The sequence below is a fragment of the Pongo abelii genome, chromosome 20, assembly GCF_028885655.2.
Source record: "Pongo abelii isolate AG06213 chromosome 20, NHGRI_mPonAbe1-v2.0_pri, whole genome shotgun sequence".
In the NCBI taxonomy this organism is placed as follows: domain Eukaryota; kingdom Metazoa; phylum Chordata; class Mammalia; order Primates; family Hominidae; genus Pongo; species Pongo abelii.
The window spans coordinates 17,256,179-17,531,620 of record NC_072005.2 but is presented as its reverse complement, the minus strand read 5'-3'; the positions used below and the strand labels follow the sequence as shown (position 1 = coordinate 17,531,620).

General features: G+C 53.1%; 12 protein-coding genes across 36 annotated transcripts in view; 5 read left to right on the top strand and 7 right to left on the bottom strand.

Annotated features, from left to right (window-relative positions):
• Positions 1-2,824, top strand: part of ANO8 (anoctamin 8) — a 14,978-nt gene extending 12,154 nt beyond the window's left edge. Inside the window, exon 18 of the mRNA XM_024236772.3 lies at positions 1-2,824. This exon is cut by the window's left edge and continues 1,168 nt beyond it. The gene's annotated coding sequence lies outside the window, so the exon portion shown is untranslated.
• DDA1 (DET1 and DDB1 associated 1) overlaps positions 1-12,811 on the bottom strand; it is a 13,414-nt gene extending 603 nt beyond the window's left edge. The window contains 5 exon segments of the mRNA NM_001131649.1: positions 1-3,196; positions 6,743-6,804; positions 7,983-8,034; positions 8,269-8,349; positions 12,749-12,811. The exon segment at positions 1-3,196 is cut by the window's left edge and continues 603 nt beyond it. Of these exon segments, the coding sequence (NP_001125121.1) occupies positions 3,086-3,196; positions 6,743-6,804; positions 7,983-8,034; positions 8,269-8,349; positions 12,749-12,751 (309 nt within the window). The 5' untranslated portion in view covers positions 12,752-12,811 and the 3' untranslated portion in view covers positions 1-3,085.
• Positions 12,812-15,380: 2,569 nt separating this feature from the next.
• Positions 15,381-19,419, bottom strand: MRPL34 (mitochondrial ribosomal protein L34). 2 transcript variants are annotated; one of them, XM_054539906.2, is made up of 3 exons: positions 19,301-19,419; positions 16,272-16,945; positions 15,381-16,063 (listed from the first exon to the last, which is right to left on the bottom strand). In XM_054539906.2, exons 2-3 carry the CDS (start codon positions 16,334-16,336, stop codon positions 15,850-15,852), a joined length of 279 nt encoding a protein of 92 aa, XP_054395881.2. In that variant the 5' UTR covers positions 16,337-16,945; positions 19,301-19,419; the 3' UTR covers positions 15,381-15,849. The 2 variants fall into 2 exon arrangements, with proteins under 2 accessions (XP_054395881.2, XP_024092539.3); XM_024236771.3 differs by having other exon boundaries at positions 16,272-16,398; positions 19,301-19,319.
• ABHD8 (abhydrolase domain containing 8) lies at positions 18,743-29,906 on the top strand. The gene is made up of 5 exons (XM_009252950.4): positions 18,743-18,992; positions 20,561-21,329; positions 27,200-27,370; positions 27,539-27,755; positions 29,200-29,906. The coding sequence occupies exons 2-5, from the start codon at positions 20,569-20,571 to the stop codon at positions 29,368-29,370; spliced, it is 1,320 nt and encodes a 439-aa protein (XP_009251225.2). The 5' UTR covers positions 18,743-18,992; positions 20,561-20,568; the 3' UTR covers positions 29,371-29,906.
• A 5,129-nt stretch (positions 29,907-35,035) lies between these two features.
• Positions 35,036-40,654, bottom strand: ANKLE1 (ankyrin repeat and LEM domain containing 1). Of its 5 annotated transcripts, none has more exons than XM_063719334.1 (9): positions 39,955-40,654; positions 39,728-39,880; positions 39,175-39,280; positions 38,934-39,072; positions 37,979-38,711; positions 37,670-37,852; positions 36,323-36,482; positions 36,094-36,232; positions 35,267-35,536 (listed from the first exon to the last, which is right to left on the bottom strand). In XM_063719334.1, exons 1-9 carry the CDS (start codon positions 40,014-40,016, stop codon positions 35,364-35,366), a joined length of 1,848 nt encoding a protein of 615 aa, XP_063575404.1. In that variant the 5' UTR covers positions 40,017-40,654; the 3' UTR covers positions 35,267-35,363. The 5 variants fall into 5 exon arrangements, with proteins under 5 accessions (XP_024093098.3, XP_063575403.1, XP_063575404.1 ...); XM_054539901.2 differs by having other exon boundaries at positions 37,670-37,847; positions 38,052-38,711; positions 39,955-40,653; XM_054539902.2 differs by having other exon boundaries at positions 37,670-37,847; positions 38,052-38,711; positions 39,988-40,120.
• Positions 40,655-42,586: 1,932 nt separating this feature from the next.
• BABAM1 (BRISC and BRCA1 A complex member 1) lies at positions 42,587-54,875 on the bottom strand. Of its 7 annotated transcripts, none has more exons than XM_024236339.3 (9): positions 54,530-54,875; positions 52,951-53,248; positions 50,271-50,329; positions 47,908-48,028; positions 47,747-47,825; positions 46,112-46,136; positions 45,316-45,445; positions 45,030-45,116; positions 42,587-43,099 (listed from the first exon to the last, which is right to left on the bottom strand). In XM_024236339.3, the coding sequence occupies exons 2-9, from the start codon at positions 53,233-53,235 to the stop codon at positions 42,896-42,898; spliced, it is 990 nt and encodes a 329-aa protein (XP_024092107.1). In that variant the 5' UTR covers positions 53,236-53,248; positions 54,530-54,875; the 3' UTR covers positions 42,587-42,895.
• Positions 54,859-73,700, top strand: USHBP1 (USH1 protein network component harmonin binding protein 1). 2 transcript variants are annotated; one of them, XM_054539896.2, is made up of 13 exons: positions 54,859-55,026; positions 57,717-57,818; positions 57,914-58,062; positions 59,083-59,521; positions 62,078-62,203; positions 62,366-62,505; positions 62,672-62,812; positions 63,713-63,886; positions 65,411-65,660; positions 66,524-66,745; positions 70,095-70,201; positions 70,404-70,526; positions 71,677-73,700. In XM_054539896.2, the coding sequence occupies exons 2-13, from the start codon at positions 57,765-57,767 to the stop codon at positions 71,864-71,866; spliced, it is 2,115 nt and encodes a 704-aa protein (XP_054395871.2). In that variant the 5' UTR covers positions 54,859-55,026; positions 57,717-57,764; the 3' UTR covers positions 71,867-73,700. The 2 variants fall into 2 exon arrangements, with proteins under 2 accessions (XP_054395871.2, XP_024093469.3); XM_024237701.3 differs by lacking the exon at positions 54,859-55,026 and adding an exon at positions 57,261-57,503.
• Positions 73,701-76,782: 3,082 nt separating this feature from the next.
• Positions 76,783-90,837, top strand: NR2F6 (nuclear receptor subfamily 2 group F member 6). The gene is made up of 4 exons (XM_024237700.3): positions 76,783-77,761; positions 81,915-82,009; positions 86,647-87,213; positions 90,096-90,837. The coding sequence occupies exons 1-4, from the start codon at positions 77,484-77,486 to the stop codon at positions 90,368-90,370; spliced, it is 1,215 nt and encodes a 404-aa protein (XP_024093468.1). The 5' UTR covers positions 76,783-77,483; the 3' UTR covers positions 90,371-90,837.
• A 3,179-nt stretch (positions 90,838-94,016) lies between these two features.
• On the bottom strand, positions 94,017-97,041 carry OCEL1 (occludin/ELL domain containing 1). Of its 5 annotated transcripts, none has more exons than XM_063719330.1 (7): positions 96,913-97,031; positions 96,361-96,537; positions 96,031-96,236; positions 95,225-95,390; positions 95,089-95,118; positions 94,925-94,978; positions 94,017-94,433 (listed from the first exon to the last, which is right to left on the bottom strand). In XM_063719330.1, exons 1-7 carry the CDS (start codon positions 96,979-96,981, stop codon positions 94,311-94,313), a joined length of 825 nt encoding a protein of 274 aa, XP_063575400.1. In that variant the 5' UTR covers positions 96,982-97,031; the 3' UTR covers positions 94,017-94,310. The 5 variants fall into 5 exon arrangements, with proteins under 5 accessions (XP_063575400.1, XP_063575401.1, XP_024092932.3 ...); XM_063719331.1 differs by having other exon boundaries at positions 94,017-94,227; positions 96,913-97,024; XM_024237164.3 differs by lacking the exon at positions 95,089-95,118 and having other exon boundaries at positions 96,913-97,041.
• Positions 97,042-102,981: 5,940 nt separating this feature from the next.
• On the bottom strand, positions 102,982-108,348 carry USE1 (unconventional SNARE in the ER 1). Its single transcript, XM_002828882.6, has 9 exons — positions 108,203-108,348; positions 107,315-108,063; positions 106,960-107,009; positions 106,742-106,820; positions 106,491-106,643; positions 105,349-105,358; positions 104,431-104,458; positions 103,424-103,598; positions 102,982-103,180 (listed from the first exon to the last, which is right to left on the bottom strand). Exons 2-9 carry the CDS (start codon positions 107,414-107,416, stop codon positions 102,998-103,000), a joined length of 780 nt encoding a protein of 259 aa, XP_002828928.1. The 5' UTR covers positions 107,417-108,063; positions 108,203-108,348; the 3' UTR covers positions 102,982-102,997.
• A 1,189-nt stretch (positions 108,349-109,537) lies between these two features.
• MYO9B (myosin IXB) lies at positions 109,538-245,974 on the bottom strand. Of its 3 annotated transcripts, XM_063719329.1 has the most exons (41): positions 245,868-245,974; positions 220,099-220,996; positions 177,496-177,590; positions 170,215-170,277; positions 168,884-168,983; positions 168,535-168,635; positions 165,911-166,040; positions 163,440-163,529; positions 160,466-160,582; positions 159,811-159,945; positions 154,743-154,864; positions 150,174-150,315; positions 149,688-149,892; positions 146,945-147,026; positions 144,787-144,876; positions 141,679-141,792; positions 138,864-138,903; positions 137,763-137,885; positions 136,778-136,858; positions 134,725-134,835; positions 131,511-131,633; positions 129,700-130,016; positions 127,287-128,204; positions 124,941-125,007; positions 124,487-124,611; positions 122,370-122,503; positions 121,967-122,157; positions 120,776-120,874; positions 120,512-120,685; positions 119,954-119,995; positions 119,574-119,685; positions 117,510-117,583; positions 116,693-116,885; positions 116,469-116,597; positions 115,993-116,098; positions 115,533-115,664; positions 113,103-113,226; positions 112,447-112,494; positions 111,979-112,112; positions 111,041-111,180; positions 110,800-110,932 (listed from the first exon to the last, which is right to left on the bottom strand). In XM_063719329.1, exons 2-40 carry the CDS (start codon positions 220,936-220,938, stop codon positions 111,042-111,044), a joined length of 6,162 nt encoding a protein of 2,053 aa, XP_063575399.1. In that variant the 5' UTR covers positions 220,939-220,996; positions 245,868-245,974; the 3' UTR covers positions 110,800-110,932; position 111,041. The 3 variants fall into 3 exon arrangements, with proteins under 3 accessions (XP_063575398.1, XP_024092541.3, XP_063575399.1); XM_063719328.1 differs by having other exon boundaries at positions 109,538-111,180; XM_024236773.3 differs by lacking the exon at positions 144,787-144,876 and having other exon boundaries at positions 109,538-110,932; positions 111,053-111,180; positions 146,945-147,023.
• Positions 245,975-246,118: 144 nt separating this feature from the next.
• On the top strand, positions 246,119-273,653 carry HAUS8 (HAUS augmin like complex subunit 8). 7 transcript variants are annotated; one of them, XM_002828877.5, is made up of 11 exons: positions 246,119-246,348; positions 248,421-248,482; positions 252,692-252,747; positions 258,965-259,046; positions 261,643-261,738; positions 262,085-262,179; positions 262,862-262,927; positions 263,034-263,192; positions 265,712-265,853; positions 268,547-268,688; positions 271,368-273,653. In XM_002828877.5, exons 1-11 carry the CDS (start codon positions 246,320-246,322, stop codon positions 271,669-271,671), a joined length of 1,233 nt encoding a protein of 410 aa, XP_002828923.4. In that variant the 5' UTR covers positions 246,119-246,319; the 3' UTR covers positions 271,672-273,653. The 7 variants fall into 7 exon arrangements, with proteins under 7 accessions (XP_002828923.4, XP_063575395.1, XP_054395867.2 ...); XM_009252938.4 differs by having other exon boundaries at positions 246,179-246,348; positions 261,646-261,738; XM_063719325.1 differs by lacking the exon at positions 268,547-268,688 and having other exon boundaries at positions 246,151-246,348; positions 261,646-261,738.
• The last annotated feature ends 1,789 nt before the right edge of the window (positions 273,654-275,442 follow it).

Below are 275,442 nucleotides of genomic sequence, written 5' to 3'. Positions count from 1 at the left end.
GCAGGGATGTCTCACTGTGGAATGGACATCAGACCCAAGTCACTGGGACTCTGTCGTATGACTCAGGAACAGGAACGTGGCTTCTCAGACCCTCACGTTTTTCAGGAAGAAGAGGACAAATGTGTCCACATCCAAAGGCTTAATTAAGGCTCAGAGACCAACATAGCCATGCTGCAGGGCTGGGCCAGAGGGCCTGGCTGGGGCCAGTGTGAGCAAGGGGCCCTTCGGGAGGCTGTGGTGAAGTCAGAGTTCACTGGAGGCAGGAGAATGGCCTGAGCAAAGGTGGAGAAGGTGGAAGGCAGTTTGGGGGAACAGTGGGGTAAGGGGGACCCCAAAGGCAGGAGGGGTAGGCAGAGGCCGGCTCAGGGGCCCAGCGTCCTCCCACAGGCAGTGGGAGCCACACAGGGTATGTTGCCAGGTGGGGCATGTCCCGACAGACCCAGAGGTTCTAGGGGGAGGCCACAGGGAGGCAAGCTGGGGCACAGCCCTCAGACCCCATCGGAGGGAGCTGAGGCAGGGGAGGGGAAGGAGGTGCCCGCCCAGCAGCCCTGCAGAGCCACGGGCAGACAGCACAGGCAGGAGACAGCCCCCAGCCACTCAAAGCAGAAACCGGGGACCGGAAAGGTCTAGACGGGCTAAGGGGAAAGGCGGGAGTGCCCCCTGCTCCCACTCTGGCCCCTGGCCTTGGAAGCTGAAGTCCCACCATCTCAGTCAGTCACAGATGGGACACCGCAGGCCTGCCCAGGTCACACCAACCCTGGGGACTGGGACTCCCCAGATGGCCTGGGAGCCTCCAGGGCATTCAGCCGGACCCGGCACCACCGACTGCAGTCAAGTGTGCATTTCCTGACCACCGGCCCTGTGACCACATGGACCCTACAGCACCATCACTATGGTATAGACACTGCTGGGAGCTGGGAGGCACAGCTGGGTGGCTGTGCTGTGCCTGGGCCTCGTCAGCCACTCCTTGTGTAGGACGGGAGCCCACCCTGGCACTGTCCGTCCTTGGGAGAGACGGGCCACCTAGGCCCGAAGGTCTGACACAGGCAGGGCCCTCCACAGTGGAATCTGGGGCAGGCGGACCCTCCATGGCCCGGAGTCTCTGCTAGCTCTGTGGCCCAATCCGACACCATCCCAACGCCCTCAGACTCAGCTCTCAAAATGGAGACCTCTGCCAGGCACGGTGGCTCACGTCTGTAACCCCAGCACTTTGGGAGGCTGAGGAAGGCGGATGACTTGAGCCCAGGAGTTTGAGACCAGCCTGGGCAACATGGCAAAACCCTGTCTCTACGAAAAATTTTAAAAATATTAGCCAGGCAGCCGGGCACAGTCACAGCACTTTGGGAGGCCGAGGCAGGTGAAGCACCTGAGGTCAGGAGTTCGAGACCAGCCTGGCCAACATGACAAAACGCCATCTCCACTAAAAATAGAAAAATTAGCTGGGTGTAGGGGTGCACACGTGTAATCCCAGCTACTCAGGAGGCTGAGGTAGGAGAATCGCTTGAACCTGGGAGGCGGAGGTTGTAGTGAGCTGAGATCTTGCCACTGCACTCCAGCCTGGGAGACACAGCGAGACTCCATCTCGAAAAAAATAATAATAATTAGCCAGGCATGATGGTGCGTGCCTGTGGTCCCAGCGATTTGGAAGGCTGAGGTGGGAGGAATGCTTGAGGTCGAGGTTGCAGTGGGCTGTGATTACACCACTGCACTCCAGCCTGGGTAACAGTGCAAGACCTCAACTCAAAAAAACAAACAAAACAAAACAAACAAAAGAAAACTGAGACCCCCACCACCGCCAGTGGGGACGGTAAGGGGAGAAGCGGTGTTCCCTCAGCCCCAGGCTTAGTGGTCAGGGCCACAAACCTTCTGCCCAGAGCCCGAACACCCCCTACATACCCAAGCTCAGCCCCAAACCCAGCCCAGCTGGCGGAGGAGGGGTCCCCATGAGTGGCCATGGCACATGCCAAAGGCCAGGTGCCAACCTTCTGTACAGCTCCTCTATGACCCAGCAAGGGTGAGGCCACCACCTAGGACAGCAAGACCGGCCAGATGCCGTCTGTACTGTTACCATGCCTCAGGGGAGCGGCAGAGGCAGGAGACCCCAGGCCCCCAGGTGAGGCCGGCCATCTCTGCGGTGGCTGACAGGTGCGCTGCCCTGCTTGGTGGTATCCCAGGCAGGGGGCTGATCCCGCTCCATCCTTGGCACCATGGACCCGTCTCTCAGGAATGACCTGTCCTTGGGGTCACCTTGACAGGAGAGGTAGAGGGGATGGTCCAGGCAGGTCTTGGCCTTGAACATGGTGGCCTCAGCAAGCCCATGAGAGAATCCAGCAGGTCCTGGGGCCCCTGGCGTGGGGGGCCCTTCTCACTCCTCTTGGTGACAACAGGGATGACTCCCAGGGGCTCCGTCCTCTGCAGCCAAGGTGTGTGGAGCAAAGACGCGAGGTCAAGTAGGAAAGACCCTTTTATTGGGGTGGACACGGAGCACGCACTAGTCCATGATAAAAATAAAATGACTCAAGAGAAAGATCCCAAGGGCCGACTTCTCCCCAACGTGCGCGCACGCTGAGTGAGGTCTGGGCATGGGAGAGTTCCGGGCGAAGCGTGGGACAAGACCGAGTCTCAATGGCCTGGACCGGTGTTGGGGGGGAGAAGGCCACTCAGCTGTCCTGGTGGGTCAGGCCGCCCCGGGCCCGCCCCTGTCGCCCCGCCACAGTAAAGCCCCCGCTAGAGACCCTCACAGACACGCTCTGGTTCTCTGGAGAACTGGGGGCAGGAATCGGGGAACTGGCCCGATGGAAGGCAGGGGTCGGGGGGACAATGTTGTTTTTTCTAAAAAGCATCTACCAACATCACACTACTGGGTCTGATGTCCCCTTTAACCAACGCTTGATACAGGTTACAGCATAAATAAAAACTCAAGGAAAATAAATACATCGGCTCCTATGAGGTTGGAAGTGGTGTGGACGCAGGGTGTGGATGGGCCGGCAGGGAGGCGGGCGGGCGGGGTGCTTACACATGGCGGGCAGGCAGGTGGGCGACCGAGGAGCAGACCTGGCAGGAGGCGCCTGTGGAGTTGAGAGTCTTAAGTGTCCTCGTGCATGTCTGGGCTGTCGGTCCGCGCCACCTTGCGGGGAGGTGCGGAGCTCTCGCCTTCCAGCTCCACTTGCTCCTGGTCTCTCTTCTTGGCAGCGTTCTGGGGCACAGGGAAAAGAGAGGGGCTGTGAGTCTTTTTTTTTTTGGACAGCCTCAACCTTCCGGGCTCAAGCAATCCTCCCAGCTCAGCCTCTGGAGTAGCTAGGACTACAGGCACATACCACCACACTTAATATTTTCACTTTTGGTAGACATGGGGGTTTCACTATGTTGCCCAGCTGGAGGCTGTGAGTCTTCACGTGGGTGAAGCTCCCAGAGTCATAATGCCAGCCCAGGCCCCTGCAGCAGCATCACATTGGTAGGCCTGGAGTACAGTGGGGGGCCCCGGGGTCCCTGGCTAGGCAGCCCCTCCTACCACCAGGACCTGCCCCGCTAAGCCCTGCCCAGAGCACTTCCTGGACCCATGGCTGGTGATAGACAGGTGTTTCCTGGCACCCGGAGGAGCCACCCCCACCACGTGCAATGACCCACACAGGGCTGGTTTCTCAAGCACTCAGAGGAGCAATCCACCCAGCCTGGGAATAAAGGGCCTTTGGAAGCCACTGGGGATGCCGCACATCAACCCAAGAGAGAAGCACACGTCTCCTTCCCCGCTGTGGAAACCAAGGCCTGGGGGGCAGAAGAAGGGGTGGGGGTGGGCCCAGCAGCTTGGATTTTCAGAAGCAGTCACTTTGCCACAGAGTCCCCCGACCTTCCAACTTTGCCCAGGGTAGGTAGCCACCCACTGTTCAATGTTAGGTTAAAAAAAAAAAAACAAACTTGCCGGGCGTGGTGGCTCATCCTGTGATCCCAGCTACTCTGGAGGCTGAGGCAGGAGAATTGCTTGAACCCAAGAGGCGAAGGTTGCAGTGAGCTGAGATCACGCCACTGCACCACTCACTCCAGCCTGGGCAATAGAGAGACTCCGTCTCCAAAAAAAAAAAAAAAAAAAAAGAAGGCCGGGCGCGGTGGCTCACACCTGTAATCTCAGCACTTTGGGAGGCCGAGGTGGGTGGATCACTTGAAGTCAGGAGTTCGAGACTAGCCTGGCCAACATGGAGAAACACCGTCTCTACTAAAAATACGAAACTTAGGCCAGGCATGGTGGCTCACACCTGTAATCCCAGCATTTTGGGAGGCCAAGGCGGGTGGATCACCTGAGGTTGGGAGTTCAAGACAAGTCTGACCAACATGGAGAAACCCCGCCTCTACTAAAAATACAAAATTAATCAGGCATGGTGGCACATGCCTGTAATCCCAGCTACTCGGGAGGCTGAGGCAGGAGAATCGCTTGAACCCAGGAGGCAGAGATTACAGTGAGCCAAGATCACGCCATTGCACACCAGCCTGGGCAACCAGAGCAAACCTCCATCTCAAAAAAATAAATAAATAAAATAAAATAAATTAGCTGGGCATGGTGGCGCATGCCTGTAATCCCAGCTACTCAGGAGTCTGAGGCAGGAGAATTGCTTGAACTTGGGAGAGTGGAGCCTGGGAGGAGGAGGTTGCAGTGAGCCGAGATCATGCCACTGCACTCCAGCCTGGGCAACTCCAGCCTGGGTGACAGAGCAAGATCTCATCTAGGAAAGGAAAAAGAGGGGGAAAAAAAGGGAAAAAGGGGGGAAGGGCAGGGCAAAAGAAAAAGAAAAAGAAGAAAAAATGTCCCGTGTGCAGAGGCAGCCTTTGGGAAGGGAGTTGGGGCACCAGAAGCGGGAGGCAGATGACTCTTCACTGCAACTACATCCTCTTATTTTTATTTTTTACAGACAGAGTCTGGCTCTGTTGCCCAGGCTGGAGTGCAATGGCACGATCATGGTTCACTGCAGTCTCAACCTCCTGAGCTCAAGCGATCCTCCCACCTCAGACTCCTGAATAGCTGGGATTACAGGAACATGCTACAGCCAGCTAATTTGTTGTTTTGTTTTTTTTTTAGTGACCGGGTTTTGCTATGTTGCCTAGGCTGGTCTCAAACTCCTGGCCTCAAGCCATCTGCTCGCCTCAGCCTCTCAGGCAGTTCCAGGTGTGAATCACCACACCCAGCCACACCCTCTCATGTTGCCTAGATTTCTTTTTTTCTTTCTTTTTTTTTTTTTTCTTTTTTTTTTGATATGGAGTCTCGCTCTATCGCCCAGGCTGGAGTGCAGTGGTGCGATCTCGGCTCACTGCAAGTTCCGCCTCCTGGGTTCACACCATTCTCCCGCCTCAGCCTCCCAAGTAGCTGGGACTACAAGCACCCGCCACCACGCCCGGCTAATTTTTTGCATTTTTAGTAGAGACGGGGTTTCACTGTGTGAGCCAGGATGGTCTCGAGCTCCTGACCTCGTGATCCGCCTGACTCGGCCTCCAAAGTGCTGGGCTTACAGGCATGAGCCACCGCGCCCGGTCTAGATTTCTTTTTTTCTTGAGACCGCCCAGGCTGCAGTGCAGTGGCATGATCTCGGCTCACTGCAATCTCTGCCTCCCAGGTTCAAGCAATTCTTCTGCCTCGGCCTCCGGAGTAGCTGGGATTACAGGCACGCGCCACCACGCCCAGCTAATTTTTGTATTATTTTAGAGATGGGGTTTCACCATGCTGGCCAGGCTGGTCTCAAATTTCTGACCTCGTGATCCACCTGCCTAGGCCTCCCAAAGCGCTGGGATTACACACGTGAGCCACCACGCCTGGCCTAGATTTTTAATCATGTGTACACATTTCACCATTCAGAAAAGATTTTTTGTTTTTTTTAGACGGAGTCTCACTCTGTTGCCCAGGCTGGAATGCAGTGGCCCTATCTCAGCTCACTGCAAGCTCTGCCTCCCGGGTTCACGCCATTCTCCTGCCTCAGCCTCCCGAGAAGCTGGGACTACAGGCGCCCACCAGCATGCCTGGCTAATTTTTTTTTTTGTATTTTTCAGTAGAGACAGGGTTTTACTGTGTTAGCCAGGATGGTCTCGATCTCCTGACCTCATGATCTGCCCACCTTGGCCTCCCAAAGTGCTGGGATTACAGCCGTGAGCCACCTCACCCAGCCTTTTTTTATTTTTTTGAGACAGTCTTGCTCTGTCACAAGGCTGGAGTGCAGTGGTGCGATCTCGGCTCACTGCAATCTCCGCCTCCCTGGTTCAAGCGATTGTCCTGCCTCAGCCTCCCGAGTAGCTGGGATTACAGTCACACGCCACCACGCCCAGCTAATTTTTGTATTTTTAGTAGAGACGGGATTTCCCCATGTTGGCCAGGATGGTCTCAATCTCCTGACCTCGTGATCCGCTTGCCTCGGCCTCCCAAAGTGCTGGGATTACAGGCATGAGTCACCACGCTCGGCCTTAGAAAATATTCTATCTAGTTCATACCAATACAGTCTACCCAATGCCAGGGCCATGGAAAGCTGGGCCTGGCGGCTGCTTGGGCCTGGCCTCCAGCCTCCTGAGCACTGGTGTCCTGTGGCCTCTGCACAGCAGTTCCCTCCACTGGAATGCTCTTTGCTCTCCTGGATCGCCCAGGGCACTCCTACCCAGCCCTCAAGGCCCTGCTCCAATCATTAGAGTCCTTCCTGTGCTCAGAAGCCCCTGCCAGGTGCCCCGTCTCTGTCCACCCACAATCCCCGCACCTGAGCCCTGTGGGCCTCACCTTTTTGTCCCATTGCTGATGCAGGTAGCGCAGGAGGATGTTTGTCTTTTCTGTCACGATGACTAAGGAGGAAAGATAGAGAAAGTCGCAGATGCCTCCCCTCCCCAGGCTCCTCCCCTGACACTGCCCTGGGAGGTCTTTTTGGGGCTGGAACTCAGTACCCCCAACTCCAGAGATCTCTAAAAGTCCCATGTTTTTGCTTCTGAGCACACTCGCAGCCACTCCCAGAGGCCTGAGCCAGCTGCTTTCAGGGTCCCGGCTCCCTGCAAGGGAATCCACCCTTGGGTGGGGGACCAAGCCCCACCACTGAGACTCTCATGCCTATGTTTCTCCCAGGCTGACTAGGAGCACATACCGCATATCTGCGCCCAGTGACCACACAGTCCCACCCCACAGGCTCCAGATGGATAAATGCTTTAAGAGCAGGGTCTCACTCTGTCACCCAGGCTGGAATAATCATAGCTCACTGCAGCCTGGAGCTCCTGGGCTCAACTGATTTTCCCACCTGGGACTATAGACGCATGCCACCACGCCCGGCTAATATATATATATGTTTTTTGGTGAAACGGGGTCTCACTATGTTGCTCAAGCTGGTCTCGAACTCCTGGCCTCAAGCAATCCTCCTGCCTCAGCCTCCCAAAGTGCTGGGATTACAGGCGGGAGCTACCCAACCTGTGTGGAGTCTTTTTGAATAGTTAAACTAAGACAGCAGGACCAAGTCCTCCTGTGCTGTGGGCCCCTTCGCCTGGACCCCCTTCCCGTCACTGCCACCCAGGCTTGGCTGGATCCCCAGCCCAGGCCCCTGTAGCCCTCTGCTGCCTCTCTGCCCGATAGTACTTGTCTTAGAACCAGAGTTCTCGCTTGACCTCATCTGACAGGGAGGGGAAGGGGCCAGTGAGTGGCAGATGAGGGACAACTTGGGGGCCCCTTTGGGCTGGCTGTGAATCCCAGTGTGTCCCAATCAAGAGATACCTGGGGAAAGCTGTTTCTGGCTGTCCCCAGGGGCTGGGAGTGGACAGGCATCCACGTGTGCATCCCCAGGCTGAAGCCCCCAAGTTTCCCCTCCTGCACCTCCCTGGAGGCCCTTCCCGACTTAACTGGATTCAGGAGCCAGCGTGTGAACCCAAGCCAAGTCTATGGCCTGGGCCGGGGTTGAAGATAACCTCCTCGTGCCACGCTGCAGTCACCAAACCCCGCCCCTCAGCAGCCACAATGGGAAAGACTGACAGCGGCCACTTACTCTGTTCAGACGGGTATTCTCGGGTGGGCAGGTAGACTGAGGGCCGTCGGTTCTGCAGGAGGGTTGACAAGGGGTGGGTTAGGAGAGTGCATGGGCCTGGGGTCTCCTCAGCCCTCCACTCAGCATCCACCCTTCAGTGCAGATTGGAAAACACTCAAGAATGTGGATGGGGCTGGGCTTGAAGATCGGCCTCTGTTCCAGCCAAGACCCCAATCGGGGGACACAAGCTGCCCCCAGGCCCCCTGGAAGCGCTCAATCCCTCCCAGCCCTAGGAACACACACTCACCGAGGCTTTGCACACGGAGTCCGCGTGAAATCGACTAAAATTGCTTTTGTTGTAGACAGGCAGTCCTTTCAAAAAATCTGCCTAGAAGACATGGAAGATGGTACATGAGAAACCAGGCAAGGGCCGGCTCATCCCTGGAGCACCTGCAGGGTGATTGCTGGGTTCCTTCTTCCCACTATTCTTTGTAGTTCAAGTTTTCCAGAACACACCCTTGAGCTGGCTGCTGGATACACTGCCGGGACCAGAAAAAAGTAACCAAGCCAGGCTATGTGCACGTCCCCCACGGGATCCTCATGACAGCCCCCTAACTAGGCAAGAGGTGGGGAAATTGAGGCTGCAAGAGAACAGGCCACTGGTTAAAAGTCATACCGCAGTGGGCTCATGCCTGTAATCCCAGCACTTTGGGAGGCCGAGGCGGGCAGATCATCTGCGGTCAGGAGTTTGAGACCAGCCTGGCCAACATGGTAAAACTTCATCTCTACTAAAAATATAAAAATTAGCCGGGCGTGGTGGTGCACGCCTATGATCCCAGCTACTCGGGAGGCTGAGGCTGGGGAATCGCTTGAACTCGGGAGGCAGAGGTTGCAGTGAGCCGAAATCATGCCCCTGTACTCCAGCCTGGGCAACAGAACCAGATTCTGTCACACACACACACAAAAAAGCCATTTTCAATCCAAGTCTGTGAGTCAGGTCTGGAGTGGGCCAGTGGTGGGACTGTCTGCTGCGAGTCTCCCCACATGGCTTGCCCTGAACGGGGCCCTCCTGAGCTCACTATGTATAATCTCCTGACTCAACGAGGCAGAAGGTAGTGTCTCCCTATCAAAGGCAAGGACACCGAGGCAGAGAGGTCACCCAGTCTCAGTCAGAAAGCCAGGGGGCTGATTTGAACCCACATGTACCCCCCCACAGAAGCCAAGCTCCTTCTCTTCATCACACGCCTGAAAAGCAAGGGCCAGAGCCCCTGCAGGCTACAGAGCTGGAAGGGAGGGCCATCCCCTGATGCCTGAGGCCCAAGAGAGCTGCCCTGGGAGAAGCTGCTGTTCAGACAATTTCCCATCACCCTCTGGGACAGGCAGGAGCAGCAGTGTCCCCAATTCTATGACATCTGGCCCCTCCTCTGCTGGTCCCTCTCGGGAAGCCGGAATGTGGCTGGGTGGGCCTCCCCCTCCCACCCGGGAGGCAGCTGTCATATCTGGATGACCTACTGCCCCAGGACCAGTTCAAAGTCCCTCAAACCTGCCTCCCCCTCCCACCCTAGGATGCCAGCCTCAGCTAAGCACCCGGCTCTGGGGCCAGCTTCATTCATTCAGCAAGGTCTTCCGGGGCCCTAGCAGGCACCAGGGCACTGGACTCAGCCACCATGGACGCACACCTGGCCTTGGGATGGTGTGGGGCAAAGAGGTGCACAGTGCACAGGAAGCGGCTGCAGGACAGGGTGCCTCGAGGGCGCAGTGTGAGGTGTAAGGCAGAGCTCTGGCCCATTTGGGGGATAAGGGAGGGCTGCCCAGACGAAGGGATGCAGGCACTGAGACCTGAAGGGTGAGGAGGTGTCCCTGTCCCCCTTCGCAGCCCTGGCCCAGCTTGCCCCTGCTGGACTCCCATCACACACACCCTCTGCCACACACACCCTCTAGGAATGCCCCTCATGCCTCCATGTGGCGAATACCTGCTAACCTCCCCACGAGCTCCAACCCCCTCCCCGGCCCCTTTGTTCCCCTGACACCTCGGGAGCCTCTCCCAGAGCCTCCCTCACACCCCGGCGAGGTCATCTGTTTACACGTCCACCTCCCTGGCTGGACTGGTACTTCCCCGAGGGCAGAGGACAGGACAGGGCTGACTCAACCCTGGCTGGGCTCGCATGGGGCCCGGTGGCTGAGTGGCGAGAGGTGCATTCTGCTCTCATTCCTGGCTCAGCCCGTCCCTGGTTGTGTGACCTGGGACGAGGGACCTCCCAGCCTCTGGGCCTCCCTGTGAAGAGAGGCATTCCAACAGGGTCACCTCCCAGGGTTACTCTGAGTCATAAGACAACAAGGGGAATGCTTTGCATGGAGCTCCCTCGGGGGCAGCCTTTAGGATCAACATGCCTGCATTGGACAAATGAATGAAGGCAGGGTACGTGCAGCCTTCCTGTCATGCTAAGCTGGAAAACAAGGCCTTGAGACATGGGAGGCAGGGGGTGGGGGAGGCCTCATCCCAGACAAATGCCAGCCACGGCTGGGCCCTCACAGGTGCCTCAGCAGACATGCACTGGACACCTGTGTGCCAGTCCCACTGCAGGTAGCCTGCCAGGGACCCAACAAAGAGATGAGAAAGAGAAGCAGTGCACTAACAGCAGAGAACTGGGGGCCCCCCAAAGTCAGGAATGGCCTCGATCACAGGAGGAAGAGTGTTCTGAGCAGAAAGAGCAGCAGGTGTAAAGGCCCTGGGGTAGCAGGAACCTGGAGTGTGAGGAAGTGAAAACAAGGCCAGGGTGGCTGAAGCTCACAGACAGAGTGGAGAAGAGAGTGGAGATAAGGTCATAGAGGTGGCCAGGGGCCTCAAGGTGAGGAGGGGAGCTGCCAGGGTTCCTGGAGCATTTTATTGGCTGGAAAGTGGTATCATTTGATGCACATCTTTAAAAGCTCCTTCTGGCCGGGCGCAGTGGCTCACACCTGTACTCCCAGCACTTTGGGAGGCTGAAGCAGGTGGATCGCAAGGTCAGGAGTTCAAGACCAGCCTGGCCAATATGGTGAAACCCTGTCTCCACTAAAAATACAAAAATTAGCCGGGCATGGTGGTGGGTGCCTGTAGTCCCAGCTACTTGGGAGGCTGAGGCAGGAGAATGGCTTGAACCCAGGAGGCGGAGGTTGCAGTGAGCTGAGATCATGCCACTGCATTCCAGCCTGGGCGACTCCAGCCAGCCTGAGCAAGACTCCATCTCAAAAAAAAAAAAAAAAGCTCCTTCTCAGGCCCCATGCAGTGCCTCACACCTGTAATACCAGCACTTTGGGAGGCTGAGGCAGGATCACTTGAGCCCAAGAGTTTGAGACCAGCCTGGGCAACATAGGGAATCCCCATCTCTCCAAAAAGTACAAAAATGCGCCAGGTGGGAGGATCTCTTGAGCCTGGGAAGTGGAGATTGCAGTGAGCTGTCATCACACACTGCACTCCAGCCTGGGCGCCAGAGTGAGACCCTGCCTCCAAAAAACAAGTTCCTTCTGGTTCAGGTGAATTATGAACTGCCAAAGGGGTGAGAGCAAGGCTAGGAGACCAGGGAAGAGGCTGGGACAGGTATGCAGGTGGGAAGTGGCAGTACCTGCAACAGGGTGTGAAGCCATGGATGAATTCAGGTGTGTTCGGAAGGCAGAGACAATCTAATCCACTTATGATTGGCCGTAGGGATGAGACTGTACCAAGGTATCAAGGACAACACCCAGGCTTGGGGACCCGCACACTAGGAACCCATCTTCCCATTTCCTTCCTGAAAGGGAGTCTTCCTTTCATCCCCACCACATCCCAAGGACTGTGGATTGTGGCTGGGACTCTGGGTCAGGGGACAAAGGAGACTTGAGGTATCTTGACCAAGCTTCCCATCACCCTTCCCAGCCCTGAAGACGCCAACTAGTGGGGGTTGGGGAGAGGCTTTAGCTCCACTCTGAGAGTGGGTCACCATCCCACTTTTCAGGTGAGGAGACTGAACCCCAGAAAACCACCAGACTCAAATTCCAGGATGACTGAGGAACCCTGAAGGAATTTCAACCTTCCAACAGCCAGGTGGGGACGATCCACACTTCATGATGAGGGGACAGCTAGAAGAGAACGTCACTAGCCTCGAGTCACCCAGCTCATCTGTTGAGCATTCACTATCCTGAGTCCTTTACGACGTCAGTTACCTAAATTGTCACTACCCTAAGAGGTTCAGACTACTGCTACCCTCATTTCACAGGGACAATCCATGCGGATCGGAGATAAAAGTTTTTCATTCTTAGAGGCGGGTAAGGGTTCAGAATGGCGGAGGTGGGGTCATGGCCCGGGGGACCGGGACAGTCGGTGATGTCGCACTTCCTTTGGCGACAAAGCCCTGCATATCGCGGTGCCAAGCCCCCTCCCCCGCCCCGGGGCCCAGGCCGGCCTCCCAAATCCTCCTGAACTGAAGAGATCCAGGCCCGGCGCGCTGAGAACGAGGCCAGACCAGGGGGTCTTACGGGACCCCATCCCCACCCCAGACGATTTCCGGGGGGAGCCGCAACCCGGAAATGAATGAGTTGTCAGGGCCTGGTATCCTGGATGGGGTCAGGGGTCGGAGGAGTGGCAGTGGGATCAGCAGGAAGCTCTCGGTAGGGTCCGGGGGTCGAAGGTCACAGGTGAGTGGGAGGGGCGGGCCGGGCCTGAGGGGACCGGGCAGAACGGAGAGGGGCCTAGGGGGATACTAGAGGTGGGTGGGACCACGGCGCCATTTTGTCGAGCAGAGAGGGAGTACCGGCTTGGAAGCCATCCTCACCATCTTCTGTTTCCTCCGTCGCCGCCTCGGCCGCCGCCTCAGCCTCCACCGCCGCCACCAGAGCCGCCTTCCTAGCCGCCGCCTCACAGTAACTTCCAGCCACGGCACAGCCCACACTGATGGCGCCACCACCTCCCCGTCATTGGTGCGCAGTCTATCCCCGCCCCCACATATGAGAGCTTTACACGCTTCCATTGGCCGCATACAGCTAACTCATGCGCCCATTGGTTGCCACGCCTCCTCCCATTGTGGTCAAGTTCGGTTGACGAAGCAAAGCACCGCCCGGTACTTGGAAGCAATGGAAAGTGAGATCCGGAAGTGGGCGGAGGCCTCGGCCGCGAAATCTCTTGGGAGCTGTAGTTTACAACTCCGCGAGGCTCTCTAGAGCTTTTGTGTGTCTGTGTGTTTTTAAGATGCGCGGCTCGGCCAGGTGCGGTGGCTCACTCCTGTAATCCTAGCACTTTGGGAAGCCGAGGCGGGTAGATCGCCTGAGGTCAGCAGTTCGAGACCAGCCTGGCCAGCATGGTGAAACCCCATCTCTGCGCCTGTAATTCCAGCTACTCTGGAGGCTGAGGCAGGAGAATCGCTTAAAACCAGAAGGCGGAGGTGTCAGTCAGCCGAGATTAAGCCACTACAGTCCGGCCTGGGCAACAAGAGCTAAACTCCCCCTCAAAACAAACAAACAAAAAAGACACAGGGGTCTCGCTGTTTCCCAAGCTGGTCTCGAACTTCTGGCCTCAAGCAATCCTCCAGACTTGGCTTCCCAAAGTTCTGGGAACCATCGTGCCGGCATCTTCTTGTGTTTATTACGTTTAGAAGATAAGAACCATAACACTCCCTATCTCCTCCTCGAGACCGTCTTGCTCAAACACCTCCTGTAACTCCCTAGTATTCAATCCCACCTCCTTGACCCCATTTATGGGCACCTGCGGTCTTCATTGCCCACCTGTGTCCTCACCTCTAACCAATTCCTTCTATGTCTGGGCTCTCCCAGACCTTGCCATTTCCTCCAAGACTTCCCTGACTGCATTCTTCAAAAAGGCAAGTCAGGTAACTTCCCTGAGGTCCTACAGCCCTCACAATCCCCTTCCCAGCCCTGATACCTCTGTGTCCAAACTGCCTTCCTGACTTCCAGGGCAAAGAATGGGCACCCAGCACACAGCAATTGCACAGTGAAGTTGCTAAGTGGAAGCTACTAAGTATTATTACTCCAACAGCAACAGATCAGAGGAGAAACCAGCACTGCATTTTATAGGCGACAAATGCACCTCACAGTGCTAAATTCTTGCTTAAAATCAAACATCCCCAAGGGACAGGTGGAAGATTCAAACTCCCTATGGGCTGGAGTTTGAGACCAGCCTGGCCAACATGGTGAAACTCCCCTCTACTAAAAATACATAAATTAGCTGGGCGTGGTGGCACGCGCCTGTAATCCCAGCTACTTGGGAGGCTGAGGCACCAGAATTGCTTGAACCCAGGAGGCAGAGGTTGCAGTGAGCAGGGATCCAACAACTGCACTCCAGCCTGGGTGACAGAGTGAGCCTGTTTCAAAAACAAACACCCCCCCTCCACACACACACAGTTTTCCACCAGCCTTCCTAGACCTGTAAAATTTATGACACAGGCTTCGCATGACGGCTCACACCTGTAATCCCAGCACTTTGTGGGGCCGAGGCAGGCAGATCACCTGAGGTCAAGAGTTCGAGACCAGCCTGGCCAACATGGTTGAAACCCCGTCTCTACTAAAAATACAAAAATTAGCCGGGTGTGGTGGTGGGCGCCTATAATCCCAGCTACTCGGGAGGCTGAGGCAGGAGATTGCTTGAACCTGGGAGAGGGAGTTTGCAGTGAGCCAAGATCGTGCCACTGCACTCCAGCCTGGGGGACAGAGCGTGGTGGCTCCTGCCTGTAATCCCAGCTCTTTGGGAGGAAGAGGAGGGTGGATCACCTGAGGTCGGGAATTTGAGACCAGCCTGACCAACATGGAGTAACCCCATCTCTACTAAAAATACAAAATTAGCCGGGCGTGGTGGCGCATGCCTGTAATCCCCGCTACTCGGGAGGCTGAGGCACGAGAATCGCTTGAACCCAGGAGGCGGAGGTTGCAATGAGCCGAGATTGCACCATTGCACTCCAGCCTGCCTGGGCAACAAGAATGAAACTCCGTTTCAAAAAAAAAAAAAGGCGGGCACGGTGGCTCATGCCTGTAATCCCAGCACTTTGGGAGGCTGAGGCAGGTGGATCATCACCTGAGGTCAGGAGTTTGAGACCAGCCTGGTCCACATGCTGAAACCCCATCTCTACTAAAAACACAAAAATTAGGCCAGGCTCAGTAGCTCACGCCTGTAATCCCAGCACTTTTTGAGAGGCCGAGGCAGGCAGATCACCTAAGGTCGGGAGTTCGAGACCAGCCTGACCAACATGGAGAAACCCCTCTCTATTAAAAATACAAAATTAGCCGGGCATGGTGGCACATGCCTGTAATCCCAGCTATTCGGGAGGCTGAGGCAGGAGAATCGCTTGAACCCGCAAGGCGGAGGTTTTAATGAGCCGAAATCCCCCATTGCACTCCAACCTGGGCAACAAAAGGGAAACTCTGTCTCAAAAAAAAAAGAGTTATTACACATATAAGGCAAGTGGAACTTTGAACATTTATTACACGTTTAATAATATTTCAAAATTATTGATAATTCTTTTGGATGTGATAAGCTTTGTAATTATCTTTTAATGAGCTCTCATCTTAGAGAGATACATTCTGAAATATTTACAGAAAAAATAATCCGATGCCTGAGATCGGCTTCAAAAGAACTCAGGATGGGGCAGGGACGGGTTGTAGGTCGTCGGTAGTCAGGGCTGTGTACTGGGTACACGGATGTTCGTCGTACTGTGCTTTGGTCTGTTGCGCAGGTTCGAAATGCTTCCTAATTCAAAAGCCTAAAAAGTGACTTGGCAAGCTCCTATCCAGACTTCAACCCCACAATATGGAGAGCACTCAAGTCCGAAGCGTTCCTGCTCCCCAGCTCCCTGCAAAAATAGCGCCAGGCAAGGTCCGAGGCGAGGGCGATGCTTCTATGGGGGTCCCGCCGACTGCGTCGCGATCCTCAATGGCTCAGCGACTTGCGGCCCTTGAGCATTCGGCGAAGGATGACCTGGACGCCGGCCGGCGTGCTCAGGCGCCGGACCCAGCCGTGCTTGTTCTTGCGTTTGATGTTGCTCGGCTGATACTCATTCCCGCGAGCCTTGCCCCGGGCCTGCTGCGGGGTGGGGAGGCCCCAGGCGTCCGGGAACCCCAGCCAGGCCCGGGGCTGGAGCCACCTGCGTGGGTAGAGGGACGGCGAGAAAGGTCAGACGGGGCGCTGGGTGACCTCGGCGCTCAACCTCTCTGAGCCTCGGCTCCCGGAGACAGAGCCTGGCTGCAAAATGCGCAAGGCACTGGCAGGTCACGCGGGCAGTGAACAGTGGCGCCAGCCTCCGAAGCCGCCCTTATTGCCAGATTTGGGGAAGGGTCCCCCTGAAGACTTACCTGCCACCCAGCAACGCTGCCGACCTACTCGTGGGGCCCAACAGGGATCCAGCCAAGACAGCCATGTCCGCAGTGGGTCCCGCAGTACCGGCCGCGGGCGATTCCGGAGCCCAGAGGCGCACCAGCCCTGGAACAAAGGATTATGGGAAATGTAGTTTCTCCTAACGTGTAAAAACAGGCCGTTGGAGAAAACCCTAAAGTTGTAGTTCTGCGCCTGCGCAACAGAGGCGCGCCAGTCTATATCCGCAGGGTTGTTCTTCATACAAACCAACAGGTAGCCGGCGAACGGCGCCTTCTCAGCACGCGCGTGCGCACAAGGCATTATCTCCCGCGGTCAGCTGGGAGCTGAGCTGTAGTTCTCTCTCCTATTGACCGGCAGAGGGTGCCCCGCGGTGGCCGGGCGCAGCTGGTGGCAGCTGCAGGAAGCGGCTGGTTGGTCTTCCCACCCCCAGCGGGAGCTGGGCAGATGGCACACAGCTGGCTGGCAGCTTGTCCTGGCTGCAGCCAAGTCTCCGCCTCTTGGCAGGAAGCCGAGGAAGCCTGAGTTCAAGCTGGCTGGGTGTCCTTGGGGTGGTCCTTGCGCCTCTCTGGGCTTTCTCAATCTGTAAACTCATGGATTGCAAGCTTGTCTTTGGCAATCTTGCCCCCATTTTGGGCCCTAGAAGAATTCTCCTCTGTTGTTAGAACCAAAAAAAAAAAAAAAGGAAGAAAAATTTTCTGATACTCACATCTGAACCCCTCCCCTACTCACACACTATCCTTGGCTCCCCAGTTCCCCAGGTTAAACCTGCTCAGCCCTTCCATCAGGCATGCAAAACCCTCTACACACACCATCTTACATTTCAGCCACACCCTCCTCTCTGCCTGGTGTTCCCCTATCCGCCTTTTAAAAATCCTTTCCTCTCCTCCAAGGGCTGAGTGAGGTGTGGCTCATGCCTGTAATTCCAGCATTTTGGGAGGCTGAGGAGGGAGGATCCCTTGGGGCCAGGAGTTTGAGACCAGCCTGGGGACATGGTAGCAACCACCTATAGTCTCAAGTACTTGAAGGTGAGGTGGGAGGATTCCCTGAACCCAGGAGATCCAGGCTGTAGTGAGCAATGATAGCGCCAATGCACTGCAGCCTGGGCAACGGAGTGAGATCCTTTCTCAAGAAAAAAAAAAAAAAGGAGTCGTCTTCTCTCAACCGCTGTCCATTCTTCTGGCCCAACTGCCTTCCCTTGACTCTCCCCCAAGTTCAAGGGCTCCTCAAGGGCCAGGGGCCTGGGGCTGTATCCCTACAAGTGCCAGCTTGGGGTTCATACAGAGAGGTGTTTGCTAAATGAATAAACTGTATAGTCTCCCTGAAGTGCCCTCAGTGGGCAAGAGTAGGTGTCTGGATGGAATCCAGCTCTGGCAGCAAATTCCAGGGGATGGGAGTGGCCAAGCAGCAAGGCGCATTTAACCCCTCGTCCTCCGAAGCCCATCCTATCTGTAGCATCGTTTAGCAAAACATCACCACTATAATAATGCCCATAATATATGGAGCATTTGTTATATGCATGACACTATGATGAGTGCTTTACCTGCGTAGCAAACTTACGAGAGGATTAATTTCATAGAGAAATAAACGGAGGCTCAGGAAAGTGAAGTAACTTGCCCAAGGTCACACATCAGCAAAGGGCAGAGGCTGGATTTGAGACCTGAGCTCTCCTGAGGGCCTACTATGGCCCCGCCGGTACCACAGAGCTGGGATGCCTGCCTCTTGCTATCAGCCCTCCTCAGAACCATGGCAGCCATAGGTTAAATCGGCTGATTATGAAATTCAAACTCTGTAATTACCCACAGCTCCAAGACTTTCCTTGAAAGCTTTAGAGAAGCCCGTCACGATGGCTCACGCCAGTGATCTCAGCCCTTTGGGAGGCCGTAGGCGAGAGGATTGCTTGATGCCCAGAGTTCGAGACCAGTCTGGGCAAGAGAGCGAGACCTCGTCCCTACCAAAAAAAAAGGGGGGGCAGGGGGTGTGGGTGGGGGAGGTTAGCAAATAATGGTTCCCAGGGCTTGGAATCACACAGCCTTGGGTTCAAGTCCCAGCTTTGCTCTTTGCTTGATTTATGCTCTTGTGCCCTTTATGAGCCTCAGTTTCCCCACCGGAGATTGGAAAAAGATCTTGGAGTCTCTGCTTCTAGAATGGAAAGGTCGATACAGAGAGAAGAGTATGGGGGCCTCGTTTGGAGAGGAACAGGGCAATTGGGAGGCAGGGGCTGGGGGGCAGGGGCTTGGGAGACCCATTTGCAGAGAGAGGGCCCCGGCCGCACACTCCCTGGCGTCCCGCAGACCCTAGACTGCAACCCCCTTCTCCGCCTTGAGCCAGGCCCCATCCCTCCCCCAACCTCGGTGAACCCCCAAAAGGGGCGGGGCTGTTGCTCCCAGAGCCCGCCTCCACTACGGAATTGCCGCCTCTGATTGGGCTCCTAACTAGGCCAGGTCAGTCCGCAGCTGCGATAGGCCGAAATGCCCGCCCGTCGGCACGTGGCTCCGCCTACTCGGGGGAGGAACTTAAAGGGCCGGCTGTTTCGGCGGCCGCGGGATGCCCCTGCGCTGACCGCCAGGGGCAGGTGCCCGCCCGCGTAGACGCACCCGGCCTGACCCCGCGCCACCATGTAAACGACGCCAGCAGGCGGACGCTGGCTTCTCCGCCTGGGACCCCTCCGCCCCGACCCGGGCCCCGCGGCCCTCGATGAGGTGAGCGGGGAACGGGCCCCAAAAGGAGAGATCGAAGCCCCGGGGCCTCCACTTCGGAGGAGTGGTGTCCACCAACCCCGCGTTTGGGCTCTTAGAAAGCCACGGAGCCCCAGTGGGCTCGACCCCGCTACAGGGATGACGAACACCTGGAAGGCGGGGGCCGGGGGCGGGGAAGTGGGGCTGGGGTGGCGCCTGTGCGTTGCCCTCCGCAATCCGGGATTAGGGCCCCACTCGAGGTGGGGGGCATGGCCTGCTTCCCCTCCAGTATGTCTGGGGCCACTGCAGGCTCAGTCTCGGGCGTGCGTTACCTTAGCGTCGCCCAACCTGGGGTAGGGGGCAGGCAGGCAGTTGGCCCCATCTCCTGGCCCTAGACACCTAGACAATGGGGGTGCACTGCTCGGGTATCCCCCCTTAGGTTATGTAACCGCCTGTGGTTACCATGGACACGGGGGCGGGGGTGGCCCAAGGAGTGGGATGGAGGCTTGGAGGCCCCCAGCCAGGGCCTTGCCTCTCCCATCCTCTTCTCCACTCCGGGGACTTGTATAGCAGATCCCCAGAATCCAGGGTGCCAAGGAGGAAGTTCAGAGTCTAGCTTCCTCTCAGAGTGTCTGGGCCTCAGCTTGGCCCTCTATGAAGCAGACCCCGGCTCACCCCGTGAGCAAGGCTTTCTGTGGCTCAGTCACCATCCCCCTCTCCTAGGGCCTCACCTTTCAGGAGTCAAATTCAGAGCCAGGAGCCTCACTGGGGGCTCACCAAAGATTTGCACATTTTAGATGCCTTAGGAGGCCCTGGGGATATGTGAGTTAGTGAGTGCATACCTGGATGAGTTACTGAGTGTATATCTGAATGAATGAGTTAGTGTATACCTCAATGAATGAGTTAGGAGGCCATAAATGGTATAAACTCCAGCTGGGGGGAGGGGGTGTCTTCCGGCTGGTCCACATTTGCCACAATGTCCCCTTCTCCAGGAACATCCCCCCACAAGACCCCACCACCTTCCCTGTGGACACCCTGTGGGGTAAGCCATAGCCAAGTCTTTCTCTCTGAGGATAGACTAGGGTGGCCCAGGAGGGTGACTACCACAAAGGCACTGCCCAGACAAAACATGTCAGTGCACGGTGGCTCACACCTGTAATCCCAGCACTTTGGGAGGCCGAAGCAGGAGGAAAATTTGAGGTCAGGAGTTCAAGACCAGCCTGGCCAACATGGTGAAACCCCATCTCTACAAAAAACACAAAAATTAGCTAGACATGGTGGCGCCTGCCTGTAATCCCAGCTACTCAGGAGGCTGAGGCGGGAGAATCGCTTGAACCCAGGAGGGGGAGGTTGCAGTAAGCCGAAATCCTGCCACTGCACTCCAGCCTGGATGACAAAGCGAGACTGTCTCAAAAACACACACACATACACACACACACAAACAAAAAAATCTCAGTGCCGTGGCTCACTTGATCTGGCGCTCCCCAAACTGGAGTCTAAAACGGTTCTCCCAAGGCTCAGGGAGTGCCTGCTGCACGGTGGAGGGTTCTCATTGAGACAGCACCTGAACTGGCTGCTGTCCCCACTCACAGGACACACCATGCTGACCGGGGTGACCGACGGTATCTTCTGTTGCCTGCTGGGCACGCCCCCCAACGCCGTGGGGCCACTGGAGAGCGTCGAGTCCAGCGATGGCTACACCTTTGTAGAGGTCAAGCCCGGCCGCGTGCTGCGGGTGAAGCATGCAGGACCCGCCCCGGCTGCTGCTCCACCTCCACCATCATCCGCATCCTCGGATGCAGCCCAGGGGGACCTCTCCGGCTTGGTCCGCTGTCAGCGCCGGATCACCGTGTACCGCAATGGGCGATTGCTGGTGGAAAACCTGGGCCGAGCCCCTCGAGCCGACCTCCTGCACGGGCAGAATGGCTCTGGGGAGCCGCCGGCCGCCCTGGAGGTGGAGCTGGCAGATCCGGCGGGCAGCGATGGCCGCTTGGCCCCCGGCAGCGCAGGCAGCGGCAGCGGCAGTGGCAGTGGTGGGCGGCGGCGGCGAGCCAGGCGCCCCAAGAGGACCATCCATATTGACTGTGAGAAGCGCATCACTAGCTGCAAAGGCGCCCAGGCCGACGTGGTACTCTTTTTCATCCATGGTGTCGGCGGTTCCCTGGCCATCTGGAAGGAGCAGCTGGACTTCTTTGTGCGCCTAGGCTATGAGGTGGTGGCTCCTGACCTGGCCGGCCACGGGGCCAGCTCTGCGCCCCAGGTGGCCGCAGCCTACACCTTCTATGCGCTGGCTGAGGACATGCGAGCAATCTTCAAGCGCTATGCCAAGAAGCGAAACGTGCTCATTGGCCATTCCTACGGGTAAGTGAACCCTGGCATGTGGGGTGGGGGTGAGGGATGGGGTCAGCAGGGACTGACAGTCACAAAATACTGAGTTTTTGGCTGAGCCCCGTGGCTCACGCCTGTAATCCCAGCACTTTGGGAGTCCGAGGCAGGCTGATCACCTGAGGTTGGGAGTTCGGGAACAGTCTGGCCAAGGTGGTGAAACCCCGTCTCTACCAAAAATACAAAAATTAGCCAGACGTGGTGGCACGCGCCTGTAGTCCCAGCTACTCGGGAGGCTGAGGCAGGAGAATCGCTTGAACCGAGGAGGTGGAGGTTGCAGTGAGCCAAGACTGTGCCACTGCCCTCCAGCCTGGGCGACAGAGGGAGACTCTGAGATGCCGCTGACACCTGTAATCCCAGTGCTTTCGGGGGCCAAGGCGGGAGGATATCTTAAGGCAAGGAGTTGGAGACCAGCCTGGGCAACATAGGGAGATTCCCTAGCTCTACAAAAAGTACAAAAATTAGCTAGGTGAGGAGGTGCACGCATATAGTTCCACCTACTTAAGGGCTGAGGCAGGAGATTGCTTGAGTCTGGGAGGTCGAGGCTGCAGTGAACTGTGATCACACCACTGCACTCCAGCCTGGGCAACATGGCAAGACCCTGTCTCTCTTTAAAAAAGAAAAAAAGTACGAGCGCCGTGGCTCACCCCTGTAATCCCAGCACTTTGGAAGGCCGAGGCGGGCGGATCACAAGGTCAGAAGATTGAGACCATCCTGGCTAACACAGTGAAACCCTGTCTCTACTAAAAATACAAAAAATAAGGCGGGTGTGGTGGTGTGCACCTATAATCCCAGCTACTCGGGAGGCTGAGGCAGGAGAATGGCGTGAACACGGGAGACAGAGCTTGCAGTGAGCCGAGATCGTATTGTGCCACTGTACTCCAGCCTGGGCGACAGAAGGAGACTCCGTCACAAAAAAAAAAAAAAAGAAAAAAAAAAAAGAAAAAGGGCCACTGCGCGCAGTGGTGCATACTTGTAATCCCAGCACTTTGTGGATGGATCATTGGCGATGAGCTTGGACAACATGGCAAAACCTTATCTCTTAAAACAAAACAAAGCAAAAAAAATCCTAATTTTTCTCCTTGAAAAAATCCCATTTTTCAATTTAATTTTTACATTTTTGAAACTTTTTTTTCTTTTAAATAGAGATGGTGTCTCACTATGTTGCCCAAGATGTTCTTTAACTCCTGGGCTCAAGTGATCCTCGTACCTCAGCCTCCCAAAGTGCTAGGACTACAGGTGTGAGTCACTGTGCTCAGCCTTAATTTTTTTTTTTTTTTTGAGATGGAGTCTCGCTCTGTCCCCCAGACTGGAGTGCAGTGGCATGATCCTGGCTCACTGCAAGCTCCACCTCCCAGGTTCATGCCATTCTCCTGCCTCAGCCTCCCAAGTAGCTGGGACTACAGGCACCCGCTACCACGCCCGGCTAATTTTTTGTCTTTTTAGTACAGATGGGGTTTCACCGTGTTAGCCAGGATGGTCTCGATCTCCTGACCTTGTGATTCACCCTCCTTGGCCTTCCAAAGTGCTGGGATTACAGACGCGAGCCAACGCACCAGGCCAATTTTCAAGTTTTAAAAAAAATTATATAGAGATGGGAGGTCTCATTATGTTGCCCAGGCTGGTCTTGAACTCCTGGGCTCAAGCCATCCTCCCTCCTTGGCCTCCCGATGTGGTGGGGTAACAGGCATGAACCACTATACCAGGCTGAAAACTCCCATTAACATATGTAATCAGACAGGGATTTCCATCATCACTGATATTATTTCACATTGTTCTAAAGCAGTGTTGCTTTAGAACACTGCTTTAGAACACTCAGGCCAGGTGCAGTGGCTTACGCCTGTAATCCTAGCACTTTAGGAAGCCAAAGCAGGCAGATCACTTGAGGTCAGGAGTTCAACACCAGCTTGGCCAACATGGTGAAACCCCGTCTCTACTAAAAGTACAAAAAATTAGCCAGGCATGATGGCGTGTGCCTGTAATCCCAGCTACTCGGGAGTGTGAGGCAGGAGAATCACTTGAACCTGGGAGGCAGAGGTTGCAGTGAGCCGAGATCACACCACCGCACTCCAGCCTGAGCAACAGAGTGAGACTCTGCCCAGAAAAAAAAAAAAAAAAAAAAAAAAAAGCAGTGTTGTTCAATCCCAGCACTAATGTTTTTGTTGGCCGGGTTATTTTTTTTTTCTGTGAGGGGCTATAGGATGTTTAGCAGCATCCCTGGCTTCTGCCCACTTGATGCAACTACACAATCTAGTGTTGATCATGGCAGTCAAAAATGTCTTCAGTAGTTGCCAAACGAGCCCTGGTGGGCAGAATTACCCCGGCTGAGAACCACTGCCTTAGACTAAGTTAAAAAATCAACTGCCCTGGAGAACACCGTGCTTTCAGGAAGGGCTCATTGGAATCCTGTAAATTCTCGGAATTTACAAAGGCATGGGTTACTGTAATTCACTCCTGCTTAAAGGGCAGGTAATACAACCTAAAACTTACCAAGAACCCCTCCATGGAAGGCTTGGTCCCCAGGGCTTGACCACTACCAAGTGGCCTCATTCTCTCCTTTATCCAGGAAGAAAGGCAAGATTGGAACAGGCAGGCGAGTTGAGTACCACTGTTTTAGAGATTCTAGCCTATGCAATTAGATAAGAAAAAAAGGCTGGGTGTGGTGGCTGACACCTGTAATCCCAGAAATTTGGGAGGCCGAGGCGGGTGGATCACGAGGTCAGGAGATCAAGACCATCCTGGCTAACACGGTGAAACCCCATCTCTACTAAATAATACAAAAAAAAATTAGCCAGGCGTGGTGGCAGGCGCCTGTAGTCCCAGCTACTCAGGAGGCTGAGGCAGGAGAATGGCGTGAACCCAGGAGGTGGAGCTTGCAGTGAGCCGAGATTGTGCCACTGCCCTCCAGCCTGGGCGACAGAGTGAGACTCCATCTCAAAAATAAAAATAAAAATAAAAATAAATAAGTGGCCAGGTGTGGTGGCTTACACCTATAATCCCAACACTTTAGGAGGCTGAGGTGGGAGGACTACTATAGCTGAGGAGTTCAAGACCAACTTGGGCAACATAAGCAAGATCTCATCTCTACAAAAAACTAAAAAGTAAAAAAAAAAAAAAAAAACAAAGAAGTTACATAAGTATCTAAAAGAAAGGAATCTAGACTGAGAGGTAACAGCCCTTATTTGTTTATATTTCTTTATATAACATACTCAAAAGTTGATGTTTATGAGAAATGATTCCTCTAATTAAATGAGCACCCACCTGCTGGGCACAGTGGCTCACACCTGTAATCCCAGAACTTTTGGAGGCCGAGGCAGGCAGATCACAAGGTCAGGAGTTCAAGACCAGCCTGGCCAAAATGGTGAAACCCCGTCTGTAATAAAAATACAAAAATTAGCTGGGGGTGGTGGCAGGTGCCTGTAATCCCAGCTACTTGGGAGGCTGAGGCAGGATAATCATTTGAACCCATGAGGTGGAGGTTGCAGTGAGCCGAGATCGCACCATTGCACTCCAGCCTGAGTGACAGAGCAAGACTCTGTCTCGAGAAAAAAAAAAAACACAACAAAAAAACACCCACCTACAATAGTTCCCATGACCCCATAACAGTGCTATGAGGTCAGCACATTTACAACTTCAGGAATGTGGAGGCTGAAGCTCAGAGAGCTGAAGCAACCTGCCCAACAGCATACAGGAAGTCCCTGACACAATCAGGTCTGCCTGACTCCTGTCTGTATCCTTTCCTCATTACAGCAGGGGCTGGCAAACATTTCCTTAAAGGGTCGGATAGCAAATATTTTAGGTTTGCAGGCCATACAGTCACTGCTGGAACTTCTGAAAAAACTTTATTTAGGAAACATTTTTTGGCCAGGCACGGTGGCTCACGCCTCTAATCCCAGCACTTTGAGAGGCCGAGGTGGGCAGATCACCTGAGGTCGGGAGTTCGAGACCAGCCTGACTAACACGGTGAAACCCCGTCTCTACTAAAAATACAAAAATTAGCCGGGCATAGTGGCAGATGCCTGTAATCCCAGCTATTTGGGAGGCTGAGGCAGGAGAATCGCTTGAACTTGGGAGGCGGAGGTTGCAGTGAGCCAAGATCACGCCACTGTGCTCCAGCGTGGGCGACAGAGCAGGACTCCATCTCAAAAAACAAACAAACAAACAAACAAAATCTTATTTAGGAAACATTTTTCAAATCTCCAAAAGTGTAAACTGTATTTACAAAAGCAAATGACTAGCCCACAGGCCGTACATAGTTTGCTGACTCCTGCTTTTGTAGGAATGAGGAGCTCAGCTTTGGGGGCTCCTCAGGCAGTGCCCTTCCATCTTGTATAAGGAAGACAGATATGTCATGCCCAGAGGCAGGTGGCAGAACATCCTGAAAGGGAAGGGATAGTAGGAAACAGTGACCTCCTCTGGGCAGCCGGAAGCATTTGTTTAATCAGATTGCTTTCCTAACACTTGCTGACGAGTAATTCTTACTGCTTTTGGGTTATGGTGGCTGGAAGAATCTGATGAGGGCCAGGCGCAGTGGCTCATATCTATAATCTCAACACTTTGGAAGGCCAAGGTGGAAGGATCACTTGAGCCCAGGAGTTCAAGACCAACCTGGGCAACATAGTGAGACCCCCCTATCTCTACAAAAATTTTTAAAAATTAAAATAAAAAGTCTGGTGAAACTTCTGGATCCAGATTCTCTCTTCAAAATAAGTTCCATCCTCAACACTCAATCTCACACTTCCACAGTATTTGAGAGGCCGCACTCATCCCTCACCCCTTCAGGTGTCCATGGACCCCAGGGGAAGAATCTTGGCTTCCAAGGACCTGCCTTCTGGGTAAGGGGAGGACATGAACCCCCTCACCAGGCCAGGTGTCACGGGTCACGCCTGTAATCCCAGCACTTTGGGAGGCTAAGGCCAGAGGATCACTTGAGCCTAGGAGTTCAAGACCAGCCTGGGCAACATAAGGAGACCCTGTGTTTATAAAAAAAATTTTAAAAATTAGCTGAGCATGGTGGCACATGCCTGTAGTCCCAGCTATTCAGAAGGCTGAGGTGGGAGGATCTCTTGAGCCCAGGAAGTCAAGGCTGCAGGGAGCTATGATTATGCCACTGCACCACTCCAGCCTAGGCGACGGCGAAACCTTGTCTCAAAAACAAAAACAAAACAGGCCAGCCCAGTGGCTCATGCCTGTAATCCCAGCACTTTGGGAAGCCAGGGTGGGTGGATCACTTGAGGTCAGGAGTTCTCGACCAGCCTGAGCAACATGTTGAAACCCTGTGTCTACTAAAAAATACAAAAATTAGCCAGGTGTGGTGGTGCATGCCTGTACTCCCAGCTACTCAGGAGGCTGAGGAAGGAGAATCAGTTGAACCCGGGAGGTAGAGGTTGCAGTGAGCTGAGATTGCATCACTGTACTCCAACCTGGGCAACAGAGTGAGACTCTGTCTCAAAAACAAAAACAAACCATGCCAGGCGCAGTGGCTCAGGCCTGTAATCCCAGCACTTTGGGAGGCCGAGGCGGATGGATCACTTGAGGTCAGGAATTCGAGACCAGCCCGACCAACATGGTGAAACCCCATCTCTACTAAAAATACAAAAATTACCTGGGTGTGGTGGTGTGCGCCTGCAGTCCCAGCTACTCGGGAGACTGAGGCAGAAGAATCGCTTGAACCTGGGAGGCAGAGGTTGCAGTGAGCCAAGATCCAGCCACTGCACTCCAGGCTGGGGGACAGAGTAAAACTGTCTCAAACAAAAACAAAAACAAAACAAAACAAAATGGTCACTGCTTGTATCCTGCTGACCGCCTCCCTTCAATCCTCCCATTACCCCACCCGTTCCGGGCAGTGTCTCTTTCTGCACATTCCTGGCACATGAGTACCCAGACCTAGTGCACAAGGTGATCATGATCAATGGCGGGGGCCCTACGGCGCTGGAGCCCAGCTTCTGCTCAATCTTCAACATGCCCACCTGCGTCCTGCACTGCTTGTCGCCCTGCCTGGCCTGGAGCTTCCTCAAGTGAGTGCCCCCACCCCAAAGACCGTGATCCTGGCCCTTGAGACCCAGGCATCTGCTTGAGTTGGATGGGAGGGGGGACTGTACCGCTGGGACTAGGGCTGGCATCGGGGGCACCCCGCGGCAGTCGGCCTGGCATAAGGGGCTTAGCGGTGCCTCCACCACCACCAGGGCCGGCTTCGCCCGCCAAGGAGCGAAGGAGAAGCAGCTGTTAAAGGAGGGCAACGCTTTCAACGTGTCATCCTTCGTACTCCGGGCCATGATGAGCGGCCAGTACTGGCCAGAGGGCGACGAGGTCTACCACGCCGAGCTCACCGTGCCCGTCCTGCTTGTCCACGGCATGCACGATAAGTTTGTGCCTGTGGAGGAAGACCAGCGCATGGCCGAGGTAGAGGCGGGCACCTGGGGCGCCACAGCTACAAATCTCCAGGGTGCAGCTCGGGAGGGGCGTGGCCTCTGCGGGGGGCGTGGCAGCGCTTGGTGGGCGTGCTTTCTACCCGAGGGGGCGTGGCTACCGGGTGGGCGTGGTCTATAGATGCTGTATCTTGTTCTGACCCCAGGCAAACAGGAGCATTAGGTCTGGCATCAAAAGTAGAATCTAGAAAGCCGGGCTGCCCTGGACAGGTGTTAGCAATTACGCACTGTCCCCACCGCTGTAAGAAGGCTCTCCTCACAGCGGAGGATTTGTATAAGAGACCGGTGACCTATATAATTCTAGGAGACCGGCACCAGGGGATCTTTAGATTAGAAACTCTAATTAGCGAGTTCAGATTAGAAAGGGTCTGGGGATCCTTAGCACTTAGAATAGGCCTGGATACTAGCCCGGCGAGGTGGTGGTTCACGCCGATAATCGCTGCAACTTGGGAGGCTGAGTGGGGCGGATCGCTTGAACCCAGGAGTTCAAGGCTGTGGTGAGCCGTGCTCGCACCACTGCACTCCAGCCTGAGCGACAGAGCAAGACCCCGTTTCTAAAAAACAAAAACAAAAACCATTAAAGTATAGCTCTGGACTGGTGGTTCTTAACTAAGGAGGATTCTGCCCCCAAGGAACACGTGGAAATGCATGGAGACACTTTTAGGTGTCACGACTGAGGGGGAGGGGGTACTACCGGCATCTGGTGGGTGGAGGCCAGGGATGCTGCTCAACACCCTACAAATGCACAAGATAGCAGCCCCCACACCAGTTACCCGCCCCTTTCCCGCCCCGCCCCGCCCCCCCAGCAAAGAATGATCCAGCTCCTAATGTTGGTAGAGTTGAAGTTGACAAAATCCTCCTCCAGGCCGGGCGCGGTGGCTCACGCCTGTAATCCCAGCACTTTGGGAGACCGAGGCGGGCAGATCACCTGAGGTCAGGAGTTGGAGATCAGCCTGACCAACATGGCGAAACCCCATCTGTACTAAAAATACAAAAATTAGCCGGGTGTGGTAGCGCGTGCCTATAATCCCAGCTGCTCGGGAGGCTGAGGCAGGAAAATCGCTTGAACCCGGGAGGCGGAGGTTAGAGTGAGCCGAGATTGCGCCACTGCACTCCAGCCTGGGTGACAGAGCAAGACTCTGTCTCCAAAAAAAAAAAAAAAAAAGGAAGAAAATCCTTCTCCTGGCATACTGTAGACACTTAATAAATGCTGGATGCCTGAATACTAGTTGGGCTCCAGCAGGGCTGCAGGCCATCCTCCAGCTCCCCCTTGAGTGGAAGTGGAGAGATGCAGGGTAGACGGGAGGAGGGACTTTTGGATGCTGCGGGCCATGTGTGGATGGCGGAGTCCCAGGGAAGCCTGGCCTCTCGCTCCACCCTCCCGCCCCCGCCTACCTTGAGCCCCGCGTCTTCTGCAGATCCTGCTCCTGGCATTCCTGAAGCTCATCGACGAGGGCAGCCACATGGTGATGCTGGAATGCCCCGAGACGGTCAACACGCTGCTCCACGAATTCCTGCTCTGGGAGCCCGAGCCCTCGCCCAAGGCTCTGCCCGAGCCACTGCCGGCGCCTCCAGAAGACAAGAAGTAGCCGCTGGGCCGGCGGGGCATCAATTGGTGAGCACAGCCGCAGCAGGAGGAGGCCGGAGCCTGCGCCGGGTCTGCAGCGCAGACCACCTGGGCGGGCCGTTCGCTCCGGTGGGCGGGGCCAGGTCAGGGAGACGCCCCCCAGGCTGCCTGGGCGGGGCATGGCATCCGAGGGAGCCCAGCGGACACTCCGCTCTCTGCTTCCGTCCCGCGGGGCCCATCCGCGTTTCGGGGCCGCAGCCGGGACCCTCGCGGAAGATGACCTTGTACAGAAGCTCTCCCTCACCTTCCCCCCAACGCCACGGCCAAGGCAGGCCCCCCACCCCGCTCTCTGTCTTCCGTGTCAGCCGTGCTTGATCCTGGGACCCACGAGCCCCACAGGGACCCTCGGGGCCCCATTCCGTTACCCGAGACCCTCCCTACCCCCCATTCCTCGGCGCTGGGAGCTATTTTTGCCCAAGGGGGGAGGGATGGGGGGGCTGGCGCCACCGAACCTGCACATCTCAACTTGTAACTCAATAAACAGAAGTGACAATCGGAGTCTCCGGACCTGTGCTGGGTGACCACATGGCAGGGTGTTCACCGCCTGGAGCCTCAGTTTTCCCGTCTGCAGACTGGGCTCAGGCTGGTACCTCGCGCTGAGGATCGACATCGACAATGTCCGGGGTCCACGTTAGCTTCCTGAATTTCCCCTCGCACCTCAGAAGGCTGAGGCTCCTTGGATAGTATCCCCCAGGGCAGGAGGCAACTTATCAAGAGGTGAGCCCGGCCGGACGTGGTGGCTGACGCCTGTAATCCCAGCACTTTGGGAGGCCGAGGTGGGAGGATCGCCTGAGGTCAGGAGTTTGAGAACAGCCTGGCCAAAATGGTGAAACCCCGTCTCTATTTAAAAATGCAAAGACGGGCCAGGTGCGGTGGCTCATGCCTGTAATCCCAGCACTTTGGGAGGCAGAAGCGGGGCGATCACGAGATCGGAAGATCGAGACCATCCTGGCTAACACAGTGAAACTCCGTCTCTAGTAAAAATACAAAAAATTAGCCGGGCGTGGTGGCTGGCGCCTGTAGTCCCAGCTACTCGGGAGGCTGAGGCAGTAGAATGGCGTGAACCCGGGAGGCGGAGGTTGCAGTGAGCCGAGATCATGCCACTGCACTCCAGCCTAGGCGACAGATCGAGACTCCATCTAAAACAAACAACAACAACAACAACAAAAAAAACAAAGACGAGCCAGGAATGGTGGCGCGCGCCTGTAGTCCCAGCTACTCGGGGAGCCTGAGGCGGGAGAATCGCTTGAACCCAAGAAATGGAGGTTGCGGTCCGCTGAGATCGTACCGCTGCACTCCAGCCTGGGCAACAAGGCGATACTCCTCAAAAAAAACGAGATGAGCCCTTCCCTGGCCGGAAGAGATCCAACCGAGGTTTAGGTGAACATCAGTGGGTGCTGCATGGAATTAGAGCTGCCATAATTGAGTGCCCACTGTTTTCCAGGCTGTGTGTTGAATGCCTGCCACCCACTGGTTCATTGAATTCGACTCATCCGACCCCACCCAGCAAGTTAGGACCTTTTACTATCCCCACGCTGTATCTTTCAGCTTGGTTTAGGGTCACCTTTGTCAATAAGACTTTTCTGTTGAAACCACCAAATCTGTCTTTTAGTTTTTTGGGTTTTTTGTTTTTGTTTTTTGTTTGTTTTTTGAGACGGAGTCTCACTCCGTCGCCCAGGCTGGAGTGTAGTGGGGCGATCTCGGCTCACTGCAACCTCCGCCTCCCGAGTTCAAGCAATTTTCCTGCCTCAGCCTCCCGAGTAGCTGGGATTACAGGCTCCTGCCACTACGCCCAGCTAATTTTTGTATTTTTAGTAGAGACGGGGTTTCACCATCTTGGCCAGGCTGGTCTTGAACTCCTGACCTCGTGATCCACCCGCCTTGGCCTCCCAAAGTGCTGGGATTACAGGCGTGATCCCCTGCACCTCGCCTACATTTTATTCTGATCCATGTATATCTAGTCCTATCTGTGGTTCCTGTGTATTACAGGAGGAGGGAGGAAATCTTTCCTTCGATTCTGTCCTTTCCCCACCGGTTTGTGAGCTCCATCCTTAGTTTAGACCAGGTGGGCAATTGTGTCCATTGGCAGCTTCTGGAGACATTTTTGATCGCCATGTTTGGGGGTGCATGGGTGTTGCTGGCTTCTAGTGGATGGATGCCAGGAATGCTGCTCATCACCCTGAAATGCAAGGGACAGACCCCACAGCAAAGAATAAGCCAACCCCAAATGTCATTAGGGCCAAGACTGGGAAACCCTGTGTTAGACAAATCCCATCTCTTCTGGGGGCTCTAGATTCTTTACCAGTGTCCTGTTTGTGTATTCCGGGGCGATGGCACAGTGTCATAACTCCTGTGGCTTTATTATTAGATTCGGCACCTGGGAGGCATCCTTGTTTCACACTTTTTTTTTTTTTTTTTTGAGACAGCGTCTTGTTCTGTTGCCCAGGATGGAGTGCAGTGGCACAATCTCGGTTCACTGCAGCCTCAGCCTCCTGGGTTCAAGCGATTCTCCTGCCTCAGCCTCCCGAGTAGCTGAGATTACAGACACCCGCCACCACGCCCGGCTAATTTTTGTATTTTTAGTAGACACAGGGTTTCACCGTGTTGGCCAGGCTGATCTTGAACTCCTGACCTCAGGTGATCTACTCTCCTCGGCCTCCCAAAGTTCTGGGAGTACAGGCGTGAGCCACGGTGCCTGGCCCCTGTTTTACACTGGAGGAAAGTGAAGCTCAGAGAGCGGTTTCTTCAGCTCGATTACAAGTGGTCGAGCCCAAACCCACTCCAGAGACTGGACCCCTAATCACAATACCGGCCATTCCCCCAGGAGCAGCCGGTGGCTAAGTTGTGGCGAGGCGGGTGGAAACTCGGCCCAGGTCACAGCCCGCCCCCTGAGGGACCTGGTTGGCTAAACCGCCGTGATGACCGGCAGGTCCTGAAGCCAATGAGGCGGCGGATCTCTCCCAAGTCCCTCAATCCACCGGGCCCTTTGCAGAAGTGACTTCCAGAAGCTTAAACGCCCTCGACCCCTCCACCCCCGCCCGCCCGAAACCAGACCGCTGACGTCTCACCAGGATGGCGGCTTGGTATTTACTTAAGACCTTTGCACATGAATGGTCTGAAGTCGCATAGCATCGCTGGAAGTCGGGTTATTATTATTTATTTATTTATTTATTATTATTATTATTATTATTATTATTATTATTATTATTATTTGAGACGGAGTCTCACTGTCGCCCAGGCTGGGGTACAGTGGCGCGATCTCGGTTTACTGCAACCTTCGCCTCCTGGGTTCAAGTGATTCTCCTGCCTCAGCCTCCCGAGTAGCTGGAATTCACAGGTGCTCACTACCACACCCGGCTCATGTTTTGTATGTAGTAGAGACAGGGTTTCACCATGTTGGTCGGGCTGGTCTTGAACTCCTGACCTCAGGTGATCCACCCGCCTCAGCCTCCCAAAGTGCCGGGATTACAGGCCTAAGCCACCACGCCCTGCCGGGTTATTATTAATAATCCCCCCCTTTTTTTTGAGACGGAGTTTTGCTCTTGTTGCCCAGGCTGGAGCGCAATGGTGTGATCTTGGCTCACTGCAACCTCCGCCTCCCGGGTTCAAGCAATTCTCCTGCCTCAGCCTCCCAAGTAGCTGAGGTTACAGGCATGGGCCACCACCCCCAGCTAATTTTTGTATTTTTAATAGAGATGGGGTTTCTCCATGTTGGTCAGGCTGGTCTCGAACTCTCGAACTCAGGTGATCTGCCTGCCTCGGCCTCCCAAAGTGCTGGGATTACAGGCGTGAGCCACCGAGCCCGGCCAATAATCCTGTTTTATAGTGGAATAAACAGGTTCCCAGAAGCAACAGGAGAGGCTGGGGTTGCACAGTGATCCTGAGGAGGGTCCCAGCCCAGCTTACTCTTCATCACACAGGCAGCCCCTTGAGGGCCCCCACACCTCCCCTTCCTCCAGAAAGTTTTCGCTTGGGCTGCACTGCCACACACTTTGCTCACATGACTTTATTTTTAAATTTTTATAGTTTTTTTAAGAGACAGGATCTTGATATCGCCCAGGCTGGAGTGCAGTGCTGTGATGGTAGCTCCTTGCAGCCTCCAACTCCCAGGCTCAAGCAATCTTCCCACCTCAGGCTCCCAAGCAGCTAGGACCACAGGCCCACCCACCACATCCGCCTAATGTTTTTACTTTTTGTAGAGATAGAGTCTTGCTATGTTGCCCAGGCTGGTCTCAAACTTCTGGGCTCATGCTATGCTCCCGCTTCAGCCTCCCAAAGTGCTGGGATTACAAGCGTGACGCCCAGCCCCGACATGACCATATTTCATCCTTACAATGATCCCCTGGAGTAGGACCTCTTTACTGCCTCCACCGTACAACCTAGGAAACTGATGCTCAGACAGATAAAATACTGGTCCGAGGTCTCATGGCTGCCTAGCAGTGAACTTGGCTCTTGAGCTGGGTAGCTACCCTGAGTGCAGCGGAGGATCCCCCAGTCCATCCCGCCATGTGGATGTCCCATGTCTGGGAGGTAAAAGCAGGCTCTATCCATTTTATTTTATTTATTTATTTTTTGAGACAGAGTCTCGCTCTATTGCCCAGGCTGGAGTGCAGTGGCACAATCTCGGCTCACTGCAAGCTCTGCCTCCCAGGTTCACGCCATTCTCCTGCCTCAGCCTCCCGAGTAACTGGGACTACAGCCGCCTGCCACCACGCCCGGCTAATTTTTTGTATTTTTAATAGAGACGGGGTTTCACCATGTTAGCCAGGACAGTCTCAATCTCCTGACCTCGTGATCCGCCCGCCTCAGCCTCCCAAAGTGCTGGGATTATAGGCATGAGCCACCACGCCTGGCAGGCTCTATCCATTTTGACAGGACCAAGCTGCCAAAGTGTTACCAGAAAGGCCCGATCCAGACCCCAAGAGAGGGTTCTCCAATCTCATGCTAGAAAGAATCCAGGGCGAGTTCATAGAGTAGAGTGAAAGCAAATTTATTAAGAAACTAAAGGAATAAAAGAATGGCTACTCCTTAGACAGGGCAGGGCTGCTGGTTGCCCATTTTTATGGTTATTTCTTGATGATATGCTAAACAAGAGGTGGATTACTCATGCCTCCCCTTTTTAGACCATATGGGGTCTAAAGGTTAACATCCTGATGTTGACGTGGCATTTGTTTTTTTTGTTTGTTTGTTTGAGACAGACTCTCGCTCTGTTGCCCAGGCTGGAGTGCAGTGGTACAATCTCAGCTCACTGCAACCTCCACCTCCTGGGTTCAAGCGATCCTCCTGCCTCAGCCCCCCCTAGTAGCTGGGATTACAGGCACGCGCCACCATGCCCAGCTAATTTTGGTATTTTTACTAGAGATGGGGTTTCGCCACGTTGGCCACGCTGGTCTTGAACTCCTGACCTCAGGTGATCTGCCCGCCTTGTCCTCCCAAAGTGCTAGGATTACAGGCGTGAGCCACCGCACCTGGCCAGCCATGGCATTTGTAAACTGTCATGGCGCTGATGGGAGTGTAGCAATGAGGATGACCAGAGGTCACTCTTGTCGCCATCTTGGTATTGGTAGATTTTGGCCGGCTTCTTTACTGCAACCTGTTTTATCAGCAAGGTCTTTATGACCCGTATCTTGTGCTGACCTCCTACCTGATCCTGTGACTTAGAATGCTTTAACCATCTGGGAATGCAGCGCAGTAGGTTTCAGCCTCGTTTTACCCAGCTCCTACTCAAGGTGGAGTTGCCCAGGTTCAAACGCCTCTTACAGAAGCACCGGACTGTTCCAAAGCACCTTCTGCTTCCCTTCTTGTCCTCCTCCCACGATGGGGAGCTCACTACTTACTACCTCTCCAGCAGTACCATCTGTAACAAAGTCCTCCCTCAGCCTGGGGGAGATCTGCACGGGGCAGCTGGAACATTCAAACATTTCTCCCCAGGCTGGATGGCCAACTCCCCAGCACTCAGCCCCGGGCCTGGATGTCCTGGGGACGAAGCTGTCGCTCGCCTTCAGCCAGGAAGACAAGGAGGGCACGGTGCAGCAGGTGCACCCCCAAGCGCCGGCGACGAGCAGGTGGCCAGCCTGCCACCACTCCATAGCAGTGCCCTTGTTTCTGGTTGGTGAGCGTCTGGATCCCTGGAGAAATTGGATGTGGGGTCACAGAGGCAGCCATGGGGACACCTCCCCATCCAGCAGAAGTGTGTGACAGCAGGCTGCTGGGTACGGTGGCTCACGCCTGTAATCCCAACACTTTGGGTAGATCACATGAAGCCAGGAGTTCGAGACCAGCCTGGCCAACATGGTGAAATCCTGTCTTTACTAAAAATACAAAAATTAGCTTGGCACAGTATGGTGATATGTGCCTGTAATCTCAGCTACTTGAGAGGCTGAGGCACAAGAATCACTTGAACCTGGGAGGCAGAGGCTGCTGTGAGTCGGGATCATGCCACCACACTCCAGCCTGGGCAAGAGTCTCACACACACACAAAAAAGTATGTGACAGCAAACCCAATGTGTATTGCCCTTGAGTGGGGATAAACCAATGGAGCAAAATACACGCATGTGCAGGTTCAAAGTTGGTGCTCAATAATTGCTCAGTCAACAAATGAACAACCCTCAGAAGGAAAAAAATGAGGGAAATAGGAAGCCAAATGCCTTTCATATGACCCCCATTCTAGGTACCAGGCACCCACCTAGGGCTTCCACAATACATGCCTCCCGCGTATAAGCCTCCACAGCGACCACGTGCTGGAAGCAATGTAGGGACACAACGCCGCAACCACTGGCCCAGATGTCCAAGATCTGACGCACCTTGGGGCAGGCCGGGGGGGGCTAGGGCAGAGTCAGGAGTCAGCACCCCCAATCCCCTCCCCGGCCCATGGCCCGACTGTCCTCGCTGAACCCTGATCCCTGTCCTCACACCTGTTTTCTTGACCGCCCATGGTGACCAAGGGCCTCCCAGAGGTGGACATATGGCCGGGCCCTCATCCCTTTGCCCACGTAGAAGATGGCACGGACGAAAGTCTGAAGGCGCTCAGCCGGGGTCAGGGAGAAGGCTCGGGCTGGCAGGTCCTGAGTCTCCCTGGATGAAGGGGACTGCTCAGACAGGGAAAAGTGGATAGAGTGGTCCCCAGAGGCAATCCTTAAAGTCACAACATATCTTGAACCCATATCTAGTGACTCCTGGTTACAGGATCAGAGAGAGTCAGCGGCTCCCCAAAGACATTCAGCAGCTTTCTTTTTTTTTCTTTTTTCTTTTTTTTTTTTTTTTTTGAGACAGAGTTTCACTCTTGTTCCCCAGGCTGGAGTGCAATGGCACAATCTCAGTTCACTGCAACCTCCACCTCCCGGGTTCAAGTGATTCTCCTGCCTCAGCCTCCCGAATAGCTGGGATTACAAGCATGCACCAACACGCCTGGCTAATTTTGTATTTTTAGTAGAAATGGGGTTTCTCCACGTTGATCACGCTGGTCTCTAACTGCTGACCTCAGGTGATCCGCCCACCTCAGCCTCTCAAAGTGCTGGTATTACAGGCGTGAGCCACCATGGCCAGCCGGGGCTCATGCCTGTAATTCCAACACTTTGGGAGGCCAAGGCAGGAGGATCACTTGAGGCTGGGAGTTCAAGACCAGCCTGGCCAACATGGTGAAACCCCATATCTACTAAAATTACAAAAAAAATTAGCCAGGCATGGTGGCACATGCCTGTAATCCCAACTACTTGGGAAGCTGAGGCACAAGAATCGCTTGAACCCAGGAGGCAGAGGTTGCAGTGAGCCAAGATTGCACTACTACATTCCAGCCTGGGCGAAACAGTGAGACTCCACCTCAAAAAAAAAAAAAAAAAAAAAGAGGCCAGTGCGGTGGCTCACGCTTGTAGTCCCAGCATTTTGGGAGGTCAGGGTGGGTGGATTACCTGAGGTCAGGAGTTTGAGACCAGCCTGGCCAACATGGTGAAACCTCGTCTCTACTAAAAATACAAAAATTAGTCGGGCGTGGTGGCAGGTGCCTGTAATCCCAGCTATTTGAGAGGCTGAGACAAGAGGATTGTTTGAACCTGGGAGGTGGAGGTTGCAGTGAGCCAAGACGGCACCATTGTACTCCTGCCTTGGCAACAAGAGTGAAACTCTGTCTTAAAAAAAAAAAAGAAGAAGAAGAAGAAGAAGCTGATGATTCTAGGGCCAGTCCCTTTCTTAAGGGCACACAGCAAATAAAAACCAATCCCCAAATTTTCTAGTTTCTATTTCTGGGGCTTTCCTGCCCTGAGTACCTGGGGTCCAGCAGCAGATACGTGAAGCTAGACTTCACGACCCCCTCCCGCCACCTCCTGGCAGGATCTGGCCGCTCAAACTGCTGGGCCAGCGCGTCTTCATCTGCCTGGACGTCTGGAATACGGCCCGTCCGCAGGGCTGCAGCCAGTTCTAGGCTGTGCCCTGAAAACTCTGGGCCTGGAATTCAAGGGAGATGGAGGAAGGGATGATTCTGAGATGGGGAGGAAAGTGGGGCTGAGAGCTGGGGTTCTCCGGGATATTCCTGGAGGCTCCCTGGACTCCACGTGCCCCGGGGAGACTAATCAGGAGCAATCTGGGCTTCTTCCAGCCGCTGGAGGTAGAACCGCCCAGTGAAGGGTGTGATGGGGCCAGGATTCTCACCAAGCACTCGGAGTCCCTTCAGCAACTCCAAGTCAGACACAGTGGAGACTGGCAGGTGCCGGCAAGGGCCGTCAGGGTCTCTGCCACCTGTAGAGCTTGCCTCATCCTCTGTCAGCCAGAAGTTGGCCATGTCACTATCAGTGGATGTCTGGTGCTCCCACAGGCAGTGGCAGTCAGAAGCTCCAGGGGGTGGTGTCTGTGGGGGGCTATGAGCTGGACTCCTGTCCAGGAGAGGCATGGAGGAAGGAGAGGACTGGAAGCCAGCAGCATTTGGTGGGGTCAGAGTCAGGGCCTGCAGACGGGCATTCAGTTCTGCCTCCGTGCCCTGAGACCTAGGTACCCTCTGGTTGGCATGGACAACATGCAGAAGTCCCTGCCTGGTCGGTGGCAATGACCCAGCCCAGGGGGGAGTGTCCCAGGCTGGGTCCTCAGCTCCAGAGACCTCAACCGCTGTGACGAAAGAAGCGTCTGAGCTGTAATCCCAGTGCCCTGGAGGGGACGCCGAGCTCCCATCTTTGTCCACAATTTCAAGGGGAACAGGGAGGCTGGGGGGTCCTGGGTCAGCCTCCAAGCCAATGTCCCTGTTGTCACCTCTGCATGGCTGCTTTTGGAGTGCTATGGAGTCCAGCGTCTTATCGGGAGGTCCAGAGAGGCTTGCAGCTGCAGGTGAGAGTGGGGGCCAGAGAGGAGAGAAGGAGGGATGAGACAGCGATGGGAATAGGATCAGACAGAAAAAGGAGATCGGAGTGTCTGAGACCGAAAGAGCTGGCCACAGATAATGGATGTGAGACGGTCGGAACCAATGGGCGGGGTGGGGAAGACCCTGGATGCCAGGGACTGGTCCAGAAGTCAAGCCCCAGCAGCCCTGCAGGCCCTACTCACTGCCAGGTGCAGGCTCGGGCTCCTGGGTCTCTGCCCCGATCCGGGTCCGGGTCCCGGTCCGCGTGTCGAGATCCTGCAGGACTTGCACGCACTCCAGGTGTCCCTGCTGCAGGGCCAGGTCCAGCGGCCGGAGTCCGTCCTACAGGGGCTCGGTCAGCAGGGGGCGCCCGAGGCCCTCTTACCTTCCTTCCCTCCCTCTGCGCTCACCCAGCCTTTCTTTGCCCGCGCAGTGCCTCCCAACCTGGTCGCGCAGCGCCGGGTCCGCTCCTTGGCTCAGCAGCAGCTCCAGGCCGCGGCGGCAGCCCCAGGCGGCGGCCACATGCAGCGGCGTCAGTGCCTCGACAGATCTGGGGCGGCAGCGCAAGAGGGGTCATTGCGGACTCAGCCTCCCGGCAGGAACCCCAATCTCCGCTCTGGGAACCCGGAACCTTCGTTCTCGGCCTCCCGGATCTCCACCGTCCACCCTGGTACACTGCCCTTGGAACCTAGATGCTATGACCTCAGGCCAGGACCCAAACCTCTGCCGTCTGACCCTGGTGCCTCCACTCCAAGATCTGAACCCTTGATCCCCACTTTGGTCCTAGCGCAGCCCCATTCCACGCCCTCGGTCTGGGACCCCAGCGCCTCCCTCGAGCCCTAGCCCCTGCCCTTGGACCCCCAAGTTCCCTCCCCAAGATCCTCCAAACCCCACCCTCGGACCCCGAGGCCCTGGCCCGGGATGATGGGGCGCCTCTTCCCAGATTCCCAGACTTCGGCTTGGGGAGACCCCGCCCCGGACCCAGGCTCTACCTTACCGAGCGTTGGGGTCCCCGCCTTGGCGCAGTAGGGCCCCGAGGCAACGCAGGCCGCGTGGGTGCCGGGCTCCGGCCGCCAAGTGCACAGCCGCTGCGCCGTCCTCCAGCACCAAATTAGGGTCCGCGCCGCAGCGCAGCAGCTCCTCTACCGCCCTGCAAACACCGGGGTCAGAGTGGACCCCGGCCAAAGACCCCCACTCCTGGCCCGCCCCCGGCCCCACCCTCACCACGGCTCCTCCTCCCGCAGCGCATCCCGCAACCTGCGAGCCAGGCGGGCATCCGAGCACATGCCCTGGCTGGATCCGAAGCGCACCGCCTGGCCGGTCGATTTCCTACTTCCCGCGGGGGGCTTTGGGCATGCGCTGCTCCTCCCCTCGGCTCGGGGGGCCCCTCTCCGGGGCCGAGCAGGGTTCCCAGCCAGACTGCCCCGCGCCGCACCGGGGTCCACATCGGGGTTCGAGAGCTTTAGTGTCCTCAGGGGCCCGTGACACCCGGAGGCTCTCAAGCAGGGGCTGGGACCGCCGATAAGAGCCCGAGCGGGAGGATGCCACCGGGTGTGCCACTATCTCATTTAAAAACGGGAAACGCGAAGGCGCCCAGCTCGAGTGGGTGGAGCTGCGATTAAGAAAGTCCGGGGTGCCCCAGGTCATTAAGTCTCAGGGAATCTTCTGCAAGGGTGGCCTCTGGGAGGGTGCACGGCCTTATGAGAGGCTTAGGCCGGGCACGGTGGCTCACACCTGTAATCCCAGCACTTCGGGAGGCCCAGGCAGGAGGGTTGCTTGAGCTCTGGGGTTCGAGACCAGCCTGGGCAACTTGGATAAACCCTGTCCCTACAAAAAAATACAAAAAACTAGCCGGGCGTGGGTGGCTTGCGCCTGTGGTCCCAGCTACTTGGGAGGCTGAGTTGGTAGAATCTCTTGAGCCCAGAAGTTCGAGGATGCAGTGAGCCATGATCACACCACTGCACTCCAGCCTGGGCAACAGAGCAAAGCTCTGTCTCAGAAAATAAATAAATACGTAAAATAGAGGCTTCAATTTCCAACCCCCAGGCCGAGGGCCCGGCTCACGGCTGTAATCACAGTGCTTTGGGAGGCTGAGGCGAGAAGATCGCTTGAGCCTACTAGTTTGTTGTTGCTTTTCTTTTTTTTTAGCAAGTGCAGGAGTTTGAGACTAGCCTGGGCAACAGAGTGAGGCCCAATTTTTTTTTTTTTTTTTTTTTTTTTTGAGCCAGATCTTACCCTGTCTCCCAGGCTGGAGTGCAGTGGCGCAATCTGGGCTCACTGCAACATTTGCCTCCCAGGTTCAAGCTATTCTCCTGCCTCGGCCTCCCAAGTAGCTGGGATTACAGGCATGTGCCACCACACTCGGCTAATTTTTGTATTTTTAGTAGAGATGGGGTTTCACCATGTTGTCCAGGCTGGTCTTGAGCTCCTGACCTCAGGTAATCTGCCCGCCTCGGCCTCCCAAAGTGCTAGGATTACAGGCGGAGACCTTGTCTTTATTTTTTTATTTATTTATTTTTGAGACGGAGTTTTGCTCTTGTTGCCCAGGCTGGAGTGCAGTGGTGTGATCTCAGCTCACTGCAACCTCCTCCTCCAGGGTTCAAGACTTCTCCTGCCTCAGCCTCCCCAGTAGCCGGGATTACAGGCATGCACCATCACGCCTAATTTTTTACTTTTAGTAAAGACGGGGTTTCACCATGTTGGTCAGGCTGGTCTTGAACTCCTGACCTTGTGATCCACCCACCTTGGCCTCCCAAAGTGCTGAGATTACAGCCGTGAGCCACTGCGCCTGGCCAAGACCCCATCTTTAAAAACAATTTTTAAAAAATTTCCAGTCCCCATTCTGCGTTGCCTATTTTCAATCCAGTGGAACTAGGACTTCAGTATTTTGGAGGGCTGGACCTCTGAGAGTCCTAGTGTCCCATCTGCAAAATGTGAGAATCCTAACGAGGTTGATGTGGGGATTGAACAGGGGCTTGGGCACAAGGGCCTGACACACAGTAGGTTTCCAAAAAATGCTCATAGGGAGGAAAAGCAGTCACTCAATAAAGCTGTTTATTTTTGAGATAGGGTCTTGCTCTGTTGCCCAGGCTGGAGTGCAGTGGCACAATGACAGCTCACTGCAGCCTCGATCTCCTAGGCTCAAGTGATCCTCCCACTTCAGCCTCTCAAGTAGCTGGGAATCACAGGCGTGAGCCACCAAGCCTGGCTTAATTTTTGCATTTCCTGTAGAGACAGGAAATGTTGCTATGTTGTCCAGGGTGGTCTTGAACTCCTGGCCTCAAGCAACCCTCCTATCATGGCCTCAGTACTGCTGATGGAGCTGTTAAACCTCCCCCTTAGGGACGTATGATCCAGGCCTGGCTGATCAGAACATCACACAACTCTGGTACATGACTAGCTCTTAACTGAAGGTCATCTATCCCCCGGGGGGAGTCCAATCATATCCAGGTGCTGAGAGAACTCTGCCTTGACCTGGGTTGGGGTCTGGGGAGTGGTTGGAGCCATCACACACCTTTCCATTGGTTGGGGGGTAAGCAGGGCACATTGACTAGCAACCATGTAGTACCCTCCCCAATGGCAATGTTGTCCTAGCACCTGGATACAGCCAAGCCTGAAGCGTTATCTTGGCTTTTTCATCTTTTTTATTTTTGAATTTTTCTTTTTTATTTGAGAAAAGCTCTCGCTCTGTCACCAGGCTGGAGTACACTGGTGCGATCTCAACTCGCTGCAACCTCCGCATCCCGGGGGCTTTTTCATCCACAAGAAAGCAGCCACTCACCTTTGCTCAGTGGCTAAGTTTTCCGTCACTTGCAATGAAGATGATCCCAATTAACACAAAGTGATTGGCGTGGACTTCAGTTAACGAGTCTCAAATTTTTATTTTGACGGCAAAAATCACACAGGGAAGAACAAAAATTATCCACGACAAACTAGGAGTGGAAATGGGCCAGGAGACACAGAAAATGGGTGCCCACAGTTCCTGGAATCCCTCCTGGAATCCTGGGTTTCCTGGATTGCAGGTCCTTCCTAGGACCCTGCAAGGTACCCTAGGTGCCTCCAGGAACCCCCCGCACCCCGGAGGTCTCAAGGAACCCAGTTTGAGAACCAAGGCTTTAGGCCAAGGACTTCCTTGCACAAGAAGGTGCAGATGTACAGGGATGGTTCAGACAGTGGCCTCAACCTCAGTGGCTTCATCCTCCTCCTCCAGCAGGCTGTAGGAAGCATGGCTCTGGCAGGGCCGCTGCAGGGGGTGGGCCAACAGTTTCGCCATGCAGTTGTGCAACTCCAGGGCTGGCCCAGCCAGCGCCACCTCATACTTGTAGCTGGTACCCTTGGTATCCAGGCTGCCCATGAAGGCAAACATGTCCTGCGGGGGAGGCGGGGGTCAGTGAAGGGCTGCTCAGGCAGAGGTTACCCCAACAGGCCCTTCATATCCCTGGAGGGCTTCTCAGAAGAGGGGACATCAGGGGTGGGTTCTAAAGGGTGAAGAGGAGTTTGCCAAGCAGAAACCATTCACACATTCAGCAAACATTCCCCGCCATGGACCCAGCATTAAGGATCCGAAGAGGTCCCAGTCATGGCCCCCAAAGAGTCCCCAGTGTGGGCCGGGCGCAGTGGCTCACGCCTGTAATCCCAGTACTTTGGGAGGCTGAGGCGGGCAGATCACGAGGTCAGGAGATCAAGACCATCCTGGCTAACATGGTGAAACCCCGTCTCTACTAAAAAATACAAAAAATTAGCCGGGCGTGGTGGCGGGCGCCTGTAGTCCCAGCTACTCGGGAGGCTGAGGCAGGAGAATGGCGAGAACCTGGGAGGCAGAGCTGGCAGTGAGCCAAGATCACACCACTGCACTCCAGCCTGGGTGACAGAGCAAGACTCCGCCTCAAAAAAAAAAAAAAAGAAAAAGAAGAGTCCCCAGTGTGGAGGGACACAGTCAGATACAGACACATTCTCCTGGCCCCCACTTTGATACTTCTTGAAAAACAGGGAGGGCTTCTCAGAGGAGGGACTTTTTATTTTACTTATTTTATTTTTTTTTGAGACAGGGTTTCGCTGTTGTTCCCAGGCTGGAGTGCAACAGCACGATCTCGGCTCACCGCAACCTCTGCCTCCCAGGTTCAAGCGATTCTCCTGCCTCAGCCTCCTGAGTAGATGGGATTACAGGCATGTGCCACCACACCTGGTTAATTTTGTATTTTTAGTAGAGACAGGGTTTCTCCATGTTGGTCAGGCTGGTCTGAACTCCCAACTCAGGTGATTCACCCGCCTTGGCCTCCCAAAGTGCTGGGATTACAGGTGTGAGCCACCACACCTGGCCATATTTTTATTTTTTGACACAGGGTCTCCGCCCTGTCACCCAGGCTGGAGTGCAGCGGCTTCATCACAGCTCACTGCAATCTCCACCTTTCGGGCTCAAGCGAGCCTCCTGTCTCAGCCTCCCGAGCAGCTGGGACCACAGGCGTACACCACCACGCCTGGCTACAGGGGGGACTTTTGATTTGCGTATTGAGATATAAGGAGGAGCTGGTCTCAATTCCGGGTTCATAGTTGGGTAAACTGAGGCTCAGAGAAGTAAGTAGTCCACTCAAGGTCCCACAGCTAATTCAGGTCTGGGATGTGAAGGCCCAGCAGGGCATCCAACCCAAGAGGGATGGATGCTCCAGGCTGAGGGCGCAGCAAGGTCAAAGGCAGGAAGAAAGGGAAGAGGGAGCTGGTCGTGGTGGCTCACACCTGTAATCCCAGCGCTTTGGGAGGCTGAGGCAGGCAGATCACCTGAGGTCAGGAGTTCAAGACCAGCCTGGCCAACATGGTGAAACCCCGTCTCTACTAAAAATACAAAAATTAACCTGGTATGATGGCAGGTACCTGTAATCCCAGCTACTGGGGAGGCTGACGCAGGAGAATTGCTTGAACCCGGGAGGCAGAGGTTGCAGTGAGCCGAGATCACGCCACTGCACTCCAGCCTGGGAGACAGAGGGAGACTCTGTCTCAAAAAAAAAAAGAAAGAAAGAAAATAAAACAAGAAAGCAAGCAGGAAAGAAAGGAACGCAGGGAACATTGGAGATGGGGGAGGCAGGACGCAACATGTTGCCTGGACCATTGTCCCAATGGCTGCCACCCCATCAGTCACAGCAGACAACTGGGAAACGGCTGTTCAATGACCAATGCCATGACCTACCCCGGCCAGGGTTCCAGGGGTATCAAATGGAGGTAGAGACCCCCAGACCCAGCGCAGCTGTGTTCCAAGACATCCTGTCCACACCCGCCTGCCACTCACACCTGCTGCAGCCTCTCACCTTCCAGCTCATCTCCTCCTCCTTCTCCTCGGTGCCATTGTGGATGTAAACAACGTCAAAGAAGAAATATGGGCACTGGAACATTTTCTGCGGGGGAAGTAAAGAACACCAGCCTCTGGGGCTTGGGTCACCCTATGCCCCATGACTATAACTCCCCCATTTCTGCCTCAGACTCTGGGAACTTACCTCTAGGCACCCCAGCCACTGTGGTTGGGAAGTCCCTCCTGGTGTCTAACCACCATCCTCATGGCTGCAGGCACCCCTCCCTCTCCCAGGCCTCACCCACCTTCATGGGCTCCGTCAAGGAGAACTGGGGCTGGCAGGGTGGACGGCTGTAGACAAGGATGGTGCGGACCACATATGGCGGGGGAATCGTCTGCACGTTCTCTGTGACCGGAAGCTCAGTTTTCTGCTGGCTGCATACCCGGGAGGAGGGAGCAGTCAGAGCAGCCTGTGGGGGTCTGCCCCTCTCATTACCCTCAGAGAGACCCCAGTTGCTCACCGGGCAGGTGAGGCCCCACTGATGTCTCCCAAGTTCACTGCTGCCTGTGAGGCATCCCATAAGCAGTTCCCTCTGACCTGAGCACGTTCCCAGCCCCACCCCTCTGAGTGCAATGGTGAGATCTTGGCTCACTGCAACCTCTACCTCCCAGGTTCAAGCGATTCTCCTGCCTCGGCCTCTCAAGTAGCTGGGATTACAGGTGCCCAGCTAATTTTTGTATTTTTAGTAGAGACGCGGTTTCACCATGTTGGGCAGGCTGGTCTCAAATTCCTGACCTCAGCTGATCTGTCCGCCTTGGCCTCCCAAAGTGCTGAGATTACAGGCCTGAGCCACTGGGCCCGGCCACCCTCAGTGTCCTGAGCATCCCCCATCACTGCCGTAGCTGGAGCTGCCTAGCAGCATATGCATCTCCACCAGCCCCCATGCTCCCAAGACACATAAATGAGGAATTGCTCAGGGCGAGGTAGGAAGGGAGGAGGCTTTAAGGCTCCCTAGATTATTTCTGTGCTGTTTGGAGCTTCTTCCCAGAAGTGACCCTTCTCTTTGAAGGTGAATAAGAATTTCCCCACAGGGGACTTACATGAGGCTGAAAAGTCCTTCCAGATCTGGTGGGGATGCTAAGGAGAAGGCTGGAAGAGCGCGAGTGAGCAGGAACAGGTGGCTTCCCCGATCCTGATGCCAGAGGAGACCCAGCACCCTTAGAGACGCACCTTGTGACCCTGGCCAAGTCACTTGCCCTCTCTGACACTTGAATTCCCCTCAGCATGGATCACAAAATAGGGTGCTGGCACCGGATGACTTTAAGACTCTTGGTATGCCAGGCACGGTGGCACACGCCTGCAATCCTAGCACTTTGGGAGGCCAAGGCGGGTGGACCACCTGAGGTCAGGAGTTCGAGGCCAGCCTGGCCAACACAGTGAAACCCTGTCTCTACTAAAAATACAAAATTAGCTGGGCCTGATGGCACATGTCTGTAATCCCAGCTACTTGGAAGGCTAAGACAGGAAAATTGCTTGAATTCAGGAGGTGGAGATTGCGGTGAGCCAAGATCGTGCCACTGCTCCAGCCTGGGCAACAAGAGTGAGACTCCATCTCAAAAAACATAATAATAATAAATAAGATCCACAGGGAGCCATGGGAGGTTTTGGAGCAGAGATGGGATGGGATGGAATCTAATTTATGTTTTAAAACAGAATGGGGCCGGGCATGGTGGCTCATGCCTGTAATCTCAGCACTTTGGGAGGCTGGGGTGGGCTGATCACTTGAGCCCAGGAATTCAAGACCAGCCTGGGCAACATAGCAAGACCCCATCTCTACAAAACATACAAAATAAGCCAGGTGTGGTGGTGCACACCTGTAATCCCAGCTACTTGGGAGGCTGAGGCAGGAGAATCGCTTGAACCTGGGAGGTGGAAGTTGCAATGAGCCAAGATCTCACCATTGCACTCAGCCAGGGCAACAAGAGCAACAAGAGCAAAAATAAAAAAAGGTCCCCTTTCCTGCATGGCTGGGGCCACTCTCCTCAAAACAAAAGAGCCAGGGGTGTTCTTGTCCTCCTGGAAAAAACTCTCACCATTTATTCCTTTTTTAACTTAAGAGAGTCCTATTCTATTTCAGTTTTGGGCCATACATGAGCCTTTTACATCCAAATTACCATAAAATGTCCTGCGCCCAGGTTCAAGCGGCTGTAGGAGCAATGGTGACATTTCCGTCACACACTGCCATTTATTGAGCACTGACTGTATGCCCAGTCCTGTGTGAGGTGATCCCCTTGTGGGTGAATTTTGGACCTCCTGAGTACAAATCAGGTACTTTTTTTTTTTTTTTTTTTTAAAGACGGAGTCTCACTCTGTCTCCCAGGCTGGAGTACAGTGGCGAGATCTCAGCTCACTGCAACCTCCGCCTCCCGGACTCAAGTGATTCTTGTGCCTCAGCCTCGCAAGTCGCTGGGATTACAGGCATGGACCACCATGCCCGGACCAAATTACGTACTTTTGCTTCTGTATTATTACAGCATCTCCATGGGGTAGGCAGCTTTGTGCCTTCCACAGTACAGATGGGGAAACTGAGGCTCAGAGGGGTGACTTTCCCAGCCTTGGCAGAGCTGAGATCTGAACCTCAGCCAGCCAGAGTCATGACTCAGACTTTCCTGGGCCCCAAGGATGACAGAAGGAGACAGCCCCCTTCATGGGGACATCTCTGCCAGGAAGGATACTAAAGGTGGAACAGGAGGCCGTCTCCAGATCATAGAGGCAGCTACAGAGCTCGCGGGGGTCGGAGGTCAGGCCAGATAGCTGCAGGAAAGCAGAAGCCTCAGTGCGGTGCTCCCTGGGCCCCAGGGGACCCCAGGGCACCCAGCGCCTGCCACAGCCTCACCCAGGCCGTGTCATCGTTCACCACCACCAGTGCAAACTCATGGCTTTTGTCGATCTTGTGTTTTGTCCGCACGAACATCTCAATCATCTTCTGGGAGACATTGAGGGCATTGGTTTTAGAGCTGGGGAGGCAGAGAGTACAGGAGAATTAAGGTTCCCTCAGGGCCGGGCGCGGTGGCTCACGCCTGTAATTCCAGTACTTTGGGAGGCTGAGGCAGGTGGATCACGAGGTCAGGAGTTCAAGACCAGCCTGGCCAAGATGGTGAAACCCCGTCTCTACTAAAAATACAAAAAAATTAGCCAGGCGTGGTGGCGAGTGCCTGTAATTCCAGCTACTCAGGAGGCTGAGCCAGAGAATTGCTTGAACCCGGAAGGCGGAGGTTGCAGTGAGCTGAGATCGCGCCACTGTAGTCCAGCCTGGGCGACAGAGTGAGACTCTGTCTCAAAAAAAAAAAAAAAAAAAAAAAAATGTTCCTTCAGCCACCCTCCTCTGAAAACCCTGCATGATAAAGCCCTGGAGGTATAGATCACACTGCAGGGGCGTGGCGGAGCTCAGCCACAAACCCAGTCTGGCTGACGGCTGACATCGGAGCTCCTGCCCTCCCCAAATGGGTCCCTCTGCGCAGCATGGGGCTCAAGGTTCCCCTAGAGTCATTGCAGGAACTTTGCTCAGCCATGGGCAGTTGTGAATGCCACTGAGGAGAAGAAGGTGTCACCTTCAACATCTCCAAGGAGGTCCTCAAGCCCCATCCAGGCCCTGCAACCCAAACTGCCCCCCACCCCAGATACAGCTGCAGGCAGCACATGATTCTAGACAAGGGCTTCAGGGCCAGCCAGGCCTGGGTCCAAATCCTGGCTCTGCCCCATTACTCTGAGCCCTTGAGCAAGTCACTTTACTTCTTGGCATCTCCAACTCATTGCTATGAATGGAGCCTCAATGGGCCATAGCCTTAACATTACCAGTTGTCCTTGCTACTTTTTTTATTTTTTTATTTTATTTTACTTTTTTTGAGATGGAGTTTCGTTCTTGTTGCCCAGGCTGGAGTGCAATGGCACGATCTTGGCTCACGGCAACCTCCACCTCCCGGATTCAAGCGATTCTCCTGCCTCAGCCTCCCGAGTAGCTGGGATTACAAGCATGTGCCACCGTGCCCAGCTAATTTTTGTATTTTTAGTAGAGGTGGGGGTTTCACTATGTCGGCCAGGCTGGTCTTGAACGCTGGACCTCGTGATCCGCCCACCTCGGCCTCCCAAAGTAATGGGATTACAGGTATGAGCCACCAAGCCCGGCCTCTTTTTTTCTTTTTTTAAAGAGACGGGGTTGGCTGGGTGCAGTGGCTCACACCTGTAATCCCAGCACTTTGGGAGGCCGAGGCAGGCAGATCATGAGGTCAGGAGATTGAGACCATCCTCGTTAACACGGTGAAACCCCGTCACTACTAAAAATACAAAAAAATTAGCTGGGTGTGGTGGCGGGCACCTGTAGTCCCAGCCACTCGGGAGGCTGAGGCAGGAGAATGGTGTGAACCCGGGAGGCAGAGCTTGCAGTGAGCGGAGATCGCACCACTGCACTCCAGCTTGGGCGACAGAGCAAGACTCTGTCTCAAAAAAAAAAAAAAGAGACAGGGTCTCGCTCTGTCGCCCAAGCTGGAGTGTGGCGGCAAATCATAGCTCACTGCAGCCTCAAACTCTTGAGATTAAGTGATCCTCCCAGCTTGCCCTCCCAAGTAGCTGGGACTCTAGGAGCATGCCACCATGCCCGCTAATTTTTTAAAAATATGTTTAGAGGCCGGGTGCTCATGCCTGTAAACCCAGCACTTTCGGAGGCCAAGGCAGGCAGATGACTTCAGATCAGGAGTTTTGAGACCAGCCTGGCCAACATGGCAAAATTCTGTCTCTACTAAAAATACAAAAATTAAACGGGCATGGTGGTGCACGCCTGTAATCTCAGGTACTAGGGAGGCTGAGGCACAAGAATGGCTTGAACCCAGGAGGCAGGGGTTGCAGTGAGCTGAGCTCACGCCATTGCACTCCAGCCTGGGCAAGAGAGTGACACCCTGTCTCAAAAATACATACATACATACATACATACACATACATATATATATATATTTTTAGAGATGGGGTCCATGTTGCCCAGACTAGTCTCGAACCCCTAGCCTCAAGTGATCCTCCTATCTCAGCCTCCCGAGTCACTGCGATTACAGGCATGAGCCACTGCACCTGGTTCTTGCTACTCTCTGATACTGCCAAGCCTGAAGCCAGACCAAGCTGGTGTGAGTTTCAGAGTGAGAGCCCTGTATCTTTTGGGCTGGACCCTCCCAGCCATGGCCGCATGTTCAAGCCCTAAAATGTCCCTCTTACCCGTTGAACGACTCCAGCTTTGGCAGTGACATTTCCTCTGACAGGTCCAGGCAGATAATCTGCAAGGTAGTTGGAGGCTGGTGAGCGTCCTCTGACCTTAATGTTGGCCCCCACACCACTCACTGGCCCTCTTCAAGCTGCCTTGTCTGAAAAGGCAGTATGGTGACTTCTAATCCTCAGCCAAGCCATCTACTTTGAAAAGCAATAACTTAGAAGAATGGGCACTGAACTGGGAGTCTAAGTAGGTAAGTAAATAAATGAGCCAGAGAATGTGTGACACAGAAACACAGAAATGAGGATATAGTGGATCGAACTGTGGCTCCCAAAAGACATGTCCACCCAGAACCTGAGAATGTGACCTTATTTGGCCAGACACAGTGGCTCACACCTGTAATCCCAGCACTTAGGGAGGCCAAGGTGGGTGGATCACTTCAGGTCAGGAGTTTGAGACTAGCCTGGCCAACATGGCGAAACCCCCATCTCTACTAAAAATACAAAAAATTGGCCAGGTGTGGTGGCACCTACCTGTAATCCCAGCTACTCAGGAGGCTAAGCCAAGAGAATTGCTTGAACCCAGGAGGTGGAAGTTGCAGTGAGCCCTGATTGCGCCACTGCACTCCAGCCTGGGTGACAGAGTGAAACTCTGTCTCAAAAAAAAAAAAAAGAGGCCAGGCACGGTTGCTCACGCCTGTAATCCCAGCACTTTGGGAGGCCGAGACGGGAGGATCACGAGGTCAGGAGATCGAGACCATCCTGGCTAACAGGGTGAAACCCCGTCTCTACTAAAAAATACAAAAAAATTAGCCAGGCGTGGTGGTGGGCGCTTGTAGTCCCAGCTACGCGGGAGGCTGAGGCAGGAGAATGGCATGAACCCGGGAGGCGGAGCTTGCAGTGAGCCGAGGTTGCGCCACTGCACTCCAGCCTGGGCGACAGAGCGAGACTCCGTCTCAAAAAAAAAAAAAAAGACACTTGGCACGGTAGCTCACGCCTGTAATCCCAGCACCTTGGGAGGCTGAGGCAGACAGATCATGAGGTCAGGAGATTGAGACCATCCTGGCCAACATGGTAAAACCTGGTCTCTACTAAAAAATACAAAAATTAGTTGGGTGTGGCGGTGAGTGCCTGTAATCCCAGCTACTTGGGAGGCTGAGGCAGGAGAATCACTCGAACCAGGGAGCCGGAGGTTGCAGTGAGCTGAGATCACGCCACTGCACTCCAGCCTGGTGACAGGGCAGGACTCCGTTTCAAAAGAAAAAAAAAAAAAAAAAAAGAATGTGATCTTATTTGGAATCAGGGTCTCTGCAGATGTAATTAAAGTAAGGGTCTTGAGATAAGATCCTGTTTTGATGACAAGTGTCCTTATAGGAGACAGAAGCAGAGAAGACACAGAGACACAGTGAGAAAGGCTTTATGAGGACTGGATAGAATTAGGCAAAGACGGCTGGGCGCGGTGGCTAACACGTGTAATCCCAGCACTTTGGGAGGCCAAGGTGGGTGGAACACAAGGTCAGGAGATCAAGACCATCCTGGCTAACACGGTGAAACCCCGTCTCAGTGGCCGGGTGTGGTGGCTCACGCCTGTAATCCCAGCACTCTGGGAGGCCGAGGCGGGTGGATCACCAGGTCAACAGATCGAGACCATCCTGGCTAACACGGTGAAACCCTGTCTCTACTAAAAAATACAAAAAATTAGCCAGGTGTAGTAGCGGGCGCCTGTAGTCCCAGCTACTCGGGAGGCTGAGGCAGGAGAATGGGGTGAACCCGGGAGGCGGAGCTCGCAGTGAGCCAAGATAGTGCCACTGCACTCCAGCCTAGGCAACAGAGCAAGACTCCTTCTCAAAAAAAAAAAAAAAAAGAAAGAAACCCGTCTCTACTAAAAATACAAAAAATTAGCCGGGCATGGTGGAGGGCGCCTGTAGCTACTCGGGAGGCTGAGGCGGGAGAATGGCATGAACCCGGGAGGTGGAGGTTGCAGTGAGCCGAGATCACACCACTGCACTCCAGCCTGGGTGACAGAGCAAGACTCCGTCTCAAAAAAAAAAAAAAAAAAAAAAATTGGGCAAAGACTAGAGTGATGTAGCCACAATCCAAGGAATGCCAGGAGCCACGAGAGGCTAGAAGAGGCAAGAAAGGGTCAGGCAGGGTGGCTCATGCCTATAATCCCAGCATTTTGGGAGGCCAAGGCCGGCGGATCACCTAAGGTCAGGAGTTCGAGACCAGCCTGGCCAATGTGGTGAAACCCTGTCTCTACTAAAAATACAAAATTAGCCGGGCGTTGTGGTGGGTACTTGTAATCCCAGCTACTTGGGAGGCTGAGGCAGGAGAATTGCTTGAACCTGGGAGGCAGAGGTTGCAATGAGCCAAGATCGTGCCATTGCACTCCAGCCTGGGCAACAAGAGTGAAACTCCATCTCAAAAAAAAAAGACAGACAAAAATGAAGAGGCAAGAAAGAATCCTCCCTTAGAGCCTCCATAGGGGCCGTGGCCCTGCCAACACCTGACTTCTGGCCCCAAGAACTGTGAGAGAATAAATTTCTCTTGTTGAAAGCTACCAAGTCCATGGTGACTTGTGGCAGCCACAGGTAACTATTACAAAGGGAATGTTTGCAGAGTGAATCCCAAAAGACAAGATGCTAGGTTCCCTAGCATCTCAGAGCCCCAGACCACCCCCTCTACTTACCACTTTCTCTGGACAGTTGACCCTTGGTGTCCGAATTTGGACCTCAGGGGCTGGCGGGGGCACCTGCCAGGACTTAGGGCCGGCTCCTGAAGTGTTGGGGCTCCCATCATCAGCACTGGCGGCCTCACCCTCACCCTCGCTGCGGCTGCCCACGCTGGCCTGTGCCCCCACTGCCCGGTCCTCAGCCCCTTCAGGATTGGAGCGAGTGCGGGGCCGAGGCTCTGCCGAGTGCTCCTCTTCCTCCTCCTCCTCTTCAGTGGGGCTGCTGGGCTCTGGCACTTCCATGGCTCCTGTGTGGCTAGACGGAACACGGACAGGGGAAGCCAGAATCCTCCCCTTGGGAGTTTTAAAAACATCTGGTTACGGTCGGGCACGGTGGCTCATGCCTGTAATACCAGCACTCTGGGAGGCCGAGGCAGGCGGATCACCTGAGGTTGGAAGTTCGAGACCAGCCTGACCAACACGGAGAAACCCCGTCTCTACTAAAAATACAAAATTAGCCGGGCGTGGTGGCGCATGCGGATAATCCCAGCTACTCAGGAGGCTGAGGCAGGAGAATCGCTTCAACCCGGGAGGGGAGGCTGCGGTGAGCCGAGATCCCGCCATTGCACTCCATCCTGGGCAAAAAGAGCGAAACTCCGTCTCAAAAAAAAAAAAAAAAAAAATTTGGTCACTAAGAAGGAAGAGGGGCGATGAGCCGCTTACTGATGATGCGTCACTCCTCTTAGGGAGTCGGTTTCCTCAGCTGTAGAATGGGTGCCTTTTACACCTATCAGCCGAGCAGCCACTCCGACATAAGGTAACAGTCCCCCCTCTTTTTTCCTCTTTTTTTTTTTTAACGTAGTGCTAGCCCCACGCCCCTACTCGGCCAGTGAGCACATCCCAGCTCTCTGGCCACTGAAAATGGCTCAGGGATGGGCATATGACCCAAATCAGGCCATTGAGTGGCAGCTCTGCAACTTTTAACAGTGTCATCAAGGAAAAGAGACTCTCATTAGAGTTGCAGAGCTGGTAGAATAAAGTTGAGAGCTGCGAGGGGCCCCTTTTGCCTCTAAGGTAAAAAGCGAAATGGTCTCCACCCAGAAAACTGCAGATCGAATTCTGACCACCTGGACCCAGCTCCTATTAGACCCAATCTATAAGCCACTAACTTCCTTTTTTTCCTTAAGCCATTTTGAGTAGGGTTTCCTGTTACCTAAAACCGAAAATGTCTTGGTGAATAAGGGAATAATAACCTCTACGACACCCTCGTGCCTAGCGGGTGTCTGCATGAGGGAGAAGCAAAATATTAGTACTGTGGTTCCCCTTGGAGAGAAACAGGACGCGAATGGAGCAGTTTGTCTATCTGGGCAATAGGCACGGGCTTCCCAAGATGGTCTTTGAGCGCCTTGCAGTCCCCACACCTCTAAGGAAAACAAAGCTTTAGCGGCAGCAAGAAGGATGGAGGCTACACTGCAGGAGAAACCAGAAGTAAAGGCGGAAGCCCCAGGAAAGGCGAGGAGCTGGATCTCTTGGGGCAAAGGGAGCTGGGCCCCTAAGAACGGGCCCCGCACGCTTTCACCACCCAACTTCGGCTCACCGTAGCCTGAACCTCCTTCTAAATCAGCCGCCGACTCTCTAGGAAGCCGCCATCTTTACAGCCGGAAGTTGTACGGCGCAGCCCCGACGCCTCCTGGGAAATGTAGTTCAGCGGGCTGCAGAACAATCGGAGACAGAAATTGGTTGAGGCTAGGGAGAACTTGGAAGCTGATAGGCTGAAACTGGGCTAGGGGGTGGGGCTTGGAGTGAGAGCTGCCTGGAGCTGGATGCGGGGTCGGGGGGGGGGGGGGGAACCTGGAATGTGATTGGCTACACTGGAGCAAAGTATGAAATGTGATTGGATTAAAAAAATTAGTAAATTTTTGTTTTTGGCCGAATCAGACTACAATGGTCAGTGCTTCTACCGTGATGGGCTGAAACGTGGAATAGAGGTGGAGCTTGCAATGTGATAGGCTAAGAGAGACGGAGAAGGCCGATTTAGGGAAAGAGGAGGAGCTGATTGGTGATTGGTGGAGCTGGCCTGCGCCTCCGTGTGGGGTAGGTATTCCCATGTGGGTGTGGCCTGATCATCCAGGGCCCTTCCCAATTACTTAATTCTTGTTCCTTATTTTACATATATTTGCATGAATCAAAAAATACTTACTCTGGTCTTATTGGGTCACTGTAGGTGGAGCGAAGCTAAGTCGGGCCTATTTCAAGCCTGCCTCTTTTTCCATGGCTTTTTTTTTTCTTATTTTTAGAGACAGGGTATCGCTCTGTCGCCCAAACTACACTGCAGTCACGCGATCATGGCTAGTCACTACAGCCAAACGATCTCTCAAGTAGCTGGGAGTACAGGCGAGGACCACCGCATCAGGCTAAACCAGTCTTCCTTCCATTTTTTTTTTTTTTTTTAAGACAGAGTCTCACTCTGTCGCCCAGGCTGCCGTTGTCTTCTTAGTGCACACTTCCCCCTTAGCCCCAGAAGTATTTATTTATTTTTATTTTTTTGAGACAGAGTCTTGCTCTGTCGCCCAGGCTGGAGTGCAGTGGCTCAATCTCGGCTCACTGCAACCTCCACCTCCAGGGTTCAAGCAATTCTCCTGCCTCAGCCTCCCAAGTAGCTGGGATTACAGGCATGCACCACCAGGCCCGGCTGAGATATATATATATAGTATTTTTAGTAGAGCTGGGTTTTTTTTTTTTTTTCCGTTTTTGTTTTTGTTTTTTTGAGATGGAGTCTCGCTGTGTCACCTAGAGCGGCTCTTTGAAGGCTCTAAGCCTTTGCCCAGGCAGTTCCTTCTGCCTGGAATGCTGTTCCTCCTGTTGCTTTTCTGGCAAGTTCTTTATCCTTCAAAGCTCACCTTACACAGCCCCTCCGGCTATTCTCGAATTAGAGCCTGGCCAATGCGGCCGGCTTCTTTGACCCTTAAAAAAAAAAAAACTGAGGGGTTGGGGGCAGTGGCTCACACCTATAATCCCAGCATTCTGGGAGGCTGAGGTGGGTGGATCACGAGGTCAGGAGTTCGAGATCAGCCTGGCCGATATGGTGAAACCCCGTCTCTACTAAAAATACAAAAAATTAGCTGGGTGTGGTGGCGCGCACCTATAATCACAGCTACTCAGAAGGCTGAGGCAGAAGAATCGCTTGAACCCAGGAGGTGGAGGTTGCAGTGAGCCCAGATCGCGCCACTGCACTCCAGCCTGGGTGACAGAACAAGATTCCATCTAATAAAATAAAATAAATAAATAAACTGAGGCTTCAAGTGGCTCTTAAATGTTTCTGGGGCTGGTGGGGTCGGTGGCTCATGCGTGTAATCCCAACACTTTGGGAGGCTGAGGTGGGTGGACCACCTGAGGTCAGGAGTTTAAGACCAGCCTGGCCAACATGGTAAAAACCCATCCCTAGCCGGGTGCGGTGGCTCACGCCTGTAATCCCAGCACTTTGGGAGGCCGAGGCTGGCGGATTACTTGAGGTCAGGAGTTCGAGACCAGCCTGGTCAGCATGGTGAAACCCTGTCTCTACTAAAAATACAAAAATTAGCTGGGCATTGTGGTTGGCACTTGTAATCCCAGCTACTCGGGAGGCTGAGGCAGGAGAATTTCTTGAACTCGGAGGTGGAGGTTGCAATGAGCCAAGATTGCACCACTGCACTCCAGCCTGGGCGACAGAGCGAGACTGCATCTCAAAAAAAAAAAAAAAAAAAAAAGAGAGAGAACTGTCAGCCCACAATGAAGAGACGGGCAGAGAAGAAAAGTTCACAGGGGAGCCACATAAAAACCATCAGCTCGGGAACATTCTAGCTCTTTTTTTTTCTTTCTTTTTGAGACAGGGTCTTGCCTTGTTACCCAGAATGGAGTGCAGTGGCGTGACCACGGCTCACTGCAGCCTCAACTTCCAGGTGTTAAGCAATCCTCTCACCTCAGCCTCCTGAGTAGCTGGGACTACAGGCGTACGCCACTACTCCTGGCTAATTTTTATATTTTTTGTAAAGACGGGGGTCTCGCCATGTTGCCCAGGCTTGTCTTAAACTCTTGGACTCAAGCGATCTGTCTTCCTCAGCTTCCCAGAGTGTTCGGATTACAGGCGTGAGCAATGGTGCTCGGCCCATTCTAGCTCTTGAGAAATAAAATCCAAGACTCAGAGCTAGAAGGGCCATGAGCTTGGAGGCTGAGATGAGGAGGGGCCGAAACCTTGGGAGTCAGGTATGTGTGCCCCGCTAGGGCTGCAGGAAGCTGCTGTCCCCAAGAAGGAAACAACACAATAACAAATCACGTGACCAGGGGAGGGGGTTTCCTGTTTCCCGGCCCCTCCCAGGGCAGGCTTGGCCAGCCCAGGCCTGAGCAGGCAGTGGCCAGAGTGACCCCAACAGAGTGTCCAGGGACTCAGGCCTCTGATCAAGTTACCCCCAGAGGATCAGAGAGGTAGAGAGAGCTGAACCTCTCATTTAGGAGGGCCGGGGAGGAGAAAGAATTCTTGAGATCGCATTCCCAGGCTCAAATAGAGGAGGGAAGTGGACAAAGACGTCGTGAAGGTAAAGAAGGTAGAGAAGAAGGGGGAGATCAGGACAACCTTGTTAGATAGTGAGCTCCCTGTCCAGGGAGGCATTCAAATCTGCCCAATCAACATTGATAACAAAATCCTTTCCTGAAGGGTAGTCAATGCTCCATTTCACAGCAGAGGAAATTGAGGTTGTCCTTTGTCCAGGACAACAAATGCAAGAGCTCATGGCAGGCTGTGGTTTTAGGGGTTGACGAAGGAGAAGCATTCAGAGGGCACTGGCTTCTGGACAGCAATGAGTTCCCGGGCCACGCGGCCCCGAAGCCGGCGAGGGAGGCATGCTCCACCCGTAAGTGTCACCCTCTCCCCTCCACACCCAGCTCCTGGGGACCCCAAGGTCCTGTCCTGCCTGGCTCAGAGCAGGGCCCCGGGGGTCATTTGCAGGGTGAACTGGATCCCGTGGCTGAGAGTTCAGAGGAGGTCGAGGCAGCCAGTGGGAGCTCCAAACCTAGCTTTGCCCCACCTCCAGTGAGCTCCGGGCTGGAGCAGCTGGGCCCCATGGAGGAGGTCAGTGGCCAAGGCCAAGGAAGCAGGTAAGACCCGCTTGGTCTGTGCCCTTCAGTCCAGACGCATCTTTGCCATCCACAGATCTGCTGATGTGCCCGCTGTACTCACTCACCTACCATAGCTCCCTATTGCCTTCAGCCTGACTTTCTTTTTTTTTTTGAGTCTTGCTCTGTCACCCAGGCTGCAGTGCAGTGCAGTGGTACAATCTCCACTCACAGCAACCTCTGCCTCCCAGGTTCAAGTGGGAGCCTCAGCTTTCCGAGTAGCTGGGATTACAGGTGTGCGCCACCACACCCGGCTAATTTTTGTATTTTTAGTGAGACAGGGTGTTGCCACATTAGCCAGGCTGGTCTTGAACTCCTGACCTTAAGTGATCCCCCCACTTCGGCCTCCGAAAATGCTGGGATTACAAGTGTAAGCCGCTGCCCCAGAAGACCCTATTTCCAGAACCTTCTGTCTCTCACCTTCAGGCCTTTCCCAGTGCCCGTCACAGTCCAACTTACTCTTCACTCTGTTTCTCAGCGCCAGGTCTCCCCTCCAACTTCTTCACCACCTCTGTCTAGCCTCTTCCTTGAATTCCCAGCCTCCCAGTCTCACCCTGGGATGCCAGTCCCAGAACACGCAGCTCTTGCCAACTTCCTGCTCCACTCACACCTCCCCAAGACCATAAAGTTTAAGCCCTCAGAATTTCCTGCCCAGGGCCGAGCGTGGTGGCTCATGCCTGTAATCCCAGCACTTTGGGAGGCCGAGTTGGGCGGATCACCTGAGGTCAGGAGTTTGACACCAGCCTGGCCAACATGGTGAAACCCTGTCTCTAATAAAAATACAAAAATTAGCCAGGCGTGGTGGTGGGAGCCTGTAATCCCAGCTACTTGGGGGACTGAGGCAGGAGAATCACTTGAAACCAGGAGGTGGAGGTTTCAGTGAGCCGAGATCGCACCATTGCACTCCAGCCTGGGCAACAGAGTGAGACTCCATCTCAAAAAATAAAAAAGAATTCCCTGCCCAGCATGGAGTGACTCAAGTGCCTGAGTTGGTGTCCACAGGACTGACAAGAAGGCGGATGGGGGCTCTGGCAGGGGACTGGCCTCAGCCCCCGAAGTGCCCCACAAACCTGCAGTGGAAGCCCACCAGGCCCCAGAAGCAGCCCTACAGTACAAGGAGACTGTGCCCCCTGGGAATGGGGCCCCCGATGTGTTTCAGACCCTCCAGCACGCTCTGAGCTCCCTGGAGGCAGCAGCTGCAGCCTGGCGCCACCGGCCCCCCAGCCATCCCGGGCCTATGGAGTTGGAAGGCACAAGCGAAGGGGGACCAGGTCCCCTTGGGAAGCAGGAAGGGGCAGGGAGCTGCCAGCGAGAGGCAGCTCGCCTGGCCGAGAGGAATGCCTGGCTCCGGCTGGCCCTGAGTAGCCGAGAGGATGAGCTGGTCCACACGCAGGCCTCCCTGGAGGCCATCCGAGCTGAGAAGGAGATGCTGCAGAAAGAGGTGAGTGGGCCATCCTGAGTCCCATGTGGCTCTCTGTCTGAGGGAGGAGGTGGGCCTGATGTAGGCAATATTCATTCATTCGTTCATTCAAAAAACCTTTTAAGGCTAGGTGTGGTGGCTCACACCTATAATCCCAGCACTTTGGGAGGTGGAGGCAGAAGGATTCTTTGAGGCCAGGAGTTCAAGACCAGCCTGGGCAACACAGCAAGACTGCCACCTCTGCAAAAAAATTAAAAGTCAGCCAGGTTGGCCAGGCACGGTGGCTCACACCTGTAATCCCAGCACTTTGAGAGGCTGAGGTGGGTGGATCACAAAGTCAGGAGTTCAAGACCAGCTTGGCCAACATGGTCAAACTCCATCTCTACTAAAAATACAAAAAAAAAAAAAATTAGCCAGGTGTGGTGGCATAGGCCTGTAATCCCAGCTACTCAGGAGGCTGAAGCAGGAGAATCGCTTGAACCTGGGTGATGGAGATGGCCGTCAGCTGAGATCGTGCCAATGCACTCCAGCCTGGGGGACAGAGTGAGACTCTGTCTCAAAAAAAAAAAAAAAAAAAATCAGCCAGGTTGGCTGGGTGCAGTGGCTTATGCCTGTAATCTACACCAGCACTTTGGGAGGCCGAGGTGGGTGGCTCCCTTGAGGCCAGGAGTTAGAGACCAGCCTGGCCAACATGGTGAAACCTTGTCTTTACTAAAAATACAAAAATTAGCCAGGTGTGGTGGCACGTGCCTGCAATCCCAGCTACTCGGGAGGCTGAGGCAGGGGAATTGCAGGAGAATTGCTTGACACAATTCTGCAGCTACCAGGGAGACTAAGGAGCGAGAATCGCCTGATCCTAGGAGGTGGAGGTTGCAGTGAGCCGAGATCGCACCACTCCACTCCAGCCTGGGTGACGGAGTGAGACTCTGTCTCAAAAAAAAAAAAAATGCTGGGCACGGTGGCTCACGCCTGTAATCCCAACACGTTGGGAGGCCGAGGCACAGATCACGAGGTCAGGAGATCGAGACCATCCTGGCTAACACGGTGAAACCCCGTCTCTACTAAAAATACAAAAAATTAGCCGGGCGTGGTGGCAGGTGCCTGTAGTCCCAGCTACTCGGGAGGCTGAGGCAGGACAATGGCGTGAACCCAGGGGGCGGAGCTTGCAGTGAGCCGAGATCTCGCCATTGCACTCCAGCCTGGGCGACAGAAGAAAACTCTTTCTCAAAAAAAAAAAAGAAAAGAAAGAAAGAAAGAAAACTGAGGGTGGTGGGAACAGGCCCTGGAGTGGCAGCATGACTGGCCTCTTCAAGAAACCCGAAGGAGGCCAGTGTGGCTGGAACACAGGGGGCAACAGGGAGAGTGTGGGGAGCCAGAACAGAACAGAGGGAGAACAAATGCCGATCGCGTAGGGCCTCGTGGGCGGCAAGGAGACGCTTGGGCTTTGCTCTGATTAAGGTGAGAGCCCTGGAGGGTTTTGAGCACAGGAGGGGCATGCTCGACGCAGGTGTTCACAGGCGCCCTCTGGTGGCGGAGGTAGGAACAGTCTGCGGAGGTGAGGGTGGACTCCTGGAGAGCCAGGAGGTGACTTCATTGGTCCAGACATGCACGATGGTGGAGGTTGTAGAAGTGGAGAGATGCGGACGGATTCTGGGTGATGTGGCAGATGGAACTGACGTGTGAGCGTGAAGGCTAGAGAGAAGTCAAGGACAACTTCAGGCTTTGGGACCTGCTGGACTAGAAGGGAGAGATGGAGGAGCTACAGGGTGGGCAGGTTTGGCTGGGGGTGACCAGATCTCTTTAGCCCTTGATAAGCTCAAGTGTCCATGAGACATCCACGTGGGGTCCTCAAGGGAGCAGCTACATGTCTGAGTCCAGGGCTCAGAGGAGACAGCAGGGCAGAAGGGAGACACTTGAGCATCCTTAGCACACAGGTGGCATTTAAAGCCATGTGACTGCCAGGTGCAGTGGCTCATGCCTGTAATCCCAGCACTTTGGGAGGCTGAGTCAGGAAGATCACTTGAGGTCAGGAGTTCAAGACCAGCCTGGTCAACATGGTGAAACCCCATCTCTACTGAAAATACAAGTATTTGTCAGGCATGGTGGCAGATGCCTGTAATCCCAGCTACTCAGGAGGCTGAGGCAGGAGAATCACTTGAACCTGGGAGGCAGAGGTTGCAGTGAGCTGAGACTGTGCCACTGCACTCCAGCCTAGGTAACAGAGCAAGACTCCATCTCAAAAATAAAAATAAAAATAAAAAAGCCATGTGACTGAATGAGATATTGAGAGGGAAGCCCTCATCTCAGGCTGGTAGAAAAACCTGGGGCTGTGGGAGTCCAGTCCAGAGATTCATTTTCCCCCAGAGTGGGGCCCATTTTTCTGCTGGGAAAAATAAAATCCTCAGCAGCTGAGAAACATTCCCAAGGTCAGATAGTGAGATTTTTGGCAGGCTAAGTATCCAAGCCTCCTGTCTTCCAGCTAGGGTTCTTGCCACTTCCCCAAGAACAGGCCTTGGGGAGGGAGGGCTGGTGGTTGGTTTGAGCCCCTAAGCCTGACATCCCCCTCATCTTTCCCAGGTTCAGGAGCTGCAGGATTCCCTCTTGAGGCTGGAGCCCTGCCCACGTCTTTCCCACAGCCAAGCAGGTGGCTCAGGCAGTGGTTCTAGCAGCTCTGAGGCAGACGGGGAACCCTGGGAGACTCAGGTGAGTGCGAGAAGTTCAATCCCATGGTCTTGATGTCCTTAGCCTTCAGGGGAATGAGACTCAAATCTTTGTCATGGGATCCAACAGCTTCTGGGGTTGCAAAATGCCTACAATCCCAGGCTCTTGGTGACAATTGGGGTCAATTTTATCACTTCTTCTTAGCCAGACTCCTTCTCCCTGGCTCACCCCCTGCTTCGGCGCCTCCACAGCCATTCCAGCACCCAGATCCTTGGGTCTCTTCCCACCCAGCCCCTCAGTCCTGAGATGCACATCATGGAAGCCCAGATGGAGCAACTCCGGGGGTAAGAGACTCAAATGCTGAGCTCATAAGGGCACAGGCACCTTCTCCAACTGAGTTATAAAGCCAGGAGTCTGAAACTGCAACAGGAGGGAGGGAAAGGGTGGAAATTGAGGCCTGACTGCCTTAGAAGGCCTCTGACTTTCCCTCTTCCCCACCTTCGGGGACAGGAGCATTGAGAAGCTCAAATGCTTTAACCGTCTGCTATCAGCTGTGCTCCAGGGATACAAGGGCCGCTGTGAAGGCCTCAGCATGCAGCTAGGCCAGCGGGAGGCTGAGGCCACAGCATTGCATCTGGCCTTGCAGTACAGGTCAGTGTACCCTGCCAGTGATGTCACCAGCTGGGGAGGGAATGGGCTTTCTGAGGATGGCCCCATTCCACAGAACCCTCACTGGAGAGCACCTTCCCCACTTCAGAAATTAATTTTTTTTTTTTTTGAGACAGAATCTTGCTGTGTCACCCAGGCTGGAGTGCAGTGGCGAGATCTCAGCTCACTGCAACTTCTGCCTCCTGGGTTCAAATGATACTCATGTCTCAGCCTCCTGCGTAGCTGGGATTACAGGCCTATGACACCATACCCAGCTAATTTTTGTATTTTTAGTAGAGACGGGTTTCACCATGTTGGCCAGGCTAGTCTCAAATTCCTGACCTCATGATCCGCCCCACTGGGCCTCCTAAAGTGCTGGGATTACAGGTGTGAGCCACCTCGCCCGGCCCAGAAATTAACTTAGGGCAATTTTAGTTCAGGGTTGCTAAGGGAGTCTGCATGCTTCCAGAGCTGAGGGCAGTGGGGAGAAAAAGGGTTCAGGAGCAAGTGGGGACTGGCACCTATAGAGCGAGATGTAGCTAAGTGGTTTTTTTTTCTTTTTTCTTTTTTTTTTTTTTTTGAGACAGAGTCTTGCTCTGTCACCCAGGCTGGAGTGCAGTGGTGCCATCTTGGATCACTGCAACCTCCGCCTCCCCAGTTCAAGTGATTCTCCTGCCTCAGCCTCCTGAGTAGCTGGAACTACAGGTGCATACCACCACACCTTGCTAATCTTTGTCTTTTTAGTAGAGACAGGGTTTCACCATGTTGGTCAGGCTGGTCTTGAACTCCTGACCTCAGGTAATCCTCCCGCCTCAGCCTCCCAAAGTGCTGGGACCACAGGTGAGGGCCATTGCACCCAGCCGAGCTGAGTGTCCTGAAGCACTCAGAACCAGTGTCCCATAGTGAGCACTGTGAAGAGGCATACAGGGTTCTGCTTGCTCTGCGGGAGGCCGACTCAGGAGCAGGAGACGAAGCCCCCATGGGTGACCTGCAAGCAGCTGAAAAGGAAGCATGGAGGCTGCTGGCACAAGAGGAGGCTGCCACGGATGCAGGAGCACTGCAGAATCCACAGCCAAGGTACCCCCCTGGAACCCTGGGAACTGGCCTGGTTGAAGAGTGGGGTCTTGACTGGGGAATGGGGCTCCCAGAGCTTACCACATTTGGGGGCTTGGTGTGGCTGTGTCCAGCAAGGTCGGTGTGGAGCTCACTGTGGTTGGTTGACATGAGGCTCAGCTGCAGTTGGCCTGTTGCTACTTGACAAAATTGGCATGGTGGTTGACAGACATTGCAGTTGGCATGAAGATGAATGACGATGCCTACTGGTTAAAACTGGCACCCACAGCCGGGCACAGTGGCTCAAGCTTGTAATCCCAGCACTTTGGGAGGCCGAGGCAGGCAGGCAGATCGTTTGAGCTCAGTAGTTCAAGACCAGCCCTTGTAACGTGGTGAAAGTCCTTCTCTACCAAAACTACAAACAAATTAGCTGGGCATGGTGGTGTGCTCATGTAGTACCAGCTATTTGGGAGGCTGAGGTGGGAGGATGCCTTGAGTCTGGGAGGTGGAGGCTGCAGTGAGCTGAGATTGCACCACTGCACTCCAGCCTGGTGCACCACTCCAGCCTGGGTGACAGAGTGAGACCCTGTCTTTTTTTTTTTTTTTTTTTTTGAGATGGAGTTTCACTCTTGTCACCCAGGCTGGAGTCCAATGGTCCAATCTCAGCTCACTGCAACCTCTGCCTCCTGGGTTCAAGTGATTCTCCTGCCTCAGCCTCCTGAGTAACTGGGATTACAGGCTCCCACTACCACACCTGGCTAATTTTGATTTTTAGTAGAGATGGGGTTTCTCCATATTGGTCAGGCTGGTCTCGAACTCCTGACCTCAGGTGATCTACTTGCCTCTGCCTCCCAAAGTGCTGGGATTACAGGCGTTAGGCACTGCGCCCGGCCGCAGCTAATTTTTTATGAAGACGGATTCTTGGCCAGGCGCAGTGGCTCACGCCTGTAATCCCAGCACTTTGGGAGGCCGAGGTGGGCGGATCACAAGGTCAGGAGATCGAGACCATCCTGGCTAACACAGTGAAACCTCGTCTCTACTAAAAATACCAAAAAAAAAAAAAAAAAAAAATTAGCCGGGCGTGGTGGCAAGCGCCTGTAGTCCCAGCTACTCGGAAGGCTGAGACAGGAGAATGGCGTGAACCCGGGAGGTGGAGCTTGCAGTGAGCCGAGGTCACACCACTGCACTCCAGCATGGGTGACAGAGCAAGACTCCGTCTCAAAACAAAAACAAAAACAAAAACAAAAAGACGGATTCTCACTCTGTTGCCTATGCTGGTCTCAAACTTCTGGCTTCAAGCAATCCTCCCACCTCAGCCTCCCAAAGTGCTGGGGTTACAGACATGCATCACCGCACCCGGACACCATGTGGTCTTGATGGAAGGTGGTGCCTAGTGGGGTATGTTGGTGTGACAGGGACCACCAAAGATGGCATAGACTCCATCGTGGCCAGTGAGATGGAAGGTGATGGACCCTACCAGGATTGGCATGAAGTTAACCCACCTATGTCTGCCAGTGTTGACATAGGCACCTCTTCTGTTTTCTGTAGCCCTGAAGGCAGCAGTGTGGATAAGCCCACCCCACAGGAAGTGGCTTTCCAGCTCCGAAGCTATGTCCAGCGTCTCCAGGAGCGCCGTTCTCTAGTGAAGATTCTCTCAGAGCCTGGCCCCACCTTGGCACCCATGCCCACTGTGCCCCGTGCAGAAGCCATGGTGGAGGCCATTCTGGGGGCCCAGCCTGGCCCAGCTCTTCCCCGACTGGAGAAGACACAAATTCAGCAGGACCTGGTGGCCACAAGGGTACAAATGGGCTGTGGCCACTGTGTCAGTCTTTCTTGGTGGGACAAAATCCTTTACTGAGGTTGGGGGACCAAGGAGCAAAGGAGAATTCTGCTGGGCTGAGTGCAGGCATTGTGAAGGGAGAATTGGAGCTGGGGTTTTGAGGGATTAATAGGAGTTTGTTTTCTGGGGTTCAGTTTCTCATTAGACTACAAATCTGGCTCTCCAAAATGCCCTTCCTATGGGAAGAGATGGGAGCAAAGAACACAATCTTGGGTTTGTAGCTTGGCATGAAAAACTTGAGGTTCTAGAGTTGGAGAAACTCCAGAAGTTTTCACAGAACTGCTATTTGACCTATGTAAGCTACTTGCCCTCTAGGAAATGCCATTTCTACAGCTGTAGCTTTTGTGGGAGGAAGATATTTTCACCTCATAAGAACATGGTGAATGGTGAAGGTCCTAGTTTGTTTGTTTGTTTGTTTGTTTTTTGAGACGGAGTCTTGCTGTCATCCAGGCTGGAGTGCTGTGGCGCTATCTTGGCTCACTGCAGCCTCTGCCTCACTGCCGGGTACAAGTGATTCTCCTGCCTCAGCCTCCCGAGTAGCTGGGATTACAGGCGTGCACCACCAGACCCGGCTAATTTTTGTATTTTTAATGGAGACAGGGTTTCACCATGTTGGCCAGGCTCATCTCGAACTCCTGACCTCAGGTAATTCACCCACTTCAGCCTCCCAAAGTGCTGGGATTAGAGGCATGAGCCACCGCGCCCGGCCAAAGGTCACAGTTTTTATCTGAATAGTCCTCAGTGTGTGCCTCTTGGGGCCTCAGTTTCCCTGCAGTTGACCGTAGAAGCATAAATTCTCTCCCCTCTCCTTGGTCCCACAGGAGGCCCTGGCGGACCTGATGCTTCGGCTACAGCTGGTGCGGCGTGAGAAGCGGGGCGTAGAGCTGCGGGAGGCTGCCCTCCGAGCCCTGGGTCCAGCTCACGTGCTCCTGCTGGAGCAGCTGCGGTGGGAACAGGCGGAGCTCCGGGCTGGTGGGGCAAACAGCAGTGGCGGACATAGCAGCGGAGGTGGCAGCAGCGGGGACGAGGAAGAATGGTATCAGGTGAGCCGCCCTGCCTGAACCTGGTAGGGGTAGTGGCTTACTAATGAGAACATAGCCCTTGTCAATCACAGCCCCCTTTTTTTATTTTTGAGACGGAGTTTCGCTCTTGTTGCCCAGGCTGGAATGCAATGTTGCAATCTCAGCTCACCACAACCTCTGCCTCCCAGGTTCAAGCGATTTTCCTGTCTCAGCCTCCTGAGTAGCTGGGATTACAGACACGCACCACCACATCTAGCTATTTTTTGTATGTTTTGTAGAGATGCAGTTTTGTAGAGTTGCAGTTTCACCATGTTGGCCAGGCTGGTCTCGAACTCCTGACCTCAAATGTTTCGCCCGCCTCCACATCCCAAAGTGCTGAGATTACAGGCATGAGTCGCCGCACCTGTCCTTAATGCAGCTCTTTGAATCATCTCTCCTACCTCCAAGCCTTTGTACATTCTGTGTCCCTGCCAGGAACACGGTCACTTCCCTCTTTGTGTCATAAAGTCCTCGACCTCCTGTAGATCTCAGTTTAGACATCACCTCCTCAAGGAAGCCCTCCTGGAGTGACTTCAGATGAGGTTTCCTGTTATTTATTTCCCTTATCACGGTGGTCCCAGCTACTCGGGAGGCTGAGGTGGGAGGATCACTTGAACCCAGGAGTTGGAGGCTTCAGCGAGCCACGATTATGTCATTTCACTCCAGCCTGGGCCACAGAGCGAGACCTCATCTCTTTTTTTTTTTTTTTTTTTGAGACAGAGTTTCGCTCTTGTTGCCCAGGCTGGAGTGCAATGGCCCGATCTTGGCTCACCACAACCTCCGCCTCCTGGGTTCAAGTGATTCTCCTGCCTCAGCCTCCTGAGTAGCTGGGACTACAGGCATGCGCCACGACGCCCGGCTAATTTTTGTATTTTTAGTGTAGATGGGGTTTCTCCATGTTACTAAGGCTGATCTCGAACTCTGAACCTCAGTTGATGCGCCCGCCTCAGCCTCCCAAAGTGCTGGGATTACAGGCGTGAGCCACTGCACCCGGCTTATTTATTATTATTTTTTATTTTTTTTGAGACAGAGTGTCGCTCTGTTGCCCAGGCTGGAGTGCAGTGGCACAATCTCAGCTCACTGCAAGCTCCGCCTCCCGGGTTCACGCCACTCTCCTTCCTCAGCCTGCCGAGTAGCTGGGACTACAGGCACCCGCCACCACACCCGGCTAATTTTTTTTGTATTTTTTTGGGTTTTTTTTTAGTAGAGACGGGGTTTTACTGTGTTAGCCAAGATGGTCGCGATCTCCTGACCTTGTGATCCACCTGCCTCCCAAAGTGTTGGGATTACAGGCGTGAGCCACCGTGCCTGGCCAATTTTTGTATTTTTTAGTAGAGATGGGGTTTCACCATGTTGGCCAGGCTGGTGTAGAACTCCTGACCTCAGGTGATCTGCCCGCCTCAGCCTCCCAAAGTACTGGGATTATAGCCATGAGCCACAGCACCCGGCCTTTAATTTTTTTTTTTTTTTTTTTTTTTTTGGAATCGGATCTTGCTCTGTCACCCAGGCTGGAGTGCAGTGGTGCAATCTCGGCTCACTGCAATCTCTGCGTCCCAGGTTCAAGCGATTCTCCTGCTTTGGCTTCCCAAGTAGCTGGAATTACAGGCGTGCACCACCACACCTGGCTAATTTTTGTATTTTTAGTAGTGACAGGGTTTCACCATGTTGGCCAGGCTGGTCTCGAACTCCTGACCTCAGGTGATCCGCCCGCCTCGGCCTCCCAAAGTGCTGGGATTACAGGCGTGAGCCACCACACCCAGCCTAATTTTTAAAAAATCATTATTGGCCAGGCGTGGTGGCTCATGCCTGTAATCCCAGCACTTTGGGAGGCCGAGGCGGGTGGATCACGAGGTCAGGAGTTCAAGACCAGCCTGGCCAAAATGGTGAAACCCTGTCTCTACTAAAAATACAAAAAAATTAGCTGGGCGTGGTGGCACGTGCCTGTAATCCCAGCTACTCCAGAGGCTGAGACAGAGAATTGCTTAAACCTGGAGGGGCGGAGGTTGCAGTGAGCCAAGATTGCGCCACTGCAGTCCAGCCTGGGCAACAGAGCAAGACTCCGTCTCAAAAAAAAAAAGAAAAAAAAATTATTATTATTGGCTGGGCGCGGTGGCTCATGCCTGTAATCCTAGCCTGTAATCCCAGCACTTTGGGAGGCTGAGGTAGGCGGATCACGAGGTCAGGAGATCGAGACCATCCTGGCTAACATGGTGAAACCCCGTCTCTACTAAAAATACAAAAAATTAGCTGGGGATGGTGGGCGCCTGTAGTCCCAGCTACACGGGAGGCTGAGGCAGGAGAATGGCGTGAACCCGGGAGGCGGAGCTGGCAGTGAGCCGAGATCATGCCAGTGCACTCTAGCCTGGGCGACAGAGCGAGACTCTGTCAAAAATAATAATAATTATTATTATTATTATTATTTCAAACAAGGATTAGACAGGAGCAAGGACTTCCCATGGATCTCTAGTTTTTTTTTTTTTTTTTTTTGAGACAGAGTCTCACTGTGTCGCTCAGACTAGAGTGCAGTGCTGCGATGCCAGCTCACTCCAACCTCTGCCTCCCAGCTTCAAGTGATTCTCCTGCCTCAGCCGCCCAGTTAGTTGGGACTACAGGTACCCACCACCGACCGAGTCTTACTCTGTTGCCCAGGCTGGAGTGCAGTGGCATGATCTTGGCTCACTGCAACCTCCGCCTCCCAAGTTCAAGCGATTCTCCTGCTTTAGCCTCCCAAGTAGCTGGGATTACAGGGGTCTGCCACCATGCCAGACTAATTTTTGTATTTTTAGTAGAGACAGGGTTTCACCATGTTGGCCAGGCTGGTCTTGAACTTCTGACCTCAAGTGATCCACCTGTCTTGGCCTCCCAAAGTGCTGGGATTACAGGCATGAGCTACCACACCTGGCCCCTAAATTTTATTTTTAGAGATGAGGTTCGAGACCAGCCTGGCCAACATGGTGAAACTCCGTCTCTACTAAAAATACGAAAAGTAGCCGGGTCTGGTGGCATGTGTCTGTAATCCCAACTACTTGGGAGGCTGACGCAGGAGAATTGCTTGAACCTGGGAGGCAGAGGTTGCTGTCAGCCAAGATCATGCCACTGTACTCCAGCCTGGGTGACAGAGTGAGACTCTGTCTCAGAAAAAAATTTTTTTAATTAAATAAGATATTTCCCTTATCAGAGTATAATTTTGCTCTTATTGGTGTATCGAACCAGATGGGGGTCTCTGAAAGTGCAGCAGCTGCCACTGTCTGGGCAGCTTCAATGTCCAGTGTGGGCCAAACATGGACTTGGACTAGGCTAGTGTCACTTTCTTGTCTTCTCCCTCCCTTAGGGCCTTCCTGCTGTCCCTGGTGGCACCAGTGGCATTGATGGTGGCCAGGTGGGCAGAGCCTGGGACCCAGAGAAGTTAGCCCAGGAACTGGCAGCATCGCTCACCAGGTGTGTGCCTGGGTCCTGGGCTGGGCGGGGGGTGGGCAGCCTATATGACAGCCCCCGGGGGTGTCGTCTGCAGTAGAAGCTAAGGTGTGCCCCTGTGTACAGGTGTGTTTACATGACAATACTGTGGGCAGGTGGGGAGGAGGAGACGTGGGAAATAGGATCGGCTGGGGCTCTGAGCCCCCTCTCTTCCCCTTGGCAACAGGACGCTGGACCTGCGGGAGCAGCTGCAGTCTCTGCGCAGGGAGTTGGAACGGGTGGCTCAGAAGGGGCGAGCCAGACGGTCTCAGAGTGCCAAGCTGAACAGGGATTTATGCAAAGCCCACAGGTAGGACCCCTGTTCTGCACTGCCCCAATCCCCTGGCACCATCCCCCACCAGGATCTCAGAAGTATCCCTGGCTCTCTCTGGGCCTTAGCATTCCCCGCTGCCCCAAGATAGGCAGTAAAGGCCAGGTGTGGTGGCTCACACCTGTAATCCCAGCATGTTGGGAGGCTGAGGCCGGCAGATCACTTGAGGTCAGGAGTTTGAGACCAGCCTGGCCAACGTGGTGAAATTCCATCTCTACTAAAAATACAAAAATTAGCTGGGCGTCTTGGCACGTGCCTGTAATTCCAGCTACCTGGGAGACAGAAGAATTGCTTAAACCCAGGAGGTGGAGGTTGTGGTGAGCAGAGATCACACCACTGCACTCCAGCTTGGGCGACAGAGCGAGACTCTGTCTCAAAAAAAAAAAACAACAGGCTGGGCCAGGCGCGGTGGTTCACGCCTGAAATCCCAGCACTTTGGGAGGCCAAGGCAGGCAGATCACCTGAGGTCGGGAGTTCGAGACCAGCCTGACCAACATGGAGAAACCCTGTCTCTACTAAAAATAGAAAATTAGCCAGGTGTGGTGGCGCATGTCTGTAATCCCAGCTACTCGGTAGGCTGAGGCAGGAGAATCGCTTGAACCCGGGAGGCAGAGGTTGCAGTGAGCCGAGATTGTGCCATTGCCTGGGCAACAAGAGCGAAACCCTGTCTCAAAAAACAACAACAAGAAAAAACAGGATGGGCATGGAGACTCACACCTGTAATCCCAGCACTTTGGGAGGCTGAGGCAGGCGGATCACCTGAAGTCAGGAGTTCAAGACCAGCCTGGGCAACATGGTGAAACCCCATCTCTATTAAAAAATACAAAAAAATTAGCTAGGCGTGGTGGTGGGCACCTGTAATCCCAGCTACTTGGGAGGCTGAGGCAGGAGAATCACTTGAACCTGGGAGGCAGAGGTTGTAGTGAGGGGAGATCTTACCATTGCACTCCAGCCTGGGCGACAAGAGCGAAATTCCGTCTCAAACAACAACAACAACAAAAAGACCAGCTAGCTGGGACCCTTGGAGACCCAATGTGAAAGAGCCCCTATTCTGGGAGTGGGAGTACACGGCCCTTGCCTTGGGTGGAGTCGGGGGCTGTTTCCTGACCCAGCCATCCACCCCTTCCAGCGCCCTGGTCCTGGCCTTCCGAGGAGCCCACCGGAAGCAGGAAGAGCAACGCCGGAAGTTGGAGCAGCAGATGGCACTCATGGAGGCTCAGCAGGCCGAGGAGGTGGCGGTGCTCGAAGCCACTGCAAGGGCCCTGGGGAAGCCCAGGCCTCCCCTCCCGCCTCCCCAGCTTGGGGATACCTTTCTGTAGGCCCCTTACCCAGCCATGTCTGGACATGCCAGACAGCTGTGGCATGTCATAAACTGTCCTGGAGTGACATCATGTCATTTTGCATGATGTGGCATGTTGGGACACATTTGGCGTGAGGGAAGCTGGTGCACATGGGTGTCTAGGGCCTGATGGGGTGTGGCCAGGCAATGCAGAAAGACTCAGCTGTCTTTGGCCTGGCACCAAGTGGAATGTGAACTTCACATCAGTGGGGTCAGGCCAGAAGCAACCTGGGCTGTGGGACCATGTCCCTGGGACTGACGCATTTTGGGGGTCCGTGAGGTTGCATAGCCACAGCTGAAGTTCCAACTGGCCTGTCTCCCGAAGCCCAGGGAGGGATTCATGGGGACTGGACAGAGCTTCTCCTGGCAGCCCCTTCCCAGGGAGATGCTGGGTTTGGCTGGCAGATTTTCCTGAAGGGGGCCGGGCTCAGTGGTGCACGTCTGTAATCCCAGCACTTTGGGAGGCCAAGGTGGGTAGATCACTTGAGCCCAGGAGTTCAAGACCAGCCTGGGCAACATGGCAAAAACGCATTTCTACAAAAAAATACAAAAATTAGCCAGGCGCGGTGGCATGTGCTATAAAGCTATTTAGGAGGCTAAAGTGGGAGGGAAACTTGAGCTTGGGAAGCAGAGGTTGCAGTGAGCTGAGATCACACCACTGCACTCCAGTCTGGGTGACAGAGTAAGACCCTGTCTCAAAAAAAAAAACAGGCCAGGCGTGGTGACTCATGCCTGTAATCCCAGCACTTTGGGAGGCTGAGGCAGGGAGGATCACCTGAGGTCAGGATTTTGAGATAAGCTTGGCCAACATGGTGAAACCCCTGTCTCTACTAAAAATACAAAAATTAGCTGGGTGTGGTGGTGTGTGCCTGTAGTCCCAGCTACTCAGGAGGCTGAGGCAGGATAATTGCTTGAACCTGGGAGGCAGATGTTGCAGTGAGCTGAGATCAAGCCATGGCACTCCAGTTTGGGTGACAGAATAATACCTTGTCTCAAAAAAACAAAACAGGGCCGGGCACGGTGGCTCACGCCTATAATCCCAGCATTTTGGGAGGCCAAGGCGGGCAGATCATAAGGTCAGAAGATAGAGGCCAACATGGTGAAACCCCATCTGTACTAAAAATACAAAAATTAGCTGGGTGTGGTGGTGCGTGCCTGTAATCCCAGCTACTCGGGAGGCTGGGGCAGGAGAATCGCTTGAACCAGGGAGTTGGAGGTTGCAGTGAGCCGAGGTTGTGCCACTGTACTCCAGCCTGGTGACAGAGCGAGACTCCGTCTCAAAAAACAACAACGACAACAACAACAATAAACAGGCCGGGTGTGCTGGCTCATGCCTGTAATCCCAGCACTTTGGGAGGCCGAGGCGGGGAGGATCACCTGAGGTCAGGAGCTTGAGACCAGCTTGGCCAACATGGTAAAACCCCCGTCTCTACTAAAAATACAAAAATTAGCTGGGTGTGGTGGCGCATGCCTGTAATCCCAGCTACTCGGGAGGCTGAGGCAGGATAATTGCTTGAACCTAAGAGGCAGGGGTTGCAGTGAACCGAGATCGCGCCAACAACAAGATCGTGCTCGGGCAACAAGAGCAAAACTCTGTCTCTAAATAAATAAATAAATAAAACACAAAACAAAACAAAACAAAAAGGAAGATGCCTATATTCCAGAAGGGAGACTGAAGCTGGAATGGTTCAGATTCAGGGTGTGGATGAGGAGTTGCTACTAACTCAAAGCTAAGGTCTAGGGTTTCTCGACTCCATGTGGTCAAGTTTGGCTGTAATCCCAGTGTCTCAGGAGGCTGAGGGAGGAGGACTGCTTGAGCCCAGGGGTTTAAGACCAGCCTAGGCAAAATAGGAGAGTCTGTCTCAAAAATAAATAAAATAAGGTGAAGGGTTTCTGGGTGGGGGACAGGCATAGCAAAGGTAACAGTCTGGGACTCAGGGGGCGTTGTACTTCAAGAGAAACTCAGAATGAATGCCAATGGTGGCCAGTTACAGCTTTCTCCTGGGGGCCCAGGAGCTGTGGGAAGTGTCAGGTTAATAGCAGGCAATTGATTAGCATGTCATTTGCATAAGTCACATCTCCCTGCCCCTCCACACCAGGACTGGCTGAGTCCGGGAAAGGGGAGCTTGGAACGACCCAGCCAGGCTTGGATTAGTGGCCAGCTGTGCCCCTTCAGGGTGGCAGTTGAAACCCGAGACGGGGATTAGAAAGGCTTTCTTTCATTCCCAGCCTTGGGGGCGGGTGCTCCAGGCCTCACCTGTGCAGGTGTGTTCACTGCCTCTCCCAGGGCAGGACCACGCCAGCCTGAGGTCAGCGCCAGTCAACCTGACCCCAGAAACAGAACAAGAAGTATGGTGGGGAGCACAGTCCCCTCCAGCGAGGGCTGGGGCTAGTGACCTTCCGACCCACACGCTGTCCCTGGACTTGGGCCAACTTTGAAGAAAGCGGGGAAACGGAGGCAGACCACCTTGCTCGTGTTGGGGTGGGGCAGAGAAGCTGAATTTCTTCCCTGTACCCCGCCGAGCCCCAGAGTCTAAGACCTAACTGAGTTCCCGGTCCCACCAGGTTGCCCGTGGAAGGGCAAAGGGAGCCAAGGTCACATGTAGGGGGGCGGAGACAGGTTCCCAGGCTGCCCCAGCAGGATCTGGCCATTCCCACGGGTGCCCCCTCGGCAGATGGGCCTAGGCCCCTTTGTCCCCGGTTTGCGGCCGCTGCAAGGTCAAATGTTACTGTGGGGCTGCGGGCAGGGGTCAGGGAGGCAGGGTAGAGCCTCGATCCACCCCCAGGCGGGCCCCAGGGGGCACAGGGGTGGCCAGGCTACTGGGAGGGGGTGGGGCAGCCTTCGGGACTGGAACTACTGGAGTTTCTGGGATCTGCGATGGTCTTTCTTCCCCCATCTCCCACCCAGCTCTCAGTCCCCTCTCAAGACTTGTCTCCCTCAAACCTAGTTCTCTGCTCCCTCCCCTTCACAATCCCCCGATTCCTTGAGTCTTCTCTCCCTCTTCTTTTTTTTTTTGAGACAGGGTCTTGCTAGGCTGGAGTGGAGTGACCTGATTATAACCCACTGCAGCCTTGAACACCTGGGCTCAAGATGGGTCTCACTTTATTGTCCCGGCTGGTCTTGAACTCCTGGCCTCAAGAGATCCCCCTGACTCGGCCTCCCAAAGTGCTGGGATTACAGGCGTGAGCCACAGCGCCTGTCTCTCATCTAAATCTCTTTTCAATCCCTTCTCTGAGACCTCCACCCCAGTGCTCCCCATCAAAGATCCTAGCAGGTCCAGGCAAGGGGCCTAGGATCCCTGTCCTTACCCCAAATTACCAGTCACATTCCCATGCAGCCTCAGAACCAAAGGGTCTTCTCTGCCCACCCACACCTTCCTCTCTCCCAGCAGGGATTACTTCAGGCTGTGGGCAGAACCCGACTCTAGACCTCGGGAAGTCCTTGCTCATGTCTAATCCTAGACCTTCCTGCTTTTTGTGTTTACTAACGCCTCCTCCTCCACCTCCCAGGCAGCCAGAACGTCCCTGGAGCAGGTTGAGAGGCCCAGGGCTGGGTGTGCCTGGCTCTCCCAGAACCTCAGTTTCTTTTTAAGTGTTGCAAGATCTCTAAGCATCTTTCCCCCTACTCCAGGGAAGGCAATTCTTCAAGTCTCATCAGGGCTCTGGGAGATAGAGGAGGGGGTGCGCAGAAGGCACTGTCCTGGCCAGAGCTCTCAGAGGCCCAGCTGCATGCTCTGGTGTCCAGCTCTGGGCTCAGGGCGGGGTGGGACCACAGTCTGGGTGGCTGGGGCTGCAAGACTCCGAGGTGAAAGGTCACTCCTGGAAGGGCTTGTCCACCCGGTTAAAGGTTAACCTGCCCAGAGCCAGAGGCTCAAGCTTCCCCAGCTCGCCAGCCCGGGCCTCGCATACAAAGGGTGCTTAATAAATGCTGGTCGGGCGGGCCCCAGCCCCGGTACTGGGGGATGGGGTGAGCTGGAGGTGGCAGCAGCTGCGAGGCTCCAGGGCGCCTGGAAGAGACATCTGCAGTCCAGCCGGCCGCCAGGCCAAGCCCTTTCTGCAAAGCACAGAAAGAAAAGGAAATTAAAAGGGAAAAGGGGCAGGCCCCCAGACAGGGCATGCCTGTCGCCTCCAGCCGCGCGGGGCGGGTGGGCGCCCTGCCCCCGGAGGCCAGAAATTCTGCAGAGGGGCCCCCTGACCTCGCGGCCCCGGCCAGCCGGTCTCAGACCACAACATCCCTTCCCCCTGGAGATTCCGGGCACCAGGTGTTAACCCGAGCAGAGAAAGGGTGGGGTGGGGGTCAGACGCGGCGACTTTCTGGAAGAGGAAGCAAACACAATCTAGGATGTGTGTGTGTGTGTGTGTGTGTGTGTGTGTGTGTGTGTGTGTGTGTGTGTCTCGCGCGCGCGTGTGTCTTGCGCAGGGGCGTACCCCCGCCGGGTGCCACTGGCCCCCCATCATTGCTTTGCCGGGAACAGTGGGGTGGGGGGAGGTTCCGAGGGGCGCCTCGAGGGTGATCGAGCGACCCAACGTCCAAGGCTAAAGGTGGAGGGGAGGGCCTTGGAGAGACATCTTGGCGAGGCTCAAGGAAGGGCAGAGGGCAGGCGCGGCTGAGGCTCCCGCCGCGGCCCGGCAGGGGTTAAGGCTGGAGCCAGGCCAGGGCGAGGGCGGGGGTGCGAGGGGGAGGGGCAGAGGGAGGCGGGGGAGGGTCAGGCCCCGCGGCCCCGCGCTCGGCCCCCGTCCCTCCCGCCGGCCCGTTCGCCCGGCGCCGCGCGCGGCCACCCATGCCCTTATAAGGGCGGCCGTCGCCGGGGCAACGAGCGCCCGCCCCCAGCCCGCGGCGCGCGCCCCTGCCCCCGCCCCCGCCCCCCGCCCGCCCCGCGAATGGAACGCTGTGTGTCAAACCGGCCGCAGCGCGAGGCCGGCGCGCGGGGTCGGTGGCGGTGGCGGCGGCGAGAGCGAGGCTTGGGCCCAGGCGCAGGCCCAGACCAGGCAGGAGCGGCCGCAGCGGGGGCGGCAGCTCCAGAGGCGCCGGCCCAGCGGCCCTGCAGGCCCGGAGCGGCAGCCGCGGGCGCCGGGGGACCCAGGGGGCGCGGCGATCAGCCCGGGCGCGCACCCGCCGCCCCTCCCCCCCCGCCACGGGCGGCCGCGCAACTTGCGGCCAAACTTTCCCCCCGGCCTCCCGCGCTCGGATGGCGGCCCGCTGAGTTGGCCGCAGCCCCCGGGCCAGCGGCGGCCAGGCCAGAGGACGCCCCCTGCGCGGCTCGGGCCGGGCCATGGCCCGCGCGCCCCCGCCGGGGCCCCAGGGCGGCGGGACGCGAGTCCTCGGGGTCCCCGGCCCGCGCCTCTAGCGCGCCCCTCCCGGCCCCGGGCCCGGCCCCGCGCACGCGTGGGAAAGTTGGCCTGGAACCGGCCCGACCAGTTCCGCCCGGGCGCGCGGACCGGCCGCAGGAAGTTGCTGCAAAACTTTTTTGCGGGGTGCAGCCCGTGCCCCCCGCGCGCCGGGGCCGAATGCGCGCCGCGTAGGGTCCCCCGGGCCGAGAGGGGTGCCCGGAGGGAAAAGCGCGGTGGGGGCGCCCCGGCCCCGCTGCCCTGGGGCTATGGCCATGGTGACCGGCGGCTGGGGCGGCCCCGGCGGCGACACGAACGGCGTGGACAAGGCGGGCGGCTACCCGCGCGCGGCCGAGGACGACTCGGCCTCGCCCCCCGGTGCCGCCAGCGACGCCGAGCCGGGCGACGAGGAGCGGCCGGGGCTGCAGGTGGACTGCGTGGTGTGCGGGGACAAATCGAGCGGCAAGCATTACGGTGTCTTCACCTGCGAGGGCTGCAAGAGCTTTTTCAAGCGGAGCATCCGCCGCAACCTCAGCTACACCTGCCGGTGAGCCCCCCATCCGCGCGCCGCCGCCGTGCACCCCGCCCCGACCTGGGGCGGATCTCTGACCTGCTCGGTCACCTTGGGCCTGGCGCTGACCTTCCCTGGGCCTCCACTGCCCACTCTGAGATAGGGGCACAGCACCCTCCTCCCGCATTCCATGGCTGGGATTGTGTATACAGTCGGCACTACATCGTTGCAGGTTCCCCCCCATCAGGTGGTCCCTGGAGGCTTTTGCCCCAGTTACTTGCTTCTCCTTCCCCCCGCTTTTCTCTGGGGAGGGGTCATCTCCGCGCTGGGGTGGGGGTAGGGGTGCTGTCAGGGGTGGTAACCCAACCCCAGGGCACCCGTTCTCGGGGATCCCGGCGCGCGGGATGCCCTCGAGGGAATCAACGTGGAACTTGGACCGTGGAGCTCGCAGCGTCCAGGGGCCATTGTCTGCGGCCGCGCGGATCGATACGGCGCGCCCTTGGGGTCAAATATCACTTCCAAAGTCGCTGTGGCTGCGGAGGCGGCAGACGGAGGGAGGCTGGGGTGGCACGGGGCGGCCTCCTTCGCATGAGGGGCCCAGCGGTGGGGGTGGGGGTGGGAGCTGGGCTTGCCTATCTCGGGGAACCCCTCTGGGCTCAGTCTGGGCCTTGGGTCACCGGAAATCGCCACTGGAAGGCCGGCAGGGCCACCGGAATTGACTGAAACGTCCCCTCCCCCAGGGATGGGTGCAGACCCGGGGCTCCTGGAAAAATCCCTTAAACTTTGGGTGTCTCTGAGACGGGCAGGGAGTGAAACGTTTCCGAGCAGGAGCCCTGGGCTGTCCCAGGTCGGAGACCTCTCTGGCAGGGCGTGGCCTTGCTAGCTGTTCTGGCGGAAGGTCCCCAGGGAAAGCGATCGGGGTTGTACAGCCCGGGAGTTCTTTTCTCAGCGTTCCCGGGCGAGCATCTGATCTGTCCGTTTATAAGCCCCTACTCTGCGTCCCAGGAACATGCAGGGTCTCTGTAGAGCCGGTCTAGACAGTCTCATTTCCCAGCTGCACAAAACAGAGGCCCAAAGGCCCAGAGAGAGGTCCTGGTGTCTGCTTTGCGTTGGACATGGAGGGACCCTGCCCGAGTTGGGGGCACTGTGGGGGAACTGTGGGGCTAGGGTGGGGATCGCTGAGTTCGGATCGGGGTGTCCCTAGGGAGAACGGCTGATGGAAGGCTTGTTGGCTGAGGCCACCAAATAGGGCCCCAGGTACCCGAGGGTGGAGTTTGGCCCCAGGTCCCGGGTCAGGGCTGGCCTGGTGTGGCCATGTGTGGCAGAGCTGCCTTGCTCCCTCCTCCAGCACAAAGTGGGCCACTAGACTTTGGCCTCATTCTTGCTGCTGGAAAACCGCCTGCTCTCTGGTCATGTCTTTAGGGAGGGTAAGGGAGGGGGGCTCAGGCAGTTTTGGGGTCCCAGGAGCTTCCTGAGGGTGGGGTCAGGGAGCACCAATTTCGGGTCGGGGGGGCCTTGCTTGGAGCTGGCAGGTTTGTGCTGTGTGAGTTGTGTGATCTGGTGAAATCACCATTCCATTCTGAGCTTCAAATGGATTTAGCAGGGTCTCGCTGGGGCCCAGCCTGGGTGATTTGATGCCAGCCCCTCCAGAGAGACCCCAGCTCCAAGTCTAGCTCCTGAGAAGCCCCCAGTCTGGAGGAGACACAGTGAGACAGATGCCCCAAGCCTGTGGGATCTGGGGTCCCAGGGAGAGAGCAGAGACTCTGCCTGGAGGTCAGAGAGGGCTGCCTGGAGGAGGCTAGGGGACATAAGCCTTGAAGCATGGAGTTGGCAGATGGAAGAAAGGCCACAGGGGCATGCCAGAGTGTGGTCCAGACAAAACATTTAGTGGCAGACTGGGGGAGCTGTGCTATAAGAGGGGACTGTGCAGCCATGGGAGAAGTCAGAGCTAGGTAGGCCTGAAATGCTGGCTGAGGGTAATGGGGAGCCATAGAGGGTGTGTGAGCAGGGGAGGGCTCTGATCAAATTGGACTGGAGGCCAGAAGCCCAGGGAGGACGCTGAGTTGGGCCATGGGGTTGGGCAAAAAAGCTTGCACTCTTTAGGTGGGATAACAGGAAGAACTTAACTGTTTCCCTCCTTGGAGGGATGGATCTGTCCCAATTCCACAGCTGGGGAAGTTGAGACTGAAGGTTCAGGGCCTCCCCTGAGGTCAGGGGCCCCTGAGCTGGGCCTCTGCCTGCCTGCAGGGCTGCCCCAGGCCAGGCCGTTTCCACCCGGCTGCCCTGGATCCTCCCACCACCCAGCCACTGGGCTTTGTTCTGGTTCTGCCTGAGCTCCCTCTGCCCTAGTGGGGCCTCTTCCCAGGGGCTCAGCGGCTGGTGCTGCAGGACCCAGGCAGTGGCGGAGGGGGGGTTGGAGGGGAGTGGGCGCAGATCCTCAGCTTTCCTAAGTTGGGTTCTCTGGCTGGGGTCTGGGTCTTGACACTGTCCCCCATGAACCCCTCTGACCCAGTCCATCCCATATAGGGCATTATCTGGCCTCCCATTTTCAGATGAGGAAACCGAGGCTCAGTGGGGCAGTCACCACCTGAGGGGCAGGGCTGGGTGTCTGCAGCTGAGATTCATCTGTTTTGTTTTGTTTTGTTTTTGAGACGGAGTTTCACTCTTGTTGCCCAGGCTGGAGTGCTATGGCGTGATCTCGACTCACTGCAACCTCTGCCTCCCGGGTTCAAGCAATTCTCCTGCCTCAGCCTCCCAAATAGCTGGGATTACAGGCATGCGCCACCACGCCTGGCTAATTTTGTATTTTTAGTAGAGACGGGTTTTCTCTATGTTGTTCAGGCTGGTCTCAAACTCCCAACCTCAGGTGATCTGCCCGCCTCGGCCTCCCAAAGTGCTGGGATTACAGGCATGAGCCACTGCACCCAGCCTTTTTTTTTTTAGACAGAGTCTCACTCTGTTGCCCTGGCTGGAATGCAGTGGGTCAATTTTGGCTCACTGCAACCTCCATCTCCCCAGTTCAAACGATTCTCCTTCCTCAGCCTCCCAAGTAGCTGGGATTACAGGCATGCACCACCACGCCCAGCTCATTTTTGTATTTTTAGTAGAGACGGGGTTTCACCATGTTGGCCAGGCTGGTCTTGAACTGACCTCAGGTGATCCGCCCTCCCCCGCCTCCCGAAGTGCTGGGATCACAGGCGTGAGCCACCGCAGAAATGCATCTGTTTAAATCCCTTAACTGATGGTTCTACTCTGTGACTGTCTCTGTGTGTCCCCTGGGTGTCCAGCTGGAACCCCACGGGTTGTTGCTCCAGGCCCAGGCCTTGGAGAGACCCCAGCTCCTGGTGGCAAGAGACCAGGGGAGTCCAAGGGCAGGGGCCAGGGGGAGAAGGCTCTGGGGACATTTGAAGAATAAGGCCTGGACCTTCCTGCTTGGGGCTGACCCAGGACGGGGAGCTCACCACCTCTCAGGGTGGGGCCACCTGTCTCATCCCTGCAAGAGGCAACGGCATTCACTGAGGGCTGACCAGGAAAATCTCCGGCTTGCGTAGGGGTTGGGTGGTCCTCTCAGAAGAGCATAGGTGTGGGGCCTTCAGGGCAGAGGACCAGAGTGACTTTGTTTACTTACTCATTCCTTGGTGTGGGCATTGTACGGGTGATAATGCTGGAGCCGCACAATGCTATGACCCCATAGACCACTAGCCCCTGGCCTGACCCCTAGTTAATTCACGAAGTCCAGCTCTCTGACCATGTCCTCTCTGCCTTCACATCATTTTGGGGACAATGACCCTGCTCAGCCTGACAGTGACCAAATCAAATGAAACCCTTTAGGCCTCCATATTTGTGTATTTCAACCCTTTTGCTCTGGCTGTACCCTCTCTCTGGGATCACCCCTCCATTCACCTGGAGAATTCCTATTCATCCTTCAAAACCCATGCCAATGTGCCCTCCCTGGGGTGCTCATCTGCTTTTCCACAGATTCCTCTTCATCCATCACCACTCATCCGGGTTATCCTGTCTGGTTTGCAGACCTGCAAGCTGAGCTCCTGTATCCCTTTGGGGCTACTTCCCCAGTCTAGAGGGCCCCTACTAGTATTTCTGAGGGGCAGCCTCCAAAGGCGGCTCATAGGCTGCTTCGGGGAGGAGGATATGGGGGTCTCAGGGAGCCTTGGCTTCTGTGTGCCCCCAGGTCCAACCGTGACTGTCAGATCGACCAGCACCACCGGAACCAGTGCCAGTACTGCCGTCTCAAGAAGTGCTTCCGGGTAGGCATGAGGAAGGAGGGTGAGTACATGCTGGGGACACACTGGGGACGATCACAGCAGCTGGAGCCGGGGTGAACAAACAGCTTCTTCCTCCCTTTTTCCCGTCCCTTTCACAGGGGTCTGGGTGCCTCACGGGGTGGGGGCTGGCGCCTGCTAACCTCATTACCACTGATCCCTTGATCCCGTGGGCTGCAGTCTGGCCCTAGGCTGGAGGAATCCAATTAGGATCCGTGGCCCCCTGGTTGCTGCCGTGGAGCTGAAGAGGCCAGGGACGCCCCCACAAGGGACTTTCCCCAGCCCCATTCTCTTGCAGGAGCTGCCTTCCCCAATTACCCCCGACTCCAGCCTCAGAGGCCAGTTCCCTGGCCCTGACACCTTGGTGACCTCTTGTCTGCTAGCGCGGCCACCACTTTCTGAACAAGGATTTTTTTTTTTTTTTTATTTGATTTGCTTCTCCTCCACCCGTCACCCATGCTTTTTGTTTGCCCAAGGCAGGAACTCTGCCCGATTAAGGCAAAGGGCAGCTTACCCTTTCTCCTGACCCCGGGCGCTGGGAGCAAGAGCGAGGCCCAGCTGTCTCTGCTCAGGGGACCCGGGTGGACAGGCGTATTCTGGGCCGCTGGGCCTAGAACTCTGCCAAACCCCCTTAGAATTCAAGTAGAACCCAGAGATTTCCGCATGGATTTCTGGGGTTCAGGAATAGAATCTAGCCTGTTGGATGAGATCTCCTGTGCTGGGTTTCAGGTTCCTCTAGGGACTGTGTCGTGGTCAAGGCCAGCAGTTCTTTCTAGTGTCTAACCTGAGCCTCTCCTGCTTTGAAGTTTTTTTTCCTTATTTTCTTTATTTATTTTTATTATTATTATTTTTTTTGAGATGGAGTCCGGCTCCATCTTCCTGGCTGGAGTGCAGTGGTGTGATCTCAGCTCACTGCAGCCTCCGCCTCCCGGGTTCAAGTGATTGTCCTGCCTCTGCCTCCCAAGTAGCTGGGACTACAGATACGGGCCAGCTAATTTTTTTTTTTTTTGAGACGGAGCCTTGCTCTGTTGCCCAGGCTGGAGTGCAGTGGCATGATCTCGGCTCACTGCAGGCTCCGCCCCATGGGTTCATGCCATTCTCCTGCCTCAGCCTCCCCAGTAGCTGGGACTACAGGCGCCTGCCATCTCGCCCGGATAATTTTTTGTATTTTTAGTAGAGACGGGGTTTCACCATGTTAGCCAGGATGGTCTCGATCTCCTGACCTCGTGATGTGCCCGCCTCAGCATCCCAAAGTGCTGGGATTACAGGCGTGAGCCACCGCGACCGGCACGCCCAGCTAATTTTTGTATTTTGTTTTGTTTTATTTTTGAGACAGAGTCTCGCTCTGTTGTCAGGCTGGAGTGCTGTGGCGCAATCTCGGCTCACTGCAACCTCCTGACTCCCTGATTCAAGCGATTCTCCTGCCTCAGCCTCCTGAGTAGCTGGGATTGCAGGCACACGCCACCACGCCCAGCTAATTTTTGTATTTTTAATAGAGATGGAGTTTCACTATGTTGGCCAGGATGGTCTTGATCTCCTGATCTCGTGATCTGCCCGCCTCGGCCTCCCAAAGTGTTGGGATTACAGGCATGAGTCACCACGCCTGGCCTAATTTTTGTATTTTTAATAGAGATGGTGTTTCACCATGTTGGCCAGGCTGGAGTCTCCAACTCCTGACCCCAGGTGATCCGCTCGCCTCAGCCTCCCAAAGTGCTCGGATTATAGGCATGAGCCACCCCACCCGGCTGCTTTTTTTATTTTCTAGAGACAGTGTCCCACTATGTTGCCCAGGCTGGTCTCGAACTCCTAGCTTTAAGCGGTCCTCCCACCTTGGCCTCCCAAACTACTGGGATTACAGGAATGAGCCACCATACTTGGCCTAAAGCTATTGTTTTTTGGTCTAGGCCTTGGTGGGAGAAGCTGAGAGAGGCAGCTGAGGGGCTTTCTTTTAAAACTGATCACTCCCTGTGGCCCTTTTAAGTTTGGGGGTAACTTTCTTGTCCCTGCCCCCATAACATGGATTTTGCCTCTACTTGTCTATTTTACCTAAAATCCTCATATATCTCAAGTCATGGCCTCAGAGCAAACAGCCTCGCCGGAAGTCTCCAAAAGCCTTGGGTGGAAATATTTATGATGACAGCTCATGCTTTAAGCACAGTCCTGCCTCGGGGCCTTTGCACGGGCTGTTCCCTCTGCCTGGAGTGCACTTTTTCCAGGTCTGTACATGGCTCCCTCCCTAACCTTGCCTTCAAGGTTTGCCCAAACATCACCTCCTCAGGGAAGCCCTCCTGATTCCCCTGTATTTGACGCCACCTGCTTTGTTCTGTAATTTGCCTACACCCAGAATGTCCATTCCCTGTGGGCAGGTATTTTTGTCTGTCTTGTTCCCCAGCGCGTAGACCAGGGCTTGGTAGACAGTAGGTGTTCAATAAATGGTCCTTGGCTTGAATTACCATGTAATTACCTTTCCTATATGGCAGGCATTATTTTAAGTTATATAGATTCTCATTTAATTCAGTGATTGGTGACATCATCATTTTTTGAGACGGGGTCTCACTCTGTCACCCAGGCTGGAGTGCAGTGGTGCGATCATAGCTCACTGCAGCCTTAAACTCCTGGGTTGAAGTGATTCTCCCACCTCAGCCTCCTGAGTAGCTGAGATTACAGGCATTCGCTACCATGCTGGGCTAATTTCTTAATTTTTTGTAGAGACGGGGTCTCGCTATGTTGCCCAGGCTGGTCTCGAACTCCTGGGCTCAAGCGATCTTCCTGCCTCAGCCTCCCAAAGTGCTGGGCTTGCAAATGGGAGCGACTGTCTGCATTTTACACATGAGGAAACTGAGGCACACAGCAGATTGGTGAGGCCATTTTTCAGAGAGCGACAGAGTTGTGATTGGGATTTGAACTTCCACAGTCTGGGCTGAAGAGCTGGGGAAGGGTTTGGGGAAGAGTGAACAGAAAGTGCAAAGGCCGGCCGGGCGCGGAGGCTCACGCCTATAATCCCAGCACTTTGGGAGGCCGAGGCGGGCGGATCACGAGGTCAGGAGATTGAGACCATCCTGGCCAACATGGTGAAACCCCGTCTCTACTAAAAATACAAAAATTAGCCGGGTGTGGTGGCAGGTGCCTCTAATTCCAGCTACTTGGGAGGCTGAGGCAGGAGAATCACTCGAACCCCGGAGTCGGAGGCTGCAGTGAGCTGAGATCGTGCCACTGCACTCTAGCCTGGTGACAGAGCAGAACTCCATCTCAAAAAGAGAGAGAGAAAGAGAGAGAGGGAGAGAGAGAGAGAGGAAGAATGGAAAGGAAAGAAGGAAGGGAGGGAGGGAAAAAAGAAAAAGAAAAAGTTCAAAGGCCCTGGGGTGGGAATGTGGCCATGTGAGGGAGTGGTGGTTGCTCACAACCCAGTGAACAAAGGGGGAAGAAGCTTCCTGGAGGACCGGGGAACCACTTTTGGGCCCCGTCCACCTATCCCCATTTGACAGTTGACTCAGACTCAGGGACCCCTTGGAGCGGGCTTCAACCCCATGCCCTGGCTTCTCTGCTCAGCTCTGTTCGCCCCCAGCTTCTGCCTGCGTTCCCCTCCGGTGTTTGCTCTACAGAGTTGACCTGGAGTTCACGGAGGTGATGAGATGGGGCATGCCAGCTCATTAAAGCTCATTAATTAGTCTGCTGGCAACCAGCCCAGTCAGCCCTGCCATCCCGCCCACCCCGGCACAAGCCAGGCAGGCACACGGCCAACTCTCTTCCTCTTCATGCCTCAGTTTCCCTTTTCTCACCCACCTGGTCACTGCAGACGTGCCCAAGCCAGCAGCAGGGCCTCCCTGCTTCATAAGCAAGGCTACTGATGGCGGCTAATGTTTACTGAGGACCTGTGATGGCCCCCCCCCGGGACCCCTCCCTACTGTAGGTCCCCCCCCCAACCCTTCCCTGCACTGTAGCCTCTGCAGGGACCCAGACCGGCCCTCAGGGGTCACCATCTGGTGGGTAGCGGGATGGAAGGTAGAGAAATGATCCCTGTTCCATAGGAGAGAGCCAGTGCTGGGTGGGTATTGATTTCTTGCTTTGGGGACCAAGCTGGCCAGGGTCCCCAAGTCCTCCATGGCCCATCCTCAGCTCTGGGAACCCCATGACTATCTGTTAGGAGGCTCCAAAAGGTTTATTAGATGCTCCTCCTTGTCCCCAGGAGCTGGGGATGGGAGGTGGTGGCTGGACCTGGACAGGGACTCCTGGACTCTGACTTTCTAACCAGCCTGGTGCTCATGGGGTGGGGTTGGGCATTCTGGGAAAGGCTGGGCTTGGGGGCTTTGGAGGGGAGGGCCTGAGTGACCCCTTGATGACTTTTGTCTCCCTTCCCCGTTATTCTCCCTACTTTTCCTGCCTTGTCCTTCCCTACCTGCTCCCTGCCCCATGTCTCTATGGGCACCTACTTGGCCCCTCATTCCTTCCCCCCTCTTCCGGCCCTCTCCTCTCTCTATACCCCTCGCTCCCCTTTCTGTCTCTCCAATCTCCACTCCTCCCGGCCTTCTGTGCCCCACCCTCCCCTCCCCCATCTGCTGTCCCTCCCCCGTTTCCTGCTGGCCGCCCCCCCCCCCGCCTCCCCTCCCGCCCCCATGTCCCTCCTGTCCCCGCCTCCCGCAGCGGTGCAGCGCGGCCGCATCCCACACTCGCTGCCTGGCGCCGTGGCTGCCTCCTCGGGCAGCCCCCCGGGCTCGGCGCTGGCGGCGGTGGCGAGCGGCGGAGACCTCTTCCCGGGGCAGCCGGTGTCCGAACTGATCGCGCAGCTGCTGCGCGCTGAGCCCTACCCTGCGGCGGCCGGACGCTTCGGCGCAGGGGGCGGCGCGGCGGGCGCGGTGCTGGGCATCGACAACGTGTGCGAGCTGGCAGCGCGGCTGCTCTTCAGCACCGTGGAGTGGGCGCGCCACGCGCCCTTCTTCCCCGAGCTGCCGGTGGCCGACCAGGTGGCGCTGCTGCGCCTGAGCTGGAGCGAGCTCTTCGTGTTGAACGCGGCGCAGGCGGCGCTGCCCCTGCACACGGCGCCGCTACTGGCCGCCGCCGGCCTCCACGCCGCTCCTATGGCCGCCGAGCGCGCCGTGGCCTTCATGGACCAGGTGCGCGCCTTCCAGGAGCAGGTGGACAAGCTGGGTCGCCTGCAGGTCGACTCGGCCGAGTACGGCTGCCTCAAGGCCATCGCGCTCTTCACGCCCGGTGAGCCACGCTCCGAAGGGGGCCGCGGGATGGGGGGACCCAAGGGAGGTTAGGAGGAGGGTGGCCTGGACCCAGACTCCGGCCCCCATAGCGCCCCACTCGCCCCCTAGGCCTGGCGCCCTGCACGCGCCGTGAGTGAACGCTCATGGGTGGCTATAGAGGGGTGATGTAAGCAGTGTGACACTGTGACACCCCCACTCCGTGATCCCAAGACTCTCGGAGAACTCTGAACCCCGGACCCCAGACCCAAGGCTGGGCCAGGACCAGGGCCCAGACCCCAGACCCCTCTTCCTGTTCCCAGGCTCCCTGAGACCCCTACTCCCTCACCAAAGGGCTCTTCACGCTCAGTGAGCACTGATAGCACAAGGTTGGGGGGACGTGGGAGGGAAGGACCTGACCCCCTGGTTCTGGCCCCCTCAGGCCCCCACTGGGCTCCCAGGGCAACCTCCAGGTAGCCAGGGTTGTAGGGATCTGGGTAGGGGCGTGGCCCGGAGGCCCCTCCCATTGAGGGGCGGGGCAACCCCAGAACCTTCTTAACCATCAACTGTCTAGCAGTGGTAGCCCATCTTATTCCAGCGACTGGCGGTACAGCCAGCCTTTTTTTTTTCCACTTTTATTTTTTTATTTGTATTTCTATTTTTTGAGACTGGGTCTCACCCTGTCACCCAGGCTGGAGTGCAGTTGTCCGAACATGGTTCACTGCAGCCTTGATCTCCAGGGCTCAAGCAATCCTCCCTCCAACCTCAGCCTCTTGAGTAGCTGGGACCACAGGCGTGCACCACCATTCCCGGCTAATTTTTTTAAAAAAGTTTTCTGTAGAGACGTGGTCTCACCATGTTGCCTAGGCTGGTCTTGAGCTCCTGGGCGCAACCAGTCCTGCCTCAGCCACCCAAAGTGCTAGGATTACAGGCATAAGCCACCATGCCTTTAGACAAAGATCTCTCCAGCCTGTCTCCTGGGAGTTATGTAACCTACTGGAAGCCTCTAGATCCCATCAGAGGTATCTTTGGGGCTAGGAACCAGCTCCAGGCTACTCTGGGAGGTGGCTTTCATTTGATATATGTGATTTTGGGCCTGCAAGGTGGCTCAGGCCTGTAATCACTGCACTTGGGGAAGCAGAGTTGGGAGAACCACTTGAGCCCAGGAGTTCGAGGCTCCAGTGAGCTCTGATTTTCCCACTGCACTCGAGCCTGCGCAACAGAGACCGCGTCTCAAAAATCAATAAATATGGCTTTATTTATTGTTTTCCCAGAAGATTTCTTTTTTTTTTTTTTTTTTTTGAGACAGAGTCTCACTCTGTCGCCCAGGCTGGAGTGCAGTAGCACGATCTTGGCTCACTGCAACCTCCACCTCCCTGGTTCAAGCTATTCTCCTGCCTCACCCTCCTAGCTGGGATTACAGGCACGTGTTACCATGCCCGGCTAATTTTTGTGTTTTTAGTAGAGACGGGGTTTCATCATGTTGGTCAGGCTGATCTCGAACTCCTGACCTCGTGATCCGCCTGCCTCAGCCTCCCAAAGTGCTGGGATTACAGGCATGAGCCACCGCGCCTGGCCTTCCCAGAAGATTTCTTCTTGGCTTCCCATCTTCTTGGGTCTCTCTCTAGAGGCTGCCACGTTCTCTCACACCACAGGCCCTTCTGGGCTCTGTCTCCCTCGTCAAATTCCCTTCCCAGCCCCACCTTCCCTGCGAGCTTCCTTAGAACCTATCTCCTTGGGCAGGCCGGTGGCCCTGTAATCCCAGCACTTTGGGAGGCCGAGGTGGGGAGATTGCTTGAGGTCAGGAGTTCAAGACCAGCCTGGCCAACATAGCAAAACCTGTCTCTACTAAAAATACAAAAATTAGCTAGGCGTGGTGGAGTGTGCCTGTAATGCCAGCTACTTGTGAGGCTGAGGCAGGAGAATCACTTGAACCCGGAGACGGAGGTTGCAGTGAGATCGTGCCACTGCACTTCAGCCTGGGCAACAGTGTGAGACTCCATCTTAAAGAAAAAAAATAGAACCTGTCTCCCTGCCAAAGGCATGAGTTGGGTGTCAGCCACCCTTGAAACATCACTGCCTGCACCCCTGTGTTACTGGTTAGATGAGAACACCTCACTATCTCTGGAGGATCGACACGGTCTTAGATAGTCCCATTTGCATCCCAGGGTCCCATCACCCCCTTCCTGTCTCCTGTTTTGTTTTGTTTTGTTGTTTTTGAGACAGGGTCTTACTCTGTCGCCCAGGCTGTGCTATGATCATGGGTCACTGTAGCCTCAAACTCTGGGCTCAAGAGATCCTCCCACCTCAGCCTCCCCCTGAGGAGCTGGGACTACAGGCATGTGCCATCACACCGGACTAATTTTTATTTTTTATTTATTTTGAGACAGGGTCTCTCTCTGTTGCCCAGGCTGGAGTGCAGTGGCACGATCTCGGCTCACTGCAACCTCCGCCTCCCAGGCTCAAGCGATCCTCCCATTAGCCTTCCGAGTAGCTGGAACTACAGGCACGCACTACCATGCCCGGCTAATTATTCTTACTTTTAGTAGAGACGGAGTTTCATCATGTTGGCCAGGCTGGTCTTGAACTCCTGACCTCAAGTGATCCACCTGCCTCAGCCTCCCAAAGTGCTGGGATTACAGGCGTGAGCTACTGTGCCCAGCCCCAGCTAATTTGTTTTTGTAGAGAAGGGATCATACTATGTTGCCCTGGCTGGTCTCAGATCCTGGCCTTAAATGATGCTCCTGCCTTGGCCTCCCAAAGTGCTGGGACTGTGGCCGTGAGCCATCACGCCCGGCCCCCTGTTCTTACCGACAGTGGCGAGTGGCGTCCCCTAGTCACCCCTGTGGGCTCTGTGTTCTCTGGCTGCCTCCCACCCTGTCTGACTTGCCTTTGTTCCCCTAGACGCCTGTGGCCTCTCGGACCCGGCCCACGTGGAGAGCCTGCAGGAGAAGGCGCAGGTGGCCCTCACCGAGTATGTGCGGGCGCAGTACCCGTCCCAGCCCCAGCGCTTTGGGCGCCTGCTGCTGCGGCTCCCCGCCCTGCGTGCGGTCCCTGCCTCCCTCATCTCCCAGCTGTTCTTCATGCGCCTGGTGGGGAAGACACCCATTGAGACACTGATCAGAGACATGCTGCTGTCGGGGAGTACCTTCAACTGGCCCTACGGCTCGGGCCAGTGACCATGACGGGGCCATGTGTGCTGTGGCCAGGCCTGCAGACAGACCTCAAGGGACAGGGAATGCTGAGGCCTCGAGGGGCCTCCCGGGGCCCAGGACTCTGGCTTCTCTCCTCAGACTTCTATTTTTTAAAGACTGTGAAATGTTTGTCTTTTCTGTTTTTTAAATGATCATGAAACCAAAAAGAGACTGATCATCCAGGCCTCAGCCTCGTCCTCCCCAGGACCCCTGGCCGGGATGGAGGGTCCAATCCTAGGACAGCCTTGTCCCTCAGTACCCCAAGCATGAACTTGTGGGATGGTGGGGTTGGCTTCCCTGGCATGATGGACAGAGGCCTGGCGTCGGCCAGAGGGGCTGCTCCAGTGGGCAGGGGTAGCTAGCGTGTGCCAGGCAGATCCTCTGGACACGTAACCTATGTCAGACACTACATGATGACTCAACGCCAATAATAAAGACATTTCCTACCTGCACAGCCTCCCTGGTCTTTATTTTTTACTTTTGAGACGGAGTCCTACTTCGTCACCCAGGCTGGAGTGCAGTGGCGCGATCTTGGCTCACTGTAACCTCCGCCTCACAGGTTCAAGCGATTCTCCTGCCTCAGCCTCCCCAGTACCTGGAACTACAGGCACCCACCACGATGCCCAGCTAATTTTATTTTTGGTAGAGACGGGGTTTCACCATGTTGACCAGGTTGGTCTCGAACTCCTGACCTCAGGTGATGCACCTGAGGCCTCCAAAAGTTGGATTACAAGCGTGAGCCACCGCGCCTAGCCTCACTTATTTTCTTTTGGTCAACTCTTAATCTTTTTTTTTTTTTTTTTTTTTTTTGAGATGGAATTTCGCTCTTTCACCTGGGCTGGAGTGCAGTGGTGCAATCTTGGCTCACTGCGACCTCTGCCTCCCAAGTTCGAGCAATTCTCCTGCCTCAGCCTCCTGAGTAGTTGGGATTACAGGTGCGCACCACCACGTTCAGCTGATTTTTGTACTTTAACTAGAGATGGGGTTTTGCTATGTTGGCCAGGCTGGTCTCGAACTCCTGACAGGTGATCCACCTGCCTTGGCCTCCCAAAGTGGTGTGATTATAGGCATGAGCCGCCGGGCCCTTAATCTTGTTTGGGCTCTAATGTCCTTGGGAGAAACTTCTGGGGCCAGTCCTGTCACATGATGTAAGGCGAGCCAGTCAGAGACCACCATTCCCTGGGCCACAGCGACTGGTTTATGGAGGGCCTGGGATGCCAAACTAGCCAGTGAGATTCCACGGTGGGATTTGGAACTGGGAGAATCTAATTAAAGCAGAGCCAAGGATGGAAGATGAATTTCCCAAGATGCCTTTGGAGCCCCTGGATCAAGCCACACCTGAAACCCTTGGGTGTTTTAAATTCTATGAACTCAGTCTTCCCCCTTTTGTGCCTGAGTCAATCTGACTTCTTCAACTTTTTTTCTCACATGGAGCTAAAAATCTGTTTCAGAGATTGACGTTTGGGAGGTAGGGACCTACAAGGCCAAGACTTTGAAATGTGGGCTTCACTGGGTTGATAAACGGAATCATGTGGGGTACCAGGGACTCTCCCGTCCCAGCCTCGGGAGTCTGACGCACAGCTCTGTGGTGGGAAAGGCACCTGTGGAATTTAGCACCAGAGCTGTAGGGGGGCAGAGAGAAAGGGCCCGAATGGTGGTGGGGGTGGCACCTCTCTCTGATGTCCTGCCAAGCAGAGGCAAGCCCTCCATCAAAGATGCCCTTCTGTAGCCAGGTGTGGTGGCAGGAGCCTGTAATCCCAGCTACTCGGGAGGCTGAGGCACAAGAATCACTTGAACCCGGAAGGCGGAGGTTGCAGTGAGCTGAGATCGCACCACTACACTCCAGTCTGGGCAACAGAGGGAGACTGTCTCAAAAAAAAAAAAAAAAGAAAGAAAAAAAGGTGCCCTCCTGAAAACAGCAAGGGAAGAAGTCAAGTCTGTCACGCTGCATGCTGGGCCAGTGCTCAGCTCTTAAGCAGCCCCAGTTTGTCAAAATGCTCCCTAGTCTCCCCATGTTCATCTTGAAGAAAGCCTTGGAAGACGAGAGATTAGGCCCCTCCTGTGGAGTCAGTGAGGGTCTGTCATGGGCACGTTCCCAGAAGAGAACTGAGGCAGGGGCGGGATGGAGAGGACACCAGGTTCTCGTTGAAGGCTGCACTGGGTTTTGCATTAGGTCAGGGTCTCTCCATGGTGTCCTGTGAGCTAGTGGGTCCATGTCTACCCCAGTCAAACTGGACAGCAAGGTCTCATTTATCCAATGCACAGGACATCTGAGGGTTGAGTGAGACCATGGTGTCTGTCCTGCTGTTTGGCCCCAGGCCACAGATCTGGATGTCTGTCCAAGGCCTGACTGCTGAACTCCTACTTTTCCTACAAAACCCTACCCACATGGCCCTTCCTGCAAGAAGAGATCTTGAGCCTCCCTGGCTATTAAGACTCTGCTGTGCAGCCTTCTTTTACTGGACTCAGGGCTATCTTCCCCAGACTAGGGCCTTCTTGAGGACAATAGTGGTGGCCTGGTGGTTGACACTGTCTCTCCTGCATGTAGTTGGTGTTCCTGGTTGCTTCTTTCCCCTGGGGCTCCCTTGGGAGACTGAGACTCTGAGGACAGTTTCTGGTCTGCTGTTACATGGCTCCCACAGGGAGACTGGAGACTGGCCCCACCTATCACAGCCAGGGCCTGGGATGGGTCGGACACTGGAAGACCCTCCCCCCCAGGCCATGCATATGGACTGTGCCCACACACTGCGGTCAGCTGCTGTCCTGAAGTGCCCAGGGAGACACAGAGAGTGGAAGAATCCAGCTGGATGTGGTGGCTCATGCCTGTAACCCCAGCACTTTGGGAGGAGGTGGTGGGCGGATCACTTAAGGTCACGAGTTCGACACCAGCCTGGCCAACATGGTGAAACCCTGTCTCTACTAAAAATACAAAAATTAGCTGGGCGCAGTGGGAGGTGCCTGTAATCTCAGCTACTCGGGAGGCTGAAGCAGCAGAATCATTTGAACCTGGGAGGCAGAGGTTGCTGTGAGCCGAGATGGTACCACTGCACCCCAGCCTGGGCGACAGAGTAAGACTCTGACTCAAAAAAAAAAAGGAATCCATTTGTCTGGGGTGCATTCATGGCCTCTTGCAGGGCTCCCAGGCTGAGCCCACTCCCTTTAGGTGGACCCCAGCATGGCATCCCTTGGATCTTCCAGAAGGCTGCCCTACCAAGACTGGCATCCACTAGCGATCTTGTCCCCATTACTAGACCCACAGAAACTCTTGGTCCCAGCCAGGCATGGTGGCTCACACCTGTAATCCTAGCACTTTTGGGGGCTGAGGTGGGTGGATCACTTGAGGTCAGGAGTTCCAGTCCAGCCTGGCCAACATGGTAAAACTCCGTCTCTACTAAAAATATGAAAATTAGTTGGGCGTGGTGGCAGGTGTCTGTAATCCCAGCTACTCGGGAGGCTGAGGCAGGAGAATCACTTGAACTGGGGAGGCGGAGGTTGCAGTGACCCGAGATTGTGCCACTGCACTCCAGCCTGGGCGACAGAGTGAGACACAGTCTCAAACAAAAACAAAAACAAAAAACTTTTTGTGTGTGACAACTGAGTGAAATCAGAAGTGTTAAGTAATTATACTCAGTAGGTGTCTAATACATGTTTATTTCACTGGGATGGAGAGCAGGCCCTACTTCCAGGGAACAGGTTGAGATCTGGAGTCCCTATAGGGTCAGAGCTAGAGGACCCAGAGGAGGAAGTCCTGGAAGGCCTTCCTGGAGGAGGGGCTGTCAGAGCTGAGTCCAAACTGAAGAGGCATTTGCAATCCAGGAGAAAGCGACCCCTGGTAGGGGGAGCTGCAAGAGGAAAGGCTGAGAGATACCAAGAAATGCAAGGGACCTGCATCCGCATGCATCCCTCTGCCCATCTGCAGGGGCACTTAGAAGTACACGGAGCCCTCGCTGTCTCCTCGGTCATCGAATTTCTGGATCTGAGTCTTGAGATGCCTCAGTTTACCCTTCAGGTAGTGGCAGCGAGCCTGCTTATCCAGGAAGCCAGGATCCTAGGCAGGGCGAGACCCGGAAGTCTTTGCAGCAGTCTGCCCTGCGGCCTTCAAGCTACTCAACTCTCTGCCTTTCATTTTCCGAGCCTCAATTTTCTCTCCTTGAAACTGGGCACAGGCAACCGGGTGAGCCGGGCGAGGTGGCTCATGCCTGTAATCCCAGCAGTCTGGGAGGCTGAGGTGGGCAGATCACTTGAGGTAAGGAGTTCGAGACCAGCCTGGCCAACATGGTGCAACCCCGTCTCTACTACAAATACAAAAATTTGCCAGGCATGGTGGTGGGTGCCTGTGATCCCAGCTGAGGCAGGAGAACTGCTTGAACCCGGGAGGCTGAGGTTGCAGTGAGCTGAGATCATACCACTGCACTCCAGCCTGGGTGACAGAGCGAGATTCTGTCTCTTTCGGAAAAAAAAAAAGAAACTGGGCACAGGAACCCTAGCCTCACAGAAGTCTCAGGGGTGCAAGACCAAGCTGTGGGATGCAAGACTCACCCTTCGCTTCGTCTCAAACTCCCTCCAAACCCGGGCTGCAACTTGGGCCTCCTTCTGCAAGGGGAGGAGTAGAAAGGGGGTTTAGGGAGAGCTGAATTCAAGAAGGGATGGAGAAACTGAGGCTCAGACTAAATTCCCATCTAGTGGGGACTTCAAGGGCTGACCTTAGACATGTGTCGCGGCGCCCAGCCAACCTAGAGGAGAAAGAGTCCTGGAAATCTGGACCCAGTGGGTGTCCCAGAGGCTTGGGTCGGGCCACTCAGACGGGCTGCGGGGCAGGGCTTTCTTCCTAGTGCTGACCTGGCTTTGGGGTGGGGGCAGGGAGCTCAGCAGGGCTTCCAGCTGCCTGAGCTTTGCCTGTGCACACCCCACCTCGTGCTGGAGCTCCAAGAACTCTCCGTACTGGTCCTGGAACACTGCAGCATAGCAGCTCCGTTCCCTCTCACTGCTCACCGGTGGGTACTTACTACCAGGTTGAAGAGGGTCAGAGTGTGAGTGTAAAGAACCCCACTCTTTCCCCCAGTCAGTTTAATTTGCTTTTCTTTGTCCTTGCTGGGCCCCTACTAGAAACGTTCCTTTTCTCTCCCTCTTTTAATTTATTTAGCATTATTTTTTGAGATAGAGTCTTGCTCTGTTGTCCAGGCTGGAGTGCAGTGTAGCGATCTCAGCTCACTGCAACCTCCACCTCCCGGGTTCAAGCAATTCTCCCACCTCAGCCTCTTCAGTAGCTGGGATTACAGGCATGCGCCACCATATCCAGCTAATTTTTGTATTTTTAGTAGAGACGGGGTTTCACTATGTTGGCCGGGCTGGTCTCGAACTCCTGACCTCAGGTGATCCACCGGCCTCAGCCTCCCAAAGTGCTGGCGTTATAGGCATGAGCCACTGCGCCTGGCCTATTTATTTATTTATTTTCAGAGACGGGATCTCACTGTGTTGCCCAGGCTGGAGTGCAGTGGCTTATTCACAGGGGCTATCCCACTACTGATCAGCAAGAGATCCTTTTCTTTCTACTCTTTGGTAAACTCTTATTCAACTATCAAAGCCCCAGCCTCAGTGCCCCTCTCCTGATCCCAGGCATGAAGAATCACATGGGGGACACTCACAGCTCATAGTCGGGCACTGGGTGGGGCCTAGGCTTATGCCCCTTAGGGATGGCTCCAATAGGCTTCTTGGCGCCCAGGAGGGCCTGGGAGAGCAACTCATCCTCAAACACAATCTTCTTGGTCTTTGCCTTGTGGGGTCCCGGCTGGGGCTGGCACGGAGGGCGGGGGGCGCTGGTTTTGAGGCCTCGGGGCGCCAGTCCCTGCAGCTGCCACAGGAATTATGGTTTGGAGTTAAATCGGGGTGCCGGGAAACCGGAGTCCCTCAAACTGGGGGGACTAAATCTTTTGCCTAGAGGCCCGGCCTGGGGACCCCCTCCCGGTCAGGCTCACCGGGGGTCCAGGCCCAGGCGGGTGAGTCTGCAGGTGCCCCCGGGAGCCGCGAGTCTTTGGGGGCTCCCGGGTGGGCATCAGCCTCCGGGAGAAGCAGCTCGGGGGTTTCCGGGCTGATGGGCGGGTCCTGCGGGGGGCGTCGTGTCCCGCGCGCGGCGGGGGTGGTCTGCGGGCGGCCTGTGGGTGGACACGCGGAGACGATACGCCTGACGACGCGCACGGAGAAAAGATGCGCGGGGAGCTCGGCGGGAGAGCGGCCAACTCTCACCCCGCGGGAGCAGAGTTCCCCAGCACGACCGCTATTTGCATAGACGCACGCAATTGGTCCGCAGCGACCTCCAGACCCCGCCCACGACTGCGTAACCCAAAAGAGCGCTATGTAAATGACTCTGACGTCGCCGCGCAGCCTGGGACCGGTTCGAGTTAACCCCCGCGCTGCCGGAGCCTCGCCCTCTGGGGCGCGCGGAGCCCACGGACGACCGCGCTCGAGGAGCTCCTCAGGACCTCCGCCCCACCTGCAAGGCCGTCCGGCTCGCTAACCCCCCGAGTCACCTGTCCCAGCGTCTGGAGCTCCGAGCCCGGATCTGCTGTCGGAGAGACACTTCCGTCCGGGTTGTGCATTTACCGCAGGACGGACCCGACTGGCGGGGTCGCTCAGCAGGGCTGGGGGCGGGGTCTGACAAAAGGGGGCTGGGCCTGACGGCCAGGGGGCGGGGCTGACCTGGCTGGGCGTGGCCACACACCTTGGAAACATGGTCGACTCCGACCTCGACCCTTAAGTTTGTCTGAAAAAACGGGATGGTTTTGCAAATTTAAACTTATTTATTTTTTCAGCAATTATATGAAAAAAATTTTTTAACAAGAGTCTCGCTTGCCCAGGCTGGAATGCAGTGGCGTGATCTCGGTTCACTGCAGCCTCCGCCTCTCGGGTTCAAGCGGTTCTCCTGCCTCAGGCTCCCGAGTAGCTGGGACTGCATGCGCACACCTCCACTCCCAGCTAATTTTTTGCTGTTGTTGTTGTTTGTATTTTTAGTAGAGACGGGGTTTCGCCACATTGGCCAGGCTGGTCTCAAACTCCTGACGTCAAGTGATCCGTCCGCCTTGGCCTCCCAAAGTGCTGGGATTACAGGTGTGAGCCACCGCGCCCGCCCGGGGTTTCGTCATTTTAGCCAGGCTGGTCTTGAACACCTTCCTGGACTCCAGCAATCCGCTTGCCTCGGCATCCCAAAGTGCTGGGTTACAGGCGTGAGCCGCCGCACCCGCCCCATTCTTTCTTTTTCTTTTATTTCTTTTAAGGGCGAGCAGGTGGTGTTAGATAGCATCTTTACTGAACAGTACTGTTCCTGGCAGAGCAGAGCTAACTCATAGACAGTGTGCCCAAAATCGGCTTTTTTTTTTTTTTTTTTTTTAATATATATAGAGTCAGGCTGTGTTGCCCAGGCTGGAGGTCATGATCATGGCTCACTGTGGCCTCGACCTCCTTCCTAGCCTCAATTGATCCTCCCACCTCAGCCTCCCAAGTAGCTGGAACCACAGGTGACACAACGCCCCCCTAATTTTTGTATTTTTTGTAGAGACGGGATCTCGCTGTGTTGCCCAGGCTGATCTTGAACTCCCGAGTTCCAGCAATCCACCTGCCTCAGCCTCCCACAGTGCTGGGATTACAGGTGTGATCCCATAATAGTGCTTGGCATTTTTTTTTTTTTTTTTTTTTTTTTGAGAAGAAATGTCCTTATGGGTCCAGGCTGTTTTCCAACTCCTGGACTCAAGTGATCCTCCTGCCTCAGCCTCCTGTCTGGGATGTGTGTATTTTACATTTGGAACATACTGCCAAGTTACTCCTTAGTGAGATTGTACCACTTTTGCTCCAGGAGATACAGGGGTTTTCCCACAACCTTGGCGGCACTGGCATTATAACGGATTCCCTCACCTGTACTTTCTTTTCTTCTTTTTTTTTTTTTTTTTGAGACGGAGTCTCGCTCTGTCTCCCAGGTTGGAGTGCAGTGGCGCGATCTCGGCTCACTGCAAGCTCCACCTCCCGGGTTCACACCATTCTCCTGCCTCAGCCTCCCGAGTAGCTGGGACTACAGGCGCCCGCCACCACGCCCGGCTAATTTTTTGTATTTTTTAGTAGAGACGGGGTTTCACCGTGTTAGCCAGGATGGTCTCGATCTCCTGACCTCGTGATCCACCCGCCTCGGCCTCCCAGAGTGCTGGGATTACAGGCGTGAGCCACCGGGCCCGGCCCCTCACCTGTACTTTCAAAGTTGAAAATATTGCCCACTAAGGCCAGGCACGGTGGCTCACGCCTGTAATCCTAGCACTTTGAGAGGCCGAGGCGGGCGGATCACGAGGTCAGGAGTTCGAGACCAGCCTGGCCAACATAGTGAAACCCTGTCTCTACTAAAAATATAAAACATTAGCCAAGTGTGATGGCGGGCGCCTGTAATCCCAGCTACTTGGGAGGCTGAGGCAGGAGAATCGCTTGAACTCGGGAGGCAGAGGTTGCAGTGAGCCAAGATTGTGCCAGTGCACTCCAGCCTGGGTGACAGTTGAGAGACTGTCTCAAAAAAAAAAAAAAAAAAAAAAGGAAATATTGCCTACTATATGAGTGAAAAAATTTAGAGACTATTTCATAATTCTTTTTCTGTTATATCCTGCAAATGTTTTTTCTTGTTGATTTTTAGAAGTTCTTCAAATGTCAGCCGGACAAGGTGGCTTATGCCTGTAATCCCAGCACTCTGGGAGGCCGAGGTGGGTGGATCACTTGAGGTCAGGAGTTCGAGACCAGCCTGGCCAACATGGTGAAACCCCCGTCTCTACTAAAAATACAAAAATTAGCCAGGCATGGTAGCACACACCTGTAATCCCAGCTACTCATGAGGCTGAGGCAGGAGATCACTTGAAACCAGGAGGCGGAGGTTGCAGTGAGCCATGATTGTGCTGCTGTACCACTCCAGCCTGGGCGACTCCAAAAAAAGTTCTTCAAATGTCAAGAAAATTCGTTTAACCAGGCAGTGTATCTTTTTTTATTGCTGCTATAAATGGGATGCTTTAATACATTTTAAAGCTATATACATATATAGTATACAAGAAATGAATTTTTAAATATCTGTAAGTCTCTTGCTAGCTTAAGGAATTCTTTTATTGAAATATCTTTAGTCACATTGCTTGGGCCTATTATATATACGGTCATATCATCTGCAAATAATTTTGCCTTCTCATTTCTTCTTTTTCTTTTTTTTCTTATCTTATTTTTCATTCTCATTTCTTTCTTTCTTCTTGTTTGTTTTAGAGACGGGGTCTCACTCTGCTGCGCAGGCTGGAGTGCAGTGGCACAATCATAGCGCACTGCAGCATTGAACTCCTGGGCTCAAGTGATCATTTGCCTCAGCCTCCTGAATAATTGGAACTATAGGCGCGCACCACCACACCTGGATAATTTTTTTTTTTTTTTACACGGAGTCTTGCTCTGTCTCCCAGGCTGGAGTGCAGTGGTGTGATCTCGGCTCACTGCTACCTCCGCCTCCTGGGCCAAGCAATTCTCCTGGCTCAGCCTCTTGAGTAGCTGGGATTACAGGTGCCTGCCACCATGCCTGGCTAATTTTTGTACTTTTAGTAGAGACAGGGTTCTACCATCTTGGCCAGTGTGGCCTGGTGAGCCACACCAGGTGGCCTACACCTGGATAATTTTCAAATTTTTAAATTTTTAAATTTTTAAATTTTTAAATTTTTATTGGTAGAGATGGGGTCTCGCTATGTTGCCCAGTCAGGTCTTAAACTCTTAGGCTCAAGCAGTCCTCCTGCTTCAGCCTCCCAAGTAGTTGGGACTAAAGACATGAGCCACCATGTCTGGCATTTTATTTATTCTATTTACAGGGTCTTGCTATGTTGCCCAGGCTAGTCTCTATCTTCTGGCCTCAAGCAGTCCTCCTGCCTCAGCCTTTGGAGTATCTGGGACCACAGGCATGCACCACCATATTTGGCCCCACTTCGTTTTTTCGTCTAGTTGTGCTGACTACCACCTCAAGACTATGTTACACTATGGAGGCAGGGTGACTGTGAGCATCCTTCCCCATTCCATTCCCCCTGTTTTTTTGTTTTTGTTTTTTCAGATGGAGTCTCATTCTGTTAGCCAGGGTGGAGTGCAGTGGTGTGATCTTGGCTCACTGCAACTTCTGCCTCCCATGTTCAAGTGATTCTCCTGCCTCAGCTTCCCGAGTAGCTGGGATTACAGGTGCGTGCCACCATGCCTGGCTAATTTTTGTATTTTTGTAGAGACCAGGTTTCACCACGTTGGTCACGCCGGTGTCGAACTTCTGAGCTCAAGTGATCTGCCTATCTCGGCCTCCCAAAGTGCTGGGGTTACAGGTGGCTTTAGCCACTGCACCTGGCCTATTCCTCATTTTGATGGCAGAAGTTTTGAGTATTTGCCCATTAAAGTCGATGCTCCCTTTGGCTTGAGATTTTTCAGTGAAGTGAGGAACATGTCCATCTATTTCCTTTCTTTTTAAATTAGGAGACTTTGGGTAATGGAGGCTAAACAGTACAATTTGTCATTTCAGCATCTGTGATTTTGTTTTCTGAGGCATTAATGTAGCTGGCTTTTGTTGTTGTTGTTGTTTGAGACAGGGTCTCGCTTTGTCGCCCAGGCAGGAGTGTAGTGGTGTGATCACAGCTCACTGCATCCTCGAACTCCTGGGCTCAAGCCATTCTCCTGTCTCAGCCTCCCAAGTAGCTGGGAGTATTTTTTGTAGAGACGGGGTTTTACCATGTTGCCCAGACTGGCCTCAAACTCCTGAGCTCAAGTGGTCCTCCCACCTCGGCCTCCCACAGTGCTGGCATTACAAGGTGTGAGCCAGGGTGCCCTGGCCAACGTGGCTTTCTAATAAGGAATCATCCCTGTGTCTCAGGCATAAACTTCCTTTTTTTTTTTTTTTGAGTAGGGGTCTTACTGTCACCCAGGCTGGAGTGCAGTGGCATGATCACTGCTCATTGTAGCCTCCAATTCCTGGGCTCAAGGGATCCTCCTGCCTCACACTCCCCAGTAGCTAGGATTACAGGTATGAGTCACCATGCCTGGCTGTCTCCTTCTTATGATCTTTTTTTTTTTTTGAGATGGAGTATCGCTCTTGTCGCCCAGGCTATAGTGCAGTGGTGTGATCTTGGCTCACTGTAACCTCCGCCTCCTGGATTCAAGCAATTCTCCTGCTTCAGCCTCTCAAGTAGCTGGTATTACAGGTGCCCACCACCATGCCCGGCTAATTTTTTGTACTTTTAGTAGAGATGGGTTTTCACCATGTTGGCCAGGCTGGTCTCGAATTCCTCACCTCGTGATCCACCCGCCTCAGCCTCCTGAAGTGCTGGGACTATAGGCGTGAGCCACTGCTCCCGGCTCTATGTTCTACTTTTTAAAAGCTGCCAGTAGCACTTTTAAAAATCTCTACTTGGGCTGAGCACAGTGGCTCACGCCTGTAATCCCAGCACTTTGTGAGGCCAAGGCAGGAGGACTGCTTGAGGCCAGGAGGTCGAGGCTGCAGTGAGCTATAATTGCACTACCGCACTCTAGCCTGGGCCACAGAGCAAGACTCTGTCTCCAAAAAAAAAAAAAAAAAAAAAAAATCCCTACCTCATGATTTTACACCCACGTGGATGGGGGTCCATTGGGCACCTCCAAGTGTCCCCACAATGCCGTCATGCTGGCATGGGGCAGACACCCCAAGCCCTCGTCACTGAGCCCCCTCAGTTGCTCTTACAGGCTGTGCCCTGTCTGGAGCTGGTGTGAGCAGGGCTCAGGACCCCAGAATTCCTACTCCACAACCCTTTTCAGGTCCCCTACCCTAGTACCCACCCAGTTCTCCTTTGAAATGATCAGATTGTGACCTGAGGACAGGGTCTCCAGTGAGCGCTGGGCAAGACCCATGTGTGTTTGTCGAGTGACTCTGAGGGATCTGTAGTGTCCTGAGAGCTGAGGCTGCAGTGTGGCTGAGCTGTGTCCTTGAATTATTGCCTTCAATTCCAGGGAAGACCTCGTGTTGATGCCCCCTCCTCCAGGCTGAGCTCCTGTCACGGCCCCGCTCCTAGGGCCTCCTGGGGCTGGGCCTCGTCCATTGTGGGGTAGGCTCCAGAGGAACATGGGCGGAGGGAGCGTTTGATGAGTCACCACCTGCCAAGCCTGACTTTTTCTTTTTAGAATCTTTTTTTTTTTTGCGACGGAGTTTTGCTCTGTCACTCAGGTTGGAGTGCAGTACTGGGATCTCGGCTCACTGCAACCTCCACCTCCTGGGTTCAAGCGATTCTCGTGCCTAAGCCTCCCAAGTAGCTGGGACTACAGGTGTGCACCACCATGCCTGCCTGATTTTTGTATTTTTTGGTAGAGACGGGGTTTCACCATGTTGGCCAGGCTGGTCTTGAACTCCTGGCCTCAAGTGATCCACCTGCCTTGGCCTCCCAAAGTGCTGGGATTCCAGGCGTGAGCCCCCGCATCTAGCCCTGAGGTTCTTCTTCCCCTGCTCATGCACTGTCTGTGGCTCTTCAGGGACCTCCAAAAACCCTCCCATCTCATTGGCCAGCCTGAAAGGCACTGCTAGATGGGGGAAGGGGACAGACGGAAGACAGACAAGGTGGGCGGGGGTCTTTATTTGAGTTTGGGCATGATTCGAATGAAGAGGATCATGCTAATGAAGATGAAGCAGACGATAATGAGCATGGCCCAGAGCAGCCAGTTGACTGACTTCTGCGTGTGCTGCTCCAGCCGCTCTGACTCCGTCTTCAGCTTCTCCAGGTTCTGGTCTGCCATTTTCAGTGAGTGTGACAGGGTCTGTGGGGGAGGTGGAAAAGGTGTCAACAGGACTGGGGCCAAGAATGGCCTCTCTCTACTTCCCCGGGGCTGGCCTGCACCTCTTGTCGCTTGCTGGTGCTGTGACCTCTGCTGGGAATGCCATTTTTGCCTTCTACGAAACTCCTATTCATCCCGCAAAGCCCCAGCCACAATGCTCCTGTGTTGGGAAGCCTTCTCTGATACCCCAGGGCAGAGGCTGGAGAGCTCCCCCAGTCCCCACACCTGGTTGTCCTTCTTGATGACACTCTGGGCGGCCAGTGTATTGGTCTTGAGGCTCCGGGCCAGTCCTAGCATCTCTTCCGCCAGCTTTTCCTGGAGGTTCTGATGTCGCTGCAGGACGAGGTCTAGCTCAGCTGCCGACTGCTTCTCACTCACTGGCTGGGACCCTGCCACTCCACTGATCTCACACACGGAGGGAGGAGGGCATGAGAGATGGAGTGGGAAAGGGGAGAAGACCAACACATTTTCTTTTTCTTTTTTGATACAGAGTCTTGCTCTGTCGCCCAGGCTGGAGTGCAGTGGCGCGATCTCGGCTCACTGGGCTCACTGCAACCTCTGCCTCCCAGGTTCAAGCAATTCTCCTGCCTCAGTCTCCTGAGTAGCTGGGATTACAGGCACCCGCCATCATGCACAGCTAATTTTTGTATTTTTAGTAGAGACGGGGTTTCACCATGTTGGTCAGGCTGGTCTCGAACCCCTGACCTCGTGATCCACCTGCCTTGGCCTCCCAAAGTGCTGAGATTACAGGCGTGAGCCACCGCGCCCGGCCTGTTTTTTTTTTTTTTTTTTTTTTTGAGACAGCATCTCGCTCTGTCACCCAGGCTAGAGTGCAATGGCGTGATCTCTGCTCACTGCAACCTCCACCTCCCAGGTTCAAGCAGTTCTCCTGCCTCAGCCTCCTGAGTAGCTGGGACTACAGGCGCGTGCCACCATGCCTGGCTAATTTTTTGTATTTTTAGTAGAGACAGGGTTTTGCCATGTTGGCTAGGCTGGTCTTGAACTCCTGGCCTCAGGTGATCTGCCTGCCTCAGCCTCTCAAAGTGTTGGGATTACAGGTGTGAGCCACTGCGCCTGGCCTTTGACTTCTGGGAAGAGCATCCACAGAAGTGGCTTCTGGTTGGTTTAGATCCTTGTGGTAGTGCCTCAGTGGTCCAGGGTTTGGCCACTGCTACCCTGTCCCTGCCGCACCACCCAATTGCCACTACTGCCCCAGGGCCACAGACACTCACGTTCTCTTTCTTACGTCCATCTCAGGCTCTGAAAGCAAAACAGGCCAAGCAAAAAGGCGAGTGTTGGTTTCCCGTTTCCGGCATCCTGACCATTGCCTGTGCTGGGTCTATTGCTTGGAATGCTGTTTCCTCATCTTGTCTGCTGCCCCGTTGGCTTCTGACCATGTTTGAATACCCCCTCTTCTAGGAGGGTCTCCTTACTCCTGTCTCGGTTCCCTCAGACCCCAGGTCCCTCCCTCCAGCCTAGCCTTGGTCCCATAGGCTGGGAGTGCCTAGCTTTAAAAAATTTATTTGTTTGCTTATTTTTGAGACAGAGTGTCTCTCTGTCAACTAGGCTGGAGTGCACTGGCGCAATCTCAGCTCACTGCAACCTCCACCTCCCAGGCTCAAGCAATCCTCCTGCCTCAGCCTCCCCAGTATGCTGGGACTACAGGTGTGCGTCACCACACCTGGCTAATTTTTTTGCTTTTTTTTTTTTGAGATGGAGTCTTGCTCTGTCGCCCCGGCTGGAGTGCAGTGGTGTGATCTCAGCTCATTGCAACCTCCACCTCCTGGGTTCAAGCAATTCTCCTGCCTCAGCCTCCTGAGTAGCTGGGACTACAGACACGTGGCACTGCATCCGGCTAAGTTTTGTATTTTTAGTAGAGACAAGGTTTTGTCACATTGGCCAGGTTGGTCTCAAACTCCTGACCTCAGGTGATCCACCTGCCTCAGCCTCTGAAATTAAAGATGTGAGCCACTGTGCCTAGCTTTGTTTCCTCTCGGGGCCATTTCCTCTGTCCTGGCTCTTCCTCCAGGCGTAATTTGATGATGCTCCTGTTGGAGTCAGGCTTGGCATGGAGGCCCCGGGGCAGCAAGGATACATGTCTTGTCCTAGTCAGCTAGCCCTCAAGTCCTGTTGTGTTCGTGGTGACTCACCTGCAGAGTCCTGTGGAAAGAAGTAAGTGGCATGAGGCTGGGTGCAGTGGCTCACTCCCAACACTTTGGGAGGCCAAGGTGGGCAGATCACCTGAGGTCAGGAGTTCGAGACCAGCCTGGCCAACATAATGAAACTCCATCTCTACTAAAAATAGAAAAAATTAGCCAGGTGTGGTGGGGGTGCCTGTGATCCTAGTGACTTGGGAGGCTGAGGCAGGAGAATCACTTGAACCTGGGAGGTGGAGGTTGCAGTGAGCCGAGATCGCGCCACCGCACTCCAGCCTGGGAAGCAAGAGCGAATCTCCATCTCAAAAAAAAAAAAAAGTAAATGCCATGAAGTCACCCCCCTTGTCTTGTTCCCAAACCTGTCCCTTCTGACCTCAACCTCCTCACCTTCAGTCAGGACATGGGGAAATCCCATAAACTCTGAGCCTCAGTTTCCTCAACGTTAAACTGGTAACGATAACTCATATTTTTTTTTTTTTGAGACGGAGTTTCGCTCTTATTGCCCAGTCTGGAGTGCAATGGCTCGATCTCGGTTCACTGCAACCTCTGCCTCCCGGGTTCAAGCAATTCTCCTGCCTCAGCCTCCCGAGTAGCTGGGATTACAGGCGTGAGCCACCATGCCCAGCTAATTTTGTATTTTTAGTAAAGACGGGGTTTCTCCATGTTGGTCAGGCTGGTCTTAACTCCCGACCTCAAATGATCCGCCCGCCTCGGTCTCCCAAAGTGCTGGGATTACAGGCGTGAGCTGCCGTGCCCGGCCACAGCAACTCATATTTTAAAAGATTGAGCTGATCCACATAAAGTGCTCAGAAAGAAACTTGTCATCCTCTTTTATGGCTGAAGAAACTTACGTGTCTTGTAAGTTGCAAGCCAGGACTCAAACCCAGCTCTTGGGCCAACTCTGGGGCTTAACCAGACACATTCCATTTTTGCCTGGTACCAAATTCCTATTCATCTAGCAAAGCCTTAGCCACAATGCCCCTCTGTGGGGCAGCCTTGTGTGATGACCCAGGGAAGAGATTGCTGGACCCCCTTAGGATTCCTGTATCTGACAGTATTGTGGTTCTGGCTGCCTGCAAGCATAGAACCCCTGTTCCTGTCCCAGGGATTCCCAGGGGCCAGGAAAAGAATCCTACCGTGCCTAGTAGCTCACTCCGCATCTCGCTGGTGTACCGCGCCCGTGACTGCAGATGCACCGTCTTTGTGGCGGGCACTCGCTCTCTGGCTGTGGTTGGCACACGGCCAGGGGCCAGGAACTGGTTGGCTAGTGCTTTCTCTGAGGAGGAGGTCTGCAGAAATGTGGGAAGATAAGTCACTGGAGGGGCAGGTCCTGGGGACCAAAGTGAGCGGTGATGGGGGCTGAGGGGGCAGGGGCACCCCTTCTCACCAGCTTCTCGGCTTGCAGCATCCCCTTCAGAAAATCCACCTTCCAGGAATATTCATTGATCACCTCAGAGGCCGGTTTGCTGGAAGGCAGGAAGAAGAAAAACAAAACCTGTCCACGGTCCCCAGCTCAGGGAAGGGTCCCAGCTGGGACAGGGGTACTGGGATGTCCCAGTAGAACAGCCACGTGCTGGTGAAAGCCCTGAGGCTGCCTGCACTCACCTCGCGTGGACCTTCAGGGCCTGCAACATGTCCTCCAGGGCTCCCACGTACTGGGGAGGAAAAGTGGATTGTCACCCGGGGGTCCTTCCCATGTCCTGATCACGGGAGTCGGGGGGGGGGGGGGGCGGTGAGGCCGACAAATGGGAGGGGTCAAGCGTAAAGGAGGCGGGGCCAGTGGGGGAGGGGCGGAGTCCCAGGGACGGGGGCGGAAGCTACAGGTAGACGTGGCGGGACTGACCGGAAAGGGCGCTGCCCGAGAGGCTACTGGGGACGGGGAGTCGGGCCAGGTGGCTTCCAACCCTAGGAATCACCCCCCGGGAGTCGGGCTCTTCGCGGCAGTGCGAGATCCCCTCACCTTCTCCAGGCGCCACTCGTCCGGGTCCCGTTTCTCTGCTGCCATCGCCTCGCAGCGGGATAGCAGCCGCACCAGGTTCAGCTCCAGCCTCGACGCCGCCATTACCGCCCGGCCCTACCCCGCCCCTTCCGCCGGCGCCATGTTAAGAGAGGGCGGAAGTGCCTTCACGTGGCCTTCCGGGCGGATGTTCCCCCGCTCTCGTTCGCTGGCCCATCTTTGTTTGGAGCGGAAGTAATATCTTGATTTGAGGCGGGGCGCTGGGCCGGGCGCGGTGGCTCAGGGCTGTAATGCCAGCATTTTAGGAGGCAGAGGTGGGAAAGGATTGCTTGAGGGCAGCCCGGGCAACATAGCGCGACTGTATCTCTATTTTAAAAAAATAGGAGAGGCGCCACCCTATTCTTAGGCGAATCACTTGCTTTTCCTCGAGAGCATGTTAACCCTTCGGGAATGATAGGACGACCAGGGTCTTCTGGTGTCAGACCCGCGTGCAGTGTGCCCTCTTGTTCTGTTTTGCCTGCTCAGAGTACCTCCCAGCACCCCACTCCTACCTGGATTCTTCCCAGTCGGAGCTATTTTGCCTCCACACACCCTTCCCGATTTCTGTAGCCTGGGATTCAGGAATCCAAGGCTTCCCCCACCTCAGCGGGGCTCATCTGTATTGTAGTTATGAGCTTCCAGGTCACAGCTCCAGCTCTGATTCCATCCCCGGCCCTGGGAGAGTTTAACTTTTCTGGATCCGTTTCTTTCCCCTGGAAATGGACAGTGTGACAGTACCTGCCTCAAGGGGGACATGAGGCAGCTCTGCCTAAGAGTGAGCAAGGTGGGGCTGGGTACCCCCTAATGCTCAGACCCCCATGGAGAGAACCCCTTCCCAGCCCACCTCAGTACCTGGAAGCTGAGTACCCCTGTGCCTGCAGTGCCATTCTTCTGGAGTGACAGGATGAGGGTGGGGGCTTCACAGGAACCAGGGCCTGGCATGCAGCCTGCATGTTTTCCCACACCTTAGGTCATCTGCACCTTGGTTACACCAGAGGGCCTGCTGTCCTTGAAAAATACCATAGACGGCTGGGTGCGGTGGCTCACGCCTGTAATCCTAGCACTTAGGAAGGCTGAGGCAGATGGTTCACCTGAGGTCAGGAGTTTGAGACCAGCTTGGCCAACATGGTGAAACCCCGTCTCCACTAAAAATGCAAAAATTAGCCGGGTGTGATGGTGGGTGTCTGTAATCCCAGCTACTTGGGAGGCTGAGGCAGGAGAATCGCTTGAACCCAGGAGGTGGACGTTGCAGTGAGCCGAGATTGTGCCACTGCACTCCAGCTTGGGCAACAGAGCAACACTCCATCTCAAAAAAAAAAAAGAAAAAAGAAAAAAAGAAAAATATCATGAAGGGTCAGGTGCGGTGGCTCATGCCTGTAATCCCAGCACTTTGGGAGGGTGAGGTGGGTGGATCACTGGAGGTCAGGAGTTTGGAGGGCAGCCTGGCCAACATGGTGAAACCCTGTCTCTATCAAAAAATACAAAAATTAGCTGGGCTTGGTTGTGCGTGCCTGTAATCCCAGCTACTCGGGAGGCTGAGGCAGGAGAATCGCTTGAACCCGAGAGGTGGAGGCTGTAGTGGGCCGAGATTGCGCCACTGCACTCCAGCCTGGGTGACAGAGCGAGACTGTGTTTCGAGAAAAAAACCCACAACAAACCATGGAGACCAAACCCAGGGCCCATCAAAGGGGCCTCTAGAGGCTGACAGGGCAGAGTCTAAATCCCAGCCATGCCCCTCCCAGCTGTGTGGCCTTGGACAAGCCCCTCAACCTCTGGCATTTGCAGTCTGAACTTGGGTTCTTCACGGCGCCCCAACCAATACCAGCCAGCCAGTTCCCACGACTCCCATCCGATGGCAGCCTGGGAGCCCATCTGTTCCTGTCCTGCTGGGCCCACTGGGAACTGGCCACCTCTGCTGGATGGGTGGCTGCTGCAGCTGACATTTAGGCTCCAGACGCTGGGCACTGAATCGGGGAGGCCAGAGAGGGCTCCCAGGACAGCAGGCGCTCCTGGCCAAGCGAGGCTCTGCTGGGAGCTCCCTGTTTGCTGGAGGATCAAGACAGATCTTTGAGGACAGTGTTCCACCCATATTCTGCACCCTTCTTGGCTGAGGCCACAGGGTGGACCCCCACCCACCGGCCCTGTTCTTCCAAGCCCGATCCCACATGAGCAGGCGTCCCATGCACATACTTCTCAGGCACTTTTTATTTCACGCTGTGCGGGGGCCCCTTGTCCCAGATTTGTGGCCATGTGTCCAGGTGTCTGGGGGAGTGGGCCAAGCCTGAGAGAGGAGGGCCCTGCTCCAGAGATCCCCAGGTTGTCCCTGTTGACCTATAGGGAGGTCTGACTTCAGGCGTTGCCCTCCTGGCCCGTGAGCAGTCCTGAGTCGCCGGCTCCTGTTCTGTCACACAGGGTGGGTAGTGCCAAAAGCAGCCTCCTGCAGCCCTTGGCGTCCAGAAGAGTGACAGCCACATTCAAGTCTCCCTGGCACGTGAGGTCCATGGTGCCCCTGACTCATGTCCTGGCTCCAGCCAATAGCCTAGACCCCCATGGAAGGTTCCAGCACGTCCTCAAATGCACATTGGCCAGGTGGCTGCCCCCCGGAGACACGTGTCAGAGAGGCATGGGTCAGGTGGCTGCAGTGTCCAAAACTCTCATGGAGGGTCCCAGCCCATTGGCCACCCCAAGCCAACCACAGCGGGGGTCTGAGCCTCAAGACGCGCAGTAGCCTAGTGGCCTCTGCTCTGACAGCTCACGTCCAGGTTATAAGGGAGACGGGCAACGTTAATAGAAAACTTTGTACATACACATATAAAAAACCATTTGGTCTTCCATTAAGGCTGTTACAGTTTAAAGTTATGTAAACCACGTACAAAGAAACAGTTAAACGTACAAAAGGGGAGTGGGGAGATGTGAGGCCGCAGGTGGAGATGTGGCGCTCCCCACAGGCGCGTCCGTGATTTGGGGGCGGCGCATGAGGGGGCCTGGCTCCAGCCGGCCTCTCCCTGCCTTGACTCTGCACTTGGGGCTGATGCCCACCCACGTCACTCTTGAGCTTTTGATTCTGGATCCTTCTCTGAGGGCCGAACACTAGCTCTGCAGCTCTGGCGCCCAGCTCCAGTGCAGGGGCCGTCCTCGGACATGCAGACTTTGTCAGCTATGGCCCTCAGCCATTGGCCTGGCCCGAGGTGGGGGGCAGGCAGTACGTTGGGGGATCCGAGTACCTCCGCTTGGCCCCAGGTGGCTGGCCATCCTCTTCTAGGGGCTCCAGGGCGCCCTGCATTGGCAAGTCTGCCCCGGGCGTGATGTACACGGAATGTATCTGGTCCGGGCGGCGGGCAGGTGGCTCCCGGCGCCGCACTGGGGCAGCCGCCTCCCGGGCACCCGGCGCCCAGCGAGGCAGGTGGGAGGGCAGGCCTGGTGGGAGCTTGATGTTGGCTGTGGGCATGATGGGGGTCCGCCGGGGGGTCTTCACTCTGACCGTTACGAAGGACGACGGCCTTCGTCGTGGAGGGGCGGTCACGGTGGGGAGGGGGCTCGGGGCGGGCGCGCCGGGGCAAGGGAGAGCAGGCGCAGGGGGCCCTTTTGAGAGACAGATGGCAGGGTTACTGCAGCTTCAGGGCCGGCAGCCGGAGGACCCTCGCCCTGGGGCCTGCTGGGATGGATGGGAAGGAGAAAAGCAGACGCTACCTTAATACTGACCTTCCGAGGCCCCCCGCCCGGCCCGCTCCTCCAGCAGGCTCTCGGTGCTGGCCGACGTCTCCGAGTCCAGGTTCTCCTCATCCGAGCCCCTTGGGTCCAGCTCTGGCAGCCGGTAGGTGATGTCTTCCCTGGAGGAAAAAGGGTAGTGATGTCCAAGGCCACCCCACCGGAAGTGCCGGACCAGTGTGGAACAGAGCAGGCTGTCCTGCTCCTAGATATAACTCCATGTCCCCAACCTCCCCCCACCCCAAGCAGGAGGATTGTTTGAGCCCAGGAGTTTGAACCCAGCCTGGGCAACATAGGTGGACCCTGTTCTACAAAAAGTAAAAAAATTAGCCAGGCGTGGTGGTGTGCACCTGTGGTTCCAGCTACTGGGGAGGCTGAGGCGGGAGGACCCCTTGAGCCTAGGGGATTGTGGCTGCAGTGAACCGTGATCACACCACTGCAATCCAGCCTGAGTGACAGAGAAAGACCCTGTCTCAGAAATAAAGGCCGAGTGCGGTGGCTCATGCCTGTAATCCCAACACTTTGGGAGGCCAAGGTGGGTGGATCACTTGAGGTCAGGAGTTCAAGACCAGCCCGGCCAATGTGGTGAAACCCTGTCTCTATTAAAAACACAAAATTAGCAGGGCATGGTGGCGAGCGCCTGTAATCCCAGCTACTCGGAGGCTGAGGCAGAGAATCGCTTGAACCCGGGAGGCGGAGGTTGCAGTGAGCTGAGATAGCACCACTGCACTCCAGCTGGGCGACAGAGCGAGACTCTGTCTCAAAAAAAAAAAAAAAAAAAAAGTGTTGTTTGCCCAGTGTTAGGGATGACAAGACCACAGGACCAAACCTGGCAAGGTCAAGCGGACCACCAGGGATGGAACCTGCACTCCAGCTTGCCCTAAACATGAAGGACTGAGGGAGGGGACCGGGCCACTTGCTTCTCCTCCTTGATGGACTGGATCCGTTCAATGAGAATCTCCTTTTCCCGGTCCTCATCGCCGCCGGCTGCCTCCTCCTCCAGGAGCACCTCCAGCTCCTCCCCCTGGCTGTCCCGGGCCTTGGGGCTCTTGTTCTGAAACAAAGAAGCAAGGGGTCCCACTGACATCTCCGAGTGGGCGAGGTTAGTGCCGGAGGTGTGAGCAGATCCCAGGAGGTTAGTTCTGATGTGAGTGTGCTGGGCTCTTGGTGAGACTTCTCTAGGAATCCCACGGGACAGGGTGGTGGTCGTGTGGCCGATTAGTCGTCCTGAGCACAGAAGGTCAGCAGGCAAGGGGCCTCCCCAGCATGCACTTCCGAAAGATTAGGACAGGCTCCGTCTATCCTACGAGGGGCCCGGGGCCCCAGGGAACCCCAGCATGCACTGCACCGGGAGACATGCACCGCGGGCCCACCGAACGCGTACATACCAGGACCCCCTCATAGGGAGACGAAAACCCCAGTTTGAGAGGCCATGGCTGGGAGAGAGATGAACACAGGGTGACCACACGGGCCAAGACAGACACAGGCATGAGCTGGGGATACATCCAATGACTGGTACCAAGATAGGGAGTCCCTGGTTCCCACAGGAGCCCAGAGCCCATTCCCCACTAATGCACCCCTGCACTGTGGGGCTGATTCTTCTGCTATGGGGACATTTCCCCGTGGGTAGGGCCCAGGTCAGAAGGGACAAGGCTGGACTGATGACCTGAACCGCCAGCAAGTGGGAAACTGGTCCCCCTACCTGCCCCACCTAGAGGAACATAATTGGAGTGAGGCTGAGCGAGGACCATCGTCTTTTGTTCAAGGCAGTAAGTCTGCCCCTACCTGCAGGGCCCGGTGGCCCCAGCCAGGCTGGTTGTGGCCAAGGGTGCGGTAGGAGTGGGCGGGGAACCGGGAAGGGAGGCCCCGCCCTGCTACCCGAGACCACACCCACTACCCAGTCCCATCCTTGGCATGGGAGGTCCTGCCCTCCCAAGGCCCCGCCCACCAACCTTCCCAGCAACAAAGCCTCGCCCAAGGCCCTGCCCAGCACCAGACTCCGCCCCACCAAAGAGGCCCCGCCCCCACGATCACCGGTACTCACAGCATTTTGTCGCAGGAGGGAAAGCCTACGGAAGGCGATGCTCTCTGCAGCCTCCAGTTGGCTGATCTCCTCCATCTTCACTTTGTATTTCCTCATCTGCTCCTTGATCAGCATCTCCACGCACCTACAGAGAAGGCCCACGGGAGGAAGTGACTCAGTTACCGCCCCAGGGACTTCTGAGGTCCAGGGAGATGCTAGCTGGTGCCTGGGGGGCAGTGGCTGAGGCTCAGAGACCAAGCAGTGCCCGGGACACGGCTGTGCCGGCTCCCATGCAGTGTGACCTTCGGCAGCTCACTCTACCTCCCTGAGCCTGAGTCTCCTGTCTCTGCCCGCCTCCTTGTGTGAAGGAGGGTCAGAGTGAACTGAACCCCTTAGTCACCAGCCGGGTGGGAATTATCCTGCCTCACAGAGAAGTCCAAGCTGCTGGGCAGTTTGTCCCAGGGGCAGCAGGCAGATGGCCCTAGGGGCTCCAGACATGTGCTGACCCACAGTATGCCCACTTGGTGGTCAAGGCCAGCCTGGTGTTGTTGGTATCAGAGGGTCTCAGCTTGGAGTGGTCAGTATCAGAGGGACTCAGCTTGGAGTGGTCAGTATCGGGAGGAACTCAGCCTGGAGTGGTTAGTACGAGGGGACTCAGCTTGGAGTGGTCAGAACCAGAGGGACTCAGCTTGGAGTGGTCAGTACCAGAGGGACTCAGGCCGGAGTGGTCAGTACCAGAGGGACTCAGCCTGGAGTGTTCAGTGCCAGAGGGACTCAGCCCGGAGTGGTCAGTACCAGAGGGACTCAGGTTGGGTGAGCTCCGTGGTGCGACCTGCAGGGGCTGCTTGTTCCTTATCCTCCTGTGACAGGACGCTTTGTAGCAGAGAGAGGAATCCACTACCATTCGCCTATCATCCAGCCTTTGTTAAAAGTTCTGTTTTAGGCTGGACGCGGTGGCTCACACCTGTAATCCCAGCACTTTGGGAGGCCGAGCCAGGCGGATCACGAGGTCAGGAGATCGAGACCATCCTGGCTAACATAGTGAAACCTCGTCTCTACTAAAAATACAAAAAATTAGCCGGGCGTGGTGGTGGGTGCCTGTAGTCCCAGCTACTTGGGAGGCTGAGGCAGGAGAATGGCATGAACCCGGGAGGCGGAGCTTGCAGTGAGCCGAGATCGTGCCACTGCACTCCAGCCTGGGCGACAGAGCAAGACTCCATCTCAAAAAAAAAAAAAAGTTCTGTTTTAGTACAACGGGGTGTGCTCATTAAAGCACATTCAAAAAGACACAACTGCTGGGGCCACTGCCATCTGTATAGTTGCTCTTTTTTTTTTTTTTTTTGAGATGGAGTCTCGCTTTGTTGCCCAGGCTGGAGTGCAGTGGCGTGATCTCAGCTCACTGCAACCTCCACCTCCTGGGTTCAAGCAATTATCCTGCCTCAGCCTCCTGAGTAGCTGCGATTACAGGTGCCTGCCACCACACCTGGCTAGTTTATATATATTTTTTATTTTTTAAAATTTTCTTTTTGAGACGGAGTCTCACTCTATTGCCCAGCTGGAGTGCAGTGGTGCGATCTCAGCTCAATGTAGCCTCCACCTCCCAGTAGCTGGCATTATAGGCACATGCCACCAGGCCCGGCTAATTTTTGTATTTTTTCTTTCTTTTTTTTTTTTTTTTGAGATGGAGTTTCGCTTTTGTTGCCCAGGCTAGAGTGCAATGGCGTGATCTCGGCTCACTGCAACCTCCGCCTCCCGGATTCAAGTGATTCTCCTGCCTCAGCCTCCCAAGTAGCTGGGATTACAGGCATGTGCCACCACGCCCCGCTAATTTTGTATTTTTAGTAGAGACAGGATTTCTCCATGTTGGTCAGGCTGGTCTTGAACTCCCGACCTCAGGTGATCCGCCCGTCTCGGTCTCCCAAAGTGCTGGATTACAGGCATGAGCCACCTCGCCCAGCCTAATTTTTGTATTTTTAATAGAGATGGGGTTTCACCATGTTGGCCAGCCTGGTCTCAAACTCCTGGCTTCAAGTGATCCACCCACCTCGCCCTCCCAAAGTGCTGGGATTATGGGGGTGAGCCATCACGCCTGGCCTAATTTTTAAATTTTTTGTAGAGACAAAAATTTAATTTTTATATTTAAATAAAAATTTGAATTTGGAAATTTAAATTTGAAAATTTAAATTTTTATATTTAAATACAAATTTAAAATCTCAAATTTTTTGTAGGGTCTTGCTATGTTGCCCGGGCTGGTCTCGAACTCTTGGCCTCAAGTGATCCTCTTGCCTTGGCCTCCCAAAGAAGCTGGGATTACAGGTGTGAACTGCTGAACCGCTGCACTCGGCTCTGGAGTTTTCTTACACATTTATTTACGCAGAGATGGATGGAGCTGTCGCAGGGTCCCGGGTGGGGCTGCCCTGAGCATGCCTCCAGGACAGGGTGGGCACTCACGTGGTGATCTTGAGGACGTCCTTCATGCTGATCAGCGGGTCCGAGTTGTCGGGGCAGCGCAGGAGGCAGGGTGCGAAGATAATGGCCAGCGCCCCGGGCGACATGCGGTTGACATCCTCGAGCAGGGCCACCCTGCACAGCCACTGGCAGTTAGAGGATGGCTACGGCCGAGGGAGGGAGGTCCCAGGGAGCCCCGAGACTGAACTTCTGAGCTCTGGGGTGGCTGTTGGGAAAGCAGCGCCACAGCCCAGCACCGGGAGATGCTTCCGCAGCACAGAGAGGTACCTCAAGGGACCCGGGCGGCCCAACAGCCTGGCCCCCTCCCAGAACCCCCAACAGCGGTCTGCATCCTGGTCTGAAACCACCACAGAACGCCAGCTCGGGTCCTCCTGGGAAATGTTGCCTCGGGGGTTCCTAATGCGACCCTAACCCCACAGAGGGCAGGTGGGGAGGCACTTGCTTGACGAGGTGGAAGATGAGTCTCTCCAGGGAGTTGTGGTTGGCTTCTGGAAGGTGCTCCAGGACGGCATAGATGGCAGCCAGCTGCTCCTGCTTCTCCGGCAGCTCTGCAGGCAGTGGGGTTTGAGGGCGTCAGCTCCCAAGGGTCCCCAAGGTGCCTGTTGTCCCCACCAACATGACCTGAGATGCACGGGTGCCATCCACCCTGTGATGCCATCCACCCTGTGGTGCCCTCCACCCTGTGGTGCCATCCACCCTGTGGTGCCATCCACCCTGTGGTGCCCAGGCAAGAATGGATGGCTACAGAGGTGTCCTGGCCCCACCCCAAACTGGGGACCCGGTTTGGCTGGGCCAACTGCTTTGGGCCTCAGTTTCTCAGTTTGTGAACCAGGTGGTCCTGCCTCCTGGGCTGGTCACAGCGAGCGCTGTATCCTGGCTGTGGCCGCCTGCTACCACCTACACCGCCATGGGGCTCACCGACGGCTCGGAGGAAGTCACCATACTGTGCGAAGGTCATGAGGGGCTCGGGCAGCTCCCGCAGCCACTGCTTCAGCACCCCTGTGATGGCGTGGATGGGGAAGTTCTCCAGCTTGACTGCTGTGGGGTCTGTGGGGTGGGTGGGGTGGGACTGGTGAGCGGCGCACTGGCGGGACGGCTGCGCCTGGGGCCTGGCACCGCGCCCACCTGCCCGCAGCGCCCACCTGTCTGCAGCGCCTGCCGGAGCTCCCGAGTGCGGTTGGCAGCGCCCGACTTGCGGTAGAGGCCCTCGGTGTACAGGCCGTGCATCTCCACGTGTTCCAGGAGCTTCTCCAGCACGATGGGCACTGAGGCCTTGTCGCTGGTCAGGCTGTCCACGCACACGCCGAAGTGGCCTGGCTCAGCGCCTGGCTCGCCCTACAGTGCCAGGGTCGGGGGGTCAGGTCTGGGCCTGGCTGTCTTCCTCTCCAGCTGTCTCTGGGGGCCTCTCCCTCCTGGTCCCGCACAAGGCCCTCAGGGCTTCCTCTGCTGTTCTGTCCCTCCCTGTCTCCTTCTGCATGGTTGTTGGGGGTGTGGGGCTGCAGAGGTCAAGGCCAGCATGGCAGCCACTGGGCAGGGGCTTCCTTTGTAGGCCACCCAAGGCACGGGTGGTCCTTCGTGGGGAGAGAGCTATAACCTGGCCCCCACAGCCACCTCACAGAAGTAGACCCTGACTCTTGCTGCACCCCCAGCACCCAGGACCCCAAACTTATGCACAGAGTTGGGGGGTCTCCCTCTGCATGGCTCAGGACTCTCTCAGGAGCAAGGATGAGCAGGGCTGGGGGAGCTGAGACACACACACAGGCCTGGGCCCTGCCTGGGGGCCTCAAGGGGTTTGGACAGAACCAGGGACCATGGTGTGTTCTGCAGAACCAGAGGTCACAGCCGCCCCCTGCTGGCTGCTCAATGCTTCGCTTGGCCCTCACATCAAGCACCACCTCCGGGTACACCTGGCCCTGAGTGGAGTGTCATTCTACAAAGTTCCAGGCCTTGTACACTCACCTTCCTCCCGTAGATGTAGGAGCAGTGGCTCTGAATCTTGTGCACGCACTTCTTGTGGCAGGTCATCTTGCACACTAGGAGGTCCACAGGGTGGGAGTCACAGAGGGTGCTGGGGACGCCAGATTCCTGCAGCCACCCACCCAGCTGGCCGGGGGCCACCAACTGCTTTCTTCTTTTCTTTTTTTGAGACGGAGTCTCACTCTTGTTCTCAGGCTAGAGTGCAATGGTGTGATCTCGGCTCACTGCAACCTCCGCCTCCCGGGTTCAAGTGATTCCTCCTGCCTTAGCCTCCCGAGTAGCTAGGATTACAGGCAAGCGCCACCACGCCTGGCTAATTTTGTATTTTTAGTAGTGACAGGGTTTCTCCATGTTGGTCAGGCTGGTCTCGAACTACCGACCTCAGATGATCTGCCCACCTCAGCCTCCCAAAGTGTTGGGATTACAGGCATGAGCCACCGCACCCGGCCTGGATTGCCTTCTTTTTGGTTTCATTTTTTTCTTTTTGAGACAAGGTCTCACTCTGTCATCCAGGCTAGAGTGCAGTGGCACTATCATAGCTCACTGGAGCCTTGACCTCCCAGGCCCAGGTGATCCTCCCAAGTAGCTGGGACTACAGGCATGCACCACCGTGCCTGGCTAATTTCTGTATTTTTTTTGTATAGATGGGGTCTTGCCATGTTGCCCAGGTTGATTTAGAACTCCTGAGTTCAAGCGACTCTCCTGCCCCAGCCTGCCAAAGTGCTCAGATTACAGGTGTGAGCCACTGTGCCTGGCCTGCTGACTTCTAAACCCACACTGCAGGCACCTGTGCCCTGACTCCCGAGAGAGGAGGCCGTGTGGACAAACTTCATAGCTCCAAGGTGGCCATTCGTGGCCTCAGACCCAGCCTGGCTAGCAGAACCATGAGCAGGTGTTTGTGGGGACCTGTGACATCCTTGCCCCAAGTCCCCAAGGCCACCTACTGGCAGAACTAAAGGTCTAAAGGTCCTGCCAGGAGGTGGTCTTGGGGACTTGGGACGAGGATGTCATGGGGCAAAGATAATGCTTTTCCTTCTTCCAACCACACTGAATCCCAGGCCACCCACCTGACGCCTTGGAGAGGGTACACTGGTTATGCTAAAGAAAGTGTCTGGCACCCGGCAAGGATGGAATCGGGTGAGGGGACGGGCCTGGGTCCTGCATCCTTATCTCAGGACCATGACAACTGACTGTTGGACAGATGTGGGGTGGTGGGGCTGCTTTCTGGGCTGAAAAGACCCTGGCCTGACTGGTTCTGGCAGAAAAACACATGTGGGAGAGGCCCTCTTGACCCTGCTGGGCCTCTGGAGGCTGCCTGGGCTTGGGTACTGGCTTGGCCACATCAAAGCTGTGTGACCATGGATCGGCTGGGTCATTCCTGGGCCCTGTCTCTTAGGGTCCCCTGGGGCTGAGTCTGGCCTACAGGGAAGGGACCGTGAGGAGCCTGGGGAAGGAGGGGCCGATGGTTCAGGCAGTGGAGCAGCATGTACAGAGACAGAGAGGCAGGGCCCACGAGGAGAGGACGCTGCAGATGTGGGTGGGCGCTGGCTACTGGGGGCCTTGGGGCCAGCTGAGAATTGGGCTCTGCCCCTCGGGTGATGGTGGACGGTTTGAGGGGGTAGGATATGGCTGGGACAATGGTCCAGAAAGATCTGACCTGGTGGCTGGGCTGGGGTGAAGACTTTTTTTTTTGAGATGGAGTCTTGCTCTGTTGCCCAGGCTAGAGTGCAGTGGCACGATCTCGACTCACTGCAACCTTCGCCTCCCAGGTTCAAGTGATTCTCCTGCCTCAGCCTCCCGAGTAGCTGGGATTACAGGTGCCCACTACTGTGCCCAGATAATTTTTGTATTTTTAGTAGAGATGAGGTTTCACCATCTTGGCTAGGCTGGTCTCAAACTCCTGACCTCGTTATCCACCTGCCTCGGCCTCCCAAAGTGCTGGGATTACAGGTGTGAGCCACCCTGCCTGGCCCTGAAGACCTCTTGAGCAGTGAGGGGTGGTGGGGGATGTGGAGGGTTTTGGGGCCTGGTGGGGGAGCCACTCACCGCTGCAGAGCAGGGCCTTGTCCATGAGCCAGATATAGGAGAGGCACTGCTCACACGACTGTGGGATGCTAACCTGGTAGCTGGCGAACACGTGCCCGTTGTGCTCCTGGACCTGTGAGGCCAGAGGAGGGCGCTGGGTGGGGAAAGGGGAAGGCAGCCCTCCCCAGCCACTGGTGGATGACGGCCCACGGGATCTCAGCGGTGGGTCTGCTTATTCAAGACTACGGCTCCGTATATGCTGGGGGAAAAACACACTCACACGTGTCCATGCACACATACGCGTGCAGACGGGCCCATGCGCACATTGACACTGACACACACGTGCATGCTCCTGCCAATGTTCGCCTGCTCGGACTCTCATCTACGTGCAGCCTACTCACAGCGCGCTCCTGCTTCCGCTTCTTCTTCTGAGCTTTGCTCTGCTGTGAGGAACACAAGGAGGAGGTTGGCGGGGGCCCCCCTGGGAAGAGCCCCAACCCACCCCTGGCACCCCATAACTCAGGCGTGTGGGTACCCTGAACCCTCCCTCACCTGGAGTGGCATCATTATCCCTAACGCCCCCCATTCAGACACCCCAGACCCAGAAGTGAGGCTCTGTTGGGGAAGGTGCAGGGCTCCCCACCAGGAGGTAGGTGTGGCACAAATGGGCATGGCATGGCATGGGTGAGTGTGGCATGTCAGGTGGGTGTGGCATAAGTGATCATGGCGAGGCACAGGTAAGCATGGCGGAAGTGGATCAAGTCATGGCACGGTGGGCGTGGTATGGGCAGGGCATGGGTGGGTGTGGCATAAGCATGGTGAGGCATGGGTGGGCATGGCATAAGGATGGCGAGGCATGGGTGGGTGTGGCATGTCAGGTGGGCTTGGTGTAAGTGATCATGGCAAGGCATGGTAGGCGTGGCATGTCACAGGTGGGCGTGGCGTGCTGGGCTGCTCACCTTCACTGGCTCGAAGTCGTTCTTGGTGTAGCCACGGGTGAACTCATCTAGCAGTGACTGGAAGAGGTTGAGGACCAGGTTGGTGTCCTTCTGGCCACGCTCAGTGGCCAGGTTGCTGACGACGATCTGGTAGTTCTCCATCAGATCCTTGTAGCCCACGTGGATCTTCCCGTTCTGTGGGAATGCTAGGCATCACCCTGCAGGCCTGGGAATGACGGGTCTGAGCAGGGTATGGGAAAGGCTGAAGGCCGGGCCGCCACATACCGGGACGGAGTACATCGTTTTGATGTTGCTCCTGAACTTCTCCGTGGCTTCGATAAACAAGCTCTCGATGGGCGTCTTCTGGGAACGGAGGTCATTTATCTGGAAGGGGAGAGGAGCTGACCCTGCGTGCGCCAGGCCTGGGGACCTGCGTACCCAAGGAGGTGCCCAAGGGATCACTTCTGTCCTCTCTTAAGTCATCCCCTAGGCTCTTGGGATAAAATCCAGTCCCTCTGGCCAAGCCTGGTCTCTCATCTTGTCAACCCAGAGTTAAGGCCACTGACATTCAGGGCAGGACTACTCTCCACATTGGGGCCTGCCCTGTGCACCACAGCAGGTTAAGCAGTATCCCTGGCCTCCACCCACCAGATGCCAACAGCGCCCTTCCCCGAGGCTGTGATAACCCCAATGTCCCCAGACATTGCCAGTGTTCCCTGGAGGACAGAATCCCCGCTAGATGAGAGCTACAGGTCAGTTCAGGCCCTTCCTGCTGCCCCACACAGGGGCTCAACACCCAGCCGTACCTTAGGATGGGGATGCCTGGAATGGCCTGGTCATTTCAAGATGCCTCTACTCCTAGCAGGGTTTCCTGATCCTTCTGTGTCCCCATCGGCCCAGATGTAGCAGCTCCCAAATGTAGCTCTATCTGCTGCAGGATTGCCCAACCCCCACCCCCATGGGGTATAACCCTCCTGAGGGCAGCCACAGCTTGTTCGCCTCCACTTCTGTTGCACACAGTGCTTCATCAATCTTTGCTTTGAGACCAAATATGCATTATTTTTTTTTTTTTGAGCCAGGGTCTTGCTCTGTCACCCAGGCTGGAGTGCAGTGCTGCGATCATGGCTCGTGGTGCCTCCACCTCTTGGGCTCAAGCAATCTTCCTGCCTCAGCCCCCCAGGAGCTGGGACTACAGGTGTGCACCACCACTCCAGCTAATATTTAAACCTTTTGTAGAGATGGGGTCTCTCTGTTACTCAGGCTGGTTTTGAACTGCTGGGCCCAAGTGATTCTCCTGCCTCAGCCTCCCAGAGTGCTGGGACGACAAACATGAACCACTGTCCCTGGCCTGAGCCTGGACTTTGTATTCTTGACCTGCTAAACCCTGTGGTGTGTGTTTCAGAAAACACTGCCTGGCTGTGGTGGTTCCCCTGGGGACCAGACCTCATGCCCCTGGCTCTCGCCTAGTGGTCCCACCTTGTTAAGCAGGAACTCGTCCAGGTACTTGAGCTCGTTGGCGTTGGTGATCTGGCGGAACACCGATTCCCGCCACTTCTCCGACACCGTGATCTTCCCAATCTTGACGTTTCGGTTCTTCTTCCCTTTGCCTCCTGGTTCCTTGGTGCGCTTCTCACCTGCGGCGTGGCGGTGCTGCTGTCCGGAGGGGGCTGAGGGGGGACAGGAAGCAGCCGGTGAGGGTGAGTTCAGGGTGAGGATGCAGGGGACCTCCTACAGCACGCCTTTATCCAGGGCCAGAAACCCCTGGCTCTGTGCCTAGGGCTTGGCCCACAGCCAACTCAAGGCCCCATTTGGGGACAGTGAATGTCCCCAGGGGCACTGGTGGCTCTGCTGTCTGTCCCTGAGGCTGCAGGCGACCAACCTTCCAGGCCCTTCTTCATGCTGGTGGCTTCCAGCACCACCTGCCCGGACATTGCATTCTCCAGCTCCTCCGCGCTCTCCAGGCTGTATTTTTTATCCTTGGTTTTATGCAGAAAAAGCCTCTTAAACGTGGATCTGCAGGAGAAAGTACGTGGCTTCTTTTAAGTCTGAAATGAAAATGGACGTGAGGCCCAGCCTCCCTGTGACTGGACACATGGCAAATGCTCTATCATTGCCTGACTTAAAAAAGGATCTGGCCTGGCATGGTGGCTCATGCCTGTAATCCCAGCACTTTGGGAGATCCAGGCGGGTGGATCATCTGAGGTCAGGAGTTCGAGACCAGCCTGGCCAACATGGCAAAACCCTGTCTCTATTACAAATACAAAAAAATAGCAGGACGTGATGGTGGGTTCCTGTAGTCCCAGCTACTTGAGAGGTTGAGGCAGGAGAATTGCTTGAACCCAGGAGGTGGAGGTTGCAGGTTGCAGTGAGCTGAGATCGTGCCATTGCACTCCAGCCTGGGTGACAGAGTGAGACTCTGTCTTAAAAAAAAAAAAAAAAAAAAACCCAACAACAACAACAACAACAAGAAGATCTGGCTGGGTATGGTAGCTCACGCCTGTGTAATCTCAGCACTTTGGCAGGCTGAGGTGGGTGGATCAGCTGAGCCCAGGAGTTTGAGACCAGGCTGGGCAACATAGCGAAACCCCTTCTGTACCAAAAATATTAAAAAAAAAAGAAAAAAAGAAAAAAAAATTAGCCGGGCATGGTGGTGTACACCTGTAGTCCCAGCTACTTGGGAGGCTGAGTCAGGAGAATCGCTTGAACCTGAGAGGTGGAGGCTGCAGTGAGCCGAGATTGCGTCATTGCACTCCAGACTGCCAGACTGGGCAACAGAGTGAGATTCCGTCTCAAAAAAAAAAAAAAAAAAAAAGGATCATCTTATAAAGAGCAATAGCCCTTTCTTTGTACTGGCAGGGGAGTTACGTGAAGAAAGAAGGATACCAAACAGAAGCCACAGGGGGACTCCATTTTCTTTTCTTTTTTGTTCCAGTTGGGGTGTGACTCTGTCACACAGTCTGGACTGCAGTGGTGTGATCATAGCTCACTACAGCCTCAAACTCCTGGCCTCACAAGCACGATCCTCCCACCTCAGCCTCCTGAGTTGTTGGGATTATAGGTACAAGCCATGTGCCTAGCTCATTATCTTTTTAAGTTAAAAAAAGTTTTTTTAGAGACAAGAGTCTCATTCTGTTGCCCAGGCTGGAGTGCAGTGGTATGATCACAGTTCACTGCAGCCTTGAACTCTTGGCCTCAAGGGATCCTCCTGTTTCAGCCTCCTGAGTAGCTGGGACTACAGGCATGTACCGCCCTGCCTGGCTAATGTTTCAAATTTTTTTGTAGAGACAAGCTTTTGCCACGCTGCCCAGGCTGGTCTTGAACTCCTGGCTTCAAGTGATCATCCCACCTTGGCCTCCCAAAGTGTCGGGATTACAGGTGTGACCCACTGCATCCATTCAGCCACGTGTCCTTTTAAGGGACAGAGAACAGAAGACACAGACACTGAGGGGAAGGCCAAGTGCCGATAGAGACAGAGATTAGAGTGATGTAGCCACAAGGCAAGGAACACCTGGAGCCCCCAAAAGCCAGAAGAGGCAGGAAGGATCCTGCCCTAGAGGCTTTTTTTTTTGAGACGGAGTTTCCGTCACTCAGGCTGGAGTGCAGTGGCATGATCTCAGCTCACTGCAACCTCCACCTCCCGAGTTCAAGCGATTCTCCTGCCTTAGCCTCCCGAGTGGCTGGGTTTATAGGTGCGCGCCATCAAGCCCAACTAATTTTTGTATTTTTAGTAGAGATGGGGTTTCACAATGTTGGCCTGGTTGGTCTCCAACTCCTGACCTCAAGTGATCCACCCATCTCGGCCTCCCAAAGTGCTGGGATTATAGGCGTGAGCCACCGTGCCGGGCTGGCCTCCTCATTCAGTTTCTACTGAGCAAATGCCTTTGTGAACGTGCTTTGTAAATGTGATTGGTTTAGGAGGCCACACTGCTGCGAGGCCCTGGCAGGGACCCCGGGCATCCTGTGGTGGCCTGAGTTTCCCCCAAGCCCAATACTTACTTAGAGTCGACCTGAGAGCCCGGGGACAGCCCTGCGTCTGGGAGGGAGGATGCGTCGCCAGACTTCTTCTTCTGGACAGCTGGCTTCTTCACACTTCGCTCTGTGTCCGTGGTTTCTGCTGCAGGCTGCAAGACGTGCAGGGAGGGGCTGCTAAGGAAAGGCTGGCAGGCCTGTGCTAGATGGGGAAGCCCCTGCAGGCGTTTACACTCCATCCACCGACCTCACTTCCTGCTTTTTTTTTTTTTTTTTTTTTTGAGACGGAGTCTCACTCTAGTTGCCCAGGCTGGAGTGCAGTGGCCTGGTCTCGGCTCACTACAACCTCTACCCCGCCACCAGGTTCAAGTGATTCTCTTGCCTCAGCCTCCTGAGTAGCGGGGGTTACAGGCATGCGCCACCACGCCTGGCTGATTTTTGTATTTTTAGTAGAGACGGGGTTTCGCCATGTTGTTGTTACCTGAGCCTTGACCGGGGACGGGAGGAGCTTGGAGACATCGCTCGTGGAGAAGGAGGTGCGCCTCTCCCTGCAAGATCACAGAAACATGGCTTTTACTGACTAGAGTGAGTCAGTGGCATTCTCGTCTTAGTGGTTCTTGGGTTCTCACTTGGGCAGTTCTGCCCCCGCCAGGGGACACTTGGCAATGTCTAGAGACAGTTTTGGTTGTCACCACTGGGGTAGGGGGAATGGAGTGGGTGGGTACTTCTGGCCTCTGGTGAGTGGAGGGCAGGGATGCTACTCAATACCCTACAGAGAATGGTCTCCACCCCAGAGAGTGAGCCAGCCCCAGATGTTGAGTGTGGAGGGTAGGAAACCCTGCCTTAGCCCAAGAGACCCTGCCTGCCTGCCTGCCTGCCTGTCTGCCTGTCTGTCTGTCTATCTGTCCATCCATCCTTCTACTCATTGACTCATTGTCTGTATCTTCAACCCATCCATCCTCTTTATCTGTCTTCCATCCATCTCTTCATCTGTCATCTCTACCTATCTTTTTTTGCTTTTTTAGACGGAGTTTTGCTCTTGTTGCCCAGGCTGGAGTGCAATGGTGTGATCTCGGCTCACTGCAACCTCCGCCTCCCAGGTTCAAGTGATTCTCCTCCCTCAGCCTCCCAAGTAGCTGGGATTAGAGGCATGCGCCAACACGTCCGGCTAATTTTTGGTATTTTTAGTAGAGACAGGGTTTTGCCACGTTGGCCAGGCTGGTCTCAAACTCCTGACCTCAGGTGATCCACCCACCTCGGCCTCTCAAAGTGTTGTGATTATAGGTGTGAGCCCCTGCACCTGGCTCTACCTATCTTCTACCCATCCATCCCTCCATCATCTCTATCTTCCTCCCATCCATAATCTCTACCTATCATCTATCCATCCCTCCATCCATCAACTCTATGTTCCTTCCATCTCTCCATTTCTGTCTTCCAGCCATGCACCCATCCTTCTGTCTGTCCATCCATCCATCCATCCACCCACCCACCCATCATCTCTACCTATTTTCTGTCCCTCCATTCATTGTCTCTATTTACCTATCTTCCTTCCATCCATCTATCATCGGCATCTATCTTCCTTCCATCCATAATCTCTACCTTTTTTTTTTTTTTTTTTTTTTTTGAGACAGAGTCTCATCTCTGTCATCCAGGCTGGAGTGCAGTGGCTTGATCTCGGCTCACTGCAACCTCCGCCTCCCAGGTTCAAGCGATTCTCCTGTCTCAGCCTCCCCAGTAGCTGGGATTACAGGCACGCACCACCAGGCCCAGCTAATTTTTGTATTTTTAGTAGAGACAGGGTTTCACCATGTTGGCCAGGCTGGTCTTGAACTCCTCTCAAACTCTTGGCCTCCCAAAGTGCTGGGATTACAGGCATGAGCCATCGCGCCCAGCCTAATTTCTACCCATCTTCTATCCATCCATCTCCCCATCATCTGTATCATCCATCCATCCGTGCCTCTATCCATCATTACTACCTGTCTTCTATCTATACATCCCTTCATCCATCATGTGTATCTTCCATCCATCCATCATCTGTATCTGTCTTCCATCCATCACCTCTATCCATTTTCTACCCATCCATCCCTCCATCATCTCTATCTTCCTTCTATCCATCCCTCCATCATCTCTATCTTCCATCCATCCATCCATCCACCCACCCACACATCCTTCCCTCTCTCTCTCCTTCCCTCCCTCCATCCGTCATCTATCTATAATACTCCTGGCATGTGGTAAGTGGAGACCAGGGATGCTGCTCAACAACCTATGATACACAGGACAGCCCTCACCACAGAGAATGATCTGGCCCCCAATACGAGCAGTGGGAGGCTGAGCAGGCCTGCTGCAGGGAAGGCCTGTCTCCTCCCTAATTTCTTTCCTTTGGTCCTGCAGGCCCTCTAGAAGAGGGAGCTGGAGATTCCAAGTCACCGACACTTGGCTTACTAAGGCTCAGGCAGAGCAAGCCCCTGCTCCTTTAACCCTGAGGAGTGCAGTTAGTCCTGTTCACCAATTAGAAACCAAGGCCCAAGATTTCTGGGCAGCAGGGACCTTGACCTGAGGAGCCACCTCTCTCAAGGCCGGGGCCTTTCTGTGTGAGCACAGCTCCTTCTGGGGACCCCTCAAAGCTCTGGGTCCCAGCCTGGGCCCTGGCTGGCTGCCTTGTCTTCACTTGGTCTTTGGCATGTCCTGCTCGTCATCCTCCCTCAGGGCTCCTGCACACCCACTGGGCATGATCACACATGTGTTTCCAGGATGTGTGGCACTGCCCCTGGCCTCACCCACCTGGCCTGGACCCTGGTGCTCAGACAAAAGAGGGTGTGGGGCTTACTCTGTGGGCGTGAGGGCGGCCCCTGTGGCCCGGTGTCTGTCGCTGAGGTCCAGGGACTGGCTGAGCATGGCACTAGGGCTGGCGGTGGCCACCAGCTTCTTGCCCCGCCACAGCTCCACGGCGCTGGCCAGCCGCTCGGCATCCAGGTACCGCTGGATCTGTGTGGAGCCTCCAGGGCTGTCGGGCTTTTCCTGAACCCTTGGGCTGCCACATGGTTTGCTCTTGTCCTCGGGGGTCTCAGGGGCGCTGCCAGGGGCCGGTGGGCTGACGCTGCTGTCCAAGGCCAGGCTGGTCGGCCGCTCCAACTGGCCAGGCCTGGGGCTCCCACTGGGCAGTGTCTTCTCGGTTTCTTCAGAGACCTTGCCAACTGCCATGGCCTGGGGTTGCCCTGTGGGCTGCTTTTGAGATGTGTTCTCAGCCTCCGTCTCTATGACTAGAAGGGTTTCATCTTCTCTGCTCTCCTTTTTGTCTTCCAGGAGACTCACCCCTTGCTCCTGGGTGACCCTTCTGGAAGGTTCTCTGAGGGCACTCTCCTCCTTGCAGGACTGGATGTGTTTGTTCTGGTACTTGACGTGCTCCAGCCCTCTTTGCCGACGCGACTCACGCTTCTCCCGGCTGCTGGGGACTTTCTCGTGACTTTCAGCCGCCACGGTTTTCTGGGGCGGGAGAGTCTTCTCTGGGCTTGGGGCCTCCTTCTCAGGTGAGGAGTGCTCTAGGGGGGACCTGTCACTTGGCTGCACCTCAGGCTCCGATGCCGGGTGCTCGCCATCCTCCGCCGGCTCCAGCCCCTGCTCAGCTACCTGCTGCCCGCCGGCCACCTGACTCGGCCCGCCCTCCTCAGCGCCTGCTCTTGCGGCTTCCAGGGCTTCCCTCTCCTTCTCTTCTGCCTTCTGCTTCTCTGAGATCATCTGGCTGAAGCTGGAGTGAGGAAAAAGCAGACAGCTGGTTCAGAAACAAACACTCCCTCCACCTCCCACTGAGTTCTGATGGGACCCCCAGCCTGCGGGCTGCAGACGGGGCTTCGCCTGTGCCCAGTGGCCCTGAGAGATACTTCTGGAAAGCAGGAATCTCCTCGATCAGGAAAGGAGGCTGAGGGTGGTGCCCCCTCGATGTCACAGATAACCCCTGCCCTGCGTCTGCCTGGCTGCCTTGTTAGGGGAGAGGACCCTTGTTGGGGCTGTGGTGGGCGAGTTCTGTTAAGAAGCCTCAAACTCCTTTGGGGTCCACTGTGGGCTTTCCCTTGGGTCTTTTTCTAGGAGGCTTTTTGTTTTGTTTTTATTTTTATTTATTTTATTTTATTTTTGAGACAGAGCCTCGCTCTGTTGTCCAGGCTGGAATGCAGTGGCACGATCTTGGCTTGCTGAGACCTCTGCCTCCCGGGTTCAAGTGATTCTTGTGTCTCAGCCTCCCTAGTAACTGAGATTATAGACATGCACCACCAAGCCCGGCAAATTTTTGTATTTTTAGTAGAGATGGGGTTTTGCCATGTTGGCCAGGCTGGTCTCGAACTCCTGGCCTCATGCGATCTGCCTGCCTTGGCCTCCCAAAGTGCTGGCCTTACAGGTGTGAGCCACTATGCCCAGCCTGTTTTGTTTTTAGAGACAGTGTCTGGCTCTGTCACTCAGGCAGGAGTGCAGTGGCGTAATCATAGCTCACTGCAGCCTCGACATCCCAGGCCCAGGTGATCCTCCCACCTCAGCTTCCTGAATAGCTGGGACTACAGGTGTGTACCACCACACCTGGCTAAGTCTTTAATTTTGTGTAGAGATGGCATCTTGCTATATTGGCCAGGATGGTCTCAAACTCCTGTGCTCAAGCGATCCTCCTACCTAGGCCTCCCAAAGTGTTGGGATTATAGGCATGAGCCATTGCACCTGGCCTAAGAGGCTTTTGCATGTGTGGGTAGGGCCTGCTCCGGGAGCTGGGACCTGACTTGTGGCAGAGCTGGGTCTGTGTGGGCAGGGGAGAGGTGCACAGGGTGCCTAGGTCGGGGAGGGGCTAGGCTCAGAGCTGTGGGTGCTGGGACGGGAGCTGCTGATATCCTCCTGGGGGCTTCTCTGTGTCTGGTGGATGCCCCAGCTCCATGTGAGTGTTGGGCTGGTCCAGGCAGCCCCTCCAACCCTGAATCCAGGTGTTCCCTGACCGATCCAGATACAGGGGAGTCCCTGGGCAGAGAATGGGTGCAGCCAATGGCAAAGCAAGGCTTTGTCCCTGAGTGCTGCCTGCCAGCCTTGGAGCACCTCTCTGCAGCCCATGAGTGCCCAGGCGTCTGGTTTCCCACCAACCTTTCCCTGTGTCCAGAATGACATCCCCTTAGTGCCACAGGCCAGATGGTATATCATGGGCAGCAATTTGGTGAGTGACCCTTTTGGCTTCTGGAATATTCCGAGGAGCGTGGCCCGGCTCTGCTCACCTCTTGCGCTGCAGGTGCCCCCGGCACAGGCTCTGCAGGCGGATGATGCTCTGTTTCTGGCGCTGGTAGAGCTTCCGCTGCCAGTAGCCCCTCCATGTGGCCTGGAGGTACACGGCGGCCTGCGTCCTCTCCAGCGCCCTCCGGACCCGGTAGGATCGCCAGCAGGCCTGGATGGTGACGGCAGCCCGCTTCATCTGCAGGAAGTGCCGACGCTCCAGCACCATCCGGAACCAGCTCTGCAGCAGCAGGATTTTCCGCACCACCTCCCGGTGCAGAGTCTCTTGCAGGGCTTGCCGCTCCGTCTCCTTCAGGAAGACCTGGTGGGCACGGGGTCGGGTAGGGTCAGCCGCGCTGCCCCGACACCATCTCTGTGCCTGGGAGGTCTGCGTAGCCCACTCTGGTGTGCTGACCAACCAGGGCTTTATTTATTTATTTATTTATTTATTATTTTTTTGAGATGGAGTCTCACTCTGTTGCCCAGGCTGGAGTGCAGTGGCATGATCTCAGCTCACTGCAACCTCCGCCTACCGGGTTCAAGTGATTCTCCTGCCTCAGCCTCCCGAGTAGCTGGGACTACAGGTGCCCATCACCAGGCCTGGCTAATTTTTGTATTTTTAGTAGAGACAGGGTTTCACCATGTTGGCCAGGCTGGTCTCGAACTCCCAACCTCAAGTGATCCACCCTCCTTGGCCTCCCAAAATGCTGGGATTACAGGCCTGAGCCACTGCACCTGGCTGTGGCTTTTTTTTGAGATGGAGTCTCACCAGGCTGGAGTGCAGTGGCCCGATCTCAGCTCACTGCAACCTCCGCCTCCCGGGTTCAAGCGATTCTTCTGCCTCAGCCTCCCGAGTAGCTGGGACTACAGGTGTGTGCCTGTAATAAAACCCTGTCTCTAGTAAAAATACAAAAATTAGTCAGGTGTGGTGGCGGGCACCTGTAATCCCAGCTGCTTGGAGGCTGAGGCAGGAGAACCAGTTGAACCTGGGAAGTGGAGGTTGCAGTGAGCTGAGATCACACCACCTGTCTGGGCGACAGAGCGAGACTCTGTCTCAAAAATAAAAACAAAAAAGAAAAAGAAATGAGATCTCGCTCGGTCACCCAGGCTGAAGTGCAGTGGTGCAATCATGGCTCACTGCAGTCTCAAACTCCTGCCTTAGCCTGCCAAGCAGTTGAGACCACAGGTGCATGCCACCACGCTTGGCTAATTTTTAAATATTGTATAGAGATGGGGTCCCGCTATGTTTCCCAGGCTGGTCTCAAACTCCTGGGCTCAAGGGATCCTCCCACCTCAGCCTTTCAAGTAGCTGGGACTCTGGGTGCATGCCACCTCGCTTGGCTGGAAGGGAATTTTTTACACCAGGTGAGGCCTTCAGGGGGACTAACCTTGGCACTTGTTAAACAAGGGTGTGAGTAATGCTGTCACAGCAAGAGGCAAACACATGCCCAGAGATGGGAGACAACCTCTGAAAGGGAGGACAAGTGCAGGCCACCTCCTGCCTGATACTGTAAAGGGGAATGACCATCTCCTAAATCCTGCCAGTTAGCACGATCGTCCCTTTCCTACCTGTGAGGCAGCAATAAACAGGTGACGTGGAGGGAGTCGCTGAGCCCCGCTGAAGAACAGCAGGTGGGGGCTCAGCCAGGGCGGCCCCTATCCCTTAGGTGCAGTGCTCTGCTGGGTCCTGAGAAATGCATTTCCTAGACAGAACCCTGTATGTTTCAGAGAGTGGCCCTGGGGGCCTGGGGAGACACGGTGTGCGGCGGAAGGCAGGGTGTGGGTTTGCAGTGCCCCGAGAGGCAGGAGCGCTGACCTTGGTCTTCCCGATCTGGTAGTTCCTCTTGTCTATCTTCATTTTCTCCAGGAGGGTGGAGATGACCTCCCTGCAGGGCTGGGCATCCTTGGGCAGGAGGACCTGGAACTGCTCGGTGAAATCCTAGGTTATTTGGGTGGAGAAAGGAGCATCTAGGTGAGTGTTCCGGCCAGCAATGAGGAGATGGGGATCTGGTGACCCTGGTTAAGGTGAAGTTGGGTTTGACGGGAATGGTAATGACAAATCTAAAATTTCAGGCTTTCAGAAACAGTCTGGGCCGGGCGTGGTGGCTCACGCCTGTAATCCCAGCACTTTGGGAGGCCGAGGCGGGTGGATCACCTGAGGTCAGGAGTTCGAGACCAGCTTGGCCAACATGGTGAAACCCCCATCTCTACTTAGCCGGGCATGGTGGCAGACATCTGTAGTCCCAGCTACTTGGGAGGCTGAGGCAGGATAATCACTTGAACCTGGGAGGCAGAGGTTGCAGTGAGCCAAGACTGCGCCATTGCAATCCAGCCTGGGTGACAGAGAGAGACTCCGTCTTAAGAGAAAAAAAAAAGAAATGGTCTGATTTTTTTTTTTTTTTTTTTGAGACAGGGTCTCACTTTGTTACCCAGGCTGGAGTGCAGTGGTGTGATCTCAGCTCACTGCAGCCTTGACCTCCTGGGCTCAAGCGATTCTCCTGCCTCAGTCTCCCTGGAAGCTGGGACTACGGCACATAGTCCTGTAGCTACCATGCCCGGCTAATTAAAAAAAATTTTTTGTAGGGACAGGGTTTTGCCATGTTGCCAAAGCTGGTCTTGAACTCCTGAGCTCAACCAATGAGACCAGCCTGGCCAACATGGCAAAACCCCGTCTCTACCAAAATTAGCCAGGAATGGTGGCAGGCACCTGTAACCCCATGTACTGGAGAGGCTGAGGAAGGAGAATCACTTGAACCCAGGAGGTGGAGGTTGGAGTGAGCCGAGATCACGCCACTGTACTCCAGCCTGGGCGACAGAGCAAGGCTCTGCACCTCCCCCCCAAAAAAAAATAAAGAAAGAAATGGGTTCTCAGCTGGGTGCAGTGGTAGATGGGTCACGTGACCCAAAGTGTTATGATTGCAGGCGTGAGCCACCATGCCAGGTCAACAGTCTGTAATCTTTTTTTTTTTTTGAGACGGAGTCTCACTTTGCCGCCCAGGCTGGATTGCAGTGGCACAATCTCGGCTCACTGCAAGCTCCTCCTCCTGGGTTCACACCATTCTCCTGCCTCAGCCTCCCGAGTAGCTGGGACTACAGGCACCCGCCACCTCACCCGGCTAATTTTTATTTTTTTTAGTAGAGACAGGGTTTCACCATGGTAGCCAGGATGGTTTCGATCTCCTGACCTCGTGATCCGCCTGCCTTGGCCTCCCAAAGTGCTGGGATTACAGGCATGAGCCACCGCACCCGACCAACAGTCTGTAATCTTAAGAAAGACCACTGCAGATACAAGGTCCTAGATCTTTTAGATGGTCAAGGTGGCTGGGAACCACAGCCACCCTTGCAACGGGGCTTACAGTCTAGGACTTGTGGGGGAGTTAGTTAGATTGTAGCTGGAGGAACATGTTTTTTTTTTTTTTTTTTTTTTTTTTTTTGAGACAGAGTCTCGCTCTGTTGCCCAGGCTGGAGTGCAGTGGTACAAACATGGCTCACTGCACCTTCAACCTCCCAGACTCAAGCAATCCTCCTGCCTCAGTCCCACAAGTAGCTGGAAGTATATTGCATGCCAGCACGCCTGGCTTTTGTATTTTTGTGTGGAGACGGGGTTTCACCATGTTGCCTGGACTGATTTTAAGCTCCTGAGCTCAAGCAATCTGCCTGCCTTGCCCTCCCAAAGTGCTAATTACAGGCATGAGCCACCACACTGGGCCTCTAGTTTTTTTTTTTTTTTGAGACAGGGTCTTGCTCTGCCATCCAGGCTGGAGTGCAGTGGCTCAGTCGTAACTCACTGTAGCCTCAAACTACTTGGGTTCAAGTGATCTTCTCACCTCAGCCTCCTGAGTAGCTGGGACCAGAGGTGCACACCACCTTGTCTGGCTAATTTTTTTTTTTTTTTTTTTTGAGGCGGAGTTTTGCTCTTGTTGGCCAGGCTGCAGTGCAATGGCGTGATCTCGGCTTATTGCAACCTCCATCTCCCGGGTTCAAGCGATTCTCCTGCCTCAGCCTCCCAAGTAGCTGAGATTACAGGTGTGCCCCACCATGCCTGGCTAATTTTTTTTTTTTTTGTATTTTTAGTAGAGACGCGGTTTCACCATGTTGGTCGGGCTGGTAACGAACTCCTGATCTCAAGTGATCCACCTGCCTTGGCCTCCCAAAATGCTGGAATTACAGGCATGAGCCACTGTGCCCAGCTGATTTTTAAATTTTTTGCAGAGACGGGGTCTCACTATGTTGTCCAGGCTGGTCTCAAACTCCTAGGCTCAAGTGATCCTCCTGCCTTGGCCTCCCAAAGTGTTGGGATTATAGGCGTGTGCCACTACACCTGCCCGGAACATTTCTTTTTAGTAAATTATTATTTCAAATATTTAAGGGCCAAGCATTGGTAAAACACACCAGCATTTCTGCATTTTTTATAATTTTGCTTTTCTTATCCGCATAGGATTAGAAAGACATTATTTCTATTCAGTGGATGAGAAAAAAGGCACATTACATTCTAGTCCCTGGGGCTATGAAGGGAAAGCGTGAAAAGGAATCAGGTGCTGTCATCTCTGGCTTTGGGCTCAGGGTGACACAGGTGCCAGCTCTTGGCATGAGGCAGTACCAGCTCTTGGCATGAGGCAGGGGTTTCTTTTTTCTTTTTTTCTGAGATGGAGTCTTGCTCTGTTGCCCAGGCTGGAGTGCAGTGGCTCGATCTCGGCTCACTGCAACCTCCGCCTCCTGGATTCAAGGGATCCTCCTGCCTCAGCCTCCTCAGTAGCTAGGAGTACAGGCAGCTGCTGCCACACCCGGCTAATTTTTGTATTTTTAGTAGAGATGGGGTTTCACCATGTTGGTCAGGCTGGTCTTGAACTCTTGACCTCAGGTGATCCACCCACGTCGGCCTCCCAAGGTGCTGGGATTACAGGCGTGAGCCACTCACTGCACCTGGCCAACCTGCTGGGTTTACACTCCAGCAAGGAGCTCTCTTTGGAAGAGGGTGATTGCCTTTGCCATGAAACAGGTGTGTCCAGGTACGTGTGCTTGTGGCCTACCTGGAACGTGTACTTGGCGCTGTATCCTGACCTCCGGATGCGCACGGTCTCCAGCATGCCGGTGTAGCGCAGCTGCTGCAGGACCAGCTCGTCGTCAAAGCACAGCTCTTTCTGAAATGGGAATGCGAGAGATCAGGCAGGTGGCCTTGACCTGACAGGATGCCCAAGTCTGTCGGCGGCTCAGGCCTGGGAACTGTGAGATGAGGGCACTTTCCCATGCGACCACTGCCTCTTGGGATCCCAAACACAGACATGGTCAGGGTGCACATGTGGGTGCTGGCTAGCCGACCTGGGAGTGTTCTACGGCACGGCAGCCAGGAGCACCTGGACAAGGGGTCCGTCCTTGCTCCAGACACTCTTTCTGGAATGAGGCCAAGATGGGAGGATCAGTTGAGGCCAGGAGTTCGAGACCAGCCTGGGCAACATAGTGAGACCCCATCTCTAGTCATTTAAATTTATTAAAAAAAAAAAAAAAAGAAAAAAGAAAAAAAAAAGAACCCAAATGCAAATCTGTTCTGGGCTTGTTCTCCATGGCAGGCACCGGGGTAAGTGCTGGGAATTCGGTGGAGAGGAGAGCTTGGTCTGGGGGCAGGAGCCACACACAGGTGATGGGGGCGGACAAAGCCCAGTGTTCTGGGCCTGTTCTCTGCCAGGCACTGGGGTAAGTGCTGGGGATTCGGTGGAGAGGAGAGCTTGGTCTGGGGGCAGGAGCCACACACAGGTGATGGGGCGGACAAAGCCCAGCACCCCATGGGAGGTGTCCCAGGAGAGAGGAGATGCTGGGCTGTGTCCTGAGGAGGGAACAGGCAGAGAACAGCTGGGTGGAGGCCCAGAGGAGAAGGAAGAAGCCAAGGGGCTGATGGGGACACAGGGAGATGCTTCCTGCCAGGGGAGAGAAGAGGCTGGAAATGCGGCTGCCTCAGTGGGCTTTAAGCCTGGAGCTCAGGGGTCTGGACTTCACTCTGGTGGGCAGTAAGGGATAAGGCAAGGTGTTGCTATAAAGACAAACGGTGCTGGGCGTGGTGGCTTATGCTTGTAATCCCAGCACTTTGGGAGGCTGAGATGGGTGGATCACTTGAAGTCAGGAGTTCAAGACCAGCCTGGCCAACATGGTGAAACCCCGTCTCTACTAAAAATACAAAAATTAGCTGGGCGTGGTGGGCACCTGTAATCCCAGCTATTTGGGAGGGTAAGCCAGGAGGATGGCTTGAACCTGGGAGGTCGAGGCTGCAGTGAGCCGAGATCACACCACTGTACTCCAGCCTGGGTGACAGACAGAGGGAGATTCTGTCTCAAAAACAAACAAACAAACAAACAAAAACAAACAAAAAAAGGCAAACGGGAAAGAATGGGGAGGGTTGTCATGACTGGGGGTGGATGTGGAGGCCAGGGATGCTGCCACCTTCCAGTGCACAAAATGGGTCTTATCACAGAGAATCATCTGCTGGCACAGCCCACGAGCAGAGAAGGTGCACTATGGAGCATCTCCCCAGGTACAGTTGGTGGGAGGTTCCTGCCTGGCTGTGTGCTCACATTTGTCGGGGAGCCCACACCCCTGCTCAGTCCCTGGCAAAGTCCCCGAGCTGTCCTCCCAGGGACGGAGTAGACCTCTGGGGTAAAGGAAGCCTGTGCCAGTGCTGAGCCTGGAGCCCCCACTGGTGGTCCCATGGGGGCTCCAAGGGTCTCTCTAGAAACTTGTAATGTGAGCAGCAGGCTGTGTGTGCCTCTGAGACTCTGCTATGTAATCTCAGCCCCTGCCTTCCAGTACACTCCTTGCACCGGCTACTCTTTGGGATGTATCTGAAGAGCACCCCTGACCTGTCGCTCCCTAATCAAACCTTCTCTGGGCCTCTCCATGTTCCAGATGATGTCCCTGCTCTTAAATGGCGACTTGGGCCATCCTCACTGCTAATTCTCCATCCCCGGCTGCCTCTGGATGGACTGCTGCACCGTCCCCCATACTGGGTGGAGGCTGGGGCTGGATGCAGGGACACCGACACCCCTAAGAGTCCCGCATGGGCCTTCTCCTCCCAAACACCTTAGAGAAACTCACCTTTTCAGCATTGGAACGGATGCAGCGGATAAAGAAGGGCTCCGCCTTCCCCAGCGCCTCCAAGAGCTTGTTAAGGGATGTCTGTTAAGGGAAAGAGAAAGCATTTGGGTTAAATCAGGGACCCTGGCAGCTGCTGTTCTGTGGGAGGAGACCTGGGACGCTCTAGCATCAGTGTGGGGTGGATGGGGTCTGCACAGATGTGGGTCCCTGGTGGTGGGACACAAGAGGTTCCAGCTGGACGTTCTGACCCAAGCCTGCGCTATCCCTGGAAACCCTCGAGGGAGCTATGTGGTCCCCATGGTCCCAGGGCCACCAGTGCTTGTTTTTGCCTCAGGTGGAAGGCTGGGGAGGACCAGAAAAACGCTTTCTGGAGATTTGAAACACGTATCAGCCTCAGAAGGGACCATGGATGTAGTGTTTTTTTTTTTTTGAGACGCAGGCTTGCTCTTGTTGCCCAAGCTGGAGTGCAATGGCGTGATCTTGGCTCACTACAACCTCTGCCTCCCAGGTTCAACCAATTCTCCTGCCTCAGCCTCCCAAGGAGCTGAGATTACAGGTGCCCACCATGCCCAGCTAATTTTTGTATTTTTTTTTTTTTTGAGATGGAGTCTGGCTCTGTCACCCAGGCTGGAGTGCAGTGGCGCCATCTCGGCTCACTGCAAGCTCCACCTCTTGGGTTCACGCCATTCTCCTGTCTCAGCCTCCCGAGTAACTGGAACTACAGGTGCCCGCCACTACGCCCGGCTAATTTTTGTATTTTTAGTAGAGATGGGGTTTCACCGTGTTAGTGAGGATGGTCTCGATCTCCTGACCTCGTGATCCGCCTGCCTCGGCCTCCCAAAGTGCTGGGATTACAGGCTTGAGCCACCGCGCCCGGCCAATTTTTGTATTTTTAGTAGAGACGGGCTATGCTCGGTGTCGGGTGAAGCTACACAAGCGTGAGGCTGAGCTGACCGCCACCTCCCGCCTCTTCTGCTCCACCTACCTGGAACTGGGCGCTGATGCTTGGTGGCTTTTTCTTCTTGTGCAGGTGCAGTAGGGACTTGGTGGTGCGGTCGTGCAGGGTCATGCTGATGATGAGTTTCAGGGACTTGGAGTCCAGTAGGTTCTAGGACAGACACATGGGGTCCGGCCTGCCCTCCCACAGCCCACATGGGCACGGGGAGGCATCACAGGCGTCCCCGCAGCGAGTGCCCAGGCAGCAGCTCTTAGGTTTGGTCTCAGGACCACACTATTGATGCGGGCCCAGTGGAATGAGGTGGGTTTGCACCTTGCACACAGCGCTGGTTCCGGGAGGGCTGATGACAGCCTCTTTCACAGCCTGAGTGGCTGCCCCATTTCCTCTTCCTCTGGGTTGGAGAGGAAGCCAGTGCTACTGAACCTAGCCGTCCCTCTCCTCTGCATAGCTCCTACAGTTTACATTACTTGAGTCAAAAAGGGCCAGGTCCTTTCTGTGCCATCCGCATGAGCTCATCGGACAGGACACCGTCATGTGTCAGCCAGTTCTATCAGCTGACAAGAGGAATTAGCCCTCTCCCACCTGCTAACTAGACTGCAAGGCTATTCTTACTCTTCTTGCAAATTTCCTAAATTGCTGCACTTGTATGTGGAAACAAGACAGAGCGCTTGGGAGGTTCTTTGGTTCTTTGTCCCGTCTGGAAGCGGCCCAGTAGCCAGGGACTGAAGATGGGGGTGTTAAACGGAAGGGTCCCATTATGTTGGGGCAGGATGAGCTCTGTGATGCTATGAACGCACTAGAGTTCCCCGTGGGACCAGGCTGAGGCCAGACTTCAGCTGCGCTTACGCCCCTGGCTTCCTCCCTCACCCCTTCTCTCTGTCTTCTCACGTAAGCCCCCCTCCATAAGCCGCTGTGTGTGCAAATACCCCATCTCAGACCCTGCTTCTGGGAAACCCATAAAGAGACAGCTCCAAATCATCTCAACATGAGAAGATTTTTTTTTCTTGGAGGGAGGGGGAGATAGTGGGAAGGAGGAGGAAATGAAGCTGCAGAAGTGAAAGCTCTCAAGACGGGCAGAGAAGCAAGATATCTTGGAATGTGTCGCGCGGGGTGTGTTTTTTTTTTTACCTTTGGAATGATCTGCTTTTGTTTGATACCTTTACTTTTCCTGTCAAAATATTAAAAATGGTTTTGTGAACAAAAGGAACACAGTGTCAGGATTTGGGTTAGTTCAGCAAGCCACGCCTGGCGGGTTAGACTGAGAGACAGAGAGAGAGGGGAGAGAGTGAGAAGGCGCAAGTGCAACAACGCCGCCGCCACCTCTCCACGCTACACACCGTGGCGTGCCTTAGCCACTGTCTGTGGACACCAGTTTCCCTGGGATGGCAGCAGCCGGACTCTGCTGGTGGCTGCCCCAAAGCTGAGAAAAGCATTTAGTCTTGGGGCCATTCAGATGTCTGAGAAGTAGGAGGGGCTGGCTAGGAATCTACAGGGTGGGATGTGCATCCAACGGGGCTTGCTATGGAGGAACTGACATATCCCCCAAATCTCAGCAGGATGCCGTGAGTGGGGCGGAGGGAGCTTGAGCAGTCCTGGTGGTGACCAGGTGACCAGGCTGTCTTTGCCATGTGCTGGTAGACGCCAAGCAGGCCCACAGAGGCCCTTCTGGAACCCTCTGCTGGCAGGGCAGGGACTTGCCTTGCAAAATAACCAAAATGGGGCCTGGGTGGGAGCTCTTTTCAGGATCATGCTGGTGGGAAAGAAGAAAACCAAAGCTGGCCAGGCTCAGTGGCTCACGCCTATAATCCCAGCACTTTGGGAGGCTGAGGTGAGTGGATCACCTGAGGTCAGGAGTTCAAGGCCAGCCTGGCCAACATGGTGAAACCCTGTTTCTACTAAAAATACAAAAATTAGCCAGGTGTAGTGGCGGGCACCTGTAATCCCAGCTACTCAAGAGACTGAGGCAGGAGAACTGCTTGAACCCAGGAGGCGGAGGTTGCAGTGAGCCGAGATCATGCCACTGTACTCCAGCCTAGGTGACAGAGCGAGACTCTGTCTCAAAAACCCCCCCAAAACCCAAAGCTGCTCTTTTGGCTGAGGTAAGGAAGGGGATAGCTCCTGTGTTCTCAGACACCTTATGGAATCTTGCAGACCAAGGGGGAAAATAAATAAATAAATAAATTTATTTATTTATTCAAAAGGCCTGGTGCCTTTTGAAGACCGGCTAAGGAGACGGTAACTTGCAGATCTGTGAGATGCTTAGCCGTCCGCGGTTGCATACAGTTTCACCTGAATCCCTGTGGGGTAAAATAAGGCATAACAAGAACAAAAGTTTGAGGCCTAGGTGGGCGGATCATTTGAGGTCAGGAGTTCAAGACCAGCCTGGCCAACATGGCGAAACCCCATCTCTACTAAAAACACAAAAAAATTAGCCGGGTGTGGTGGTGCACACCTGTAATCCCAGCTACTTGGGAGGCTGAGGCAGGAGAATCACTTGAACCCGGGAGGCAGAGGTTGCAGTGAGCCAAGATTGAGCCACTGCACTCCAGCCTGGCGACAGAATGAGACTCTGCCTCAAAAAAAAAAAAACACAAAAAGGAACAGCAGTTTGAAACAGGCTCCCATTGGGTACGGTGGCTCATGCCTGTAATCCCAGTGCTTTGAGGGGCTGAGGCAGGAGGATCGCTTGAGCCCAGGAGTTTGAGACCAGCCTGACACCCTGGGCTATAACATAGCAAGATTCCACCTCTACAAACAATAAAATTAGACAGGTGTGGTAATGTACACCTGTAGTTCCAGCTACTCTGGAGGTTGAGGCAGGAGGATTGCTTGAGCCCAGGAGGTCGAAGCTGCCGTGAGCGGTGATTGTCTCACTGCTGCACTCTAGCCTGGGCAACAGAATGAAACCCCCATCTCTTAAAAAAGAAAGAAAAAAAAGGGCCGGGCGCGGTGAATCATGCCTGTAATCCCAGCACTTTGGGAGGCCGAGACAGACGGATCACCTGAGGTCAAGAGTTCAAGACCAGCCTGGCCAACATGGTGAAACCCCATCTCTACCAAAAATACAAAAAATTAGCTGGGGGTGGTGGCAGGTGTCAGTAATCCCAGCTACTCAGGAGGCTGAGGCGGGAGAATCGCTTGAACCTGGGAGGCAGAGGTTGCAGTGAGCTGAGATCGTACCATTGCACTCCAGCCTGGGCAACAAGAGTGAAACTCCGTCTCAAAAAAAGAAAGAAAGCAAGAAAGAAACTGGCTCCCATTGGCTCCCATGCAGGTGCAAGCTTTGCTCTCAGCCAGCCTACACCCCAATGGCCGCTAAAAGGCGGGATGTGGTGACCGCAGGTGGATGTCCTGTCAGCTGAGGCTGCTGCCTGCCTGGTGCTGGGTCAGCATAATGGAAGCATGAGAGTCCATTACCCCATTTGCAGGCCAAAAGCGGAGAATACTCGATCCCACAGTGTGCTAACAGTCGGGATCCCAAACCGGTTTATGCACCTTCTGGGCTCTCCTGACTGGCTTATGTGGCCACCTGCAGAGAGCAGGGCCACCCTCTCGGGAAAATCGCATGCCCTGCTGCAGATGGCTTCTCTGCAAACTCACAGTGGCAAAGGCGGGAGCAAGCTTTGCTCTGCAAGCCAGACAGGCACGGGGAGGAGACAGAGGATGGCACGTTTGCAGGTGGAAAATTAGATGCCTCGAAGAAGGAGTGCTCCTGGGAAGCTGCCCCGTGTGCTGGGAAGACGGCCGTGCCTGGGCCACAGCACAGACAGAGGCCAGAGGTGTTATTGATTGGCATTTAGTGATGGCTGGGGGTGGGCCATGAGACAGCACTGTGGTTTTAGTGGCCGATGCAAATTAGGAAGACTGCAGGCCCTGCCCGGGTTGCGGGAGTAGGGGGAGGCGGTTGTCGCACTTGTAAGCAGGGCCTTGGTGGGGGACTCACAGGATGAAGGCGCGGGGTTTCTGGAGCCGACTGAGGGACTGCAGAAGGCTACGGGGGTCCTCGCCCTGCCAGGGCAATCCTTTGATGCTCTTGATCATTTGGTTATGCAAATCGCTGAGGGGAGGGGTGGAGGGGGCGCAGTGACAGAAAGAAGATGGAGTTAGAAGCAGGCCTGCCACCTCAGGGTTCCCAGAGCTATTGGGACCATCCCCAGGCCACTGAAGACAAAACATGCAGCTGGGGAAAGACACTGTGCTCAATGCTGCCCCTCTCTCTTTTGCCAAAAATGGGGACTGGGCCAGCCTCCCCAAGCCCTGGAGCGGGGCGGGGCTTTGAGGCGAATTGGACTTGGCAACACGGATCATTGATCCTTTTCAATATATCATTTCCAGCTGGGCGTGGTGGCTCACACCTGTACTCCCAGCACTTTGTGAGGCCGAGGCGGGTGGATCACCTGAGGTCAGGAGTTCGAGACCAGCCTGGCCAACATGGCGAAACCTGATCTCTGCTAAAAATACAAAAAGTTAGCTGGGCATGGTGGAGGGCACCTGTAATCCCAGCTACGTGGGAGGCCGAGGCAGGAGAATTGCTTGAACCCGGGAGGCAGAGGTTGCAGTGAGATGAGATAGTGCCACTGCACTCTAGCCTGGGAGACAGAGAGAGACTCTGTCTCAAAAAAAAAAAAAAAGATTATTTCCATCTGATCATTCCACTTCATTCGATCACTGAAAAAGTGGATTTTCAGTTGGATCACTGAAAAAGTTCTCATATTTAAGAGCCTTTGGGAATATTTATTTATTTATTTATTGAGACGGAGTCTCGCTCTGTCGCCCAGGCTGGAGTGCAATGGCGCAATCTCGGCTCACTGCAACCTCTGCCTCCTGGGTTCAAGCGATTCTCCTGCCTCAGCCTCCTAAATAGTTAGGATTACAGTCATGCACCACCATGCCCGGCTAATTTTTGTATTTTTATTAGAGATGGGGTTTCATCATGTTGGTCAGGGAGGTCTTGAACTCCTGACCTTGTGATCCGCCCACCTCAGCCTTCCAAAGTGCTGGAATTACAGGTGTGAACCACCACACCTGGCTGGGGATATTTATTTAGTTTTAAATTTATTTTTATTTTAATTTTATTTTTTTGAAACAGAGTCTCGCTCTGTCGCCCAGGCTGGAGTGCAGTGGTGCGATCTCAGCTCACTGCAACCTCCACTTTCCAGGTTCAAGCGATTCTCCTACCTCAGCCTCCTGAGTAGCTGGGATTACAGACATGCATCACCCTGCCCAGCCTATTTATTTTTTAAATTCCATGACAGGCTGGGCGCGGTGGCACATGCCTGTAATCCCTGCACTTTTGGAGGCTGAGCAGGGCAGATCACCTGAGGTAGGGAGTTCAAGACCAGCCTGGCCAACATGGTGAAACCCTGTCTCTACTAAAAACACAAAAATTAGCCGGGCATGGTGGTACATGCCTGTAGTCCCAGTCACTTTGGAGGCTGAGGCATGACAATCGCTTGAACCTGGGAGGCAGAGGTTGCAGTGAGCCGAGATCGCACCACTGCACTCCAAAAAAAAAAAAAAAAAAAAAAAGGCAGTTGGGGCGACTCAGAAAAAAGACCCTAGGGAGGGTCTCTGTGGGAGGAGCAAATTAGTCTCTCTCCATGATTTTGTGGCCAGATGTCAATCTCCTTGTTGGCTTCATTAAGGCCTTTGGAGGAATTAATTTCAATACAAGAGCCACAGGTTGAACACAGTAGTTCTCAACTGGGGCGGTACCATCCCCATCAGGGGACATTTGCCAATGTCTGCAGACATTTGTGGTTGTCATGACTTGGGGGTGGGAGTGCTCTCCAGGCATCTGGTGGGTGGAGGCCAGGGATGCTGCTCAACACCCTACAGTCTACAGGACGGGTGCCCACCCCAGAGAATGATCTGGCACAGTGCTGAGGTTGAGAAACCCTAGTTTTTTGTTTTGTTTTGTTTTGTTTTTACAGAGTCTTGCTCTGTTGCCCAGGCTGGAGTGCAGTGGTGTGATCTCGGCTCACTGCAAACCCTGCCTCCCAGGTTCAAGTGATTCTCCTGCCTCAGCCTCCCCAGTAGCTAGGATTACAGGCGCACACCACACCTGGCTAATTTTTGTATTTTTAGTAGACACAGGGTTTCACCGTGTTGGCCAGGCTGGTCTTGAACTCCCGAACTCAAGTGACCTGCCCACGTAGGCCTCCCCCAAGTGCTGGGATTACAGGGGTGAGCCACCGCGCCCGGCCAGAGAAACCCTAGTTTAAGGGGATAATTACCCTCAAAGCACTCAACCTTACTCGCTTCATTTTGTTTGATGGCTGTGGGCTTAAGCTTGAGCATTCACGCTGGAGGTACAAACTTTGGCACTGATACCGCGTGTGAATTAGGATGCCTTAGAGATGAAAACTGGATGCTTTCAAACTAAATATTAGTGAGGAATGTCTAAATGACAAATGTTTTTGACAGAACTTCTAGAAATGAGGATCTGGTTTTTCCTGTTTTTTTTTTTTTTGAATTCCTCATTTCAGACATTTTATTTATTTTTCTTGTAGAGGTGGGGTCTTGCTATGTTGCCCAGGCTGGTTTCAAACTCCTGGCCTCAAGTGATCCTCCCGCCTTGGCCTCCCAAAGTGCTGGGATTACAGGTGCGTGCTACTGCGTCCTGCTGGCAGTCGTTCAAAGCACGTTTTAGCTCTGGGCAGGTGGCCTGGAAGGACCCGACCCCAGCCCCTGTGCTCCATGCATCATGCCAAGTGCCCCCATGGCCCCACTTACCTGCTCTCCCCAGCCCTCCAGGGAGGCAGAGCAAAGGCAACAGAGGGGTCGTCTGTCACCTCTATATGCGAGTGGCCTTCACACCCAGGGTGGTCAGTGCAGCGGCCACGGCTTGGAATGAGGCCCATGACTTTGGCCCACCCCCAGCCCTGCCGACCCGGCTAAATCTGCAAATCTGGCAGGAGCGGCCCCTGCAGGCCCTGGCATTCCCTGAACAGCCAGTCCTCTCTGTGTCCTGGACGCAGCACTGAGCACCTGGGGAAGATGGCTCCCCTCGGTGCCTTGCTGGCCTCAGGATCAAAGGCCCTTTCTGCACTTCTTGCTTTCATAGAAAGCAATGATGTCCTCAAAAGCGTTAATATCGAACTCCTCAGAGCCGTCAAATGAGAAATCTAGCATTGAGCAGCTGAAAGGGAGAATCTGTATAAACTTAACATGCTCCCGGGGCGAGACCCGCAGCCTTGTGGCCAGGCCCTGGGGAGATGGATGCTGCTTCTGCTACCGCAGGTCAGAAGTCACTTTGTCTTTGGGGTAAGGGAGTCAAGAAAAAAAAAAAGAGGACTGGGTGTGGTGGCTCATGCCTGTAATCCCATGACTTTGGGAGGCTGAAGTGGGAAGATGGCTTGAGGCCAGGAGTTTGAGATTAGCCTGGGCAACATAATCAGACCCTGTCTTTATAAAAGAAAAAATAAGTCAGGTGTGGTGGCGTGTGCCTGTTGTCCCAGCTACTTGGGAGGCTGAGGTAGGGGGATTGCTTGAGCCCAGGAGGTTGAGGCTGCAGTGAGCTGTGATTACACCACTGCACTCCAGCCTGGTCTCAAGCAAAACAAAACAAAACAAAACAAAAATGCAACCCACGCAACAAAATAGAAGGGAGCTTTCTAGCTGTTGGGAACTTGGGAGGAAAAAAACAAACAAACAAACAAACAAAAACAACAGGGGAATGTATTCTCCTTTCTTGTGTCCCATTTTGGGTGAAAAAGGTGATTCCAAAAACTTTTTTTTTTTTTTTTTTGAGACAGAGTCTTGCTCTGTCACCCAGGCTAGAGTGCAGTGGTGCGATCTTGGCTCACTGCAACCTCCATCTCCCAGGTTCAAGCAATTCTCCTGCCTCAGCCTCTCGAGTAGCTGGGACTACAGGTACTCGCCACCACGCCTGGCTAATTTTTCTATTTTTAGTAGAGAGGAGGTTTCACCATGTTGGCCAGGCTGGTATCGAACGCCCGACCTCAAGTGATCAGCCCACCTTCGCCTCCCAAAGTGCTGGGATTACAGGCGTGCACCATCACGTCTGGCCAGCCTGCTCACTTTTCTACCCTGGTGCTGGCACATGCTTGGGTGCGTGCAGGGCTCTTGGTCATTGCTAGGGTCCACAAAAGACCCCGTGTCATCTCATTTGCAACATCAAAGTGTATGTGTTTCTGACTGTGAATGAAGTAACTTGGCAGAACTACTTTCGGGCCACTCCAGGCAGGATGGGGGAAGAACTCTCCAATCAATCAGGCCCGTCTCTCCGCACCACCATCGATGCTTGGGCTCTACCTCCCAGTGCCCACCCTAGGCCATAAAATGGATCCTTTGTAAACTGAGCCTCCTCCCATCTCCCTAAAGCACGTGATGCACCGAGGCCTGCTATTCTGTGTCCAGAAAAGCAGTCACCAAATGCTGCTTGGTTCTGGGTCTTTCTGTTTCAAACGGCAGCTCGGTGACTTATTCAGAGCAACCTCGACCTGGGTTTAGAATGTGGCATTCCCCAGTGGCTCACGCCTGTAATCCCAGCACTTTGGGAGGCCGAGGCGGGTGGATCACCCGAGGTCAGGAGTTCAAAACCAGCCTGACCAAGATGGAGAAACTCCGTCTCTACTAAAAATACAAAATTAGGCCAGGCATGGTGGCTCACACCTGTAATCCCAGCACTTTGGGAGGCTGAGGCGGGTGGATCACGAGGTCAGGAGATCGAGACCATCCTGGCCAACACGGTGAAACCTCGTCTCTAGTAAAAAAAAAAATACAAAAAAAAATTAGCCGGGTGTGGTGGCGGGTGCCTGTAGTCCCAGCTACTCCAGAGGCTGAGGCAGGAGAATGGCATGAACCTGGGAGGCGGAGCTTGCAGTGAGCCGAGATCACGCCACTGCCTGGGCAACAGAGCAAGACTCTGTCTAAAAACAAACAACAAACGAACAAAAAACAACAACAACAAAAAAACAAAATTAGCTGGGCATTGTGGCGCATGCCTGTAATTCCAGCTACTCAGGAGGCTGAGGCAGGAGAATCGCTTGAACCCGGGAGTCAGAAGTTGCAGTGAGCCGAGATCGCGCCACTGCACTCCAGCCTGGGCAACAAGAGCGAAACTCCGTCTCAAAAAAAAAAAAAAAAAAAAAAAAAAAAAAAGATTGTAGCATTCCCTAAGTTGTTTGAAACAATGCTGCTGCCACCTAATGATTTCAGTTTGGGCAAATCAGGGTCTTGCTCACCGGTAAAGTTTTTCCGAAGGGGTGCTGGCTCCTCTTGGCAGCTCTTCCGGGTGACTTTGGGCACCAGGGCTGCTAATACCTGCTGGAGACACAGAGTGGACGGTGGTGGGGACGGCCTCCTATGGAGGCTGCAATTATTTTAACCCATTTTAATTTATTTATTTGAGATGGAGTCTTGCTCTGTCACCCAGGCTGGAGCACAGTAGCGCGATCTCGGCCCACTGCAACTTCTGCCTCCCGAGTTCAAGGGATTCTCCTACCTCCGCCTCCTGAGTAGCTAGGACTACAGGCCACTGTGCCCAGCTAATTTTTGTATTTTTAGTAGAGATGGGGTTTTGCCATATTGGCCAGGCTGCTCTTGAACTCCTGACCTCAGGTGATCTGCCCACCTTGGCCTCCCAAAATCCTGGGATTATAGGCATGAGTCTCTGCAACACCCCCCAACCTTTTTTTTTTTTTTTTTTTTTAATTTTTTACCAACAGGGTCTTGCTGCATTGCCTAGGCCGAGTGCAGTGGTGCGATCATAGTTCATGTAACCTCCAACTCCTGGGCTCAAGCAATCCTCCTGCTTCAGCCTCCCAAGTAGCTGGGGCTACAGGCACATGCTGACACACATGACTAAGTTTCAGCTTTTCTGGAGAGATGGGGTCTCACTATGTGGCCCAGGCTGGTCTCAAATAGCTGGCCTCAAGAGAGCTGCTTTGGCCTCTTAAAGTGCTAGGACTACCGGTGTGCACCATTGTACCCAGACACTTTGACCCATCTTTTTATTTATTTATTTATTTATTTATTTTTTGAGACAGAGTCTTGCACTGTCACCTGGGCTGGAGTGCAGTGATGCGATCTTGGCTCACTGCAACCTCTGCCTCCCAGGTTTAAGTGATTCTCCTGCCTCAGCCTCCTGAGTAGCTGGGTCTACAGGCGCCTGCCACCGCACCTGGCTAATTTTTTTGTATTTTTACTAGAGACGGGGTTTCACTATGTTTGCCAGGCTGGTCTCAACAGCCTGACCTCGTGGTCCACCCACCTCGGTCTCCCGAAGTGCTGGGATTACAGACGTGAGCCACCGTGTCCAGCCTATTTATTTATTTTTTGAGACGGAGTCTTGCTCTGTCATCCAGGCTGGAGTGCACTGGCATGATCTTGGCTCACCGCAACCTCTGCCTCCCGGGTTCAAGCGATTCTCCTACCTCAGCCTCCCTGTGGTAGCTGGGACCACAGGCATGCACCACCATGCCTGGCTAATATTTGCATTTTTAGTAGAGATGGGCTTTCACCATGTTGGTCAGGCTGCTCTTGAACCCCTGACCTCAAGCGATTGTCTGCGTCAGCCTCCCAAAGTGCTGGGATTTCAGATGTGAGCCACGGCGCCTGGCAGACTGATCTTAAAAAGCAACTCATCGGCCAGGCACGGTGGCTCACGCCTGTAATCCCAGCACTCTGGAAGGCTGAGACAGACGGATCATGAGGTCAGGAGATCGAGACCATCCTGGCTAACACGGTGAAACCCTATCTCTACTAAAAAATACAAAACAATTAGCCAGGCATGGTGGCGGGTGCCTGTAGTCCCAGCTACTCTGGAGGCTGAGGCAGAAGAATGGCGTGAACCCGGGAGGCGGGGCCTGCAGTAGCCGAGATCATGCCACTGCACTCCAGCCTGGGCGACAGAGCAAGACGCCCGTCTCAAAAAAAAAAAAAAAAGCAGCTCATCACTCAAGTTTGGGCAAAATTGGGTAACTGTGAAGTTTTGGATCCCCAAAACAGAGCACTATTTCCTATTTCTCATGAAAGCTTCATCCTTCCTCCTTTTCATCAAGCCCCTTCCGGAGACAGAAGCCACAGCTGATAACTGAAACTGAAGCTGAGGACGGAAGGTAGGAGCCCTTAGACCCGGGTGAGCCACTCAACCATGCAGGCCTCAGGTTGCCTCCAGGAAAAATGAGGACATAGCTTTCTGCCATCCTTCTATCAGCAACTCTATAAGGCTGGCCCAAGTCTTGAGTGGATCAGGCACACCCCCTGCCTCAAACCATCTCTGTCTAGGATGGGGGGACAGAAATGTCCCTTTGAGGCTGGGTTCCCGGTAGAGAATGTTCAGTTAAGAGAAGAGGCTGGGGCTGGGCGTGGTGGCTCACACCTGCAATCCCAGCATTTCATGAGTCAGAGGCGGGTGGATCACTTGAGGTCAGGAGTTCGAGACCAGCCTGGCCAATACGGCGAAACCCCATCTCTACTAAAAATACAAAAATTAGCCTGGTGTGGTGGCGGTCTCCTGTAGTCCCAGCTACTTGGGAGGCTGAAGCAGGAGAATCGCTTGAACCCAAGAGGCGGAGGTTGCAGTGAGCCGAGATTGCGTCATTACACTAGAGCCTGGGCGAGAGAGAGAGACCCTGTCTCTTAAAAAAAAAAAAAAAGAGCAAGACAGAGAGAGAGAAAGAAGAGGCAGAGCACTAGGAAGAGCTACATTATCACAATCAGCAAACTCCCAGGGCCAGTGGGATCGGGGGCATCATTAGCAAATGAGAGGCCTGATGGAGTTGCTGATAGCATGCCCTGAGGTTAAATTACACACGCAGGTCGAGTTTCTGTTCAGGGTGACAGGAACACTTCAGGTAGACAGGTGGTGTTTGCACAACATAATGAATGTACTAAATGCCACTGAACTGTTCACTTTAAGATGAACTCAGGATGTGCCCCTCTCTCGACAGTGACGCTTGTGTGGGTTCACGCCCCGGCTCCCACCTGCAGCCTTTTCGGCCCTCTCGGCCCGCAGGCGTCCGGCCTCCCGAAGCACTGCCATGGCCCGGATAGCGGCCCGGAGCACGGCCCAGCGGAACACGGCCACGGGGTCCATGCCGATGAGCTCCCGCACATAGGAGCTGTCACTGCCCCGCAGCAGGGCCACGATGTCTGGCCGCATGTAGTCCATGTTCTTCTCCCGGAAGTCCTAGTGGGGGATGGATGTGGGCGGTCACTCGGGGATAGTCACTCACCGGTGCCTACCAAAGACCCCGGGCTGGCGCAGGAAGGGCTGGCAGTGGGGTGGGGCCCATCCTAAGTGCAAATGGCAGTTCTTGAGCTATGGAGCCTTGGACATTGCAGCTGGGGATTCGTGGTGGGTTCTGAGCACCCTGGAACCTCGCCCACAGGAGGATCCTCCCACGTGGGCTTCTAGGCTGACTGTGGCTTCCCTCAGGCTTCCACCAATGGTGATGGGCAGACACCTACCTTGATCTGATATTTCACCTTCCCTGCGAAGTGCTGGATGATGAAGGCTGGCTCCATGACCGGGGTGCCCAGGAAGTACTTATTGTCCTCATGCTGCTGTTTGAACTTGGCCAGCAGGGTCTGGCTCGTGGCGTGGGGGAAGCTGGGAACAGAACACGGAACCTTTGCAGGCATGAACAGCGGCTGATTTACCTGCTGTGTATTTTACCTTGCAGACCCCTTGTGCACGAGGTGGGTGGGTGCATGGGGTGGGCAGAGCAGTGAAGTGGCACAGGGCTCTGTGAGCAGAGGGGTGGGTGAAGGAGCGAAGAAAGGAAGGAATGACAGTGCGCCTGCCTGCCTCATGCCGAACATGCCGGCGGAGGGCTGGGACGCTGCTATCTGCATGCGCCTGCCTGCCTCATGCTGAACATGCTGGCGGAGGGCTGGGACTCTGCTTTCTGCATCAGCTGGCACAGCTGCAGCCTGGTACAAGGAGGCTGAGGGTGAAGTGACGCTCTCAAAGCTTCAGGATTTTTAAAACAAAAAATATTTTTTTCTTTGGAGACAGGGTCTCACTCTGTTGCCCAGGCTGGAGTGTAGTGGTACGATCACAGCTCACTGTGGCCTTGACCTCCTGGGCTCCAGGGATCTTCCTGCCTCAGCTTCCTGAGTAGCTGGGACTATAGTACGATGTTTTTCTTTTTTTTAAGAGAAGGGGACTTGCTATGTTACTCAGGCTGGTCTTGAACTCCTGGCCTCAAGTGATCCTCCTGCCTCAGCCTCCCAAACAACTAGGATTACAGGCGTGAGCCACTGCGCCCAGCCAGGGCTGCAGAATTAACATTGAGTAGCCCAGTGCCTGAGTCTGGGTGGCTCACTCTCTTCGACCCCACATGGCTGTTTTCTAGAGGGCTTGGAGAGAGGTTGTTGACCAGGCTTGGTGGCGTCTGCAAAGTCTGTCCCCTGGGAGGTCTGGATCTGTTACCCATCATAGGCAGCTCCTAAGAATAATCCTGGGCCTGGGTGACTTCTGGTCTTGGAGCCATTTGTACCTGAATGCCATACCTTGGACAGGGGGTCCTTCTCCTGCTCCACAGTTGGAAGAAGAGGCTAGGAGAGGAGGATGAAGCAGGGCTCTGTTGTGCTCCGGGGACGAGAAGATTGTGGGGGCAGAATAAGGGACTCCTTGTACCTGACTGAGTCTGCCTCCCAGGAGGGAAATGATGTTGTTGGTTTGGCAAACGCTGCCTGAGCCCGGCCCCACTTTTGAAAATACAGGCAGCGGAACGCATGCCCAGATCCCAACATCGGGGGCTCCGTGTTAACGGGGCCAAGGAGGGGAGAGTCTATAGCTATGAAACATATCATTTCCAGGACTGTAAAGAGGGTATGGAGTGTGAGGCATCTGCCTTGAGTGTCCCCCAAAACCCTCAGTCATTGAGATAGGTAATATTTTAGCACAGTATTTCAGAAAATCTAAATCAATGTGCAAAAAGAAAAAAAAAATTCCATGATGAGCAAAAATAGCAAGATTTTAAAGAGACTCGAGCCTGCTGGGCCAGGCCCTGCCTCACGGGCTTCCCCTGATCTGACCCTGGGAGTTTCCTGGTTGTGATGATGTAGCTCCTCCTACTGCCGTCTCTACTTTTTTTTTTTTTAAATTTTTAGAGTTGGGGTCTTGCTCTGTTGCCCAGGCTAGAATGCAATGGTACAATCACAACTCACTGTAGCCTTGACTCTCTGGGCTCAAGTGATCCTCCTGCCTCAGCCTCCTGAGTAGCTGGGACTATAGGTGCATGCCACTGTGCCCAGCTAGTTTTTTTTTGTTTGTTTTTGTAGAGATGGGGTCTCACTATGGTACCCAGGCTGGTCTTTAACTCCTGCTCTCAAATGATCCTCCACCTCGGCCTCCCGAAGTGTTGGAATTACAGGTGGGAGCCACCGCACCTGGCACAAATGCTCTGCTCTTATCTGAACATTCTCTACCTGGACCCCAGCCTCAGAGGGATGTGTCTGTCTCCCTGACCTGGACAGGGACTAGGTTTGAGGCAGGGGATGTGCCTGATTCATTTGAGACTCTGGCCAGCCCCTTGGAGATGTTACTGGCAAGGGATGGGTCTGATAGAGTTGCTGATAAGACAATATGTCCATATCTTAACCCCACACCACCGACTTTTGAATGTGACCTTATTTGGAAAATAGGGTCTTTGCAGGTGTAATTAGTTAAGATGAGGTCATTAGCGTGGGACCCAGTTCCATATGGATGGTGTCCTTCTAAAAAGAGAAGACAGGGTCAGGTGTAGTGGCTCACACCTATGGTCCCAGCACTTTGGGAGGTCAAGGTGAGAAGATTGCTCGAGCCCAGGAGTTCAAGACTAGCCCAGGCAACATAGGGAGATTCCATCTCTACAAAAAAAATTTTTAACCAGCCTGGCCAACATGGTGAAAAAACCCCATCTCTACTAAAAATACAAAAATTAGCTGGGCATGGTGGCAAGGCACCTGTAATCCCAGCTACTCGGGAGGCTGAGACACGAAAATCGCTTGATCCTGGGAGGTGGGGGTTACAGTGAGCTGAGATGAAGCCAATTAACTTGAGCCAAGATGGCGCCACTACCCTCTAGCCTGGGTGACAGAGCGAGACTCCTTCTCAAAAAAAAAAAATTTTTTTTAAACTTAGCTGGGTGTGGTGGTGCACACCTATAGTCTCAGGCATTTGAGAGGGTGAGGCAGGAAGATGGCTTAAGCCTGAGAGGTTGAGGCTGCAGTGAACCGAGGTTGTGCCACTGCACTCCAGCTTGGGCAACAGAGCAAGAGCCTGTCTCAAAAAAAAAAAAAAAAAAAGAAGAGGAGGAGACAGGACTGAGAGATGAGTGATGTAGACACAGATGGAAGAAGTCCATGTGAAGAGGAAGAGGGAGGCAGGGACTGGAGCAATGCGGCCAAAAGCCAAGGAAAGCTTGGACCCGTAGAAGCTGGAGGAGGAAAGGAAGGGTCCTCCCTTGGAGCCTCTGGAGGCAGCACAGCTCTGCTGACACTTTGACTTTAGACTTCCAGCTTCCAGAACCATAAGAGAATAGATTACTGTGGTTTTAAGAACTCCACCTCCCGGGTTCAAATGATTCTCCAGCCTCAGCCTCCCAAGTAGCTGGAATTATAGGCACCCACCACCATGCCTGGCTAATTTTTGTATTTTTAGTAGAGATGGGGTTTTGCCATGTTGGCCAGGCTGGTTAAAAATTTTTTTGTAGAGATGGAATCTTTTTTTTTTTTTTTTGAGACAGAGTCTTGGTCTGTCACCCAGGCTGGAGTGCAATGGCGCGATCTCCACTCACTGCAACCTCCGCCTCCCAGATTCAAGCGATTCTCCTGCCTCAGCCTCCTGAGTAGCTGGGATTACAGGCGCCTGCCACCATGCCCGGCTAATTTTTGTATTTTCAGTAGAGACAGGGTTTCACTATGTTGGCCAGACTGGTCTCCAACTCCTGACCTCAGGTGATCCGCCTGCCTTGGCCTCCCAAAGTGCTGGGATTACAGGCGTGAGCCACTGCGCCTGGCCGAGATGGAATCTTTCTATGTTGCCCAGGCTGGTCTTGATCTCCTGGGCTCAAGAGCCCACCTGGCTTGTAGTGGTTCCTTAGGGGAGCCACAGAAAAGTAGTTCGGTATGTGTCACGTGATTTCAGTGACTACAACGGGTGACCCAGAATGAGGTGCCTTATTGACCTCCCTGTCTGCCTTCACGGTGCCCTGTGGACTGCGGGGATGAGGGAGGAAGGCTCAGAAGTGAGACCAGAGCCTGGCAGCATCTGGGTCCCAATTCCACACACTGCACTGCCCTTTGCAACAACTCGCCAATCCTGTCTCTTGCTCCATTGCCCAGGTTGGAGTGCAGTGACATGATCATAGCTCCCTGCAGCCTCAACCTCCCAGGCTCAAGCGATCCTCCTGCCTCAGCCTCCTGAGTAGCTGGGGCCACAGGTATGCCCCACCACGCCTGGCCCCCATCTCTAGTTTCTAGGCATAGGCCCATAATCCTTTGCTGAAAACTCCTGGCCGATGTGCCTCAAGTGCACAAATTAATCACATGTGTTGATGTTTTCACAGTGAGGTGTTTGTGCATTTTGCACACACGAGCTTGGGTTTTGTGGTCAAGTGAAATGAACAGACACAAGTTCTCAGGACAAGGTCTGGCATGGTGGCACACGCCTGTAATCCCAGTACTCTCGGAGGCCGGGGTGGGAGGATCCCTTGAGCTCAGGAGTTTGAGGCCAGCGTGGACAACATGACGAAACCCTGTTGCTACAAAGAAATACAAAAATTAGCCAGGTGTGGTGGTATGACCCTGTAGTCCCAGCTACTCCAGAGGCTCACGTCAGGGGATCACTTGAGCCCAGGAGGTCGAGGCTGCAGTGAGCTTTGATTGCACCACTACACTCTAGCCTGGGTGACAGAGTGAGACCCTGTCTCAAAAATAAAAAAGAGCTCTTGGGAAAGTCTGGATTTGGGGTAAGGCTCTGGGGGCTGCAGAACCTGACCCAGTGCCCATGTGTAGATGTGCCGGGATGGATGGGCTGTGGACACTTACTTGCTCTCCTCGTCCAGCAGGTAGAAGAGGCCCGTGGGCTTCTTGCTGATGAGATGGATGCAGCCGACATTGTCTGTGTAGCCGATGTTGTGCCATGTGATCCCCTCGCCCTGATACTCCTCCTGTAGGGATGGCACGGGGTCAGTAAGTTTCTTATCTCCCAGATGTGTAATATCTACATAACATGTATTGCATACAGGTCGAGTATCCTTAATCTGAAAATCTGAAATGCTTCAAAATAGGAAACTTTTTAAACTGATGCGTGGCTTAAAATTAACTCTAATAGGGCTGGGCACAGTGGCTCATGCCTGTAATCCCAGCACTTTGGGAGGCCAAGGCAGGCGGATCACCTGAGGTCAGGAGTTTGAGACCAGCCTGACCAACATAGCAAAATCCCATCTCTACTAAAGATACAAAATTAGCCAGGCGTGGTGGCACAAGCCTGTAATCCCAGCTACTTGGGAGGCTGAGGCAGGAGAATCGCTTGAACCCGGGAAGTGGAGGTTGCAGTGAGCCAAGATTGTGCCATTGGTCCTACTCCAGCCTGGGCAACAAGAGCGAAACTCCATCTCAAAAAAAAAAAAAAAAAAAAAAAGCTCTAATAATACACTTAATTTAACACCATATATCCAAAATGTGATCATGTTAACATGTAACTGACATAAAAAGTAACTGAGAGGCCGAGGTGGGAGGATTGCTTGAGGCCAGGAATTCAAGACCAGCCTGGACAACATAGCAAGATCCTGTCTGTGCAAAAAATAAAAAGTAAAAAATAAAAAAACTAGCCAGGTGTAGTGGCACGTACCAGCAGTCCTAGGTACTTGGGAGGCTGAGGCGGGAGGATGGCTTGAGCCCAGGAGTTTGAGACCAGCCTGGGCAATACGGCAAGACTCCATTTCAAAAAAAAAAAAAAAAATCCAAAACTTTTGGACTGCCAATATTATGTGATGCTCAAAGACAATGCTCATTGAAGCATTTCAGATTTTGGATTTTCAGATTTGAGATGTTCAACCAGTAAGTATAATATAAATATTGAAAAATCTGAAAAAAATCCCAAACTGGAGACACTTCTGGTCCCAAGCAGTTTGGATAAGGGATCCCCACTTATATGTATTATTGATATGTATTATTAAATACATTGATATGTATTATTAAATATGTATTATTGATACATATTTATGTATCAATAGGCATGTTTACATATAAATGTATCTGCATGTGGGTGTTCTTTGCAGCACTATTCACAATAGCAAAGAAATGGAAGTAACCTAAATGCCCACTAATGGATAAAGAAAATGTGGTGCATATACATCAAGGAATACTACCCAGCCATAAAAAAGGAAGGAGGTCATGTCCTTTGCAGGAACATGGATCGAGCTGGAGGCCATTATCCTTAGCACACTAATGCAGGAACAGAAAACCAAATATTGCATGTTCTCATTTATAAAAGGGAGCCAAATGATGAGAACACATGGACACATAGAGGGGAACAACACACACTGGGGCCTACTGGAGGGTGGAGGGGGGAGGAGGGAGATGATCAGGAAAAATAACTAATGGGTACTAGGTTTAATACCTGGGTGATGAAATAATCTGTACAACAAACCCCCAAGACACGAGTTTACCTACGTAACAAACCTGCACATGTACCCCTGAACTTCAAAGTGAAAAAAAAAATACATAAATATATCAATAACAAAATGCATATGAGTAAATCAATATGAATACATTAATAGTTATATAAACTTGCTAGATAAATGAATGATTGTAAACAGGAAACACGAATGCACACTCTCAAATACTGATCACAGCATGGCACTTTAAATATCACACTTAAGGGCTGGGCGTGGTGGCTCACGCCTGTAATCCCAGCACTTTGAGAGGCTGAGGTGGGCAGATCACCTGAGGTCAGGAGTTCAAGATCAACCTGGCCAACATGGTGAATGAAACCCCGTCTCTACTAAAAATACAAAAAATTAGCCGGGCCTGGTGGCACACACCTGTGATCCCAGCTACTGGGGAGGCTGGGGCAGGAGAATCGCTAGAACCTGGGAGGTAGAGGTCGCAGTGAACCGAGACTGCATCATTGCACTCCGGCCTGGGTGACAGGGCAAGACTCTGCCTCAAGAAAAAAAAAAATCACACTTAAAATCATCTAGAGGTTGGCAAACTTTCTCTGTAATGGGCCAGATAGCACCTTATGAACCAGATGATGTCTGTTGCAACTAACAGTCATGATGTGAAAACAGCCACAGACGATAATGTAAACCAATGGCTGTGTGCCAATAAAGCTTTATTTATAAAAACAATTTGTGGGACTGGATTTGACCCACAGGCTGTGGCTTGCTGGCCCCTGCTCCAGAGGTATGTTGTCCAACAGGAATCTTCACATTTTCTTTTTTTCTTTTAAGAGACAGGGTCTCACACTTTTGCCTACATTGGAGTGCAGTGGTGCGATCACAGCTCACTGTAGACTCAAACTCCTGGGCTCGAGTGATCCACCTGCCTCAACCTCCCCAGTAGCTAGGACTACAGGCATGTGCCACTATGCCTGGTTAATAAAAAAATTTTTTTTCGCAGAAACTCCGTCTCAAATTTTTTTTTTTTTTTTAGAGACGGGGTCTTGCTCTGTTGCCCAGGATGGAGTACAGTGTTGTGATCATAGGTCACTGCAGCCTTGAACTCCTGACCTAAAGCAATCCTCTTACCTTGGCTTCCTAAACCACTGGTATAGCATGAGCCACCATGCCCAGCCTCAAATTTTCTAATAATCACATGTAAAAAGTAAAAAAACAGGTGAAATTAATTAATTTTTTTTTTTTTTTGGAGACAGGGTCTCATTCTGTCACCCAGGCTGGAGTACAGTGGCACAATTTTAGCTCATTGCAGCCTCAACCTCTTGGGCTCAAGTGATCCGCCCACCTCAGCCTCCTCAGTTGCTGGGACTACAGACGTGTGCCTCTGTGTGTGGCTCAAAATTAACTTTAATAATACACTTAATTTAACCCTGTATATCTAAACTGTGAGCACGTTAATGTGTAACTGACATAAAAAATGACTGAGAGGCCAACGTGGGAGGATCACTTGAGGCCAGGAGTTCAGGACCAGCCTGGGCAACATAGCAAGACCCTGTCTCTACAAAAAATAAAACCAAAAAACTAGCTGGGTGTGGTGGCGTGCAACTACAGTCTCAGCTACTCGGGGGGCTGTGGTGGTAGGATAGCCTAAACCTCAGCGTTTGAGGCTGCAGTAAGCTACTGAGACCATGTATGTTCTTTTTTCTCATGCGCTAAGTCTTCGCAATTTAGTGTGTATGTCACACCCCTCCTGCACAACTTAATTCTGACCAGCTACACTCCCAATGCTTCACTGCCAAAAAGCTTAATAGGAAAATCAGCTGGATATTTACATAAGCCTGTCAGTTTCATTTTCCCATCAGAATCATCAGTGTGAAGGAGAAGACATGAATAAGGATGGTTGACTATTTAGCTGCAAAAAGACACGTCAGGGCCAGGCGCGGTGGCTCACGCCTGTAATCCCAGCACTTTGGGAGGCCAAGGTGGGCAGATTGCTTGAGATCAGGAGTTTGAGACAAGCCTGGCCAGCATGGTGAAACCCCATCTCTACTAAAAATACAAAAAATTAGCTGGGCGTGGTGGCATGCACCTGTAGTCCCAGCTACTCGGGAGGCTGAGGCAGAAGAATCGCTTGAACCAGGGAGGCAGAGGTTGCAGTGAGCCGAGATTGTGCCACTGCACTCCAGCCTGGGCAACAGAGCCAGACTCCATCTCAAAAAAAAAAAAAAAAAGACACGTCAGATAGGTTATCAATGTCCTTGAGCTAAGCAAATCCTTAAAAGGCAACCCTGTTTCTCACCTAACAAAAAGATTTTCTGTTTGGACACAGAAGCCCCCAAATGAACTGTGGCTCAAAACATTCCTGACATTTGCCTCATCCTGGGCTGGGTAGGTTTTCTTAAATTTTCCTTTTGACTGAGAAAAATTCTGGGGCAAGTTCACCAATGATCTGGGCCTCTAGGGAGATTCCGGTTCTAGCTCATTCTATTTTCCCTTTGGGCTGGGTGTGCAACAACATGATATTTCCTTATAAAATGCTGCAGCTGTTATGGAAAACAATATGGTGATTCTTCAAAAAAGTTAAAAACAGAATTACCGTATGATCCAGCAAGTCCACTTCTGGGTATATACCCGAAAGAATTGAAAGCAGCGTCTCGAAGAAATATTTGCACACCCATGTTCAAAGAAGCATTATGCCCAATAGCCAAAAGCTGGAAGCAACCCAAGTGTCTACTGAAGGATGGATGGATAAACAAAATGTGGTACATCCAGAAAATGGAATATTACTCAGCCTTGAAAAGGAAGGAAATTCTGACACATGCTACCATGTGGATGAACCATGAGGACTTTATACTATGTGAAATAAGCCAGGCACAAAAAGACAAATAATGTCTAATTTCACTTATATGAGACACTTAGTCAAAAATGATAGAGACAGAAAGTAGAATGGGCCAGGCATGGTGGCTTACACCTGCAATTCCAGCACTTTGGGAGACCGAGGTGGGCAGATTGCCTGAGCTCAGGAGTTCGAGACTAGCCTGGGCAACATGGCAAAACCTTGTCTCTACAAAAAATACAAAAATTAGCCAGGCATGGTAGTGTGCACCTGTGGTTTCAGCTACTCGGGAGGCTGAGGAAGGAGGATCACTTGAGCCTAGGAGTTTGAGGCTGCAGTAAGCTATGATTGTACCACCCTAGCTGGGTGACAAAGCAAGACCCTGTCTCAAAAAAAAAAAAAAAAGTGGAATGGGGTGAGTTCAGGGCTTGCAGGAGGGGGAATGGGGAGTGAGTGTTTCATGGGGACAGAGTCTCAGTTTGGCAAAATGAAAGAGTTCTGGAGATGTACGCTGGTGGTGTTTGCATAACAATGCGAATATGTGAATGTACTTACCACCGCTGAACTGAATATTTACAAACGGTTAAGATGGTAAATTTCACGTGATGTCTGATTTACCAAGTTCAAAAAATTGACCAAAAAGCCCTTTCCGCACCTGCTCCAGCTTGAAGATGTGCTGGTTGAAGTAATACTGTAGCTGCTCATTGGCATAGTTGATACAGAACTGCTCAAAGCTGTTCCTCTCGAAGTCTTCAAACCCGAAGATGTCCAGGACCCCGATGGACAGGCACTGGGAGAGACAGAGAAAATGGTCACTGCCCGCAGGTGCCCCCCGAGGGAGCCAGCCTTCATGAGAGGGGTTGGCTCTACAGGCTGTGACCTGTTAGGTCCCCAGTCCCTGCTGCTCGGCAGAACACTTTGCCATTACCAGCATGGAATCCATAATTTTTTTTTGAGACGGGGTCTTGCTCTGTTGCCCAGGTTGGAGTGCAGTGGCACCACCACAGCTCACTGCAGCCTTGACCTCCTGGGCTCAAGCAATCCTTCTGCCTCAGCCTCCTGAGTAGCTGGGACCATAGGTGCATGCCAGAATCTGTCGTTTTTGAATAAGGGGCCCTATGTTTTCATTCTGCCCTGGGCCTGTTGAATTTCGTAGCCTGTCCTGTTTCCTGGGCCTGTCCTTGTGGGGAAATAGCCTCTCGACTGCAGATGCCTCGGCTCCGGATGTTCCAGGTCGCCCACCAAGGATGTTGGTAGTGAGGATATGGCCTCCCCTGGCCTGGCTTGAGGAAGCAAATGGGGGCACTCACCGAGACTGCCTCTTCCACATCCTTCTTGTTGAGGAGTGCGTGGTTGATCCGCAGCACAATCCAGTCGAACAGGGCGCTGTACAGAGACTTGGCCATGGAGTCGCGGGCAGTGATGGCCTGTGGACACAGAGGGGGTGACTCACCTCCGGCATGGCAGGCCCTGCGCTGGAGTCTTGCTCTGTCACCCAGGCTGGAGTGCAGTGGCACGATCTCGGCTCATTGCAACCTCCACCTCCTGGATTCAAGAGATTCTCCTGTCTCAGCCTCCCAAGTACCTGAGATTATAGGCGAGCGCCACTATACCTGGCTAATTTTTGTATTTTTACTAGAGATGGAGTTTCACCATGTTGGCCAGGCTGGTCTCAAACTCTGACCTCAGGTGATCTGCCTGCCTTGACCTCCCAAAGTCCTGGGATTACAGGCCAAGATGGCCCTTTGTATTTTTTTTTTTTTTTTTTTTGACATAGGGTCTCACTCTGTTGTCCAGGCTGAAGTGCACTAGCGCAATCTTGGCTCACTGCAAACTCCACTTCCTGGGCTCAAGCAATCCTCCTGCCTCAGCCTCTTGTGTAGCTGGGGCTACGGTGCACACCACCACACCTGGTTAATTTTTAATATATATACATATTTTTGAGGTGGAGTCTTGTTCTATCGCTCAGGCTGAAGTACAGTGACACAGTCTTGGCTCACTGCAACCTCTCCCTCCTGGGTTCAAGCGATTCTCCAGCCTCAGCCTTCTGAGTAGCTGGGATTACAGGCATGCACCACCATGCCTGGCTAATTTTTGTATTTTTAGTAGAAACGGGGTTTTGCCATGTTGGCCAGGCTGGTCTCGAACTCATGGCCTCAAGTGATCTGCCTGCCTTGGCCTCCCAAAGTGCTGGGATTACAGGCGTGAGCCACCGTGCCTGGCCTTAATTTTTAATTTTATTGTGGAGACGGGGGTCTCACTATGTTGCCAAGGCTGGACTCGAACTCCTGGGCTCAAGCAATCCTTCTGCCCCGGCCTCCCTAAGTGTTGGGATTACAGGCGTGAGCCACTGCAACCAGCCAAGGTGGTCTCTGTCAACACTCGACTCATCCAACACCCATCTTTCACCCTGTCCTGGAGGACGTGCCTGCACACTGAGGTGTTAATAGACCCAAACAGCCGCTGAGGCCTTTCCATGCGCTCCTCAGGGCAAACAAAATTGCTGCTGAGTGAGGAACCTGGGCTCGGGGAGGGGGTGGGGCGTGCAATTGTGGTAGAACCAGCAAGGAGGGTCTAACTAACTTCAGGCCCCTTGTTCTTTGGGGGGCACCATGTGGCTGTCACCGTGTCCATCAAAGCTCTTTTGTGGCCGGGCGTGGTGGCTCATGCCTGTAATCCCAGTACTTTGGGAGCCAAGGTGGGTGGATCCCCCGTCTCTACTAAAAATGCAAAAAAAAAAAAAAAAAAAAAAAAATCTGGGCACAGTGGCTCAAGCCTGTAATCCCAGCATTTTGGGAGGCCGAGGAGGCGGGTTGATCACCTGAGGTCAGGAGTTCAAGACCAGCCTGACCAGCATGGTGAAACCCTGTCTCTACTAAAAATACAAAATTAGCCGGGTGTGGTGGCACATTCCTGTAATCCCAGCTGCTCAGGAGGCTGAGGCAGGAGAATTGCTTGAACCCAGGAGGCGGAAGTTGCAGTGAGCCGAGATCGTGCCATTGCATTCCAGCCTGGGCAACAGGAGCAAAACTCTGTCTCAAAAATAAAAATAAATAAATAAATAAATAAAAATGCAAAAAAATTAGCCAGGCCTAGTGGCGCACACCTGTAATCCCAGCTACTCAGGAGACTGAGGCATGAGAATCACTTGAACCCAGGAGGCGGAGGTTGCAGTGAACTGAGATTGTGCCACTGCACTCCAGCCTGCGCAAGAGTGAGACGCTATCTCAAAAAAAAAAAAAAAAAAAGAAAAAAAAAGCTCTTAAGGTCTAATCTATACAGAATAAATCGGCTTTTTTTCCCACATATTCAGGTCTCAGCTCTGACAGATGTATTCAGCTGCAGACAAGATATAGAATGTGTCCCCCTCGTTATGCATTTCTTGGGTGTCAAGGAAATGGAGCCACACAGAATGCAGCCCCTGCCTGGCGCCTTTGGCTCTGCATGGAGCCTCTGGGGACACCAGTGCTGCTCAGGTCTTGGGTGATGTGCAGCAACTTCCTAGCAACATCACGTGGTGCCCTGGACCCATGTGGGCTCAGAATGTCCCCGGTGCCTGTTTGAAATGCCACAGCAGCTTCCCATCGGGTGAGGGGCTAAAAATCCCCGCCGTGACTAGGTACTTTCCTATTGTTAAACAAGCTGCAAGTGATCCTGCTCTTGAGATGTAAAAATGCAAGAGAAATACAGCACAGTGAAAACATCCAGGCTGGGGCAAAGACCAGAGGGAGGCACCTTATCAAGGTTTAGAGTCACAGGCTTGAGACTCACAGGCTGGGAGTTACATAAGGGTAGTCAGTGTCATGTTCCAGAGTCTAGGGATGGGCAAATTTTTTTCTGGAAGGGACAAGGGAGTCATTATTTTTGGCTTTGGGGCCTGATGTTCTCTGTTGCAACTGCTCTACTTAGTTGCTATGGCCCCAAAGCAGTCTTAAGTGGTATGTAAATGAATGGGTATGGCCATGTGCCAATAAAACTTTATTAGCAAAACCAGGTGGAGGGCTGGATCTGGCCAACCATTGCTAGTGAGAACCAGCATGCACACGGAACATCTAGAAACACAGAGATGAATGCATGTGGCTCAAGTTCTGGCCTGAGGGCCATGGTTTGCCTCCCAGGCTGGCTTGTGCCACACCTGAGCTTGCATGACAATCAGAGGCACTGCCTAGGTTCCATTCTAGCGTTCAGGGACAGGAACAGCCCACCCACGCCGGCTCTTTCCAAAGACCATTCCCACCTGGGTTTGGAGGTCTGGCACCCTGTAAGTGCCTGGGCAGCGCTCACCTCGCTGAGGCTGTAGGGAAGGATAAGCTTGTCGTTGACGGTCACCGTTTTTCTTTTGGTCAGAACCTCCACCAAGATTTCTCGCTTCACCTGTTTGGAGGTCAAGGAGAGGAAGAAGGAAAAGGGAGATAGAAGGCTTATCAGGCATGTCCTGGTATCACTGAGGAAACGCCTGGAGCCTGAGGCAGCTGGGAGATGGACCCCCAGCAGCCAGGCCTGGAAGTGGGCCCTGAAGCCCGCCCACCCACCCGCGATGTGCTGGTTTTTTGGTTTTTTGTTTGTTTGTTTGAGACAGAGTCTCACTCTATCACCCAGGCTAGAGTGCAGTGGCACAATCCTGGCTCACTGCAACCTCTGCCTCCTGGGTTCAAGCAATTCTCCTGCCTCAGCCTCCCCAGTAATTGGGATTACAGGCACCCGCCACCACACCCAGCTAATTTTTGTATTTTTAGTAGAGATGGGGTTTCTCCATGTTGGCTAGGCTGGTCTCGAACTCCTGACCTTGGGTGATCTGCCTGCCTGGGCCTCCCAAAGTGCTGGGATTATAGGCGTGAGCCGCCACACCTGGCCTGCGATGTGCTGTTTTACACTTGGCAGGTTTCAGAATTCCCACATAGCACGGGCTTGCCAGATGCTCATGCTCCATGGCCCGGGTATGTGCATGTACAGGCCTTATGTGAGTGCGAGCCACGGGTCCAGGTGGCCGCCTTGCCTGTTGGAGCTGGTGGTTCCCATCCATTGCACGGGGCCTGGGCTTAGACCTTACCCAGACAGCCGACACGCTCATCCCTCCCCCAAATGCCAAGCTCCCTTTCAGAGCTGGTGGTCTCTGCCCACCAGCAGCAAGAGTGGGGAATAAGTGGTGGCTTTCTCCTTTTTTTTTTTTTTTTAGATGGAGTCTTGCTCTGTCACTCAGGCTGGAGTGCAGTGGTGCAATCCTGGCTCACTGCAACCTCTGCCTCCTGGGTTCAAGTGAGTCTCCTGTCTCAGCCTCCCGAATAGCTGGGACTACAGGCGCCCGCCACCATGCCCAGTTAATTTTTGTATTTTTAGTAGAGATGGGGTTTCTCCATATTGGTCAGGCTTTGGGGCCTGAAGTTCTCGAACTGGTCTCGAACTCCTGACCTCAGATGATCCACCTGCCTCAGCCTCCCAAAGTGCTGGGATTACAGGCATGAGCCACTGCGCCCGGCCGGCAGGGGCTTTCTCTAAATATCCCAGCAGATGCTCACATATCCCCAAGAACTCAACAGAAGCTGGGGCTCCTGTACCAATAATGGGGCTCCTGTACCAATAATGGAATGCAAAGCATAAATGGATTAAAAAACAAAAGACTGGGGTAGGGCTCCTCAGCTTCACTGCCATTTGCACTTGGGGTTGGATAATTCTCTGCCATGGGGGGCTGTCCTGTGCCCTGCAGGGTGTTGGGCAACATCCATGGCCTCTACCTAGCAGATGCCAGGAGCAACCCAGAGTATGGCAACCAGAAAGTTCTCCAGACATTGCCCAGTGTGTCCTGGGGGCAGAAATGCCCCTGGCTGAGAACCGGTGGAGGAGGAGGGGATGGCAGGTCCAATGAGAAAATGACTTGATCAAACAAGAATTTTTTGTTTTTTAAGAGACAGGGCCTTACTCTGTCACTCACCCAGGCTGGAGTACAGTGGCATGATCACAGCTCACTGTGGCAATGAACTCCTAGGCTCAAGCAATCTTCCTGTCTTGGCCCCCTGGGTAGCTGGGATTACAGGAGCACACCACCAATACCTGGCTAATTTTTGTATTTTTTGTAGAGATCGACAGATGCTATGCTGTCCAGGCTAGTCTGGAACTCCTGGCCTCAAGTGATCCTCCTGCCTCGGTCTCCCAAGTAGTTGAGATTACAGGTATGAGCCACCGCACCCAGCCCCAAGCTGTAGTTTTTTTTTTGTTTGTTTTGTTTTTTTTTTTTTGAGACAGAGTCTCGCTCTGTTGCCCAGACTGGAGCACAGTGGCACAATCTTGGCTCACTGCAGCCTCTGCCTCCCAGGTTCAAGTGATTCTCGTGCCTCTGCCTCCCGAGTTACTTGGACTATAGGCATATACCACCACACCTGGCTAATTTCTTTTTGTATTTTTAGTAGAGATGGGGTTTTGTCATGTTAGCCAATCTGATCTTGAACTCCTGACCTCAGGTGATCCGCCCACCTCGGCCTCCCAAAGTACTGGGGTTAAAGGTGTGAGCCACCGCACCCGGCCCCCGAGCTGTAGTTTCAAAGAGGCTTTCACTTGAGGGTGGGAGGAGGAGGTGCCCCTGTCCACAGAGCTCATCAGAAATGAGGAAGGAATACTGTAGAGATGATAGCAGAAGACGTGAGGTCCTGGTTGATGAAACCTCAGCTGATGTAGGAAGTTGTGGGTATGGTCCCTCGTACTGAGAGATAGCCAGCGGCCCTGAGCCAGGCCTGAGGAGGGACAGAGGTGGCAATCAGTACCTTCAGAAGCTGCGACAGGGTGTCCAGCACCTCGGGTGGCCCGACCTCCAACCCTTCCTCTCGGCCTGTAGCTCTCTTCTTGTAAGTGACGTTGCCCAGGTACAGGATGGCCGAGAGGACGGCAAAAATCCTGGGAAAGAAAAGGCACGCACGTTTGGGCAGTTTCTACGTTCCTAAGACAGCAGATACTTCCCAGGAAACTGGGCTGAATCCATAAAACCAGCAAATTCTGGTCAGAACGCATGAAATTTGAAAAATGTTTAAAGCCTCTGTTGAGGACTGCCTCTGTGGAATGTATGTGACTTTGCAGACAGTTATCTTTTTCCGGAGATTTGATCTGGCTCTGTCGCCTAGGTTGGAGTGCAGTGACACCATCATAGCTCACTGTAACCTCCAACTCCTGGGCTCAAGTGATTCTACCGCCTCAGCCTCCTGAGTAGCTGGTACTACAGGCCACCACATTTGGCTAATTTTAAAACATATTTTTAAAGGGATGGGGTCTTGCTATGTTGCCCAGGCTGGTCTCAAACTCCTGGCCTCAAGTGATCCTCCTGTCTTGGCCTCCTGAATAGCTGGGATTATTGGCATGAGCCACCGCACCTGGCTAGACAGCTGTTTTCTTTTTTTTGGAAACAGGGTCTCACTCTGTCGCCCAGGCTGGAGTGCAGTGGCGCGATCACGGCTCACTGCAGCCTCAACCTCCCCGGGCTCAGGTGAGCCTCCTACCTCAGCCTCTCGGGTGGCTGGGACTACAGGTTTGTACCACCATGCCTGGCTAGTGAAACTGTCTCACAAAAGAAAAAAAGAGTGTACGGATCCCTCTAACTAGCCCCCAGACCAAGAAATAGAACATTCCAAGTCCTGGATCCTGGAACCCCCCAACACCAGAGGAACCACTGTCCTGACGTCTAATGCTGTCTGTGAACTTGATGGGATGGTACTTGTGTTTGGCCAGTCACTGGCTATGTTGTCCAGGATGGAGTCCACTGGCTATTCAGAGGTGCCATCTTTTTTTTTTTTTTTTTTTGAGACAGAGCCTTGCTCTGTTGCCCAGGCTGGAGTGCAGTGGCACAATCTCGGCTCACGGCAGCCTCTTCCTTCTGTGTTTAAGTGATTCTCGTGCCTCAGCCTCCTGAGTAGCTGGGATTACAGGTGTGCACCATCATGCATGGCTAATTTTTCATATTTTTTGTAGAGACGGGGTTTCGCCATGTTGCCCAGGCTGGCCTTGAACTCCTGAGCTCAGGCAATCCACCTGACTCAACCTCCCAAAGTGCTGGGATTACAGGCGTGAGCCACTGCGCCCGGGCCAGAGGTGCCATCTTAGCTCATTGTAGCTGTGAACTCTTGGGCTCAAGTGATCCTCCCACCTCAGCCTCTCAAGTAGCTGGGACTACAAGTGTGTACCACCATGCCTGGATAATTTAAAAAAGAATTGATGGGGTCTTGCTATGTTACCCAGGCTGGTCCCGAACTCCTGGTCTCAAGTGATCTTCCTGCCTTGGCCTCCCAAGTAGCTGGGATAACAGGCGTGAGCCACCATGCCTGGTTTAAAAAAATTTAAATTGCTGGGCGTGGTGGCTTGTGCTTGTAATTCCAGCATGCTGGAAGGCTTACGCAGGTGGATGGCTTTAGCCCAGGAATTCAAAATTAGCCTGGGCAACATGAGGAAACCCCATCTCTATAAAAAATTGTCCAGGTGTGGTGGCACGCGCCTATAGTCCCAGCTACTTGGGAGGCTGAGGTGGGAGGATCACCTGAACCAGGGGAGGTCGAGGCTGCAGTGAGCCATGATCTCACCACTTCACTCCAGCTTAGGTGAAAGGGCGAGACCCCACCTAAAAAAAATAATAATTAAATTGTAGTAACATAAGCATAATATAAAATTCACTACCTTAACTTCTTTTAGAGACAGGGTCTTACTCTGTTGCCTGGGCTGAAATGAAGTGGTATAATCCTAGCTCACTTACAGCCTTGAACTCCTGGCTTTAAGTGGTCCTGTTGCCTTGGCCTTCCAAAGCACTGTGATTACATGTGTCAACAACCGTACCCAGCATTCTTTTTTTTTTGAGACTGGGTCTTGCTCTGTCACCCAGAGTGGCGTGATTAGTTCAGTGGCGTGATCATGGTGGCCCACTGCAGCCTCGTCCTCCCAGGCCCAAGTGATCCTCCCACCTCAGCCCACAAGTAGCTGGGACCACAGGTGTGTACTACCACGCCTGGCTAATTTTATTTATTTTTTGTAGAGATGAGGTCTCACTATGCTGCCCAGGCTGGTCTTGAACTCCTGGGCCCATGCAATCCTCCACCTTGGCCTCCCAAAGTGCTGGGATTACAGGCGTGAGTGAGCCACGTGGAGCCTGGCCAAACCATTTTTAAGGGTACAGTTCAGCAGTGTTAAGTATGTTCATGTTACCTTTCATTGGCGTTGCCTAATGACCAATGGCTTGAGCCCCTTCCCATGTGCTCGCTGCTATTGGGCCACACTCCCTATGGCGGCACTGTTCAGGACACTGCCTGCCTGTTTTCACTGGGTTGCAGGTTAGACCTCAGAGTGACTGGTAAGGGCCATGCGTGCCCACTGTAGGTTCTGGGGGACAGGCCCCGGGAGCCCGCACACTTACTGCTTCTTGGTGGCGGGGAGGAAGCCCACCATCTCCATGGCCTGCTTGAGCCTCTCAAAGTCATGCTTCAGGTCCTCCCCATCTTCAATCTTCAAGTTATGCTGGAAAACAAAGGCGTGGGTACTCTGGGCGTTCCTGGGCCGGCAAGGGTGGCGTGCCAGAGTGATTTTGGCTGGAGCTGGTGGGGCAGGGCCCCAGGACCAGGGGAATGAATGGGTTCTTTTAATGCTGCCTTCTGGGAGCGGGTTTGGGGGCCAGGGCAGGCTGCCTCTGACTTCCCGGCTGTACATAAACAGCTTGGGGCCGGGAACAGAGGTGGTGTTTGTGGCTTGGGCTTGAGGCTGTTTACCTGGTTGAGGTAGAAATAATCTTCAGGCTGCTTGAGCTGAAATTCTCGGCGCTCTTCCTTGCTGACCCCGAGTAACAAATAATAAAACACATGGTAGTTCCTACAGGTCAAAATTGGGAGGAAAACAGTTGTTTTTGGAGGCCGAGCAATAGCTACTCTGCAAAGCACTACTAACATGGCCTTGGAGAGCACACCTCAAATATGTACAAATTTAAAACAGTAAGTCAGTTCTTACTAAGTCTTAAAAAAACAAAACAAAACAAATGAGCATCTTGAGCGAGTAGATTTCCGGAGGAGTGGAGGTGGGTGGGTGTACATCTCACTTATTTGTCAATCAGAAATTTTTTTTTTTTTTTTTTTTTGAGATAGGGTCTTGCTCTGTTGCTCAGGCTAGAGTGCAGTGGTACAATCGCAGCTCACTGCAGCCTTGACCTCCTGGGTTCAAGTGATCCTCCCAGCTCAGCCTCCTGAGTAGCTGGGACTACAGGTGTGTGTCACCATGCCCAGCTAATTTTTTTTTTGGTCTTTTTTGTAGAGACGGGATTTCGCCATGTTGCCCAGGCTGGTCTCGAACTGGGTTCATGTGATCCTGCCGCTTAAGCCTCCCAAACTGCTGGGATTACAGGCATGAGCCACTGCTCCAGGCCTTTTTTTTTCTTTTTTTTTTTTTTTTTAAAGAGACAAGGACTCTAGCCGGGCGTGGTGGTGCATGCCTGTAATTCCAGCTACTCGGGAGGCTGAGGCATGAGAGTCGCCTCAGGCATGAGAATCGCTTGAATCCAGGAGGCGGAGGTTGCGGTGAGCCGGGATCACACCACTGCCCTCTAGCCTGGGTGACAGAGCAAGACTCTGACTCAAACAAACAAACAAAAACAAACAAACAACCCAACCAACCAAACAAAAACAGAGACAAGGACTTGCTCCATTGCCCAGGCTGAAGTGTGGTGTCTAGCTCACTGCAGCCTCAACCTCCTGGGCTCAGGCGATCCTCCCGCCGAGGCCTCCTGAATAGTTGGGACTACAGGCACATGCTACCATGCTTGAGAAATGTTTCCAATCTAAGTATATTTTGCGCAGACATCTGAGCACATACTGGGGATAAGACCTCCAGGGAGGCACACAAAGGTGGCTTGGGAGGTATGAGGACAAAGTGTGAGGCCACAGGAGCAGGTCTGGGGAGAAGATGGATGGGCAGGCCCTGCTCCTGTGAGAGCCTCCACGGCCTCCCCCAGAATTCCTCCGACCTCAGGACATTTGCTTTGCTTCTCTCTGTAGGAGGAAACGTAGACATGGCGTGGCATTCAGAGATTCCTGGGAAAACGTTCTCCTACCTCTCATCCTTCTCCTGAGACACCAGGCGAGACTTTTCAAGCAGATATTTCTCGACGACAGCTCTGTCATTAAGAGAAAAAGAGAAAGAAGAAAACATTACATTTTAGTATTGTGTTAATATTGAGTTTTTTTTTTTTTTTTTTTTGAGATGGAGTCTCGCTCTGTTGTTCAGGCTGGAGTACAACGGCACAATCTCGGCTCACTGCAACCTCTGCCTCCCGGGTTCAAGTGATTCTCTTGCCTTGGCCCCCAGAGTGGTTGGTTGGAACTACAGGCGTGTGCCACCACGCCCGGCTAATTTTTGTATTTTTAGTAGAGGCAGGGTTTTGCCATGTTGGCCAGGCTGATCTTGAACTCTTGACCTATGTCAAGTGATCTGCACGCCTTGGCCTCCCAAAGTGCGGGATTACAGGCATGAGCCACCGCGCCTGGCCAGTATTTGTTATTCACTGTCTTTTTTATTCTAGCCACCCTAGTGGGTGAGCAGTGGTATGTCCTTGTGGGCTTTTTTTTGCAATGGAGTCTCACTCTGTTGCCCAGGCTGGAGTGCAATGATGCGATTTCTACTCACTGCAACCTCCACCTCCTGAGTTCAAGCGATTCTCCTGCCTCAGCCTCCTGAGTAGCTGGGATTACAGGCATGTGCCACCATGCCTTGCCTGGCTAATTTTGTATTTTTAGTAGAGATGGGGTTTCTCCATGTTGGTCAGGCTGGTCTCGAACTCCTGACCTCAGGTGATCCACCTGCCTCAGCCTCCCAGTGTGCTGGAATTACAGGCATGAGCCACTGCACCCAGCATTCATTTTGAGGCAGGATCTTGCTCTGTTGTACAGGCTGGAGTGCAGCAGCATGATAATGGCTCAGTGCAGCCTTGTCCTCCTGGGCTCAAGTGATCTTCCCACCTCAACCTCCCGAGTAGCTGGGACTACAGGCTAGTTTTTGTAGTTTTTGTAGAGATGGGGTTTCGTCATGTTGTCCAGGCTGGTCTATAACTCCTGGCCTCAAGTGATCTACATGTCTCAGCCTCCTGAAGTGTTGGGATTACAGGTGTGATCCATGCATCTAGCCTGTCACTGTGGTTTGGATTTGCATTTCCCTGACGACCAATGATGCTGAACATCTTCTCATGTGCTTGCTGGGCATTCATAGCTCTTCTCTGATGAAGTATCCATTGACGTCTTTTGTGGTTTTCTTATTGGGGTGTTGGTCCCATTATTGAGCTGTAAATGCTCTTTCTATATTCTAGATTCAAATCCTTTGCTGGTTCTGATTTGCAGGTACCTTCTCTGGGTCTGGGGATTCCTTTCCAATTTTGTCACAGTGTCCTTGGAAGCACAGGGGTCTGTGATACCCATCAATACTTGGTTGTATCCATATGGTCTGGTGTTCTGCCGTTTATTGATCATTTTCTTTTTTTTTTTTTTTTTTTTTGAGATGGAGTTTTGCTCTCGTTGCCGAGGCTGGAGTGCAATGGCGTGATCTCGGCTCACTGCAACCTCCGCCTCCTGGGTTCAAACAATTCTCCTGCCTCAGCCTTCCAGTAGCTGGGATTACAGGCGCCCACCACCACACTCAGTTAATTTTTGTATTTTTAGTAGAGACAGGTTTCACCATATTGGCAAGGCTGGTCTTGAACTCCTGACCTCAGGTGATCCACCCGCCTCGGCCTCCCAAAGTGCTGGGATTAGAGGCATGAGCCACTGCGCCCGGCCTTACCAATCATTTTCTCTGTGCCAAGCAGTTAAAGTGTTTCCTCCAAATTAAGTTCTCAGAGGTCCCTCAGGAGGCACCTGGCATCATGTGGGACCTTGAGTCTGAGGGTGCCAGCACAGGGACTGGGGTGTCTCTGCAGCCCCAAATATCTCTCAATGCTAAAAGTAGTGGCAGTGAATGTTTTTTTGAGGAAAAATACGTTCTAGGCATCATTTGATGTATTTCTCAGGGACTCCTCTTCCATGCTGGGGTAGGCACGGTGGCTCCTGAGGAGTGGACAAGGAGCCAAGGCTTGGTGAGACTATGTGCTGCCCAGGGCCCCTGTGGGAAGAGGGTGGCCTGGTGGGATCCTTTCGCACCAGCTGGGGCTGGCTCAGGCTGGTGGGGCTGGTCTATCACGGGGTCTGTCATCACCAGATGTGTGAGCTCACTGGGGCCTCCAGATCACCCTCATCTGAGCCCATCCTGTTATGCGGGAGACACAGCTGGTGCCCAAGGAGTGGCAGGGCCAGGGGACAGCACAAGGTTCCCAATTCAGGGTCTGCTGAACGCCGCCTGCTGAACGCCAGTCTGCTGAACGCCTGTGTCTCCAGGAAAGCAGTCTTTTTTTTTTTGAGACGGAGTCTCACTTTGCCACCCAGGCTGGAGTGCAGTGGCATGATCTCGGCTCACTGCAACCTCTGCCTCCCATGTTCAAGTGATTCTCCTGCCTCAGCTTCCCGAGTAGCTGGAATTATAGGCATGAGCCACCACACCCGGCTAATTTTGTATTTTTAGTAGAGACGGGGTTTCACCATGTTGGCCAGGCTGGTCTTGAACTCCTAGCCTCAGGTGATCCACCGCGTCAGTCCCCCAAAGTGCTGGGATTACAGGCGTGAGCCACTGCGCCCAGCCCAAGACAGCAGTCTTTTGTCTGCAGGCTCACATAGGGACACACACGATGCACAGGTGGCTTTTGATGGCCCAGCCTGGGTCCTCTCTTCTTTCAAATAAGAGAAAAAAGTTTCCTTCTATTCCTTTGCCGGGCTAGTAACCAGTTTCAGCATCTTCCTGCATTCCTGGGGAGGGAGGCTGTGTCCATTTCTAGAAGGAAACTCATGTTTCAATCTCAGCCTGTGGCCGATTCCCTGTGCTGCATCTGCAGGTCTGGCAGAGGACGTGGCCCCATGGTGGCAGGATGGCAGGGCCAGCACACTGGGTGTCTGGCATCAAAATGTCACTTGACCGATGATGGCCCCTTCCCTTCCCCAATCATTTTCAAGGCCTGGGCCTAAAAAAGGGGTCTTATAGGGACCCAGGGCTCCTCCGGCACTGAGTCCTTGAACACACAGGAAGCTGCAGCCTCATAAATTGGGGAACTGGGCGGGGAGGCTTGGACTGCACCTGACCCTTGGCCTTGGTGGGAATGGCATGGAGAAGTGTCACCTGCCTGAAAGAGGGCAAAAGCAGAACCGGTCCGAGCCGGCTCCTTGTGTGATCGCTGTGGCCATTCTTGGGATAGAAAGTGCGCCTCCCTCCCTGGGGCGAGGATGGCCACAGTCCTGAGGTTGTGGATGAAGGCAGGACTCCCCTTCCTGAATCCAAGGCCACAGATACGACTTTCCAAAGCTGGTCTGGGAGACCTGGCCACGGAGGGCCACTGGTCCTGAATATGATGGGAGCCTGGGGAAGGTCGGGGAGGCTGAACCATTTAGCTATGGGCTGGGCCAGGCCAGCCCTTCTGGTGTCTGGTCCAATGGTGGGCCCTGGAAGTTATGTCTCCTGGAACCTGGGGATGTGACTTTATCTGGAAAAAGGGAGCTGGGCACAGTGGCTCATGCCTGTAATCCCCAGAGCTTTAGGGGGCCAAGGTGGAAGGATCGCTTGAGGTCAGGAGTTCAAGACCAGCCTGGACAACATAGTGGGACCCCATCTCTACAGAATAAAAATAAAAAATTAGCCAGGTGTGGTGGTGTGCACCTGTAGTCCCAGCTACTCAGGAGGCTGAGGCAGGAGGATCACTTGACTCCAGGAGTTCAAGGCTGCAGTGAGCCATAATCACGCCATTGTACTCCAGCCTGGGCAACAAAGTAAAACCCTGTCTCAAAACATAAAAAAGGCTCTTTGCAGAGGCCATTAAGTTAAAGACCTCGGGATCATCCTCAATAATCCAGGACGGCCCTAAATCCGATGACAAATGTCCTTATAAGAGAAGAGGGGGTCGGGCGTGGTGGCTCACGCCTGTAATCCCAGCACTTTGGGAGGCCGAGGCAGGCGGATCACTTGAGGCCAGGAGTTTGAGACCAACCTGGCCAACACAGTGAGGCCCTGTCTTTACTAAAAACACAAAAATTAGCTGGGTGTGGTGGCATATTCCTATAATCCCAGCTACTTGGGAGACTGAGGCACAAGAATTGCTTGAGCCTGGGAGGTAGAGGTTGCAGTGAGCAGAGATAGCACCACTGCACTCTAGCCTGGGCGACAGGGTGAGATTCCGTCTCCAAAAAATAAAAAAATAAAAAGAGGAGAGACACATGCCACCTGAAGACAGAGGCAGAGATGGGAGTAATGTGGCCACGAGCCAAGGGAGCCACCAGAAGCTGGAGGAGGTAGCCAGGATCTCTCCCTAGAGACTCCAGAAGGAACCAGCCCTGTGGACACCTTGATACCCGACTTCTGGCCTCTGGGATGATAAGAGAATAATTCCTGTTGCTTCAGCCATACGGTTTGTCGTACACCGTTATGGCAGTCCCTCCTAGGAAATGCATACAGAGATAATGTCGGAAAGGGGGCGGTGCCCATGCGGAGGTCAAGCCTGCAGTGTCTGTCCAGAGCCAGCTGGACACCCAGACAAGACAAGGAGGCAGCTTAGCTTCTCCCCAAGGGAGGCATGGAACTGTAGCAACAGTATCTGTGTCATCTTCCCAACAAGGTACCCTGAATGCTTCCTGTGGGTCAAAATCTCTGCAATGTGGCAGATAGGATCGTGCAAAAGATGGATTCACGGGAAGAAAAATAAAACCAAAGATAAGAGGTGGGGACCTTTGTGCACTGCTGGTGGGAAGGTAAAATGGTGTGGCTTCCGTGGGAAACAGTATGGTGGCTTCTTAAAAAATTAAACAGCCAGGCGCAGTGGCTCACTCCTGTAATCCCAACACTTTGGGAGGCCAAGGCGGGCAGATCACCTGAGGTCAGGAGTCTGAGACCAGCCTGACCAACATTGAGAAACCCCATCTCTACTAAAAATACAAAAGTAGCCGGGTGTGGTGGCGCATGCCTGTAATCCCAGCTACTCGAGAAGCTGAGGCAGGAGAATCGCTTGAACCCAGGAGGCAGAGGTTGCGGTGAGCCGAGATCGCGCCATTGCACTCTAGCCTGGGCAATAAGAGCGAAACTCCATCTCAAAAAAAAAAAAAAAAAAAAAAAAAAAAAAAAAAAAAAAATTAAACATAGTGTCTGGGCGCAGTGGCTCACACTTGTAATTTCTGGATCACAGGCATGCACCACCATGCCCAGTTAATTTTTTTGTTTGTTTGTTTGGTTGGTTGTTGGGTTTTTTTTGTTTTTTTTTTTGAGATGGACTTTTCGCTCGTCACCCAGGCTGGAGTGCAGTGGCCTAATCTTGGCTCACTGCAACCTCCGCCTCCTGGGTTCAAGCGATTCTCCTGCTTCAGCCTCCCGAGTAGCTGGGATTACAGGCACCTGCCATCATGCCCGGCTAATTTTTGTATTTTTAGTAGAGACGGGGGTTTCACCACGTTGGACAGGCTGGTCTTGAACTCCCGACTTCAGGTGATCCACCCACCTCAGCCTCCCAAAGTGCTGGGATTACAGGTGTGAGCCACCACACCTGGCCTTATGTTGTGTATTTTAACCCCCAAAATATGAAGTGAAAAAGGTGGGGTCTTCATGGAGAGGTCAGGGCCTGGAAGACAGGTGGGACAAGTGGCTGTTCCAGGTGTCTCTGATGAACCGGGTACACCCATGTGGGCAGGTGGTAGGAGTTGGGGGGCCACTGACTGCCTTGTGGGGGCTGAGGCCGAGGGGCCAGAGCAGCCCCTGACATTTGTCAAGGGCCACTCACCCACACCACTGCCTACTGGACCCTGGATAGTGGGAAAAAGGAATGAAGCTAGAGGCGGAAGGTTCAGGAGAACAATATGGTTGTTTGTATCTTGAATATGAACCATCAGTTGAAATGATCATCAGTCAGGTTCAGACAGACAAAATCCTGGGACCTTTACAAATTCCATTGACACAGCAACCCCTCACATGAGAATCTATAGTTAGGGGGGGATCCCTGTGAGTATCCAGGCCTTGGACCTTCTCAGATGCCATCTAAGTACTCATCCATCCATCAATGGATCCATGGATCCACTGATCAAGCCCATCCAAATCCATCCAATTTACCCATGAATCTATCCATTCGCTAATTGACATCCACAAATCTACCCATTTATTCATCCACCTACCCATGAGTAGTCATCCATCTATGAATAATCCATGTATTTATACATCCATGAATCCATCCACCCATGAATCCATCTATCTATCCATCCATACACCCATCCACACACCCACAAATCTACCCATTTATTCATCCACCTACCTATGATTCTATCCATTCACTTGCAAATCCATCCACCCAAGAATCCATCTATCCAGCCACCTGTGAATCCACTCACCCATAAATCCATCCATCCATCCGTCCATCCATCCATCTATCCATCCATGAATCTATCCATCCACCCATTCATTATATGAATCTACCCATTTATTCATTCTCCTACCCATGAATCTACCCATCCACCTGTGATGGCTGGATTCATGAGTGTATGGGTAGATCCACTCATGAATGCATCCATCCACCCATGAATCCACTCACCCGTGAATCAATCCATCAATCCATCCATCCAACCATCCATCCAGCCAGCCAGCCACCCACCCACCCATTCATGAATCTATTCATCCATCCACTCATGAATCCATTCACCCAAGAATTCATCTATCCATCCATTCAGCCATCCATGCATGAATCCATCCATCCATCCATCCATAAATCTGTCCATCCATCTACCTGCAAATCCTTTCACCCATGAATCCATCTGTCTGTCTAACCAACCATCCATCCATCATCCATCCATCCCCTCCTGAGTCCATCCACCCACCCACTCTTCAGTATTTCCATGCACGACCACCTCACTTTGCTGCTCTGTACCTGTCATTTTCTGGCTAAAGGGGCACATGTTTAGCAAAGGCCAAAGTCCGCATCCCCACTGCCTGTGACACCCCCAAGACCTACCAAATTAGAAACTTTATCAAGACAGGAAATGGGCTGGGCTGTCCTTGCCTGTTCTCGGTAAAGCCCATTACCTCTAGCCACGTACCCCAGCCCCTGCCCACATTTCCTACTTCAACCTACTGCTCCAGACCTTCACCTCAAAGACTTAAAATCACACTTGCTGTCCTGTGCAAAGCATAAACATCCACACAGCCATGATCTCCACATCTCACTCCCATGTGTGTGTCAGGAAGCAACAGCGCGTGGGGCCAGCTCCCACCAGTGGGGATCCCAGGGACACCTCACCCTCTCACGATGCCACTCTCTAGGTAGCTGACTTGGATGAATTTCCCAAACCGGCTGGAGTTGTTGTTGTGGGCTGTCTTGGCGTTTCCAAAAGCCTGCAAGGAAATCAAAAGCAGGTTTCAGATCAGGAGGGTGGAATTTCTTTTTCTTTTTTTTTCCTCTCATTTTACACTGTGCTTTTATTTTTATTTTGTATTGTTCAATTTATCTATTTTTTCTCTTGGAGACAGTCTCGCTCTGTCACCTGGGCTGGAGTGAAGTGGCACAGTCTTGGCTCACTGCAACCTCTGCCTCCCGGGTTCAAGCAATTCTCATGCCTCAGCCTCCTGAGTAGCTGGGACTACAGATGCACGCTACCATGCCAGCTAATTTTTGTATTTTAGTAGAGACGGGGTTTCACCATGTTGTCCAGACTGACCTAGAACTCACGAGTTCAGGCAATCTGCCCGCCTCAGCCTCCCAAAGTGCATGAGTCACTGTGCCTGGTCTCTATTTTTTCTTTTTTCTTTTTTTTTTGAGATGGAGTCTCGCTCTGTCGCCTTGACTGGAGTGCAGGGGCGTGATCTCAGCTCACTGCAACCACCGTCTCCCGAGTTCAAGGGATTCTCCTGGCTCAGCCTCCCGAGTGGCTGGGATTACAGGCGCACGCTGCCACGCCTGGCCAATTTTTTGTATTTTTAGTACAGACGGGGTTTCACTGTGTTGCCCAGTCTGGTCTCGAACTCCTGAGCTCAGACAATCCGCCCACCTTGGCCTCCCAAAGTGCTGGGATTACAGGCGTGAGCCACCACCCCCGGTCTCTTATTTTTTCTTTAACTGTTCCTGCAAAACAGGGCTACCCAGTAAGCAGAGAGTAGCCCATTTTCTTTCTTTTTTTTTTTTTGTTTGAGACAGGGTCACACAATGTCACCCAGGCTGGAGTGCAGTGTTGCGATCTTGGCTCACTGCAACCTCTGCCTCCCAGGCTGAAGCAATCTGCCTGTCTCAGCCTCCTGAGCAGCTGGGACCACAGGCATGCACCACCACGCCTGGCTAATTTTTTGTAGAGATGGGGTTTTGCCGTGTTGCCCAGGCTGGTCTGGAACTCCCGAGCTTAAGTGATCCACCCGCCTCGGTCTCCCAAAGTGCTGGAATTACAGGCATGAGCCATCATGCCCAGACTCAGCTTATTTAATTAATATTTTCCAGATTGTGACATAATTTGCAAAAACATCATTTTATTTATTTGTTGTCTAAATAAACTTTATTTTTTAACCTTTTAATATTATTTTTGAGATGGGGTCTTGGTCTGTGGCCCAGGCTGGAGTGTAGTGGCACAATCTCGGCTCACTGCAACCTCTGTCTCCCAGGCTCAAGGGATTCCTTCTGCCTCAGCCTCCCAAGTAGCTGCGACCACAGGCATGCACCACCATGCCCAGCCTTAACTTTTAAGGTTTTGGGGTACACACGCAGGTTTGTTAAGTAGGTAAACTTGTATCACAGGGATTTGCTGTACAGATTATTTTGTCACCCAGGTACTAAGCCTAGTATCCAATAGTTATTTTTTCTTTTTCTTTTCTTTTTTTTTTTGAGACAGAGTCTTGCCCTGCTGCCCAGGCTGGGGTGCAGTGGCACGATCTCGGCTCACTGCAACCTCCACCTCCCAGGTTCAAGCGATTCTCCTGCCTCAGCCTCCCAAGTAGCCGGGAATACAGGCGCGTGCCACCATGCCCAGCTAATTTTTGTATTTGTAGTAGAGACAGGGTTTCACCATGTTGGCCAGGATGGTCTTGATCTCTTGACCTCGTGATCCGCCCACCCTGGCCTCTCAAAGTGTTGGGATTTACAGGCGTGAGCCACCGCGCCTGGCCCCAATAGTATTTTTTCTGTACCTCTCCCTCCTCCCACCCTCCAGGAGGCCCCACTGTCTGCTGTTCAGCTGTGTGTCCATGTGTTCTCACCATTTAGCTCCCACTTGAAAGTGAGAACGTGCAATATTAGGTGTTCTGTTCCTGTGTTAGTTTGCTAAGGATAACGGGCTCCAGCGAGGATGGAGCTTCTATAGGCCTCAGCCTGGAGCCCTGGGCCTCCCTCCTTCTCGGCTTTGAGGACACTCACTTGTCCCTAAGAGAGTAGGCTATAAGTCACTTAGAAGCCCAGATAAGACCTGGAAAATACAGAGATGTATAGCCAAGGCCCATTCCAACATTTCACTCTTTATCTCTCTGTGTCTGAGATTGTGTGTGGTGTTCAAGTTTTTTTTTTTTTTTTTTTTTTGAAACAGTCTTGTTCTGTTGCCAGGCTGGGGTACAATGGCACGATCTCAGCTCACGGCAATCTCTACCTCCTGGGTTCAAGCGATTCTCGTGCCTCACCTTCCTGGGTAGCTGGGATTACAGGTGTGTACCACCACGCCTGGCTAACTTTTGCATTTTTAGTAGAGACGGGGTTTTCCCATGTTGTCCAGGCTGGTCTCGAACTCCTGACCTCAGGTGATCTGCCTGCCTTGGCCTCCCAAAATACTGGGATTACAGGCATGAGCCATCATGCCTGGCCGGTGTTCAAGTTTTAAGTCTCTGACATTAAAAATGGCAATTGCCTGAATTCTTTTTAGTTATAATCATTCATCTGATAGGGTAAACCACACCCTGTGGGTCAAATCTGGTCTGATGCTTGTTTTTTTTAATTGCCTGCGAGCCAAGAAGGGTTTTCACATTTGTAAATGGCGAAACAAGAAACAAACAAACAAAAACCCAAAGAATATTCCCTGACTTGAAAAACCTCTTCATATTTCAGCGTCCATCAGTGAAGTTTTATCAGTACACACCAGGCTCATTCAATTGTGTTGCAACAGAGACCACCATCTAGTTTGCGAAGGTGCAAATATTGCCTATCGGGCTCCTTGCTGCAGGAGTTTTGGGCTGATCTGGACTCTGGGCTCACTGCTGGACACAAGGCAGGGTATGTGGAAGCTCCCTTGAGGAGCCCTAAAGTTTGGGTGGGAAGATAAGTGGGTTCACAGAGCAATAAAAAAAAAATTGGAGGAAAACTAACATGACATATAATTAACCATCTTGAAGTGTACAATTCAGTGGCATTTAGTACATTCACAATGTTGTGCAGCCATCGCCTTTACCTGGTTCCAGAACATTCTGATCCCCCCAAAAGGAGACTGTCCCCATCAGCAGTCCCTCCCCATTTCCCTCCCCTAGTCCCTGACAACCACCAATCTGCTTCCCGTCTCTATGGATTTGCCTGTTCTGGGTATCTCAGGTCAATAAAGTCATACACTGTATGGCCTTTTGTGTCTTGTTGCCGCTTCTTTTTTCTTTTCTTTTTTTCTTTCTTTTTTTTTTTTTTTTAAAAGAGGCAGGGTCTTGCTGTCGCCCAGTGGTGCAATCATAGCTCACTGCAAGCCTCGACCTCCTGGGCTCAAGCAATCCTCCTGCCTCAGCCTCCCAAGTAGCTGGGACCACAGGTACATGCCACCATACTTGGCTAATTTTTAAAATTTTTTGTAGAGACCGCATCTCTCTTAAGTTGCCCAGGCAGATCTTGAACTCCCGGCCTCAAGCGATCCTTCCACCTCGGCCTCCCAAAGGGCTGTGATGACAGGCACGGTGGCTCACCTGTAATCAATGTTTCATTCCTTTTTCACAGGACAATCTTTTTGTTCTGTACTGAGGAATCTACACATACAGGGAAGTGTGTGCAGTGCAGGGAGTGTGCAGGGGTCCCCTCTGGGGCCTTCCATGTAACCATCACCTGGATGAAGATGGGGGACACCCACTCTCTGTCCAGATTCCTGGGGTGCCCCCTTCCCATGAGGGACTTACTGCTCCAGAGTGGTTAAGACGGAGCCCTGGGGGAACTTGAGGCAGGGAAGGTGCCTGGGGCAGGACAGAGAAGCTGAGAAGAGGTGGTGGCTGGGGGAAGGTGGGGGGATCTTTCGTTTAGGGAGAAAGAAGATGGGGTGAGGCCAGCAGGATGCGGGCTGTAAGGCCTGGTAGATGAGAGAGAGGCGGCAGAGCTGGTCTTGGGGCCTGGTGTTCCACTGTCCCAGTCCTTGTGACCGCTAGGTTTGGGGAAGAGGTGACATGGCAAGGGGAGGGCACAGGGGCAGGGGGCACACCCTGGAGTCACACATGGAAAGTTTGGCAGCAGTGATGCTCGCGTGTGAGAGGCTGGGCCGCCCAGGGAGGATAGGAGAGAGCGAGGCCACAGTGTGAAGGAAGTGGCAAGGCCATTGCCAAGGTCCCATTGTAGGGGGTGGGGGAGGTGGTGGCCAAGCACACCAGGGAGGCGGAAACCGGAGACACAATGACACAGAGAGACAGGATCTTCCTGAAGGCCTCATTCCACAGGGGGATGGATACTGGTTGTTATGGACTTCATGTCTGTGTCCCTCACACAATTTTTTTTTTTTTTTTCTGAGACAGGGTCTTGCTCTGTTGCCCAGGCTGGAGTGCAATGGTGTGATCTCGGCTTACTGCAACCTCCACCTCCCAGGTTCAAGTGATTCTCGTGCTTCAGCCTCCTGAGTAGCTGGGATTACAGGTGTGTGCCACTGCGCTCGGCTAATTTTTGGTATTTTTAGTAGAGACGGGGTTTTACCATGTTGGCCAGGCTGGTCTTGAACTCCTGACCCCAAGTGATCTCCTTGCCTCGGCCTCCCAAAGTGCTGGGATTACAGGCTTGAGTCACCATGCCTGGCCCCCGACAAACTTTATATGTTGATATCTAACCCTAAGGTGATATAGGTTCAGGAGGTGAGGTCTTTGGGAGGTGATGAGGTCACTTACATGGGGCCCTCATGAATGAGATTAGCGCCCTTATAGAAGAGGACCCCAGAGAGCTCCCTCACTCCTTCCACTGTGTGAGGACATGGGAAGAAACACCATCGATGAACCAAGAAGAGGGCCTTCACCTGACACCAAATCTGCCAGAACCTTAACCTTGGACTTCTCACTTCCAGAACTGTGAGAATATATTTGTTGTTCCAGCCACCTGGTCTACATGGTACAGTCATGCACTGCACAGCAATGACCGTCAACGATGGACCACATATATGACGGTGGTCCCATAAGATTACAATACTGTACTCTTACTGTACTGTTTCTGTGTTTCCATCCATCCATCCAATCATTTTTTCTTTTTTTTTTTTGAGACAGAGTTTCACTCTTGTTGCCCAGGCTGGAGTGCAATGGTGCGATCTCAGCTAACCACAACCTCCGCCTCCTGGGCTCAAGCGATTCCCCTGCCTCAGCATCCCGAATAGCTGGGATTACAGACGTGCACCACCACACCTGGCTAATTTTGTATTTTTAGTAGAGACGGGGTTTCTCCATGTTGGTCAGGCTGGTCTCGAACTCCCAACCTCAGGTGCTCCACCCGCCTCGGCCTCCCAAAGTGATGGGATTACAGGCGTGAACCATCGTGCCCGGCCCCATCCATCCAATCTTATTTTTTGAGACAGGGTCTCACTCTGTCGCCCAGGCTAGAGTGCAGTGGCATGATCACGGCTCACTGCAGCCTCAACCTCCAGAGCTCAAGGTGATCCTCCCACCTCAAGCTCCCAGGTAGCTGAGACTACAGGCACATGTCAGCACACCTAGCTTACTTTCTTGTAGAGAAGAGGTTTCACCGTGTTGCCCAGGCCAGTCTCAAACTCCTGGGCTCGAGCAATCTGCATACTTTGGCCTCTCAAAGTGTTGGGATTACAGGTGTGAGCCAAAGTAACCAGCCTATCTATCTATTCAGACACAGAATCTTGGTCTGTCGCCCAGGCTGGAGTGCGGTGGTGTGATCTTGGCTCACTGTGGCCTCGACCTCCTGAGTTCAAGCGATTCTCCTGCCTAGGCCTTGCAAAGTGCTAGGATTACAGGAATGAGTCACCAGGTCTGGCCTATGTTTAGATACACAAATATTTACCATTGTGTTACAGCTGCCCACAGTATTCAGTACAGTAACATGCTGTACAGGTTTGTAGCCTAGAAGCAATGGGTTATACCTATTTGTTTTTGCTTTTTTTTGAGATCGAGTCTCACTCTGTTGCCCAGGCTGGAGTGCAGCGGCATAATCTCGGCTCACTGCAACCTCTGTCTCCCAGGTTCAGGCTACCCTCCTGCCTCAGCCTCCAGAGTAACTGGGACTACAGGCGTGAGCCACCATGCCCGACTAATTTTTGCATTTTTAAATAGAGACAGGGTTTCACCAGAGTTTGGGGCCAGGCTGGTCTTGAACTCCTGACCTCAGATGATCCACCTGCCTTGGCCTCCCAAAGTGCTGGGATTACAGGCGTAAGCCACTGCACCCGGCCAGCTACATCTATTTGTATAGGTATAGCCTATTAGTGATTATGTATTAACACACCTATTAGTAGTATATAACCTACTAAACACCTACAGCTGAAGTGTATAGTAGATTATATCATCTAGGTTTGTGTAAGTTCACTCTAGGATGTTCGTGTGACCACAAAATCACCCAATGACGTATTTCTCCCATAGTTAAGCAATGCGTAACCATATTCTGTGACAGTAGCCCGAACAGATCAAGACACTGGCTGACCACTGAGTGGAGGCTTTTGTGGGGCAGCCTGAATGGGGAAGTCCCATTAAAAATGCAACTGACTGGCTGGGCGCAGTGGTCACACCTGTAATCTCAGCACTTTGGGAGGCTGAGGAAGGAGGATGGCTTGAGGCCAGGAGTTTGAGACCAGCCTGGACAACATGGCAAAACCCCGAATCTAGAAAAAATTTAAAATTAGCCAGGTATGCAGCAATCCCTTTACTGGGCATATACCCAAAGGATTATAAATCATTCTGCAATAAAGATACATGCACACGTATGTTTACTGCGGCACTATTTACAATAGCAAAGACTTAGAACCAACCCAAATGTCCATCAATGATAGACTGGATTAAGAAAATGTGGCACATATACACTATGGAATACTATGCACCCATAAAAATGGATGAGTTCATGTCCTTTGCAGGGACATGGATGAAGCTGGAGACCATCATTCTCAACAAACTATCACAAGATCAGAAAACCAAACACCACATGTTCTCACTCATAAATGGGAGTTGAACAATGAGAACACATGGACACAGGGAGGGGAACATCACACACCGGGGCCTGTGGGGGTGGGGGGCTAGGAGAGGGATAACATTAGGAGAAATATTTAATGTAGGTGATGGGTTGATGGGTGCAGCAAACCACCATGGCATGTGTATACCTATGTAACAAAACTGCACGTTCTGCACATGTATCCCAGAACTTAAAGTATTAAAAAAAAAAAAGCCAGGTATGGTGGTGGGTGCCTGTGGTTCCAGTTACTTTGGAGGCTGAGGTGGGAGGACTGCTTCAGCCTAGAAGGTTAAGGCTGCAGCTGCATTTGCGCCCCTGCACTCCATCCTCGGCGACAGAGCGAGACTCTGTTTCAAAAAAAAAAAAAAGGATCTGACCATGGGAGGCCCAGATACTCCCTTGGAGAAGGCTCCATTCAGCTGCAAAGCCTCGGGCAGAGCTTGAAGCCCGGACAGTTGCTGTGGCTGGACCCATGTGCGGATCACACTACTCAAGGAGCTGGCTGTTTGGGTCATGGGACAAGGAAACAGGGAGGAGCTCAAGATCATGGGGCACGGAGCCAAGCAGGAAGGTGATAAGGAGGGGGCCCCAGAGAGAGAGATGACCTGGCCCTCTATAGAGAGGGGGGTCCAGGAAGTAGCCAGGTGCTTTTTGTGGGGGGGACTGGGTTGCCACATGAGCCTTGCTCACCTGTTGATTTTTTTTTTTTTTTTTTGAGACAGGGAGACAGGGTCTCACTCTGTCGCCCAGACTGGAGTTTAAGTGGTGTGACCATAGCTCACTGCAGCCTCAACCTCAACCCCCAGGCTCAGGCAAGCCTCCCATTTCTGCCTCCTTAGGAGCTGAGACCACAGATATGCATCACCGCACCTGGCTAATTTTTTTTTTTTTTTTTGAGACAGAGTTTGCTCTTGTTGCCCAGGCTGGAGTGCAATGGCACAATCTTGGCTCACTGCAACTTCTGCCTCCTGGGTTCAAGCAATTCTCCTGCCTCAGGCTCCCGAGTAGCTGGGATTATAGGCATGCACCACCACACCCGGCTAATTTTGTATTTTTAGTAGAGACGGGGTTTCTCCATGTTGGTCAGGCTGGTCCTGAACTTCTGACCTCTGATGATCTGCCTGCCTCGGCTTCCCAAAGTGCTGGGATTACAGGCATGAGCCACTGTGCCCAGCCTAATTTTAAAAATTATTTTTGTCGACATGAATCTCACTATGTTACCCAGGTTGGTCTGGGGCTCCTGGACTCAAGCAATCCTTCCATCTCAGCCTCCCAAAGTGCTGAGATTACAGGTGTGAGCCACTGGGCCAGGTCTGACCTGTTGAACTTTGAAACAGTCTCTGGAGGGTCTGATGAAACCCGGGGGGCTCATCGGTGGGCGGGAACCACCAGGGGCTCTGCTGGTGAAGTTGACTTTCCTAGGTGCCTATGGGACTTTTGGGGGGTGAACCATCCTGTGTGATGGGGGCATCCTGGGCACTACACGGTGTTGAACAGCATCCCTGGCCTCCACCTACCCGATGCCATCTGGGATAACCAAAGAATGTCCCCAGAGATCGCCAAATCACCCTGGCTGGGGAGCAATGATGTACACAAACAGAAATAAAAGGGGTTGCAGGGCTGGGTAGTCGGGGCTCACTGGTCCCTTTGTCCCTTCCATAGGTTCCCATGTGCGCTACATTCTAGGTGCTGAGGGGTCCCTGCGGTCTTTCTAGGTTTCATTTCCAGCTCTCCAGAGGGTAGCTGGAGAACTGTGTTTTTTGTTGTTGTTGTTTGGAATGAAACCCCCAGTCTCGAGGCACCGACTCGTTTCCTTGGATGCTCACGGGACCCTGCAGGGCCATAGTCTGGAGCTCCCGCAGGAAATGAGCTTCAGCCTGGGGCCCGGTGCCTGGGCCTAGGCCCTCCTCCTTGCTCCCTGCCTGACAGCACGAAGCCCAGCCTCGCCTATGTGGTCCCACAACCAGACTCTCCTCCCCAGTCAACCTCAATTCAAAGAGATCTGTCAGGGAAACCCTAAAATAAAGTCCCAGGAAGTGGCTCAGAAAGCTTTCCCTGCTTGTCCTAACTATGAGCAGATGGCGAAGGGATGCCTGTCCTTGGGGGTGGGGTGGGGGGGACAGTCCTGTTGGTGGCCCCGGGGTGTCTGCGCAGGAAGCGGGTCTCTCTCTGAGCCAGGGTCCCCGCAGTACCTTGGTGTAAAGCCTGGTCTGTGGCAGAGGTGCCCCAGAAATGTACATTCATACCCTAAAGAGCCACAGTGCTCACTTTAAACCCAGGGGACAAGTCTCTGCAGTGACTTCTAATATCACAGCCAGGCCTGGTGTCTTGGGAACGTAACACAGGGAACGCCTTTGGGATATGAGGGGCCCCTCCCCCCACCGTGGCTGCCCAAGGGCTGGCTTTCTGGTTCTGCGATTACCCCGTGCACCAATTATCCATGCATGGAGGCTGCTCCCAGGCCCGGTGACCTCACGTGTCTGGTATGCGGTCTCAGCACACTGCGACTTTTCAAAGCCCATCTAAAAATATCCGGTTGGTGCTATTATACATCCGAGGGGGAAGTGCGGCCGGGCGCTCGCAGCGAGGGGTTGCTATTGTGTTGCTGCTCGGCTGGGCTGGCCGGGGGCTCGCACGGTCTCAAAGCACAAGGGTGGCTGGTGTGCCTGGAGTATCATGTGGGGTCCAGGGTGGACACAAGGGAGGAAGTGGGACCCCGGTGTCAGCAACTATGCGATATAATCTGGCACACGCACCGGGAAGGCGGATGCCATGGTCCCCCCAGGCTACAAAACCCACAGCGCTGGACTCGCTCAAAACCAAAAAAGGCCTCTCCTTTAACAGAAACACACATTTTTTCTTTTATAATATAAAAAACATGTTTCTAATATAAGTTGTAAACTTTGGAAAAAAATTATTATCTCACTAGGTCTAGCAATCCCACTTCTGGGTATATATCCAAAGGAAATGACATCAGTACGTGGAAGAAATGCTTGCATTCTCATGTTCATTTCAGCACTAATCACATAGCCAAGACATGTGTCCATCAACAGATGAATGAATAGGCTGGGTTCAGTGGCTCACTCCTGTAATCCTAGCACTTTGGGAGGCCGGGGCGGGCAGATCACTTGAGGTCAGGAGTTCGAGACCAGCCTGGCCAACATGGCGAAACCCTGTCTCTACTAAAAATACAAAAATTAGCCAGGTGTGGTGGCGCATGCCTGTAATCCCAGCTACCTGGGAGGCTGAGGCAGGAGAATCATCTGAATCCAGGAGGTGGAGGTTGCAGTGAGTCGAGATCGTGCCACTGCACTCTGACCTGAGCAACAAAGCAAGACTCCGTCTCAAAAAAAAACAAAAAACCCCACAGATGAAAGGATAAAGAAACTGGTTTATATACACAATGGAATAATATTTGGCCTTAAAAAAGGAGATCCTGGCTGAGCATGGTGGCTCACACCTGTAATTCCAGCACTTTGGGAGGCCAAGGTGGGCAGATCACTTGAGGTCAGTTCGAGACCAACCTGGTTAACGTGGTAAAATCTCATCTCTACTAAAACAGAAAAATCAGCTGGGCGTGTTGGTGGGCTCCTGTAATCCCAGCTACAGGGGAGGCTGAGACATGAAAATCGCTTGAAACCGGGAGGCAGAGGTTGCACCGAGCTGAGATCGCGCCACTGCACTCTGGCCTGGGTGACAGAGTGAGAGTCTGTCTCAAAAAAAAAAAAAAAAAAAAAAAAGAGATCCTGTCATTTGCAACAACATGGATGAAGCTGAGGGATACCATGTTTTTTTTTTTTTTTTGAGATGCAGTCTGGCTCTGTCGCCCAGGCTGGAGTGCAGTGGCGCAATCTCTGCTCACTGCAAGCTCCGCCTCCCGGGTTCACACCATTCTCCTGCCTCAGCCTCCCTCAGTAGCTGGCACCACAGGCGCCCGCCACCACGCCCGGCTAATTTTTTGTATTTTTAGTAGAGATGGGGTTTCACTGAGTTAGACCAGGATGGTCTCGATCTTCTGACCTTGTGATCCGCCCGCCTCAGCCTCCCAAAGTGCTGGGATTACAGGCGTGAGCCACGGCGCTCAGCTGGATACTCTGTTAATAAGCCAGACACAGAAAGGTAAATACTGCATGATCTCACTCGTGTAGAATTTTAAAAAGTTGAACTCATAGTGGGAAAGGGGGAAGGGAGTGAGGGTTGAAAAGTTACCTATTGGATACAGTGTTCACTATTTGAGTGATGGGTATATTAGAAGCCCAACCCTAACCATTACCCAATATATCCCTGTAACAAACTACACATGTACCCCCGTCCAAAAAAAAAAAAACTCATAGAAGTAGAAAGTAGGGCTGGTGCTGTGGCTGACGCCTGTAATCCCCCAGCACTTTGGGAGGCAGAGATGGGAGGATCGCTTGAGGCCAGGAGTTTGAGACCAGCCTGGGCAACATAGTGACACCTCATCTTTACAAAAAATAAAAAATTAGCTAGGTGTGGTGGGACACACCTGTTGTCCCAGCTACTCAGGAGGCTGAGGCAGAAGGATCGCTTAGGCCCAGGAAGTCGAGGCTGCAGTGAACTATGATTGCACCACTGCACTCCAGCCTGGGTGACAGAGCGAGACCCTGTCTCAAAAAAACGGAAATAGAAAGTAGAATACTGGTTACCCGGGGTGGGGGCAGGGTTGGGGAGATGCTGCTGGTCAAAGGATATAAATTTCAGTTAGAGAGGAGGAATAAATTCAAGCAATCTATTGTATAACATGGTGACTGTAAATATTTTTGTATTTTGAAAATTCCTGAGAGAGTAGATTTTAAGTGTTTTCATCACAAAACATGTTGAGTATGTCAGGTAACGCATATGTTAATTAGCTCCATTGACCCATTCCACAATGTATACGTATTTCAAAATGTCATGTTGTACGTCATGAATATATACAACTTTCATCAATTAGAAATAAAATAGGCCGGGCGCAGTGGCTCACGCCTGTAATCCCAGCACTTTGGGAGGCCAAGACAGGCGGATCACAAGGTCAGGACATCGAGACCATCCTGGCTAACATGGTGAAACCCCATCTCTACTAAAAATACAAAAAATTAGCCGGGCATGGTGGTGGGCGCCTGTAGTCCCAGCTACTCGGGAGGTTGAGGCAGGAGAATGGCACGAACCTGGGAGGTGGAGCTTGCAGTGAACCAAGATCACGCCCCTGCACTCCAGCCTGGTGACAGAGTGAGACTCCTTCTCAAAAAAAAAAAAATAAAATAAATAAATAAATAAAAAGGAAATAAAATAAGGCCTGGCGTTGTGGCTCACACCTGTAATTCCACCACTTTGGAAGCCAAGGCGGGTGGATCACTTGAGGTCAGGAGTTCGAGACCAGCCTGGCCAACATGGTAGAACCCCGTCTCTACTACAAATACAAAAATTAGCCGGGAGTGGTGGCACGAGCCTGTAGTCCCTCCTACTCGGGAGGCTGAGGCAAGAGAATTGCTTGAACCCAGGAGGTGGAGGTTGCAGTGAGTCAAGATCGCGCCACTGCACTCCAGCCTGGGTGACAGAGCAAGACTCTGTCTCAAAAAAAAAAAAAAGAAAGAAAATATGCTGGGTGCAGTGGCTCACACCTGTAATCCCAGCACTCTGGGAGGCCAAGGCAGGAGATCACTTGAGCCCAGGAAGTTCAAGAGCAGTCGTGAGATCCTGTGTCTACAAAAAAGAAAAAATTAGCCAGGTGTGGTGATGTAGGCCTGTAGTCAGTCCCAGCTACTCAGGGGGCTGAAATGGGAGGATCACTTGAGCCCAGGAGGTTGAGGCTGCAGTGAGCCATGATTGTGCCATTACACTCTAGCCTAGACGACAGAGTGAGACCCTGTTCCCCGCCCCGCCCCACCCCCCAAAAAAATTGAAGAAAAATTTTAAAAACCTCATGAAAAGTTTTTATCACAGAAGAAAGAAATCCATAAATTTATTGGTCATAATTCAGCTTCCCCCCAGTCACGGTTTCTAGGTAAAACTAATGTAGAGGCAGTCTTGCCTCTTCCTCTGACAGGGCTGGCCTAGGCGTGGGCCCAGTGGGGATGCCATGTGCCCACCAGGGACATTGAGGGCTGGAAGAAGTCTGGCCGCCTTCCAAATGCCCCTGCCTTTGAGATTTTTCTTCTGGGCAATTTAAAAAGGTTTCTTGAATTGAGAAAGTTAGAGAAGAATTATTCAATGGGGCCAGGCACAGAGGCTCATGTCTGCAATCCCAGCACTTTGGGAGGCTGAGGCGGGCAGATCACCTGAGGTCAGGAGTTCAAGACCAGCCTGGCCAACATGGTGAAACCTCGTCTCTAAGAAAAATACAAAAATTAGCTGGGCATGGCGGTGTGCGCCTGTAGTCCCAGCTACTTGGGAAGCTGAGACAGAAGAATCGCTTGAATGCGGGAGGTGGAGGTTGCAGTGAGCCAAGATCATGCCACTGCACTCCAGCCTGGGTGACAGAGTGAGACTCCGTCTCAAAAAAGGATTATTCAATGGTACTCATTAACACATGGGCAGGATGCCTTTATTCCCACTGCTGTGACGGGGCCTTCCAGTGGGGGAGAATGATTGGGCTCAAATCTGAATATGGCTTGGGCAAGTGGGACTTTATAACCAAGGAGCAGGGTGGGGGTCAGTGGATGGAAAATTACTAAGAGGAAACATTGAGCATACAGCAGTTTCTAGCTAGCTAAACCGACCTAACAGGATTCTTGCTGAAGACAGGCCAGGGTGATCAGATAGTAGCTGGGGTATGGGGGAAGATACGGAGCCCAATCAGACATCAAGGGTGATCAGCTCTCAAGGGCAGAGGGTTCCTGTTAAACTGACTTAGCAGGGTCTCAGCTGAAACTGGATTTTATAAAGAAGTGCACAGATGGGACTGGGACAAGGTTCAGGAGTCTAATGTTCAGTCAAGCAGAGAATCTTCGAAAAGAGACATCCAGGGTTGAACGTCCTATGTAGGCAAAAATTCCAGATTTTTTTTTTTTTTTTGAGACCAAGTCTTGCTCTGTCACCCAGGCCAGAATGCAGTGGCTCACTGCAACCTCCGCCTCCCAGGTTCAAGCGATCCTCCTGCCTCAGCCTCCTGAGTAGTGGGGAGTACAGGTGTGCACCACCATGCCTGGTTAATTTTTTTCTTTTCTTTTTTTTTTTTTTTTTGAGATGGAGTCTTGCTCTGTCACCCAGGCTGGAGTGCAGTAGCGCGATCTCGGCTCACTGCAAGCTCCGCCTCCTGGGTTCACACCATTCTCCTGCCTCAGCCTCCCGAGTAGCTGGGACTACAGGCGCCCACCACCATGCCCGGCTAATTTGTTGTATTTTTTTTAGTAGAGACAGGGTTTCACTGTGTTAGCCAGGATGGTCTACAATCTCCTGACCTCGTGATCCACCTGCCTCGGCCTCCCAAAGTGCTGGGATTACAGGCGTGAGCCACCATGCCCAGCCAATGCCCGGCTAATTTTTGTACTGGTAGTAGAGACGGGGTCTTGCTATGTTGGCCAGGCTGGTCTCGAACTCCTGTCCTCAAGTGATTCACCTGCCTCAGCCTCCCAAAGTGCTGGGATTACAGGTGTGAGCCACTGTGCCTGGCCAAAAATTCTAGATCTTCTATCTAAAGGATGGCTCTCCTCTTGGTTGGAATGCCTGGTAACATTTTAGAGAGGCCAGGCAGGTGGCTCACACCTATGATCCAAGCACTTTGGGAGGCCAAGGCAGGAGGATCGCCTGAGGCCATGGATTCAGGACCAGCTGGGCAGCATAGCAAGACTCTGTCTCTTAAAGAAAAATAATTGAAAAGTTCACCAGGTCTGGTGGTACACACTTGTAGTCCCAGCTACTTAGGAGGCTGAGGGAGAGGGATTGCTTGAGTCCAGGAGGTCGAGGCTACAGTGAGCTATGATTGCACCACTGCAGTCCAGCCTGGACAACAGAGTTAGAACCCATCTAAAAACAAACCAACCAACCAAAAAACCAAAAAAACCATTCTCCCCAAAACATTTTAGGGAGAACAGTGACTATGACATAACATGACCTGTGGTGAGGAGTAGCCCACTAGGGGCATATGCTGTGGGATTCGAGACTCCCTCTTTAACTCGCATTCCTTTAAGAGGCAGACCTGCCATCCCCATTTCAGACGAGGAAACAGAAGCGCTGAAAGGTCTGCCGCCCTCCCTGAAGTCCAAGAGCAGGAGGCCGACGCGTCCGTGGCTCTCCTCCTGGCCTGTGCCCTGCCCACCTGCCCTGTCACGTTTGGTTACGTTTAGCCACAGCTCAGGTGTCTCGGCCTCTGGGAGCCTCCCTGGACCTGCCTGGACAGAGTGGGCTGCCCACTTCCCGGAGCCTTGATGCTGTTTCTTTTTGTTGTTATTGTTGTTGAAACTCTGTCTCGCTCTGTCGCCCAAGCTGGAGTGCAGTGGCATGATCTTGGCTCACTGCAGCCTCCACCTCCCGGGCTCAAGTGATTCTCCTGTCTCAGCCTTCAGAGTAGCTGCAACTACAGGAGCCCGCCACCACGCCCGGCTAATTTTATTGTATTTTTAGTAGAGACGGGGTTTCACCTCGTTGGCCAGGTTGGTCTTGAACTCCTGAGCTCAGGCAATCCGCCTGCCTCAGCCTCCCAAAGTGCTGGGATCGCAGGTGTGAGCCACCGTGCCCGGCCCCTTGATGCTGTTTCTTCCTCCCTCTGCAACACCGCCTCTGGGTGAAGCCTCTGCCCCCCTGCTTAGACCATGAGCCATGCAGAACTTCTGATCGCCCCTCTCCGGTCAAGGCCATGCTGGCACTGAGATGAAGGAGTGACCGGTATGGCCAAGAGAGGCTGCAGCTGGAGAAAGAACATCTGCAAATGTCGAGCCACCACAGAGCCTAAAGAAAGGGGCTGAAAGAGGGAGACTGTCTCCTTGCTTTTTGGTTTGCAAAAGTCCTCTCTCCTTCTAGCTGGGTAAGGTGGAGACCACCACATGACACTGGCCAGGGCCTGGCAGCCAGCTTGGACCTCCTGTTATTCCTTTCCTGTATTCTCCAAGTTCCTAGCAGAACTTTCTACCTGAAACAGCACTCAGCCCGAGGCCATGGAGTAGGTGACGCCCGCCTGGGGACACTGACAGCAGTCAGACCCAGACGAGAGCTGTGACCCTGAGCGCCGGTGGCTCAAGCCGGCAGGCGGAGGCCACATCCCAAGGCTGTGCCAGGCCCTCACGGACACAGGAGCCCTATGGGCAGTGCCCTGTCCCAGGAGGCCCGAGGGGCCAGGGGGTTCTGTTCTGCTAGGTCTGCCAAGCAAACAGCCATGGGGCAGCCACTGGGAGCTAGGGCTGTGCTTCATGGAAATGCCAGGGAAATAAACCCCCAGGTCGACATGGGGTTGCAGGCTATTTCTTTTAGCGAGACAAGGTCTTGCTTTGTCACCCAGGCTAGAGTACAGTGGTGATCCTAGCTCACTGCAGCCTCAAACTCCTGGGCTTAAGCGATCCTCCCGCCTCAGACTCTCAAGTAGCTGGGACCACCGGCGCATACCACTGTGCCTTGCTAATTAAAAAAAAAAAAAAAAAATTTTTTTTCAGTATAGACAGGGTCTTGCTATGTTGCCCAGGGTGGCCTTGAACTCCTGGGCTCAAGTGATTCTCCTGCCTTGGCCTCCCAAAAAGCTGGGATTACAGGCTTGAGCTACCATGACTAGCCAGGTTGCAGGCTACTTCTGCTGAGACACTTTGCAAGATTCAGTGGATCCCGGTGGCCAGGAGGAGGGTTGGAGGCTCAAGGCTACTGCTGGGCAATTTGGACAAATTAGTTCATGGCTCTTGGATTTCAGATTTCTCTCCTGTAAGGTAAGGTTTTGGAAAAATCCCTGCCTTAGCAGATGGAGGATTAAGCGGGATTTTCTGTGTGAATCAGAGGCCAGTAAACTTGTTCTGCGAAGGGGCAGGTGGTGAATATTTTTGGCTCCGTCTGCTGTCACCGCTCAGCTCTGCCGATGTGGCAGGAAAGCGGTCACAGACAAACAGGTAGGGGCATGGGTGTGGCCACATGGAGGACACCCTCCTGGTACCAGTGATCTCTACCAGGGGTCTGCAAAGTGTGGCCAGCCACCTATTACTGTACAGCCTACGTTCTAGGGACAGTTTTCACATTTTAAAAATGCTTAGGGGGCTCACACATATAATCCCAGCACTTTGGGAGGCCAAGGAGGGCGGATCACTTGAGGTCAGGAGTTCATGACCGGCCTGGCCAACATGGTGAAACCCCGTCTCTATCAAAATACAAAAGAAATTAGCCGAGTGTGGTGGTGGGCACCTGTAGTCCTAGCTACTCGGGAGGCTGAGGCAGGAGAATTGCTTGAACCTGGGAGGCGAAGGTTGCAGTGAGCCAAGATTGCGCCACTGCACTCCAGCCTGGGCGACAGAGCAAGATTCCAACTGGAAAAAAAAAATGCTTAGGGGAGAAAAAAAGTCAAAAAATTGGCCGGGCATGGTGGATCATGCCTGTAATTCCAGCACTTTGGACGGCCGAGGGGGTGGGTCACAAGGTCAGGAGTTTGAGACCAGCCTGGCCAACATGGTGAAACCCCGTCTCTACCAAACTACAAATGAAATTAGCCAGGTGTGGTGGCGTGCACCTGTAGTCCCAGTTACTTGGGAAGCTGAGGCAAGAGAATCGCTTGAACCTGGGAGGCAAAGGTTGCAGTGATCCAAGATTGTGCCACTGCACTCCAGCCTGGGCGACAGAGTAAGACTCCATCTGAAAAAAAAAAAAAAAAAAAAAAATGCTTAGGGGAGAAAAAATGTCAAAAAATCAGGTGGGTGTGGTGGCTCATGCCTGTAATTCCAGCACTTTGGAAGGCCGGGGGAGGGGTGGGGGTGGGGGGGGGCGTGGATCACAAGGTCAGGAGTTCGAGACCAGCCTGGCCAATCTGGTGAAACCCCCGTCTCTATTAAAAACACAAAAATTAGCTGGGCATGGTGGCGGGCGCCTGTAGTCCCAGCTACTCAGGAGGCTGAGGCAGGAAATCGCTTGAACCCAGGAGGAGGAGGCTGCAGTGAGCTGAGATCGCACCACTGCATTCCAGCCTGGGCAACAGGGCAAGACTCTGTCTCAAAAAAAAAAAAAAAAAAAAAAAGTCAAAAGATCCCTTGATGGCTGAAACTGATGTGAAATTCAATTTTCAGCAGCAGCAAATGACGTTTTCCTGGCACGCAGCCACATCGGTCTGGGTCTGGCTTAAGGCTGCATTTGAGTTACAATAGCAGAGTCAAGCCATTCTGACAGAGACTGGGTGGCCCCTAGGATCTGTGTGAAATACAGACTGTCTGGTTTTTGTGAGAAAAGAGTGGCTGGGGGCCGCTGTTCTGGATCCTCTGTTAAATGGGGTTTTCCGGGGATCCCTGACATGGCTCCAACAGGATGGGTCGGCAGGAGGTGAGTGTCACCCTGGGTGACTGGTCTCCCCAGGCCATGGTGGGGACGTGGAGGAGCAGGCCTGGGAAGCACCCAGGACAAAATGGGTCCACAGGGTCACGTGCCCAAGAAGAGCTGGGTGAGAAGAGACTCCCTGGGAGCTGGGAGCAGAGGGGGCGGAGGCCAGCAGGCAGGACTGGAGGCGAGGAAGTGAGAAGTTTAGCTGATGTTTTCAACAGAGCTCAGAGCTGTGGTGAAGGCGGGGCCGAGGGAATGAGGAGGTTAGTGGGGGCCGTGTCGGGGATGATGCCAGCCAGGCACAAGGAAGACCCCGGGAAGGGGGCAGGTGTCATGGAGGTGAGGAGGCAGCTATGGGGTGGAAGACAGGACTCCCCACACCCCCAAGCCCAAGCCTGCACAGGAGGCAGCTGCAGGCTCAGTTGGCCTGCGGATGTGGGGGCAGGAAGTGGAAGAGTCACCCCAACCTCATGGCTCCCCTATTCGCAGAGGAGGAAGTGGAGGCTCTCCAGGGCCCCTAGCCTAGCCGCTGCTGGGTTCTGTTCTTTTCTGGTTGCTCAAGGGGTTTGGGGCACCCCGGCAGGCTCTCGATAGCTGGTTGCTGGTCAGATGGACGGACGGCAGGGATGTACAGAGAGCTGAGTGCTCCCGACTCCATATGCCCCAGTTCACAAGAGACACCAACTATCAGCCACAGACGCAGATGGCATCACAGCAAACACTGAAACGCAGCAAGGACTCCCAGGGCTAGGATGCGGCCCTTTAAGGACAGACTCCTACCATGCGCTAAAGTCTCACAGCAAACCCTACAGGGGTGTGGTAGGGGAAGCCTTAAATAACAACAAAAACCCAAGTGTGAAACAAGTTACTGAAATCTTACATATGTCACTAAATTTGGGTTTAGGTTATCACGAAACCAAGTACTAGGTCACAGAAAGAATACAGAACAAACCAGGTTTTGATGGGGGAAGGTCCTGTTTGGTTCTCAAGGCTGTGAAAACATCTGAAGAATTTATCATATTTCCCCTAGGGCTCATCTTACCCTTTTTTTTTTGGGGGGCGGGGCGGGGGGATGGAGTTTTACTCTGTTGCCCAGGCTAGTGTGCAGTGGCATGATCTTGGCTCACTGCAACCTCTGCCTTCCAGGCTCAAGCGATTCTCCACCCTCAGCCCTCCGAGTAGCTGGGACCACAGGCATGTGCCACCACGCCCGGCTCAGTTTTTGTATTTTTGGTAGAGATGGGGTTTCATTATGTTGCCCAGGCTGGTCTCGAACTCCTAAGCTCAAATGATCTGCCCACCTCGGCCTCCCAAAGTGCTGGGATTACAGGTGTGAGCCACTGCGCCTGGCCTCATCTTGCCCATTTGATGCCCAAATCATTGTCTTTGGGGGTTACTTTGTTCTTTTTTCTCAGCTTGAGATAGGACATGAATTCATTTACTTCCATTCTTTCCTATTTGTGGATCTAATGTGTGTTCAGCTATGCGGTGTCCTCCTACCATCACTTTAAATATAGCCCATGGATTCTGATAACATACGGGTGTTTGTCACTGATTTTTAGAAAACCTGCAATTTTGGTCTGTTTGTACCTTTTTTTTTTTTTTTTTGAGACAGAGTCTCACTCTGTTGCCCAGGCTGGAGTGCAGTGGCGCGATCTTGGCTCACTGCAACTTCTACCTCCCAGATTTGAGCAATTCTCTTGCTTCAACCTCCTGAGTAGCTGGGATTACAGGTGCCCGGCTAATTTTTGTATTTTTAGTAGAGACGGGGTTTTGCCATGTTGGCCAGGCTGAGCTCGAACTCCTGACCTCAGGTGATCTGCCCACCTTGGCCTCCCAAAGTGCTGGGATTACAGGCATGAGCCCCCACGCCCAGCTGTGTTTGTATCTCTTCATCTAAAAGTTGCTCAATAGAAGTTTACTTTAAAAAAAAATTCCACATAGTTTTATTGCATTGTTAGAGTGTCACTTGTAATTGTTCTACTCTGGGAAGTTCTAAATGCTTTCTCTTTACCTGACATAGGAATGATTTTTATTTGTAGAGATGGGGTCCTGTTATGTTGCCCAGGCTGGTCCTGAACTCTTGGGCTCAAGTGATCCTCCTACCTCAGCCTCCTGAACAGCTGGGATTACAAGTGTGTACCACCACACCTGACTCTGATATAGAAATGATTTTTGAGTCCAGGTGTGGTGGCTCACACCAGTAATCCTAGCACTTTGGGAGGCCAAGGTGGAAGGATTGCTTGAGGCCACGAATTGGAGACCACCCTGGGCAACACAGTGAGACCCCTGTCTCTACAAACAATACAAAAATTAGCCAGATGTGATGGTAGTAAGTGCCTGTAATCCTAGCTGCTTGGGAGGCTGAGGTGGGAGGATCACTTGAGCCCAGGAGATTGAGGCTGCAGTGAGCCAAGATTGCACCACTGAACTCCAGCCTGGGTGACAAAGTGAGACCCTGTCTCAAAGAAGAAAAATGATTTTTGAGAATGTTCCATGTATGTGTAAGGAGGTTTATTCTCTTAAGAGTTCACGATATGGCCACAATGTCTGCCTTAAGTATGTGGTTTGGGCGTCTTAACATCCTTGCCTATTTTCTGTCTACTCAGCCAAGCTGTGTGTGTGTTTCTCCTTGTATCTTTTAGAATTTCTACTTTGTGGCCAGGTGTAGTGGCTCATGCCTGTAATCCCAGTACTTTGGGAGGCCGTGACAGACGGATCACCTGAGTTCAAGACCAACCCGGCCAACATGTTGAAACCCCATCTCTACTAAAAATACAAAAATTAGCCAGGTGTGATGGCGTGCACCTGTAATCCTAGCTATTTCAGAGGTTGAGGCAGGAGAATTGCTTGAACCAGGGAGGTGGAAGTTGCAGTGAGCTGAGATCATGCCACCGCACTCTAGCCTGGGTGACAAGAGTGAAACTCCATCACACACACACACACACACACACACACACAAATTTCTACTGTATAAAGGCAGTGGCTATATTGTTTGGTACATAGATATTCACAAGTGTTATACCTTTATTGCAAAGTGAGGCTTTTGGCATCATAACCAATCTTTGCCACATGTAATGTGCAGAGGCCTGAACTACGTCCGAATTGCAGCTCTGCTATCTCCTGTTTCTCACTGCCTGGTACACCTGTGCTTGCTTTTCCCTTTGTTTTTAACTTCCTGAAGCTCTTTGATTTAGGTGTATCTTGTGTATAAAGCAAGGAACTGAACTTGCTTTATATACTTGCAAGCCAAGCTGAAAATCCTTTCATTTTATTTACTTATTTAACATTTATTTACTGAGACAGGATCTTGCTCTGTCCCCCAGGCTGGAGAGCAGTGGCGTGATCATAGCTCACTTCAGCCTCCAATTCCTGGGGTCCTGCAGTCCTCCCACCTCAACCTCTTGAGTAGCACCACCTCGCACTACCACGCCTGTTTAATTTTTTAATTATTGTAGAGACGGGGTTTTGCTTTGTTGTATAGGCTGGTCTTGAACTCCTGGCTTCAAGTGAGCTTCTGCCTTGGCTTCCCAAAGTGTTGGGATTACAGGCATGAGCCACTGCAACTGGCCCTGAATGATGTCATTTAAAGTTAGCAGCATCATGGCCTCATTAGCTCCTAAGGCTCTGTCCACCATGGTTGAACCTCTTTCCTGCCTGCTAACTGATACCTGCCTGTCACTGGCTGTCTGTGTCTATGTCCCAAACTCCTGGGCTCAAGTGATCATCCTGTCTCAGCCTCCTGAGCATCTTGGATTACAGGCATGTGCCACCACACCTGGCTGTGATGTAGGAATGATTTTTGAGACTGTTCTATGTAGACTTAAGGAGGTATGAGGGGAGTGATTCTCCAGATTACTTGTTTTTTTGAGGCAGAGTCTCACTCTGTTGCCCAGGCTGGAGTGCAGAGGTGCGATCTCCCGGGTTCAAGCAATTCTCCTGCCTCAGCCTCCTGAGTAGCTGGGATTACAGGTGCATGCCACCACACCCAGCTAATTTTTGTATTTTTAGTAGAGACGAGGTTTCACCATGTTAACCAGGCTGGTCTCGAACTCCTGACCTCAGGTGATCTGCCCCCCTCTGCCTCCCAAAGTGCTGGGATTACAAGAGCCACTGCGCCTAGCCTCCAGGCAACTTTTGATGGCTTCCTGAAATCATGCATCTTTTGCAAGAAAGATTCTCAACCCCACTTTGCAACCAGCTTGCACCGTATTTGCATTATGGGAGGAGCCAGCCTTAGGCTAAGCTGAGAGGGGAGTCTGAGTGGAGGCTCATTCTGCAAGCATTCAGCTCATTAGGAAAGGTTTCATCTTGAGATGACGTTTGCTTCCCCACACAATCCCCAAACCACAGGGACTTGAACAGCAAGGACTTCCAGTACTTTTTTTTTTTTTGAGACGGGTTTCATTCATGTCGCCCAGGCTGGAGTGCAGTGGCACGATCCTGGCTCAACACAACCTCCAACTCCCGGGCTCAAGTGATTCTCCTGACTCAGCCTCCAGAGTAGCTGGAACTACAGGCACGCAGCACTGTGCCTGGCCAATTTTCATATTTTTAGTAGAGACGGGGTTTTACCACGTTTCCCAGGCTGGTCTCAAACTCCTCACCCCAAGCAATCCAACCGCCTCAGCCTCCCATAGTGCTGGAATTATAGGCGTGAGCCACCACGCCCTTCCAGTACTTTTAATGCGGCAAAAGTGAACATTTGCACATGTAAAGAAAGGTAACCTCCTTAGGGAGGGCTGGAAGGAGGGTCTGTAGCTACCACAGCACCTCTCTGCCCTCCCTGCAGGTGCCACTGCCTCTCTCTGTAAACTTGGGGTGGGAGATGCCTCTTGGGGCCCCCAGGCTCCCCTTGGACCCACTCTCCAGAGCTGTGGTCAGCAACCCGTCATCCTGTGGCGGCAGCTCTTGGATATATATATATATATTTGGAATATATATCTGCTGTAAGTGTGAGTTCCCTCACTTATGGTAGTGGGGAAAGAAAGTCTGAATCACCAAGATTTCAGTTTGCCCTCATCTCCCGAACCCCAGTGTGGGACCACTGCTGTGTCCCTTCAGTGGGCTGTGGTGAGGAAGAGAAAAAGTTGACAATCCAAGTACAAGTAAGCGGGTGTGTTAAAAATAACAGGCCAGGTGCCGTGGCTGACGCCTGGAATCCCAGCATTTTGGGAGGCCAAGACGGGTGGATGGCTTGAGTCCATGAGTTCGAGATCAGCCTGGACAACATGGCAAAACCCCATCTCTACTAAAAATACAAAAATTAGCTGGGTGTGGTGGTGCACGCCTGTAGTCCCAGCTACTTGGGAGGCTAAGGTGTGAGGATCGCTTGAGTCTGGGAGGTGGAGGTTGCAGTGAGTTGAGATCACACCACTGCACTCCAGCCTGGGCGATAGAGCCAGACTCCTTCTTGAAAAACAACAACAAGAAACCCCATACCGGGTGTGAGGGCTCATGCCTGTAAATCCCAGGGCTTTGCAATCCTCCTGCTTCAGTCTCCTGAGTTATCTGGGACTACAGGCATGTGCCACCATGGCAGGATTAAGCTGCTCTTATCTGCTGTTATATCTCGCTCTCTCTCTCTCCAGAACATATACTCCAAGAGCTGCCGCCATAAACCCACTCCAGCCAATTTCTTCAACACTCACCATGAGGACTGTTACCAATTAGCATAAAGGAGATATACATTTAGATATCTATCTATCTTTTTTTTTTTTTTTTTTTTTGAGACAGAGTCTTGCTCTGTTGCCGAGGCTGGAATGCAATGGCATGATCATGGCTCACTAACTATAACCTCTGCCTCCCAGGCTCAAACGATCCTCCTGCCTCAGCCTCCTGAGTAGCTGGGGTTACAGGCACATGCCTGGCTAATATTTTTATTTTTTGTAGAGATGGGGTCTCACTATGTTGCCCAAGGTGGTTTCAAACTCCTGGCCTCAAGCAATCTTCCCGTCTTGGCTTCCCAAAGCACTGGGATTACAGACATGAGCCTGACTGACTGGCCCTTCATTCCTTTTTATGGCTAAATAATCTCTGTTGAATCCACTCTGCTCTGAAAAGGAGCAGTAGCAGTGGCTGCCCAGCCTGTCTTGGGCGCTCACTCCAACGCTGAACGGTATATTGTGTGGCATCCTCCTTGGGTCTGGGGAAGCCACAGCAGGCACTGCCCTGAGCCCAGAGGGATCATGTGATACAAAGCCCCTTGATGCTCCTGACAGTTGGGCACAAGCTGCTCCTCATCACTTCCATCTTGGTTTACACATCCTGCCTTTGACATGTCATGGGCCTGCAATCCTCCCACCTCAGCCTCCTGAGTAGCTGGGACTACAGGAATGCGCCAGCACGCCTGGCTGATTTTTGTATTTTTTGTAGCAACGGGGTTTCGCCACGTTGTCCAGGATGACCTCAAACTCCTGAGCTTGGCCGGGCGCAATGGCTCACACCTGTAATCCCTGCACTTTGGGAGGCCGAGGCGGGTGGATCATGAGGTTAGGAGATCGAGACCATCCTGGCTAACACGGTGAAACCCCATCTCTACTAAAAATACAAAAAATTAGCCAGGCGTGGTGGTGGTGCCTGTAGTCCCAGCTACTTGGGAGGCTGAGGCAGGAGAATGGCATGAACCTGGGAGGCGGAGCCTGCAGTGAGCTGAGATTGCGCCACTGCACTCCAGCCTGGGTGACAGAACAAGACTCTGTGTCAAAAACAAACAAAAAACAAACAAACAAACAAACAAAAAACTCCTGAGCTCAAGTGATCCTCCTGCCTCAGCCTCCTGAAGTGCTGGGATTACAGGTGTGAACCACTGGGCATCTCTGCTTTTCTTTATGTGGCAGTTCCAGAGTAAGGATGGGAGTGCACTCAGGCATAGGAGGACTGCCCAGGCTCCCTTCCTTGGCCTCCCTGCTGCCTTGGTGTCCTGTGACTCCATCTCAGCACTTGCTCATTCCTGGCTCTTCCTCAGCCAACACCGGAAGCCGGCTGTAAGAAACACAGGGTCGCTGAACAGAGCCTGCTCAGAGCCTCAGGGTGCAGGGCAGTGGGAGCCACACCCCATGCTTGCCCGTCATCCTGGATCTGTGCTCTGAATCTGCCAGTGGTGCTGTGCGCTGGCACTGAAGGGACATGGAGGCCTTGGGGTGGGACTTAAAGGATGATGGTGGCAAGAGCATTCCAGATCGAGGGCACAGCACATGCAAAGGCCCTGGGGCGTGAGAGATCAGGAGGCAGAACAGAGAGGTCAAGTGACTTGCTGCAGGTCACACAGCATGCAGGCAGCCAAGCCTGCACTCAAACCCCTACATCTGGCTTCCTGGCCATTCCTCTGAACTCCTGGAGCTGGTAAATTCTGGTTTATAGGGGAGAGGTGAGAGGTGCCGAGAACCGGTCCAGGCACTTTGGCAGGACTGGAGATGTCCCCTCAGGCCGGCCTGCACTGAGGGCCTCTCCAGGGGCTGCCTGCCCTTGTCGTCTTCTCATCCTCCTTGGAAGACAATCTTATTAACAATTACACCTTCCACAAACAGCTCCCTCCACACAGGTGGTGGCTTCATTTAAAAGAAAATTTAAATTAAAAAAACAGGCCCGGCGTGGTGGCTCACGCCTGTGATCCCAGCATTCTGGGAGGCCAAGGCAGGCGGATCACTTGAGGTCAGGAGTTTAAGACCAGCCTGGCCAACATGGCGAAACCATGTCTCTAGCAAAAAATACAAAAATCAGGTGGGCGTGATGGCGCACGCCTGTAGTCCCAGCTGTTTGGGAGGCTGAGGCAGGAGAATCACTTGAACCCGGGAGGCGGAGGTTGCAGTGAGCCAAGATCGCACCACTACACTCCAGCCTGGGTGACAGAGTGAAACTCTGTCTCAAAAAAATAAAAATAAATAAATAAATAAATTCATTTTTAAACATTCTAAAAAATACAGAGACAGGCTCTCGCTATGTTGTCATGCTGGTCTCGAACTCCTAGGCTCAAGCAATCCTCCTGCCTCAGCCTGCCAAAATGCTAGGATTACAGGCGTGAGCCATGGCGCCCGACCTCCATCCAGTGGCTTCTGAATTATCACTGCTCCCTGCAGATTCTGTCCAGAGCGCCAGACCAGATTTTCAATAGCACTCTCTAAAGGTCTCTAAACTAAAGCAGGTCTCTCTGCCTCAGCACTACTGACATTTGTGGCCAGGTCATTCTTTAAAGAGGGGGGCCATCCTGTGCACTGTGGGGTGTTTAGCAGCTTCTTGGCCACTACCCACCAGAAGCCAGTAGCATCTCTCCCTCCCCAGCTATGATAACCAAAAATGTCTCCAGCAGTTGCCAAACATCACCTGATGGCAGAATCAGCCCCAGGCAAGAACCTCAGTTCACATACCCACTAACTAGAATCCTGTATATGTCTTTTCTTTTCTTTTTTTTTTTTTTTGAGGCAGAGTCTCGCTCTGTCACCCAGGCTGGAGTACAGTGGCAGTCTTGGCTCACTGCAACTTCCGACTCCCGGGTTCAAGCCATTCTCCTGCCTCAGCTTCCTCAGTAGCTGGGATTACAGGCGCCTGCCACCACGCTTGGCTAATTTTTGTATTTTTTTTAGTAGAGATGGGGTTTCACCATGTTGGCCAGGCTGGTCTCCAACTCCTGACCTCAAGTGATCAGCCTGCCTTGGCCTCTAAAAGTGTTGGGATTACAGGCGTGAGCCACCGCACCGGGCCGAGAATATTGTAATGACACTGACAAAGGCAGATGTGGCCGTAATTCACTCTCCCTTAAAGAGGTGATGATACTGTCTGGGATTTACAGAGAACCCCCTCTAGGGAAGGTGTTGGGTGCTGGTGCCTGACCACTGCTAAGTCATCCCTTTCTCTCTTTTACCAGGAGGAACCACGTGTCGGGGTCACAGGGCCAGTCAGCAGCTGGGCAGAAGATGCCAAGCTGCCTCTGGGCACTCCCGGGAATGGGGTTCTCGAGGGGGCTGGTTTCAGGAGCTGGTTCTGGCTTGCTGTGGCCAAGTCACACAGAAGGAAACCTTAGGTGGCAACTGCACTGTGACATTGGGGACTGAGCTGCCCAGGGTGGGGCCTGCAGAAATCGGATCTATCTGGATAATCACTAGGAAACAAATGGGCAGCCAGGCCCTGTGGCTGATTGATGCCTGCCCACACTCCCGCCCCAAACATTGAGGCAGACATCGTGGATAGACAGATGGGTCCCCTGTCTCCATAACCCTGGAGCAGTAAAACCCCCAGAACATTCGGGGAGGGCAGGGCTGTGGCAGGGGTGTCCCAGACCTTACACTTCAGCTTTTAATCAACCTTCTTCAAATTCCAAGGAGACCTTTTTATGGTGCTTAAAATATACCCCATAATTTCACTCTTCTCTTAGATGCAGCATTCCCCAAAATATAACTTCCCCTTTTGTCTAAAATAGCCTTAGATCATTCCAAACGTCAGGGCTGTGTTGTTTTATGTGGCAGGGCACAGAAAGGAGGCCGAGGGAGTACCTGGGGATTTAGGGGTGGGGGTGGGGTGCCCCTTCTACCTGGGGGTCAATGCAGCCTCCAGCCTCAGCACTCAGCTATAGGGCACCCCCATCTTCTCCATACCCACCAAAGACACCTTTGGCTCTGATGTGCCCCACTTTTCAGCTTGGAGCAGCCTCTCTGCGGTCTGCACCCCGCCCTCCGTTCCCTCTTTCCCACCCAGGCTGCCCCTCACAGCGCCCGCTGCTCTCTGTGCTCTGTGGGGGGAACACCCAGGCTTGCTGGTTTGTCTCCAGAGCTTAGGAAAAGGCACCAGGGCTGGGAATGCTGCCGGGTCACATTGACCACTGCCTTGTTCCCAGCCGCCTGACTCCGGGACGCCTGTCCTTGTGCCGTAATTCACTCTCCTTTAAAGAGGTGGCCCTTTGGCTTAATTATCCCCCAACTGCAAGCTCCAGTACCCCCTCTGAGCTCCTAGTCACACTTCTGACACCCCAGATGTCAGCTTCCTCCTAGGGGGTTTGTGGCCTTGGACATGCACCTCTGGTCAGGCCCTGTCAGCTACAGTGAGGAAGGGGGCTGGTGTGAGAGCCCAGGAGGATGACAGGGTCCTGCTCGGTGACTCTGGGCCCACAGGTTCCGTGATCCTCTTCCCACTGAGTCCCTGGCAGACTGTGCGCCCTGCAGGCAGGATGCACGCGATCTCAGAGCCCAGGAGGCAGCTGGAAACCCTCCGAGAGATGGGGCCTGCTGATGTTCAGCTCTGTGAGGGGGTTCAAGGCAAGGAGGGAACCCTGCACAGCTCCTGCCAGCCTCAGCCAGGTCCCAAATGCATGGGCTGTACCACCACTCCCAGCTGTCTGTGGGGCAGAGAGACAGAGTGAGTTAAGCTCTGCTGAACCCTGTGGGACGTCTCTATCTGTGTCCTCCTTTCCTGACTCCCCAAACTGCTTTATGACTCTGTGTGGGGAAACGGACGTTTATGAATACGTATGTATGTCTATGGCACAGATACAAATGCAGAGATTCCAGCTGGTGATCTGGGCTGTCTGGATCTAGGATGGAAAGCTGCTTTCATTACATTTGGGAAGGGGGAGCTGAGCAGAAGATAAGAAGACACCTGGGGGCCGGGTGCGGTGGCTCACACCTGTAATCCCAGCACTTTGCGGGGGACGAGGTGGGTGGATCACTTGAGGTCAGGAGTTTGAGACCAGCCAGGCCAACATGGTGAAACCCCATTTCTACTAAAAATACAAAAATTAGCCAGGTGTTGTGGTGGGCGCCGGTAATACCAACTACTCGGGAGGCTGAAGCAGGAAAATTGCTTGAACCCGGGAGGTGGAGGTTGCAGTGAGCTGAGATCGCACCACTGAACTCCAGTCTGGGCAACCAAGCAAGACTCCATTTCAAAAAAAAAAAAAAAAAAGACATCTGTGAAATGGTCACCTTTATGGGGTTCTGGAACATTCTACGAAGCGGTGGATGTACTGGGGTAGACAAAGGAAAAAAAAATTCCTATAAAGGGCCAAGTAGTAAATATTTTCAGCTTTGTGGGCCATGCAGTGTCTCGGGTACAATTACTCGGCTCTGCACTCATGGTGCCAAAGATGCCAGGGATGATATGTAAATGCATGGGCATGGTTATGCACCAATAAAACTTTATTTGTAGAGATAGGCACTGGCAGATTTAACTCATGGGCTATAGTCTGCCAACCCCTGGTAGATACCAAAGGAAATGAAACCTTGCTGGCATGGTGGCACGTGGCTGTAGTCCCAGCTAATTCAGAGGCTGAGGCAGGAGGCTCACTTGAGCCTAGGAGGTTGAGGCTGCAGTGAACTATGACTGGACCACTGCACCTAAGCTTGGGCGACAGGGCTAGACCCTGTCTCTAAAAAAATTTTTTTTTAAGTTAAAAAAAATGAAAAGACACTAAAAAGACGAAGTATTTAAAAAAAAAAAAAAAAAAAGCGGAAAAGCAGCTGGGGGAACCAAAAGCGATAATGAAATGTGTCATGGTTCTGCCAAAGTGGGGAATCTCTGGCCGCTGATCCTGTTTCCCGGCAGTGGTTCTTGACTTGTTTCCTGCTGGGGAGATGCTTAAAGGAGGGAGACCTGAGCCACAGCCGGCACCTGGCACAGGTTTCAAGAAGTCACCCCAGGAGATCAGGGAGGACCACAGAATCCAGGGCGCACAAACCAGCACTCGCCTGGATCAGAAAACGGGCAAAACTCTTTGATTACATTCCTTTGCAAAAGACCCCAGCAGGGAGCATGTCACTTCTCAGTGCAGGCGGAAGTCCTAAAATCAGGGACTGCGGTTTTTGTCATGGGGAGCAAGTCTTAAAAACAACATTGTAAGACGTCACTCAGTGCACCTGGAAGAGCAAGCTCTTGGAAAGCCAGATCCTCACGCACCTAGGGCCGCTTCATCATCAGTGACACAAGGACTTGCCTGATCGTGGGCGGGCAGTGACCGTCCCCTGGGCTCTGGGTGGGCAACGGGTGAGAGGTGAGGAGGCACACCAGTCACCTCCCCCAAGGGATGAGGGAGAAACTGCTTCCCGCCACCCCCAACGGCCACTCCACAATGGTGCCGAATATGGTCGGGTTGATGTGTAACTCCAATGGCACGATGTTACCAAGAAACAAAGAATCTACAAATATTTAGGCAGAGAACATCTGTTACAGTGAAATCTATCTTGTCATCCAGTTGGCCTAAAACAGCAGTTCTCAACTGGGGTGGTTCTGCTCCTCAGGGAACACCTCTCAACATCTGGAGACGTTTCTGGTTGTCGGGACTAGGGGCGGGGGTGCTATGGGCAACTAGCGGGCAGGGACCAGGATGCTGCTCAGTCCCCCACGATGCACAGGATGGCCTGGCCATAACAGCATGATCCAGCCCACATATCAACAGGGCAGGGGTTGGGAACTTGGGTTGTACCAGGAAGCCTGGCCTTTGTCCCCAAGGGTTTCTGACTGTGAGGTCTGAAACTGACCCCATATGACGGCTTATTCCGCTTTCTCATTGCCTGTGGGGTTTGCCCTGCCCCGTCTCCTGCCTGCCCTGCATTCGGGCCCCAGCTCCTATTCCCTCCTCTGGGCTGTTCTGCAGACCCAGGGCCCCCAAAAACTGCTTCCCCCCACCTTTGTGCAAACATCCCAGGGAGGCCACACAGGAGAGGCAGCCAGAGATTGATTCTATCTTCGCTTCCTGTGGTGCCCGGGGTGCCAACCTCACCCCCCTCAGGGACCTTCGGTAGCTCGCGGTCAGGGCCACGTTGTACCTCCTCCTTCTGTCCTTGCACCACCCTGTCTTCCACACACGCCTGCCTGTGTGGATGGGTGACCTGGATGTTTGCGTGGATAACCATCCCGCTGCTTAGCCTTTCGGATGGCCTGGGCTAGCCTGAGTCTTGACCGCTGGCAGGGCAAGGTGGGGGAACTCCTGAGAGCCCTAATTCTGCCTCCTTTCCCCCACCACAGCAGTGCGCCCACCCGAGAGGAGGACGGGCACCCAGTGACCCTGGCCCTGCTCCCCCAACCCGGCCCTGGACACGCTGGCCTTCCAATCTCCCTTTGAAGTGCACCAGGCTGCTGCCCCAGACCCTCCTGAGCCCAAGCTCGCTGCCCACCCTGCTGCCCACTGACGCCTCACCTTCCTTCTCCCTCAGCCCAGAGAAGTGACAAGTGGTCTCAGAGACCCTCAGCCTCAAATACCTCTGCATTCACGTAACACAGACACAACTCAAGCCATTGGGGGCTCCTGGACCCTTCGACAGACAGATGGGCGCTGACTGCAGGTATTGCTCTTCCTCAAACAAATGCTGACTTCCCTTTGCTGCTCGTGACATGGGTGACTTCTGCCTTCTGAGGCCTTGGCCCCGTCCTGACCCTGAGCCTCCTCCGGTCTGTGGCCTATGTCCTGAATCTCATCCCTGAAATGCCCCGCCATGACAGGGGAGCCACACGCCCCCTCTCAACACTTACTTCTCCTGACAAACTCACCTCCCCGTATGGCTAACAGCCAAGGGCTGGGTGAGTGCCTGGCTGGGAGGTACCCCAGCTTGCTGTCTGCCCGACCCCTCTCTGACTGGGTCATGCAACAGGATGGCCTCTGAGGCCTGATGAGCGCTGGGGCCGTGGGGTTCTTTGTGTGGCTGGTGCACAGTTTTCCCTTGGATGCCCCATCAGCTGCTTGAACGAAGCACCCCAAACCAAATTCACCAGGACTGGCCTCCAGGCAGTTCCCCTGCAGCCATCTCTGACCCCCTCTCCTCCTCCCTTGGGACCTGTACGTCCTTGGCTGTCAGCCTCAGATGTGGCACATCCCTGCGGCTGGGGTTGCTCCCAGGACTCCCTCTCTGTCGTACTTGGGAAGCCACGTGCAAACGCTCCTGCCCGAGTCCAGGGCCCCTGCCAGCCGGCCCGTCCGCCTTGCTCCCTGAAGCCAGCCTCCCTCTGGCCACTGGCTTCTCAGCAGGCTGGGAGGGACGTGCAGATGGATGTCCCTGCTGTACCTGGACGTCCCTGCTGTACCTGGGCACACCTGCCCCCTTCTTGGTTCCTCCCACCCCCGCTCCTAGTCCCACATAGTGTCCCTCAGTGGCTCCAGCCATTAGCACGCCCGAAGCAGCCTGCTGGAGAGGACTGCTCTCCTCCTTCCCAGGGCTCATGACAGTCTCCAGGGGATCCTCTGTGTGAGTGTCAATCCCCCCACTACCCAACATTGTTCTTGTGAGGGACACTGATGGGGGAGGTTGGCCTGGCTGGGGCAGGGGTCCAGGAAAACCCCAACCACATACCAGCCATACAAAGGAATGAAATGCTGATACAACTGGTGGGCAGAGAAACAAATTATGGTCCATCCTCCATCCGTACTGTGGAATACGATGCAGACATGAAAAGGAAGGAAGCACTGATCCATGCTACGACGTGGATGAATCTCAACAACATGATACCAAGTGAGAGAAGCCAGACACAAAAGGCCACAGAGTGTGAGAGATTCCATTGATCTGAAATGTCCAGAACAGGCAGCTCCACAGAGACAGAAAGCAGATTAGTGGCTGCCAGGGCCTGGGAGAGGGAAGTGGGGAGTGAATGCTGATGGGGACGGGGTCTCCTTTCAGGGGGATGGAAATGTTCTGGAACTGGATAGAGGCAACGGTTGCATACCACTGAGAGTGTACTAAATGCCACTGAATTGCACACTTTTGCCTGAGGCCAGGAGTTGGAGACCAGCCTTGGTGACATAACAAAACCTTGTCTCTACAAAAAATAAAAAAAATTAGCCAGGTGTAGTGGCGTGCACCTGTATTCCCAGCTGCTTGAGAGGCTGAGGTGGGAGGATCACTTGAGGCCAGGAATTTGAGGCTGCAGATATAATTTAATTTACAGATTTATAAACTGCAGATATAATTTATATATTTATAAAATGCAGATACAATTTAATCTATATATTTATAAACTGCAGATATAAATATAAGGTATCTATTTATAAATAAGTAAATAGGTAAATTATATCTCGATAAGCTCTTAAACAGAAACCTCAACTTCAGAGGCATAGAGTTGACACACACCTGGGTCCAGAACCTTCTATCTCTGCCACCCTTGCTGAGTGGCTCGTGTGCCTCAGTTTCCTCACATGTCAGGTGGGGGTGGTCAGTCTGCCCACATCAGGATGTGGTGAGGACGTATGAGATGATGCCCCCAACGCTGGGTGGAGGCTGGCATCCATCTGTGTCTCACCCGACAGACTCAGGGGGAAAGGACGTGGCCCAGGCAGGTGTCCTTGAGGGCAGAGGTCGAGGTGGATAATGGCACTGTGGTCTAGGTGACCTGCCCCAGTGCTTACTGTGGGTGGGGGAACAGAGCTAGTGGCCTGGCTGATGGCGGAGGGGCTGGGGGAGTCGGGGGAAACATGAGACTGGGTTTGTAGGGCCCCTAAGGAGGAGCTCAGGACCCGGTCCAGGTGGGTACGAGCCCTAGGTTCCTTTGCCCCAAGAGGGGGGTCTGGGGCAGTGGCAAGTTCAGGACCCTTCCTCAGTCCCTCACTGGAATGTCCTGGGCATTGGCACGACTTCAGGTGAGCTTGGCTCCACCAGCTGGGGGCGTCCCTCTGCGCCCCGCAGCCCATCACTGTCACTGTGTCCCACTGTGGGCCGGGCCACAGAGACTCCATGGAGTCCGGGGACCCTTGGGACAACAGCCTGACAAGCAAGGATCCTTATTTTATTTCTGCTTTCAGAATGAAAACCCCATGCACGCCGACAGCTGCACTTGCTACAGTTCAGGACAGATGAAGGGAACCCCAGCCTTTGGCCCCCTAGACTCAGCCTGCTCTCAGAAGGGCACGAAGGCGAGTGCCTGGTGGATCTGAGGCTGTGGGCGAAGGGAGAGGAGTGTGTTCTGGGTGTGCTTTGCGGCGAGACCCTGTGGCTGATGCCGTGAGCTGCTCTATCCACAGCCCCTGGGCTGTCGACGAGCGCCTGCACTGGGAGGCTAGAGGCCATGTGGAGGATGGGGAGACTCATGGCTTCTGCAGCCCCTAGACTTGGTGAAAAGTGATGGCAACAGTTAACTGCAGTGGCGGGCAGATCAGCTGATTGGAACCGGCTTTCCACAGTGCTCCCTTCCTGTTTTTTGGTCAGCATTGCACAGCGAGGCTGCAACCCTCGCGGGGGGCGGGGGTGGGGGGGGTGCACCCAGCGGCACTCAAACCTCAAAACAGCTCAACTTCTCCTTTCGGGGAGCTGAGAAAAAAATCCCCAATCGATGCTGCGAGTTGTGCTGATCTCCGGCTTTCTGCAGCCCGGGCAAGAGAGGGGAGAGCAGAGAGGCAGCCTGAACGGGGGGCTGGGGCTCAGGCCGGGTTCAAACCCCGGGTTAGGCTGTGGCTGTCTGCGGTGTGGCCTGGGGAATCTACCTGTAGTGGGTTGACTTGTGGCTTCCCAAAAAGACATGTCTAAGTCCTTACCCCCAGAACCTGTGACTGTGGCCTTATTTGGAAACGGGGTCTTGGCAGACGTCATGAAGATAAGTATTTTGAGATGAGGTGATCCCATGAGAGAAAGGCGAGGGAGATTGGACGCACACAGGGGAGAAGACCAGGTGACGACGGAGGGAGAGGGCAGAGCAATGCGGCCACAAGCCCAGAGCTCCAAGGACGGCTGAAGCCACCAGAACCCGGGAGAGAGGCCTGGGACAGATTCTCCCTCAGAGCCTCCAGAGGGACCCAGCCCTGCCCACACCTTGATTTTCAACTTCCGACCTCCAGAACTGTGAGAATCAACTCCTGCTGTTTGAGGGCTCCCAGCCCGTAATACTTTGTTATAGACACCTCAGGAAACTCACACATCCACGTGTCTCTCTGGGGCTCGGTTTCCTCATCTTTAAAATGGGCAGAGCTGCCGTGAGGGCTTAGAGATGATGGAGGAAAATCACGAAGCCCAAACCCTGATACTCAGTGGGCCTGAGGTCTTATTCCTCTTATTAGAAAATGATGGCCGGGCACGGTGGCTCATGCTTGTAATCCCAGCACTTTGGGAGGCCGAGGTGGGCAGACCACGAGGTCAGGAGATCGAGACCATTCTGGCTAACACGGTGAAAGCCCATCTCTACTAAAAATACAAAAAATTAGCCGGGCGTGGTGGCGGGCACCTGTAGTCCCAGCTACTCAAGAGGCTGAGGCAGGAGAATGGCGTGAACCCGGGAGGCGGAGCTTGCAGTGAGCCGAGATCGCGCCGCTGCACTCCGGCCTGGAGACAGAGAGAAACTCCGTCTCAAAATAAATAAATAAAATAAAATAAAATAAAATGATTCTTGGGGCCAGGCATGGTGGCTCACGCCTATAATCCCAGCACTTTGGGAGGCTGAGGAGGGCGGATTACTTGAGGTCAGGAGTTTGAGACCAGCCTGGCCACTATGGTGAAACCCGTCTCTACTAAAAATACAAAAATTAGCCAGGTTGGCCAGGCGCCGTGGCTCACGCCTGTAATCCCAGCACTTTGGGAGGCTGAGGCGGGTGGATCACCTGAGGTCAGGAGTTCGAGACCAGCCTGGCCGACACGGTGAAACCCCATCTCTACTAAAAATACAAAAAATTAGCCAGGCGTTGTGGTGGGCGCCTGTAATCTCAGCTACTCGGGAGGCTAAGGCAGGAGAATCACTTGAACCCAGGAGGCGGATGTTGCAGTGAGCCGAGATCGTGCTATTGCACTCTAGCCTGGGCAACAAGAGCAAAACTCTGTCTCAAAAAAAAAAAAAAAAAAAAAAATTAGCCAGGCACGGTGGTGGGCACCTGTAGTCCCAGCTACTCGGGAAGGCTGAGGCAGGAGAATCAAACCCAGGAGGCGCAGGTTCCAGTGAGCCGACATCGTGCCACTGCACTCCAGCCTGGGTGATAGAGCAAGACTCTATCTCAAAAAAAGAAAAAAAGAAAATGACTCTTAAGTTAGCACAGAATAGATAGAACTCACAGATAATTTCTAAAAGCTCAGTGGCTGCAATGAACAGTGATTGGGTCTTATGGGAAGAACTCAAAGACAGCTGTTCTATTCCCAGGGGGTGATTCTGTCCCCAGGGGATAACGGGAAGCTATTTTGTTAATACCTCTCTAATCAATGAAATGTCTGGGGACACTTCTGGTTGTCACACCTGCAGGGTGAAGAGTGCTCCTGGCGTCTGGTGGGTGGAGGCCAGGGATGCTGCTCAATGTCCTTCAATGCACAGGATGACTCCCTCCCCAGAGAACGATCTGGCCTTGAATGTCAGCAGAGCCAAGGTTGAGAAATCCAGCTCTCAGTGAAGACAATCACATCCCTTTGCAAACAGTCGCCCCAGGAAGCACGTTTATTGCCATGACGTGGATTTGGCTCAAGCCTGTTTTGGAAGCCGGTGTGGGCACCACCCTCGAGCGGCTTAGAACCGCTGGAGAAAACTGGCCTTGCCAGCCCCCCACTGCTGAGGCCCCAAGCAGGTCGGCCTGGCAGGACCAGGGGTCTGACTCATGGAGGGTGACTAATGGCTGTCGAAGGCATACTGGAGACTGTGCAGGCGTGGAGGCTGGAGAGCGCTTTGCTGGCATCCGGGGAGGAATTACCAGTCCCCAGGACAATCGTGGATCTGGGGCAGCCCTCAAGGACCCAGGCACAAGATGTCACCAAGTGGGACTTGCCAGGGGCCAGGTGGGACTTGAAGCAGACCAGGCGGGACTCTACAGGGGATGCTGTGGGCTGACTTGAGCCCCCCGCCCCCAAAATTATACCCATATCCTCACCCCTGGAAACTGTGTATGTGACCTTATTTGGAAATAGGGTCTTTGCAAATGCAATTAGGTAGGATGAGGTCATGCCGGAGTAGGATGGGCCCTACATCCCATGAGTGGTGTCCTTGTTATAAGAAAGCCACGTGAAGACACGGACACACAGGAAGAACACCCCTGACGACAGAGGCAGAGACTGATGCGATGTGGCCACAGGCCAGGGCACATCTGCAGCCACCAGAGAAGCTAAAGAGGCCTGAAGCATCCTCTCCCAGAGCCAGGAGGGAGTGCGGCCCCGTTGACACCTTGATTTCAGACTTCTGGCCTCAAGGACCATGAGAGCCTTATTCCCTGTTGTTGGAGACTCCCTTGCCTCTAACGCTTAGCAACAGGAAACTCCTCCAAGTCCTGGAGGGTCCTAGGGAGATGGCGCTGTGGAGGCAGCAACGTGGTAGGGAGGACATGGACCCTGAACTGAGACCTAGGTGGCAATCCTGCCTCCTGGCCGTGCCACTTTGAGACCCTGGGCTGGGTGTGTCATTTCTGCAGGGCTCAGGCGTTTACCCACCTGCCTGGTCCCATTTGGCAAAATGTCTGACATGGTAAACGTTGGATCTACCCTCTCATTCATTCACCTACTAAATTTTTTTTGTTATTTTTTTGAGACAGGGTCTTGCTCTGTCACCCAGGCTGGAGTGCAGTGTGTGATCACAGCTCACTGCAGTCTTCAACTTCTGGGCTCAAGCAATCCTCCCACTTCAACCTCCTGAGTAGCTGGGACCACTGGCATGCACCGCCATGCCTGGCTAATCTTTTATTTTCATTTTTAATTTTGAGAGGGAGTTTCGCTCTTGTTGCCCAGGCTGGAGTGCAATGGTGCGATCTTGGCTCACTGCAACCTCCGCCTCCCAAGTTCAAGCCATTCTCCTGCCTCAGCCTCCCAAGTAGCTGGGATTATAGGTGCTCACCACCACACCTGGCTAATTTTTGTATTTTTAGTAGAGACAGGGTTTCACCATGTTGGCCAGGCTGGTCTCGAACTCTTGACCTCAGGTGATCCACCTGCCTTGGCCTCCCAAAGTGCTGGGATTACAGGCATAAGCCACTGCACCCAGCCTAGTTTTTAAACTTTTTGGTAGAGATGGGGTCTTGCAATGTTACCTAGGCTGGTCTGGAACTCCTAGGCTCACGCAATCCTCCTGACTCAGGACTCAGCCTCCTGACTCTGGGATTACAGGTGTGTGCCACACATGCTGAATTTTCAAGATCACTGTTTTATCTCGGGTGTGGATGCCAGGCACTGATGTTTTGGCCTGGAGAGCCATTGAGCCCCCTGGTCACCTGCTGGGAGGACACTGGGGCCACTGGCAGTTTGACTGTGGCTGAGTCTCAGAGCTGGGATGACGCCAGGATGGCCTCAGGAGACCAGTGCTGGGTTGCATCTACCTCTGCTCAGAACCTCTATAGCTCCTGTGTCACCCAGAGTCTTCCTCGAGTTCTACCTGGGGAGAATTTTGTGTTGACTTTGGTCACCACATAGCCCAGTACCTATATCACAGCCTGCCACACAGCAAATGCTCACACAGCAATGAACGGGTGGTCTGGGTATATAATGTAATGCACACAAGACAAGCCATATTAAAAACAGCTGAGGTGGGAAGATCACTGGAAGCCAGGAGTTCCAGACCAGCCTGGAGAACGTAGTAAGACTGTGTCTCTACAGAAAATTTAAAAATTAGCTGGGCATGGTGATGCACACCTGGAATTCCAGCTACTTGGGTGGGAGGATCGCTTGAGCCCAGAAGTTCGAGGCTGCGGTGAGTTATGATCGTGCCACTGCACTCCATCCTAGGTAATGGAGAGAGACCCTGACAAGAAAAGAATAGAGGAGAGGGGAAGAGAGGAGAGGGGAGGGGAGGGGAGGGGAGGGGAGAGGAGGGGAGAGGAGGGGACGGGAAAGGAAAGAAAATGGACATTCTATGGTGAAATTGCTCAGCAGTTTTATTAAAAGCCGATGTAAACAATGACAATGAATCTCTGTGTTACTTGCACAGGAGAAAACAGGAATAGGCTACATATGTCGGACCAGGGCTAAGTTGTACGACCCCAATTAATGTCGTACTGATGACCTCAGAGAGGAAGAGGAACTGAAATGTATTCCTAGGCACTGCTTAGATGTGATTTCAGTGAATTTGCATGGCAGCCCTCAGCTTGTGGGGACTAACAAGAGGTGAGAGGTCAAGGCTCCAGGAAGGGTGGGGTCTGACCCTGTCCCCAACTCCCTCCCTCCACTGAGGAGCCTCTCAGGATCCTACGTGTGAAGAAACTGACACATTCATACAATGGGCTACAATTCAGCAAAAGAAATGAGCTCTCAAGCCACAAAAAGACATGGAGGAATCTCCCCTCCCCTTTTTTTGGGGGGACAGGGTCTCGCTCTGTCACCTAGGCTGGAGTGCAGTGGCCTGACGTTGGCTCACTGCAGCCTCAACCTACCGGGCTCAAGCGATTCTCCTGCCTCAGACTCCCACGTAGGTGGGACCACAGGCATACACCACCACACCTGGCTTTTTTTTTTTTTTTTTTTGTAGAGACAGGGTCTTGTTATGTTGCCCAGGTTGATCTGGAACTCCTGGGCTCAAATGATCCTCCTGCCTCGGCCTCCCAGTGCACTGGGATTACGTAAGCCACTGTGCCCAACCGACATGCAGGAACCTTAAATGCTGGTTGTGAAGTGGAAGAAGTCAGTCTGAAAAGCCTGCAACACTGGGACTCCAACTACAGACAGCCTGGAAAAGACAGAACTGTGGAGGCAGTGAGAAGAGCCGTGGCTGCCAAAGGTCACGGAGGGATGAACAGGGGGAGCATGGAGGAATTTTAGGGCAGTGACACCACTCTGTGACACTCCAACGGTGGATACATTCATTATACTTTTGTCCAGACTCAAAGAATGTGCAACACCAAGAATCCTAATGGAAACTATGGCTGTTAGTCAGTAACAGTATCAACGTGGACTTGAGTCAGTTGCAACCAACATACCACATGAATGCAAAATATAAATAACGTGAGAACCTGGGCATGGAAGGGGCACATGGGAACTCTCTGCACTATCTGCTCGGTATTTTTATAAACTAAAACTGCTCTAAAACAACCAATCGGTTTTTTTTTTTTTTTTTTTCCCCAAGCGGGGCTGGGTACAGTGGTTCATGCCCATAATCCCAGCATTTTGGGAGGCTAAGGTGGGAGGATCATTGGCATCCAGGAGTTCGAGACCAGCCTGGGCAATACAGTGAGACCCCCATCTCTACAAAAAATAAAATAAAAATGAAAAAAAGGCAGATCCCACACCCAGAGGTGCAGACCCCTGAGGCCACACGCTGCCCCTGGCACTCACCAGGTGACGATAGTTGTGTTGTTCTGAGACATGTGGATGCACCTCGTCCTAAAACCCCTGCAATGATGGGTGCTGTGTGGTCACTTCTGTAGCCCTGTGGCCACAAGACTCACCCACAGTGGCACATCGAGGGCTCCCGTGGGGTTTGGCTGATCAGGGCAATGAACAGTGGGCAGAGGGCATGAGGCATAAGAGCCTGGGTTGGTCCCTTCTCTGCTGCCTCTACAGTGAAACTAGGCGGCCCCCTCCCCTTGCCCACTCTGTGACAATGCCTCGCCATCCCCTTAACCCCCAGGCCTGCCGTATGCCTTGCTGGCTTCCTTCCACCCTGCTGGTCCCCCTAGAAATGTCCCGTTGTGAAGCACTCCTCAAACTGGTTTGAATGCACCAGCCTTTTCTGTCAGGCACCTTGAGAATGAATGGCCACGTTCTGGAAGCCAAATGTGTATTAACTGTGACTTTTTTTTTTTTTTTGAGACGGAGTTTCGCTCTGTCACCCAGGCTGGAGTGCAGTGAAGCGATCTTGGCTCACTGCAACCTCCACCTACCGGGTTCAAGCGATTCTCCTGCCTCAGCCTCCCGAGTAGCTGGGATTACAGGTGCACACCATTATGCCTGGCTAATTTTTATATTTTCAGTAGAAACAAGGTTTCATCATGTTGGCCAGGCTGGTCTCAAAGTCCTGACCTCCCGTGATCCACCTGCCTCGGCCTCCCAAAGTGTTGGGATTACAGGCGTGAGCCATCGCGCCCAGTGACTTATTTTCTGTATTTTTGATGCTCTGACATCTGGGGCCTGGCTGACCCCAGGGAGACGGCCCTTCCCAATTCCTAGATTGATTCTAACCAATTCCTAGAGATGGTTCGGGACTTGCCTTCCAAATGCAAACCAACCAGTCCAGAGCCTACACCCCAGCCACCTCCTCTCTGGGGCTCTCACACTCCAGCCCACTATCCCCTGCCCTCATCACCCCAGACCCTGGCACCTGACGATAAGGGGCAGCCCCTATGCCCCAGAGCCCACTGAAATAATTCAAACAAGCCAATCCTAAGCCAGCTTACTCTGCCTAGAACATTCCGACGCATGAAAATCACAATAAAGTCTCCAGCCTCTCCCCGCTCCCTTTTTCCCTCTCTCCCTCAGCCTCCTGACGAGTCCCAGTGCTTCCCCCTGTGGCCTTCCATGGCATTGCATCCTCTTCTTTCGGGAACTGTGAGTAACAAATTCTCTTTCCAAGACGCGGTTGCATCCTGACCAGTTGGCCTCGCAGTACCTGAATAACAACAATCAGAAAACCTCCACTTTTTCTCTCTTTAGAGGCAGGGTCTGTCTCTGTTGCCCAGGCTGGAGTGCAGCAGTGCGATCATAGCTCCAACTCGTGGGCTCAAACAATCCTCCTGCCTTAGCCTCTCCAATAGCTGGGACAACAAATGTGTGCCACCGTGCTTGGGTATTTTTTTTTTTTTTTTTTTTTTTTTTTTTGGTAGAGAGGGGGCCTTGCTTTGTTGCCCAGGCTGATGTTGAATTCCTGGGCTCAAGCGATCCTCTTGCCTCAGCCTCTCAAAAACCACTGGGGTTATAGACATGAGCCACCACACCCAGCCTGAAATTTCTTTCTTTTTTTTTTTTTTTTTGAGATGGAGTCTCTCTCTGTCACCCAGGCTGGAGTGCAGTGGCATGATCATAGCTCACTGCAGCCTCGAACTCCTGGGCTCAAGTGATCCCCCTGCCTCAGCCTCCTGAGCAGCTGGGACTACAGGTGAGCACTACTATGCCTGCCTGGCTAATCATTTTTTTTTTTTTTTATAGAGAAAAGGTCTTGCTATGTTGCCCAGACTGATCTTGAACTCCTGGGCTCAACAATCCTCCCGACTCAGCCTCCCAAAGCATTGGGATTATAGACGTGAGCCACCGAGCTTGGCTTGAAACCCGCATTTTCCAAACAAATGCCCCCTCCCACAGACAGACCAGCTTCCCCGCTCACCTCCAGCACAGGGCCAGCACCCAGGATGGTCCTCTCGACGCCGCTGGCATAGCCCTTCTGGCTGAGGGCAGTGAGGCAGTGGATGAGGAAGTTGGTGCTCTGGGTCTTGCCGGAGCCGCTCTCACCCGAGATCACGATGCACTGGTTCACGCGCTTCCTGAGCATGGTGTAGTAGGCCACGTCGGCCAGCGCGAAGACGTGTGGCTCCAGCTTGCCCAGCTGCTGGTTCTCATACATCTTCACGTACTTGGGGTTGTAGATGGGTAGGAACTTAAAGGGGTTGATGGCCACCAGGATGCTCCCCGCGTACGTGTAGATCTTTTGTTGCAGGAAGCGGTGCTTGAGGTTCTTCAGGAGGTTGCCCTCAGTTAGCTCGGGGAGGTTACACAGGTCATCAAAGTCCGCCTGCTGCCGTGGCAGGAGGCCACGCTCCACTAGGCGCCGGGTGGCTGTGGCCTGCGCCACCAGCTGCATGTGCACGTACTTGATGGTCCCATCCGCGTTGCGCTCCTGCAGCAGGAAGTAGTAGCCATCCTCCTGCGGGTGCTCGTCCTGTGCCCGCCGGGGCCATAGCAGCACCCGGTGCACAGGCGAGTCGTTGGCGTCCAGCACCCATTCCTCGCCTCCTGACTCTTTGACCTCCACCAGCACATAACATTTGGTGCCGTCCAGCCGCAGGCTGGCGATGGCGTCCTTGATGACGTCCGAGGTGGTGCTGTCCTTGGTGGCGGTCACGCGGCACGAGGCCTGGCTCTCGGTGGTGGACAGCTGGGGGTAGATGTGCAGGTGGTAGGCCGCCTGCTCCCGGCAGCCCGAGCTGCCTGCCTCTTTCACACTCATCCTGCCGGCCGCCTGGCTTCAGCATGCCTCCCGGGCTCGGGGTGCGCGTGTCCTGGAGCTAGAAGGGAGGTCAGAGCCAGGCACGATCAGAATGGTGGGGGGAAGTTTAAGGGGCATGTGGAGTCCCACTCCTGGGCAGATAGCACCTGACCTGATGCTGGAGTTCCCCACCCGACTAGGCTCACCCAAAAAGCCAGAGGCAACCAGTCACAACATCCCGTGATGGTCTGTCTGTCCTTCAATGTGACCTCAGGCTCATGCAGTGGCTCATGCTTATAATCCCACACTTTAGGAGGCCAAGGTGGGAGGATCGCTTGAGGCCAGGAGTTTGAGACCAGCCTGGGCAACATAGCGAGACCTCGTCTCTACAAAAAATAAAGGCATAGTGGTGCTCGCCTGTGGTCCCAGCTCCTCAGGAGGCTGAGGTGGGAGGATCACTTGAACCCAGGAGATCGAGGCTGCAGTGAGCCATGATTATACCAGCTGTGCTCCAGCCTGGGTGACAGAGAGAGACCCTGTCACTTAAAAAAAAATACAATGGCTTTTACAAGTGACATCATCAGAGAACCCCAAGACCTGACCCTTCCCCTGAGTTTGCTCCATCCCAGCCCCCATCCCACCCCATCCAGAGGCAGCCTCTCAATTCTGAAGCCCAACAGCCATGACCCTCTTTCTGCTATGCCCTTCCCAGCCCACATCCTTCCTGACCTCATCTCTGAATAAACCTCCCCAGCAGCTCCCCAAGCAGATGAAGACTCAGCCCCACAGGCCTTGGCCATACACCAGTAACAGCGAGAGGCATGTGGGGATGAGCAAGACTGAACCTGTCCTGAAATTTGGGATTCCCGAAACTCCAGGGTCCTTGAAACTCAACCTAGGTAGACGAAGTCCAGAAGACCCACAAAAAACGCACTCATGGGAATGGCTTAGAGTATGGTTGCTTCTGAAGCCACAACTCCGGTCTACGGGGGAGAAGAACATCAGGCAGGCCCAGGCTGGGGGCATCCTGCAGGAATATGGCTGGTGGTCCCAAGACTGCCAAGGTCACGGGCAACAAGGAAAGACTGAGGAGCTAGCTGTCCAAGACCACAGGAGATTCGCAATGCGATAGGACTCCCCGGAAAGGATCCTCTACCAGAGAGAGGGCTTGAATGGAAGAGCTAGTGACACCAGAAGCACACCAGGAAGGTGGTAAGTAGCAGTCTGCCAATACCAATTTCTTTTCTTTTTCTTTTTTTGTTTTTGAGACAAGAGTCTTGCACTGTCACCCAGGCTAGAGTGCAGTGGTGTGATCTCGGCTCACTGCAACCTCTGCTGCCTGGGTTCAAGCAATCCTTCTGCCTCAGCCTCCCGAGTAGCTGGGACTATAGGCATGCGCCACCACACCCGGCTAATTTTTGTATTCTTTAAGTAGAGATGGGGTTTTGCCATGTTGGCCAGGCTGGTCTCAAACTCCTGACCTCAGGTGATCTGCCAACCTCGACTTCCTAAGTGCTGGGATTAGAGGGGTGAGCCACCACGCCTGGCCTACAAGTGCAGGTTTCTTATATATATATATCGTGTAGTGGTGAAGTCTGGGTTTTTTTTTTTTTTTTTTTTGAGATGGAGTTTCGCTCTTTGTTGCCCAGGCTCTAGTGCAGTGGCATGATGTCGGCTCACTGCAACCTCCGCCTCCTGGGTTCAAGCGATTCTCCTGTCTCAGCCTCCCGAGTAGCTGGGATTACAGGCACCCTGCCACCACGCCCGGCTAATTTTTTTTGTATTTTTAGTAGAGACAGGGCTTCACTATGTTGGCCAGGCTGGTCTTGAACTCCTGACCTCAGGTGATCCATCCTCCTCGGCCTCCCAAAGTGCTGGAATTACAGACATGAGCTACCGCACCCGGCCTTTTGTTTTTTTTTTTGAGACAGAGTCTCACTCTTTCGCCCAGGCCAGAATGCAGTGACGCTATCTCAGCTCACTGCAAGCTCGGCCTTCCGGGTTCACGCCATTCTCCTGCCTCAGCCTCTCGAGTAGCTGAGAAAACAGGAGCCGGCCACCGCGCCTGGCTAATTTTTTTTTTTGTACTTTTAATAGAGGTGGAGTTTCACCATGTTAGCCAGAATGGTCTCGATCTCCTGACCTCGTGATCTGCCCGCCTCGGGCTTCCAAAGTGCTCTCATTATGTTGGCCAGGTGGCCTTGAACTCCTAAGCTCAAATGATCCTCCCGCCTTGGCCTCCCAAAGTGCTAGGATTACAGGAGTGAGCCACTGCGCCAGGCCAATCTGGGCTTTTAGGATACACATTGCCTGAATAGTGAACATCGTACTCAACGGGAAATTTGTTCACCCTCCCTCTCCTCCCCCCATCACCTTCTGCAGTCCCCAATATCTATTCTGCTCTGTTATGTCCACGTATATAGATTGTTTAGCTCCCCAAAATTCACCCTCTTCATTTTTTTTTTTTTGAGATGGAGTCTCGCTCTATCACCATGCTGGAGTCCAGTGGCGGATCTCAGCTCACTGCAACCTCCGCCTCCCGGGTTCAAGTGATTCTCCTGCCTCGGCCTCCCGAGTAGCTGGGACTACAGGTGCCCACCACCATGCCCAACTAATTTTTGTATTTTTAGTAGAGACGGGGTTTCACCATGTTGGCCAGGATGGTCTCAATCTCTTGACCTCGTGATCCACCCACGTCGGCCTCCCAAAGTGCTGGGATTACAGGTGTGAGCCACCGCACCTAGCCCTGTTTTTTTTTTCCTAAGAGACAGGGTCGCTCAGTTTCTTCTTTTTTTTTTTGTCAGGGTCTTGCTCTACTTCCCAGGCTAGGGTGCACTGGCATGATCACGGCTCACTGCAGACTTGATCTCTCTGAGCTCATGTGATCCTCTCACCTCTGCCTTCCAAGTAGCTGGGACTATAGGTGCACACCACCATGCATGCTGGCTAATGTTTCTGTATTTTCTGTAGAGATGGGGGTCTCACTATATTGCCCAGGTTGGTGTCAAACTCCTGGGCTCAAATGATTCACCTGCCTAGGCCCCCTAGAGTGCTGAGATTATAGGGATGAGTGACTGTGCCCGGCCAAGTTTATTCCTAAAAAATGCATTTGCTTCTGAAGGTTGCAAGAAAAAGAAATGCTGGTGCCAGCCCACCTAGGGGCTTGGATCAAGAGCCATAAATGCAGCATGAGTCAACCAAGAATGGCTGAGGGTGTTAAGATGAGGCCCAAAGACAGGCAGGAGAGACTGGTATGCAAACAGACGTGAGTGTAGACGTGAATCCAGCACAACAGTTAAAAGACACACAGCAGGAGTGATTATCCTAAAGGACAAGAGAAGACATTAGGGGAGTAGGAATATCTAAGAGGGGTTCTGAGACCAGGCGTGGTCGCTCACGCTTGTAATCTGAGCACTTTGGGAGGCCAAGGCGGGTGGATTGCTTGAGGTCAGGAGTTCAAGACCAGCCTGACCAACATGGTGAAACCCTGCCTCTACTAAAAATACAAAAATTAGCCAGGCATGGTGGCGGGCGCCTGTAGCCCCAGCTACTTGGAAGGCTGAGGCAGGAGAATCGCTTGAATCTGGGAGGTGGAGGTTGCAGCGAGCTGCAATCATGCCACTGCATTCTGGCCTGGGCGACAGAGTGAGACTCCATCGTGAAAAAAAAAAGGGGGGAGGTTCTGAAGGATGAAGAGGAGTTCATTCATGAGGTGAGTAGAAGAATAAAGGATGGTATGATAGGCCCACCACCTGTTTTTATAAATAAAGTTTTATTGGAAGGCAGCCTTGCCCACTCCTTTCCTTATTGTCTGTGGCTGCTTTTGCTACAAGAGCAGAGTGAAATAGTTCAGGCACAGACTGTAATATTACAGCCTGGAAAGCCTAAAATATTTACTATCCAGCCCTTCAAAGCAAAGGTTTGCTGACCTCTGCCCTAAAGTGAAGCATGACTCAGCACTGTGACTGAGCGGGGTCAGGGCCACTAAAGGCTCTGAGAATTCCTGCAGAAGTGTTAGAAGGGCTGAGGCTGAAAGAAACGATAACTTATGAGGCCGAGGCAACAGTTCATACAGGGATAGGGAGTGGCGACAGGGAAGAAGGCTGGGGGACACGCAAGATTTAACTCTTAAAACTTTCCCCCAGGTTAGTAAGTAACTGTCATGTTTTCTTCCAGGGAAATAGATATATACTGTATATAGTTTAATGAAATTTGGATTGTCTTATCCATTTCGCTGTAAAACCTAATTCTTTCCTTGATATGTCAGTGCATTTGTATGTTCCTCCAGGTCATGAGATAAAGCTTTGAGAGACTGGTTTTTTTTTTGTTTGTTTGTTTTTTATTTTTATTATTTAAGATACAGCTTGAGCAACAGGGCGAGATGCTGTTTATTTTTATTTTTTTGAAATGGAGTCTTGCTTTATCACCCAGGATAGAGCACAGTGGCGTGATCTTGGCTCACTGCAACCTCCGCCTGTCGGGCTGAACCAACTCTACTGCCTCAGCCTCCTGAGTAGCTGGGATTACAGGGGCCGGCCACCATGCCCGGCTAATTTTGTATTTTTAGTAGAGACAGTGTTTCACCATGTTGACCAGGCTGGTCTCGAACTCCTGACCTCAAGTGATCCACCCGCCTTGGCCTCCCAAAGTGCTGGGATTTACAAGCGTCAGCCACCACACCTGGCAGAGACTCTATTTCTTAAAAACAGCAACAACAACAACAAACTATCTGAACGAGGCAGCTCATCTGCTTTTTTATTTTTTGAGACAGGGCCTCACTCTGTCACTCAGTCTGGAATGCAGTGGCATGATCTCAGCTCACTGCAGCCTCGACCTCCCGGGCTCAAGTGATCCTCTGATGGCACCACCATGCCCAGCTAATTTTTGTATTCTTTTTGCAGAGAGGGGGTTTTGCCATGTTGCCCAGGATGGTCTGGATCTCCACCTGCCTTGACCTCCCAAAGTCCTGGGATTACAGGCATCAGCCACTGTGCCTGGCCCTCATCTGCTTTAGAAAACACTTTAGCAGTTTCTTTCAATGTTAAAACACATACCTAGCACGTGACCCAGCAATTCCCCTCTCAGGAGTTACTCAGGAGAAATGAAGCAGATGTCGAGACAGAGACATGTAACTTCTGAGAGCCCCAAACTGAGAACCCAAATGTCCACCAACCGAATGAACCAACTGACCACACCATGGAATATGGCTCAACAATGAGAAGGAACCAACAAATTCAGGATGGCTGGTTCCCGATGCTCACAGTGATAGGAAACCAATTCAGAATTGTTGGGCTGAGTGAAAGAAGCCTGACAAGGCCAGTGCGGTGGCTTATGCCTGTAATCCCAGCATTTTGGGAGGCCGAGGTGGGCAGATCACGAGGTCAGGAGATCGAGACCATCCTGGCTAACACGGTGAAACCCCTTCTCTACTAAAAATACAAAACCAAAAAAAAAATTCGCTGGGCGTGGTGGGGGGTGGCGCGCGTAGTCCCAGCTACTCAGGAGGCTGAGGCAGGAGAATGGTGTGAATCCAGAAGGCGGAGCTTGCAGTGAGCCTAGATTGCGCCACTGCACTCCAGCCTGGGTGAAAGAGCGAGACTCTGTCTCAAAAAGAAGCAGCAGCCTGACAAAAGAGACTACATAACTACATACAGACGTAGCAATTCTGCTCCCAGGTATAGACCCAAAAGAATAGAAAGCAGCAACTCAATTCCTTGTACACCAATGTCCACTGCAGCTCTATTCACAATAGCTGAAAGGTGGAAACAACCCCATGTCCATCGGCAGATGAACGCATACACAAAACATGGTCCATCCACACAACGGAGTATGATTCGGCCATAAAAAGGAATGAACCACTGCTCCATGCTACAACATGGACGAACCCCAAAAACATGAGGCTGAGAGAAGCCAGATGCAAAAGGCCACATGGTGTATGATTCCATTGATATGAAATGTCCAGAACAGGCAAATCCATAGAGACAGGAAGCAGACTGGCGGTTGCCAGGAACTGGGGGAGGGGGAATAGGGAGTGACGGCTCATGGGGACCGGGTTTCTTTTTAAGGGATGAAAATGTTCTGGAATCAGATAGAGCTGGTCGTTGCACAACACAGTGAATGCACTGACTAGCACACTTAGTTTTCTTTTTTGAGACACAGTCTTGAACTCCATTGCAGTGCTGCGACCCTGGCTCACTGTAACCTCCACGTCTTGGGTTCAAGTGATTCTCCTGCCTCAGCCTCCCTTCCAATCTCAGGGGATTACAGGCATCCGCCACCACACCGAGCTAATTTTTCTATTTTTAGTAGAGACAGGGTTTCCCCATGTTGGCCAAGCTGGTCTGGAACTCCTGACCTCAAGTGATCTGCCCGCCTCAGCCTCCCAAAGTGCTGGAATTACAGGCATGAGCCATCGCGCCTGGCCAAATTTTTATTTTTGAGACAGGATCTCATTCTGTTGCCCAGGTTGGAGTCCAGTGGTGCAATTGTGGCTCACTGCAGTCTCAACCTCCCCTGGCTCAAGCAATCCTCTCACTTCAGCCTCCTGAGCAGCTGGGACTACAGGCACATGCCACCATGCCTGCCTAATTTTTGTATTTTTAGTAGAGACTGGGTTTCACCATGTTGCCCAGGCTGGTCTCAAACTCCTGGGCTCAAGCATTCTGCCTGTATCAGCCTCCCAAAGTGCTGGGATTACAGGTTTAAGCTACCACACCCAGCCAAATTACACACTTTAGATGGTGAATTTTACGTTTTGTGACTTTTCCTTAATTAAGTTTTAAAAAGAGCCTATACTGTATGATTCCATGTATATAACATTCTAGAAAATGCAAATTGACCTATGAAGACAGAAAGCTGATTGGTGGCTGCTTGGGGATGTGGGGTGGGGAGGGATGACAAGAGGCCTGAGGACACTTTTCAGATGATGGATGTGTTTATGACGTTGGTCGTGGTGGTGGGCTTACGACTATTGGCACACTTAGTAAGTGCAGCCTATTATGCAACAATTTCACCTGGATAAAACTGCTTAAAAAGGCCAGGTGCTTGGCCGAGCGTGGTGGCTCACGCCTGTAATTCCAGTACTTTGAGAGGCCAAGGTGGGCGGATCACCTGAGGTTGGGAGTTCGAGACCAGCCTGACCAACGTGGAGAAATCCCGTCTCTACTAAAAATACAAAATTAGCCGGGCATGGTGGCGCATGCCTGTAATCCCAGCTACTCGGGAGGCTGAGGCAGGAGAATCGCTTGAAGTCGGGAGGTGGAGATTGCAGTGAGCCGAGATTGCGCCATTGCACTCCAGCCTGGGGAACAGAGCGAAACTCCATCTTAACAACAAGAACAACAACAACAAAGCCAGGTGCAGTGGCTCATGCCTACAATCCTAGCACTTTGGGAGGCTGAGGAGGGCAGATTGCTTGAGCCAAGGAATTCGAAACCAGCCTGGGCCACACAACTAGGTATCTCTACAAAGTAAATAAATAAATAAATAAATAAATTAGCTGGGCATAGTGGCACATACTGTAGTCCCAGCTACTTGGGAGGCTGAGGTGGGAGGACTACTTGAGCCCAGCGGGTGGAGGCTGCAGTGAGCAGGGATTGCACTACTGCACCGCAGCCTGGGCCACAGGGCAAGAACCTATCTCAAACCACCCCCCCAAAAAAAAACTGCTTTAAAAATTACATGGATTTAAAAGATCCCATTTCCCCAGGAGTTTATCTTTTTAAAACTTCTTACTCTGTATTCAAAAGTTCAGCCCTTGAGCCCAGGCACAGCTCCTCAGACACCACAGCAGGGAGATGGTCGGAAATCTAAAGGTACGTCAGGTTCCCAGGTGCCACGTGGTATCGCTCACCTGGTCGTCCCAGGACACCACAAGAGTTAATCACGGAATGTTCCCAGGCAGCTCCATAGGGCCAAGGAAGATGGACAGAGGTTTATGCACTTCTAAGCCAGGTGAGGAATACAGGAGCCCAAATTGAAGATATATGTCTTTTTCTTTTTTTTTTTTGGAAACAGGAGTTTCACTCTTGTTGCCCAGGCTGGAGTGCAGTGGCACGATCTTGGCTCACTGCACCTTTGCCTCCAGGTTCAAGCCATTTTCCTGCCTCAGCCTCCCAAGTAGTTGGGATTACAGGCATGCACCACCACACCCAGCTAATTTTTTGTATTTTTGGTTGAGACAGGGTTTCACCATGTTGGTCAGGCTGGTCTTCAACTCCTGACCTCACGTGATCCACCCACCTCAGCCTCCCAAAGTGCCGGGATTACAGGTGTGAGCCACCGTGCCTGGCCAAGATACGTGTCTTAATCACACCTGCGTGAATGTGTGTGTGTGCTGGCATATGTACTTCCATGTGCTTGCATGTACACAGAGGAAACACATGTGAATACACACACTTCTGTGCACACAGTACACAAACATGAACACACCTGTGAACACAACATAGGACACACCCATGCACATATAAACACAGCACACACGGACACACTATGCACACACATGCTTGTACACATATTTATATGCTTGTATACACACTCACACGCATGCACGTGCATACAAGGACACAGGTATGAAGGAACATATGTGCAAGCGCTTTTTTTTTTTTTTTTTTGACAGAGCCTTGCTCTGTCACCCAGGCTGGAATGCAGCGGTGCGATCTCAGCTCACTGCAACCTCTGCCTTCCGGGTTCAAGAGATTCTCATGCTTCAGCCTCCCAAGTAGCTGGGATACAGGCGTGCATCACCACATCTGGCTAATTTTTGTATTTTTAGTAGAGACGGGGCTTTGCCATGTTGGCCAGGCTGGTCTCCAACTTCCAGCCTCAAGTGATCCAGCCGCCTTGCCCAGCATATACTTCCATATGAACACTCATGCACACACATGTGCACAGCCACACGTACATGCTTGTACACAAAACATTTGCATGCACATGCCCACCCACATGTTCATGCCTACATACATGCGTGCACCTGTGTATGTGCACAGAGCAAGGCCTGGGCAGAGTTGGCCCGTCCTGTGACGTTCACTTTTGTGACCAGGGGCTCAGTGCAGCTCCCAGCTGGCGGGCTTTGGGCTGACTTATGGCTGAGCTGCCTGGATGTAGGCGGTGCAAAGCTCACTGGGATATGCCTACTTCCTCCTTCACAGCAGAGAGCAGCTCTGAGCGAGAAGCCAGGAGAACCCAAGGATGGGCTCTTTCTCCTGCTCCCTGCAGCCTCTGCCACCCACTGAGGGGAGGGCTGATGCTAGCTCATGGAATCACAAGGGCTGAAGGCCACATGGACGGCTGCACTTGAGACTGCTCCGCGTCCTCCAGGGACTGTTGATGGAGTACCAGGAGCCCTCTGAGCCCTGCTGGGAACAAAGCTTGGGGGGGCTTCTGCAGCTCTGGGCCCCTGGTGTGTGGGGCAGAAGGGCAGACTCTCAGGAAACCCCGCTCTCAGAGATGGGGCTGAAGGGGACGGTCACAGGACTGGCAGATGTGTGCCCTGCCCCCAGGCCAGGAGGAAGTGGATAAGGCTTGCTCAAGGCGGCTGCTGAGCAGCCAGGGCTGCAGGAAAGGGGGTAGCCCGAGAAGGGACGTCCCTCCCTGGGAGTGGGATGGGGGTGGTGGGAGCAGAAACTAGCTGGGACCACAAGCTGGAGTGTCCCCTGCAAGGCTCATCAGCCTGGTCCTCTCCTGCTCCCCCAGGTGGGACCATGGGCCTGTCCTTTCACCCACAGCTCTGGGCTGACCCCCTCTACCTGGGCCCAAACACTACCATACCCAGCTAATTTTTGTATTTTTAGTAGAGATGGGGTTTCACCATGTTGGCCAGGCTGGTCTCAAACTCCTGACCTCAAGTGACCCTCCTACCTTGGCCTCCCAAAGTGCTGGGATTACAGGTGTGAGCCACCATGCCTGGCCACAAGACCCCATCTCTATAAAAAATTAAAAAATTAGCTGGGCGTGGTGGTGTACATCTATAATTCCAGCTACTCGAGAGGCTGAGGCAGGGGGATTGTTTGAGCCCATGAGGCCAAGGCTGCAGTGAGCTGTGATCATGCCACTGCACTCCAGCCTGGGCCACTGAGCAAGACCATGTATCAAAAAAACAAACAAAAAACAAAACAAAACTGCTTCCAAACATGGAAGCAACTGTTTTCACGTCTTTTGTGAAAGAATCCTTCTCTCCCTGGATTGGGGAGCCTCCTTTGTTAAATACTACACATGGAGTTATTTTATACATGTGGTCCGCCTCTGGGCTGCTGAGGCTTGTGAGGTGCCACGCTGTTTTGATTATCAGAGCTTCAGAGAATGTTCTCACTCGGCAGGGCTCAGTCTTTTGTGGTTTCCCAGGAGACCTTGGACCTGGAAATTAGTCTTGCTGTGGCTTAAGATCCCTGCCCCAAGTGGATGTGAAACCTGCCCTTGGAAAATCCCCTGGTTCTGGCGGGAATGGAAGGAAGCAGATTGGGGACGGAGGAACCAGGGACCTGAAGTCCCTGTGGGGGACAGCTCAGCCAAGTGGCGACCTTGGGTTGTGGTTGTGTTTTGGGGTCCGGGTCCTGAAAACGTGTTTCCTTCCTTAAACCGAATTGTCTCACCAAAATACCCCAAGGCTAACACACCCGCTGTACCCCCTGACTCATGCCTATCCCACGCACAGACAATGTGAACGGGAAGCAAAATACATCCTCCAGCTGACAGCACCAGTACGACCAAGGCCTTGTGTAAGAACGATCCCCTTGTTACCAAATGAAAATCAAACTGTCAGACTATAAAGATCCTCGAAGAAATGCCAAAAAGTGGTAACAAAGTGCCTGTCAACTGATGAATGGAAAAATACAACGTGGCCCATTCATCCAACAGAATATTATTTGGCCATAAAAAGGAATGAAGGCTGAGTGAGGCGGCTCATGCCTGTAATCTCAGCACTTTGCGAGGCCAAGGCCGGCAGATCGCTTGAGCTCATGAGTTTTAGACCAGCCTCGGGAACATGGCAAAACCTCTTCTCTACAGAAAAAAAACAACACAAAAATTAGCCAGGCGTGGTGGTGTGTGCCTGTAATCCCAGCTACTCGGGAGGCTGAGGTGGGAAGATGGCTTGGGCCTGGGAGGCAGAGGCTGCAGTGAACCGAGATTGTGCCACTGCACTCCAACTTGGCCAACAGAGCCAGACCTTGTCTCAAAAAAAAAAAAAAAAAAGGAAGGAAGCACCGATTCATGCTATAACGTGGATGAAACTAAAAAACATGATGCTGAGTGAGAGCAGTCAGACACGAAAGACCATATGGGGTGTGACTCCATTTATAGAAATGTCCAGAATGCCAGAACAGACAAATCCACAGACACAGAAAGTGATGAGTCGTTGTCAGGAGCTAGGGGACGAGGAGTGGGGAGTGATGGCTAATGGGGACGGGGTTTCCTTTTGGGGAATGAAAGCGTTCTGGAATCAGATAGAGCTGGTGTTTGCACAACACCGTGAATGCACTGAATGTTACTCATGATAAATTACACGTTATGTGCATTTCACTACAATAAAAATGAACACTCCTTTTAAAAAAACGGAGCGGTGCAAAAAGAAATGGCTTTGTAAAAGCCAGGCCAGTATATGCTTTCTGCACTCTGAAAAAACGCCAATCTCAATTCAGGGCCTTTTCCTTGTGTTCTCATAGAAAGGAGGTGCAAGGAAAGGCATGAAAACGAAAAAAACAGGCCCTGGGGGTGGGGGTCAGTGGCCGGATGTGAATTAGCCGCTCTCAAGGCCGGCTGCACAGAAAGTAGGGTTCTGCCTACCAGTTTGGCGGAGGATTCGGAATTTACTGGAGAATAAAGGCCTCCGGACAGGGACTCCAGAAAGTGTGGCGTAGCCGTTTCGTTTATATAAGGCCATAATTTGAAGCCACATGTTTATAGGATGAAATCATTCTCAAGCTAAGGGAAGGCTAACTAGCATTACAGCAGACTCGTTTAGGATGCATCGTGCAGCATTCAGCGCATTTCACATTTCGTGTACATTTCCCTGATCCTGTTGAGGATTTTTTTTTTTTTTTTTTTTTCTAGAAGAAACGCTCATGGGCAGTATGGGAAAGATGGACACACACACACGAAGGAATGACCACAAAGTCAGCCTATCGGTCAGGGTGGCTCAGAGTGGGAGGACGACGTAGAGACCTTTGTCCTCATTTTTCTACACCCGCAACCTAACCATAAGATGGCCACGCTCATGTGCCAGTCGGGAGGAAGAGGACACTCAAGAAAAGAAATTGTTAAGAAAACTTCAAGGGATGGCCCGCTGCAGGTGACAGGAGGGAGAAACTAAGCTCTTTTGGGGCATTTCAGAAATTGGGGATATGGCCAGGCGTGGTGGCTTATTCCTGTAATCCTAGCACTTTGGGAGGCTACTTGAGCCTAGGAGTTTGAGACCAGCCTGGGCAACAAAGAAAGACCCCCCAATTCTACAAAAAATAAAAAATGAGCCGGCCATAGTGGCGTGCACCTGTGGTCCCAGGTACTCAGGAGGCTGAGGTGGGAGGATCACTTAAGCCTGGAAGGTCGAGGCTGCAGTGAGCTGTGATGGCGCCACTGCACTCCAGCCTGGGCAACAGAGACAGATCCTGTTTCTCTCTCTCTCTCATACACACAAATAAGTAAATAAACAAAGTAAGTGGGGCTGCTTCCAAGAATCCACTGCAGAGGTCAATGGGCTCATACCACGGTCTGGTATGAGGGAACTGGTGGGCATCATTGGTGGCCCAGGCCCTGCTGAGGGGCCAGGTCCTAGGGGTGGGACAGAGCAGGGATGGGAAACTCCTCGGGGAGCAGCTGGGGGAGCCAGCAGGGCCAAGAAACAGCATCCGCAGGGCAAAATCACAAAGAGGCATTTCCAGTGGGGAGTTCATTCGTGCTCCCCAAAACTCATGCTTACCCCGAACCTCAGAATGTGACCTTGTTTGGAAATAAGGTCTTTGGGGATGTAGTCAGTTAAGATCAGGTTGTATTGGACAAGGGTGGGCCCCAAGTCCAAAGACTGGTGTCCTTATAAAAGGAAAAGAGACATATGTGCACACAGAGGGAAGGTGGCACGTGAATAAAGATGGAGGTGGGGATTGGAGTGATGTGACCACAGGCCAGGGAACGCCTGGAGCCCCAGAAGCTAGAACAGGCAGGAAGGGTCCTCCCCTAGAGCCTCCAGAGGGAGCGTGTTCCTGCTGACACCTTTTTTTTTTGAGATGGAGTCTTGCTCTGTTGCCCAGGCTGGAGTGCAGTGGTGCGATCTTGGCTCACTGCAACTTCCACCTCCCGGGTTCAAGCGATTCTCCTGCCTCAGCCTCCCAAGTAGCTGGGATGACAGGTACCCACCACCACACCCGGCTAATTTTCATTGTTTTTTTTCTTTTGTTTTTTTTTTTTGAGACAGAGTTTCACTCTTGTTGCCCAGGCTGGAGTGCAATGGCGTGATCTCGGCTCACTGCAACCTCTGCCTCCCAAGTACAAGCAATTCTCCTGTCTCCGCCTCCCAAGTAGCTCAGATTACAGGCATGCACCACCATGCCTGGTTAATTTTTTTGTATTTAGTAGAGACAGGGTCTCACCATGTTAGTCAGGCTGGTCATGAACTCCTGACTTCAGGTGATCCACCCGCCTCGGCCTCCCAAAGTATTGTGATTACAGGTGTGAGCCACCATGCCTGGCCAACACCTTCATTTCAGACTTGCGGACTCCTCAGCCACCCAGGATAGGTACTTAGTTATGGAAGCCCCAGGACATGAATCCAGTTGCCCAGCGCAGAACACCTTGAGTGGAACACTCAGGCCAGAAGGTAGCTGGGTGAGCCCTTCGGTTGCTCCAGCCTTTTTCTGCTTTAACTGAATATTCCCAAGAAGCTCATCCCAAATGCTCTCTCGTGGCTTCTGCCAATTCCACGCTCACTCATGGGGAGTTGAATATGTTCTTCTGAACGTGTTCAGTTTGTCGCTTGTCTTCCCCAAGACATTCCCCCAGACCTTCCATCTGGACTGACTGTTCTGAGCCCCACGCCCTGGAGAAAGGTCCCTTCCCAGGTATGTGTTCTTTCAGCACGTTCTGGCCACCCGCCTCCCCGCAGCCCAAGTGCTCTCTGACCTGTGCTATATGCCCACCCCTCCAGGCCCTGGGGTCTCCCTCCCTGGGATCTGTGCTGATGTTTCAGAGGAGGCTGCCTTCAACATATGGTTAACAAATGTTCCTCCAGTGCTCACCCCGGGCCAGGCTGATGCTGGGCACAGGAGAGAGAACCGGGAGGTGAAGGAGACGGATAACACACTCACCACAAAGCAAGGAGGTATTAGCAACAGTGATAAGTGCTTTGGGGAGGAAAAATCCAGCATAACCGTGCTAGCACTGCAGTTCTCAGCCAGGAGTGAGTCTGTCCCTGCTGGGACAGACATCTGGCAATGTCTGGAGACCTTCTTTTTTTTTTTTTTTTTTTGAGATGAAGTCTTGCTCTGTTTCCCAGGGTGAAGTGCAGTAGCACTATCTCAGCTCGCTGTTAGCTCTGCCTCCCAGGTTCAAGTGATTCTCGTGCCTCAGCCTCCCGAGTAGCTGGGACAACAGGCGTGTGCCACCACACCAAGCTAATTTTTGTATTTTTAGTAGAGACGGGGTTTCTCCATGTTGGCCAGGCTGGTCTTGAACTCCTGGCCTCAAGTGATCTGCCCGCCTCAGCCTCCCAAAGTGTTGGAATTACAGGCGTGAGCCACTGCGCCTGGTCATGGAGACATTTTGGATGTTACCACTTGCGGCGAGGGGATACTGCAACTAGTTGGTGGAGGCCAAGGATGCCGCTCAGTGTCCCACAGTGCACAGCACGGCTCCCACAGCAAAAAATACTCGGCCCCAATATGAGCCAGGCCAAGGTGGGGAAGCTGGGGATAGGAACCCGTGGGGCAGCGCTCAGGGCAAATGGTTGCTGAGGCCTGTACAGTGCAAACGAGCTAGACGTGCCCAGAGCTTGAAGACAGCAGCCCAGGCGAGGGCGGGGAGCGGGCAGGCGGGGTCAGAGTGGGTCTGAGAACAAGGAGCCCAGTGTGGCCGGTGGGTCCAAGGCTGGAGGCGGGGAGAGAGAAACCGAGATGGGGAAGGTCAGATCCTCCAGGGCCCTGCAAATGTGGTTAGATTTTCATGCAAGTCCGACAGGGGAGCCCCGTGTGGTTTGATGCAGGGGCACCAGGACCAGAGTGACATTAAGAAAATGTCATTATCTGTGGCAGATGGACTCTGGGAGGCCTGGGTGGAAGCACATTCTGTGGGTGCCTTGGGGGGAGCTGACAGTGGCCTGGGTCAGGCCCATGAGACACAGGTGGGTTCTGGTCACAGGTAGAAGGCAGAGCCACTGGGTGGTGGCTGGGCTGCAGGTCCTTCTCGGGTGACCTGTGAGCTTGTAACGAAGATGGGGAGGGCAGCCAGGGACGTGGGTCTGGAAGGGCAGAGGAAAAACCCTTGTATCCCCCTCTGCAATCACACAGCTCATCCGTCGTCACGCCCAGGGGAAAGCCATCTTGAGGGTAAGAACGGGGTCTCCCTATGTTGCCCAGGCCGGTCTCGAACTCCTGGGTTCAAGTAATCCTCCCACCTCAGCTTCTGGAGTAGCTGGGACTACAGGTGCAAGTCCACACTCGGCTAATTTTTCAATTTTTTTTTTTATTAAAGACATGATCTCCCTATGTTGCCCAGGCCAGTCTCAAACTTCTGGACTCAAGTGATTCTCCTGCCTCGGCCTCCCAAAGAGTTGGAATTACAGGCATGAGCCACTGCCCCTGGCTAGAACATTTACATCACCTTAAAAAGAAACCCTGTACCTTTTAGCTATCACCTTTCCCACTGATCCCCCAAAAGACCCCCAAGTTTATTCCCATTCTACACATCTGCTGAGCTGCCTAGGTGGCTCGCTACCTGGCCCCTCATCTGCCTCACGCTTCTAGTTTCCATGTGGAGTGCTCTCTGCCTGCCAGGATCTCCCCATGCCGCCCATCTGTCACCTAGCCCTTGTGGCCTTCAGACAGATGCTCCTCCTCCTGGCCACGAAACCCACCCTCTGCCTGGTTTCTACAGAGGACATAAGGAGCTCGTTCCATTTTCTGATCACCTGAGAGCAGAACTGGATGGTGGGGGACAATGGTCCCACGATTTGCTGCCACCAGTGTCTTTGGTGAAACAGCCACTCCCCAGCTCCCCTTGAAGCTCATCCCTGTGCCAGGGACCCTGGTGATCACACCACAAAGGCAGGGGAGAAAGGAGTCACCTCAGGCCAGTCACGGGCTTGACCTGCAGTCTCAACAGGCTCTGCTTGCCCCTCAAAAGCTTGGTGTTCTTCTATATCATTGTTTCTCCCCTGGAGCTGACTCTGCCCTCAAGGGACACTTGGCAACCTCTGTCCTGAGATATGTTTTTTCCCTTTGAGACAGAGTCTTGCTCTGTTGCCCAGGCTGGAGTGCAGTGGCATGATCTTGGCTCACTGCAACCTCCACCTCCCGGGTTCAAGAGATTGTTTTGCCTCAGCTTCCCAAGTAGCTGGGATTACAGGTGCACAACACCATGCCTGGCTAATTTTCTGTGTGTGCGTCTTTTTCTTTTTCTGTATTTTTAGTAGAGACAGGATTTCACCATGTTGGCCAGGCTGGTCTCAAACTTCTAGCTTCAAGTGATCTGCCTGCCTCAGCCTCCCAAAGTGTTGGGATTACAGGTGTGAGCCACTGCGCCTGGCCCAGAGACATATTAAGGGTTGTTGGGACAGGGAGGATGCTACCAACATGAAGAAGGTTGAGGCTGGAAATGCTGCTCCATACCCCGTGGTGCTCAGGGTCCCACCACAGAGAGGGACCCAGCCACAAATATCAGCAGTGCTGAGGGTTAGAGACCCTACATTAATTATTTGGAAAAAAATTGATTCTTTCCTCATACTAAATACCAGAACGCACAGAATACATTCCTAATAATTTTTTTTTTTTTTTTTTTTGGGATGAGTCTCACTCTGTCACCCAGGCTGGAGTGAAGTGGCACCATCTTGGCTCACTGTAGCCTCGACCTCTCAGGCTCAAGTGATCCTCCGGCCTCAGCCTCCTGAGTAGCTGGGACCACAGGCATGTGTCAACACACCTGGCTAATTTTTGTATCTTTTTTATAGAGATGGGGATTCACTATGTTGCCAAGGCTGGTCTGGAAGTGCTGGGCCCAAGGGATTCTCCCACCTCTGCCTCCCAAAGTGCTGGGATTACAGGCATGTAATCACTTGGCCCCCAAAGGGTTATTAACCCAAAGGGTTATTAACCAGGAGAATCCACCTAGCCTCTCTGCTTTCTCTCCTCTCTCCTTCCCCATTCACTTTGTGTATTTAAATGTGTCGGCTGGGCACGGTGGCTCATGTCTGCAATCCCAGCACTTTGGGAGGCTGAGGTGGGTGGATCACCTGAGGTCACGAGTTCGACACCAGCCTGGCCAACATGGTGAAATCCCATCTCTACTAAAAATACAAAATTACAAAAGTGGCTGGGCGTGGTGGCTCACGCCTGTAATCCCAGCACTTTGGGAGGCTGAGGCGGGTGATCGCTTGAGCCCAGGAGTTCAAGACCAGGCAACATGGTGAAACCCTACCTCTATAAACAATACAAAAATTAGCCTGGCGTGGTGGTGACTGCCTGTAGTCCCAAGCTACTAAGGAGAATGAGGTAGGAGGATCACTTCAGCCCAGGGAGGTTGTCAAGCCTGCAGTGAGCCAAGATCATGCCTCTGCACTTTAGACTAGGTGACAGAGTGAGACCCTGTCTCAAAAAAAAAAAAAGCAAGATTCTCACACTTTCAGCCTCCTCAAGGACCCACGGGCACTTGACATGTTAGCATGGTTCCAACCCCACGCTCACTTGGCTGCAGAATATTGAGAGTGTGGGGTGCAAGAGGGAGCCAGCCTTGTGGAGGCACCTGCCCCGGTTCAGGCCACTTTCTGCACTGCAGGACACCCCAACCCTTACCTTCTCCCTTCCCTGCTAAATCACGGGGCTGACTCCTGAGGGACCACCCAGGGGAAAGGAACCAGTTTCCACGGCGCCTATGGGCCAAATAAGTACGACTGCACTTTCTCCGCCTCTCTTGTTCTTGTACCCACCCAATAAACAGCATCTCCACGTGACAAGACGAGGACCCCAGGGGTCTTCCCAAGCAGTGGCCAAGCTACTCCTTGCCCCCCACGGCACATTCACCAGGAAATTAAAGCCCCACGTGAGTCCCCGTACCCTGGGAATCAAAATCTCAAACGTCACCCTCCTGCCCCCGATCTCGTCTGCCCTGGAATGGGATGCAGGAGGTGGCAGACGTCTCCTCATGGAGATGCTCTGAGCAGTGAGCCCAGGAAGATCCACAGCAAAGCCTTGAGCCACCCACTGCTGCTGTGCTGCTGTGACTTCACTCATGAGGAAGCAGCAGTGCCCACCTCGCAGGCAGATGACCCAGGGCACGGCTGACTGGGGAAGCTCTCAGGTCTCCCACTTCCCCCATAAGCGAGTCCCCAGGCCAGGCAGGCTCCCGTCACAGGCTCGCCCGCTGCTGGCACCTTCACAGACCCTGGGCTGTGAATTTGACTTCCATGCTCGTGACTCCTGGCTGAACATCTGAACAGAGGCGAGGGCTATTTCTGTTCTCCTCAGTCTCCCCAAGGGCCAGCTCTGAGCCTGGCTCCCAGCCAATACTTCCTTTTTGCTGAAGGATTTTAAGACCTTCCAGAAACTTCTTTTGTTCAATCACTTGTGACAGCAGTTGGTCCTAAGATCACTTGGGTCCACGAGTGGAGTTACTTTTGGATATTCCTTGCCCCTGACCCTGGCAATACTGAGAACAGAGACACCCCTGCCCCATGCCTTGTTTGTAAACTTCATCCTGCTTCCCCACCAGGCACACACAGCCTTGTGGACCTGGCCCTCAACACATCCCCTGTAAAATCCCATGGGATCCACTCCTCCCTGGGCTGGGTCCTCGCCTCTCTCTCTTTTTTTTTTTTTTTGAGATGGGCTCTTACCCTCTTGCCCAGGCTGGAGTACAGTGGCATGAGATCACAGCTCACTGCAACCTCTGCCTCCTGGGTTCAAGCAATTCTTCTGCCTCAGCCACCCAAGTAGCTGGGATTACAGGTGCGTGCCACTACACCTGGCTAATTTTTGTATTTTTAGTAGAGACTGTGTTTTATCATGTTGGCCAAGCTGGTCTCGAACTCCTGACCTTAGGTGATCCTCCCACCTCGGCCTCCCAAAGTGCTGGGATTACAGGCGTGGGCCACTGCACCAGGCCTCTCACCTCTCTTTAGTCACCCCTGAATGTATGAGCATGAGATCTGGAAAACAGGGAGAGTCCAAAATTGATGTGGCCAACCAACCTGCTCACCCTTAAAGTGTTTATTTAAAGGAGTGAGAAAAGACAAAATGGACCTATTCTCTATTGACACGATCATTTCCCCCCAGATTCCTATATTATCTAAAAATGTAAGTTGAGGCCGGGCACTGTGGCTCACGTCTGTTATCCCAGCACTTTGGGAGTCCGAGCGGGCAGATCACCTGATGTCAGGAGTTTAAGACCAACCTGGTCAACACAATGAAAGCCCATCTCTACTAAAAATACAAAAAGTAGCTGGGCGTGGTGGCGCACGCCTGTAGTCCCAGCTACTCGGGAGGCTGAGGCAGGAGAATCACTTGAACCTGGGAGACAGAGGTTGCAGTGAGCTGAAATTGAGTCACTGTACCCCAGCCTGGGTGACAGAGCGAGACTCTGCCCCCGCCCCCAAAATAAACAAACAAATAAAAATGTAATTTGAATTTGTCCTTTTCTCAGTATTATGAGCTGAGCTGTGTCCACCACCCCCCTCCACAAACGAATATTCACATATTGAAATCCTAAACCTCAGAACTTCAGAGTATGAGTATATTTGGGATTTTTTTTTTTTTTTTAAGAGATGGGGGTGTTGTTCTGCCACCCAGGCTGGAATGCAGTGCCATGATCATAGCTCACTGTAGCCTCAAACTCCCAGGCTCAAGCGATCCTTCTGTCTCAGCTTCTCAAAGTGCTGGGACCACAGGCATTCACCGTCATGTCTAGCTAATTTTAGTATTTTTTGTAGAGATGGGATCTTGCTATGTTGTCCAGGCTGGTCTTAAACTCCTGGCCTCAGGTGATCCTCCTGCCTCAGCCTTCCAAAGGGCTCAGATTACAGGCGTGTGCCACCAAGCCTCGCCTAGAGACAGGGTCTTTATGGGGATGATTCAGTTAAAATGATGTCATTAGGGTGGGCCCCCTTCCATATGACTGCTGTCCTCGTTAAGAGGAAATTTGGACACAGAGGCAGGCACAGAGGGAGGACGATGTGAAGACCCAGGGGAAGACGGCTATGTATGAGCCAACAGAGAGAGGCTTGGAACAGATTCTCACAGCCCTCCAAAGGCACGAACCCTGCCAACACCTTGATCTTGAATGTGATCTTAAACGTCTGGCCTCTAGAACTGCAAGCCAATATATTTCCGTTGTTTTGGCCACCCAGCATGCGGTTCTGTTACAGCAGCCCTAGCAAACTCAGGCACCCAGCAACAACAGTCGTGAAATACCCCTAGCGGGGCTCCTTCTCTTGCACATACAGCCCTGTGCAGGAGGGCAGAGATGGGTTTTAAACAAGTGAGTCAGACAAGGATATCTTATTCATCACTCCGATGAACCCACGGGCTGAACCCTTGAGTCACTACTTTATTTATCATCGGGCTCGGGCTCAGAAAGTCTCGCTGAGGAAATGAGTAGAACCCAAACTCGTGAGCTGCATTTCTGAAACATGCCTAATCTCTGAGGCTCTTTCCTAGCCATGATAGAAACTGAAAGGGAACGGGGCTCTGGGCTGCGGCGGTGGGCTGGTGTGGAGACAGAGCCCTTTGTTCTGCCACTCCAGGGACCACGAGGGCAGAAGAGAAGGGCTTGTCTTGCTCTGCCGAGAGGCCGCCTGGGGCCCTCTGAATGGCCGGCCGAGCAGGGGCAGCCTGGCACAGCTGGGCTGGGGATGCTGGGCACACAAAGGACTGGTGGGTGGGGTGCGGGGGCAGCACCCAGAAGGGACCGTCAGTCCTGTGGCCCCAGAGCGTCTCCTCCAATCAAGGTAAAGCAGCAAAGTCACGGTCAAGGAGGGGGCCAACCAGGGAAGGGGACAGCAAGATGGACCAAGAACAAAAATTCAGCAGTGTGTGCTTAGGAACGGGCGGGCGAAAGGGCCCATGGAAGAGATAATGCAGCTTACAAAAGGGACGTTTATCCGGGGCAACCTCCAAAGTAGCTCTTGGGAGAGAATCTAATACCTCTAATCTCAGAAGAAAAGCAACAGATCATTCTAAGATGAGGACAGTTCCTCCAGAAATCCAGGTCAGTCACAAGACAAAGAAAAGACAAGGGCATCCGCTGTCCATCCTCGGGCGTGTTGCCTACCCTCCCACAGTCCGTTCCTAACGGTTCCTCCTTTTTATCAAGACCCGCTCCCTCCTGATTAAGAACTGACTGGAAGGCAGGATTCAGTTCTTGGTCTCTGCCCCTGTTCCCACTCTTAGTGGCAGTTTCTCAGGGGCTCCACAAACACCAAGGACCCACCGAGGCAACAATGGGCCCTAGAGGGGAACCAGGTTTTACTAATGAGCATCACATTTCACCTGGCGGGGGAGGTGATTCTGCCCCCAGGGGACACGTGGCCATGGCTGGAGTCATTTTCAGTTGTTACCCCTTGCAGGGGATGGAATACTACTGGCATCTCACGGGGGACAGCCAGGGACACTATTCCACATTCTACAGTGCATAGCCCCAAGTGTCAATGGTAATGCAGGTGAGAAACTGCCCTGGAGATTTGGGCTTCCCCAGTTAAAGGTTACTAAGGATCCTGCATGTTTCTAGAAAGCTCAAGGAACCATCTCTGAAGTCATCACCTGCCTGGGCCTGTTTCTGTATCAGGAAGATAAGAACAAGGACCCTCGCGCTGCCGGTTGGCAGAATGAGAGAGCTGGGATGCCCTGTACCGGCCGGGCTTCAAAGTTATCTGCTTGCGCAATCCCTTCCACCCGGCGTGGTTTAACACGTGGTATCTTTCCAGGTTTGACCTGGGGCCAGCCACTACTTCTGAGGAAACTTGCTGAAATCCCCCTGGTCCTAAAGCTTGCATTGGTTGTCCCTAATTCTCCCCCCATAATATCTTGTGGCCCCTCTGTCACCGTACTGATGACCTGATCTGAATTCCATTCTTTTTTTATTATTATTATTTTTGAGGGTGTCTCACTCTGTCACCCAGACTGGAGTGCAATGGCGCAATCTTGGCTGGCTGCAAACTCCGCCTCCTGGGTTCAAGCAATTCTCCTGTCTCAGCCTCCAGAGTAGCTGGGACTACAGGCGCACACCACCACGCCCGGCTAATTTTTGTATTTTTAGTGGAGACAGGGTTTCTCCGTATTGGTCAGGCTAGTCTTGAACTCTTGACCTTGTGATCCACCCGCCTCGGCCTCCCAAAAGGATTACAGGCCTGAGCCACTGCGGCCCAGCCTGAACTCCATTCTCTCTGAAGAAGTGCAAAGTTGCAGGGCGGGCATTAGTGTGTCCCTCCTCTGGGTCATAAGGATTCACCTCTGTCCCCAGGAATCTACCAAGTGCCTGGCACAATCAACCCTTGCCTAACTGAAATCCAGGCCCACCCAAGACACACCATTTGGAAGAGACGAGGAATGGGAAGCAGCAAGTTAACAAGTCCCTGTGGGGAGAGAATAATGAATCCTACAGCCAAACAGAAAGGGGAGATTCCCACGTCTCTACCTGCTCCACTGAGTCACCAGACTGGACCCGAGGGACAGTACTGCCTCGGGATTTCCAGAAATTTGCAGTTTCCAAAGCTTTGGGAATAGGTGCAATGTGCAAAAGCACCTTCGACACCACAATTTTCTTTTTGGACGATGAAGAAGCGGTTAAAAAAAAAAATCATTTTTGGATACAAACTGTAGAATGGAAAACGGAATAAAAGTAGGATCATCGCAGCCAGGAATGGAGAGTGGGGGTGCTGTGAGGAGTTCAAGGCCGGGAGTTGGGGGACATGGACTGGAGACAAGACGGTGATGAGAAGAGTTGGGTTTCAAGGTTGAAAAACGCTGATGGAGGTCAATTCATTCATTTTGCAGGTGAGAGGTCAGAAACAGGCACAGAGACTTGACCAAAAGCCAGGATCTCCAACACAGTGCTCCCTCCACAAGACCCTGCTTGGCCATTCTCTAGCGGCAGGGAAGAAGCAACTGCAGGGCTGTGGGATCAGAAGATCCTGGTCCTGTTCTGTAGGCCAGGGCAAGCCTACAGTTCAATGTTTGCAGGAGGCATGACTGTAGGCTGTCACTGCATGTCCTGGAGCAAGCCAGGCCAAAGCCACCTTTCCTAAAGGCCAGGATATTCTGGAAGTGAAGGGGGTGCTTATCTTTCTGTGGCCCTCTTTATATTCAAACTATCCAGGTTCATCTCCTGAATGAGCTATAAACTAAATATAAGCTGGGGTTCCCCAGCCCTTCTGGCAGATCCCAGATAAAGATCCCTACAGTTGGGAAAGGGGAGAAATGAATGCCAATCAAAAGCACCCTGCACAAAGTCCCTGCCTGGCCCTGCCAGGGCCACAAGAGCCAGGCCTGTCAGATGTGAATAACTTTCCTGTCGCCCAGGTCACCTCTGGCTGCTCCTGGACACCTTAAGATTCTGAAGACTCCAACACCAAAAAACAAACCGAGTTGGGACCCTCTGGCTGGAAAGTGTCCCCACCAGCTCCCACCTCAGACAAAGAGGCAGAGAAGCCATCCCTTAAAGACCCCTGGTCTCCAGGTGCCCAGGAAAGAAAGGAGGGCTCGTGGATGTCGTGCCTCTCCAGGGCTGAGCTCAGAGCAACCGGGGGACAGATTTCCTGTATGTCGTTTTACCCATTTAAGTCCAAGGATGCAGCTCTGCGGAGGTGGCGACAGTCCTGTACATGAGGGTGCATGCACACTCCCTTCTGAAACACAGTTCCGGCCCCACAACCGGCCCTGAGGTCCGTTCCTTGGATCCAGGGAATCCCAGAATCCCGCTAGTCCTGTCTTAAGGGGAGGGTGGTGAAGTTTCCAAGACGAGGACACTGGCACAGAGAGTGTTGGGACTCGTCCCAGGTCACCCAGCTGTTAAGTGTGAAGTCAGGAGGGACATGAATCAAGAGGGGAGGGTGGGGGGACTCTCCAGGGGCTGCACCTCAACATCTATCTGCACGGGGCCACTCTAACCCTTTCCTTCTCTTCCCTCCTCTCCGGGCCCTCCCTCCCTAAGCCTACCCTCAGTTCTTACCATGACTTCTACTTCGTTTACTTCCCTTCCAGCTCCCATTTCCCCGCTTCCCAATAGCCGGCTGCCGCATCAGTTAGTTCAGAACCCCCCGCATTTACTGAGCACCCACTGGGGGCCAGGCGCCGCCCTCTTCTCAGACACCCTTCCTTCAATCGCGCGGGCAGACGTCCCCAGATCCGTCTCGCACCCCTTCCCCCCAACCGCACCCCGGCTGTCCCGCCACTGGCCTTGCCCACTCCCTCAGCCTGGGCCTCTCGTTCCCGCCTCCGTGCCTCCCCACAACGCCGTTTCCTGCGACCCTCCAATTACCACTTAAGCCACGTCCTCTTCAGAGAAGCTGCTCAAAGCCACAAGACTCACCCCCCCCACGCCCGCGAACTCCCTCACCAGCTCCATCCCCATCCACTTTCTCCTTCACCGTCTCGCTTCCACCTCATCCCCAGCAACCTCTCCAAGACCCCCAGGCTCGTTCCCGCCCCCTCGACCCCTGCCGTCGCGTCCCCCATCAGCCCTCAGCTCCGTCCCTTTTCTGCGCAGCCCCCAAAGGCAGGCTTCGAGCTCGAGTCGCCAACCCGAGGCCACCTGGAACTCACCTGGCCTCGGCCGCCGCGCGCCGCCGGTCCCGGGCCGGGTCCCCGGCCGGACGACCGCCTGCCCGCCCGCCGCTGCTCGGGCCGCTCCGCCCCGCCGCGCCCGCCGCTCCCCCGCGCGCTCCCGCTTCCGGGTTCCGGAGGGGCGGGGACGGAGGCGTGACGCCAGCGCGCCTAGGGGCGGGACATCGCGAAAAGCCCCGCCCCTACTTTACGACAGATCAGGCCCCACCCACCGTCCCCACCCCCTACCTCCGATGGTGGGCGAGACCAAGCGCGAGGGGAGGACAGGCGGAGCACGCGTCTGGGGCCGCGCTCTCCGCACTTAGCCGGCGCTGCCTCACGCCTCGCAGCCACCCCTCCTGCGACTCCACAAATGGTCAGACCCGCAAGCAAGGGGGCGGGTCCGGCTTTGAAAAGCCGGCGAGTCGGGCCTTGAGGTTTAAGGCGGGAAAATGGCGGAGTCCTCGGGGCGCGGTGCTGGGTGAGTTGGGGCGTCCGCAGGTCTGGATTTGTACACGTCATAGGGCTGGAGAGGATGGGCAGCGGAGTTGGGGAGTGAGGACCCTCGGGGTGAGTTCGGGTTCGACCCCGCCAGGAACTGCGCGGGCCCCTGAAGACCCCGATGGCGTGCTGCCTCTGCGCATGCTCCGGAGCGCAGACACCCGACCGGCCCTAGGTTTCGCGTCCTCGGCTGGGACGCTGGGCGACCTCCGGCAAGCGGCCTGACCTCCCAGTGCCTCGCTTTCCTCCGCTACGAAATGGGGCCGATGACGCAGCTCAACCTCGTAGGCGTCTCGTGAGGCTGAAACGCGCTTAGATCGGCGCCTGGGTCTTTACTGTGATGTTGCTCTTGGAATTATCGTTATGCAGTGAACAAGTGGTGGGCAACCACAGTGTCCCCTTTAATCCTCCCACGCGCTTTATTCTGTGCTCCCAGTTTACTGAGGAGATGATGGAGACCCAGGGAGGGGAAGTGACTTGCCTAGGGTAACACACCATGAACAAGAAAGAAGTTGAATACTGACCGAGAGCTAGGCATGAATGATCCTGAGGCTATATTTGTCTAGTTTTGTTAATTCTGCCAGTGTTGATTGTGCCGGGTGCAAACTGAAGTGAAATTGGCCAGCAAGAGGAATCACTCCACCGCCCCTTGCCAATCTATCGGTTACTTGCCGTAACCGATAAATTGACAGTAGCACCTCCCAGGAACAGGTACAGTACCTGAGGCTCGCACAGGTTGTAGGGACCCCCCTCAGGTCGCTGCAGGTTCACCCAGGAGCCCATTCGGTTTGAGGCCACAGCCCTAGCTCAGTCCCCAGAGGGAGTCTGTGCTCTTGTCTCTTTCTGGCTCTGAGACTGCCCCGGGGGTGACCTATGTAAAACCTGTGCGTCTTTGTTTTGCAGCGAGGAAAAAGCAGGTGTGAACAGTTAGGAAGCTGTCAGGTTAGGAGCCTATGGGCGAGCGCAGCTGCTGGCACCTGGCGAACATTTGCTAAATTGCTAAGTTGCCTCTCCCCACGGTGGCCTGGAAGTGTCCCCAACATTGTCTGGGTCTCACTTTGAGGTCCTGGGAGCCTGCTTCAGAGGAGGTGGCCGCAGGGACCAGTGGAGCCGCCCTTGGTGATGGGAGCAGGAGTTACAGTGCCCTGGCCTTGGCCCTGCCCCTCCACTTGCCCACCCACTTGTCCCTCCTATGTTACTGGTGTCTGTTCTTGGGTCCCTTCTCTTCTCACCAGCTCAGGCTGAAACCCTGAAACCCCTAGTCATCCCAGATTCTCCCTCTCCTGCACTCCCACAGCTGATGAGTCAGCGATTCCTATCTCAGGGTCCCTTCTTTCCTATTACATCAGGCTTCATTCTATTTTTATTTTTATTTATTTATTTATTGAGATGGAGTCTCACTCTGTCGCCCTGGCTGGAGTGCAATGGCATGATCTCGGCTCACTGCAACCTCTGCCTCCTGGGTTAAAGCGATTCTCCCGTGTCAGTCTCCCAACTAGGTGGGACTACAGGCGCATGCCACCACCCCGGCTCATTTTTGTATTTTTAGTAGAGATGGGGTTTCACCATGTTAGCCAGGATGGTCTCGATCTCCTGACCTCGTGATCCGCCCGCCTCAGCCTCCCAAAGTGAGGTACCTGCTGGGACCATTCCTCGTACCTGCCTGTCAAGATGTTGTTCTTCCCTTTCTGGGCAGGAGCTCTGTGTTTTGTTACCACTGTGTCTCTACTGGTATACAGTAGGTGCATCAATGTCTGGTGAATGAATGAACCCAGGGATAACTTGAGATCTGCTGTGATCTCTTCCACAGAGCTCTCATTACCCTCCTCTCTTCTCAGTTTGGGTGTTCACCTATGCCTTCTTGCCCAGGTGACCAGGGCTGGCTGCTCCTTGTGTCCCTCTTCCTGTTGAGGTGGCCCAGCCTCACTGAAATTGTCCTCGGGCAGCCCTCGGACTGGGCTGTCTGAGCTTCAACTAGCAGAGACACCTCGCCGGCTTCCCTGTGCTTCTTGGGCAGTGAGATGAACAAGACCTCTCTCTCTTCTCTTGCAGGAAGCATGCAACCGGCCCCACAAATTCTAGCAGCGCCAAGAAGAAGGAGAAAAGAGTTCAAGGTGAGCAGTGTCAGGATCTCTTGAAGGAACATGGTTTTCTTCTTTCATTACGTGCTTTTGGAGGAAGAAAAAAACAGGCCAGAGAAGGGGGCCTATGGCTTTACCTCCTTGTAGTCACACCTCTGGGGATTCTGGGTCTGGCCATCCCAGCCCTGTGGCGAGGGCTGTGTCAGGAATGGTGGTGGTCATTTTGAGCAGTGGCTTCCCTTGGTGGCCATGGGGGTCATGGGCTGTGTCCAGGACATGTCCCCTGGAAGCATGGGTGTGGAGACCATGGAGATCATTATCTAAAATCAAACTCTGTCTTTTTTTTTTTTTTTTTTGAGACAGGGTCTCACTATGTTACCCAGGCTGGTCTCGAACTCCTAACCTCAAGTGATCCTCCTGCCTCCACCTCCCAAAGTGGTGGGATTACAGGCATTAACCACTGACCCTGGCCTAAAATCAGACTCTCAATTCCCACTGCGTAAGCCTGTCAGTCTCATGAGGGGTGCCTGTACATCTGATTTCCACCTATCAGTCTGGGGTCACCATTAACGGCCTCCTCCATGAGCCAAGATCGCACCACTGCACTCCAGCCTGGGCGACAGAGTGAGACTCTGTCTCAAAACAAAAAAAAAAGGAAATGTGGCCGGACACGGTGGCTCACACCTGTAATCCCAGCAGTTTGAGAGGCCAAGGCGGGTGGATCATGAGGTCAAGAGTTCAAGACCAGCCTGACCAACATGGTGAAACCCCGTTCTACTAAAAATACAAAAATTAGCCGGGCATGGTGGTAGGTGCCTGTAATCCCAGCTACTCAGGAGGCTGAGGCTGGAGAATAGCTTGAACCTGGGAAGCGGAGGTTGCTGTGAGCTGAGATCGCACCACTGTACTCCAACCTGGGTGACAAGCGAAACTCCATCTCAAAAAAAAAAAAAAAAAAAAAAAAAAGGAAATGCTTGGCTTGCTTGCATGGTAGATTCTAGAGTCCATCGTTGGAGGCCAAGACTATGATACAATGAGGTATTTTCTCAGTGTGTGCAGTGTTGCAGGGCCCAATTCAGTGAGCTTAGAGCAGGATTTTATTTCCAAGTGAGGCAAGGTTTGTATGTTTCAGCGTCGCTGGGTGAGTTGTCTATTTCCTGACCACTTATTCCCAAGTTCTAAACATCGCATGTTAATCTCGCATATAACAGCTATAATATTTATGAGCTACCTCGTTCTTGGACAAGAATTGTATCCTTCTTCATAATATTGCTTCTGTGGAAAATTCAGCCTGTTTGTTTATTTGTCTATTTATGTTTTTGAGATGGAGTCTCGCTCTGTCACCCAGGCTGGAGTGCAGTGGCGTGATCTCGGCTCACTGCAGCTCCCGCCTCCCAGGTTCAAGCGATTCTCTGCCTCAGCCTCCCAAGTAGCTGGGAGCATGCCACCATCCTGGCTCATTTTTGTATTTTTAGTAAAGACAGGGTTTCACCATGTTGGCCAGGCTGGTCTCAGACTTCTGACCTCAAGTGATCCGTCCACCTCGGCCTCCCAAAGTGCTGGGATTACAGGCGTGAGCCACCGCGCCTGGCCAGGCTGTTTAAAACAAACAGTTGTATCCTAGTTTTCAGGAAACTTGAAAGTGCTTTTGTTTCCCCACCATCCAAGGCAGCCCAAGCCTGAGATCCTCCTTGTTGAGCAAAACTGTTTGCTGATGCTACTAGAAAGACCTGGGCTGGATGGTCTTTCTGCTGGGAGCTGGGGATGTCCTTTCTCTTAGCTGTTCGATCACCATCCAGGGGAGACTCTTTTTGTGACCTGGTTGTCCCTGGGACCCCACCTGGTCCTGGCCTCAGCCCTTAGAGACCTGCACCATGAGAGTGGCCTCCCGATTGTCCACATCTGCCGGGCACCCACACTCGCTCTGCAGGCATGGCGCATTCCTGCCCTGGGGCTGCCCAGATTGACAGCCCAGCCCTTTGGCTGACTGAAGGATCCTTGTTAACTCTGAGGGCACCTCCTTTTCTCTCAGGGTAGCAGCTGCAACCCCAGTCCCCAACAGAAGAATCAACTGGAACAAAGATATGGTCGAAGTCACAATCTCACTTGGCTGAACTCTCAAGCTGTGTGACATTGAGCATGTCACTCTCCCCGGGCCTCTTCAGTACAAAGGCAAACCTCTAGGCTCTATGGCACCGATACAATACAGAACCATTCTTTTTTTTTTTTTTTTTTTTTTATGAGACAAAGTCTAACACTGTCGCCAGGCTGGAGTGCAATGGCACGATCTCGGCCCACTGCAGCCTCTGCCTCCTGGATTCCAGTGATTCTCCTGCCTCAGCCTCCCAAGTAGCTGGGATTACAGGCACGTGCCACCACGCCTGGCTAATTTTTGTAGTTTTAGTAGAGACGGGGTTTCTCCATGTTGGCCAGGCTGGTCTCGAACTCCTGACCTCAGGTGACCCACCTGCCTTGGCCTCCCAAAGTGCTGGGATTACAGGCGTGAGCCACTGCGCCTGGCCTAGAATCATTCATTTGACATATTATTGAGTGCCTACCCCGTGCCAGGTGGTGGAACATAGCAGCGAGCGAAGGAGACAAAAATCCTGGGCCCCTGGGGCTCTAGGGAGGAGGTGGGCATTACATGAGAACCGTAAGGAGGCGATGGGGGGCGCTAGATGATGACAGATGCTGTGACGAAATGGCAGGCAGAGACAAGTGTGCTGTGGTCTGAACTGAGCAGAGCCTTGAGAGAGGGAGGTGCCTGCAGGGGGATGCACAGCAAGGGGGTCCATGCAGCAGAGCGGCTGAATAGAGCAAGTGAGAGGTGACAGAGTGATAAGGTTAGAGGCAAGTTGCTGGTGGCACAGGGCCCAGAAGGTTCCCGGAGGCACTTAGGCTTCCTGAGCCCATGGACCTAGCACGCCAGCCTGTCTCAGCCCTGAAGGGCAGTTGGAGGCTGATGGAACGTTTCAGGAAGGAGGGAACGAGCAGTGGTTGTGCCTGGTGGCTCAGATGACCAGGACTGAGAATGGACTGCTGGGCTCAGGAGCAAGGGAGGTCACAGTGGTCTTGTCCAGAGGTGTTCTGGTGCAGTGGTGTGTCTGCAAGCTGGATTGTCGGGGGCGGGATTCAAGGGAAGGAGAAAGGAGAGGAAGAGGAGCTGGTGAGTAAAGAACTCTGGGGTGTTTGCTATCAAGGGGATGGGAGAAATGGGGGGAGGCAGAGAGTGCAGGTAGGAGGAAGAATGACCTCCAGCATCTGGTGGAGAGAGGAGCTGTGGGGATTCAGGCAGGGAGGTGGGAGTTGCGGGGCATTTCCTTTTGGAAGTGAGGGCTGGGCTTTAGCACCTAGAATGGGGGGCGCTTTATCTGGGAGCACAGAGGTCCATTCACAGGGCCGGGGGAATGCAGCCATCGGGACTGGAGGTGGCTGGATGTGGTGGCGGAAGGGTCTCCTGGGGCCACTTCTGTCTTCCCAGTGAAGGAGGAAACAGGTCACCTGCTGAGACCGAGGGTTGGGCCTGGCGTAGGAGGTGGGAGGAACAAGTTTGAGGGAGGGGTCCGGGAGAGGGCTGGGGGACAGAACGGGACTAACCAGATCCAGTTCAGACCCCTACCTCCAGAAGCTGGGGTGACAGGTGGCATTTATTCCATCCACAGTCACGCTCCCAGGATTAGCCCTGGAAGGGGACCTGGGGTCGGGCTGTCACCAGGGATTTGGCTCTGTCTGAAGAGGGCCTGGGTGTTGGACATGTCTCAGGGCAGGGGGTCCCAAACTGAGTAAGGGGTGGGGGGAGTAAAAGGTAGTACCAGGAGTGAGTCCTAGACACACGCAGGCGGGGGAAGGGGCCGTTGGGGTTACACGAGATGGGAGGAAGGAGTAAGCCACCTGGAGGCCTTCAGTGAAAGCTCTTTCTTCTTTCCCTCCCCCTTGTCTGAGTGCACTTGCAGCTTTGACCTTGGAGGGTGTTCCTTGATCTTACTTCCTCAGGAACTCTGTGACTCCACACATGGCTTGGGACTTGCATACAGTAGGCGTCCCATGCATGCTCGAGGCTGCCGAAGGACGTGATCAGAGGCGAGCAGGAGGAGTGGTGATTTCCTCTGTTCTGGTCACTGAGTGGAGAGGGCCCCTGGCATCTGGGTCTCTGGGGCGTGGGGTCTGGGTGTGTGAGGTCTGGGTGTGTGGGGTCTTCGGTCCTTTGTAGTTTTGTCGTGCACCAACAGTGTGTTCCCACAGGTGGAAGAGTGATTGAGTCCCGGTATTTGCAGTATGAAAAGAAGACAACCCAAAAGGTAAGGCCGCACCCAGCTTCCATTTGCAGCAGTTCTGAGCATGGTTCTGAGTAACTGGAATTCCGAAACTAGCCATGGGAGGCGGTCACAACCTGGTCCTGAAGGAAGCATTTTGGGATCTTCACCCGGGTGCTTTTGAGACCATCAGCCCTTCATGCTGCCAGCTGTGAGTCTCTGTCATCGACAGCTCATGGCTATAAGCATCTCTTTTACGAAGCTGTGATCTCCATTGAAACATAATATCGTTCTTACCTTTTTTTTTGTTTTTGAGGCAAGGTCTCTGTCTATCGCCCAGGCTGGAGTGCAGTGGCGTGATCACAGCTCACTGCAGCCTCAGCCTCCCAGGCTCAAGCCATCTTCCCACCTGAGCCTTCTGAGTAACTGGGACCAAAGGTGTGTGCTACCACACCAGCAAATTTTTAAACATTTTTGTAGAGACGGGGTCTCCCTATGGTGCCCAGGCTGGTCTTGAGCTCCTGAGCTCAAGTGATCCTCCCGTCTTGGCCTCCCAAAATATTGGGATTACAAGTGTGAGCCCTCCCGCCCAGCCTGTTCTTGCCTTTCAACCCAGTTAATTCACTTTCTGGATTCTGAAGCTGTCTTATCCAGTGCCCAGCGCACAGTTCTTGGTGTCTGGCTGGTATTTAAAAAACAGCTACTTTGGGAGGCCGAGGTGGGCGGATCACTTGAGGCCAGGAGTTCGAGACCAGCCTGGCCAACATGGCAAAACCCCGTCTCAACTAAAAATACAAAAATTAGCCAGATGCAGTGGCGTGCACCTGTAATCCCAGCTACTCAGGAGGCTGAGGCAGGAGAATCGCTTGAACCTGGGAGGCGGAGGTTGCAGTGAACCAAGATTGCACCACTGCACTCCAGCCTTGGCGACAGAGCGAGACCCTGTCCTGTGTCTTTAAAAAAAAAAAAAAAAAGACTAAAATAAAAAAATAGGTTTTTAGAGAAAAACTATGGGAAAAATGACATCCTTCGATCACTCCAAATTGGAGTAAGAGTTTAGTGAACTATTGTGTAGGCACACCATGAAATATCATGAAACCATTGAAAGTAATGGCATGAAAGATATTTAACCACGTGAGAACGTGCTTTGTGTGAGTTCGTGGGAGCAATCAGTAGATTATACAATTGTATATTTTCTTTCAGTGAAGTCAAGGTCGGATTCTTCCCTCTGCTTTCCAAATCTTGGTTTATGATAAAATTAAGTCAAATTCCCATTGCCTGTCTTTCACTCTGGGTGGCTGGTGGGTTCTCGACCCTGTGACTTAAGATTCGGCTTGAGAAAAGAGGATACCTTTGCACAAACAGATACTCTTCTCAGAGCAATTTTCAACAAAGAGTCACAGTCTTCCACGCTCCAAATTTTCATGTTGTCGCCAAGACTTGGTTACAGCGCCCCCGTGTGTCTGCGTGCTGTAACATTTTAGGCCTTTAGATCTTTTCTGTTTTTTCCCCCCATTTTAAAAATCAAGGTGTCATTTACATGGAGTCAGCATCCCCCTTTTCAGCATAGGGTCCTGCCTGTTTTGACAGACATAGACAGTCATGGAACCGCCTCTAGAATCAAGCTACAGAACCAGTCCTCCCTAAATCCCCTTGTGCTCTGATAGGACCAGCCCCTCTCCCACCTCCAGGCAACCACAGATTGGCTTTCTGAATCTGCATTTTTGCCTTTTTTAGAAGGTCATATCTGTGGCATCACAGTTTGTAGCCCTTGCCTCTGACTCCTAACACTTAGCAGAGTGCCTTTCAAGTTCCTCTGTGTTGCATGTATTACATGTAGGTGCTTCCTTCCTTTTTTTTTGAGATGGGGTCTCACTCTGTTGCCCAGGCTGGAGTGCAGTGGTGCGATCTCAGCTCACTGCAACCTCCGCCTTCTGGATTCAAGCCATTCTCCTTCCTCAGCCTCCCGAGTAGCTGGGATTACCGGTGTGTGCCACCCCACCTGGCTAATTTTTGTATTTTTAGTAGACACAGGGTTTCAGCATGTTGGCCAGGCTGATCTTGAACTCCTGGCCTCAAATGATCCACCTGCCTCAGCCTCCCAAAATGCTGGGATTACAGGCATGAGCCGCCATGCCCGGCCTGGTTCCTTCTTATGGCCGAATAGTATTCCATCAAGTGGGTAGACCACAGTGTGTTCATCTGTTCATTGATTGACAGGCAGTCAGTTGGTTTCCTGTCTTGGTGATTATGAATAAAGCCTCCATAAACATTCTTGTGTGTTTTTCTGTGTAGACGTGGTTTTATTTCTCCCAAGAGGAGGATTGCTGGCTCGCAGAAAAACTCAAACTGTGTTTCCTATTCTCCCACTCAACAACAGTCAACACAGGACTTCTGAGGGTTCCCCCACCAGCAAGCAGCAGCCACCAGCTGGGTATCTTCCAATTCAATTCTGACACACTCTACCTGGAAATAGCATCAGAACCTATACGGTGAGGGCTCAGTCTCCAAGACTGCCCCTCTTCTGCCTCTAGAACTTCTGACCAACCAAGTTCAAGTTGGGATTCCCATGACCCCCCGTCTTTGGGTTCAGTTAATTTGCAGGAGTGACTCACAGAACTCAAGGAAACACTTAGGTTTACCAGTTTATTATAAATGATATTACAAAGGATACGGATGGAGCCGAGTGTGGTGGCTCATGCCTGAAATCCCAGCAATTTGGGAGGTCGAAATGGGAGGATTGCTTGAGGCCAGGAGTTCCAAACTAGCATGGGCGAGACCCTGTCTCTGAATTTTTTTTTTTTCATTAGCCAAGTGGCCGGACATGGTGACTTAGGCCTCTAATCCCAGCACTTTGGGAGGTGAAGGTGGGAAGATTGCTTGAGCCTGAGTTTGAGGCCAGCCTGGGCAACATAGCAAGACCCTACCTCTACAAAAAAATAAAAATAGCTGTGTGTAGTGGTGGGTGCTTATAGTCCCAGCTACTCGGGAGGCTGAGGCAGGAAGATCATTTGAGCAAAGGAGGTTGAGTCTGCAGTGAGCCACTGCACTCCATCTTGAGTGACAGCGAGATCCTGTCTCTTTTTTTTGTTTTAGAAAATAAGAGACGTGTAGGGTGAGATATGGGAGAAGGCGCACAGAGCTTCCATGTCCTGTTTGGGCATACCACTCTTTGGGAATCTCCACGTGTTAGGTATCTGATCTGAAATCTCTCCAAGCTCTGTCCTTTTTTTTTTTTTTTTTTTTGAGATGGAGCCTCGCTCTGTTGCCGAGTCTGGAATGCAGTGGTGCGATCTTGGCTCACTGCAACCTCCGCCTCCCGGGTTCAAGCTATTCTGCCTCAGCCTCTGGAGTAGCTGGGATTACAGACGCACGCCACCATGTCCAGCTAATTTTGTATTTTTAGTAGAGACGGGGTTTCTCCATGTTGGTCAGGCTGGTCTCGAACTCCGGACCTCGTGATCCGCCCACCTCGGCCTCCCAAAGTGCTGGGATTACAGGCGTGAGCCACCATGCCCAGCTCCTTTTGGGTTTTTATGGAGTCTTCATGACTTAGGCATGATCGAAGCACGGACAGCCCTGTGGAAATGTGATTGGTCAAAGAGGGTATGCTCTAAACCCAGCAAGGCCTGTCTGTTCACATTCTTCTTGGCCTCTGTTGCATTTTTTTCCTCTGGGGTGTGAGGCAGGACCCTCTCTGGCAGGTGAAAGGAGTGTGGGAGGTCAGAGAGATCCTGCTTACTGTAAAAAGGGCTTATAGGAGTTACAAGCCATAAGTTGTAGATGTAAACATCTCTCTATATATAATGGTAACAAGAAACTACCTGTTATCAACAGTGGCTGCACCATCTTTATGTTCCCACTAGGCACATAGATGAAGAGTACAAGTTGTTACTTTCACATTCTAGCCAGTCTTGTGGGTGTGAAGTGATACTTCACTGTGGTTTTCATTTGCGTTTTCATAATAGCCGATGATATTGAGCATCTTTTCATGTGCTTATTTGCCATTCCTGTATCTTTGCTGATGTGTCTGTTGAGATCTTTTGTCCAGTTTTAAATTGGGTTGTTTTCTTATTACTGAGTTTTGAGGGTGCTTTCTGTATTCTGGATACCAGCTCTTTGTGGTGCTTTGCAAATATTTTCTTCTAGTCTGGCTTGTCTTTTCATGCTGTTAAGTGTTTTAATTTAAGAGGCAGTAGTTGTCGATTTCGATGAAGCCCAGTTGATCACTTTCCCCATTTGTGGATTGTGCTTTTGGAGTCTTATCCAAGATATCTCCACCTAATCCAGGATCACAGATTTTCTCCTGGTTTCTTGTACGAATTTTGTAGTTTAGGTTTTACTTTTAAGGCTGTGAGTTAGTTTTTGTGTATGGTGTGATGTTTAAATCAAAGTTCGTTTTTTCATGTATGGGTGTTCAGTTGTTGCAATCCCATTCATTGAAATGATTTTCCTTTTTCCCATTGTATTCTCTCATCATCTCTGTCAAATATCAGTTGACCATATATGTGTGCATCATGTCTGGGCTCTGTTCTTTTCCATTGTTCTATGTATGCATCCTTATGCTAGTTCCACACTGCTGAGGTTACTGTAGCTTTTCACTAAGTCCTGAGAACAGGTAAAGTGAGACCTCCCACTGTGTTTTTCCAAGACTTTAGTCTCTTCTAGTTCCTTTGGCTTTCCATAGAGATTTTAGAATTGTCATTTTCTGGCAAAATATCTGCTGGATTTTGAATATATTGAATTCATAAATCAGGGAGAATGCCTTCTTAATAACATCGAGTCTTTCAATACATGAACACGGTACGCTTCTCCATTTATTTAGATCTTCCTGTATTTCTTTCAACATTGTTGATCTTACACATATTTTATTTGGTTTATAACTAAGCATTTGGTGTTTAGTGCCATTGTATGTGGTACTGTCTTTTAATTTCAATCTCCAAACTTGTTCATTGCTACTTCATTGCTAGAAATGTGAATTTTCACATGTTGACCCTGTGTCCTGCACCCTTGCTGTATTAGAGTTCTCCAGAGAAACAGAACCAATAAGAGAGGCTTATAAAAGGATGTGAATATATAAAAGGAGATTTATTTATGCGGGATTGGCTCATGTGATTATGGAGGCTGAGAAATCCCAGGATCTGCTGTCTGCAAGCTGGAGAGCCAGGAAGGTTGGTGGTTTAGTTCAGTGTGAGTCTGAAGGCCTGAGACCAGGGGAGCCAAAGGTGTAAGTCCCAGTTTGAGGACAGGAGGAGATGGGGTAAGATAGCTCAGCCAGGCAAGCAGGAAGCAAAAGGCGTGAATTTCTCCTCCTTCCACCGTTTTGTTGTATTCAGGCCCTCAAGGGATTGGATGGTGCCCATACACACAGGGGAGGGCAGTTTATTGCATCCACCAATTCAAATGCTGATCTCATTAGTAAACACCCTCACAGACACACCCAGAAATGTTCAGTCTGGGGCACCTCATATCTAGTCAAGTTCACACACAAAATTGAAAGAAAACTCTTGTTAAACTTACTAATTTTAGTAGCAGTTTTGAAGATGTTCGGGGATTTCCTACATGAAAAATTACGTCTGTAAGAACAGAGTTTTACTTTTCCTTTTCAACCTGTTTGCCTTTTACTTCTTATCTGAGGACCTCCACTGTGATATTGAATGAGAGTGGTGTGTGTGCGTCATGTCGTTGCTCTGGTCTCGCTTTGTCTCCCAGGCTGGGGTGCAGTGGTGTGATCACAGCTCACTGCAGCCTCAAACCCCTGGGCCTGAGCGATCCTCCCAACTCAGCCTCCTGAGTAGCTGGGACCACAGGCGGGAGCCACTGCACCTGGCCCTTGCTCTTTATAAGATTTTCGTTTTGCTTTTGGTAATTAGAAGGCCAGTGCTCCTTGTGTTTCTTTAAAAAAATATTTTTGACAATGTATGTGTAAAAACTGTTTCTCCTGATGACCAGTGTTATATGTTCTCTCTAGAAAACTAGCAAATACTTAAATGAGTCTAGAAAAAAATCAGTCACCTGTAATCTACCATGTCAATAATCACCAGCAAACATTTTGGTAGTTTCCTGTGTTCTCTGCAAGTGAGCATCTACATTTTGACAAAATTTGTTTGTCCTGTATATATGAGGTAAAATTTCAAACCTCTTTAAATGTCTCCCCTGCCTCAAAGTAAGAGCAGTTACGAAACAGTGCAGACCGCATCAGGGCCCGTTGTTATGAAAGGAGGATGTCTTGTCCTCTGAGTGTCTTGTGTTCCCATAACAGGCTCCTGCAGGAGATGGGTCACAGGCCCGAGGAAAGATGTCTGAAGGTGGAAGGAAATCCAGCCTGCTCCAGAAAAGCAAAGGTGCGAGACAGCCCTGGTCCTCGGGCAGTGATGAGCGCGGCAGTAAATTTTGTCTGCATGGGTGCTAAGTTAAAGTTCCCTCTTTCCTTTCTGGGAAAGGTCAGAAGCAGTGAGCAGAGAGAGTTGGAGCATAAGGACAGACTGGGTGGATGTGGGGAGGTGAGCGGGGATGCGGAGAAAAGGGGAGATCACTTCTTCCCTGTGTGGCCCCACAGAAAAGGCACATTGCCATCATGGTACTGCTTTGTGACATCAGTTTCTTGTCTACGTGACTGTTTTCCCACTGGTGCTCTGAGAGCAAGACTCTTAGAGAGGCTATTAGGACTCATCCTGAGGTTGGGAGTTCGAGACCAACCTGGCCAACATAGTGAAACCCCATTTCTACTAAAAATACAAAAATTAGCTGGCCATGGTGGCACACGCCTATAATCCCAGCTACTTGGGGTGCGGGTGCGGGGCTGAGGCAGGTGAATCGCTTGAACCTGGGAGGCGGAGGTTGCAGTGAGCCGAGATTGTGCCATTGCATTCCAGCCTGGGCAACCGAGCGAGACACCGTCTCAACAACATCAACAAAAAGACTCAGCTCTGCTGTTTGTAACATTAAAAACAACCCCAGACCAGACACAGAGGAACAGGTATAGCTGTGTGCCAATAAAACTGTTTACAAGCAAAGGAAGTGGGCTGGATTTGGCCTATGAGCTACAATTTGCCACTCCTGGTGTAGATGTTTATGAGAATTCGCGCTATGCCCTTCTCAGGCGTGGCTGAGAAGCAAGCACACTAGAGCCAGCCTGCTAGTCTTTCCCCATCTAATTGGGTTGAAGGCCATGCATGAAGCTGGGAATGCTGGTGTGGCCAGGGGATCAGACTGGGCCTGCCACACCTTAAAACCAGTTCTTACTCAAGGGTGATTCCGACCCCCAGGGGACTCTTTGGCAGTGTCTGGAGATGTGTTTGGTTGTCATGTCTGGGGGAAGGGGTTCATCTGGTGGGTGGAGGCCAGGGAGGCCGCTTAACATCCTGAATGCACGGGACACCCCCACCACTGCAAGGAAGGATCCAGCCCCATGTGCTCGCAGTGCCATGGCTAAGAAACCTTAATTTAAACCACACCATAATGATTTCAAAGGACTGCTTGTTTGAGTTCCATTGTATGGCTTTGTAGAAAATTAATTTTCTTAGTGCAAATGCTATACATGCTGATGATAAAATATTCCAGGGCAAAAGCAGTAGCAATAAAAAGTTACCACCTCTAGCTGGGTGTGGTGGCTCACGCCTGTAATCCCAGCACTTTGGAAGGACGAGGCGGGTAGATCCCTTGAGCCCAGGAGTTCCAGACCTACCTGGCAACATGGTGAAACCCTGTCTCTACTAAAAATAAAAAAATAAAAAATTGTCTGGGCATGGTGGCACTCACCTGTATTCTCAGTTACCCAGGAGGCTGAAGTGGGAGGATTGCTTGAGCCTGGGAGGCAGAGGTTGCGGTAAGCCTAGATTGTGCCACTGCACTCCAGCCTGGGTGACAGAGCAAGACCCTGTCTCAAAAAAAAAAAAAAAAAAAAAAATTTCCACCTCCTCACCCCAGGCTCCCAGTCTGTGCCCTGAGGGCATGTGCTCTCAATAGATTTTTGCTGATCTTTCCAGATTTTTTTAAGAATTTCAACACAAATCGTTGTTATATTGTACCCTACACATTGCGGTGACCTTCCTCTTTTCATTTCCAGGTCATTCATTTCCTCAGCTGCATAGTTGTTCATTAAATAGTCTCATGCTTAGTTCCTAACACAACATATCATATGTGCCATCTGTTGGCGTTTGTAGCACTCCTGGGCTCTTGTGTAGTGGTAGCATGCTATATGCTAGTGCCCATCTTAGACAGTGTAAGGCTTAATTTTACAGTTTAGAATATATGTTAAAAGATGAAGGGTACTCCCAGGGAGGGTGAACAGTCCAGAAGCTGCAGAAAAAAGATGGAAAGATTACTTGGCTGAGTGCGGTGACTCATGCCTGTAATCCCAACACTTTGGGAGGCCGAGGTGGATGGATCACCTGAAGTCAGGAGTTTGAGACCAGCCTGGCCAACATGGTGAAACCCCATCTCTACTAAAATACAGAAATTAGCTGAGCATGGTGGCGGGTGCCTGTAATCCCAGCTACTCGGGAGGCTGAGGCAGGAGAATCCCTTGAACCCGGGAGGTGGAGGTTGCAGTGAGCCGAGATTGCTCCATCGCACTCCAGCCTGGGTGACAAGAGTGAAACTCCATCTCAAAAACAAAAAAGATGGAAAGAGAGTAGAGGGCAGAATGGGATTATGGCATCGTATCCCACCCTTAGCATCTTGTGAACTAGCAGAAAGGCCTATTTGCGTCTCTTTGGTTATACAGAATGTCTCTCTCTTCTAGTGATACTTTAAAAATAGAGTCAAGGTGATGGCTGGGAATTTCCACAGGTTTTTTTTTTTTAAGCCTTTCCACCTTGGACGAAATTGGGCTTTTAGAAGCAAGTGGTATTGTTCAGAAACACAGCCTGCGTTTCCTGGCTTGAATGGAGAGTGTCTCTTGACTGTGCTGACTTTTGGGGATTCTTTTCTTAACAGCAGATAGCAGTGGGGTCGGAAAGGGTGACCTGCAGTCCACGTTGCTGGAAGGGCATGGCACAGCTCCACCTGACCTGGATCTCTCTGCTATTAATGGTAAATCATTTGTTTCACCCCTTCTGTCAGTCACTGGGGGTTGCAGTAGGTCTCAGTGGGCTTCCAAAGTACAGTTGGCCCACAGTGGGGTCACATCCACCAAACCCATTGTAAGTTGAAAATATTGTACATCAAAAATATACTTAATACCTTGGTAAAGGGTATTAAACTTGCCTTTTGCCCCTTGCAAAGCTGAACAACTTTAAGCTGGACTGTTATAAGTCCATATACTCCTCAATTTATGATGGGGTTACATCCCAATTAACCCATCATTAGAAAAAAAATGGCAACCAGGGACCAGTCTAAATATGCTATTCACCATTAAAAATGCTGTGCTTTATCTTAGACAAAAGCATCGTCAAAAAGACGCCACAGTTAGCAAAAACCATATCAAAGAAACCTGAGTCAACATCGTTTTCTGCCCCTCGGAAAAAGAGCCCAGTAAGTGTCTGAAACAAGAGGGCAGCCACAGATGGGTTGCATAGATCTGATTTAGAGTCCACTCTGAACCAGATGCCGAGTGCCCACGGATCCAAGAACATATAAGACACCCATGCCCTTTAGGACAAAAATCAAGACCACAAATGTTCTTAGATCATTTGTAGAGTTTACATTTCCCCGAGTACACATTCAGTAGTGGATACCAATATGGAGCCATGTAAAAAATGAGACAGGGAACTTCTCTGTGCCCACGCTGTACTGGGAAAGGCACAATGCCAGGCCCTGTCCCTTGGTGGGAGGACGGCTAGGCTGTGGTCTCACTGGGGTGAGGACAAGACTGGTGGGTGGGGGACCAGCAGGTGGGGAGACTGCATTCTGGTCCTGGTGCAGCACCAAATTGGTGGGTATTCTCAGCTTGTCCTTGACTACCCAGGTGCAGCTGTCTCTCCACCTGCCAGGTGCCAGGGGAAGAAAGGTTGTGGACCTCCCTCTTTCATCTCAGAGTGCCGGAGAAAACCAAATAAAAGAAAATACAAGCAATAGACCCACTACAGTAGAGAACTACCAAATATCAAACTGAATACAGAAAATCCACACAAGCCAGAGTTCTGCCCCTGCTGGGAAAAGAGCTGGATTTATACCACTTCATCAGGAATTGAGAGGGTCTTTTTCTTTTCTTAAGGATTTATCTGAAGCAATGGAAATGATGGAGTCTCAGACACTACTGCTGACGCTACTATCCGTAAAGGTGAAAACAGTTCCTTGTTCACGTCTGCCATGGATGGAAGGGTGGCCTCCATTCACCATGGGGAGGGAGTCCCCACCTGCTTGAACTTTTCTTTTACATTTAACAGATGGAGAACAATCTTGCTGAGTTTGAAAGAAGGGCAGAAAAGAATTTATTAATAATGTGTAAGGAGAAGGAGAAGCTACAGAAAAAGGCTTACGAGCTGAAGCGCAGGCTTCTCCTCTCTCAGAGGAAGCAGGAGCTGGCAGATGTCCTGGATGCCCAGGTCAGTTGTAAGTGACACTCTGTGACCAGTGAGTGTTCCCTATGAATCTGTCCCATCTCCACTGTTTCGGGTAGCATTCGTGCTAGGGTATCATTGCTCACTGGCTTCTAACTCTGTGTTGGGCTTTTAATGCCACACTTGCTCTGGTCCTGGTGTTGGTCTATGATGGCACTTTTAGAGGATGAGGTTACAAAGTAAAGTGTGAACGAATAAGGGAGGCATGCACCTTCTATGCACTTGTGCAGAGACTTCCTGAGTGCCTGATGATTGTGAGCAGCAACAGGATGACATGCTCTGGGACTCCCTGCAGGGTCAGGGTACTGGTGGGAGGCACATCACTCCTAGTGCTGTGTGGTCAGCAGTGTCCACGTGGGAGAAGGACAGGAACGAACCCCTGGAACCCAGAAAGGGCTGGTCGGCAGGGGCGGACCCCCCACCCAGTGGGTGAGTTTCCTGTGGTTCCTGTGGGACAGAGTCCCACAACCTGGGTGGGCAAAACAACTGGAATTCATTCTCTTATGGTTCAGGAAGCTGAAAGTCCAAGACTGAGGTGTTGGTGGTTGGCTCTGTCTGAGGGCCGTGAGGGAGAATCTCTCCTGGCCCTGTCTTTGGCCTGTGAATGGTTGTCTTCTCTGTGTTCACATGTCCTCCCCACTGTGTGTGTCTGTGTCCCCCTTTCCCCACAAGACACCAGTCGTGTTGGATTAGCATCCCCCCCACAACCCCCCTGTCACGTCATGTTAACTTGATGACCCTGATAAAGTCCCTGTTTTCAAATAAGAGCACATTCCAAGGTACTGGGAGTTGGATCGTCAGGTATGAATTTGGGGGGATACAGCTCAACCCCTAACATCCAAAATTTTCATGTGAGCACCCCTGCAGCTAGACCCTGGGCTTGAGTACAAGGTCTCTGACCTTAGGGAGCTCAAAATGGAAGAAAAAGAGACAAACCCAGTTGACCCTCAAACAACACGAATTTGAAGTGTGAGGTTCCACTTACCTGCAGATTTTTTTCAGTAAGTATATTGGAAAAAGTTCTAGAGATTTGTGACAATTTGAAGAAACTCATAGATGAACCTTATAGCCTAGAAATACTGAAAAAATTAAGAAAAAGTTAGGCATGTCATGAATGCATACATACTTGTCCCAGCATGGGCAACATAGTGACACCCAATCTCTACAAAGAAAATTTTTTTTTTTTTTTTGAGATGGGAGTCTTGCTGTGTCACCCAGGCTGTAGTGCAGTGGCGCTCTCTCAGCTCACTGCAACGTCTGCCTCCCAGGTTCAGGCGACTCTCATACCTGAGCTTCCTGAGTAGCTGGGACTACAGGCATGCATCACTACGCCCGGCTAAATTTTGTATTTTTAGTACAGACAGGGTTTTGCCATGTTGGCCAGGCTGGTCTCGAACTCCTGACCTCAAGTGATCTGCCCTCCTTAGCCTCTGAAAGTGCTGGGATTATAGGTGTGAGCCACCGCATCTGGCCAATTTCTATAAAAATTAAAAATTAGCCAAGTGTGGTGGCATATGCCTATAGTCCCAGCTACTTGGGAAGCTGAGGCAAGAGGTTTGCTTGACCCTGGGAGGTGGAGGCTGCAGTGAACTGTGATCACTCTACAGCACTCCAGCCTGGGCAACACAGTAAGATCTTTCTATAAAAAATATATATGTGCAGTGGCTCACGCCTGTGATCCCAGCACTTTGGGAGGCTGAGGTGGGCGGATTACTTGAGGTCAGGAGTTTGAGACCAGCCTGGCCAACATGGTGAAACCCCGTCTCTACTAAAAGTACAAAAAATTAGCTGGGCATGGTGATGCGTGCCTGTAACCCAGCTACTTGGGAGACTGAGGCACAAGAATTGCTGGAATCCGGGAGGCGGAGGTTGCAGTGAGCCGAGATTGCGCCACTGCACTCCAGCCTGGGAGACAGAGCAAGACTCCATCTAAAAATATATGTGTGTGTGTGTGTGTGTGTATGTGTGTATGTGTGTGTTTGTATAGATGCTAATCTATTTACATGTTTATTGAATGTTTGCTATCAGTAAGGTTTCAGTCAGCAGTAGCTATCAGTAAATTTGAGGGAAGTCAAAAGTTAAATACAGATTTTTGACTACACAGGGGTTGATGCCCCAAACTCCCGTGTTGCTCAAGGGTCAATCGTATATCATTTCAAACCCCCATGAAGACCCAGACAGCATGTCTGGGGTAGGAGTGGGCCATGCCGGAGATGGCCTTATGGAAGGCAGGCGTTTAGGCGCAGTGCTCTAAAGCAGGTGGGCTCAGCTGAGGGCCCAAGCCTAGAACCCCTGGCAGACACACGTTCTCAGTAAGGGGCCTGGGCCGCCTTGCCATCCACTTGGCTCTCTTGGGGAGAGCTCACCACACCCTCGGAAACTTCCTGAACTCTGATCCCCTGGGGGATGGTGAAGAACAGCGCTGTATCTTAACCCTGCACAAGCCGTTAAGCTTCCAGAGAGGGGACTCCAGGGTCTCCCCCGATTATCCCTTCTGCTTACAGATCGAGATGCTCAGCCCCTTTGAGGCAGTGGCCACACGCTTCAAGGAGCAATACAGGACATTCGCCACGGCCCTGGACACTACTAGGCACGAGCTTCCCGTGAGGTCCATCCACCTGGAGGGAGACGGGCAGCAGCTCTTAGGTAGGAAACGGGGCGTCCCAGCGTGTGTGCAGCAGGCGGGGCGAGGAGTGTGTGTGGGTGCTTCCCATGGGCCCCTTGTCATCGCCACAAGTGCCCTCTTCGCCAAGTAAGGCAGAGGATGGGGAGGACTGGCCAGGCTGTGGTTCCTCCCGGGTCTCGCCCTGAGTAAGTGACCACACTGGGATTTGAACCTCAGGCATTGGGATTCACAGAGACCTGTCCTGCCTAAGGCGTTTTGTAGGGATGGCCTGTAGTCTCCTGAGTCCTGGGCCCAACAAATATGCCTTAGTGGTTGTGGGGGGCGGTGACAAGACCAGCAGCCCCACCCTGGCTTTCCCCCTCAGCAGAGCAGTGAGGTCCCTTTTCAGGCATAGGGTTCCCACCTAATCCCTAACTTTTGAAGACTTTGGCAAGTGTGAAAAAACTGCCACGCTGCATCTTAAATTCTCTTCAGAACAGGTATCTTCCCAAATAGCAAGTTTTTGGCTGCCCTGGAATTTGGTTCTTTTTTTTTTTTTTTTTTGAGACAGCGTCTCGCTCTGTTGCCCAGGTTGGAGTGCAGTGACACAATCTCAGCTCACTGCAACCTCTGCTTCCTGGGTTTAAGTGATCCTCCCACCTCAGCCTCCTGAGTAGCTAGGAGTACACGTGTGCACCACCACACCTGGCTAATATATATATATATATATATATTTTTTTTTTTTTTTTTTTTCCTGTAGAGACGGGGTTTCACTATGTTGCCAGAGCTGGACTTGAACTCTTGAGTTCAAGCAGTCCTCCCAGCTTGGCCTCCCAAAGTGCTGGGATTATAGGCATGAGTCACCGTGCCCTGTCATTGTTCTTTTTGTTTTTGGAGGTGGAATCTTCTAGCGTAGTCGCCCAGGCTGGAGTGCAGTAGTGCAATTACAGCTCACTGCAGCCTTGAACTTCTCAGCCTCTGCTCAGATCCTCCCACCTCAGCTTCCTGAGTAGCTGGGATTACAGGCATGCGCCACTATGCCCAGCTAATTTTGTATTTTTAGTAGAGACGGGGTTTCTCCATGTTGGTCAGGCTGGTCTTAAACTCCCGACCCCAGGTGATCCGCCCGCCTTGGCCTCCTAAAGTGCTGGGATTACAGGCATGAGCCATTGTGCCTGGCGCACCTGGCTAATTATTGTTTATTTTTTTGTAGAGATGAGGTCTGGCTATGTTGCCCAGGCTGATCTAGAACTGCTAGGTTCAAGTGGTCTCCCACCTTGGCCTCCCAAAGCACTGGGTTCCTGAATAGGCGTGAGCCCCCTGCCCGGCCGGGTTTCTGATTTTATGACTGCGGTCACCTCCACATCTGTAACTCTTAGAAAACACTCAGTCTCTGCTCAGTTCCTTAGGTAGTTGCTGGGAGCGGCCTAGGGATCGTGTTGAGTTTTCCGGGGCTGCCATACCGAGCGGCCACAGAATGGGTGGTTTGAAACAACGGAAAGATATTCCTTCCCAGTTCTGGGAGTCTTGATTTCAGCCAGAAGTCTGAAATCAAGGCGTTGATGGGATTGGCTCCCTCCAGGGGCTGTCAGGTGAGCTCATCCTGCGTCTCCCCCACCTGCTGGTGGCTGCTGGTGGCCCTTGGTGTTCCTTGGCTCGTGGCCATGTCCCTCCATGCTCTGTCCGTCCTCACGTGGCCTCCTCCCTGGCTGTCTCGTTATTGAAATTTCCTGCATCAGGCTCAGCACGGTGGCTCATGCTTGTTATCCCAGCACTTTGGGAGGCTGAAGCAGGTGCATCACGAGGTCAGGAGTTCAGTATCATCCTGGCCAAGATGGTGAAACCCTGTCTCTACTAAAAATACAAAAAAAATTAGCCAGGTGTGGTGGCAGGTGCCAGTAATCCCAGCTACTCAGGATTCTGAGGCAGGAGAATTGCTTGAACCCGGGAGGCAGACGTTGCAGTGAACCAAGATCGTGCCACTGCACTCCAGCCTGGGCGACAGAGCAACACTCTGTCTCAAAAAAAAAAAAAAAAAGAAAAGAAATTTCCCACATCCAATGAAGGCACAAGTCACTGGTTTAGGCCCCACCCATCTTAACTCCACCCCATCCACAAAGACCCTGTTTCCAGGTAAGCTCACGTTCACTAGGAGTGGAGGATTGGAGTGAAACGTACGTATTGGGGAGGGCATAATTCGGTCCACAGCCGGAGGGAGAAGAGGCTGGCTGATATGGCGCTTAAAAGGCTCCCAAAATGTGACTCTCATGTACGATTGGCCTTGATGTGACGTGTGTCAGGGTAGAGAGGCGTGTTGTCCTAGTGCAGGTGACACAGGTCCCGCAGTTGCAGGCATCCCTTTGCTCAGCGGTACAGGGAACAAGGACTGTTTTTCAGTTGCTCATGGTCTGGCTGGGAGGCCTCAGGCATTCTCCCTGGCACAGCACAGCCCTTTTCACATTTGCATTGGTTTCTGTTGAGGACACCAGAGTGACATTTCAGTTCTGGTCCAATGCCCTCCTGGATATATGGATGTGCCTGTCCCACAATCTCAGAGCACGGGTTGGAGAAAGCACGAATGTCTTCCTTGGCTTCCACTTCTTCCCTGTGCGCTCTCCACGGTTCCAGCGCGATAGCCGAGCATCATGACAGAAGTCTGTCGGCCGCTCCACTTATGTGTGCCTTGCGTGGGGCACCTTGCCATCTATCGCCCACCATCCCTCTTCCCCTCCAGACGCCCTGCAGCATGAACTGGTGACCACTCAGCGCCTCCTGGGAGAACTTGATGTTGGTGATTCGGAAGAAAATGTGCAGGTGCTGGACTTACTGAGCGAACTCAAGGACGTGACGGCAAAAAAGGACCTTGAGCTCCGAAGGTACCTCGGAAAATGCTTTAAGAAAGAGGTGGCACCCTGTTTGCTCAGGGCTGTTGGTAGCTGCACTGTTGGGGTGGTGCCAAGTTCCTCTTGGAGTTCAAAGGAGGTTCAGTCCCCTGAGCGAGCTGCTCTTTTCCCAGACGCTGCACGATATGAGAATGGCCAGCAGGTGTCATTGTCATCCGTATTGTGGATAACAAAATCTCCATCCAAGAGCACCTGCCTTGCCTTTCCTTTTTTTTTTTTTTTTTTTTTTTTTTGAGACAGGTTCTCACTCTGTCGCCTAGGCTGGAGTGCAGTGGCAGATCTCAGCTCACTGCAGCCTCAAATTCCTGGGCTCAAGTGATCCTCCCACCTCAGCCTCTTCAGTAGCTGGGACTGCAGGTGTGCGCCACCACGCCCAGCTAATTTCCCTTTTCTAGCCCACTTCTCAGTCATTTTTGAGCTACTGGGGATTCTAGGTGAAGTGAGGATCAAATATGCTGTAAGACATGTCCTAGATTCACAGAGCATAAGACTCAAGCAGAGCAGGGGGAAGAGAGAACAAAAGAGCTCAGAAAAATCCGTGGAAGGGCGGGGCGCAGTGGCTCACGCCTGTCATCCCAGCACTTTGGGAGGCCGAGGTGGGAGAATCACTTTAGGCCAAGAGTTCAAGACCAGCCTGGGCAACATGGTGAAACCTTGTTTCTATTTATTATTTATTTATTTTGAGACAGAGTTGCCCAGGCTGAAGTGCAATGTCATGATTTTGGCTCACTGCAACCTCCACCTCCCGGGTTCAAGCAGTTCTCCTGCCTCAGCCTCCGAACTAACTGGGATTACAGGTGCACACCACCACGCCTGGCTAATTTTGTATTTTTAGTAGAGACAGGGTTTCACCTTGTTGGTCAGGCTGGTCTTGAACTCCTGACTTCAAGTGATCTGCCCACCTCGGCCCCCCAGAGTGCTGGGATTACAAGCGTGAGCCACCACGCCAGGCCTCTCTGTTTAAAAAATACAAAAATTAGCCAGGCACAGTGGTGCATGCCTGTGGTCCCAGCTACTCAGGAAGCAGAGGTGGGAGAATCATCTGAGCCTGGGGAGGTCAAGGCTGTAATGAGCTGCGGTCATGCCACTGCACTACAACCTGAGCAGTAGAGTGAGACCCTGTCTCAGGACAAAAAAAAAAAAAATATATATATATATATATATATATATCCATGGAAGTTCTCAAGCAGCTGGAAGAGAAGGGGTGTCACCTACCATTCACATCCTCAGAGTAACCCAGCAGCACAGGCGCCTTCACATCAGCCCTATTGGTGTTTTCAATGCCTTCCAGGGTAAGGTCCCAGGAGGATGTTTTTTGAACTTCTGATTGATAGAAATGGCCCAGATCTTAAAGGACTGTGCAGTGGTTTGCACAGAGCACATATCCTTGTGCGTCCAGACCCCCAAAACCCATCAAGACCTCCCCCCACTTTTTTTTTTTTAACCTCCCCCAGGAGATTTCTAACCATGCGCTTTTCTCCACCTCTTCAGTAGAGTATCTTTTCTCTTTTTTACAATGCTAAGTCTTTTTCCTGAGTTGCTTAAAATATTGGAAAAGGACTTAGGCAAAACAGCTAGCCACCCACTGTGGCATTTCTTTCTCCTGTGGGTGGCCATGGATCAATTCAGGAGACATCAAAGGGTTATAAAGCCACAGTCCCCCTCCCAGGATGACTCATTCATCCATGAACAGCGGAACCCTCATGAACCCAGTCACCTCTTAAAGGCCCCACCTCTCTCTGCTGCCACATTGGGGATTATTATTATTGAGACAGGGTTTCATTTTCATTGCTTAGGCTGGAGTGCAGTGGTGCGATCTCGGTTCACTGCAACCTCTGCCTCCGAGGCTCAAGCGATCATCGACCACCCCAGTCTCCCAAGTAGCTGGGACTACAGGCGTGCACCACTGCACCCGGCTAATTTTTTTTTTTTGAGACGGAGTCTCAGTTTGTTGCCCAGGTTGGAGTGCCAGTGGCGCGATCCTCGGCTCACTACAGCCCCTGTCTCCTGGGTTCAAGCGATTCTCCTGCCTCAGCCTCCCCAGTAGCTGGGATTACAGGTGTGTTCCACCACGCCCGGCTAATTTTTGTATTTTTAGTAGAGATGGGCTTTCACCATGTTGGCCAGGCTGGTCTTGAACTCCTGACCTCAGGCGATCTGCCCGCCTCGGCCTCCCAAAGTGCTGGGATTACAGATGTGAGCCATCACGCCCAGTTTTTTAAAAAAATTTTTTGTACAAACGTGGTTTTGCCATGTTGCCCAGGCTGGTCTCGAACTCCTGGCCTCAAGCCATCTGTCTGCCTCGGCCTCCCAAAGTTCTGGGATTACAGCACTTTAATCCCACTTTACCTGGCCAGGGGATTAATTTTTAATGGGAGTTTGGGAGGGGACAGATACTCCCACCACAGCAGCAGCACAGCACTGAGCTCCATGAACATTTCTTGGATGAATCTTTCCTTTCATGCCTGGTGCTGTTCTTGGGGGGTTTCCCTGATTGAGTCTTTTCAGAAGATCTTGTTTGCTGGCCCTTTCCCACTGAGCACATGGGGCATGTGAAAATCCGCCTCCCCGCGTGGCAGCCCTTCGTTCACCACACGCATGCGCGTCGCCTCAGAGGGTGAAAGCCGTTATTCTTTCTCCCATCCTCAACAGGAGCTTTGCCCAGGTGCTGGAACTCTCCGCAGAGGCAAGCAAAGAGGCAGTCTTGGCAAACCAGGAAGTCTGGGAAGAGACCCAGGGCATGGCGCCCCCCAGCCGGTGGTATTTCAATCAAGACAGTGCCTGCAGAGAATTTGGGGGAGCACCCAAGAACACGCATCTGTCTGAGGAAGACAACCCGGGTGCCTCGTCAGCCCCCACTCAGGCCATGTTCATCAGCCCAAGCGAAGATTTTTCTTCAAGCAGCCAGGGAGAAGTCCCGCCCTCTGTCTCTCGTTCAGGGAGGGACTTGTCATGACTCATGCTTACATTCAGGATACTTGAGCACTTTATATACTACCGTAGCACTGTAGCTATTTTTTATGTGATAATCTTGTTTGATAAAACAGTAAACCTGTTTTGCAGTTGAAGCCTCCGTTTTCTATGAAGGGGCCAGTTGGAAGACCTGTGTTTTCTCAAGTTCTTCTGGATGACTGGTCCTGAAATTCCAGGCCTCCACGACATGCCCAGTATCCCACTTTCAAGATTATTTCATGTCCTTCAGTCACAGGGGTGGTTTTGGGACAGCAAGTGAAGAATTGGCCCTCGAGTGGACATACTTTATTTATTTTTTTTTTAGGGAAATGCAATTCTTTATTAGAACTCAAGTTTGCATTTGTAAACATTCAACAGAAGGGGTAAAACAAAAACAATCCACATCATCCTTCCCCTGGCCCCAGCTTCTGGGGCTGAAGTAGGGAGCTTCCACTTTAACCCCTGACTGGCTCTGGCTCCGGGGCCTGAGATACCTTCGTAATCTGGTAACTGGGTCCCAGGCAGCCTCGAGAAACTGCTGGGTCCCTGCCTTGCTGGCAGCTTCGGGAGGTCACTGGGTCCCCGTCTCGCTGGCAGCTTGAGAGACTGCCGGGTCTCGTCCTCCCACACCTCCACCAGGGAACCCTGGGTCCCGCCCTCCAGGACCTCCACCGCTGGGTCCCAGCATCCCGCACCTCGGCTAGAGTGGACATATTTCAGTTCCAGGTCTCAGTAGCTGTCACCGGGAGATGCTCAGGCTCTTGCCATAAACCCCATCTGTGCTCCACTGGGACTTTGGCCCAGAACATTTTCCTCCAACCAGCTCTCCAGCTTCCACCCCACGCGGTGTGGGCTTTGGGAACTTACTGATCCCCAGGTCACATTTTGCTGCCTGGTTTGTCTTTGTTTGGTTTTAGATAGGGCTTGCTCTGTCTTCTGGGCTGGAGTGCGACGAATCTGCCTGGTTGTCCCCAGTGAGTCCAGGTTGGGTTTCATGTTGTAGTGTCTGCCTTCCAGCTTTTAAAATTTCTGCAAACTGGGGCAAATACAGCAGACTTGTCTGGAGCCCTTTAATATTGAGGGACCCCAGGCAGTCGCTTCAGTTCGGCCAATGCTTCCATAGTGCTTTTTTTTTTTTTTTTAATTTTGAGACAGAATCTTGCTCTGTCGCCCAGGCTGGAGTGCAGTGACGTGATCTCGGCTCACCACAGCCTCCGCTGTCTCCTGGGTTCGAGCAATTCTCCTGCCTCAGCCTCCCAAGTAGCTGGGACTACAGGTGTGCACCACTGCACCCAACTAATTTTTGTATTTTTAGTAGAGATGGGGTTTCACCATATTGGCCAGGCTGCTCTCCAACTCCTGGCCTCAACTGACCTGCCTACCTCAGCCTCCTAAAGTGTTGGTGAGCCACCGTGCCCGGCCCATAGTGCTGTCTTAACACCTTCATTCATCCTATGAACGAATGTCCATTCTAGGGATTTAGGAATTATGTGCCAGGAACTGTGGACAAAGACCAAAGAAGTTTTTATTATACCCCAAGGGGATATCATTAAATCCACATGAGCAGATAAAAGAGGATGTCTTTGGGCCAGGCATGGTGGCTCATGCCTGTAATCCCAGCACTTTGAGAGGCCAAGGCGGGCAGATCATTTGAGGTTTGGAGTTTGAGAACAGCCTGACCAACATGGTGAAACCCTCTGTCTAATAAAAATACAAAAATTAGCTGGGAGTGGTGATGCGTGCCTGTAGTGCCAGCTACTCTGGAGGCTGAGGCAGGAGAATCACTTGATCACAAGAAGCAGAGATTGTAGTGAGCCAAGATCACACCACTGCCACTCCAGCCTGGGTGACAGAGTGAGATTCTGATTCAAAAAAAAAAAAAAAAAAAAACCCAAGACTAGGCAGCATATGAATATGATAGATGTTATGTGCAAGATTAACAAGCGATGTCTTAACATATAAAACTTGACGCATTTGGAACTAAAATCCTGCTCTTTCTGAATTGGGCACTGCCACAGGACACACATTGAAAAAAATACTTTATTACATCACAGTCTTGACCTCCAACAGCGGAGACCCTAGGAGAGTCAGCAGGAATGGTGGATTCAACCCACAGGTGGAAATGGGCGGCACACGCCCGACCCTGTAAGGCTGATGTCCTTACTTCATGAGAATTGAGTTTGATTTTAGATAATGAATGAATTTGGCTCATGGTCTCCACAACCACGCCTCCAGGGGATGTGTCCTGGACACAGCCTGTGTCCTCCCATGGCTGGCAAGGGAAGCTACTGCTCTCAATGACCACCATCATCTCCTGACATCCCTGGCCATGGGGCTAGGATGGCCAGACTTAGAATCCCCAGAGGTGTGACTACAAGGAAGTAAAGCAAGATGGTCTGTGTCTCACTGACTCAATTTTTTTTTGGATCGACCTTGGTGCACAAAAGCAACCACGGGCAATATAGAAAGGAAGGATGAGACTGGGTGTGGTGGCTCTCACCTGTAATCCCAGCACTTTGGGAAGCTAAGGTGAGAGGATCGCTTGAGCCCAGGAAGTCGAGGCTGCAGTGAGCCATGTTTGCACCACTGCGCTCCAGTCTGGGTGACAGAGTGAGACCCAGTTTTTTTTTTTTTTTTTTTTTTTTGAGATGGAGTCTCACTCTGTCACCCAGCTGGAGAGTGCAGTGGTATGATGGTGTGATCTCAGCTCACTGCAACCTCCACCTCCCGGGTTCGAGCAATTCTCCTGCCTCAGCCTCCCGAGTAGCTGGGACTACAGATGTATGCCACCACACCCGGCTAATTTTTGTATTTTTTAGTAGAGATGGAGTTTCACCATGTTGGCCAGGCTGGTCTCGAACTCCTGACCTCAAGTGATCCGCCTGCCTCTGCTTCCTAAAGTGCTGGGATTACAGGCATGAGCCACCATGCCCAGTCCCATCAAGTGTATTTCACTTCAGTTTGCATCTGGCACAACAGACATTGGCAAAATGAACAAGTGAGGCAAACACAGCCTTGAGATTGAGCCTGGCACCTGGTAAGTGTTCGACATTTCTCCTACTCCCTTTTGCTGTGCGACCTGGGTAAATGACTTCCCCTCTCTGAGCCTCCATCATCTCCTCTGTAAGTGGGGAAGATTATGGGCTGAACCGTGTCTCCCCAAAATTCATATGTGGAGGTTATAACACAGTCCCTCAGAATGTGACTGTATTTGGAGTTAAGGTCATTATTAGAGAGATAATTAGGTAAGGTTAGCAGCCAAAGGAAAACTGAAACTAATTTTCACACTAATGTGAACCAGAACTTTCCACATCAGCACAGAGAGGAGGAAAAAGAACCACAGAGGACGAGAAGAGAGGAGTGCTGGCCCGGGTCCCTGGTGCTGGGAACCAGCTGGATGCCAGGACACACCAGGCACAGCCAAATCCCATGTGGATCTGCAGTAGGGGCACCCCAGGATGATTATGGGGTCCTCCTAGGGAGAGCTCAGAGTCCCAGCCAATGCTCCTAATTGCCTGGGGTCAGTGGGTCGCTGAGCTAATCCTCCCAAGCACATCAGGGGTCTCTGCCATCACTGAGGGGGACTTCCAGAACTCCCTGGAACCCAATCAAGTCCAATTAACCAAAAAGGCAGGAATGTGGCCTGGGACCCCAGCAGGTGGGGGGCTTCTCGGCAGGGAGACTGGGGTGGCCCAGGAACTGTCTCATTTGTGGGAAACAGGCCCCAGGCCCCAGCCCCATCCAGGGCAGGTGGGGAGGGGACCCCCAGGCTCAG

Excerpts from the sequence above, each read along its gene's own strand:
- MRPL34 (XM_054539906.2), bottom strand. The coding sequence starts at position 16,336 with ATGGCTGTCTTGGCTGGATCCCTGTTGGGCCCCACGAGTAGGTCGGCA. Across the intron at positions 16,064-16,271 it reads GCAGCGTTGCTGGGTGGCAG|GTGGCTCCAGCCCCGGGCCT; the intron begins GTAAGTCTTCAG and ends CTACCCACGCAG.
- ABHD8 (XM_009252950.4), top strand. The coding sequence starts at position 20,569 with ATGCTGACCGGGGTGACCGACGGTATCTTCTGTTGCCTGCTGGGCACG. Across the intron at positions 27,371-27,538 it reads CTGGCCTGGAGCTTCCTCAA|GGCCGGCTTCGCCCGCCAAG; the intron begins GTGAGTGCCCCC and ends CACCACCACCAG. Across the intron at positions 27,756-29,199 it reads AAGACCAGCGCATGGCCGAG|ATCCTGCTCCTGGCATTCCT; the intron begins GTAGAGGCGGGC and ends CGTCTTCTGCAG.
- ANKLE1 (XM_063719334.1), bottom strand. The coding sequence starts at position 40,016 with ATGTGCTCGGATGCCCGCCTGGCTCGCAGGTTGCGGGATGCGCTGCGG. Across the intron at positions 39,281-39,727 it reads GGCGGGGACCCCAACGCTCG|ATCTGTCGAGGCACTGACGC; the intron begins GTAAGGTAGAGC and ends CTGCCGCCCCAG. Across the intron at positions 36,483-37,669 it reads TATCTGCTGCTGGACCCCAG|GGAGACTCAGGACCTGCCAG; the intron begins GTACTCAGGGCA and ends CCCTTCATCCAG.
- BABAM1 (XM_024236336.3), bottom strand. The coding sequence starts at position 53,235 with ATGGAAGTGCCAGAGCCCAGCAGCCCCACTGAAGAGGAGGAGGAGGAA. Across the intron at positions 48,029-50,270 it reads AAGCTGGAGTCGTTCAACGG|CTCTAAAACCAATGCCCTCA; the intron begins GTAAGAGGGACA and ends CTGCCTCCCCAG. Across the intron at positions 47,826-47,907 it reads TGAACGATGACACGGCCTGG|CTATCTGGCCTGACCTCCGA; the intron begins GTGAGGCTGTGG and ends GCTTTCCTGCAG.
- USHBP1 (XM_054539896.2), top strand. The coding sequence starts at position 57,765 with ATGAGTTCCCGGGCCACGCGGCCCCGAAGCCGGCGAGGGAGGCATGCT. Across the intron at positions 58,063-59,082 it reads GGCCAAGGCCAAGGAAGCAG|GACTGACAAGAAGGCGGATG; the intron begins GTAAGACCCGCT and ends TGGTGTCCACAG. Across the intron at positions 62,204-62,365 it reads GGGAACCCTGGGAGACTCAG|CCAGACTCCTTCTCCCTGGC; the intron begins GTGAGTGCGAGA and ends ACTTCTTCTTAG.
- NR2F6 (XM_024237700.3), top strand. The coding sequence starts at position 77,484 with ATGGCCATGGTGACCGGCGGCTGGGGCGGCCCCGGCGGCGACACGAAC. Across the intron at positions 77,762-81,914 it reads AACCTCAGCTACACCTGCCG|GTCCAACCGTGACTGTCAGA; the intron begins GTGAGCCCCCCA and ends GTGTGCCCCCAG. Across the intron at positions 87,214-90,095 it reads CATCGCGCTCTTCACGCCCG|ACGCCTGTGGCCTCTCGGAC; the intron begins GTGAGCCACGCT and ends TTGTTCCCCTAG.
- OCEL1 (XM_063719330.1), bottom strand. The coding sequence starts at position 96,981 with ATGCACAACCCGGACGGAAGTGTCTCTCCGACAGCAGATCCGGGCTCG. Across the intron at positions 96,538-96,912 it reads AGCTCCAGACGCTGGGACAG|GCCGCCCGCAGACCACCCCC; the intron begins GTGACTCGGGGG and ends GTCCACCCACAG. Across the intron at positions 94,979-95,088 it reads CGCCGCGACACATGTCTAAG|AAGGAGGCCCAAGTTGCAGC; the intron begins GTCAGCCCTTGA and ends CTCCCCTTGCAG.
- USE1 (XM_002828882.6), bottom strand. The coding sequence starts at position 107,416 with ATGGCGGCGTCGAGGCTGGAGCTGAACCTGGTGCGGCTGCTATCCCGC. Across the intron at positions 107,010-107,314 it reads ACGAGTGGCGCCTGGAGAAG|TACGTGGGAGCCCTGGAGGA; the intron begins GTGAGGGGATCT and ends TTTCCTCCCCAG. Across the intron at positions 103,181-103,423 it reads TCATCAAGAAGGACAACCAG|ACCCTGTCACACTCACTGAA; the intron begins GTGTGGGGACTG and ends CCTCCCCCACAG.
- MYO9B (XM_024236773.3), bottom strand. The coding sequence starts at position 220,938 with ATGAGTGTGAAAGAGGCAGGCAGCTCGGGCTGCCGGGAGCAGGCGGCC. Across the intron at positions 138,904-141,678 it reads AAACCCCGCGCCTTCATCCT|GAAAAGTAAAGGTATCAAAC; the intron begins GTGAGTCCCCCA and ends ATATTTTGACAG. Across the intron at positions 136,859-137,762 it reads GCATCAGCGCCCAGTTCCAG|ACATCCCTTAACAAGCTCTT; the intron begins GTAGGTGGAGCA and ends TTCCCTTAACAG.
- HAUS8 (XM_002828877.5), top strand. The coding sequence starts at position 246,320 with ATGGCGGAGTCCTCGGGGCGCGGTGCTGG. Across the intron at positions 246,349-248,420 it reads TCCTCGGGGCGCGGTGCTGG|GAAGCATGCAACCGGCCCCA; the intron begins GTGAGTTGGGGC and ends CTTCTCTTGCAG. Across the intron at positions 265,854-268,546 it reads AGACGGGCAGCAGCTCTTAG|ACGCCCTGCAGCATGAACTG; the intron begins GTAGGAAACGGG and ends CTTCCCCTCCAG.